Source organism: Haemorhous mexicanus, chromosome 11 (genome assembly GCF_027477595.1).
Source record: "Haemorhous mexicanus isolate bHaeMex1 chromosome 11, bHaeMex1.pri, whole genome shotgun sequence".
Classification (NCBI taxonomy): Eukaryota; Metazoa; Chordata; class Aves; order Passeriformes; family Fringillidae; genus Haemorhous; species Haemorhous mexicanus.
In genome coordinates this window covers 9046253-9327184 of record NC_082351.1, presented here as the reverse complement: position 1 = coordinate 9327184, position 280932 = coordinate 9046253, and the positions used below count along the sequence as shown (strand labels likewise).

General features: G+C 43.9%; 13 protein-coding genes and 4 non-coding genes across 35 annotated transcripts; 11 read left to right on the top strand and 6 right to left on the bottom strand.

Annotated features, from left to right (window-relative positions):
• The first annotated feature begins 6156 nt into the window (after window positions 1-6156).
• Window positions 6157-8987, top strand: RPL29 (ribosomal protein L29). The gene is made up of 4 exons (XM_059856318.1): window positions 6157-6296; window positions 6503-6547; window positions 7787-7851; window positions 8782-8987. Exons 2-4 carry the CDS (start codon window positions 6511-6513, stop codon window positions 8905-8907), a joined length of 228 nt encoding a protein of 75 aa, XP_059712301.1. The 5' UTR covers window positions 6157-6296; window positions 6503-6510; the 3' UTR covers window positions 8908-8987.
• Window positions 8988-14098: 5111 nt separating this feature from the next.
• TNNC1 (troponin C1, slow skeletal and cardiac type) lies at window positions 14099-20869 on the bottom strand. Its single transcript, XM_059856317.1, has 6 exons — window positions 20742-20869; window positions 17302-17332; window positions 16843-16989; window positions 15569-15683; window positions 15325-15461; window positions 14099-14767 (listed from the first exon to the last, which is right to left on the bottom strand). The coding sequence occupies exons 1-6, from the start codon at window positions 20763-20765 to the stop codon at window positions 14736-14738; spliced, it is 486 nt and encodes a 161-aa protein (XP_059712300.1). The 5' UTR covers window positions 20766-20869; the 3' UTR covers window positions 14099-14735.
• A 4576-nt stretch (window positions 20870-25445) lies between these two features.
• Window positions 25446-54931, top strand: NISCH (nischarin). 4 transcript variants are annotated; one of them, XM_059856313.1, is made up of 21 exons: window positions 25447-25607; window positions 31074-31157; window positions 31886-32068; window positions 35360-35408; window positions 37071-37234; window positions 38589-38684; window positions 40279-40374; window positions 40688-40843; window positions 42119-42187; window positions 42636-42821; window positions 43024-43152; window positions 43572-43685; window positions 44519-44627; window positions 47156-47277; window positions 48140-48195; window positions 48678-49985; window positions 50377-50551; window positions 51726-51879; window positions 52406-52534; window positions 52891-53052; window positions 53535-54931. In XM_059856313.1, the coding sequence occupies exons 1-21, from the start codon at window positions 25521-25523 to the stop codon at window positions 54161-54163; spliced, it is 4257 nt and encodes a 1418-aa protein (XP_059712296.1). In that variant the 5' UTR covers window positions 25447-25520; the 3' UTR covers window positions 54164-54931. The 4 variants fall into 4 exon arrangements, with proteins under 4 accessions (XP_059712297.1, XP_059712296.1, XP_059712298.1 ...); XM_059856314.1 differs by lacking the exons at window positions 50377-50551; window positions 51726-51879; window positions 52406-52534; window positions 52891-53052; window positions 53535-54931 and having other exon boundaries at window positions 25446-25607; window positions 49253-49392; XM_059856315.1 differs by lacking the exons at window positions 48140-48195; window positions 48678-49985; window positions 50377-50551; ... (2 more) ...; window positions 52891-53052; window positions 53535-54931 and having other exon boundaries at window positions 44519-44635; window positions 47156-47232.
• Window positions 54932-61765: 6834 nt separating this feature from the next.
• Window positions 61766-121272, top strand: STAB1 (stabilin 1). 3 transcript variants are annotated; one of them, XM_059856309.1, is made up of 71 exons: window positions 61766-61857; window positions 62941-63076; window positions 68507-68643; window positions 70096-70211; window positions 71295-71380; window positions 72411-72480; window positions 73276-73371; window positions 73849-73965; window positions 74708-74904; window positions 75087-75220; window positions 76874-77001; window positions 77213-77304; window positions 77952-78074; window positions 79562-79708; window positions 80284-80346; window positions 80914-81027; window positions 81427-81480; window positions 82304-82384; window positions 82667-82825; window positions 83712-83774; window positions 85097-85198; window positions 86142-86228; window positions 86560-86671; window positions 87173-87356; window positions 87542-87635; window positions 88445-88603; window positions 89469-89564; window positions 89930-90025; window positions 90658-90705; window positions 91577-91707; window positions 92087-92195; window positions 92421-92498; window positions 92860-92961; window positions 93440-93547; window positions 94031-94162; window positions 94358-94486; window positions 95191-95247; window positions 96037-96132; window positions 97209-97404; window positions 97865-97960; window positions 98932-98977; window positions 99616-99695; window positions 100581-100706; window positions 101184-101257; window positions 101601-101675; window positions 102258-102377; window positions 103320-103367; window positions 103490-103573; window positions 104187-104333; window positions 104473-104607; window positions 105234-105293; window positions 105394-105570; window positions 106068-106154; window positions 106619-106765; window positions 106936-107001; window positions 107506-107734; window positions 108192-108341; window positions 108900-109004; window positions 109458-109565; window positions 109712-109905; window positions 110508-110652; window positions 111055-111188; window positions 111502-111667; window positions 111872-111978; window positions 112188-112307; window positions 112686-112838; window positions 112959-113078; window positions 113287-113433; window positions 113652-113816; window positions 113889-114072; window positions 116017-116270. In XM_059856309.1, the coding sequence occupies exons 2-70, from the start codon at window positions 62996-62998 to the stop codon at window positions 113937-113939; spliced, it is 7836 nt and encodes a 2611-aa protein (XP_059712292.1). In that variant the 5' UTR covers window positions 61766-61857; window positions 62941-62995; the 3' UTR covers window positions 113940-114072; window positions 116017-116270. The 3 variants fall into 3 exon arrangements, with proteins under 3 accessions (XP_059712292.1, XP_059712294.1, XP_059712293.1); XM_059856310.1 differs by lacking the exon at window positions 61766-61857 and having other exon boundaries at window positions 62762-63076; window positions 105237-105293; window positions 116017-121272; XM_059856311.1 differs by lacking the exons at window positions 61766-61857; window positions 113652-113816; window positions 113889-114072; window positions 116017-116270 and having other exon boundaries at window positions 62761-63076; window positions 112931-113078; window positions 113287-113425.
• NT5DC2 (5'-nucleotidase domain containing 2) lies at window positions 116273-142166 on the bottom strand. The gene is made up of 14 exons (XM_059856312.1): window positions 141805-142166; window positions 134571-134755; window positions 133774-133848; window positions 131948-132003; window positions 130149-130242; window positions 126400-126528; window positions 123300-123360; window positions 122942-123044; window positions 122356-122457; window positions 121052-121133; window positions 117925-118011; window positions 117362-117502; window positions 117066-117130; window positions 116273-116610 (listed from the first exon to the last, which is right to left on the bottom strand). The coding sequence occupies exons 1-14, from the start codon at window positions 142046-142048 to the stop codon at window positions 116349-116351; spliced, it is 1686 nt and encodes a 561-aa protein (XP_059712295.1). The 5' UTR covers window positions 142049-142166; the 3' UTR covers window positions 116273-116348.
• Window positions 142167-142263: 97 nt separating this feature from the next.
• On the top strand, window positions 142264-144191 carry LOC132332232 (ubiquinol-cytochrome-c reductase complex assembly factor 5). The gene is made up of 3 exons (XM_059856307.1): window positions 142264-142344; window positions 142550-142734; window positions 143864-144191. The coding sequence occupies exons 2-3, from the start codon at window positions 142584-142586 to the stop codon at window positions 143929-143931; spliced, it is 219 nt and encodes a 72-aa protein (XP_059712290.1). The 5' UTR covers window positions 142264-142344; window positions 142550-142583; the 3' UTR covers window positions 143932-144191.
• Window positions 144192-147763: 3572 nt separating this feature from the next.
• On the bottom strand, window positions 147764-204504 carry PBRM1 (polybromo 1). Of its 8 annotated transcripts, XM_059856295.1 has the most exons (30): window positions 204377-204504; window positions 200756-200911; window positions 199919-200016; window positions 199221-199368; window positions 196813-196953; window positions 196055-196171; window positions 195597-195665; window positions 194747-194845; window positions 194238-194323; window positions 189976-190067; window positions 186392-186608; window positions 180770-180911; window positions 180200-180297; window positions 177253-177529; window positions 176343-176448; window positions 174519-175161; window positions 173421-173632; window positions 172442-172627; window positions 171018-171175; window positions 170182-170448; window positions 168659-168804; window positions 168211-168368; window positions 167345-167528; window positions 165962-166172; window positions 163354-163555; window positions 159371-159529; window positions 155567-155722; window positions 153258-153328; window positions 151642-151858; window positions 147764-150900 (listed from the first exon to the last, which is right to left on the bottom strand). In XM_059856295.1, exons 2-30 carry the CDS (start codon window positions 200894-200896, stop codon window positions 150728-150730), a joined length of 4974 nt encoding a protein of 1657 aa, XP_059712278.1. In that variant the 5' UTR covers window positions 200897-200911; window positions 204377-204504; the 3' UTR covers window positions 147764-150727. The 8 variants fall into 8 exon arrangements, with proteins under 8 accessions (XP_059712278.1, XP_059712270.1, XP_059712272.1 ...); XM_059856287.1 differs by lacking the exon at window positions 159371-159529; XM_059856289.1 differs by lacking the exon at window positions 159371-159529 and having other exon boundaries at window positions 170212-170448.
• A 1-nt stretch (window position 204505) lies between these two features.
• On the top strand, window positions 204506-211852 carry GNL3 (G protein nucleolar 3). Of its 2 annotated transcripts, none has more exons than XM_059856304.1 (15): window positions 204506-204625; window positions 204859-204917; window positions 205024-205161; window positions 205712-205825; window positions 205990-206073; window positions 206331-206466; window positions 206923-207026; window positions 207291-207423; window positions 207897-207984; window positions 208343-208526; window positions 209464-209606; window positions 210267-210403; window positions 210898-211133; window positions 211329-211410; window positions 211500-211852. In XM_059856304.1, the coding sequence occupies exons 1-15, from the start codon at window positions 204613-204615 to the stop codon at window positions 211586-211588; spliced, it is 1740 nt and encodes a 579-aa protein (XP_059712287.1). In that variant the 5' UTR covers window positions 204506-204612; the 3' UTR covers window positions 211589-211852. The 2 variants fall into 2 exon arrangements, with proteins under 2 accessions (XP_059712287.1, XP_059712286.1); XM_059856303.1 differs by having other exon boundaries at window positions 207288-207423.
• LOC132332544 (small nucleolar RNA SNORD19) lies at window positions 206522-206594 on the top strand. Its single transcript, XR_009487926.1, has one exon. It is a non-coding gene; the product is annotated as a small nucleolar RNA SNORD19 (small nucleolar RNA).
• LOC132332546 (small nucleolar RNA SNORD19) lies at window positions 207725-207798 on the top strand. The gene has a single exon (XR_009487928.1). It is a non-coding gene; the product is annotated as a small nucleolar RNA SNORD19 (small nucleolar RNA).
• Window positions 208201-208276, top strand: LOC132332548 (small nucleolar RNA SNORD69). Its single transcript, XR_009487929.1, has one exon. It is a non-coding gene; the product is annotated as a small nucleolar RNA SNORD69 (small nucleolar RNA).
• Window positions 208782-208858, top strand: LOC132332545 (small nucleolar RNA SNORD19). Its single transcript, XR_009487927.1, has one exon. It is a non-coding gene; the product is annotated as a small nucleolar RNA SNORD19 (small nucleolar RNA).
• Window positions 211853-213412: 1560 nt separating the features above from the next.
• On the bottom strand, window positions 213413-220208 carry GLT8D1 (glycosyltransferase 8 domain containing 1). Its single transcript, XM_059856305.1, has 10 exons — window positions 220069-220208; window positions 218427-218482; window positions 218228-218326; window positions 217532-217748; window positions 216781-216898; window positions 216148-216232; window positions 215821-215933; window positions 215139-215305; window positions 214888-215000; window positions 213413-214269 (listed from the first exon to the last, which is right to left on the bottom strand). Exons 2-10 carry the CDS (start codon window positions 218440-218442, stop codon window positions 214079-214081), a joined length of 1119 nt encoding a protein of 372 aa, XP_059712288.1. The 5' UTR covers window positions 218443-218482; window positions 220069-220208; the 3' UTR covers window positions 213413-214078.
• Window positions 220209-220264: 56 nt separating this feature from the next.
• On the top strand, window positions 220265-223720 carry SPCS1 (signal peptidase complex subunit 1). The gene is made up of 4 exons (XM_059856308.1): window positions 220265-220452; window positions 221412-221471; window positions 221785-221871; window positions 222784-223720. The coding sequence occupies exons 1-4, from the start codon at window positions 220417-220419 to the stop codon at window positions 222904-222906; spliced, it is 306 nt and encodes a 101-aa protein (XP_059712291.1). The 5' UTR covers window positions 220265-220416; the 3' UTR covers window positions 222907-223720.
• NEK4 (NIMA related kinase 4) lies at window positions 223556-236504 on the bottom strand. Of its 6 annotated transcripts, none has more exons than XR_009487841.1 (16): window positions 236325-236503; window positions 233481-233747; window positions 232867-233064; window positions 231909-232016; window positions 231095-231249; window positions 230326-230467; window positions 229055-229480; window positions 228599-228652; window positions 228240-228383; window positions 227292-227417; window positions 226906-226969; window positions 226400-226506; window positions 226202-226290; window positions 225352-225580; window positions 225111-225244; window positions 223556-224533 (listed from the first exon to the last, which is right to left on the bottom strand). XR_009487841.1 is itself a non-coding variant. In XM_059856296.1 (16 exons), the coding sequence occupies exons 1-16, from the start codon at window positions 236415-236417 to the stop codon at window positions 224441-224443; spliced, it is 2406 nt and encodes an 801-aa protein (XP_059712279.1). In that variant the 5' UTR covers window positions 236418-236503; the 3' UTR covers window positions 223556-224440. The 6 variants fall into 6 exon arrangements, 5 of the variants coding, with proteins under 5 accessions (XP_059712279.1, XP_059712283.1, XP_059712280.1 ...); XM_059856296.1 differs by having other exon boundaries at window positions 225375-225580; XM_059856300.1 differs by lacking the exon at window positions 236325-236503 and adding an exon at window positions 235549-235822 and having other exon boundaries at window positions 225375-225580.
• Window positions 236505-237599: 1095 nt separating this feature from the next.
• Window positions 237600-257720, top strand: LOC132332225 (inter-alpha-trypsin inhibitor heavy chain H3-like). The gene is made up of 22 exons (XM_059856286.1): window positions 237600-237704; window positions 241675-241698; window positions 242827-242993; window positions 243987-244091; window positions 244505-244667; window positions 245352-245462; window positions 245929-246054; window positions 246488-246604; window positions 247366-247534; window positions 247854-247979; window positions 248227-248408; window positions 249398-249583; window positions 249897-250036; window positions 250433-250587; window positions 252372-252377; window positions 253108-253134; window positions 254019-254069; window positions 254442-254555; window positions 255126-255330; window positions 256416-256588; window positions 257071-257182; window positions 257282-257720. The coding sequence occupies exons 1-22, from the start codon at window positions 237615-237617 to the stop codon at window positions 257409-257411; spliced, it is 2679 nt and encodes an 892-aa protein (XP_059712269.1). The 5' UTR covers window positions 237600-237614; the 3' UTR covers window positions 257412-257720.
• Window positions 257721-261010: 3290 nt separating this feature from the next.
• Window positions 261011-278392, bottom strand: ITIH4 (inter-alpha-trypsin inhibitor heavy chain 4). Its single transcript, XM_059856285.1, has 23 exons — window positions 278314-278392; window positions 276138-276298; window positions 275616-275720; window positions 274484-274646; window positions 274271-274381; window positions 274059-274187; window positions 273076-273192; window positions 272326-272494; window positions 271227-271343; window positions 269565-269746; window positions 268987-269169; window positions 268269-268408; window positions 267509-267657; window positions 267057-267089; window positions 266677-266724; window positions 266410-266442; window positions 265921-265974; window positions 265597-265635; window positions 264981-265094; window positions 264181-264355; window positions 262659-262813; window positions 261817-261919; window positions 261011-261329 (listed from the first exon to the last, which is right to left on the bottom strand). Exons 1-23 carry the CDS (start codon window positions 278386-278388, stop codon window positions 261275-261277), a joined length of 2610 nt encoding a protein of 869 aa, XP_059712268.1. The 5' UTR covers window positions 278389-278392; the 3' UTR covers window positions 261011-261274.
• Window positions 278393-280932: the final 2540 nt, after the last annotated feature.

Sequence of the window (280932 nt, the reverse complement as noted above, 5' to 3'; positions counted from 1 at the left end):
GGCGGGTGAGCTGAGATGCCCCTGCTGCAGAGCTAAACAGCATCAGGGCTCATTTTACTGCTTAGAAATCTGCAAGGAATCAAGCAGGTCGATGAATAATCCAGTTTAGAAAATCACAACAGAGGGGCTGGGTTACTGTATACAACACTGGCCTAAATTCATACATCAAGTGACAAAGTATAATGAAAAATTAAAGGGCCCTGCTTGGCACAAGTTGGGTGCTGCATGATTTGAATTCTGGGAAGCTTCATATGGAACAGCTCTGCCCGTGTCCCTCGTGCCTGCGCAGAAATGGTGCAGGGGTTCAGACAACCTGCACAGGCATCAATTTTTTTTTCCTCAGCTTGTGGCTGTTCAAGCTCAGCAGTGCTAAAACGTGACGTGGGCTCGCAGAGGACACGTGCAGCCCGTGGGGTGAACTGCAACCTGAACAGCTCTCCCAGCAGCTGGGGCTCTGTGTCCTTCTAGTAATAAATTCCTCCTGGACGGTGTTTCAGGGGATTGCTAGGATTTGAGGAGAGAGGAGGCTGGCTGGAAGTGAGACAGGCTCCAGGTTTATTCTTGAAAGACCCTGTGCTGCAGGGCCTGGGGCTGCCTTTGGCACCCGGCCTGGAGGAAGATGTCAGTGGAGGCTGAAGGCTGCCTCGTGCTGTATGAACACCAATTCCCTCCTCGGCCAGCTAAGTTGGAGATAAATCTCCCTATTAGCAATGCGTAAAGCAGGCCAAAATTTGAACAGCTTCTCAAACGGGAGGTGAATCAAAAGCTCAAAATAACTTAAAATAAGTCCTTTCTGTGCTCCGGGCTAGAAAGTGGTTGTTTTGGAGCTTTCCCATGGTGTGTCTGGCCTGCCTGCCGGTAGAGAGGGATGCTGAGCAAGACAGCAAAATCAGGTAAAAAATAACCCCATCCCCAACGTCAGCAGCAGAGCTGAGAGGAACCAGAAGTCCTGAGCTGTTTCGAAGTTGTGTTAAATAATAAAGCAGAGAAATGAATAAATTAGCTGAGCATCTATTTAGGTCAGCCCTCTCCGTTTCTCCCAGCCGCCTCCGTGTGCCTCCTCCCCGCAGCGATCAGCTGCTCGGTGCGCGCCGTGCCTGCGGCTCCGCTCCCTCCCTGGGAGCAGCCGGGCCCTCGAGAAGTGCACCTTGAGCAGGTGTCACGTCGCCTGCACACGTTCACCCCAGCCTTCGGAAGCGGCAGGCGAGTTCCCTTTCCGTTACTGGGGCAAAAAGTCTTCAGGAAAATCTCGTTAAAGCACCAAGCGTGGGCTGCGCGCACAGGGCTGCTCCCTTCCTGGCGCTGCCCCCCGCACGGAGCTGCAGGTCCTGCTCCTCCCGATGCAGCTGCCCAGGAGCTGCATCTCCCTGCTCTGCCTGCTCCGCTGCTGCCAGCCTGGTCATCACCCAGCTATTTCCCATTCCCAGCTTCCAACCACGGCAGCACCTCCACCTTTGCAGGCCATCGTTCCCCACCTCGCAGGTGCCCCAGGCTCGGTTATGTGATTGCAGTTGTCATCTTTTGATTTGGGGACGACCAGGCTAAATGACACAGATGGCAAATCAGCTTTTAAACCCCTAAGCTCCCCTCAAATAATTCAAATGCTTCAAAAAAAAAAAATGGAACGACCGTGCACTCCTGTATATATGTCCTTATTTACACGTTTTCCAAGCCTGAAAAGCCAGAACATCGTTGGTTTCAGGTAGAAGCAAGCTTGATAAACACTGACCAAGATGGAATTATGTACATCAAGGGCTGCTCCATCTCAGCCCAGCTCCTGCTGGTCCTCCCAAACCCCACTGGTACCTGGAGAAGGTCTCTGGCAATGAACCCAGCCAGAAGCAGCATCCAGGGTGTAGGCAATGGAAAATGAGATGTTTCTAACTTTGGCCAGGCTTAGCTGGCTCCTCGCAGGTCCCAGCCTGTGAGTCACCGGTTCGTGGGCCACCAGCACGGCCTCCTCTCTGGAGGAAGGAGTGGAGGTGGAAAAATAACAAGAGGAAACCAGTTGTTAGTAGTGCCAGCTCCAGGGAGAGTGGGTGGAGGTGGCAGTCCTGGAGAGAAAGGTCAGGGCTGCATTGCAGGCTGCTGCCTGATTTTAAATCCTGCCCTCGTGCTAGGAAACTACTTACAGGAACACATTTTGCAATGTGTATAGAGGGTCTGGGCTGATCTGAAAGGAGAATGAAAGCCTCCATCAGCAGCCAGAGGTGATGGAGGATTTGTTTCTAGTCCCTGCTCACTCATCTCCTCTGATTTCTACTGAGCTGAACCTGAGTGCCCTGTAAAAACCAAATTTTGGCCCCATGCAAACATTGTAAAAGAAGATGTACTTTTCAGATGTACTGGGAACAGATAATCCAAAATTAAAATAAAATAATGCAGATGTCCAGCCTCTTCTGGTGCCTCAGCTCTCCTAACTGGTGCTAACTGGAATGCGCCAGTGTGGGACACAAACCTCACCTACTGTTCCCACGTCTCTGCCATCAGTCCAGGAACACTTGGCAAGGCTGTGCTGTGACATCTCCCCTTCCCACAGGGATATCTGCAGCTGTGGTTCAGCAGTTCTGCTCTCCGTTGCCTTGCAAGAATTCCTTTTCTCCTGCACCCTCCCATCTGACAATTGCAACCAGTTGCCAGGGATTTTTCTCACCTCCTGTCCCAAGTGCTCAGAGCCAGCTGTCTCTCTGCTGGTAGACTGGCACTTTCCATCAATGAAACCATGTCTTTATGCCTTCAAGAAAATTATAACAACTCTCGGGGTGGGGGGGGGGTGGGGAGGGAAGGCACAGCCAGGTAGGATGCCAGGTCAAGGGGGAAACTGCTGTGCAAGGTTTGCTGTTACTGGCTGGTGATGCCCCTTCTCCTGAGCGGGACTAATTCTCCCACTTGGAGCCGGAGCGGGATCTGTTATGCTCAGGCTCCCTCTAGTGCCTCCGTGTCCTGCTGTCCTGCCTCCTCTGGAGGTGTACCGGCCATTTGTCCCCGGGGACTGCCCACGGCCCTCGCTGCCCTCCGGCATCGCTCGGCTTCACAGCACAGCCGAGCCCTGTTTGCTCACAGGCTGGGAACAGCCCTAAAATCACCGGCACCTGCCAGGGCAGGGACTCTTGGGGAGCTGCCGGACAGCCCAGTCCTGGCTCTGCTAGCTGGGGGGAAGGAGGGTGGGAAGGAGGGTGTGAAGGTGGCCATATCCCACAGGGTGCTCTCCCTGACAGGGCACCGCCCTGCACGCTGCAGCTGCACCTCGGTGGTGTCTGCAGAGCAAATGGGGATGGGTGGGGATGGATGAAGTGCCCGAGCAGCCCAGGGTGGGAATCCTCCGTGTGAGCCATCAGGGATAGCAAAAAAGCATCCCTGCACTCTCACCACTGCTCAATACCTCCCCACGAGGGAGCAGTTTGTAGGGTCTGTGCCGCAAAGTCAGCTGGGCACCTGATCTACACCTGAAAGTGCTCACCACTGGTTTTGTGTTCACTGGGGAGCTGTGCTGTCACACTGTGTCCAGCATCCTACACAAACATGGCCTTTCCTTGTCTTCTTCCTGTGGAAATGGGGAGGAAATTTCTTCATGTTTTGGGAAATGACCAGAGCCAGCCTCTTTTCAAGCCCTTGTAAAACTCAGCCTGGCTCAGCTCTGGCACTGGCACCATGCTTGACAATGGACAGTCCCTGGCATTACTGAATGGGGGCAGCCCCAGTAATTCCTTACCCCAGGGCAAAGTCACCTCACAGGGAGGGAGGAGGCAGGTGGGGAGGCTGCTGAAATGGGGTGTCAGCATGAAAACCATGACAGACCTGAGATCAAAGAGCAGGAGTGTGCATGGTGCAAGGACAATGACCGAGATACAGCTGTCAAAGGCACTGTGGGATTTTTGTGTTATGATTTTTTCATAATTGTTTTGCAGCTGGAGTAATTACCATCCTATTTAATGAGCACAGCTCCTTTAATAGAGGACACTTGGGCTAACGTGCACTAATGAAGTCTGTAATCACTAGAAGCATGACTAAAGGTTTTGAACTGGCCAATCATTCTCAGTAACACCATAATTAGAGGCACAGCAGCTCATCAGGGCATAGGAGAAATTCAAGGGGGCTCGATCACACAGCAGGGTACACAGGCCCTGGTCCTGCCTTGTTTCCTCCTTTTCACCTTGTTCTCTGCATTGGTTTGCAGTGATTTATAAACTGCCCTGGATATGTTACACTCAGCCCCATAAACAGAATGTTCTTCCACAGTTTTATTTTATTAATTTGGCTTATGGATCTTGTCATCACCTGGGCATTAAGCACAGCTTCTCTAATCCCCACCTGTCTGACTGCTCGTCTGAGTGGCCCCAGCAGCAGCTGGGAAAGACTCCCAGGGAGATCCAACAGCAATAATTGCAGCAAGATGCTGAAGGAACTTGGAAAAGGTGGATAGAACCCTAAAGTAAATCGTTCTGTTTCTTCCTATGGAGGAAGGTTCAGAAATTAGTTTAAAAGATCAAGAATTTTCATAATCTAATGGCCAAGCTCAGGGGCCTGGCAGCCTTTCTGCCTTTTGAAATGCAGTGGAGGCAAACACACCTCTGGGATTCAGTTCTGTCTTCCACCGAGCTTGGCTCTTTGTGTTATCAGGAAAGTCAGGGTTTCTCTCTGCTGTTGGCTGCAATTAGCTGGCCACAGGGATGTACAAATATTTTAAGACTGGAGCTCTCTACAGTGGAAGGAATTTGAAAAAAACAACAGTTTAAAAAGTCAGATGTCTGCATATCAAGGAGGATTTTGAGCAGACCTTCATATTCCAGCTGAAAAATGCCAGTAAAAGAATATTGCTATTTTCATCTATTTTTACAAAACAACTGCCCAGAATGGGGGTGGGGCTGCGAAATGAAGCCAAATACACTTTGCATCTTAGGTCTTGCTCAAAATAAGAGAAATACTGAAATTGAATTGCATTATCTTTCTTTTTCCTGCCTGTTTTCATTTCACTCTCATCAGCGTTACCCAGCTACCAATGACAATCTATGTTTCCCTGTTTTTATAACAGGAAGAGCTTGTTTATAGCTATCTGAACTTGGGGCAGAGTACCAATTGCTCTGCAAGCAATCAGCCACTGAAACAATGTCCAGTTCCCTCTCTGTACTGGCCATGGGGTGTTTGGTCTCTGGGCTATTTTTTTCAGTCTGGGTTACTTTAAACAATTCACTTGTGCCTCTTATTGTAAAATAAAGGCAACGCCATCAAAAGGTGCCAGTCTGTTCCCACAATGCAGAAGAGCCTGAGCCTTTTCTGCTCATTTTTCAGAGGTTCCCACTTGAAATCACAGCAGCCTTGGCCAGAAATGCTGCAATTGGTCAAGAGATACAACCCGAGGGGCTTGGCCAAGCTTGGCCTTTGGTTCCCCTTATTCCTGTGCCCTTTCGCCGTGGGAGACGCCCCAATCCATGACCACAAATCCAGTCTTTCCTCGGACACCTCCAGGGACGGTGGCTCCACCACCATGCTGGGCAAAGCATTGCAATGTCTACCCTTTAATAAGGAAATTTTCCCATCACAGTCATCATTTCAGTGTCTTTCACAGACTGAAATATCAAACTTCAGTCCTTGTCTTTTGCAGGAGTGAAACTTTAGCCTCGCAGCCTGGTCAGAACACAGCACGCCTGCACTGTGCCACGCCTGCTGGGCATGGGGAGTTGTGGGGTCACCGAGGTGGCACAGCTTTCTGTATGAAAGCAACAGAGTTGTTCGAGCCTCTGGTGCTTCATACCAATTAAGATGAACAGCTTTGAGTGAATCCGCCCTGAGGAGCATCGCCTGTGCGTGACTACATTGCCCGAGCGCGGTGAACGTGCAGATGAACCGAGCCCGGACTCCGTTGGGACCGAGGGCCTCAGGCTCCCGCGGGGATCGGGCAGCCCCAAGCAGGGCGGCCTCGGTTCCCGGCTCCCTCGGCCCCCGGCCGGCAAAGTCCGTGACCGGGGGGCACCATAGTGGGGGGACCGTGTTGCTAGGAACAGCGTTGCGGGGGGAACCGCGTCGCTGAGGGACCGGGTCCGCCACGTCGCTGGGTGTTGCTGTCCTGCCGCGGCGGCGCCTTCCCGGGGCGGGAGCGGCCTCAGGTCCCTCACGGAGCGGGAGCGGCGGCTGCGGGAGCCGGGGCGGTAGGGGCAAAGAGCAGCGGTTCGGGAAGGCAACGGGGAAACTGCCGGGCGGAACTACAGGACACGGGGTTCCGGCCCGGCCCTGATTCCCGGCAACCCCCGCGGTGCTTTCTCTCTTCCGGTCCGGCGGCGGCGGCGAGCGCGGCTCCGGTGAGGGCGGCCCCGGCACCATCCGCGCCCATCCGGCATCATCCGCGGGCCGGGCCGGGCGGAGGGGCCGGGTCGGGGCTGTTGGAGCGGGGCGGTAACCGGGGCTCGGGGCCGTAACCGGGGCTCGGGGCCGGGCGGGCTCTGTGCGGGAGCCGGTCGCCCCTCGGCAGCCCGGCCCGGCTGAGCCGTGTGTGTTTCTCCCGCAGGTGCGACCATGGCCAAGTCCAAGAACCACACCACGCACAACCAGTGTGAGCGGGGCGGGGATCCTGGAGGGTTTAACCGGGCTGGGGCCCCCACGGTGATGGCAGCACGGCCTGCCCGGGGGTTTGTGATGAGATAAGGTGGTGCTGCACAGTGATCGAATGGGGGATTAGAAGGAGTGTGATAAGAGTCGGAGCCTGTTTGGGCCCAATGTAGAATTAATATGTAGGTAGAAAAATAGGAGCTTTTACGTTGGAAGATTTGGTGTCGGCCTCTTCTCCCAGGTAACCAGCAGTAAGATGAGAGGATGCAGACTCAAGCTATGCGAGGGGAGGTTTGGGTTGGACATTAGGAAGAATTTCTTCACAAGGAGGGTGCCTGCGCATTGGAATGGGCTGCCTGAAGAGGTGGTGGTGTCACTGTATCTGGAGGTGTTCAGGGAAAGGCTGAACGTGGCACTTGGTGCCCTGGTCTGGTTGGCTGGGTGGTGGTGGTGGACTCTGAGATCTCAGGCCTTTTCCAACCTGAGTGATTCCATGCTGGTTACCACCAGCTAAGCAGGCAGAGCGACCTTTTGCAAGAGCAGGCAGTGGCAGGACACAGGGGAATGGCTTCACACTGACAGAGTAGGCCTAGGTTGGATTTTAGGAAGAAATCCTTCCCTGTGAGGATGACACAGGGTGCCCAGAGAAGCTGTGGCTGCTCCATCCCTGGAAGTGTCCGAGGACGGGGCTTGAAGCAACCTGGTCTGGTGAGAGATGCCTTTGGCAGGGGGTGGAACAGGATGGTCTTTAAAGTTATTTCCAACCCAAGCCATCCTGTCATTGTGTGATGTTCCTGAAAAGCTTTGTCCCTGGGATCCTGTGCAATCCAGAGATGGCCACAGTGATGAAGTAGTTCATGGTTGGGGTCTTTCATCAGTGCTGTGCTTAGCAGAGGTCACAGATAGGTTCTGCTTGGTCCTGCACAGTGAGTGACAGTGCCCTCTGCACTGACCACAAGAGCTGCAGTTTACTAATGAGTGAGGCTTTTACTCTGCTGGTGGTGCTGTCGGGGTGTCATCAGTTAATGAGATGAGCTGCCTGAAATCTTTGGATTGGAGGCCCATGCAAAGGGATGGGCATAGAGGTGTGTTTTTAATTGAGATGTAGTTTGGATACGAAGGGTCTGTAAGTTGTCTATTCCACATCATTTTGATAGTCAGGTACACTTAAAAAAGAAACTAATGCAGCTGCTAAATAGTAGCAGAAACTGGAATTTAAGTGATTGTCTTGTTTTCCACATAGCCCGTAAGTGGCACAGAAACGGCATCAAGAAGCCCAAAACCCATAGATACGAGTCTCTCAAAGGGGTGAGTATTTCTGCTGATGTTGCCAGGCTGTTGAGTCGCTGAAGCTTAACTGTGAAAAAACCCAGAGTTTGTACTATTTTGACTGACACTTTCTTTGCAGACAGAGGCCTGTGTTGTAGGGGGTCAGAACCACTGTGGGGTTCAGTTCTTTCGCTTACCTGACATGCAGCTGGGGTATTTCTGACCCACATGAAATCTGCCCTTGTATGTCTGTGAAACTGCATTTTAGTCAGTGGCCAGTTTTGTCCCTGTCCTGTTCTGGTGGCTGTCACCAAGTATGGTTTCCAGTAAAACAAACACTTGCCAGTTAAATAGTTCCTTTCCCTTTTGAGTCCTGCTGGGTCTCCTCCTCTCCTCTTGTCTTCTGCTCTCTCCTTCAGTATTGTTTTACTGTCTATACTAATCCAGGTAATTTCACTTACAGGAAATTTAAAAAAAATAAGAGGAATTAGCATTTCTGGGCAAAACACATGAAAGTGACAGTATATTGCTTTTTCTGAGATTATCCAAATGGTACAACAGGATCTTTTTCCACACTTGTGGAAAGTGAAAACAGTAAATTTTGTGTTAGGTGAAGGTTGTGATTTTATTTGCTTTGTAGATGTCAAGATTTTTGGAAGTGGTGTAAAAATTTGTCTTCTGCAAAGCTCAGTGAGGGTTCAGTCCTGTCTCTCCTGCACCTTTGCCTGTCCTATTCTTTCTTTATGTTTATTGCTGGGGTTTAGGATTTTTTGTTTGTTTATGGTGGTTAAAGAAAACAGCTGTTAAAGCCTGGTTGCAGATGACTAGAACAATCTTTTTGAAAAATCAGAAAAGAAGTCTGAACTAGTCATAGCCTGCATTTGGGAATAATTGGAACAATATGGAGCTACAAATGTTTTTATAGATGTCTCTTCTGCAACATGGCTTATTTTTCCTTTATTTTTATAGGTTGATCCCAAGTTTCTGAGGAACATGAGATTTGCAAAGAAACACAACAAGAAGGGGCTGAAGAAGATGCAGGCCAACAATGCCAAGCAGGCAGCTCAGCAGGCTGCTCAGCAGAAAAAGGACTGATGTGCTTTAACAAGAAGACCCAGTTTTCTTACTGGCATGTGTGTTACAGCATTTTTTAAAATAAAATTGTATGTAACAAAGCCTTCACCTCCTGAATTTGAGGAGAGGCCTTTATGAGTTGTATTTTAGCTGCCAGCTGTGCATCAAGCCTGTGAGTGGCGATCCAGGGGAGCCTGACTGGCTTGCAGTTCCCTGGATCCTCCCTGTGCTTTTGAAAACTGGGGTGACATTTTTGTTCTCAGGTACTCTCACTTTAGTGATAATTCCTGGTGCTGCTGAACCAGAGCAAGTTGAAATTTCCAAGGGTTGTTACATGTCTGCTGCTTTGGTGTGTGGTTCCCTACAGCTGTGGGAATCCAGGGAAATTGGAGGGGAAGGAGTGTGCTGGCTGTGGTGCTGGATACCACAGGAGTTTGTGCTGGAGTTGGTGTGTGTTGTATCCTGAACTATTTGTAGATATTGAAGCATTAATGGAGCTACCCATGGGAACCTGTAAGGGTTTAAGAACATACAAAATGCACCTTTTTTAACAGTGACTGATTTTAGGGAATGTCTTCACTCTAGTACTGTCTGATGAAATGTGTTGGCTTGGGGAGATGAGGTGGATAACATGTAAAATCCCGGGAGGAGCTGAGCCCGGGTTTTGCTCCTGCTGTTTTGTACATCAGGAGAGGGCGCCCCCAAAGCTGGCTCAGGCTGTGCTTTCCACTTCTGGCACGAGGCACCTGTTGGAATGCAGCCAGCTGTTCTGAGATTGCAGTTCCTGTGCGTGTCCACCTGGTGGGGTAAATCGGCAGAGCACGCCCGGGCTGGAAGTTCACATGGACCTGACTGCAGTAGAGCAGCAAAACACTTGCAGGATGAAAATCTATTTTAACTAGAACATCTAATCCATGTAGTTTTTTAATAGTTTAGCCAATTACCAAAATTATGTGTGTTAACTTGAATTCTTTCGGGCTTAAATTCAAAAATCTTTTCCCAGTTCTCGCTTTTTAATTGTTTCTGACTGATTAGGAAAACCCATCCTGCCCTAAACAAAGCAATATAAAGAGATTTACTAACTTGAAACTCACAAGTCAAAGGAGTTGTAAAGTCAGGGATGTCTGTAGCCCTTAGCTGTCTGATTCCTGCTGTGTGCATCTCTTGGGCTTTTGTGGAGGTTGATGTTTGTCAGCCTGTTACAAACAAGTATTTGAGGAGCTTAAAGGATCACCAGGAAAGGTATCAGTAAAAACCAGATTTAATATTAAGCAACAGCATGACAGAGTTCATTGGCAAGGTTCACTCCACTGCTTGCTAGATGATTAAGGCACACAGAGTGGAGTTGTTGCTGGTACTGAAGGAGATGGGAGTGGCTGGTCCAGCGAGGGTCAGTGTGGAGTAGCTGTGTGTTTAAAGAGCGAAAGGAAAAAAACTCTGAACAGGGCGCTGGGTGTTTGTCAGTCTATACCTTTACCTGTGTGTCTGCAGATTTTCTGCCCGGTGTAAGTTCTGCATTTTAAATCTCTAGCTCTAAAACTTCCATAAGAAAAAGGCAAGAAGGGAGATTTCATCTCAACCCCCTTGATGTCTTCCCCAGAGTGTCTGTTGTGTGAGTAGCTCACCCACAAGATACAGTCTGAGGGAAGAGAGAGGCAAAGGTCAGGCTGAGAAGAGGATGTTGGGATGCTAAGGAGAAGCAGAGGGCAAGATTTGGGCTTCCTGTGGCTCCAGGCAGCTCCCCCAGGGCTGCCTTCAGAAGCAGCCTTTTCATCTCGCTGCCCTTCATGCTGCCCTTCAGTGGGACAGCTTCCCAAATAAGGGCTTGCTGACTTTCTGACCAAAATAGCGGCTGCGTGACAAAATGCAGCCCAGAGGAACGTAACCTTAATCCAGGCATCATTGTGTAGCAAGAGACAGGAATTTTGTGAGCTTCCACAGGTGTCAGGTTTGTTGTGTGCTCCCTGCTCATGGGGTGGTTCTGCAGGACACTGCCTGGACATCAGTGACCACCTACTACATTTGCTAACCCTGTGACACCTGTGTTCATGGCTTTCCTCTTTGTACAGTTGTCCCAGCCCCAAAGGGGAAGCTGTGGAGGGGAGTTAGCGCTGACTGCCTCCGGGTGGGTCTCCATCCTCTTTCTCCTGCCTTGTGAAATCTTGTGAGTTCTGTTGGTGAGGTGAAGTTGGAGATCCTTTTTGGGGATATTACGTATCCAGAGCCCAGGAGGGGGGACCAGCAGCTGTGGCCCACTTGAAACTATTCCTATTACGCAGAGCTCTCTCATCTTTGATATTTGAAAACTGCAAAACTCTCGTGGTGAAGTGTTTGGTATCCTGCAGGAAGACAAAGAGCTCAAAAGCATCTCAATGCTTAACAACTGCTGTACATCAGCTTATACATCTCGTGCTCGCTGCTGCTGTACGTCATACTTGCTGCAGATTATTTCTCCCTTTTGCAATTAAGAGGATTCAGTATCAAGTTCCAGTTTGGCTCCTTTCTCTGCTTTGACTTAAAAAAGAAAAAAGGCAAAGGGCGTGTAACCAAATACCAAATCATCTCATTTGGCAAAGGTGAGCCATTGCTCTTAAAGCCAAGAGCACAGAACTGAGGTGGGGGTGGAAATCAAAGCCCTGCAAAATGCTCTGATGGGGCAAGATGTTCACTGGGGACATTGATGTTCACAGTGATGATAAAAGGGCTAGACACGTGTTGCTGTATCCCCCTTTACTGCCTTTCAATAGTGTAGTCAAAAAGAAGGAGCAACAGAACATGAGTTCTGCTTTGCCCAGGTTTCAAGGCTGTTGCAGGTGTTTTTACACCACAGGGGCTTTGGCTTGGTGAAGTGTTTGTCTGATGTACCTTAGCTCATGTTACACTGACACTGCCCTGCTGGCAGATTTAGGCAGAGGTTTTATTAGGGCAGTGAGTACCAAATTTCATCTGAACTTCCTGCAGTCACTTGGTTCACACAGGAAAGTTTTATTGAGGGCTGAGGAGAGGCCCCAAATATGCTGATAAAGCTGCAAACCAGGACAGGAGTTTAAATCTACAGCAAAGGCAAGCATATAAATGGCCTGAGAGTTGTGGCAGTGTCTGGTGGCATGGGCTGCTGTCACCTGCCTGCACAGCTCCTGTCTCTGCTGGGGAGGTAAGTGCACACAGATCTAGGGACTGGTAAATTACTTTTTGCCTCATTTAAAAAAAAAAAAAAAAGTCAATTGCTTTTTCTTCCCCAGACAATGTAGACTTGTGTCACATTCCTCAAATGCTTTTGGGCACCAGAGGTTCACTGCACGTGTGCTGAAAACTGTGAACTGGTTTGGAGTTGCACAGATCCATGGATTGCTCAGGGTGGTTTTCATTCACTGTTAGCACATCCCCTGTGTGGGGGCTCAGCCAGGCTGATCCTCCAGGGGGACTGTTTTTTCAGCCTGCTCACCCACTCACTGGCCTGTCATGTCGTGTTACATTCCTTGTGCAGTTGCTCCTGTGTTTTAGCCAACAGTGAATCCACCCACAGCTCCTCACCCTGCAGCATTTGCTGTCTGACTAGGAGGACAGGCAGTGTGTTAAGGCAGGCCACCCTGGCAGCAGTTTTCCTGGCTTCCCAACCTCCTGTTCTAAGAATGAGAAAAGCTTAAATAGTTCCAGTGTATCTGCTTTTCTAGTGACAAGTTTTGGCTGCTACAAGACCTTTGTCTTCTCTCTCCTGCCACCACTTTCCCTGCTTTACTCTTGGAAAAGGGTGGGCAGCAGGTGAGGCTGTGGCTTTCTGCTGCCAGTGCCATTGAGCCAAGAGGGTAGAGCCAAGACACAGGGCCAGGTGGCTCTTCCCAGCCATCCTTTTCCCTGGGTCACAGCACAGTCCAAGCCACCAAGCTGACTGAAGGGGTTAAGCTTATTTTCTCTCCTGTTCATTCTCCAGGGAGCCAAAGCCTATCAGTAAGCAGTGAGGAATATCTTGGAGAAGTCCTTTTTGCGTGCTGGGATTTGGCCAGGACAGAGGAGGATAAGGGGGCTGTCAGTGGTGGCTGATGTGATGTGAGTGCAGGTACGGGTTGCCCATGGGCTGGGTGGCCATGGGTGTGGGGACAGCTGGCATTACCTCAGCTCCTGGCTGAACCTCAGCTATTGGCAATTCTGGTGGTTCCCAGGCCTGGGGTAAAGCATGAGGACATGCTGTGTCCTCACAGGTTTCAGTGGCAATCAACTGCTGCTGCTACACTGCAGAGGTGGAAAATGTTTCTTTTTCATCTCTAGGCTACAGATTAGTTGGAGACAGAATCTGTTAACACCTGGGAGCATTTCCTGTCACAGGGGTCTTAGACCCATATGTCCATTGCCTTCTGGTACACCTGTAGTCCTGCTGAATCTGCAGTAGCTATGGCATCAAGGGCTTGGAACTCTTGGGGATTCCCGTTTCAGTGGGTCAAACAGATGTTTGCATTAGGGCTGTTTCCAAAATACCCTAGGTTTCTAGCTGACAGGTTCATTTTCTTAGTTTTTCTGTTGTTATAAACTTTGGTTTAGCAAAGTATTTAGTGCTGCTCCAGAGGAAAGGCACAGCCATGTCCTTGCAAATAATCGGCCACCTCTCTCATCCCTGTTTTCCCTGAACTGCAATATTTCATCATTGCTATAAATGAGATTGTGTCACAGCTGCTTTAGGGTGTTATTTCCACAGAAGTGGGGAAAAAAAAAATGTGGTTTGTGGAGGAAAGGTAGAAGGAGAAGCAGCAGACCTGGGGCACTGGCCCAGCAGTGTGACCACGCAGGGCTGAGGGCAGCACGGCCGGGGCTTGCACCTGCACAGTGCCGTGCCTGCCCTGCCAATGTTTGTTTTGCTTGGGTAAACGATTGACTTTAGCAACACGACTGCAATGTGGGAGTTGTGCTGGGGCTGTAATTCGATGGGAGGAGGCAGCTATGTGCAGGGAGAGCTGCTAATGCCACAGGAATGCTGCACTTCCTTGGGATGAGAGGAGACGGTGCTGTGGCTCCTTGGCCCTGCTGTCACCCTGTGCCTGGGAGCTGAGACCCAGAGTGGGTTGTGCATTTCTCAGTGGCACAGATTGATGTGATTTGCCAGGGAAAATTGGGTGTGTCATTTTTTTGTAGTGAGGCTCCCACCCAGGGCTGCAGGAGGACTATGAGGGGCCAGTACCTGCCTCCCACCAGGCTGGGAGAGACAGGAAGGAGCATCCAGTCCAGGGCAGGAATGGCTTTTATTCATGTTTCCAAAGCAAATTGAGGTCTTGTTTGGGCATTACAGGGTGCCAATCAGGCTGGCAGGGAGGAGAAGCAGGTGTATCCTTGGGATAGCCAGGGTGAGAGTAGGGAGGAGAGGGACTGTCCTGGCACGTAGAGTTCAGTGATGGCTGAAGTGGGTTTTAATTCATATTTCATTGCTAAAATGCTGCCAATGCTCCAGTTAAACCAGCAGGCACCAGTGCCAGCTCCCAAGCCTGCTCACCATTGGAGGGTTAGGAGATGGAGCATGGCAGCTCCCCACAAGCACTCATGGCTCTGTTGGATGGACTTTGCTGTTGGGCTGGCAGCAGAATACCTCCCTGGAGGCTTGAAGCTCCAGCTGTGATGTCACCTTGCCAGAAGCAGCCCCCAGCAGTGGTTTCATTAATCATGAGTTCACAACAGGGGTGAAGCTGTCACTGAACCTCCAAGGAATGACCAGCTGAGGCACTGGGTATTAACAGGTTTTATTTCCCCCTGGCCACCCTTCTCAGCACTCAGTCTTCATGCTGGTAGCCAGGGGACTGAGTCAAGGAGATGAGATGCAGAGTGGGAGGGTTTAGGAGATTCAAGCTGTCCATCTGGCCTCAGATTTATTCAACCCCCTTCATAAACTCCAGGAACTCTGCCAAGGGGAAGACATTGGAGACAAGAGGTGTGAGGTGAGACTGAAGTGCCCTCACAGCTGTCAAGTTGCTCTTGGCAGCTTTTCCCAGCCCCGTCTCCTTTTCCACCCTCACGATATGCGAGAGGCCAAGGGGGGGATGGCTACTGCTTCTCTGACTGTGGCAAGAGCTCCTTGTGACTCCTGCTGGAAATGTCACTGGAGCCCAGCATCACCCTCAGCTGCCACCACATGGTCTGGGCATCATTTTGTCAGCACCACATTCAAAGATACAGCCCCTCAGAAATGGTGCTGGTGTTAATGGGGGCAGGAGGGGACTGGTGAAAAGTGGCAGTGCTTCAGTGCAGAAAGGGGACAGGTAAGGCAGCCCCAGGTCCTTGCACCCATTTCACAAGTGTAAGAACCCCCCCATCCCTGTGCACGTGCTCCTGTCAGATGTATTGCCCAGCACTGCCTGCATGATCTTGTGCTCATCCAAGAAAGCAGCCAAGACCAAGGGAGCTGCCCAGGGGCATGACCAAGGGCTTGTGACCAAACCACATGCAAGGAAGTCCTACCATCATAGTCAATCCTGCCGTCATTGTTTTTATCCCCATCTTTCATCAGTTCCTCTATGTCATCCTCAGTGATGGTCTCTCCTGTTGCCTGCAGCATGATCTTCAGCTCCTCAAGGTCGATGTAGCCATCAGCGTTTCTGTGCCAGGACAGAAGAGCTCAGGACCAGAGAGAGCTGCTGAGGAGGGGGGCCAGGCTGGCTGCACCCCTCCCACCACCCCACCTCACTGTGCTCATGGCTCTTACTTATCAAACATCCTGAAGAGGTCTGAGAGTTCCTCTTCAGTTTTTCCTTTGCTGTCATCTTTCATACACCTCACCATCATAACCAGGAACTCATCAAAGTCCACAGTGCCGCTGCCTGAGGGAAGAATTGACATTCTGGGGCCAGCTGGCCAGCCCTGGGACCCTGACTGAGCTCTGCTCTTCTCCATGAGCAGCTCCACCAGACTGTTCCACCCAGCTTCTCTGCACAGCCACATGAATTCAGAACCCCAAAACCTTAAGTGGTGGTGTTAAACCCATTACTGTTTAAGTTAAAAACCAAGACTGCCATCAGTGTCTCTACAAGTCAAACTGGAAGAATATAAAAGGTCTGGGCTCATACTGGGCTTGAGGAATGCAGGAAAGGGGAGCCCAGCTGGAGCCATCAGGTGGAGCTACAGGGGGTGGACCAGCAATGCCAATGAGGGATCACCCTTCCCTTCAGTGACCAAGGGCCAAAACTCAGGAGGGCAGCCCTGCAGCAAGAGTCAGCTCTCAGGATGCTGGAAAAAGTGACTGAGGCTCTTCTCTGACCTTGTAAGTGAATTTTTACCTTTCACAGTCATTTTGCCTTGGCAAAAGTCCTTCTGGAGGCACCAAAGGATGGAAATTCTTGCTATGGAGATACCTGTCCATCTCATTTAGGTATTAATATTGAAAGCTCCAGAAGGAAGGCATCATGCAGTGTGGTTTTGCACCTGCACTATAGTAGTGTTGTTTTCAATGTCTCACATGCTTTCCTTTTTTGCCTGATTTTTAACTGCTATTTTATTTTCCAGTTGATTAGTGTGCTATTTCTGCCCAAATGCCCACAGTGGATTTTGTTATGTGTGATCATCAGTACACTGATTTAATCAGTATTGACAGTTATGTGGGGGTGTGTACACTTGAGCAGTGAGAGTCTTTCCTGATCGAATCCTCTAAGTGGCATTTCTGAAATGGCAGTTCCTACATTCAGCCTATATTTTGTTTTTTAAAAGGATCTGTACAATTTCATAATACCTCCCCAAAATCAGTTCAAGCAGTCTGATTGCTGTGAGAATAAAAATTTCTATAGTTCCTTTTTGCCTGGAAATTCCATAAAGGAACCGTGCTGAGGTCTGGTGGGTGTTTAGTGTCCTTTGAATTCACAGCAGGTTGCACCCCACAGCTGTGACTGTCCCCAGCACAGATCCTGCCAGCACTGCACAGATGGCCCCACACCCCCAGATGTGGGGATGGTGCTTGGGAGAGCGGAAGAAACCCAAACTTCTCACCATCTTCATCCACCTCATCTATCATCTCCTGCAGCTCTTCAGGGGTGGGGTTCTGCCCCAGCATCCTCATCACCTTCCCCAGCTCCTTGGTGCTGATGCAGCCATCCTCTGCCCCCAGCACGAAGATGTCAAAGGCAGCCTTGAACTCTGGAGAGAGAGGGGAGAGGAGAGGTGAGGGGGTCCTGCCCTGCAGCTGGAGCCTGCAGGCAGGGGGCTCATCCCAGGCACAGCCTCCCCTGACTGTGCACCCAGCAGTGCCCAGGCATAGCCTTGTGGGACACCAGACACACCACAGAAACTGCCTTGCTGGCAATGCTGGTGGATCAAAATCCCTGGGCCATGTCCTGCCTTGGCCAGTGTGACCAAAGCATTTTCCAGAACATTCTTGCTGAGGCAGGCAGGGCTGCTGCCTGGGGAACTCCACTTCAGGCTGGGGTGTCAGGTTGAAGGTGCACCTACCATTTTTTTGCTCTTCTGTCAGCTGCTCAACCTGTAAGGAAAACACAGACACCAAGTAATTTTAATTTTGTCAGCATCACTAGTTGCTAAAAGGACATGTTGTTTGTCCAACAGCCTTTGCCAGGATCAACCAAACCTCACAAGAGGCAACCTTGTGGACCAGGGAATGTACAGCCAGAACGGTTTTGACACAGCAAGTTTTTGTAGTCTAAGAGGTTCTTCCCTTTAAAAAAATTATTCATATCTCCTTTGAAGCAAACATAACTTCTCTAGAGTAGTAGATGCTAATACATGGCAGAAATAGCCTTTGTACAAGCAGGGAAAGCCCACTGGGAAAAGAATATGACTCTGTCAACCATTTGGGGATAACTTCTTATTTCACTGCAGGATGGCTGCACTGCTGAGGGCTGCTCACATGTGGGCCAATGCCAGATCAGAGCTGAGACGTGCTTGAGAGTTCCCTGGGGAGGGAGAGGTAGACAAGACTATCCCTGGTAGTTGTTTTTCAGGCCTAGTTTCAGGGAACTGCTGCCCTATCCAGAGCTTAACTGCTCTGCTTCCATCTCAGCCAGTGTTCTTACAAAGGTGTCTGGCTCTGAAGGGAGCTGCTATTCCCTTTAGTCTGTTTTGGGAACCTCTGAAGGAATGACCTGCAGAGCCAACAGGCATTAGCTGACATGGGCTGGCAGACTGTTCCCAAACTCTGCCCTAATTCAATCCCCACAGACCATCAGTGGGAGCTTATAAAATAGCATGAATTAATGAAAATAATCAATAAGGAGAGCAAAGGGATATCAATCAGTTCTGTGCCATATCTGTTTAAGTGCCTTTCTCTCTATGGCTTCATTCCAGGTACTGCCCGGCTGAACTTGCTGCCCTCACCACCATGTCTAACTGCCCCTTTGGAAGCATCCATGAGAACATCAACTTTTCCTTCCTCTGCTGGTCAACAGCCTCCTAGATCAGCCAGGTAGGACCCCATGCCTGCCCTGGCTGACCCCACTAAAGTCTCCTTGCTGCCACCCCCATGCAAGTGGCCCCCAACACCCATCCCTGACAGGTTTTGTTTGGGGCAGGACCCCACAACCCAGGGTTGTGTCTTTGGGTGAAAGCTGATTCTTTTGCCCCAAAGGGCAATGGTTTTGCAAAAGCCAGCTGGTTCTTCCTGCTTGCAGCAAGAAGCAGAGAAAGCACTTTTCCTTAGCAGGACAGAGCCTGTGGGAGCAGGCAGAGCATTTTATCCCACTCCCCATGCTCCAGGAGGTGAGAACTTTGCAGAAGGCACTAAGGATGGTGGCAGGATTTTTCTCCACTGTTGGAGGAAACCCAAGCCCAGTATGTTTCTGGTGCTGCTGAAGGCAGGCAGGCAGCTGCTGGCCCTCTGTAGACATTTTTTGGGCAGAGCAAGAGCAGCCACCACCACGATGGCCACAGCCAGTCCTGCTCTGTAACATGACACTCCTGGTGCTATTTATAAGCCTGGGGGAGAGGTGCTGGAGATAAAGATGAGCTCCCTGATTGTTCCCATGCTTTGGTATTTATCCTTGCAGCCCTTTATCTGGACACTTGTCCCTGGCACTGTTCTAGGCACCACTTAACAGAGCCTAAAAATTTTCCCAAAATAGCTTTGTGTTTGCACACCCTTATCTAGGCATGAGTGGGTAAGATGAAAATCCATTGGGTTCTCTGGCTGCATGTAGGGGATTTGGCATAAATGTAATATTAATATATGCTCTCAGCATGCAGAAAATATACAACTATTCTGTTTTGAAGCCTCCTTGAGTACTGTAGTGATAGATGTGGTGTATATAAATTAAATGCATTGTTGCTATAGAGTGACATTTTTGTCACAGAAAGCTCTCTTGAGCTGTTCATAGTTTGCTCTGGACATGGGTGCTGTTCGCTGCCTTATTCCTCTTTTCCCTCTCCATCATTGCAGGAACAGGTTTTTCTGCCTGCAGTGTGGGGAGGCAAGCTCTAAGCTCACAGCACTGCAGCAGCTGTGGCAATGCCAAGTCTGCTGTATTTTGCTTTTATCAGCTCCTCTCTCCATTCCCATGGTTCCGTTTGAAGTCAGACAGAGGAAACTGAAGTTCTTAATTTTTTTTCCACGGGTAAATGTTTTCTTTACAGTCTGAATTGTGAGAATTAGATACACAAAAGAGCTGTCTGTCTCAGCTGTGTCTGTCTTGGACTTGTTTTTCCTCTCTGAAGGTGTTGAGAGTTAATGTCCAGGACTCAAACCCTACATTTACTTAATTAATGGCCATGTGGTCTCTATACAATGAAGAAAGAGCCTGTGCCTTGAGTCACAGAGAGCTTATTTAATTAAAAACCTTAACTAGAAAGGCCTGGATTTCCTTCGATTTTACAGGTTACATTTTTCTCCATTTTGAAGGTGGTGGCTCAGCCTTTCCTGAACCTTTTCACACTATCAGGATCACTACAGGGGTTCAATTTCCGAGGTTCAAGGCTGACCAAAGGACAGGGGATGTGTGAGCATTGGGGCTTTTTTTCTTCAGTTACCTACCAAGGACTATATTCCTTCCCTCTAAAAACCTTGGCATAACAATAAGACTGGTATGATGCATTTTTTGTGCTCTTGCTTAAAATCAGACTTGATCAGCTGTATATTTAAGGGGGGGAAAGCACCAAAAAGCTCTTACTGTAAATCCAGTTATGGATGCAATAGCAATCCACACAATCCAGAATCTATTTTCATCCTTATTCCACTTGCACATCTCTGTCTGTCTGCATTACAGAATAATGCAGAGTTCTTATTACAGACCAAATAGTTTGGGTTTACACAGTGAGCGCAGTGTGCAGCTGTGGAAGTTAAAATAGCCAAAGGATGCTCCACGTTCCCCAGGGCATAGCTCACATTCTGGATTCTGCACAGAGCAGAAGCAGCAAAGCAGAGCAGGAGGTTTGGAAATAACTGAGAAAAAACCAAGGGTTTTTTAAAATCCCCATGAAAAATATTCAGCTAAGGAGTGGGGGAACATAGCAATGGCAGAGTTGTAAAGCACCAGAAAGAAGAACATACAAATAATGTTTCTTTCCTGGGAAATCCTCCTCTGCTTTGTCTGGGCTAAAACCAAGAGTCATTTCTTATGGTGTGCAGGTTTTATTGAGATTTATAGCTTCACCTAGGAGCCATCTCCCTGCTTTACAATGGGGAACCAGGGGGTCATTGTAAATAATTTAACAGCAGGTTGAGAGTTTCACACTTGTAAGACAAGTGTGAAACTTCATGAGCCATGAGAGAGGAGGGTCAGTGTCCTGGATGAGGATGTTGACTAAAAGTTGCTGCCCTATAATTATTTCTCATTTCCATTTCTCCAATTATTGCTATCGCAGCTTTGGGGAGCCTACAACAAAAATCCTCAGATCCATTTCAGACCCCCTCCCCAGCCCGCAGCCCCGGGGGAGGCACTCACCGCCGCCTTGTAAATGTCATCCATGGCTGGGCGCGGGCCGGGGGCTGTGCGGTCACTGAGCGGCGCTGCCCGCGGGCAGGGCTGATATAGGGGGCTGGGACCGGCCCCGGGCAGCCCCGCACGCCCGGCCCCCCAGGAATGCCCGGCCTGCGTGCCTTGGGACGGGGACACCGCCGAGCCCGGCGCTGGCACGTCCGGGGCCAGCCCCAGCCCCAGCCCCGGCGGCAGCTGGAGCTCTCCTCGTGACTTTGTTGTGGGATCAAGGCACCACTTTTCAGCAAGACCCGCCGAAATTGCTGATCTATTGCGGCTCTTGGCTGTCCTGGCTGGAGCCGTGCCATCATGTCACCTCCACCTCCAGTGTTCCCCCTGGGAGCTGCGTTAGAAAGATTATACCGTGCCAAATAGGATTGGGTATTACAGGAAAGGTACAAGTCCCAAAATATCCCTGTCCAGTAGCAAATGTCCCCCGGGGCAGTGGGAGCAGGGGGTGTCAGGCCCCTCATCCCCTCTGCTGTGTGTCCCCAAATCCATGGGGACCTGCAGCCGTGGCCCTCGGGGGAGCCTGGGGTGGATCTGTGCGGGCAGACCGGGAGAATGAGGGGAATGTGCAGCCCCACAGGAGGGAAGTGTGGAGACACACGGAGCTTTGCCCCAGTCTTCTGTTTTCAGCTAGGGCTGCAAAATGTGGGGATCATCTATCAAAATGGGGGTATCAGCTCTGTTTGATACCAGGGACAATTGCTCTTCGGGAAATCATGACTCACTCCACCCAGCCAGCTAGCTGACCTGTCCCTGCTGCAAACAGCTAAAATCCACACTCCTGGATTGGCTGTGGATTTACCACGGATTTACCCTGCTGCGGTGGAGAGCAAAACACACCAAAGGCCTCCAAGGGATGAGCAGTTTTCTCAGTGCTGTGAGAAGCGTTTTAATCCACAGCAACGAAGACAAACCTGTCTTTTTAACGATTCAGGACTCCCTCTTGTGTCCAGAGGGGCTACAGATGGCTTTGGCACCACAGGGTGGCAAAGTCTCACCTCCAGCTGGCTCATGTCAGAATTAGTTTGCAAAACTAAAAATGCAATTAATAGAACGGTTCTTTTTCATCTTTTCTACAAATCTGCCTTTAAGAGGAATCATGCTGCATGGAAAAACCTGCAGTCCCTATGGAATGCCCAAGCCAAAGCAGCATCAACCAGGGAGCCAGGTGATGTCAGCACAAAGTGGGGATGCAGGTGAGCACAAAGCCATCCCCACATCACATCCTCCCAGGTTTTGAGTCCTGAGGGATTAACTAACTGCAGAGGCTGATAGGAACTGTGGTCCTGTGGGCACCTGCTGGCCTTGATTTGCTCAGGCTTCAGCCCAGCCCTGCCTTTCTCAGCATAGGGGTAGCAGATAGAATAAAAAGGAAATTTGTTACATTTAAGGAATTGATTTTTGAAGCAGTTAGTCTTCCTAATTTGAATGTATTTAATATTTTTGTTGCCTTTAACATACAAAAGTCAGAAAAGGCAGCAGAGGGAAGCAGTTATTTTGTTAAAGGGCATTGCGGCCTGTTCTTAGGTGAGGGCACAGGCTGGGATGGGAGACCTGCTGTTCCCCAGAACCAAACCACCACCCAGAGCCTCCTGGGCAACCCCAGAGAGACCTTCCCAAGGAAGTGCTGCCCCGAGGCAAACCCCAGCCCTGGCTGCTTCTCTGCCCTTGGGATTCACTGCAGAGACAGTGGGGTGGCCCGTGCCAGCTCTGGGCACTACCAGGCACCAGGACAGGGGCTGGGGAATCCTGCCTGGCCCTGTCCCTCCATTCTGGGAAGTGATGGCTCTGAGTCACCCTGAAAACAGCCCCTGGGATGTGTCAGAATGTATTTAGGGTCAATGCAGCACAGGAGGGGTGGCTCAACATTGCCTTTAAAAGGTCTGCTGGAGAGAGCTGGGGTGGAATTCAGGCTGGGATGTGGAGGAAGGGTCTCTGTGTGCTTAGAGAGGGGAGATCTGGGCCACTGCCACCCTACACACTGGCATGGGAAAGCTGCACATCTGATGCAGGCAGAGACTGACAAACCAGAGCTGAGCCCAGAGGAGAGGATGCAATCCCATCTGGCAGCAGGAGGGAGGTGATGTTCCTCCCGGGGAAGGAGGCACAGGCGAGTGGCACTATGCCCACCCTGCCTCCCGCTGGCTGAGTGGAGACAAAGCTTCCAGCATCCCCTGGCTCTCCCAAGCTGTTTGCTTACAAAAGAACTGGGAAATGGGGTTTTGTAGGGAAACCAGCATGCACAGCATGTGCTGCCATGCACAGCACAGGGAGGGGCCACTGCAGGTTCTGAGGGAAAACCACCCTCTCCTGCTGCTTCCTGTGCCTCCCCACGTGAGCCCCAGGGCAGGGAGGGACTGTGGCTATCTATAGCCTGAGGAGGGCTGCCAGCACAGTGCCTTTAATCTGGGCACGGCTGTCACTGGGGTCAGGTACAGCCTATTAGCTCCAGCTCCAGCTGCATCCTGACATGTTGTCGCGCTTGTCAGTCCCTCCAAGATACCAAGACAACTGGGAAGCTTTACTGAGCTTTTCTCCTCCAAAACTTCGTTTCAGGTTCTCACTTCCAAGCAGCTGTAACCCACTGCAAAACTAGCAGAGGCATTCTTGAGGTTGAATATAAGAAAATAAAAGGCAGAAGCCCAACTAAGTTGCAATTTTATTTGAGATTAGGGATGTTTGCAGGGCTCCTTTGGTTGTGTCATGGCTCCAAACTGCAGCAAAATGCTCCAGCATCCCCCTTCCCTTGGGCACCTGGCCCTGAGAGGGAGTCCAGACCCAGCAACAGCAAAATTCTTTAATTTACCACTTCCTAAAGCCTACTTGGAATATTTCAGCTGAAGGAGCCCCCATTTTCCCCCTTCCCCAGGCACTCTGCTCCTCTTTGTGGGCCAGGACAGGGCTGTCACACCCTGAGCCACCGCTGTGCCCGCAGGCAGGAGCTGCTTTGGGAGGCGGAGACGGGCACTGATCAATCCCGACAGCCGCGCCAGGGCTGCAAATTTTTATTTAATTAAGGAGACGGGACATTCAGAGGAAGCTTAATTAAAGTTGCTCTCCAAACCCACTTATTATCTCATGAAGAGGCTGAGCTCAGCAGCAGTTCCTGATGCTGGGGCAGCATTAGAAAATCCCTGTTGAGCTGCCTGTACTCTCTGGGCTTTATCCTTGTACACATCATCCTTCGACTACATCCTGACCAAGGAAAAACAGTTTTCAGTGAAAAAAAACCCAAAATGGGTTTTTCCAGTTCTGTTTGCAGAGGTGTGTTTGCTTATCTGCCACTGCAGTCCTGGTGGCATCGGAGAGACACCAGCATTGCCCCTGCAGCTCCTCACATCCAGCCAGGGCATTTGCACTTCTGTTGTAATTCATACTGAGCTAATTGCATCCTCTCTTAGGTAGCATAAGGTAGGACAGACAGATGTTGCTTTCATTTTGCTGGAAGGTACTTTTTAACAAACTCTCCTTGATTTGACAGTCCAAAACATAATCCTTCTGTGTGTAATGTAGCACAGAGTTTATTTCAAAGCCCTGATGAATGCTTGATGAATCCTTCTGCCAAAACATAATCTTTCTAGATAACCTCTCAATTTTAATACACTCAGATACTCCTAAAGAAACTCATTATATCCTCTCTCCTGCAATTTTGTGTTCCTGGGGTGCACACTGAGCCTGTCAGAAAGGTTGCCATAGTATGACTTCCCCTCAGGGCAACTCAGGTTCAGCTTAGGAGAAAAGGCTGAGGAGAGTTTGCTTGCCATCTTTTAGATTCTCCACTTCTGTTACAAATTCCTGGCAAGATCCTTTAGTGTGTACAGGCTTGAAACACTTCCCCATGCTCAGTGGGACAGTGAAAGTAAGGTCCATGCTGTCAGTAAATCACCCCAAACAACACCCCGAGTTCATTCTGGGCTCATTCCTGAGGGAATCAGCCCAGCTCCTCAGCTCTGTTTTTGGGGTGGCACCAGGCAGCTCAGTCACAGAACCATTGAGGTGGCACCTCAGCCTGGTGTGACAGTGTCCAAGCCTCCAGCAGCCCTTGGTGGCCACAGATGTGCATTATGGGCTGCCAGCAGCTGGGACAGTGTCACAGCCACAGCGCTGGGAGGGGGCTCAGCCCTTGGCAGCTCCACTGCAGAGATTACGTCCCTCTGCCTTGCACTGGATTGGGCTGGGTCGGATTCATCAGATTTCACTGGACTGGATTCTATTCCATTGGATTGCACTGGATTGGATTCGATTCCATTGGATTGCACTGGATTGGATTTGATTGCATTGGATTGGGTTCGATTCCATTGGATTGCGTTGGACTGGACTGGATTGGATTCCACTGGATTCCATTGGGTTCCGTTGGACTCCATTGGACTGGATTGGATTCCACTGGATCCCGCTGGATTCCACTGGATCGCACTGCACCGCACGGCGCGACGACCCCCCCACCAAGCACAGCTAGCGCGCATGCGCATCAGCTAGACTAGACCCCTCCCCGACAGCACCAGGCCCCGCCCCTGCATCGAGCACCTCCCTCCCCGCTAAAGCCCCGCCCCCTAGCGCCGGGCCCCGCCCCCTGTGCCCATAAAGGGGCGCGGGCGGAGCGCGCCGCGCCCTGAGGGGGTCGAGCCAAGATGGCGGCGGCGGCAGTGCGGGCCGGGCGGGCGGCGGGTGCGGGCGGCGGCGGCCGCGGGGGAGCCGTGACGGCCTGAGCGACTGCGCCCCGGCGCTTCTCCCGGCGACATGGAGGCGGCGGCGGGAGGCGAGGACGGCGAGGAGCCCCCGCGGGAGGCCCGAGTCCTGGGCTCTGAGCTGGTGGAAACATACACGGTGCGGAGCGGGGAGGCCGTGCGGGACGTGCGGGCGGCGGGGATGGGGGCAGCGGGCCCGCCGCCTCAGCGGTGCCGGGGGAGCGGGTGAGGCCGGGCTCGGTGCCGGGCTGCCCCCGGCAGCTATGCTCGGCCGGAGCCGTGCCCACGCTGGGGACGGAGCGAGACATTTGGCGCAAGTTTCCGAGGGGTTTTGGGGAGAGGAGCCGCGTGGGAGCGGGGCTCCGCCGGGAGCAGCGGCGCCGAGCCCCGCGTAGCCTCGGTCCTTTGGGAGAGGCGGAGGCTCTGTGGGCAAGTGTCGTGTTCTTGCCCGTATATATCTATGTGTATGTGCGTATGTGTATGAGAGATTGCTATCGAGTAAACATAGCTTTCAAAGCTGGACTAAACAAAGCAGAAAATCTTTCCTTCGCGTGGAAGTATCATAAAAAACCCCTCTGATCTTTTTTCCAGAGGAAATCAGATGATTTAGTATAGACAGCTTTTCCTTTACCCCACCAAAAAAAAAAAAAATTGCGAGCAGTGTTTTAATTTGGGGAAGGAATGAAGCTTTTGATATATAACTTGTTTTTCATCTGGTCGCATTCTACCAAGAGTTAATTGGTCTGTTTTTCAGGAAGAAGCTCATCCTAAAGCAACCTCAGAATAATTGCAGATAGAAAATGCCTCGAGCACACCACCCTTTAGTTATATAACTAAAAAATGTTTTCTCCTTCTGCCTTTTTTTATGTGATTTGAAAGACCTTTTTTCGGTAGAATGCTCTGGGATGACAGGCTTCCTGCTGTGGGAAAGAAAAGGGAAAGGGGAGCAATGGTTCAGAAAGACAGTATTTGGAAAGTTGTGTGATGGATACAAGTAATACTTCATGCTCCTGCCTCTGTAAAGGTATCCAGGGAAAACAGCAACAGGAGTGTAGTTTCTGAGTTGTTAATAGGATAGAGCTTTACACAGCTGTGGCACTTGAAGAGCCTAACTCCTTCCCAGGTGATGACTATTGGAACACGATTGTGGGAATGACTTTCAGGTGGTGAGTTGCCATATTTACAGGCAAAAACGTGTGGAGCATTTGGACAAGGAGATGTCTGCAATCTTGAAGTGAATCTCTGAGAAGTGCCTGAGCTCATTCTCTAAGTTGCCTGATGTGTATTCTCAGAAATGGCACCACTGCTGTTGAGGTGTTACTGGGGGTGTGTTAGGATGTGGTTCAACCCTCAGTCAGCCGAGAGGCACAGTGAGACCCGTGGCTGGGGGACTGGAAACTTCATGTCAGGTGTGAACCAAGACACAGCAGTGCTGGTGCTGGTGTTGAGAATTTCAATCAGTATTATGCAATACCAGTGAATGAGAAAATCACGTGCATTCAGTTGACAAAGTGTCAACCCCAGTGTCATCTGCCCCCTTATCCCTCTGGAAGTTATGGTGCAGGAGGTGAAAGGAGCTTCTTTGCTTTGGGTGACATCATTAATGTTCTAGATTGAGCTGGAGTTCAGGTGTGTAACTCTGCAGGTGGTGTTCATTTGATCAGCTGATAGTTGAGGATAACATTTTAAGCTGCTGCAGCTAAGCCCAAGGAAGTTTATTTTTTCAAGACCAGATTTCTTTCTTTAGTGGTTATGGAAATACCATGCTACTTTAATGCCATTTTTCTTGGGAGCTTTAAAAGTGCAGTGTATGAAAGACAGGATTTACCAGTATTTGGTCCTACTTTGATTCTCTTGCTGCATTTTTGAAGGCACGTTGGCACTAAGCTTGCCTGTGTGTAAACCTCCTGGAGCTGTTAGCAGGACTCCAAGGCTGCTTGTTAGCTTTTATGAGACAGGCCCAAGCCATTAGAAATTTGGGACTAGATCTTTAAATGAAAGCAGAAGTTTTGCAAAATTTGTCACAGGCTGAAAAGTTTTTGAAAAAAATAGCACGTATTTAGTGTTCATAATTAGTTGAATGGAGCTTAAGGACATGACAAAGACCTGCACCAGGACAGAGACTGTTAAATGGTGTAAAAGTCAGCCAAATTTGGTAAAGGTAAGAAAGGAAAGACAGCTGTAGCAACCTGCATCTTCATCCATTACCATGTGGTCAGGTGGCAGTGATCCTATTTACATCCTTGGTTTTAAAAGAGCTGTTTTTCTTGTGGCATATGAGCTTCCTGTTGCACTCTGTATTTCAGAGCTCACTCTCAATAGAAGGGGGCTGTCATGACATCCATTTGATAGTTGTGATATCAGATCCTGTAGAATATATCAGGGAGCCAGCCCCACAGTTCTGTGTAATGTTGAAGGTACTTTCAAAAATGTGATTCTCCTTGGAGTGTTTAGCATGAAAGGTAAGGTATGAGTAAATCCAGCAGGAAAAAATGCTGCACTGGTTGATGTGTTTTCTGTTGGGTTAGTAAGCTGTGAGCATTTCTACAGGGTGTTTCTCCTGGGTGTGCTGGTCCAGCTGATGCTGACTGAAGTCTGGTTTTAAGTAGAAGGCCTCAAGGCTGTCAGTGCTTCATTTGTTTCCTGCTATGCATTTGTTTGGCCTAAAATTGTCTTCCTGCTTTTCCTGGTTTTTGCAGCTGTTTTTAACATAAATACTAACTTTGATATTTAAGGAAATACTGTTGCTTCCTTGAATGGGTGTAAACTGACTACATGATGAGGCAGAAGGAGGAGATGTGGCTGCATCACTGCTCTGGAATTTGGGACCTACTGGCTGTAGTCACACCTGTGTCCCAGGCGTCCTGTGGAGAGCTCTGTCATTTAAGTGTTGGGTTGTTATTTGGTTTTTTTGCAGTACTGAAGCATGTGCAGTGGGATGAGACACAATGTAGAAATGCCAGTTCTCCATGTAAAGCAAGGTAGGCAGGGTTTCGTACTGTGTATAGGAAGTGAACAAAGAGCAGTCTGGAGTCACTGTTGTTCATTTAATATCTACTTTAAAAATGTTTAGTAGGTCTTTCCGCCCTCAGTGTTTAAGAAGGTGAAGGGATGTTGTTTGGTGATGTGGGGTCTTAACTGCAAAGAACTTGTAGTAGCTTGCTAGAAAGCAAAAAAAATATATATAGCATTGCAAATATGTCAAACACTTTGCAAAGTAGAACATAACCAAAAGAGCTGATTTATAGAAAGACGGACAAAACTTTTTATGCAGAAGGGTTTGGTAGAGACAGGTGGAGGAGAAAATTCTGTGAACATAAAGGGTTTTGTGTTTAATTCAATAGAAGTACAGTTTGTGGCATAAGGATGGGTGGGCATTTCACATGGTGTATTTATTTATGTCTGCAAGAAAGTGCAGAGTGAGGATGTCATCATCTATCCATGTATTCCTTTAGCCTTGGTGTGACAGGCAGCCCTTGGAGGACCTTAACTTCAGCTGTCAGCCTTGTTGTATTAGTGCCCTCAAAAATTGTTAGGCATGAACTTAAGCTCCTAAAACAGTGAAATATCTAAGGGGATTTTTTGCTTTAAAATGCTTTATTTCTATATTAAGACAAGTCTTAATACGCACATCAGCATATTGCATTTATATATTTATTCTTCAGGATAATGGCAGCTTGTGGATTGATGTGAAATCAGTTGCTGTCGCTGCATACTGATGCTGTTTGGGGGGGTGAATATGTATTGCCTGCTCTGGCTGCCTTCTAGATGGGAAATGCTACAGCTTTTTAAAGACTTAACTTAAGGAATTGTATCAGTGCATGCAAACAGTCACTTTAACAGGTACTTTTCCCAACCAGACTGTCCATTTCACTAAGTGCTGTGTTTCTAGAAGTGGTCAGTGCTTGCCATTTCAGCAAAAGGATATTAAACCTTTATTACAAATTTACTCTGTGTTTTATGCAGGGAGGAGGGGTTTGCTTGCTCACCTGGTGAGTTGTCAATTGGGACATGTGAAGTTACTGAGTTTCCAGTGTCTAATCTTAGGTTTCATGCCTTGTGTACTCAATGTGCATTGCATTTAGATGTGCTGCTTGCTCTGCAGTCAGCTTTTCAAAACAATTGGTATTTTTATTATGGCTTATAAATGTAGTACTTCTTTACTTCCACGTTTCATTTCTTGGAGTTTCTCCTTGCTTTCCTCAGGGTTGTGAGGTGCTTTTGAATGCTGGTGTTATTTCTGTTCTGGTTTGTCACCAGCACAGTGATTAATCCTGATCTGCTGTTTCCCAACACAACATGACAGGAAAATAGGCACAGGCCTTAATTGAGTCCGTAATTGTGTGGGCATTCTTCTGTGTTTTCAGTGCTCATCCCAGCACTGATGTGTCACTCACCGCGTGCACGAGTCAGACATCTTGGTTTGGTTCTCTGTAGGGCTTGGGTTTTGTTCAGTGAGCCTGTGTCAGATGCTTACAAAAATAAAACTGGCATGAACTATACTTCATCTTCTAAAATGCAGGTGGTATTCTATTTAATGCTTGACATTGTGCTGCTCTGTACTTGCAGTAAGTGAAAACTGGTCTTTTATGTAACAGATTGAAACTGTTACTGATTTTTGTTTTCTCATGTGGGTTTAGCAACTAGATGTGTATCATCATCATAGCAGCTATGAGTCAGCTCTGGGTGATCTGTGGTAGTAAGCAAGTTCTTAACTGTATTAAATGCTTTCAAGATTTGATTATAAGCTGGTGTTTTCCCCAAAGACTATAGTTGGACTGGATAATATAGTTTATTTAATTTGTTGTATTCAAGTAGCTGTGGAACTGGTTTTGCAGAGCCTTCTTTGTTTTTGGCTTGTGTTTTAGCTTGTACCTTTAAAATGTCTTTGGAATGGCTTGTTTCTGGCATATCGAAAGGTAGGCTGAGTTTCCTGCAAAACCAGTACTGTTCAATCCAGAAAAAAGTCACTTAGAATGAAAATCTTTGTTTGCTACATGCATGGCTGAAAATACTTGTTTTTGTATTAGGAGATGTTGGGTTGCTTTAGATAATTGTAGTGAATCTTTGGGCTTGGTAACTCTTCAGGAAGATATCTTGTGTGCTTTACCCCAAAAGGAATAAAACAGCATCCACTCAGCCAAAGGATTTGTTCTGTTTTCTCAAGGGTTAAGCTCCAGATTTCTACTTAACTGAAGTGACAGCAGGATGCTTGCCAAGTTCCTCTGCCCATTGTGGAACTTGGTAGATGGAAGAAGGGATGCTGCTGTCTCAGGCTTGTGGGTAGCTATGAGGACCAGCTTCAGTTAGCAGAAACTTTTGGGAAAAGAAGTAGCTTAGAGCCCTTGGTCATTAACCTTTGGGTTGCAAAAAGCCATTGCTTTATACTGAGGCATCTGCATGTTCTTGCTGTGGAGCACCCTCGTGAGTGACATCAGACATCCCCCATCAGCAAAGCCCCCTCAGACCTGGGGTTAGCATTTCCTTAGCTCTGATTCTTGCAGAATATATACCCACCTTACTGTGCTCCATCAATCAGCAGGTCTCACAGCCAGCTTCTCTTTAAATGTTTTGCAGTGTCCTTACTTGATTTTCATCCTTTCAGGTGTACATTATTCAGGTCAGTGTTGGCAATCATCAGTGGACAGTCAAACATCGTTACAGTGATTTCCATGACCTGCATGAAAAGGTAAGAATGTTAAAACTGTGACCTTGGTATCTTACAAAACTTTGTACAGTTCTTGTAGTTCTGTTTTACAGAGTGATTTACATAATTTCTTTCTTCAGCAAAGAAAGAGAATATCTGCCAGATGCCATTTGAACTGCAGACTAAGTTCTTTTTGTGAGAACATTGTTACTTGCCCCTCTTGCACTCCCCTCTTGTACTGGGGGAGGTTGCCCAGGACAGCTTTAGCCTTGGGTGGAAGCTGTGTCAGAGAGGAGAGTTCAGGCTGGAGTCAGTGAACTTTTTGGTAAGAAGGATGTTTATGATCAGCTGATTTGGGGCCAAAGTCTCATCACAGTGGATGATAAAAACATCCTTAAAGTAGCATGGGATATTTCCCAATCAGTGCTGATAAAAAACAAAAATGGGGAAAAGTCTACTTTATTCAAGAGTGTTCTGTTTTCTCAGAAATGCACTGGTTATTTTGTTGTTTTATCACATTTGTTGCATTCTGCCCTGGTACTGAGAGTGATTCTTTGAGCAGACACTGTTATTAACACTCTGATCATTCCATGACAAAATGTTCTTTCTGAAAATACGTAGTACTTTGAAGGCAGTAGCTAAATTTACTGAAGTAATTTTTTTTTTGGATCTTCCCAGCATCAGGCAATATGCACTTAATGTGTTCCATTGCATCTTTTGTGCAAGTTCAGATGGTGTGTCAGGTATTAGCTCTGGTCTTTGTCTTTCAGCTTGTTTCAGAGAAGAAAATAGATAAAAATCTGTTACCTCCAAAGAAGATCATTGGAAAAAATTCCAAAAGCCTTGTGGAGAAAAGACAAAAGGAACTGGAGATCTACCTGCAAACTCTGCTGCTCAAGTTCCCTGTTACTGCACCAAAAGTTTTGTCACACTTCCTACACTTTCATTTATATGTAAGTTCATGTTTTTAGTGTCTGAATAGAGGCCTGAGTCTCTTTCCCTAATTCTTTGACTTGGAGAGAATTCTGTGGAATCTTCATGAGTTTGCTGAAATGATTCTTTTTCAACATTTTGCACAATATAACAAAGCATATTTTTAAGATTTTTGACACCACTATTTATTGCAGTAGACACTGTGCTGGGAAATAGTGTGGGCAGGGACTCTAAGAAGAAAAAATAAGTGCTGGCAGGAGAGTTAGAAGCTGTGAATAAATGTGAGGCTGAATTGGTTAGGCTGAAGTCAAAAGTGCTGGCTCTCAAATGAACATTGCATAATGGATCCACACCCCCCCTACTTAGCTAATGGCTGGAGCTGTGGTTCACACTGAAACAGTTTCCAGTAGCCCAGATTAAGAAAAATGATGCTTCTCTGTGGAAGCACAATGATGGAGTGGCCTTTGGAGAAATAGCTCCAGCAGACAGAATGTTACGGTAAAGGATGCTTGAAGCAAGAAGCAATTACTTGATTTCATGTTCAGATTGCAATTTGTTCATCTCTTGTGTATAGTTAGGCTTTTTTTGCAATATGGCATCATGTTGTAAGGGGGAGAAGGAATTTCATCAAGAGGAAAAAGCACTGGAGAACTGAGTGGAAAGGAGGAGCAGTAACTGCTTTGGGGTGGGATGTTTTGAGAAGGCTCTTCAGGATTTCATAGAAAAGCTTCGGAAATTAGTCACAAGTGATCAGTTAGGTGTTAATTAAGTTTTAGCAACAAAAGAAAGCCTGGTTTAGTTATGTTACGTGAACATCATTATCCTTGTGAGACTTCAGAGTTACTTAGATAAAAATAGTAAAAGGTTTATTCCACAGTGTTGCTATAGCCTTGCAGGCATGAGAGAGAAGCACAGATTTGTAACTATCAAGCCCTCTGAGATGAATTTTAAATTTATTCAAAATATCTGACAATGTAGGGAGAATTCTGTTCAAATAAACCAGAATTCCAGTGATCACCAGCAAATTGCATAATTTTTCTGTTCTGTGCTCTATCTTGTAAATGATGTCTGTTTCATTAAAGTTTCAGTATTGTAACTTACACATGGTTTTTATGCAAGCAGAAGTTCTTCCTTGCCCCCGACTTATTTCTCAGGACTATTTTTTTCCTCTTGTAATGTAATCTTGTTTTGCTTTTCCAAAGAGCTAGCAATATTTGGATATGAATGCTTCCCTGTTTCTAAACTGCTCTTGGATATTAAGAGGAAAGATGTTGCTTAATCTGCATTTCTTTGCTTTAGGGGGATCTGACTTAGTTGTAAACTATTGTTTTTTTGCTTGGAACTTAAGAATACTTTTAAATATTTACTAAAAATGTGTTAATTATTCAGGAGAAAAGCTAAATATTTACTGAAGTAATTCTACTGGAAAAAATGACCTTTCTGCAGAACTTTGATCTTTTAAAATATCTTCATTACCAGACAACCCATGTACGTACTCGAGCTGTTATAATCCCTGATATTGCCTCATTAATTTATGTAGGAAGGCTACAATATTTTTGTCTATTCTCTTTTGCAGTATTTCCAGTAAGGATTATTTAATTTCATTTCCCACGTTAATAGAACTAAATGGAGTCAAAATACCAGCCATTGATACATTAAAGTCACTTTGAAGCCTTTAGTTGTTGTTGGGTACTGCCTAGCAAAGAGAAACAGTTGCATGTGACAGCAATGTAGAACTTTATTGTTACTTTGACATTGGAAAGGATTTCTGCAGCGATATGGGGATGCTTATTTTGTTGCGTGGTCTTTGTCATCTTACAAGATTGGGTTTGTTAACTTAACATGTAGAAAGTTTTGCAGGAGAAGCATTGAGTACCCACAAACTGCTGTTCAGACACACCTGCAAACAATGGACCTCTGTGGGTGTGATGCATTTAAGTAGTTAGAGCTAAGACAAGAAGTCTCTTGTAGATCTGATAGAGGAATAGAGTTCCTTTTTTTTGTCTGCTAGTCACTGAACAGTCTAAGTCATAATCTTGTTCCAATTATAAATGTAGAAAAAAAATTTTGGCTCTGTGTCCCAGATGACAAAAGAGATACAGAGTAGAGTTTTCAATTAAGTCTGTGCTTGCCAGATGAATGTAACTGGCTTATTCAAATGTGAATCAGAATTGTTTAATTTATTTTGGAATACAGCTTTGAGCTTGTTGTTCTCAAAACTATGGTGTGGAGGCTTTGTTTGTCCTCAGTGAATGGGGTTTCAGTTGCACTAAGAATGTGATGTTCTAAAATCCTTGCCTCATCAAATGAACTGAGCTGTCTGCTGCAGATGTCCTGTGGATGTATTCCCTTCTTCTGAATCATGAGGTATTTGTCAGCAAAGTAAACTCATGAAATATTCATGTGGCAATGATCCATAATATCTGTTCATACTTTGCAGCTACCTTAAAATGAGATGTTTGTCTAGGGGAAGCTTCACCCTCACAAATAGTTTTATTTTGTTCTGTTTGTGGGCCTTTGAAAGGGAGCTGTTGGAAATGCTCAGAACTATTTCTGGACTTGCACAGGGACTTTGCTTTTTGTGGAGAGAGGTGTGCCCAGGTGGGAAATACTTGTACTGATCTTTGTGCACCTGCAGATTCAGAAAGTACAAATCCCTGCACTGGGAGTTTTCAGCCTTTCATGCTGAAGCTGTCAGTGCCAGGAGTGGAGGTTGAGCACCTGGGTGGGTCCAGGAGGGGAAGAGGGATGATGAGAAGAGGAGGGGTTTGCGTTACTTTGCAGCAAGCACAGTAGAATTGAAGTCAAGAAGACTTAATTTTTATATCTCTTTTTCTGTAGGCCTGTTAATCTAAAGCATTCTCTGTGTCAGTGATATTCTGAGGAAATGTTGAGTGCCTGAGGCATTAGAATGGTCTTAATGTTAAAATTTGAGGAACACTACACTAGTAATATTTTCTTCAAAACAGAGCTGCCTTCCAAGTTGGGCTAATGATGGCTAGTAATAACTTGCTCTAGTTGCTGCTGCCCTTTTATTAATGTGTGAAGAATGAGATTTTTAAAATTCACTGTCTTTCATCTTGGAAGTGAAAATCACATGAAATAAAACAATGTCAAGTAATTTCTAGGAATCATTTTCAAGTTACAAAGAAATCTATAAAAAAGTCACCCCTGATTTCAGTTAAAAAAAAACCACAACAAACCAGTCCTCTCCCACAGCAAAAAAAGGATACTTCACTAAAGGTCCAAATTAAAAGATTGGAACCATAAGTATGCAAATAACACTAATTGCCATGGTTTATTGTTTGCAGGAGATCAATGGGATCACTGCTGCATTGGCTGAAGAGCTCTTTCACAAAGGTAAGTAACTTGCAGTGTTTATTCAGGAATGTTTTCTTTGTTCATGCATTCACATCTTTCATATTTTACCTCCACACAATGAGAGATCTGCTCTTCCATATCCGACTAATACTTTTTCTCTCACTTCTTTCTTTTTGTCTTTTTCTTGCGGCTTGCACTTTAATCTAAGCTGCATTTTGTGAGGAGCTGCAACAGTCTTGCAGCCACTGTTGGAAACAAGAAATTGGTGAACATATGTTTTGAAAAGGGCCTCCTAGTCTGTGTCCTTAAGAGACAGGATGTGGCAGTGGTGATCAGGAGCTTTTGCTAAGCTCTCTGTCTCAGTGTGTTTTAGTGTAACCTGTAAGGATGCTTGGTCTGTGTTAGTGAGTCCTGACAGTCAGTGTACTATATGTAAGACATTACTTTATATATCTAAATATTATTCTTGCAGAATTTGGGAAAGAGGAGACCTGGTCAGTTAATTTAAGGGTGTGCTTTTCTGAGGCTGGCAGATGAAAATGAAAAGCTCTTACTGTAACTACAACAGCTCCAGCTGCTCCATTAACAGCAGGAGGCATGTGAAAGGATTAATCCCTGCTGTTTTTGTTTTGAAGGACATGCAAGATGCTACTTTATAATTCCAGTTGGCTGAGGCGTGGTAGGCATGATAGGTGAAACATGCTTCTGCAATGCCATTTCAGATTTTCTGGCAGAAAGTTACCTTTAGGTGAAGCCACCTCAGAGAGTCCATTCACCAACTTTTGGAATATCTTAAGCTGGTGAAGAAATCTTTGCTGACTTTCTAGTGCCTGCAGTCTCACTGATATGAGAATTGTTGATGTGTCACTGACTGCTCTGTATTAGTGTAACCTTCCAGTAATGTATGTGCAGCTGGACTCTTGGACTTGATCCCACTGAAGCTGAAGGGAATTTTACTCCTCAGAGCATTTCTGAGAACTCTGCTTATCACAAAAGCTGATGCTTTCTTGTCCGTGAAGTCAAACTGGTGTCCCTAAAAGGAAGAAAGATATTCATTCCATGTGTGTGTTCCAGCTGCTGTATCCTACGTTGAGCTTATGGTGCCTTCAGAGAGGCTTTTATGTGCTGCTTCCTGCTGTTCCTACTGTTAAATTGGATTGTGAAATTATAATTAGATAAGGCGTTTTCTGTTCTGGGCATTTGCTTTGGTACTAGCATGCAGAAAATCCCCATACTTTCCAAATGTGTTTTCAAAAAAACACATTCACTACAATTCTGCATTTAGGCAGCATAGCAAAAGATCTGAGGTCTGTATTTTAGATAGCAGGTGCTGTGTTTTCTTAATAGAAAAAAACCTTACTGCTATAAACTTGAAGATATATCAGGAAAAGTTTCATAACTCTTACATTATGTAAAGGAACTTGGATTCCAGTCCTGTTAAGACTGAGGGAAATTTGCCATTAGTTGCATTAGGAACTTCAGGCCTGTATAATGAGTGCTCACTTGAATACCTGAGTTATCTTGGTGTTAAAACAATTATTTTGCTACCTCAATTTTCATCTTAGAGTGCAAATGACAAATGTGTATCGCTGCACATTTTGTAGTGAAGGTACTGTTACAAGGTACTATTTTCCTTGTACCATTTATTCCTGTGTAACCCTTGCAGCATTGTGTTTGATCCTAAGCTACTCTGTTTTTCAGGAGAGCAGCTCTTAATGGCTGGAGAAGTCTTCACCATCAGGCCCTTGCAGTTGTATGCTGTCACTCAGCAGCTGCTGCAGGGCAAACCTACCTGTGCTAATGGAGATGCCAAAACAGATCTTGGGCATATTCTGGATTTCACTTGTAGACTCAAGTATCTAAAGGTGAGGTCAATGTTAAATAGGTGTTTATGCTGCCAATGCTTCAATCCACGTTGCCAAGGTGTTTGCTGTATGATGTGATCTTTTCAGCAGTGCCCTCTGTATAGATGTAGCCACAGAATTTTGCTGGGTACCAGTAGGGATGGGTAAAGAAATAAATATTGACCTCTTCAACCTTGCTTTCTTTGCAGGCACTATGGGTAGGCCACTGTATATGAATACATGTGCATATGTGCATCTGTATAAATCTTGCCCCCTTTCTCACTGTCTGACTGCATCTGAAAGTTAAAAATAAAACCCTATAAAATGCCTCAGTTTCATAGATGGCCCTGAATTTCTAGCTAAAATGCCATTTCAGAATAAATGTAAAATGACCTCAGAACAGATAGTTTTTGTCAGGAGACAGTATAACTTTTTTTCCTACCAAATAAATGAATTAGACTTTCCCTAAAGTAATTTTTTTAACACTGCTTGCTATGAGTCAAAAACTCATTTTAGCCCCTTTATTGCATGAGGAGCTGCCTTTTAACTGTGTCGTGTGTTCAAATCTGAAATCAAATGGTGGATCAGGGAAGCAAAGCCACAACTGTGCTGGTGTTCCTGGGGCTCCTCAGTTGCCTTTGTCATCCTCTGTCTGTATAGAATCCTCTAAAGGGAGGATTTGCTGGCTGGAGAAGAGCTTATTGTTTAGAAAAATCGGCATCTGCAGAATTTCTAGCCCTTCTGAATGCTTGTGAGTGGGCACATTCAGAACTTGTAAGATACATAAAACCAGAGAAAACCCTTTGAGTTTTCTCTCAAAATTCTATTCTCAGCAAACATAATGAAGCCACCTGCTTTTTATGCTGCTGACATGCTCTGTGGCCAGAATCCTATGACCATATGGAAATACCAGATGCATTTTTATTGATGTATCAGTGTAATGCTTGTTTTCTTTAAACCCATCTTGTCAATGCCTTGAACTTCATCCCTTGTAGTGGAATTAAAGACAGTGCTGACTTGGAGGGTTCAGAGGTTTCATGGAAGTTGTTTTCAGTGACTTTTCTCTGATTTTCAGCTAAGAATGGAGCCTTGGTCAGCCTTGCTTATGATACTGCTTTTTGCATGCCCCATGTGCTACAGAATGCAAGCACAAGGTGGCACTTCAAGTTCAGTGCACTTAGCTGGAGCAACTAGTATTTGTTTTCCTGAAGAGTTAACCTGCAAGTGTCATGAATCATTTCATATTTGAAAAATTGCTTGGAACTTTGGCTGTCTTTCCAAGCCACTGCCCTTGGGCCATTGCCTGTGTAAGACTGGAATGTGAACAAGTTGGATTGTGTACACTAACTCAGTTCTTTAATGTCTTAAATGCCAGGTCACTGGAACAGGGGGACCTTTTGGAACCAGTAACATTCAGGAGCATCTCTTGCCTTTTGATCTGTCTATTTTCAAATCACTTCATCAAATAGAGGTAGGGCTGAGATACTGCTCTTACGTGCTCTGCAAATGCCAGGGCTGCTGCCTATATCTCGGAACTGGTGATTCTCTGCTTTGATTTGCTGCTGGAGCTGGGGAATGCGGAGTTTAGGAGGACTGTTTCATTTGTGAAACAATGTTTTTTCAGAAGTTTTGGAAATAAGGACACAATGTTTAAATTAGAAGACCTTGCACTGTGTGTATTTTCAAAATAAAAAAGCAGTTTCCAGTATTCACACAAAACTTATACCTGAGTGCCTTTCCAGTACCTGAAAGAACTAACAAGTGGTTATAGTAGGATCCCCTATTACAAAGTGCTTTTAGTTAGGAAAAAAAAGTATGTCAAGTATTTGTGAAAATGCCCTGACGTTAAATTTTTTGTGAAAGTGCCCTTTTGGGTGTAGTGCTGCTTGCTTGATAATTTACAGATGTTTTTCATTGCTGTGCTTGCAATATAAATACCAGGGTCTCTAGCAGTTTTCAATGGGTATTTTTTGAAATACCTTCTTGACTACTTCAGGTCTTTCCAGAGAGAGACTATCCAATTCTGTCACACAGTCTATGCACTTTTGGTGGATGCTGTATTTTTTCTAGTACGTGGATGCTCTTGTCTCATTGACAGTTGTTGGTTGAGAACCAAAGTGTATTTCTGAACTCAGTGATTTATTGTCATTCTCATAGAGGAAAGAAACTACAATAGAGTGAGAGAGTCTAACACAGCAGAGAGGATAGTGCGGAATTGTATCAATTTTCTGCTTTTCTGTGAGCATGAATGTGAGGAAAAAAGATTTTAGATCTTGAAGACTTTTGAAATTGTATGTTCATGAAAGGTTTTGGATTGGCTGACACTAGATGAACACTTTCATCCCAAAGTAAGCGCTGTCCAAAAAGTAGCAGTGGTAATCTGGGAAGAATTTTTTCAAGAATGACAGAGATTTTTCAGTCTCTATCAGTTCATTGTGGTTTTCCTGATACACCTGCAAATGTGTCAGCTCTCATGGTTGCACAATGTGTGTGACTGTCTACGGAGAAGGACCTGGACAGATGCTGTAGCAGATTTTCAGTAATGTTGGTTCAAATTGAGCTACAGAAAAGGAGACATTGTAATCTTAAATTTAGTCTGTGTAATTAGCTGACTACAGGTCATTTAGATTAGTGTCCTCACTTTCTAGGCATTTCTTTTTTCTTATGATAAAAAGGACATCTGATACCCAAATGAATGTGTCTGCAGGTAGAGTCATAGCTTGAAATAGATCTCTTTTAGGTAACAGTAAAAATGCTGTGACCTCTTAAATCACCTGGGTAGTTTCACCTTGAACATGTGGGACAGGCGGAAAGTCAGTGGAGAAGCTTTGTTTAAATATATGTTTGAATTTCACTTTTCTCTAGTTATGTCTCTAATTTCTTGCTTTATCTTTGCCAAGTGTCAGTCTTTCTGACCTGATTATCTCAGGAGATTTTAAGGAAGTGCTGTAACTACTTTGCAGATTGCTGTAGAATCTGCTGTTGGAGCTTTCAGCTACCTCTTTTGTGTCTCATTTGTCTGTCCTAGTACTTCTGACTTTGTAATGTGATTTTTTTTTAAATAGATCAGTCATTGTGGGGGAAAGCTTATCAAAGGGCTGACTTCATCAAAACATGCTCTGGCCACACTGAGTGTTCGGTTTTCAGCAACATCAATGAAGGTAAGAGCAAGTTCCTCCTTCTGGTGAGTGTTCAAAGCATGTGCAAAACCAGCATGCACAACAGGGAAATGTCCTTTTGAAGTTCATGGAGTTTTCTGTACTGCCTATTGCAGGTTCTGTTTTTAAAACCATGGAATTCTAAGGGTTTTCTAACCTTAGAGAATCTCAAGTTTCAGTGAGGGAAGTGTTTGGATGTGTCCCTTCACAGGGACACTTTTGATGCTTGCTCACATGGGATTGTTGGGATAGTTTCCAAATCCATTAGCTCTCCCTGAAGATGTAAGCCAAATGTTGGTGTCCCTCTGTTAAATAGGAAATCCTGGTGCCTGAAGCCTCTGAGTTTGATCAGTGGGAGCCAGAGGATGCACTGGATTCCAGTTGTCCAGTGACAGCAATTATCCCAACCTGGAGAACTTTAACAACTTTGGATATGAGTCACAATAGCATCTCTGAAATTGATGACTCAGTGGTAAGAAGCATTTTTAATTTGTGGAAAAAATTGATTATCTGTGGCACATTATAGACAGCAAGGATTTTGGATTTGCTCTACTGCTTTTTCTGGAGAATTTTCAGTTGCACTTTATGTTGGTTATCTACCCAAGTTAGTGCTTAGGAGGTTTTGTTCTATAAGAACTTCATTTCCTTTGCTAAAGGAGAGTAGTTTTGTCATTTTGTGTTCTGTAGGCATTTCCATGAATTCTCACTTTTTGAAACATGCTTTTAGTGTTTGCCTTGGCTGTAGGAGCCAATTAGATTTTTTTTAAATTTTTTTTTTAAAGAAAAAACACCTCATGGCTCAACTTTGGAGTGGTTATCAAGGCTGGAGTTTCCTGCATATTTAAAAATCTATGACTTGCTGGCAGCTTTCTTGACATCAAAACAATATGAAAAGCATGAAAACAAACTTTGGAGTATTTTACCAGTATTTTAGAATTTTGTTTTGGAAATCAGCTATTAAGAAAAAAATTAACATTCATCACAAGAGACTGGTAAAATATGAACATAGCTTTTTACTTGAGCTGCTCTTGTGAAGCTGGAAATAGTTACATGTGTAGCTCAACCAGACATCATAGAATTGGAGCATAATTATCTTGTTCATAACTTTTTGGTGATGTAGATTTAAGATGCTTCAGGTCTGTGTGCAGGTCTTAACTGGCCTGTCAAGGCAAATCAATTCTGAGATTACAACCAAAATAAAGCAGATGCAAAACACTGATGTGAGAATTTAGCATCAAGTTCAAGGTTTGAGACCCCCAAGTAAAAAGTAAAAGAATTTCTAAGTTAAATGCATTTTCTACAAGTTTGTGTGACCTTGTAGTAGTTGGCTGGTGTAATCAGTAATGCACTTACTCTGGATTTTGGTACTATTGTCTTTATCCAGGTTTGTGTGTAGCATAAATCCCCTGGTTTCTCTGTTTGATAAGACCAAAGCAGCATTAGTGAGTTTGACCTATATTTAGTGGGGATTAACTAGGAGAAATTATTTGTCTTCAGTGAGAAACCAGGCTTCAGATTAAAATTGAATGGTGCACCTCAGAGTAACCTGGTTTTCTTATGAGCAGGAGTCAGCTCTTTTTTGCCCCAAGTCACACAGAATGCTTTCTTAATGCCAGAAGCTGGGAAGAGAGACTGTGTTGGATAACACCTTTCCATTGCTTCTGCTGGTCAGCAGATACTGAGGGAAGTGTGGCCTGACTTAAAACTAAAGTGCATTTAACACATGTGGGTTTTTTTTCCCTTCTAGAAATTAATTCCAAAGATTGAGTTCCTGGATTTGAGTCACAATGGGGTGTCTCTGGTGGAAAATTTACAGGTAAGTGATGCATTTGAAGGTGAATTTTTTACCCAGCTGGTGAGACTTTGGAACACAGATTTTCATGCTTCAGAATTTTGTTGCTCATCTTCATGGAGAGTAGTTTCCGCCCAAATAGCTGCATCTTTGTAACATGAAGTACTCTTTTAGTGATGCATTTCTTAACTGGTTCTGGATAGTTTAATTTCTTTGCCAATATTGACATACAACATTTAGTTCTTAACTAAATTCATTCACTGCCAGCTGTATGTGTGGGTTGGTAAAAACGCAGTGGAGGAAATTCCATTTCTACAGGCTTTAACCTTTGTAATGAACAGTTTCAGGTCTTGTCTTTCATGCTATGTAGTGTCCAGAAAACACTGTTGCACAATAAAATGAGCCAGCCATAAGATAGCATTTTTGTTCAGTTTTAATTGGTGTATGACATGAATTTTCTGTGCTGTTGTAGCATCTGTACAACCTTGTTCACCTGGACTTATCCTACAACAAACTTACATCACTAGAAGGTGTTCACACAAAACTGGGAAACATCAAAACTCTGAATTTAGCAGGAAATCAGCTGGAAAGGCTGTGTGGTCTTAACAAACTGTACTCATTAGTCAACTTGGACCTGAGCAACAACAAAATAGAACAGGTAACTGTTGACTTGTGGTGTCAAAATGTGTGTTAGATCAGACGCCATTTCTTTTAGTGGATCAAACTGCGAATAAATAAAAGTGGCTGTAGTGATTTTTCCTGGTTGTTGTATGTATGTAATCTATGCAAGGAATGCTCAGTCTGTGTGCTCATTTTCATTTTGCCAGTCTATATTCATGCTTTTGTTCAAATACTTCCAGATTGATGAGGTAAAAAACATCGGCAGCCTGCCATGCTTGGAGAAAGTGATGTTATCCAGCAACCCACTGAGCATCATCCCTGATTACCGCACCAAAGTCCTCGCTCAGTTTGGAGACAGGGCCTCAGAGGTGAGCCCAGTGCTGCTCCTCACCCTCTCTTCAGCCAGCTAAGGGAAGTGGTGCAAGTGCTCTGAAAACCTGATGAGTTTTTGGAGTGCATTGGAGAAGGTGTTTAGAGAGTGAAACCTTATTGATGTTACTCAGCTGTGCTCCCGGATCTAAATGAGATTTTTCCCTGCCTCATTGGGTAACAGGCTGTTAATATTGAAACACTGTTGTGCTGAAATGGTGTTAAACTTACTAAATGTTGCTGAGTTTGCATTAAAGTGATGTTAGCTCAAGGTCTAATGTGGTAATTGCTTCTGTGTAATGGTTACAAAGATGCACATGGTTTGCATTGAGCTATGGTAATATTTGATTATTCCATTAATAAAAATTGGAAAATGCCTCATTTGCAGTACTTTTAGATATTTTAACTTTTTTTTTAGGTTTGTTTGGATAACATTGTTACCACAGAAAAGGAACTAGACACAGTGGAAGTGCTGAAAGCTATTCAAAAAGCAAAGGAGGTGAAATACAAACTCAGCAACTCTGATAAAAAGGTGAGTCTGGTGAGAGTAGTAGAATGTGCAGACTACAAAAGCTTACAGAATTACTTCTACAAGTTAGATTTTCACAGAATGCACTAAATTTTCCTTAGCATTAAAATTTTTATGCTTTGTGTTTTAATGTGATACGAACTTTTACTTTTGCCTCTTTTTCCTATTTAGTTTTCAATGCATTTTTGGTAGTTATCTGACTTTCTGTTTGTGGGCTGGCTTGGGAGAGAGGAAGTGGGAGGAAAAGATAAAATGGCTTAATGGTGTACACAGTGAATTCACAGTTGACCTTAACAGCCATATTTTGTATCTTACACAAGTGTTTCAGAGCTGTGATTTTACTGCTTGCATTGCAGAGTACTGAAATTACTTCCCCAAACTTTCTTCCTGTGGGTATTCAGCGGTGGGACAGAATCAGAAATCTGAATTCTCCTTGCCTTCCCTCATACCTGGCTGTGTGCTGTGTAGTTGGTTAGTCTTACTTTGGAAATCAATGTAGAGACAGAAGAGGGTCTGTCCCTACAATGTAGAAATCCTGGTGTCATTGTTTTGACTTGTGACACTGCCAATTCTGTCAATACAGTGATTAGTCAGTGATCAGAATGGCTTCTCTAAAAGGATTCTTAGTGGAATTCCACCTAGTGTGAAAACTGAGACTTAGAGGAGGTGACCACCCCCACCACCCCCCATCCAAAAAAAAAAGAAAAATAAAAAAGCTGGCACTAACTTTCTTTTCTAAAATTGAGAAAGCTTATGTGGACTTATTCTAGTTCAGGATCTCATGTGTCCTGTGTATTTAGTTTTTTTCTTTAATTGCTGCGTACTTTCTTTATTAGATCAGTGAGGACTCCAGGCTCACTGCTGCCAGCTCCAAATCAAACTGTTCTTCTCTTACTGTTCGTCCTTCCTCTCCCTCTCTGCCTCGTCCTGTCAGCTCCAGCCAAGGTAATCATGTATGTATCGTGCTGCTGGGCTGAGCCTCTTGGTTCTGCTTTTCTAAGCTGCATTGATATACATGAATATTATGTGCATGGATTTAGGGCTTTCAAGGCAAGCACAAAGACATGGTAGAATTGGCTTTGAAAGTGAAAGTGGTATGGAACGTGACTCAGCAAAACTGGCCTGTAGTTCCCAGTAGTGGTTAAATACCTGAAGTCAGAGTTTGGGTGCAGGACTTTTCACTGCATCATCATGCAGAGGACTAGATGCCATTTCCAGGTTTAGAGTCATGCCTTAATGGAAAACTGTGGCATAGAGAGAAATATTTTTAAATTGCTTCACTACCCATTCTTGGTCTGCAAAATGCGAGCTCCAACAGCATATGTTCCATTAGTGCTTTTTGCTAGAGGTGCATTTCTGTCACACCAGGAGAAAGATAGAGAAAGGAGATGAGTAAAAGACACCTGTGGGATTAGTGTTCTGGCTGAGCTGGTGATTTCAGCACATCTGTTGTGCTCTATAGTACCTGCTGACCTCACCTCAAATTTTTTTACTCTGTGTTTCAAATGAATGTGCCTGCTGCATTAGGAACTTAGAAGAATGATTTAACTTTCCTCTTTAGCCCATAGGACTGACTTATGTGAATGTTCACTTGTGACTGAGAAAAAGAGATAAAAATACTTGCTGGTTTTGGCTTTTGTCTGATTGTACCCATCTAAAAGAGCAGGGATTATCTTCTCAGTTTCTTGGGGTGGCACAGCTTCCTCTTACCATTAATCAGTGGATTGGTGGATAAGGGAGAGAAGCATCCCTAAGGGGTTTGATCTTCGGAAAAAGTCCATTGCTGTGACTTCTGCAGAATCAGCAGAGGTTTCTTTGTTCACTCTAGAAAAATGAAACTGTTCTGACAGCGTTTGATTAAGGGGCAGACACCTAGATACACATTTAGTTGCTATTTATGTACTTTGCCTTTGTAGCCCTTCTAGATCATTTTTCATCTGCAGAAAAAATGCCAGTTTTTCCAAAATCAAGTAAATGCTTGTTTTAAAATATTAAGCACTTGACAAACTGTCTCAGTTCTGTAACTATGTAACAACCTGCAGTTTTATACAGGACTTGCTTTAAAAATATATGTCAGCAACCCCTGGGACTGTTTAAATTATTTATCAATAGATTTTTTTTCTACTACAGTAAATGTTTAGAAGCAAACAAATCTCAGGAGAAAAGAAAATATAGATCTTTCTAAAGGACTTAGGAGTACTATAGAGTGGTGTAAGAGTCAAGGTTTATTTACTGTAGTCCTTTTCCATAAAATTCCTTCAGTAGAATTTTGGGGAAGGCTTTTATAAATAACGGGAAAATGAGGGCTGTGCAGGCTGTTTTTCAGTTTCAACAATAAAAATTTATTATTTGCTACATATCTAACTATGAAGGGTTGCTTTCAAAATACCAGTTTTGAGAAATCTATTTTAAAGAAAATGGAAATATGCTAAGCAATTAGTTTCACTGTTAGACCTTAAGTCATGAATAATGGAATTAATTTCCTGATATGCTGTTTCTATGAATTGTTTTCTCTGCATTTTCTAGACACCATCTGTTTCCGTAACATATTATTCATACTTAATGTCATTGGGAAATGGCTTATGGAAAAAAATTAAATATTTATATAGGAAACAGAAAATCAAAAATAATGCTGTCATCTTCTGGTTTTCCTGTCAATTTGAGTTTCCTTCTTGCTAACGCAGTATTTTGTTCAAGTAATAAATACCTCTTGTGTTTCCTCTGACCATGAGATGTCTTGGTGTAATCTGCTGAACTTTACCATCAATCCAGAAAGATGCATACAGGTTTTTTTATGCTCAAGCCAGAAACATGTCCACACTGTAATTTTGTTGGTTATTTCCATATTTAAATACTTGAGCTGGCTGGCTCAGTGGCAATACTGAAAATTGATTTGCTCTGTTGTGTCAGCTCCATGCTGTGAATATCAAACTGGCAAAAAGTCAAACATCCCTGAGAATGTTGCCTTGTGTTCACTCCTTATAAGCTTTTACTGATGATTCAGCATTGAACTCTTGAAAAAGGTTCCAAATAAGGTGAGATAATATCTTAAGAGGCATTTGAGTGATCAGAGCTTCTCAGTCTGGTTGAAGACTGTACACAGATATTACAGATGTTGTTCAGTTGAAGCTTGCAATTTGGGAGTGTGCTACAAAGTTCACGAAGAGTGCCCTGCCAGCCTAGCAGCTGACTAGTTCTGTTAAAACGGAACTCTGTCAAGATTTCTTACACCAGAATTTGAGATTCAAATTGATTGTTAGTTTGAGAAAGAAGCTGTAGCAGTCTTTTTCAATTAAACTAAAATTCTGCTTGCTTTTTTGTCCTGGCTATTGTGTGAAGATATCCTTTAGCTTTAATGATTTATGATTAGATCTTGATTATACAGTTTTAATTCCACTTGCTTGGCAGATACTATGAGACATTTATTTTTGTTTTACTTCAGTGATTTAAAGAGTTGTTTATACTTGTTCTAGAAATAATTTGTGAAGAAACAGTCCTAGCCAGCAGTTTTTTGCAATCCAGTGATTCGACTCCTACAGACCATACAGTTCCCCAGAGATGCTTTGAAATACCAGACTCCAGATGTAAAATTCAGGTAATTGCCACACTTCTGTTTATATTATAGTATTTTAAAAAGCTTTTGCAAACTTATTTCTGATGTTAAACTTAGATTATCGTAGTAATCCATAGCAAAGGGTTTTTTGCTTCTCAGAGCTATTTTAGTGGAAATGGAGGCAGCCCAAAATTTGATTCAAGGGTGTTCGGTCCAGCTTATAAATTAAATGCAGAATCCAAGTTTACCAGAGTTGCAGAGAACTGTTGCCACTATGGCTTTGAGATGTTTACCCAGTACTAGTATAACATCATTTAATAGCCATTTAGATGCTGAGTGTAAGAATTGTGTCTTATCATATTACAGTATTAGTTTTTGAAAGTTGATTCTCTTGCTAGTAGAGCAGAAGAACCTTCTCCCTGTCAATAGGCAATGGCCTTAATTTGTCTTCTTCAATCTCCTCCTGTCTGATAACTTCTGGTTTGTGATTTCTTTTGTGCTATTGGAAGCACTCTTCATATGCATGCCTTCAAGGAATAAGACAGGAAGACTTGGTGTCTCTTCCTTTGCTACCAGTGTAGTTGGTCTTTGTCAGGTTCCCTTAGTGTTTGGCTTCATGTTACACTAATTCAGTAAAACTTTGTAGAGTGCTGAAATGCCTGGGTCACAGGTTGGATCTGTTCTCAGGTCAGCAGCAGAGTTCATTCTTCTTCTGCCTTAGTTGAATGCCCATCCTAAAGCAAACAGTATTTTTGGGTCCTCAAAGGATGGCTGTTAGGCTCCCTGTGAAAACAGCAGGACTTGGCCAGCTTTAAAAAGCATGAGCCAGCATTAACTTTGCTTCTCATGTGTGCTGAACTCTTAAGTAGTTTACAGCTTCCTGATGTTACTTTTTTCTCCTTAGGCACCTGCCTCTTTATTGGCTTCCTGCAAAGAGTATGGTGGTGGTCATCATGTGTGGTAAGCTACATAAATAAATTCTGGTTTAAATCCTTGTTAGCTTTTGGGTAATAACAGTGTATACTGTTTTCCTAAACACAGCCTTTAAGGCAAAACAGTCTCTTTCATTGTATTCTGCCTCTGGTTGTTTGAACCAAAAATATTTTTTTAACCTTTGAACCCTGGAATGCAGCTGGTGGTTTCAATACCAGCAATAGCTGTATTGTCTAGTCCTTTAGCTTGTGAGGTTGTGCTTACTGGGGATGGGAAAGGAAAGAGGAATTGAACGTTTTAGTTTTTTACTTTCTGTAGAATTACACACCACCAGCCTTTAAAATCAATGGCTGTGCAGTACAAAGGTGCTCTACAAAATTACACTGATCTAACTGTATTAGCAAGAGCAAATATCAAAGTTCTGAGAAGCAGCACCATGAATTGTAGGTAGCCATAACTGTTTTTAAACTCAAGTTTGTACTTACTGTTACTTCTTCTGTCTTTTGAAGTTTGGAGAGAGAACACTGTGCAGTGCCTGACCCCTGTAACACCATCATCTTGCCTTTTAATTGTATGTCCTACACTGCCACCAACCAAGACTTTATCCAGCACCTTTCTGCCTCAATAGTGCAGGCTGTGCAGAAATCTGCCCCCTCTCCCACAGAGAGTAAAGGAAGCCCTGTGGGTAATTCCACAACCGCAGACAAAGCAGATGGATATTTTGAAATGGGACTTCATGAAGGAGATCAGACTTTTGAGTTCAGCGCTACTTTGGATGCTCAATCATCTGACAACATGGCAGTGGAGAGTGTTGACATAGTCAAAATTCTCTGGAGCTTTTCAATTCACATTCATAAAGGACTCAGACAGTTTGCTTCCTGTTTGGTTTTGACTGATGAGATGCTAGCTGTGTTTGAGATTCCTCATCAGGAATTGAGAGGAAATTGCCAGCACATCCCTTCTGCCTTGAAATTAACACTGTGTTTTCCCTACACTGATCTAATAGAATTTGGCTTTCTCCTGCCAGAAATCTGTTTAACTCTGAAGCTGAAAAACAGTGACCACTGCTTGTTTATTGTTTCAGACTCCCAGAATCTTCAAGACTTTTATTCCTGTTTACAAACGTGTTGCTCTCTACACTACACATCAGTGTTACCAAGCTCCACATGGTACTGTAGAAAAGCAAATCTCCAAGAATTTCTCTGTCAGCTCATGGAAATGAATTGCATTTCAGCTGAAGATGTTGAAATAAAAGGTTGTTTCCCAACATATCTTGTTTATGGGAATAAAACCAATGTTCAGAAAGTCTTGCATCAACCAGAGTCAGCTGGCAATAACAAGGAATGGTCAAAGAGTGTTTTGTGTCCTGCACTTTATTCTTCGGTATATAAATCTTCTGACCAGAGTCCCTGTGTGGTCCATCCGTGTTGGATATTTCTAACACCCCAGCATTTGTACATAGTAAAGGTGGATTTCAGTTTACTGCCAGGTAAATGGGCAGGCACAGAGGAGTTGGGAAGTGTTTTTAAGCTGAATAGAATTCCATTGGCATCACTTGTTCTACATCCAACTCACGGTGCCACGCAGCAGAAGGGTTCCTTTTTGGATGGACATGTGCTGGAGTTGCTTGTTGGATACAGATTTGTTACAGCAGTGTTTGTTCTACCTCATGAGAAATTCCACTTTCTAAGAATCTACAGCCTTCTAAGGACACTGCTCCAGGATGTAAAGACTATTATTATTTTCAAAGCTTCAAGCAAATTGGATGCTGTAAGAAATCATGCTGTGGAGGCAAATAGACATGGTCAGGCAGCCAGGTAATGATTCCTGTGAAAGGTCTCTAGCACAGTGCTTGATGTGGCCTGACCCCTGTGTTTGCTGCTGTTGTTGTGATTGGGTTTGGACTGTAGTATTGATGAAATACTTCTGCATTGTGCTTGTCTGGTGTAAGTGTGAATGGTTATACTGGACGGGTTTTTCTTCTGCAATGTAAAAAGTAATTTCTAATGGAAGGAAACCTCCTATTTCATGTGCCTGCAGGCTGAGGTCATAGCAGGTTGACAGCTATGGTCAAGATAAAAATAATTTAAACTATTAAAAATGGAAGTTACCTGGTTTTAATTTGTGAATGAAATACAAATACGTTTGAAGGGAAAAAGCTGTGTAGATCTTCACATTTTGATTATTTGTGTTCTGGATCTTTTCTAGTTTTTGCAAGCCTCATCTGACATTGTCATCCTTATACCCATCTGAGCTTCTTATGCAGAAGATAACAGAAGACAACCAGATTCCTGTTCACCTTCATGTTTCTGTGTCTCTGCAGTATGTGGCTGGGCTGAAGGGAAGAGCCCTGGTTGAATTTTTCCATAGCAACATTGCAGAGGTATCATATCCATATCAAGTGTATAAAAACATCTTTGTGACCTTTCTGTACTACACAGTATCTGTAAAAACTCTCCTGATCAAATTTAGCCACAAGAAGTAGGCTCTGGGAAACCTGAAAACATTTTGATCGAGAATCTGTGTGTTATTCCATTTTGGGTTCCCTGCTACAGCAATTGGGATCCTGCAAGGCAGATTCTGCCATCAGGATCTGTGGTGCTGATCAGGAGAGTACTCTAATTATGTCTTGAATATGTGATTGCTCCAAGAATATTCCTCTATTTTCTTTAAAGTGGCAAAATAACAGGAATGAAATTATTTTGGGATGGTTCTTAGCTGCATCAATAAATAAGTGTTCTGACATGTTTTTGTAGTATTGTGCATGATTGCAAAATATGTGCATGGCTGCAGGTACTTCAGGAACATGAACAGATAAACCTGATTTCTGAAAAACATCAGATTGAAAAGTAAAAACATTACCCACAATTTATGCTGTGGCTTTTTGAGTGATAAATCACTGTGATTTGAGTACAAATTTAAAAGCTTGAGAAATAGATACATTTTTCTTACTCCCTTACCTCTCTTCCAAATGTTTTAAGTAAGCACAGTTACAAGCTATGCTTCCCTTTTTATATCAGGAGAGGCTGATAAAAAAAGCAGGTGACTCATTTAAAGGTTCACAGTAAGCCCATCAAGCTAGAAGCTGGGAAGATGCTGAGTTGGAGCAGCAGCTGCAGTGGCAAGCTGTGCTCCTGTCCTCTCTCCAGGGTCTTTGAATCCAACCCTCAGAAACACCTAAAGGCTCAGCAGACTTGAGGTTTGGGAGGCCACTGCTCAGCTGGTGATTAAAGATTTGCCTGCAGTGTTTGCCCTAAAAAGTCTTTCTTATAAATGAGATGTTTTTCTGTATTTTTTTCTAATTTTGGTTAGAAAGCAAGAAATAATTTGCTTATAACAGAAAAATAATTTTCTTCTATAAACACAAGATATTTTCAGTGGGTGCCATTGTGGCCTCATTTAGCAGCTTTGAGGTGAACTACCTCTCTTTGACCAGAGCATGTTCAGATGTTTAAGATTTTGAAATTGTTTCTCTGGTGATCTAAAGCTGCCTCTAAGGTGATGAAACTGTCTGAAATATCAAAGTTTCTGTTTATGAAATAAAATTTACATCTTAGGTGGAAAATGAAGAGTTGAGACACCTCATGTGGTCTTCAGTTCTGTTTTACAAGACTCCCAGTGTGGAAGTGATGGCTTGTGTGCTTCTCTCAACAAAAGCTATTTACTTCCTGTTGGATGATTCTTTCATTCATGCAGATGAGCACCAGTCGGGTAAAATAGTTACTTTGATTCTTTTAATCATGTTACCAACTTAATCCCTCTCTCTATGTTTGTCCTCAGTCTAAGAACCAGTTTTGGTCAATATTCTTAATTAGACCTCCTCATTGAAGGGGTCAGTATTTGCATAAGGCTTTTATGTTCAAAAAAACAGGGTCTTGAGTCATGTCTGCTTCTCAGACAGACCCTTTTAGCTGCCATGGGATACATGCTTTTCTCTGGTGTCATTTCATAATCTCTCTCATAATGAAAGTGGAAAGCAAAGGGTAATGATCCTCATGGTGGGCATTCAGTTAAAGTGTGTTATTAGTGCATGTGCTGATTTAAATCTGGTGTGGGACAAATATTTTAAAAATGTTCCTAATAAAAATTGCTTGTATTTTGCTTGAGAAATTTTTAGCCACTGTACCCAGTTTTTTCTTAATTTCTTCTATTGTCAGATAGGTATTAGATTGTAATAATTGTGCTTATGGACAATCTTTTTCTTTCTACCTTTTTATCATGTATACTTCTTTAACAGATTTTTGGAACAAAGAAAACTCAGACTGTGAAAACAGTTCTTTCCACCTCTCTTGCTGCTTTGTGCTAAAACTTAATGACCTGCAGTCAGTAAATGTTGGCCTGTTTGACCAATACTTCCGAATTACTGGTGAGTACATCTTGTGCTTTAAGCTTTTTCAGTTTTACTTTGTTCTAGTCTTTTTTAGATGAATCTGTGTCTTTATTAGTGAGATGGAAGAGAGGTTTTCTGTTGCTCCTTTTTCTTGAATCCCTGGAGCAAGATTTGAATCACAAGAATACATTGTATTTTAAATGAAGAAAAATTATGTATTTTTTGAAGGATTTGTAAGGATTCTGTTGTTGTTTTCAAGAATTTGAAAGATTTCTGAATAGTGATGCATGTTTTCAGGAGAAATAATCCTTAAAATCTTTTCTGATGACAGTTGCATGTTGGTTCAAGAAATGATAATGCTACAGTGAGTGAATTATGTTCTGTGTTCTCAGGGCATTCTGCAGATCACATTGTCACCTGCCTGACAAGAGACAGTTACAACACTCACACCTTCATACAGCAGCTTATGGCAGTCCTGTCACTGCTTGCACGCACTCCTTCACCTGAACCAGTAGATAAGGACTTCTATTCTGAATTTGGGAGTAAGAACACAGGTGAGTCTTCTCTACATGGCATGACTTATTAAGGCATCATACTTCAGGCTTCACCTAAACTGTTCTGATTAAAAACTCTTTTCAGGGACATTTATGCAGCAGTCATTTCCTATTTGATACTTCAGCTAAGCTCCCTGACTTTAATTATCTTAGATGTGCCTTGTATGGGCAGGATTGCTAAATGTATGTAATAGTCTTGCACAAGTGAAATTAGTGATGGCTTCTTGCTTTCACCCTGGACTTACCTGGTTAGAAATTTGCAAAAAGTGTGTTGGTAATGCAAGAAGGACTCTGGCAGAGACCTGCAATCCAAATACAATTTTTACAGTATTGTTTATAGGCAAAAGCCGTGTATCAATAGATACAAAACTTAAATTCTTCCAGCTACAGCCAGCCATCAAGCTGGCTGTTGTTTATCCTAGTTCATTAAGAAAATATTGTATAGCACTAAATAGAGATATAATAATGTATGTTTCTTGCAGGAAAAATGGAGAATTATGAACTGATTCACTCTAGCAGAGTAAAATTTATTTATCCAAATGAAGAGGAAATTGGGGACCTTGCTTTTCTAGTGGCAGAGAAGATGGATGGTTTGACCAATCTTCCATCCCTCAACATCCTTCTGTATGTGTTGGCATTTCAAGTAAATCACTTTGAAGGATCTGCTCAGAACACTAGTTCACTTCAACCTAAAACACTGATATTGACCAGCTCTGATTTGTTCCTCTTTGATGAAGATTATATCAGTTATCCACTACCTGAATTTGCTAAGGAGCCACCAAAGAGAGACAAGTACCAGCTTGCAGATGGAAGACGAATCCGGGATTTAGACAGAGTGCTCATGGGGTATCAGACATATCCACAGGCCCTTACATTTGTGTTTGATGATGTTCAGAATCAGGACCTGATGCAGAATTTAACACTGGATCACTTTGGAGAAACAGATAGTGTCCCAAAAGGAAATTCCAAACAAGAGGGCAGCAGGAGCAGAGAGATCCAGTGGTACATTTTTATCCCAAGTGCAGAAAGCAGGGAGAAATTAATTTCATTGCTTGCAAGACAGTGGGAGATCCTGTGTGGTAGGGAATTGCCTTTGGAACTCACAGGGTAGTTACTGCACAGCCAAGTGATTTCAGTATGTATTACAAGGTAAAGCACAGTGAGTAAGTAGATAGCACCTGTCAAGTTCTCTTTGTTTTCATGAGGAGCTGACCTGGACTCCTTTGCTCCCTGGTGCAGTGAACATGTAATAGTACATAGAAATACTCTGAAGTGTTAACTGGGGACTGACCTTCTTGTACAGTCTATTTTTATGCAATAGTATATAGTGAAAAAAACCACATGAGACATCCTGGGAAACTGTATGGAAAATTTAAGGAGTCAACACTAGATATTCTGTCGTCTGGGGCTGTTAAGGTTTCCACTATTTTTCTGTATATATCAGTCTTGCTGTTCTATACAAATTCTAATGTGTAAATAAGGGTAAATGCTTGTGTATGTTCAAGTGCAATGTTCTTTGTACAAGAAGTATTTTGGGTATGCTGCTAATGCTTATTATTTAATGATCTTACAGTTTTACATATGTTTTTCTTTGAGGCCAAGTGTAATTATTTGCTGCCAATCATTAACTTAATAGTAAAATTTGAGCCACAAGCAGGTAACAGATTTTCATATGAAACTATTTTCACAGGCATTCATTTTCCTTATCCAAGGATAAAAGAGTTGCTTGGTAAAGATCCCCTCAGTATTGTCTTGAAAGTGGAAATACCCAATGTGGGTATATCGGCATTTTGTCAGCAAATAATGGATTTGTATCTCTGAACACAAAGTCTTTCTTTTGCCTATCTTGTCAATACAAATAAAGTGTAATTTGACAGTTTTCTTTTGGCCTTGTCTTTATTCAAGTTTATATCTTGTGTTTCCAGGATACCATATGGCAGTTCAGCAGCACACATTCTGTTCGTAGAGGGCATTGTAAAGTATGAAATGTGCAGAAAGATGAAAGAAGAAAATAGTTTATTCTGCTACAACAAGACTGTTAGTCCAGAAATACAGCTGAGTCATGGAAACTGAGGATCTGCAGCCTCTAAACACAATTTGAGGATTTATTTCAAGTACTTTTGCTTATCTATTAGATATTAGGGATTTTCTTTCTAAGCTGTTGTGTTTAACTTGACAGTTACTGTGCCCAACAAGTTTTAGCATCCCCCATGACTGTAAAATCCCTACTCACTATTATGAAGACAGATATTGACACTGAAAAAGAATGTTCTATATCCAGTGGGATTAAGAAGGGAAGAACAGTTTTGATATTTATATGGCAGCTGATGCTGCTTAAAACTTGTGCCCCTTAAGCACATAGAGAATCTGGGTTGGAAGAGACCTGGGGACATCCAACAGTCAAGCTTTAAACAGGGCAATCTTCCAGCAGGTTGCTCTCAGGGCCTGGTTCAAACAAGTTATGAGTTTTCTCCAATAATGTTGTGTCCACAGTGGTGTTAGGAATTTGGTGGTTTCACAGAGTATTTTTCCATACTGTTGCAGAGCTTGGCTGTGCTTTTTGGATTTCAGAAGCCAGGAATCTTGCAGTCAGTGCAAGGATGACAAAGTCAGAGGCAGCCAAAGTCAAATTGTATTGCAGGATGCAGTGGAGTTCCCAAAGCAAGCAGAGATGAGCATAACTGGAATGCAGCTGTGCTCCCAGTTTGACAGAGGAAGCCTAACTCCCTAAGCTTAGACTGAGCTGAACAGTTAAGGTAGGTACTGCAGGCTCTTGGAGAAAACTAAATTTTCCTGTACTTTAGAGCTCTTCTCTGAAATCTCAAGGTTGCTTATGTTCATTTAGGTTTAATTATCATTGGGTAGAAAATGTTAATTTCTAAGTTAAACATTCTAGGAATAAAGTAATTAAAACAAATCTTAGGTCTTCACTAGTTCTTTCTGAAGTAGCTCTGTTAATCACTTATTAATAATTGTCCAAGGTAACACTTGAGGAGCCTGTGGCAACTTAAACAGTCTGATTTTCAAAAGCATTTGAGGACTTAGCAGGTGAACAGATAATTTACAAATGAATCTATAAGTGAATACAAAGGGAGTTTGTAAGGAATCCTCTGGAACTGCCTGTGATTGGGGCCAACATGGACAGATCTGTCTCTCATATGAGAATTATACTTGTCATATAAGTCAGCCCGCTTCCATCTTATAAATAAAGACTGTTCTGGGGGCGCCCTGTGCTTGAGACAGACACAAGTTCTGTTTTAAGCACCTTTTGTAAAACCCAACAGTTTAAAGGTATTTTAATACAGTAGTGGGTATCAGAGAATCTTATATTAAGAGTAAGCAGGGATAACCCCCTGCTTGTCACATACTTAGAGCAGATAAGGCCTCTTTTTCATATTTTATTGTAGAAAAAACACATCTCTGATTAAACTTGAAATTCTTTTTAGGTTCACAGCTGTTTAAAACATAGAATCTGTGCCTTTGGAACAGATTATTATTCCAAGAAATAGCTGCAATTCCTCCTTTATATCTTGGTAAGCATTGATCACATTTCAAGATTAATTAAATGTTCAGTACATACTGCAGTATGTTTTGATTCTTTCATTAACTATCTTACCTGTGATGCTATCAGAATTGTTTATTTTCAGGGAATTTTTCCAATAAATTAAATTACCTTTTATTCTCTGCTAAGTAGAGCATGGGCTATATAAAGCTTTTTCCTCGATACTTCACCTCTTTTTCCATTTTTACCTGGAAAAAAAATTAAAAACGACAGCCCAACCAACCCCCAAATAAGAAATCCCCTCTCTCTCCTGCTACCAGATATCTGATCCCGTGCTGCTTTCATAGAATCACAGAATGGTTTCTGTTGCAATGGACTTTCAAGAACATCTCATTCCAACCCCCCTTCCATGGGCAGGGTTGCAACCCATGTGGTCGATTTTCGAAGGGCCCTATCCTGCCTGGCCTTGGACACTCCAGGGGTGGGACATGCACAGCATCCCTGGGCCACCTGTGCCAGGACCTCTGAGTAAAGGATGTCTTCCTTACATCTAATCTAAATCTCTTCAGTTAAAAAACATTCCCCGTGGTTGTATCACTGTCTGCTGTGGTAAAAAGTCCTTCATTAAAAAAAACGTTTAAATACTGATATGGCTGCAGTCAGGTCTCCCTAGGCCTGCTTTTTTCCAGCCTGAACAGCTCAAACTCTCCGAGCCAGTCTCCAGAGGAGAGATGCTCTGTGTTAGAGCCTGCTGGAGTCACTGCTTTGTGGGTGTGCATTTCTGTTTATTTAAGTGCAATATTAAGCTGAAAATTTTCATAAACTGTCATTCTTCAGTGCTAACCTGTTGTCTTTATTGTCTAATTTTAATATGGTCTTTTCTTCTTAAATACAGGAACTTAAGTGAGGTTTTCTTGAAAATGTACAATCATTTATCTTGAAACTAAACTGATTGCTTCAGTTCATAAAGATTTTCCAGAACTTTCCACATTTAGTTTCTACAGAAAGCTCTGCAGAATGAAGTCACTGCCAACAGCTGAGGTTATATAGAATAGTCTTAATTTCTGCCTCTCTTTCTGCAAGAGCACTACAAAGCCCTTCAGGCATATTTGTTTAGTAACCCTTTGTCCTCAAATTCTTTCTACCTTCCAACACTTGTTCAACATTAAGACAATATCTGAGTAGCTGAAGTTATGACCAGAAACACACAGAGGCAGGTGGGGGGACCTTTGTCAGGAAAGTATCTCCTGAACTCTCAAACTTCTGTGTTCTGGCTTTGCAGCTGATGCAGAATTTTGCCACCCTAGGAAGACCCAGACAATTATTTTTGTTCAGTGTCATCTGCCAAGAATCAAAGTTTTAAAATTTCCCTTACATTTTACAATTAAAAAATTGAAAATGAACCTCATTAGGAAGGAAAGTAAATGAGGTGCTGACCTGGGCTACACTGTTTTCTCTGCAAGAAGAAATGACAGTGTGACCTGCATCATGTCTGTCCTGTGTCCACTCCTGTGCTGCTTTACAGAGCTCTGCTCTGCCTAGCTGTGGATGTACTGCACAGTCATGTATTTCCATCAGCCCCTCTGGCTCACCTTCTTGTTCTTATCAGGCCTGATAACGAGGTGGGGGTTTTTAATTGGTGTAACACAAAGGGCTGCTGCATCTTACTTGCATTCTGATCAGAAAATTTAGTTCTGCAGTACTAATCTTCAAACTTACCAAATCTTAGGCAGAAAGCAGCAACATGAGGAAAAGCAAGGAAGTTGTGGCTCAGAGCAGACTACAAGCTTCAGGTAGCTTGATGGCCACCTGATTTTAAAGGACATTTCGTAACTTGGAAAGCTAAAATTTGGTGATAAAAAGGGAGGATGGGAAATTCATTAGATCCAGAAAGACTGGCCAACCCTGGAAAAATCTACCTGAATAAGTGGATGAAAAGCAGTAGCCAGAGTAGATGAGGCGGGCACCAAGCCCTTGCACTTCTGAGGGGGGATGACAAGAACCCCCTAGCATCTCTGAAGCTGCTGAAAATGCAGAGGTAGCAGGATTCTGACTCCCATCTCCATCTGTTCTCAGGCAGACATTCAGTGCTGTCCTTGGCAAACTGTTGGGTACAGCTTGAGTCAAGCACATTGTGGGCCCTTTGTATCCCTTACAGACAGGGATCAGCGGGACTTCATGGGAGAGCTCACTTCCTGTGCCATCATGCTCCTGTCAGCAGATACTGAGTTTCAATAGCTCAGCTATTGGAGCAAACAGTTTTACCCAGAATTCTAATTAATATTGGGTACCTGTGGGGAATTTAGAGTCTGACTTTCCAGTACAATTCCAGATTAATAAATGGGAAAGGTACAAAACTAAAACCACGAGACAGGAAAATGTTGCTGGTTTTCACTGCAGCAGAACGTGTAAAGGAACTCAGAGTCAAGAGAAAGTGATAGGCCAGACTTAAAGCACTTACCTACTGATGTTGGGACTGCTGCCCATAGAGGTTTTGGAGTAACAGGATGTGAGCAACCACAACAATTTCTTTCTAAATTGTGCCACAGCATTGTGCTCAGGCAGCCGTACCTGTCTGCTTGGAAGTGGACTACTGTGTCTGTGTGAGAAAGAGAAGGATAAACAGACTCTATTCTCTGTGCAATCCTTGCAGGTTTTTTTGCTTTTATGAGCAAACCTTAAAATTCCAGTTCCTTCCAACTTGCCAAGAAGAATGGCATATAAGGGTTGTGTCCTTGCATCGTCACCAGGACCCTGAGGGTATGTTGGGCAAGGATTGTTCAGCTGGCCCCATTGCTACACACAAGCACTGTTGGCTTGGCCTGTTTAATCCTTTTCAGACTCACAGCCTTACAATTCAGAGCAAAGGGACTTAATGTCCTTTCCCAGCTTTGCCAAAAGTGCAGAACAAGAGTCCTTTTCTCTCTGTGGATGTAACCAAATGGTCAGTTCCCAGAGAAGCTGTGTGGCAAGGTGGACTGGATAGCAAATCACTTGCCTTGGCTCTGTAGTTTCTAAACAAAAGATTTCAATAGCAGGAAATTGCCCAATCTGGTCAGAGCTGCACACACTTCACAGAGCGGAGCTGGTGACCCAGCATTTTAAAACACAGTGTGTGGCACAGGCAGGCAGGGAGTCTGGGAGGGTTTGTAGCCTTATCCTTTGCCTTTATCCAGGTGGGCTTTGGTTTCTTTTCCTGTGAAACAGGTTGAGTAATTTTTGCCAGCAGATTCTCAACTTTAAATGTTAATGTATACACAATAAAAATTCCAGGTCTCACAAAAGTTGGTTTAGAGGACTCAGCTTGTCATTGATGCATAAATAAAAAGAGAGGGAATTTTTCCCTGGGAGAGAAAAACCCTGAGCATTCCTGCTGCCAACAATCTGCTGATGATGGGGGAGACTGAGCCCACAAGGTAAATTTTAAGTGTTTTGTAGCAGTCATCTTGAAGAAGTCAGGGCCAGAATTTGAAGATGTTTTTGAGACCTGCATCTGTGACTTCTAAACTGGCCACCTTCTGTTATGTGGGCAAGAGACTCTTGACAGATAAGTCAATCTCCATGCTTTCTAAAACAAATAAAATCCATGTGTGAAACCTCACAGATAAACACTCTGGCAGACAGTTAGCAACTCTACTGTATGTTTTAAAATTGGATTTGCACAATCCTATTCCAATCAAACATTAACTAGGACGTGAATAAAATCCTCCTACCCTGCCTGCACTGGGCTGTTTGTGTATTCTGTCATCAGATCTTTACAAGGCTTGCCTATATTTTCTCTTTTGATGAAGTTTCTCTGGCAAATCTCAGGATCTTGCTTTATGAGATTTTGGGGGTTTGAAATACATTGTAGAGATGCCTCTGTGCATAAGTAGGTCTAATATTTAGATGAGTGAGGGAACTGGGGTTTCGATTTGTTGACAGTTTTGAAGAGTATTTATTGGACTAAACAGTGGAATCAAAAAATTGATCCAATGCATTTTGCCTCTAAGTGATAAAGTTTTTATAGATGTCATCCATTAGAAAATACATTTATCTGCCTAGGAGGAATCCATCTATGAGAAGAGAACAGAAACTGTGAGTGGAGCAGTAATTTGGGTTTGTTTAGCTCATTTTTGCTTCCTGTGCTGTTTCTCTGCTGGTGTTGCCATCTTTCATGACACTCCCAGCTGGCACTGCTGCTGAGAGCACCTTGGCTTCTGTGCACTGAGCATTACTAATGGCTCTTGGCCATCTTTTAATTTAGAGATGGTCAGTGATTCACCTTCTTACTAATTTCCAGAATCACGAAGATCCAAAGTTGTTGCAGATTTTGGGGTTCCAGCTCTAGCAGCGGTGGTCAGCAAAGTTTCCATTCTCTCAGAGCAGCTCGTAGGCAGTGGCTGAAACCCACACTGCTTATGCTGCTTGGTCAGGAAAGCAGGGTCTAATGACAGATGACCTTTTGATTTTTCAGTTTATGCTCTGCTGTTGTACAATGGCACTACTCACTGTTTGCATTTTTAGCCTGTGTATTGCTTTTGTATTGCTGGTCTTTAATTGAGGTGAGGTCAGATAAGGAAGCTGGCTGTGAACCTTTTGATGTTGTTGTGAATCTGATTTATTTAATTCAGACAGGAATTTCACCAAGCATTTCTCTCCCTTCCTGGTTTCCCTGCAGTAGGTCAGATACAGTGATGATAAGCAGCAGTGAAAAGCCCTGGAATCAGTCTTGGTGTGTCTTTTCTTGCCCTGTACCATCTTCAGTGCTGAGCCATTTAGAAAACTGGCTGAAGACCCATTAAAGAATCCAATGGACCTTCAAGTGCCCCAGGCTGAGCTATTTTCACCTTAAAAACTTATCAGATATGTGTGGATGCTGACAACTTAATTCCTGTGTCATACAGCCAGCTCTTGGCCGTGACTGCAGGCCAAGAAAACACTGTACAGCTTCCATTCTCTACACGAGTGTCCCCACTGCTCATTTGTGACTTTCCCATCCCACCAGAACTGGCTGAGCCATGATGCCTCTGCCTCATTTTGAAGACCTTCAGGGTACCAAATGGTTTCCAGAGCAGTGTGAGCCCTCTGACCCTGACAGGGGGGCAGTGACAGTCCCAGGGCTGCCGTTGTCCTGCGGCAGGACAAGTGGGCTGAGCTGTTGGGTTGAGCTGTGGGCTGGTGCTGCCCACATGGGTTGCAGTGGATGGTTGAGTGCCTTATCTGCTTCCTGTTAGTGCAGGATATATAGCAGGGCTGGCTGTTCATCATGCTGCCTTTCCCTGTAGGATGAAGGCAGAAGTAAAGCACAGCTAACGGCACCAGTAAGTACCGCGCTTCCTATACGCCTCGTATGCTACAGCATGTGTGTCTTTGTGGGGATGCAGGGGCAAAGAGATATTAATGCTCTCATTATCTATGGAAACACAAGAATGGCTCCCTGTCCTGGTTTCATTTAGGCACCTTCATGTGCTACTAGTGGTTTGAAAATATGAAAGTACCTCATTGCTTAGAGAGATTTGTTGCTAACAGAAGCAGTCCTTAGACTGCTCAGGATAGTGGGCTCTCTTGGCAGTGCAGGGAGACAAAGACCATGGAAAATCTGAAAATAATAATCAATTATTTGTAAAGTTTAAAAGGAGAATATAAATTGCAGACTGTACCTCGGGTTAGTGTGTATTTTTTCTAATCCTGTTTTGGGACTTTCCTGTTCTGAGTGCTGTGGAAGTGCTCCTTGGATTCATCAAGTTGTCAGCAGAGTGTTTGGAAATTATAAATTTTGCCATTGCTGCCATAGCATCAGCTTTTCTTGCTGAGAAAGTCAACTATTTAAAATAAAAATATCAAAGCCTGCCCAAAGAGCCTGATTGATTGATTGATTGATGCAATGTGCTCCATTCCCGCTCTGAAGCACAGCCTGTCACTCTCATTGCTTTGTTCTTGCAATACTTTGGCATAGGCAGTGCTCAGCTCTACCTTCACTTGGAGGTGTTATGGACATATTCACATCAGTGACAAAAGGAAATTAACTTAGCCTTCATGAATTTACGGTATTTAAGTTTGCCCACTGCATTTGCCTTCTGTTAAGCATACAGTTAACCTTTTTTCATTCCAATTAGCTGAAAACTAAGGATTTCCTTCCTTCTGTTTTGAACTGATATGTAAGAGGAAATCCGTAGATGTTCCTGTTTTGAGTAAACCTTTTACTAAGGAGTTCTGCTTGTGCATTTAAAAAAAGAATGGAAAGAAAAAGGTTATGTTGATTCAGAAATCACACTAGAAGTAGCAGATCCATTTCTGAAGGCTTAGCAGCCAAAAAGCACAGTGCAAAAATGCTCTCTCCCTGTTTACTTTTAACCTCTGGTTTGTCTTGGATCTGATTCTTAGTAGGCGGTGTTATCTTACAGAAATTGCAGCCTCTCTCGCCACCCCTTTTGTGTAAAGGGTCCTGCCTGTAAAAGCATGAAAATGCATCCTCCTGGATTGCTGTTTTTCTTCTTAGCAGCATGCTTCACTCCCACAGCTGACTGCCAGAGTCAGAAGGTAAGTCTGCGGGTCTTTGTTTGAATGTTCATTGAAAAGTTCTTCATATTTGGATGGTAGCATGTTAGGAAAGAGTCCTCTCCACAACTCATTTTTTTCATTTACATTTAGTTAGGTGCAGAAAAAAATCAGTAAAAACTGTAGGGCTGTAAGGTATCTTCTCTGTAGTCCAAACTCAGGAACTAAATATAAGGTTGAAGGGAGCTGCTTGAGTATTAAATCAGATTAAATTTGTTTCTGTGTTCTGTATTGAGCTTGAAAGAAGAAACATCAGAGGGAAATACTCAGCATCTTTGTCTTCTGCTAGTTTCAGTATGTGGGACAGAAACTTTGTATCCATCAGGACAGATCCATAAGTTTCCCAGGAGAATTTTACTTAAAAAAATTTTTCACAGTCTCATCAATTTGTCCCTTTGCAACAGTTTGTTTCAATTATATTTCCCAAAACTCCTCGGTAAGGATTGTTGAATACTTTCAATTTTTTTTTTCAATTTTGTTGATTTTGCTTTGATTCCTTCCTCTCTGTTCTTGTGTTTAGCAGCAGCACCTAGGAGAATGTGTGATACCTTTGTAGATCTGTTCTCTAGACTCATGGTGAGGCAGCCCAGTTCCTGTGGGCTGGAATTCACTCTGATTCACTTTATATTGTCTCCTGCCATCCCCTTCCTTGTGTCCTGCTGTTGGAGGAGTGAACTGGCCTGCTAAGCCCGGGGTTGTGGGGGGCATTTGGAAATTCCCTGGGGAGGGGAAACACCATGTGTAGGGTTGTCTTGTCTTGAATGACACAGCAGGGCCTTGTGGGGAGTGGACAGACCTGTGAGTCTTAAGGACTTGATTTAGAAAAAGCCAGAGGACTGGAAAGATGCTTCAGTGTCAGATCTTTGGGTGGAAGCTTCTGTATAGACTCTTTCATGAAAGGGCCATAAATGAATACTAGGAAGGCTTGTAGGATCATTGTGGTGACTTGAGCACAAACATGAAGTGTTTCTAGGGGTGGATTTCATCTGTCTGGAGATGTGGGTTCCAGGCAGATGGGTTTCAGACTGTGTTCAGAGGCATGGGCTTGTGTCTTCAGCTGCTGTAAGGGGAAATGTAGGTTTCTCTACCTGTAGACACTCTGTTGATCTCTGTAATCACTGAGGAGTCTGGCTTGGCATGAAACCATTTCATTCTTAGGCAGTGAGTACCCACTTACAGAGAAGTTAATGTTTTGAATCACCTCTGGAGCAGTTTACTTAATCCAGGAATAACTCCCTTTTAGAGTTTTTTTCCTCAAAAATTCCCTTTTTATGGAGAAAGAGAAGAAACATTTGTAAGGGTATAATGGGAGATAAGGAAAAATAAGGATCTAATGAAGCTTTCTCTGGCAGTTTAGAAAACTCATTGGATCTGACTGGAATAAAAGTGCTGTGATTCCACAGGAGGCTTTTCTTGGCTCACAGGGGCCATTGAGAGAGAAGAGAGATTGTGTGCTGCCTGTTTTTAAGTGATGTGACCTCAGGGCTCAGCTTTAATGGTTCAAACATGACAGTGACTGTTAGTCTGATTTGGTTTTTTATACCTCTTGCTATGGGCTGGGGAAGACGCAGCAGATGTGAGAACCAAGGAAGTTTTTCTGCTGGGAGGAGCCCAATACCAGGCTGTGCTGGAGGAGGAATGGAGAAAGGTGGGAAATGAGGAGAGTGGGCTGAGCATCCCCATGTTTCCAGTGCTCTGCAGCTGAGATGCTGGGAAACCCAGGGCAACAGTAAATCTCATGTTTTGTGATCTCTGAGCTTGATTGTTCATCTTCACACTACAAAGTGTCTTCCTTGAACAAGTGTGAAGAGTTTGTGTGTCCAAGAGCTGCTGCTCTGTTCAGCTCAAGTGTTATTGAGAACTACTTGGGGAGGTTCGTGACTATAATGACTCGAGCATGTGTCTACAGCTCTGTTTCGTAAAGGACAAATGCCCTGGAAACTGTGTGATTCATTAGATAATGGCTATTTCCAGAACTGGCTCCCAGGATTGTTGGAGCCGAGCACTGACGTCCAAATATGTTTTTCTTTCTTCCTTGAGATTTTTACCATGCAGAAGGATTTGTGTTATGGTTTGGGAGGAAAAGATAAAGAGTGAAAATGAGGGGAATGAATCTAGCCCTTACGAAATACTTCCCAGCTTATTCTCTTGAGGTGGAATACGAGAAATGAGCACTTGAGAAGTGAGGGACATCTGTTCAGAGAGGAGGGAAGGAAACACTGCAGCATCCAGAAGCTCCTATGTGTTTCAGCTGAGTGCAGAGAACAGTGGTAGCTCTTGCACAAGCATTTGAGTGCAGGGAGAGAGCACAGCACAGCCTGGAAGACAGAGGCACCCTGGCTCTTAAATTATTTTGGCTACAGCTGGATGTCTTCTGCTTTAAAGACTTCATTTTGGAGATGTTCGAGAGCATCAGTCCTCCTTTCCTGTTCCTTTGTACCAAACTGTGACCCAGTCCAGGCTCACAACCTCACCTGATTAGAACAGTGACTGTCACCAGGCAGCACTGCTGCATCACAGGGACAGATATATTCCCTCTTGCTGCTTCCTTTCCCGTGGCTTTGCGCTTAGAAACAGGAGTCAAATATGAGCCCAAGGGAGCAGCGCATCATTGTTTTCCATGAGGCTGTGCCCTAGGAGCCACTTCTGACTCAAACTTCTGTCTGTCTTTCATCCTTTCCAGAATTTGAGTATCCAGACTGTTGCATTTATGTCCCTTGATTCCCTCTTCTGCTTTCCTAAGAAGCAAAACTCTCCAGAAAATGACTGCTTCATCAGTTCTGTCACTCAAATTAGAAGGGATTTTTTTTTTTTTAATACTTTTCCACTCAGCTGTTTTCTTCCTCTTTCCCCCTGCCTGTTGCTGCTGACACAAGCATATTCCTCATAAAAAGGGGAAGGTCTTACTGGAAAGCTGCCTAAAGCTTATCTAGTGTCCCAGTAGGGTAGGGGGGATTCCACAATAACTGTCTTGTCTTAGAGGTCTGCAAGTACTTAAACATGCCAACAGGGAGGAAATGGCAGATATCCATCCCTCCCACTCTTCATTTCCATTGAAAAATGGAGCCACATTGATGGAGGAAAGAGAAGGGAAATAGAATAATGTATGAATAATGGTGTCTTCCTGCACCACCATGACAGAGAACACATTTAATAGCCCAACTGTGTCTGATGCCTGAAAGTACAGATGAAGTAGAAGGTTGGAGAATTTTAATTTAGTGTTTTGTGCTCTACTGTTTATTGGTCTTTTTGATACGGATAGGGTGGCTCAGATACCTGGTAGAGGTTTGTGGCATAATTATAACTCACAGGAAGGAGTCCACATTTGTATTTCTTGCTCAGGCATCTTCCCATTCCTTTTTCTGAGCCATTGTCTCAGGAAAGGCTAATGCTGGGATTTGGTGGAACCAAAAAGGCAGGAGCTGTCTGTTGTGTGAGACCCACATGCCTGGATTCAACTGGCTCCTTTCAAAAGCCCAGCTTTAATCTGGGACCCTCATTTAAGATCCAATCAGATGGCTGACCCCATCTATGGTCCTGCTGGTCTTTGGAGACAGAGTACTCTGGAGGCAGTACCTTGTTTGTTCATCCATATTGTTTGTCTTCTTCTCTGTTTTGCTCCATGAAAAATGGGAAATCCCCTCTGCCTGCTCTGTGCATAAGGAACAGCAAAGCTGATCTCTGTTCTGCTGGATAATATCAGTAAAGCTGGTGCTCACAGGAGAGATGGAGTTGGTGGATCTCAGATTGGTTTTGTGCTCTTTATACTGCAAGGGAGTCCTTGTCATAAGAGGTTCCTAGAGATTCTGCTGCCAGGGGAACTGGAGGTTGCTGTATGGTAGGAGAGCCTCAGAAGCACAACTAGAAGTTAATATCTGTGGGAAGGGCAACCACAGCCACAGAAATAATTTCCTTCACTGGGCAGCATTCTTGCATGTATGGCTGCAGGAGGTGGATCCATAAACATGAGCAAAAGCTCAACGACACCAGTCAGAGGGAAGGAGTCAGGAAATATTCCAGGGACATGTCCCTGTGGACTTGAGACTTGAGGGTTATCTCTCAGGAGGTTTTCCTGACAGGGTCTGCTACCTATCATCTGGGAGGGCCTTCCTGAGCTCTTGATAACTGATGGGAAGCCACGGGCTTCCTCCCTTGCCTTGAGGCAAATGTATGTATTTGGGCTTAAGTTCAGAGGAAGCAAAGCTGAGATTGCTGATGGGAATCCAAAACACGGAGTTCTGGGGACAGGAGGGCTGCTGCATTAGCAGCATTGTTCAGGATTGGCTTAAAAATTCCAGATCAAGGCCTCTCCCAAAATTTGATATAATGTTTTTATTTTTAGAAAATACAATGCCTGTAGAGGCACAGTTGAGATGAGCTCTGGGTTTTTTCCAGTCAATGACCTTCTGGAGCATACACAGCTCATGCCTCAGCTTTTCTCTTTCATCAGCAGTGGCAAATACTGTCTTTTTTCAAAATTACTAATGAGCTTTCCATGCAGTTGCTTGTTTCCAGAAGTTTAGAAATTCAAGGAAATGCTTTTGGAGCAAAATCACAAGTTTTAATGACGGGTTGGCATGTGATGAGGATCATTCACTCTTGAGGCTGTACTTTGTCATCTATGTTTCTCTTGGAAAAGCAAGGTTGTGCAGGGGTGCAGGAAAGCCCTGTGAGGAAAACCAAACCCCTAAGGTCATTCTGGTTGGGTGGAAGGACTTACTGATTTATTCACCAGCCATGTGATATATCCAAGTGTCCTACTTGATCTTCATGCCAATGTTTATGGGGTCATTCTCACCTGGGGTCAAAGCATTGAGGTGTTCAGAGAGGTGAAGAGCACCTTTCCTTTTCATCCACCTCCCTGTGCCTCCTCACAGACAGTTGCCACGAGAAATATTTCTGTGAGCAGCTCCTGGCTCTGGGAAATAGACTGAACTAACATAGTCAGCTCTACAGATCCATGGAACAGTAATGAACTGGATTTTATCAGTGGCATGGAAAAGACAAATGCTGTGTTGCTTTTTAATTCAGTGTCTTCTGGCAAGGGTTATTAATTTAGGGCTTGTCCTCACACACCACTACCACATGTTTGTAAAAGATCAGCTGAATTTAGCAGTGCAGAGTTGTGGTTATTTTAAAAATGGTTAGGATTTTTGCTGTGGGTCATAGGGGAAGGATAAGATAGCTGTGATCTGCCCTGTTGCTTCTATCTGAGATCCAGTGGATCCAAGCATGCAGCACCTTGGCAGGAGTGTTTAGTCCATGGGAGAGCATGCTGCACTGACCACTGCCCTCCCCAGTGATATCTGACTAATGGTGCAACTTGATAAAGATATTACAAGATTGGCAAGATAAGTGCCTGGGATAACAATTTAATCTGGGGCTATTTCCGTGCTGTTTTCTCTTTTTAAGTTAAAATCCATGCGATGCAATGTCAAGACGATGTTCACCTTGAATACAGCATGTACTTCTTGTGCTGCAGTGCCTAAAATGTTGTGTCCAAGAGGCTGGTTAAAGACCACCCAAAGATCAGGGGTGAGGGACTGCAGGTAAGGCCTGTTTCCTAACTGTGGTATGCTTTTGGTGCAGCCCTTCTATGCAGGGAATAGTGCGCTCTTCAGGAGAACACACACGTGGTTTTGAGCTGTAAAGGTCCATGGAGTTCTGTTTCAGATGGGTTTATGGCCCCTATTATTGTTGTTTTCTTCTCTTTGCAAATGCCACAGACTTTTGGCTGGGCAGGTTCTATATACACAGAACAAATTAAATGACAATAACCTCTTAACTTGCCCCAAATAACCTGAGTTTGTTAATCCTGCTGTATAGCAATTTAACTGAGGTCTGTCTAGCATAAAAACCTGTTTCAGACCCAGAATTCCTTAGTGGCTTATTAAGAAAAAGAATTAATGACAGTTCTCCTTGTATATCCTCCCAGCTTCCAGCAATAATCCTCTGAACTTTTAACCTTCCTAGTTCACTTTATAACAATTGCTTGTTCATGTGTTCCTTGCTCATACTCTGTTGAGTTTGGCAGGTAGGAAAAGGATGAAGGAAAACTGAATTTACTAGGAGGCTTTTGTAAAATGAAACACTATAGGTTATTGTTTGTGTATGTATTCAGCAGTGAATGTTAACTGTTAGTATATAGCCCCATTGTCTGCTCTTTCTCTGATTCCCTCAAAATACTTTAAAAATAGTGGTGGCAGTTTTGCAGTTTGTAGCAGTTTTTGCACACAAACAGGAGTCAGATGAAGCCAAAGCAGCAATGCTATTGAGACAATTTCCAAGTTCCTTTTGGGAAGGATGTGGTGCCAAAAATAAAATGAAGTGTAAGAATAATGTGAGTCTATGCAGCTTTTCTGAGTGTTATCTACTCTTGTGGTGGTTGTTGGACAGACCCAAGAATAGTTTTGTACTGTGTACGTGCAGAACAAGAGGCACTGCCACCAAGGACTCACACTGTGTGTAGAGAGGAGGGATGAGGGGTTGAAAAGAAGATGCTTCCTTGAGGGATTTAAGGCATTTGTCCAAGATTTAATAGAGAATCTGTGAATAATATGGCTATTAAATCCAAATTTACTGTATTTTGATCTGGAATCTTCAGTAAAAGACACAAAAGGATGAGTCCTGACAGGAGATTTTGTTCTTTCAAACTTATTTTAGATGTGAAGTTGAATGCTGAGTCACCCTGGAAATCCTACCTTTGTTTCTGTGCTGTTTAACCCTTCAGCACCCAAGGTTTCCATCCTGATGCAAGAGCCTGTCTCATGCCCAGTCCTTGACAGATTTCTTCTAAGCAATCTCTGAGGCTTGAACCAATGGGCCTCTTTAGAGAAGACATAACTGGAGTGAAACCTCTTGTGTGTGTGCATGGAAGAGGGGATGAGGGCCCTTCCTTCCCTTCAGAGCTCAGGGCACTGCATTGTGATTGCCTAGAAACCCTCCAGCCGGCCTGTGCTGCGTTTGTGGTATAATCATAATCTTGGATTATTCTTTTTAAGATACTCTGTCAAGTTAGGAGAAAATACCCTTTCCCTGCCAGGGTGCCATCACATGTGTAAGAAGGAAATTGAGGAGAAAAAGTGCTGTCCAGGATTCTGGGGTACAGAGTGCTACGGTAAGTTTTGGGTTTTTTTACAACAACCTCCAGCTGTTGAACAGGTCAAACCAGTTTTAATAGAAGGTGTTAAATATATATTGAAGTGATTAATTTTCATTATTCCTTGAATACTCACAAGGTCTCCATTATTTGTCTGGGAGCACATCTGTCTGTTCAGCACATAGTCTCCTTGCTCCAGATGAGTTGAATCCCCTTACATTTAACACATAACATAACCTCCTGTGGTGGAACTTCCTTTTGTCTCTTCTATAAAAATAAACTTTTGGAAAGGGATGTTTTTGTTCCTCTTTGCAAAAGTTTCCAAAGGAAGAGGAAGATCTTTCTGATATCCCTCTTGTCTGCAGCGCGTGTGCCACGTGTGCTGCTCTATAGTCTGGAGTCAGTCAGCTGTTCAGCCACAGAAAATACTTAGCAATTCCAACCCAAGTGAAAAGCACAATCCCAAAAGTCCCACTCAGATTATGCCAAGTAATAAGAATTTGTTTTGTCTTGTCTCAAAAATCCAAAATCAAGACCTACTAAGTGAAACACTTCTCATATGTTTGACTGACAGAATATGGAAAGGCCCCCTCCAGTTCTGCAGAAAATGGGAGACTGTTTAAGTGCTTGATCCTGTTCTCATACTAGCTTTGAATAAGCAACTAGTTTCATCAGAGAAATCACAGATTTCAGAATTATCAGAAATAGTCCTCAAAATTTGGAGGTACCCCACTCTAAAGATGTGGAGACCCTGCTTTTCTGGCACACTTCCAGCTCTCCATGAAGCGAAGGAGAGATGAAAATGCTCAGTATCTTTGCAAAGCAGGCTCCTGTCTGTTCCTAGTTCCAGAACTGCCCTCACCTCTCAGTGCTGCAGTGGCCCAACCTCAAAAAATGTTTCAATGCCTTTGTTGAAATTTAGTTAGGGCTTGTTAGGACTTTTCCTTTGACCTTTCACCGCTGGGCTAGTGTTAGGCACGCTGGATAATTTGCTGGTGAATTGGCTTTTGTTTTGTACAGCTGGAATACCTGGGGCAGGAGGAGATGGAAAGGTGCTGGTTGTTCAATTTAATCTCACCTGTCCTGTCTCTTACCTGCTAGAGTGTCCAGGTGGCTCTGAAAATCCCTGCAATGGCCATGGGACATGTTTGGATGGTATACAGCAGAATGGGACCTGCATCTGCAAGGTGAGGGCGTGATGTGCTCTGAGGGTGATGTGCTTTGTCAGAGGGAGTTGTTTGTGTGGTGTCTGTGCAGGAGCTCTGGGTGGAGGCTGCCCTTCTGCCTGGAAGGCCATTTGCAGCTCCTCTCATCCCAACATCAGTGTCTGTGGTTTTCCTGCAGCATTGCTGTTGTCAGCAATAGCACTAAAACACTGTTGGTGATGGTGTGGAGCTGGGAAGAGTCTCAAGGGTGAAATATGGAAAGAATTGCATTAATTTAACCCCTGATCAGTTGAAATAATTGTATCTGTCTATGGCTGCAAGAAGCCCTGAGACACTTGGCTGTTAATGAGCTGTACCCAGGTAGGCAGAGGCTCCCTCTCTCAGGAAAAACAGGAGAGATGAGAAAGAATTTAGGGCAGATACTTTTTTCTTTTTTCTTTACTACTCCAGACTTAGTACAACCAAAGTATAAACAATTCCTGCACACTTGAATAGAGTGATGTTTCTAAAATGTATAGGGTAATGAATCGGTGTTAGACTTGAAACTTTCCCTGATGAACTGTATATTTTTACAACACTCTTAATTAACAGCTCAAATCCTACCTCTTGGACTCGTGTTTCAGAAAAGTTGATTTTGGATTTAACTCGAAGACACCTTATATCAACTAAAATGTATGCTGAAGGTCCCTGAGCCCCGTGAAATCAATGTAAAAAATCCCACTGGTATTAATGAACTCCAGATTCCTTTTTCAGAGAGATATCAGGAGCCAGATGGAACTTTCCTGTCTGTCTCTAATTAGGACATTATTTGCTCAGTGCCCAGCAGAGTTTCCTGGCATTTGCATGCCCTCTGTGTGTCAGCTCACCCTGGGATCTCCTTTGCCATGGGGGCTGGTTAGTACTGTGGCACTGAGCAGATCAGTTTTCTTCACTGTGTTGCTTCAGATATCACAGAAAATCAAAAATGGGGAGAGACTTTAAACTATTATGATGTGTGAAATAATAGAATGATATAGAAAATAATACCAGACAAATTTTGGGGTCCTTCTAGGAGCAATACAGTGGGTACGGCTGCCAGAACTGCCAGGATGAAAATCGTTTTGGCCCAGACTGTCAGTCAGGTAAGAACAAGTCATTCAAGTGAAACCTCCACAAAGATAACTGAAAACAAGGAAGGAGGAGGAAGAGATGGAGTGAGGAAGGTGCTGGAGAAGGGGAAAGTGGCAGAGAGCTGGCAGTGTTCAATAGCAGGTGTCTAGGCATTTTGTCTTTGTGCCCTTCTGCACTGTCCCACTAAATAAATGATCCTCACTCTCACTCAAACAGTCCATTTTTCCTATTGTAAATCTCTCTCTCTCTCCCCCCTTACTCAGGCTGTCCCCAGTTTCCTCCCTCTTTCTAGCCAGGCCATTACCTACATCCCTGAAACAACCCACACTCACTTCCCTACTGTTTTTCAGACTCCTATTACAGCTCCACGTGTCTTCCAGCTTCCTCTTTGCTGCCCTCTATAAAAACATGATTACACACCATGCTGCCTCTCATGTATGGCACTTTGGGAAGTGAATTATGGCAATGCAGCCTGCCTGTTACAGGAGCCCTTTTTGTCTAGCTCCTGCTTCCTTGTGTCCACACAGGTGAGATAGGCGTGATCTTGGAGGTTGTGACACACCTGAAAAGCTGGTCTAGGTCTTGCATTCAGGGCTGCTCTTACCTCATCTTCTTGAGTCCAGGACAAGGAATTTACTCTCTCAAAGCTCTGACTGGCATGTTCAAATTTTAAAAGGAGCTAGAGGGTTACTGGTGGGAAATCAGGATGCCATGTGCCAGGGCAGCTGGCCAGTGTGTTCCTGGAGCCCTGTGCATTGTCTGGCAGCTAAGCTGAAGCTGAGACTTTGTCTGGACTTCCCTTGCAGAGTGTGACTGTGTGCATGGGGAATGCAACAGCGGCGTTGCTGGGAATGGGAGCTGCACGTGCTATGGAGGCTACACAGGCCCCAGGTGTGACCAAGGTAAACACACTGGTAGCTGCAGAGGGGCTGGGAGAGCAGCCCTATGATGTGGGCTTGGGTGTCTCTAAAGGGGCAGAGAGGCACTGAATAGGTTGGGAATGTAGAGGAAAGATTATTTGAGCACTGGAGATCAAGACAGAGGGAAGAGCTGGGGTCTACTCCCGACTTTGTGACAGGGGTTAAGATGTGCCATCTCTGTATGCCTCTGTTCTTTCTCTGGAACACCAGCTAGATCTCTTCTGTCAGCCTTGGGGGACCTGACTACCTAGGCTGCCAGGAACTTAGAGCTGCCTGCACTGCTCATATCCTCTGGCTTTTGTGCCAGTTTGGGGTCCTCAAATGTGGAAATGTTTGGGAACCTCAAAAGTTTGGGAAACTACATTTGCCTTTATTTCCAGATACTCTGTAAGGTGAATTATATCTTCTACCAGTGCCCTGCATGCTCAAAGGGAAACTCTCTTTGCTGTGTGACTGCAGAGCTCCCCCTTTGCAAAGGTGTGACGTGCGAGGCCAACAGCGAGTGTGTGGTGAGGGATGGGACAGCCCTGTGTGACTGCAAGGTGGGCTACAGAAAACAGGGCAGCACTTGCCAAGGTGAGAAACTTCTCTATGACCCTAAATGGTCCTGTTTGGAAAAAATCCTATCACACTGCTATCTGCAGAGGAGTTTGGTTACGGTGAACACAATGCCTATTCCACTGCAGAGGTTTAAAACTCATTTTTTTCAGGAATACCCATAAGATTAAGGGCTAAGCTTTTGGCTCTCCTTTCGCTTGGTCATAAAAGCAAGAAGTGAATTAAAGTTGCAAGTTCCATCCAGCACTCACTTATAATTATGCACTAAGTAGTGACAGCAGGATGTTGGTGAGTCTGAACCAGTTAAAATAATAAGGTGTGGAGTCTGAGGAGCTCTTCAGTGATTTCAAATTTAAGGTTTTGAATTGGTTTCCTTAAAAGACCATTGATAAGATGCATGTGATCAGCTAGCTATAGATAGATGTTTTCACTGGCTCTTTACAGGTTTTGCTGACCAAACTGCAGTTTCATTTATCCTCAGATATGATGCAAATTCAGAATCAATCCAAGCATCCTCTGTCACTCACACTTCTGTTCCTGAAGTAACATGGAAAATGTGCCATCCAAATTCCTTGGAATAAAAACTCCCAAATGTCTGCTGTCTGAAATGATTTCATTTCCCCGTGAAATTTTAGAAGTTTAACAGAACTAATTCCTTATGCTCCATTCTTTCCATGCCTTGCAGTGTGCTGTGCTGAAATAAGTGCTGTTTTAAAAACAGAAGTTTGGTTCTGCTCACCTCTAATCTCTTTAATTGCAGCTCAGGATCCTTGTGCTCCTTCTCCATGTTCCCCCTTTGCTGTATGTAAAGTTCTTGGATCACGTACATATGAATGCACCTGCAAAGAAGGATATCAAGGAGATGGAAAGATTTGCCAGCCCATCAACCCTTGTGTTGACAGCAATGGAGGCTGCCCAGAAAACTCTACCATTTGTGTTTACAGACGTCCAGGAGAGGTAAGGCAATAACAGCCAAAACTGGGAGAAGGTCTTCACATGAACTGATGAATGTTTTGGTCAAATCTGCTCTCCTCACCTGAGATTTTGCAAAGGGAAACCAGGCAGCTCTTTCATAGGATAACTCACAGGGTAAAAGCTGGTGAATGCAGCTCTATGATCACTGTGTTGCCTTTCCTTAGGCAACGTGTGTTTGCAAGTCTGGGATGAGTAGGAGAACTCCTTCGTCCGAGTGTTCGGCATTTCCCAGCGACTGCCGGCAGTACCTTTGCGACGTGACTGCCATGTGTGAAATTAACTCTCAGGGGACTCCTAGGTAAGCCAGTTTGAAAACTGCAAATGAAGAAGCTTATTCTGCAGCTAGAATGGAAATTTGATTTGTATGAGCTGAATTTTGAAGAAACTGAGGGTGATCTCAGGAGTGTGGGCCAGAGTTGTTCTTTGTTTGTAACAAACCTACTGAAAGTAGAGTTTGACATCAGTCATTGTAAATTATTGCATGTGGGTCACAAAATGCTTTAAATCTGGGGTGGCAGAGTCTTCTTTGATGTGAGCTGGGTGTGTAGCTCCCCAGGCTAGTGGTGGTAGAAGTTAGTAATCCATCGTTAAAAGAGAGATGTGTAGCTTGCTTGCTCATATTTGCATATATTTGCTTATGAGGAATAAGACTTTGTCTCTTCTCCCAGTCAGGTAAGCAATAAATAATTTAGAGTTGCAGAGTGACAGAGAAGGGATAAGTTGAGTGAGGAAACACCAGACCTCACATAGTCCTTTGGAGCAAAACACCTACAAGTTTATACCCCTTAGATGAGAAAAATAGCTGGATAGAGGATAATTTTTGCATAATGGCTTCTCAAACACCAGAGAAATCTTCCCTGAGAATTTTATGTGTTTTCAAGAAAAGGTAGAGCTTCTCTGAGACTCCAAAAAGGGAAAGAGCAATCCCGTCTCCTTGATTCTTCCTTCTCCAATGCTGTTAAAACTATTAGCAACTATTGCTCATTGTGTGCTCCAGGCCAAGACTGAAACACAGTGGCTTCCCTTTCTGAATATGTGCTAGCACAGTGCAGGACACAGTGTTCAGTGCAGTCCCTGCCTTACAGATCTGTTCCCCAGCAGCTGGCACTGAGCCCTCTGAGGCTGGAGTGGAGTCAAATTCCTCCCCTGTGTCGCATGTCTTTGCATGGCTGACACAGAAAGAGCAGAGCTGATACTTGGACAAAGCCCAAACGGGAAAAAACATCTTTGGTAGTCTCTGAGTGATGACTGCAAACCCGTGTGAACCAGGACAGAGATTTTCACATGTAGATAAGCTTTTCTGGAAAAGTCATTAACCTGTCTGGGCCCCTCAGTGAGTTCCAGATGAACTGTAGGTACCTGGTGTGCTTGGGCTGGCTTCTCACTGGAGCCAAGGGGTCACACAGAAGTTGTTTGATAGATCGTCACTTAGCCTGTGGGTTTTATGCATTATCTCAGATTTTCAGATGCTGAAATTACTACAACTGACTAAATATCTAATTAAAAAGGTGTCAATAATTATATTGTGGCAATCTGTACTCTGAACTTTAAAGCAGACAATCCTTATGTGGCTTGTATCTGAGAAAGATACATCTCCATTCTCTTTGAGTAGATACAAATTTGCTTTCCTGGAAGAAGTGCGCATCTTTTTTCCTGTCATTCAGTTTAGGCAGAAGTTACTCAGCCCTTACCTGCATCCCTGGAAGAATTCAAGGCCAGGTTGGGTGGGGCCCTGAGCAACCTGGTCTAGTAGAAGGTGTCCCTGCCCATGGCAGGGGAGGTTTGAACTAAGTGATCTTTAAGGTTCCTTGCAACCCAAACCATTCTATGATGTGAGAACTGGGATTGGTCTTTCAAGTGTAGCTACTGACATGTTCTTCTACTTGGCAATTGTTGAATGTGTTGCAAACTGGTTTACAATGGTTTGTTATGTTTCATCCTTGCCTCATAGCTGTGTGTGTAAAGAAGGGGAGATTGGAGATGGGAGAAGTTGCTATAAAGATCTCTTGGGTGAGATAAATCAGCACAATTTGCGAGGAAGGTTTATAAGGAAGCTAAACGTCGCCAAGAAAATGTTTGGTAAATGCTTTTATATTTTGCTTGGGGGATGGAGCAAGCTGGGGACAGGGTAGCAGTGCCAAACTCCATCTGCTTCCTTGTAAATGAATGCTTGTTGCTTGTACCAGGCTGACACTGTGTAGATTGAATTGTGCTGTTAAAAAGAGGAATATTTATTGCTGTGGTTAAACCATCACTGCTTAACTACTTCACGCTGCCCTTCTTTTTACAGCTTCTGGGTGCTCAACATTGCTGACTAAATATGGGCCCTTCACAGTCTTTGTACCATCCCTTCTTCCCATTCTTGATAGAATGGAATTCAACGTAAGTTTTCTTGGGTTTAGCAAATTTTTGTCTTAAGGTTCTTTCCTGTTTCAGTTCTGCAGCCTGTAAAAACTGATTGACACAAGAGAGGAACATTGGAATGCACTATTTAGAGAAATCATCTCTTGGGAAAACTTTTCATTGTCTGCAGCCTTATAGAGGATGTTATATCCCTCACATTATTTTAAAAAAACTCCATTTTTTTCCTCAGTACTGACAGAGTTTTTTTGTTTGTTTTTAATGTCAGGAAAGTCACTCTTATGTATGACTATTCTTAAAATATCAGCAGATTAGACCACCTGCATGGTCCAGCATAGGCAAAATTGCTCTTGGGGAACTTCAGCAAATTTTATAATCTGCAGCATGCAAGGATAATTTTTAATTTGTCTAAGTCCAATAGTTTTCTGTCCAGGGGATTCCTTTAAAGTCACTTGCGGGTTAATCAGTCTCCCTCTTGGATGTGCAGACAAAATGAAGAGTTTTGCCAGAGTGCTACTCCAGTGAATCAAAATGAAGAGGAAAGCTCAGCCTTGTATGCCAAGAATTTCTCTGTATGTGTTAGCTGGGAGAAAGGTGGTCTTGTGGTAAATGAAGTTTTTGAAAGAACGTGTCATTTTTCTTTTTTATGTGGGCTTTCCTCCCCAAAGGACACAGCTGCTGAGCAGTTGTGCAAAATGCACATTGTTCCTGGTCTGCACTTGATAGAAGATATGATAAAAGCCAAGACTATGTGGACCTTGTCAGGACATCAGCTGACATTCACTAGCCAGGTGAGGAATCTCCTGAAGGCCTGGGGCACTGCTTTCACATAAGACAGGCCGGAGCTTGAGCATGATTTCCTTGATGAGCTTTCTTCACCAGAAAACCTTCTTCTGTGATCAAAACAAGAATCTCCTTTGTGTAGTCTAAAGCAAGGTGATTTAAGACCAGACACCCAAGCAACCACATCTCCTGTCTCACAGACAAGCAAGAATCTGACATGTGAATGGTCTTTCCATGCTCTCTATATGCACTGTGTTCTGGAGAAGAGACCTCTTCTCTACACCATGTGGCTGACATGGAAGAGGCAACAAAGTCTCCCTTCAGACTGAATGCTCCCTTGGAGTTTGTGTGCTTGGACACAGCCACATGTGAATATTTCCTCTTGTAGTTTCTCTTTTCCTCTCTGTTATATTTTCCTTAGTCCTCCTAGCAAAGAAATTTTCATTGTTGTGTTCTGACATGGAAGGCTCTTTTTTTCCTTTTCCAACTGACTCACATTTTCCGGTATCCACTGCTCTCTGTCTCCATCCTGGACCTTTCCTGCAAACCCACAGGTGGCCAAGGGAGAGAGCCCTGTGTTTCCTCTCTGAGGATCCAGCCTTGGCCTTGAGGTCCAGGTCATAATACATCAAAAGGACAAAGACTATTGGGAGCAGGGGAGTCTGAACTGAGTGTGTCAATGCTCCTTTTAAAATTGTTTCCTGTTTGTTTACTTAGGATCTTTTTGATCTGGGAAGTCTGCATTCCCCTTCCTTTGTTTCAAACTGAGTCCTCAGTGACATGAACTGAAATTTAGGGCAGGGAGGAGCAATTGAAAATGCACATGGTAAAATGAAGAGCACAGGAAATCTGTGCTTCCCTGAACTTGAATCACGGCTGCAGCACCAAGGCTTGGATGCTTACATTGTAGGTGAACCTTGGGACACCCTCCCACACCAGGCTGCAGGACAGGGATCCATACAAAGTGGAGGGACCAGACACCTGCCTTGTAACAAGTTCAGTGAGCATGACTGCTCTGGCTTTGTTATAAACATTCCTTGGTAGGCACAATGAGTCAATAAAAGCTGCAGTCAATGCTGTACTTCCAGGATTGCCTCCAAATCAGCTATGTGGTGGTCAGGACATCCTTTTGTGATCCAGAACTGTGATCAAGCATTGCTCACACTCTAACTTCATTCTGGAGCAGGGTGTCCCAGATGAGGTCTTTTTTTTCTGTATTAAGACTTGAAAGTACCACTCAGGATCAAAATATCACCCAAACTCAAGTTGGGTGGGGGGCTTGTCACCCAGGCCATCCCTTACATTTATTTTTTCAAGGGTAACTCTGGGTGTGCCTTCCCCTTGCTGAGCCATAAGGACTGATTTATAGCTGTGTCATGGTAACACAGATGTACCACAAGGAAATAAATCATCATCATCATCAATATTATTGTTATTGTCATGGTGATTATGATTATGATTATTATTTTTTATTTTTATTTTTATTATCACCCAGACATACATCAAATCTTTCCGGTATCAAGATCTGCCAGGGGAACTGTACAACATCTTGCAGTCAAATCTCCCAGCAGCCAATGGCATCATACATATTGTCAACAGCCTCAGGAAAAAACCCAGCACTGACAACCTCAGAAACCCACAGGTACAGAAGCATTCATATTTCTTTTCTTTTGTGGGGTAGCAGAATAAACACTTTTTAAAAAGCAATTTTCATCATTATTCCTCAAAATCAGTGAGGCTTTTTTTTAAAGGGAAAAGGTTATTTATTTTGTCTTCATCTCTGATTAGGCCTGTTAGGTATTATTAAAATACCTTTAAAAGTAGCTGATAGTACTGCATAAGCCAGATAAAAATCTTGCAATGATACTTTTACAGTGCTTGGATGAGAAGAGAATTCTACTTTCATGAATAAAATCAGCAAATGAGCTCTTCTGCTGCTGTATTTTACAGAATAGGTATCTTACAAGACTAGTATTGAAAAGTGTTTTTCACATAAAAATCAAACAAAGATTTTTTTTTTAATTGGTCTGTAGTACATTTTGAAATTATAATCAAAAAGTTGTCTGTGTGTTAAATGAGAACAAATAATCACTTGATTGTGCCCATCTCTTCGAGGATGACAGTCTCCTGTAGATCTTTACATGCATGGCATTCCAGTATGTGCTCAGACCTGGCTTCAGCCCCAGACATGTTTTTCCTCTTTGTATCTTCTTGCAGAAAACCATTGGTGAGATCCTTGCCTCAATGGAGATTTTCAGTAGATTTGAAACTATACTGGAGGTAAGCAAGTCTGCCCAGGAAGCTGTGGTAGTGCTGCTGTACAAAGCCTGCTGCTGATTTGGGGGGAATTTTGAATAGCATTTAAATACATCTCAGTGGTTTGGCTATCTTAATGGATGTTTTATTCTGTGCCATTTTTGGTTTTTATTTTCTTATTTTACCTTAGCAAGTGTAATGGAAAATATTGGAGTTTTCACAGCTATAGGGGATCTGGCACAAGCAGCAAGGGTACATGCCTCTTTCCCATCTTCCCCTTGTCCCTGCAGTTGTTCTCCACAGCATGTTTAGTTCTTGACCACAGTTGAGTGCCTCTGTGTGTTTAAAGGATACAGGGAACATCAGCCAGGACTCCCTTTTTCATATTTTCTGCATTCCCACCAGTGGCTTCCTTGTCCCAGCTGTGCTTTTGTGGCACACCTGTCCCTGGTGTCCAGTTGCCTCTTGCACATTTTGCTTTACAACAGCTCTGCCTTTAGTGAGCTGTTTAATATTTCCTCTCACTTCCTGCTTGACCCCCCTCAGTAACCCAAGTTAGATCCATGATGAAATCTCCTGTTGTTTTTGCAGAACTGTGGCCTGCCTGCAATACTGGATGGACCAGGCCCCTTCACTGTGTTTGTACCCAGCAATGATGCTGTGGATAGGCTGAGAGATGGAAGGCTCATTTATCTTTTCACAGAGGTGGGAGCTCACAGTACTGTAAGACATCCTGAGCTGGCTGAGTTGCACTGGGCTGTGCTGGAATGACTTTGTGCAATGGATCTGGTCATTGCTGAAAGTTGTTCTTCCTGGGGGTGGCTAAACCATGTCTTTGTTTCTGTAAGGCTCTAGGAGAGAAGTGGGTGCTGATGGAGCTTGCAGTGAGAAATAAGGTCAGCCAGATTGCTTAAATCTGGTGATTGACTTTCATTCCTCACCCCAGCTTTGGGCAGGGGAAAATGAAGGAACTTATTCACCAAGTGAATTCACTGCTATAGGCACTGGCATTGTCAATCTCTGATTAGAAGAAAATGTAGTTGCCTCCTCTTACTCCTGAGCATTGAAGAGGTATCTGATTCTCATGTTCTCTTCTTTCCTTAGGGCATCAATAAGCTCCAGGAGCTGGTGAAACATCACATCTACACTTCAGCAGCGGTAAGGCAGGCAGCTCTGACCCCAGACCTCCTTCAGACCAACCCCTTATCAACTCTTTTTTCTGGCACAGAGGTCACAGTGTTGATGACTTCAGTTGCTGCTTCTTGGACCTCCCCTGGAGGAGCAGAGATGTGACTCTGCAGGATCTGATGAGGCAAAGTGTTTGCCATGAAAGGAGTTGCCAAAAGGGACAGCTGTGCTCTCTCTCCATGAAGGAACTCTGAGTTTTCTGGAGTGTTGGTGCTCCCTAGTCGAATGGCCTTTTCAATGAAAATATTGTCCAGCAGAGTTTCCTGCAGGACACAAAAATAAGAGTTGTCCTGGTTCTCAGAACTCTCTACTCAAATAGTTACATTTTTAAGTACAGAAGCTGCAATTTACAATTTTTTCTGCCCTAGAGCTTCTTTTTTTCAGTCAAAATATGTTCTCTATTATGCTTCTGGCTGAACTTTCATTGTTTATTGAATATGTCCTAGAAAAAACCATTATTAGTCTAACCCTACTTGCAGCTGTATTAGCAAGAGACACTGCTAGTGAGACTTGATTTCAGCTGCACTGGACAGTTACCTAAACAAGGAATGAAAATCAAGGCAGCTGCCACCAGCACTGCTGTGTTTGTGATTCTGCAAACAGTTCACACAAAGTCCTGGATTACCCTCTGACCCATTGCTTGTTTTTATGGTATTTCATGAAATGTAAATGTTAAGTGGCCTTGAGAAGTTTCTCAAGTGGCCGGAATCATGGGAGGATTCTGTAAGCTGCACTGAAATGACCCTTTTCATGGTCATTTTTAATGGTACCACCCCCTTGTGTTTTATTTCAGGTGACTGTAGAGCAACTGATAATAATGCCACACATTGTTACAATGGCTAACCAGATACTTACCATCAACATTAGTGCAGATGTAAGTGTGAATCAAAACCTTTTGGGGCAAACCCTTCTGTGCTAGGAGAAAGTCTGCATGTGGTTCTGAACAATGTGGTTTCAGTCAATCTCTGCTTCCCCCTCTGCTTAAAAACCTAGACTTAAATAAGATCATTGAATTTGTTTGCTTCTTATCCAATCTGGGACTCCACTAAGAGGCTTGACCATTTGTGCTACCCTTGATGCTGTGAACCAACTGTTTCCCACATTGGCTTTGTGAGTTGATTCTGTCTAATGGGATAAAATTGTGTTTCTGCATCAGGGAAGAATTCTGATGGATGAATCAGGGATCCCATTAAAAATGCGAGACATTGTGGCTTCAAATGGTATTATTCATACTTTGGATGGCATCTTCATCCCTCCTTCAATCGTTCCCATTTTGCCTCACAGATGCAATGAAGAGCAACATAAGATTGTGATGGTAAGTCAGCTCCTCCCATTCTCATGCCCAAGCCCAGCTGCTGCTTGCTGTGCACCCCACACTCACCTGGAGGGCCAAAAGCAGGCTGTGTAAGCTGAATTTGGGAAAGGTGGTCTGTCTGAGAGTCCCCCTGGTGTGAGCTTTGGCAGCACTGTCAGTTTCTTCTGCTTGCACTTGGCACTGCTTTCCTGCTAATCAGCAAATGTTCCTTGTAGGTTGTTGTTCTTTCCGTGCCCCCATCCTACCTTGGATTCCAAAGTACATTTGCCTTTTCCTTTGTATGATCTTCTTCCCACTAGAGTTGCTAACTTGGCTGACAGTGCTTTGTTCCCACCTCTGTCCCACTGGTGTCCTGTAGCCTGGACAGGAGGCAGACATTCAGTAGCAGGACCTACAAATGCTGTGCAGTATTCTCACACAAACTGTTTCTTACACCTTAGTTGAGGTGCTTGCTCCCCACTTTGATCATTGGTAGGTTACTGAGGAAAGAAGATGAGGCTCTGAATAGCAAGAGGTTTGGAGAGACACAGTGAATCCCAAGGGGCCACAGTGTCCACACAACTTGCTGATTCAGTGAGGCTTACTGCTTGGATTCCCAAAGATTTCCAGCCTAGCAGGATGTCTAGTGGCAGAGAAACTCAGAGAGTGCAGACAGACCCCAGCTTCAGGCAGGTGCAAGCATCTGCTTGAGACACATGAGAGATTTCATTTAAGTGATAAACTTGGCTCATTTCAGAGCATGGAAACTAATAGTAGTTAAATATTTCAGATACATGTTGTGAGGTTTTGGATATATGTACTGGGAACAGTAGCTCTGTAGCACTCTTGGCATGGGGAAGGGGTTCCTTTGAGAAGATTACATTTTTGCCTCTTCTTTTCTAAACAGGGCACTTGTGTGGATTGTGAGGCCCTCAACAACAGCATTTGCCCACCTGGCAGCAAGGAAATGGTAAATATTTGTAGTTATTTCTGTAATTTCTTTGCATAATGACAAACAGGCACACTGACAGTTTCTGACTCAAGATACTTTCAGATAAATAGGGAGCAGGAAAGGCAGCCAGCAGAGAGGCTTGTTAGGGGGTATGTATCCAAGCTTTGTGGTCCCAGACTGTTGCCCACTCATTGCTCTGTGCTATCTCTTATTCTGGAGTCTGCTTGCTGAATCAATGTGGAGCACAGTGAGAAATTCTTGTCTAAGTGAAACTGTAGACTTGCAGCTTTTAGCACTTCTGCTCTGCCTCAGGCAGAGCTTTTCTGCCCACAGGCAAGGTTTGCCAGCTGCTCCAGAGTCTCAGAAGCAAACCTGATTCCACAAGTACCATCCAATGCTGCCTCTGCCTATATCACAGCCAGAGAATCACAACAACCTTTCTGCTCTGCAGAGGGTGAGAAACAGTTTGTTCCTGGCCTGTGCTCCCTGTTGATTCAGATATGACCAGAGCTAGCTGAAGGTGGAGGAAGGAGGAGTGCTGCCGTTTGAGTTATCCCATGCTGAGGTTAGCAGAACAGCAAGTTCCAGGAAATGGCAATGTGAAGGCCAGACCCAAGATGTTGTTTGTGAAAGCCAGAGAGGTGCTCACCACCCTTAAATTCTTGAGTGTCATCTGAGAGGTCTGACTTTCAGGGGAACTTGTTAATGCTGTCTCAGCATGGATGTCTGAAGAGAGATCTGCAAAATCACCAGTTGCTCATTTTCCTCTCTGACTAAGGCTGGCAAAGGCAAAATCACCTGGGGCCCAGTTCTACCTGTGTTCAGCTCCAAGACAGGTCACTGAGCATCATTCCAATGTTATTTGCAACCCTTCATCTTATGTCTTCTTTTCTCCATCTCACCTTTGTCTTTTTCCTTCCCTCCCTCACTGTCTAATTCTCTCCTTACTCCTTCTATTCCCCACTGTCCCTCCCTCCTCCCCTGTCCCCTCTCCTATCTCTTTCCTCCCCTCTTTCTTACCCTCTATTTCTCCTCCCTGCCACCCTTATCTCTCCCTTGTCTCCTCTCCCTCCCTTCCTTCCCCTGTGATTGCTCTCTCCCTTATCACAGATGCTATTATTAGAACTAAAGGGCAGCACCTTGGCTCAGGCTTGGGGACACTTGGGAGCAGGAGGAGGCCACTGTGTGCCTTGGTCCTTCCTAGGCCTGCCACAGCTGTGTGCTGCTCACCTCAGCTCCTCAGTGAACTTCCCCAGCTCAGAGATAGGCACAGTTGCTCTCTGCAGCAGAAAGAGCCAAGGGGAAGGTGACAGTGCTAGTGGCTTCTTTTGTTTGTGCAGGAACCAACGCTGTCCCCAAAGGAATGTGTTTACATCCATGACCCACAGGGCCTGATGGTCCCGAAGAAGGGATGTGCCAGGTACTGCAATCAAACCATCACGGTGAGTGGGATGGAGGAACACTTTCCCTCTGGGAGAGCTCAGCTCTGCCCTTCCTCATTCACCAGGAGCAGGTCTGACTCTGAGTCAAGGGGCTGGATGGGAGCAGAAGGAAAGCTGTCCCCAGGACCATCACATAAACAAGCTACCTGCTTTTTGTCCAGGAGAATGAGCTACCTGCTTTTGTCCTACTGCAGATGTTAGAAGGCAGCCCAGTTAAGTCTGAGTGCAAGAAATAAATAAAATAAGGCATCTCTGTTGTGACCTGCCAAGCTGTAGGAAGCCATGATGGTGCAGTGTTAACTGGAGTGTGCCAGCTTTAGCATTTCTCCCAAAGGAAGCTGAGCACAGAGAAAGTGCTGTAAGCTGTGAAGTGATTGCATCCTGTTTATGAACCACTGTCAGATGGTTCAGGAAAGTCTCTCTTAGTGAATTTATGGACCTCACGTTTGTCTGCAGCTCCTGAGCTCTCACAGTGCCAACTGTATGTAATGATTTGTGGGTGTTTCATTAAATACTTCTGATTGTTTGTATTATGATTGTTCTTCCTTTGGTCAGTCATGACAAGGCCTGCAATCCAGGACTGCTACATCCCTCCACAGGAATGCAGTTCTGGGCAAGGTTAAAGTAACAGTGAGTGGACCAGAGTTATTAAAGAATTAAAAGTTCATTAAAAACATGCATCCCATGTGTTGAAGCCACAGAGTAAGCAGAAAATAATGGTTTGTTCTGAGAAGAATTGGCTGTGAGCAGGAAGAGGGTCATTGCTGAAAAATAATTTAGGTGCAGGAACTCCTAAGAAACACAGATACTAAATACAACGTTCTGTTTCCCTCCATGGCAGAGACAAGGACCAGAATTTGAGAATTATGAGCACAGGAATACTGCAAGAAATTCTTGTTCAGTCATGTCATACCTTATCCATTTTATTGGGGTTTTTTTTCAGAAACCTGGATGCTGCAAAGGGTTCTTTGGTCCAGACTGCATGCCATGCCCTGGGGGATTTTCCAGCCCGTGCTACGGCCGGGGAAATGTAAGTGTGGAGGAACCTTCTGCATTGCAACGAGCAGGTGCATCAGTGTGGTTGGAGAGTATAGTTTGAGACAAGTACAATTCAGAGTTTGTGCTCCAGGGATAAACCCACAGAGGTGGTAGCAGAAGATCCAGGGAAATGGCACATGTTTAGTGAGAATTAGGTCATGGCTGTTGGACACAGCTCTAACTGTGTGGGATCTTGTATTACTACCACCACTCTTCAAAGTCCTGTTTGTTACTGTGTGTATCAAAGTACCTTTGATGGACATTAATGCCTTGGCATTTCTCTGAATTTCAATCACTTTGGTTTTTTCTTGTTTTCCATCCAGTGCAGTGATGGCATTCAAGGGAATGGCAACTGTCACTGCTTTGAAGGTTTCAAAGGCACAGCCTGCCACATCTGTGCAAATCCAAACAAGCACGGCGAGAACTGTGATGAAGGTTAGTATCTCTGGTGGAGAGACTAAAGGAAAATTTAGAACAAAGATAAGGGTGCAAATTCATGTATATTGGATTCCATTCTGGCAAGACCAGCATCATGAAAGAAGTGACAAAAAAGTCATCATGTGTGTCCCGTCGAACAACAGTGGAGAATACATATTTGATATGACAGTGGTGATGTTTTGGAAACATCAACCTAATTTAGATCTCTCGTGTTAAGAAACAAAAGACAGTTGACAATGACCTTGAGCTTGATAGCCTAAATTTGAGTCTGTTCTTACAGCCTGTTGAAAACATGGATCCAGGCAGTTGCAGGATCTGTTGCCTGGCCAGGCTTGATTTGTGATGGATGTCTCTCAGCAGACATCCCCTCTGTCAAAAAAAAAATTATGGAATGATTATTTGGTGTCACAAGAGATTGTGAAGGAAAGTTGGAAATTTACAACTGTGGTGGATTCTGGACTTTCTGTACTTACTGATCCTACTGCATGTCCTTGACAGATTGTGGCTGTGTCCATGGTGTCTGTGACAACAGGCCTGGCAGTGGGGGGGTGTGTCAGTCCTGGTCCTGCAAGGAAGGCTACACCGGGAAATTCTGTGACAAGACATCCAGGAACTGTGGTCCCAGTGGGCTGTCCCAGTACTGCCACCAGCACGCTGTCTGCAGCCTCAATGACACAGCAAGGTCAGTCTCTGTGGCATGTTCAGGGGCACATGGCCATTGTACATGGCTGCCACCCCTGTGGCTCTGTGTGTCTGCATACTTGGTGCACAGCATGGTTTGAGTGACTCAGCCAGCCTGCTAGTAATAAATCTTGCTTGCTTGAGGGACTGCTCTACCTGTGTCCCTTTTTTGTTTATACTTTTAAGGTGCATCTGCATGGATGGATACGAAGGGGATGGGTTTTCCTGCCAGCCCATTGACCTGTGCAGTCAGCCAGAACGGGGAGGTTGTTCACAGAATGTAAGTGGGCTCAGACTGTGAAGAGTGGAGAGGCAGCTCCTCGCAATCAGAACAGGGAGCCAGGACTCCTGGGACTGTTACACATTTTGTGTGCTAATTTTTCCTGTCTGTCAGATGAGGTGGAATAACAAGTGCCTTGGCATAGTCATTGTAAATATGTCAATCATTTGGGCTGGTACCAAAATGTGACACTCCAAGGATAGTTTGGCTGGTTCACACCAGATATTTTATCAGCCACACAGATCAGCTGTACAGATAATTTTTGGTTTGCAATGATATTCCCCTCAAGCTCTTCTAACATGTTACTTTCTCTGTAGCTTAACTGTGAGATCCAACACATATCCCCAGTAACCATCAACACTATACTTGTATCCATGCTTCATGTTGGAAATTACTGCCAAATGGTCAGACTTCATCATAAATTAGACCCTTCAGTCAGAGAAAGACTTTGGGCCATATACAAGAGAATAGGATGGCACTGGGTACAAAGCAGGTCTTTTCCTGAAAGAGATCTGCCATCTATCACTGATTCCATCCCAGGCAGGAGATTGTGGTCCCCCTCTTCAGGGAATACTTATTGTGTAATGGAAGAGCTTTACATGGTGATAATGAATGCCCTGCGAGTTCTAAGCCACCTTAGACACGAGTGTTTACCTCTCTGAAAACACAAAATGTCTCCAGAATCACTTTATTACGAAGTTTTCTATGACTTTTCTGGAGAAGATGCTTCCACCCCCCACTTCCCAGTATTTTCATTGCACTGTCTCCCTTCTGCTGGGTGTAATTCCTTCTCTGTCCCTCTCCTGAAGGCCCTGTGCACCAGCACAGGCCCTGGCACTGCCACATGCCAGTGCAATGTGGGCTGGACTGGGGATGGCAAGGCCTGTGTGCCCATAGACAACTGCATGCTGGAGAGCAGAGGGAGCTGCCACCTCAACGCCGACTGCGTGTACACCGGGCCTGGACAGGTATGAGCAAAGCTGAGCAGCCGGCAGGTAGGACTAACACTCCCTCAGCTGCTCTCAGGTGGCCTTGGGCTGCCAGAGGTAAAAACTGGGCTGGTCAGCAGCCAAACTTGCTTGTCCACTGCCAGAAACATCAGCTGCAGCTGCAGCATCACAGTGCACTTGCATGTGAGGTGCACTGGTGTGTTCAGGACTGCTGCTCCACTCCGGGACTTGTGCAGTAAAGGGACAGGAATGCACTCTGTAATACAGCTTGACCTAAGACAGCAGTTGCTGCGTGCCCCTGTCCCCAGACCACAGCACTGGAGAGCACGTGCAGCTGTTCAGACAGTCTGTGCAGGGAGCTGGGCCAAGAGCAATATGTGTTGAGGTAGGAGGAAGGTGCACACGAGAGGAGACTTCTCAGGGTGCTGCTGCCCACCGGAGCATGGAGCATGGGGAGCATTGCACAAAGTGCTGAAAAAAGGTACAAAAGCTGTAGCAGATTTTAGTGAGGTGAGATGTGCAAGTCCTCTCCCAGATATCTTCAAAGCAAGAAGCTTTGAAATTAACTCCTCTTTCTGCCATTCACAAAGTCTGTGTCATTCCCTAAAAACCTGGAAATAAAGGAGGAAGCCACCATCTTCAAGTGACCCCCACAGCCAAGAGATGCAGGGGATCAATGTGCTTGAGTAACCAGGCAGCTTGTGTGCTGTGATAGAGGATGATGCTCTGCTAAGGAAACAACTCCACATTTCCAGGTCTTGAGGGACCAGGAAGAAAACTTGGGAAGATAAATTAAGGATAAGTTTTGCTGCCTTAGACATTTTTTGGATAGTAAATGAGGATGCTCTGGTAAGTTTATAAAACTGAAATATCTTTCTTGCAGAGCAAGTGTGTCTGCAAGAGGGGTTATGCTGGTGATGGCCACAGCTGTGATGCCATCAACCCGTGCCTCATGGACAATGGTGGCTGCCATGACCTGGTGAGTAGTTAAGGAGCTGTCCTTAAGGCTGGCACGGCAGGGCAGGCTCACTGACAGGTTTTGCAGCAGCCATGGCATTGAGAGAATTGCAAAGGTTTATGATACGTCATCTTACTGGCCTGCACTGATGTGCTCCAAAGATGGATCCTCTGATTTTTGTGGGTTCACACAACCAAAGCAATCACCCAGGCTTAGCTGCATGAGGGCAACACTCAGTGCCACCATAAAGGCAGCAAGGAGAAGGAGTTTGTGTGTGCTACTCTAGGCCAGCCCTTGGAAGGCGAGAATTCAATTCTGAGATGGGTGTAACACTACATAACCTGTGTTTGCTCTCTAATTTCTTCTTCTTTTCCTTGTATTTGCAGGCTACGTGTGTACCCCTTGGTGGAGGAGAGAGATCCTGTGTTTGCTCTGAAGGCTACTTTGGGGATGGCATGACATGCTATGGAGACATTCTAAAAGTTAGTGAAGACCAAATGTCTGAGCCTTTTTGAGACTGGAGAGAACTGGCTCTGCTCTCTCTTTACTTTTCCCTGTTACCTGAGTTGACTCCTTCTACAAGCATGAGGGAGTCAACTCAGCGTGAAGCCCAAGTGTATTCCAAGGCCACAGGCACAGAAGTGATGCCAGCACTAATTACTGCCAGTGAAAGCATAATTTCTAAGCTGCCTCACCCCTGTGCAGGGAGCACCTGTCCTGTGCAGTAAGTCATCTCTCCTTCATTGTTAGGAAAGCTTTCCAGGTCAGAGCTGTCAGGCCTATTTTTTGTCTTTAGAACTATCAAAGGCCATTGTGGATTCAATCTTTTGTCCCTGATACATGTGAACTCACTGCAGATGAGTTGAAAATAGTTTGTTTATTTGGAAATAAATATTTTTAATGGCTGAAGTTTGGTTTTAGAAGTGCCTATCTCTCCTCACAATACATGGTGCCTGTAATGGCTGTGAAGTGAGAAGAATGTTGAAGTCATTGTTGCCAGATTTGACATTGCCAGATTTGATATTTGATATTGCTCCTTTCCCTCATCCTGAGTCCCCCAGCCCTGTACCCTGTGCTCAGCAGAGGTAACTCTTTTGTTGTTTCTATTTGAAAGGAGCTGGCCAGGAATTCCCACTTCGTGGGCTTCTACAACTGGGTTAAGGTAAGAGAAACCATGGGATACCCACATGGGTAAGTTCTGTAGAAGTGAAGTCTGTGAATGAGTCTGTTAGAGGACAAGCAACTCCAAATATCTTTTTCTTCAGAGAAAACAAAGCAAAGCAAATGAGAAATGGTTACAGAGCAGGCATGTGGAAAAGCTGTGGAGTTGTGGTAGAAGAGGGTCATGAGTATGTTTTGGGGACTTTGTACGTCTCATAAGAGGAAGCTGGGGCTGTGTTACACCTAATTTTCGTGGTTGTACCATCTGTAACTCCTGTCCATCAAAAAACAGCACAGAAGGGAAAGAAGAGTTAGCATTATAATACTGCCTTTCAGAAGAACATCCGTTTGGACATTAGACTGCATGTTTGTTCCTTTTCTCATTGCTGCTTCCCTGCCTCTAGTGTGGGAATAAGAGAGACCCTCCACAGACTGCACTAAGTCTGTGGAAACTCACTATGATGGACAGCCTCTAACTTGAGCCTTTGCTCACCTGACCTGCTGCACACAAAATTGCTTTTGCCAACAAGTATCTTGGTTCCTCCCCCAGGACTGATGTTGGGTATTCAAAAAGGGTTTATGGATATGATTGAACGTGTTTGAAGGAAAACTGAATTGGGAAGGTAGAGCTTAAAGCAGCAGTTTTTCCCTTGGCAATCAGGCGTCAGCTGTTTTGGCTAAACTACCTGTGGCATTCCTTGCTTGCCATGCCCAGGAGCGGCAGGAGATCTGCTGTGCTGCTGAGCACCTGCCCTGTTCCTCCACATCCCTTTCGCATGGCTGCAAGGGTGGGATGGCTGGTGGGTGGAATTTGCACTATAGATGTGGCAGTGGCGTGTCTTATTTGTTCATTTTTCTGCTTTGGACAACAGAAATCTCTCTTCAGCATCCCAGCAGGAGCCAATGTCACTGTCCTGGTGCCATCAGAGGCAGCTATCAAGAACCTAAGCAATGCTGACAAAGATTTCTGGTTGACCCCTTACATGCTGCCATTTTTAGTCAGGTACAAGGAGCCTCCTGCCTTTGCTTTACTGGGCCAAACAACAGTAACAGAGCCATGAAATGGGTTTTTTCTTGTACATGACCAATGAGGACATACCTTGAGATAAATATAGAAGCAAATTTAAATATCTAGCTGGCAAAAAATTAAGTAGGCATTGAAAACATAACAGACCACAGATCATGGGAAGTGGGTTTATTTTTCATGTATTTGCAGAGAGATTTTCCCAGTCAGATGGCATCAGAACAATTCTCTCCATTGTTCTCTCCATGTGCTAAAGTACTTCCTGTGAGAGATGTGAATGTTAGGTGGTATGGTCTTATCTCCCTGTCATTTCCAGCACTTCCCCAATCTTTTCTTTATCTGGTTTTGTTCCCCACAGAGCCCACTTCCTTGAAGGTGTCTTCACTGCTGAAAAGCTCAAAAAGTACGGACCAGAATTACCCACTCTCAACCCACAGACCAGATGGCAGATAAACACTGCGAGTGGCGTAAGACTTTCTTACATAAGAAATGTTCCAATCTCAAATTTAACTGCTGAGGGGCTGCTGTATCCAGTGGGGAGCCTGGTTGGGACACTGGTGCCCTCAAATGCAGGCATCTTTCACAAACTCTACCCAGATTAACCATGTGCAGCCTTGAATGAACAACGTATTTGTGATGAACTTGCCTGGCACTTCCTGATCCTTTTGCTTCTCCCTCTGGTTCTTGTGCAGGTATTGACCATCCAGAATGCAAGTGTAGTTGTCAGTGACATCCCTGCCAGCAATGGCATCATCCACATCGTCAGTAAGGTATGTCAGTACATGTGGCACTGGGAAATGCTGCAGCTGTAGCAGCAGGCCTGTGTAGCAGCCTCTGCTACAGGGCCAAGAAGGAACACATGTCTGGATGGTTAGGAAGGGATATAAAGGCGAAATATATGAGGTTATCACAAGGTCCTGACAGATGTTTCCTGTGCAGCAGTGTTCAATGTTTAAAACATTTGTCTCCAGGACCAGTGGGAGGAGAGTTGCCCTTCTCCTGGCTGATAGAAGAGTTCAGGCTATTGCAGGACTGTGTAAAATTAGGCCTTTTTATTGCCTTTCTTGCAAGCAGGGCAGAAGTACGGTGAGATTTGCCTCAGCCCCTTGCTCAGCCTCGCTCTTTTGGCAGGTTTTGTTGCCATCCCCAGGAGATATCCCACCAAGCCCTCCTGGTCTGCAGGAGCAGCTCAGCACTGTGGCCTCCTTCAGCACATTCCAGGAGTTGCTAGAGGTAAGCAGTCGAGGTGAGCACAGCTGTCACTGTCTCAACAGTCTTTGGAGCAAATGCCCACCTCAACCTATGCTGGGGGACCTAAACTTGGGCTGCCTGGTAAGAAAGGGAGATTGTGTGTGTCCTGCATGAGGGGTCTTCTAGAAAAGCTTTTGAGCAACCAGAGTTACGCAATTACAGTTAGACCTCTAGATCACTGCCATGTGTGACTGTGGAAGATGACCTGTCTACTGCAGGTGCTCTGATGCCTGTACAAGGCAGAGAAAACCAGAATAAAGAGAAGGCTTTGTCATAGCTGGGAAGCTGCTCTTATGTCAGCCAGGACAAGGAGCAAGCAATCAGATGTGTATGGCTGAGTAGAAGTTGTCTATCCCATTTTCAAGCTTTCCCTCTTGCCATTGTAATTGATCTCACGTGTGGTTTGGATTTTTAGTGATTACAAGGGTAATTGCTAATGTTACTGTTTGGACATTTTTAGGAGTACCAGCTCATTGGGAAAGTTGAGTCCTCTGAAAAATACACAATTTTTGTTCCTGGAAATAACTCCATTGAGGAGTACTGCCGTGCTGCCAATGTGACCCAGCTGGTAAGCTCACTGCTTGCTTGCAGTTTGAATATGTGTTGTGGTGGGTGCAGGGGCAGGTACACTGCTAAATAGTAAACAAGCTCAGGGGATTTCAGCATACACAGGAGATGAATATCTGATGCCAAAAGCTGGGAGAAATGTGGCAGAGAAATGAGAAGATTTCTAGGGGTGTTGCAGTGGGACCTGAAAAGAATATTTGGACCCCAAGTGCAGAGTATGTGGATAGATGGCACAACATCTTCCACTTCCTGGCTGGCTGTGGCAATTTTCAGACTTCTGAAAGGTTCCAAAAAAACATTAATGGGCTCATCAAGTATCAGAATCATTAAGTGTGATCAGTCATCTGTGACAGAGAGTTACTAGGCTCTGTGGCCTTAATTAGCTATTACAGGTGCTTAGGAACATTTCTTATGCCATACCTCTGACTGAATTGTAGTCTATGAAGTCAGAAGACTCCAAACACTGGTATTTTTGTGGATTTAGGACAACGAAACAGTGCAGTACCACATTGTACTGGGAGAGAAGCTCTTGCCTGCAGACTTGAGAAGTGGAGTTCATAAGAACAGCATGTTAGGGCTCTCCTACTGGCTGATGTTTTACCAAAACAGCACCCAGGTAAGGGAGGCAGGCTGTTCTGCCGATTGAGGGTCTGGATTGACCTATCACTTCCTAAGACTGGTGACCCAATACTCCCATTTCTCTTTTGCACACCCTCACAAGTTTACTGCTGGGACTGTCTTGGAGCTGCCAAGCAATCCATGCAAAAGGAGTTGAAGGTTATTGTCTCAGCTGTTATCTCCTGCTTTGCAGAAGTTTGTCAATAACATTCCTTTGGATGGAAAGTCCTTTGAGACGAGGAATGGCATCCTGATTGGGGTGTCCCAGGTGCTCCAGGTCCAGAAGAATCGCTGCACTGCCAATACCACCACCATACTGAAGGTAATGGTGATGTCCAAGGAGCTGACACCATTTCACAGGGTTCCTCCACCTGCTGAGCCAAACTGATGGGTAACAGGCAACCTTCCTTGGCTGCCCTCATGGATGAGACAGTAGGTTGTGGTGTAACCCCAGATGAGCCTCATGAAATGGGACATTGTGGAGAATTGGCACCTCCTACCTGGAGATTCTGTACATCTAATGCAGCTCTTGTGCAGGTTCAGCTCCTTTGCTGAACCTCCCTTACAGTGCCAGCCATGGAGCTGGCTAGTGCAGGGACTCCCAGATACTCAGCTGTGGAAGGAAAATCCAGCCCAGTTTTTGCATGCCATGACCAACAAGCTCCCTTAGAAAATGTTCCCTGGTTTGCCTGGGAGTCATGGTCAAAAGTCCAGCTTGCATGTACCTTGTGGCTCATTGCAATTAAGCCACTAAACCTGAAGATTGCAGTGTCAGACTACCTGCTACAGATCAGGAAAAAAACTATTTGCAGCTTTGTGTGAAGGAACCCCTGGGCTACAAAAATCCCTGAGATTCAGGAAAGGTGTGCATATGATCTCTTCTTTTGGTGTTTTGAGCCACAGAGGTAAAAACATCTTTGTCCCAGCCAGCAGCCTGTAGAGCAGCATTAGTAATTCAAGATTAGTGTCTTGGTGTGATGTGGGTAGAGGCACCACTGGTGACTTGTCCTGTTCTCTGTGCCCTAGTCAAGGTGCGGCAAGTGTGACAAGGGGATCAAGTGTCCTTCTGGATCAGTTCTTTTGGTGAGTCTTGGATTCATGTGACAGCTCACAGTCTGGTTGCAGATAGTGCTTTGGGATCCTCTTATTGCTCTATAGGTGTCATCTCGATACCTGAAAAAATGTGCCCTTGAGTCCTCTGCAGCTCATCCATTGCCAAGGTTTGCAAGAAAAAGCAGAAACCAAGGGAGAGTTACACAGGAAAAACATGGACATGAATCATGAAGCTCCACCCAGAGCTGGCACCGGGTTTTGCCTGAATTTCAGGAGCCCTTTCATTTTCCCACTTAACAGGGAAGAGGAGATTTTTTTTTTTTTAATTTATTTTATCTTTTTTAATTTGGCATTATCATCAAGGAAAGCCAATTTAAGAGTGCCTGTAGCAATTTCCCTGTCTGGACCATTGATTTGTTCATGCAGATGGGCTGGTTGTGCCTGCAGCTTTTTGGTGAGTGAGTGACAAACATATCCAGAGAGGAAAATAACAAAGCATTTCATTTTCATGCTGGCTGTGAAATGCCTAGCAGCTACATCTGGCTTCTTAGGCCTTTTTGCTTTACCCTATTCCCAAAAATTCCCAATTCTTTTCTTCTCAGTATGCAGACTAACGTGTGCCATGGGTTTGGCAGGTAAAAAATTGACTCTATGTGGTGACCTCACATCCAGAGATGCTTCATTGGTCTCAGCTCTGGATAGTTCAGATTTTTAGGGCTATTCCTGTCAGATACAAAGCAAGAGCACTGCCAAAATGTACATTATTTGTCTAAATACTGTAGTATCTCCTATGTGTGTCTATGTTGATTATATCCTCAGGAGCCCCTTGGAAGAGGGAATCTCGCTAAATGTAGATTGCGGTCTGCGGGTGCGGGGACAACAGGTTGCCATTTCACCTGTGCAAAAGTTTCTCTGGTGAGCAAAATATTTGCCTCTGATTCATTGTGGCAAAAGCAAGAGAGATGGGTGTGAGAAGCACAGCCATGGAAGTGCAGGCTGTGCTGAAATCCTGGCTGTGTTTGTGCCATTGCGTAGCTGAGGCTGGGGCTGCCTGGGAATCGCTCTCTATCCGGGAGGTGGAGGGCACTGGAACAACAAAAGATCTGCAGAAATGTCTGCACCATGATGGATTGGGATCTGCTGCTTTGGTATTGTTGCTCTGGATTTTGTCCTGCAGAGGAAGAGAAGGAGTTGAATGTTTGCAGTCTGGTTTCCTAAGGAAATGAGGCATGAGTGATGGCATTCTGCTAGTGCCTGTGCCTGTGCCTTCCCAAATAACTGATGACTCACTGGAGCTGAACCAAAGGGAGGAGCAGAAGGTCTCACACCTCATGTTGTGTGTGTTATGGCCCCTACCAGTTTTGTGAAAATGGGTTGTTGGAAGAAAACACTTAAAGAGAAAATGATAAAAGAAAGCCTTGTGTGAATTGACGTCTTATAGGCGTTGCAGCATCACTTGGAAAGTTTAGAGGGAATGGGAAATTGAAAAGGGAGAGGGGGAGTTAGACTTCCTGTACTCACATAGAGAGTTTCAATCGGCACTTGTACCTCATTTGGCACTTTTGCATTGCTTCATTAATTGTTGTTTGTCATCATCTGTAATATCTAACTTTGTCCTGTCATGATTTTCTTCCCTCCATGGGTAGATGCAGAAAGAAGTGAGAGCAGTTAAATCAGGTTTTGGAACCAAATCACCTCCTGCCAGACCCTCTCTCTGCTCTGAGGACACAGGCAGGAGATAGGCTGGAGGGGCACTGGATATTTCAGTTACCCACCAAGGAGCCCGTGTTTCTCAAGGGCAGTGCAGACTTTTACATGAATCTCTGGGCAACAGAGCACCTCATTTCAGGATGTTCACTCCATCCTACCCTTTCCTTCCATGTGCTGTCAGAAATTATGGCTGTCACACAAAGAGGGGAATCAAGCTGTAGCTGTACCCTGTCTGTGTGCACAGGATGGCTCACCCCAGCTTGTTCTTGTTGGTTTTCCAGACGTCCGTCTGCTGCCCCGGCTACTACGGCCACATGTGTGAGATGTGCCCTGGGAAGCCAGGCCGGTGGTGCTCTGGGAACGGGGAGTGCCAGGATGGCATCCAGGGCAGCGGGGAGTGCCGCTGCCTGGAGGGTTTTCACGGCACTGCCTGTGAGATGTGTGAAGTGGGACGATACGGAGCCGACTGCAAATCAGGTGACACCGACGGCTGTGGCAGCTTGGCTCTACCAAACTGCTTGCAAGGGCAGAAAGGTGGCCACATCTCAGCTCTCGGGAGGGGTTGTGGGAGAGCAGAAAGGTGCCAAGACTCTGAGACAGGCAAATGGCTGCCAGGTCTCTGAGAGAGAGACAGCAGGAGTGAGCACTTGTGGCCAGCCAGATGAGCAGCCTCATTTGCATCCTCAAATCAAGCACGTGCTGTGCTGTGCTGCTCTTCCTGCTGCCACCCAAACTACAGCAAGCACAGGCAGGTGATCTCTTCCTGGGCTTTTTGGCCTGGCAGTGAGGGATCAAGAGCTGATACTCCAATGACATTTTCTTGATGGCAATTTGATGTGTTGGATTAGTAACAGAGCAGACAAGGGAATGGCAGCAAGGCACTTCTGGTGAGCCCTGGCTGGTTTGGTTTGACAGGGTGTTTGTATTTCCCCTGCAGAATGTGCCTGTGACAATGGCATTTGTAACGATGGACTGCAAGGGGACGGGAGCTGCGAGTGCTTCCCGGGGTGGACGGGCCCCACCTGCCAAGAAAGTACGTGAGTGTGAGGGGCCTCTGGTGCACCAGTGACAGAGAAATCTGAGGCATCCTATCAAGTTTTCGGAGCAGCTCTGGTTGCTCTGACCACAGAGTCACATGTGCTCTGCATTCCCCCAAAACCTTTTCAGACTCTGCTTTCTCATTCCTGCACATGAGCTGCATTTGCTGTGACTTCCCCAGCCATGCACAAGCCCTTGAGTTATTTTGGTAAACCAAGAAAAGCCTATCTCTGCTTCTATCTCCACTGAGGTTAGAGGCACCTCAAAAACAGCCCCTTATTCTGGGAGAGAAATGGGAGCTTCCAGCCACAGTGGGTTGGTCATGACTCTTGTTGCTTTCCTAAGAAGGTGGCAGGGCTTGATTTGAATTTTCAAAAGGCCCCAGTGTGTTTGCTGAGCTGCTTTTTCTGCTCACAGATTGAGTCACTCAGGTGAGCTCAGGCCGTGGTGTGCGGTCTTCAATAAATCTGTCATTGTGTGTCAAAATAACATGTTGAAGATGGATTTGGGATTTTGATTAGCATTTGGGTGAGGAGAAACCTGAGCTTCTAAATACCTTGGGATTTTAAAGGTTTACACATAAAGGTTGATTTTATTGTGAATTTAGAAATTGAAATCAAGCAGAGCTGTCCTACCTAGTGTAAATGTCAAGCATGAAAGCAGTTCATCTTTTGCTTCAAAAGGGCCAAAACCAAATGGCTCTGGGTTAAACAAGGTTTCAGTCCTTGTTTGATTCCAAGCAGTGCAGAGGCCACACAGATAAAGTCAATTTGAACCATTAGCTTAGACAGAGAACATCAAATTTACTCCCTTGCAAAGTGCCAAAACATAAATCCCATGAGATTTTCCTGCTGCCACATAGAACAAGAGAGTTAGCATCACTCCTGGTTTGCAGACTCCTTTTCTCTAGATGGCAGAAATGGCCCAGCTGAAAATTCCAAGATATATTTGTGTTTTCTCTTTCAGGGATCAAGATTGACTTATGCAATAACACTTGCCATCAAATGGCCAAGTAAGTGCAGAAGAGGGGCTGAGTCATCCATGTGTGTTTGTGTGAGTTTTACACAGAGGTGATTCTGGCTTAGGGCTTGGCAGAGGGCTGGCAGAGGGTGCCTACTCATCAAAGATGCATAATTGTCAGTTCCTTTCTGGGAACGCTCTTTGGACCTGAGCCACATGTATTCTCCCCAAGGATTTTGTCTGTCCAGGCATAAATCCATTCTAAGTTCCTTCAGCATGCGTGGATGTCAGAAAGCAGAGATTCCAAGGTACTCCAAGGCTGGCCTTATTCATGGAGCAAATCAACCAGCCATTTACAAACTCTTTCTGCCCCTGCCAAGGAATGAAACAGGGCTGGAATGCTCCCTTCTCCATCCATTATCCTGTTTTAGGCAGGGACCCTGCCATCCCTCTTACACCTTGCAGAAGCTCATGGGTGTGGTGAGAGTGCACTGTGGGAGGTCTGGGCTGGACACCAGGTCCTGGCCAGCGTGACTGGAGTGTTTGGAGCTGTAAAGGAATACCTGGAATGCGCCTCCTGTGGTCATTGTGGTCTCTTGCATATGTCAGATTTGAGCAGTGCTTCCCACCAGCTGAGCAAATCAGGAGGTGTTTATCAGTCAGTGATAGTTTATCCCTGTCTTGTTTCAGCTGCCTCAACAGTTCCACAGATTCCCAACCGACCTGCTTCTGCTCTGCTGGATACACAGGGAATGGAACCCACTGCACAGGTGTGTCCAGCAAAGACAAGGTGAAATGAATAGCAGGAAGCTGACAGAGGAAAGATCACTCAAATCATTTTCCTCTCAGCCATCCACCATAAATTCTGCCATGCTTTGGTAGAAATGTTTTCCAGTCCAAAGCTTTACACAGGATGCTCCTGATGTTGCTAAAGCCTGCAAGAGAGGGATAAAAAGGCAGGCAAGTGTAGGAGGGCAACTCTTACTGCCTGATGTACATGAATGGATTGTACTCCTTCTAATATGACAGTATTGATGTCAAAGTTATAACAATTTTGGCCATGAATCCTTGGAATGTGGATGTTTCAATTCCCCAGAACTTTGTGATTCTTCTATTTTCTGGCCATACCAAAATCAGGTAATAGTGCAGTAGTAGAACCAGAGTGAGGTGGGATTTCAGGATACTTCACCAGAGCTACATTACATACCTTGTTTATGTCAAAAGCAAACAGATCAGGAAAAAATAAAGGGTAAAATTGTAACAGTCAAAACACTGGTAGACCCTCCAATTTCTTTCAGTATTGTCCTTGTTGGATAGTGAGTAAGGGGGAGAGGAAAGAAAAAGAAAAAAACCCTCAAACATGTACATTGTTCAGGTAAATATATTTTTTTTCATCTAACCATTAGTGGTCAGTGAGCAAATGCTGTGAGGGAAAGATTTCCAGTTTGGATCTTACTTAAGCTCAGTTTATTTACTTGGACTGACCTGTCTCTGGTCTGGATGAGGCCCCAAGTCCTTAAAGAACCAACAGTTTCATTGGGAAACAAAGAGATTTTAACAAGCTGTGATTTTGTTAAGATAGATGATCATTCTGGCACAGTTGCTCATTCATAGGTGTTCTGAGCTGATTCTGCTCCTCTTGTTCTTGGTCACAGAAATAGATCCCTGCACTACTGACCATGGTGGCTGCTCCATGCACGCTGTGTGCACCAAAGTGTCCCCAGGAGAGAGAACCTGTGCTTGCAAGGAAGGCTATGCTGGGGACGGGACACTCTGCATGGGTGAGTGCTCAGGGTGTGTTTTGGAGGTAGCAGAGGAGCAGCATCAATAGTAAGGGGAATTTCAGATTAAAACACCAGTGTTTTGGTCTCAGACAAAAAGACTCCTGCAAGGTTTCTTACTCTTGTGCACGTCATGGAGAGGCCCAGAGACAGAGGGTGAGGGCAGTCTCCCACAGCGGTGCTCTGGGTGAAGATGGAGCTAGGGGGAGTCCTGTCCTGTCATATTCTTTCAAGTACACCCAGACAGGCTTGGAATTTTCTGTGGGCAGATTTGTCACAGCTCAGAGACCCACACGTGTCAGGAGTAAACTTGTAGTTGCACCCTATTCCTTTGCTATCACAAGACACTTTCCCAGGAAAGTGTTCCCCAAGTTGGAAAGTTCTCCCTGTTGCTTTCCCAAAACCTCTTTGGATCACCAGTTCCCAGCTGCCTTGAGAAGCCATCAGCAGTAACCTGGCCTTATTGTTTTGCTGCAGAAATTGATCTCTGTCTGGAAAGCAATGGGGGCTGCCATACTCACGCAGAGTGCATCAAAACAGGCCCAAAGAAGGTGAGTGTGTGGGGTGGATGTCAGGGAAATGCTGTCATGGAAGTTGTCACACTGTCACTAGAGAGAGTTCTGTCCACTGCAGTGCCCTGCTTTGTGCTTACTCCCTTCCATGTAGAGAAGGTTCCTTGGAAGAGCATGAAAACATTGCTGTTTCCATGAGAGCAGATGGCTTTGCTGGCCAGAGGCTGAAGGCAATCTCAGGTTATATTTGTTGTGGACACAAGCTTGGTTATTCATGGAGGCAGCAACGGTTGTTACACCACATGCCTTCTGTCCAGGGCAGCCTTTGTTTATCTCCTCTGTTGGCCCCAAGTCTGAGCCCAAGGCTCTGCTCTCCCTCCAGGTTGCCTGCAACTGCCTGCCTGGTTACAGTGGGGATGGTGTGAGCCAGTGCAACCCCATCAACTTGTGTGAACAGGTATGTCAGTATTTGGCTGCTTCCAGAGGTGAAGGCCACAGCCTGGGAGTGTTCCCTTCTCCCAGGATTTAACAGCAGGAACAGCATTGGCCTGGTTGGTTGGAGCTGAACTCTTGCTTTTCCACATATTGAGGGATTTCCTTGTGTGTTTGGTCTCCATTGCCTCCTGCAGTCACTTGCAGTTGTGTCTATCACCCAGCATTCCCTCAAGATGGAAGAGGGACATAGGATTGAAGGCATGTGGGCTTTTTCCTTTGTGTCCATTTTGTGCAGGATGTGCTCAAAAGCCTCAGAGTGTTCAGTGCTCACAGGCATCACTGCCATGTCAAACTGTCTCTCTGAATCAGGGGCTTTGTCATGGACCCTGTGTTCCAAAGTGAGGTGTGAAAGTCTTATTTCATGGGAGGATTTGGTGCTGGGAAGCCCTTGAGAATTTGGGTGATGTTTATTCTAAGGCACTAAACAAGGGGGAGGGATGGTTTCCTTTCACTGGGCTGGATGGAGTGTGCAGCTCCCACACACAAGCAGCAGTTCAGGTGGTGGGAGAAGCCCCTCCAAGCAGCCTTTTGCTTTCCCTGCCAGAACAATGGAGGCTGCAGCCCCTTTGGGCTCTGCAAGTACACAGGCCCTGGCACCCGGAACTGCTCCTGCTCCTGGCACAGCATTGGAGATGGCTTCACCTGCCGTGGCAAAGTGCATCAGGTGAGAGTCCTGTGCTGCACCTTCTGTGTCCCCTGCCCTGCAGCACACTGCTCCCTCTTCTCCAGAGGGAGAGCAGGTCTTGGTGTCACATTGACACAGGTGTGGTGTGGGAGAGGAGACAGGTGCTTTGAGCAAACTCTCCATAGATCATAGAGGTGCTTGGTGTGCCAGCTATGGGACATGGCAAAGTGACTTTGTTCCAAAGGGAAGGAACACTCTACTGCTGTCAGCAACATTGGCCATACCTCCAGGGGACTGCTTGCTTCATGTCAGAAACAGATGGGAGTGATCTTGTTTTTTCCCAAGGCAACTCACTTCTGCCCAGTGGGATGAGGGCAGGGGTCCCCTGAGGCCATGCCAGGACTTGGGACCCAGCCTGGAGGGCAGCAGTCTCTGTCCAGCTCTCTTGCCAGTATAATGGCTGTCCTTGGGCAAGCTGGTGGCCTTTTCAGGCAGTGGCAAATAAAGTAGTGCCCACAGCAGAGCCATGAGACAAGAGGTGGACTGTGTGTGCCTCTGTCTTACTGAAAATCAGCGTGGTGAGGAGAGGGCATTGCCTTCCGGGGTGTGCCTGCCCTCTGGACAGCATCCCAGAACTGGCAGTGGCAGCACAGTGAGATAAAAGCAGAGTTTTTGTGAAGCACTCGAGGTGTCCCGCAGCTGCCCATGAGAGGTGCTGCAGGACCAGCCAGCTTTCATCTTCTGGCCACTCCATCCTCCAGCACTCGTGAATGGTGCAGGCAGGGCTCACTGCAGCACCCATGTCACCTGTGCCTACAGAGCTGGGAGGGAGGGAGGGATGATCACTGTGCTGTGCCAGGAGAACGGGTGTCTCTTGGGGTGGGAGAGTGGCCTGGAGTGGAAGGAGCAGGTCGCTGTGCTGGTTGGTGAGGAACGGGTGGAAGGGACCCTGCTAACACCAGCTGATTCCCTTTGTTTAAGGAGCTTGGAAGGATTCCAGATGCATCCGTGTTCTTTAGGATGATACAGGTTAGTGACAGCTTTGTCCTTGTCTCTGTGTAGTAAATCCCACCTAGGGCTTTCTGCAAAGGGTCTTGCTAACTGGAACAATGTTTTCTGCTTCCCTTCCCACAAATGCTCTTCTAACACAGGCAGAAAGCATCAAAGAGCTCAGTGGGGCAGGGCCTTTCACTGTCTTCGTCCCACAGACAGATTTCATAGGAAACACCACAGTGGTAAGTGCCCTCCCATGTCAATTCTGCCGGGTGTTTGACAGCTCCAGTTGTGGCAATGTCCCCCCTGGGACCGTTCTGCCCAGTAAATCAAGGCAAAGGGGCTGCACCATGGAGAGTTAAAGGCTTCCCCTGCACTCCATCAGTGTAAAAGCAGAAGTTTGGAGGCATCTCACTGAGGAGACAACCTGGACAGGGGTGGACATATCTCCTCTTGTAAGGAGACCCTTGTTGGAGATGATGTCTTGTGGGCCTCAGAGGCACTGTGCCAGATCAGTGGGGTGTGGTGGCTTTGGTGCCCATGGGGCTGGTAACAACAAGTCTCCCATGCACCTGTGACAGACCCCTTACTCCTTCTCAGGAATAAGAGAATGGCAGCTTTTTGGTGTCAGTGTAATGGAATATCCTAACCCCATCACTGACTCCTCAAGCTGGTTGAAATTTCCCAAAGCCCTCAAATGGTTTTGTGCCTTCAGTGTGTTTTGGGGGGACCATCTTCCCTTCAGGATGAGTCAGAGGGAACTCAGGCAGTCCAAATCTCCCTCATTGGGGCGGGGGGCCCTGTGTGCTAGGCAAAGTGCCCTGGTGTGGCCTCACTCCTGTTTTCTGTCTGTAGTTTGAGGAGTGGAAGAGCAGAGGCCTCCTCCGGGACCTGCTTCGCTACCACATGGTGGGCTGCCAGAAGCTGCTCTCCAGTGACCTGGAGGGCCAGGAGTCCCTTACATCTTTATCTGGCCACAAAATAAAGATCACAGTGAGCGAGGTACTTCCCTTTGCTGTCCCATTTGTCAGGATGTCACTTCTCCTGTGGTGTGAAGGCGCTGTGGCCGTGGCAGGTGACCTGCCTGGGCCCACAGGACGGTGCTGGCTGTGCAGGCCTCAGCAGGTCCCCTCTCTCTCAGAATAGCATCACTCTCAACGAGGAAGCCACAGTGCTCACCAGTGACATCGTGGGTGTGAACGGGGTCATTCACTTCATCAACAAGGTCCTCATTCCCAGTGACCTGGTGGGCCAGAACATCTCAAAGCTCTCACAGGTGAGGCTGGAGCCGTGCCCTGCTGTCAGGGCTGTGCTGAGCTCAGGGACAGGCTCTCTCTCCCAGCTGCCTCAGCCCAAAGCTGCCTGGGCTGCTCTGCCTCCCTGTCCCTGCCAGCCTAGGGGTTGTCTGAGGCCACAGATTTGGCTTATGAAGGTGACAGCATTTGTGGGATATTTGGAACATAAGGAGCCTTTTCCATCATGAGGGAACAACAGTTCTGGATGTAGGCAGGAGGATCTTGTCCTGTGCCAATCATTTCACTCCTTTTCCAGCACAGAGCAGGTTGCAGCATGAGTTTGCCAATGTCTCTCTGTGACTCCTTAAGCAAGCATTAGGGGCTTATAGAGCCTGCATTTTGCAAGATATAACATATTTTCTGTGCAGCACAACAGAGTGCTGGAATTCATCCCAGCTCCTGCTGTAGCAGTGTCTATCCAGGATAAATCAGAAAAGTGGTGGCTGCTGAATGCCAGCCCTTCCCAGGCCAAACCATCAGCATGATGCTGACAGAGATAAACTTGTGTTTAGCTACTGTAGTTGTTGCCTGTCTGATTTGTCCCCTGCATTGCTGGTCCCGGATGGGGCACCCTTGGTGTCAGCTGTTTGCCTTCCTCCCTGTGCAGCAGAACATCACGGACGTGGCCGAGGCCTTTGGGTACACCATTTACAGCAAGCTGCTGCAGGTGAGCCGCTGCCCCCGCTGCCCTGGGGAGGTGCTGCGTGCCTGGGCACGGTCACGGCGGGCTCGGGGCTCCCCCCTGGTGTCGCTGTGCTCTCGGGCAGGACGCGGAGCTGCTGCCGCTGCTCGCTAACCCCGTGCACAGACCCTTCACGCTGCTCTGGCCCACGGACGCCGCCTTCAGCGCCCTCCCGGAGAGCCGGCAGAAGTTCCTGTACCGCAGGGAGCACCGCGACGTGCTGGCCTCCTACCTCAAAGCACACATCATCAGGGACACCAAGGTAAACGTGACAGCCTCGTAGCTGCCAGGGCCGCACGAGGTGCCACTGTCTGCAGTGGCTGTGCCAGAGTGACCTTGCCAAATATTCTGCTGCCATAGAGTACACAATGTATCCATTGTCTTGAGAAGACCCAAGGCTGTTTGAGCACTTGAGGCACCCACAGCATCATGGTGAACCTCTGGTGGCTGAGCTGAAACCTTCTGTCATCAGCTTCTGGGGAGCTGCAAGGGTCACAAACAGGCTCTTGTGTACAGGGGTATGAGTGAGGGGAGAGTCCAGCTGAGCAAAGCCAGGCTCTGCTTTTTCACACTGGCCTCTCACTGTGCAGGAATCTGGGACTAACCCAGCGCAGCTGTGCTGTACCACCCACACCAGCTTCAGGGACTGCCACATCACACCCCTCTGAGGCTGGCCACTGACCCCTGCCCTCACCATGCCTTAACATGAACTGCCAGTTTTGCCAGTCTCTCCTTCACATTCCTCTTTTCCCCTCTTAGATTGTTGCAGGTAATGTGCCCCAAGTTGAAAGCATACGGACCATGCATGGCTCCACCATCTCATTCAGCTGCAGCAAAGCCCATGTGGTGAGTGTTGGTGATTCCAGGCTTGGCTTCCCATGGAGCAAGTGTCCCTGGGCATGGCCATGGGGCAACAGGTGCTTCTGGCAGGGAGTGGACACAGAGCTGGGGTGCTTACAGGCTGGGACACCCCCTTCCCTGGCTACAGCTGGGCTGTAGAGAGGCACAAGGCATGCCCAGCTGGCAGGGTAATGCACAGGTGTCTGGTACCTGCACATGAATGTCACAATGACCTGGCTGCCCGGTGCCACAACCTTCAGAGAGCATGTGCTGCTTGGACAGAGGCCATCCTTAGGAGAGGTGGCTGTGAAGAGTGTTAAATAGGAAGGGTGGTCAAGGACATGTGCACAGAGATTTTGGAGTTCTTGGAGTGATTAAGAAGCCATGGCAGCCCAAACCGAGCCACTTTTGGGTGGTGCAGCCAGGATGTAGGATGTACCAGAATCACAAGTTGCTTTCTTCTGTATTAGGGGGAGATTCTGGTGGGGAACAGTGACGCCACCATCATCCAGAGGCACATGGAGTTCAATGGGGGCATTGCTTATGGCATTGATAGATTGTTGGAGCCACCAGATCTGGGATCTCGGTGTGACGAGTTCACCCTGACTGAGCTGCAGGTGAGCACCTCTGACGGGCTGAATGAGGATCTGGGCCACCCATGCAGCCCCCTGCCTGGGAACAGGGATCTCTGGAGGGCTTGCTGCCCTTCCTTGGCAAAGCTCTGAGCAGCCAAGAGAGGAAGCAGCAGGTGTTGAGTTGTTGTGAGGTTTCTTTCTCCCCTCCACAGGGATCTACAGAGAGCTGTGGACTCTGTGGCTTCGAGCCACCCTGCCCTGCTGGCTCCGTTCAACGGGTAAAGCTCACAGCTTTGTCACCAGGGAGGCCCATAGGGGACTGATGACAGCCCCCATGTGCCCCTCATGTTTTAGCAGCACAATGAAGGCTCACCTGCATGTGGCAAGCCCTTGGCTCAGTCACAGGGTCCATGCCTTGCCCCAAGTCATGCAGGAGCTGGGCTGAAAAATATGGGCTCCAGTGGTCTTTGCTGGGTCAGTCCTGTGTGGGTGACAGTGTGGGCGGCTCTGGGTGCTTTATAGCAAAAAAGCTCAGTCTGGGAGTGGCTCAGGGATCCCATGGTTTGGGAGCAGCTTTGGGAGGCAGTGGCTGTACCCCTTTCTCACTACTACCTTCTGGCATGTCCCTGAAGTTTCTCTGGGGCTCCAGTGTCACTAGCTCCAGCACATGTTAGGAAGCCTCCGCGGCTTGTCATAAAACTGAATGAGTGGCACAAGAAAAGTCAAGGTGAGTTAACAGTGACCAGTGTGGCAATCTCTGTGTTCTGCCTGTTTCCTCACAGGGGGAAACCAGGCGCTGCTACTATTATGGAAACCAGCTGCTGAGGAACACCTTCCTGTTCCACCACAACTCCCTGCTGCGGCCGGCGTGGCCACCGCACTCCCCGTGGGACCCCTTCAGGAGACACTTCTCTTCCAGGGGGCCTCTCAGACGAGGCTGCAGGAGGAGCTGCGTGTCCAGCCACTGGGTCCCGCAGTGCTGTGCCAACCACTATGGCCGGGACTGTCGGGGTAAGAGCCACGCCCTCTGCCCCGGCCCTGTCCCCTGCGGGAAGGTGGCGTTGCTGGTTCAGCACATCCGACATCCATGAGTGTGCTTCCCCGGAGAAGGGTGGGCAAAACCCCAGGCGAGGAACTCCAGCCTGTAGAGGGTGCAGAGAGCAATATCCTGAGATTATGACAAGTTCCCTTTCCTTGGAGAATATCTTGCCTCTGTGAAGAGCCCTGGGCACAGGGCGCTGGGGGTAGCTGTCAGACATGTCACTCACCTCTAGACCTTCTCAATGCTCAACCATTCTCTGGCATCTGCCCTCTGTGCCATGGGCAGCTTTCACGTCCTTGGGTGAGTCTGCTGTTAGTGTGGGGCAGGACAGCACAGACCCAGCACACCAGGCAGCGGGTGGCAAAGGGACCCTCCAGCACAGCGTCCCTTTGTCACCAGAGCCTCACTAAGGTGCCCCACTTGCAGCGTGCCCAGGAGGGCTGGAGGCGCCGTGCAACAACCGTGGCACCTGCGATGACAAAATCGGCGGCTCGGGGATCTGCAACTGCAGCCAGGAGTTCATCGGGACGGGCTGCGAGCTGTGCGCGCCCGGCAGATACGGCCCGGAGTGCCGAGGTACCGCGGCTGGGCGGGGCTGGGGCACCGCGCCTGCAGGACAGGGGCAGTGCTGGCCTCACCCCCTCGCAGCCCACGGCTGATAAGGCCACAGTGTCAGAGCCCTCCTCGTCTGCTGAGCACAGCTGAGAGCCCCAGTTTGGAGAAAGTATTTCACCGTACTGTGAGCTGGGGAATGCAGAAGTTGTGATGAGCCCCGTACAGAAAGAGAATCACCTGGGACCTGTGCCCATGTGAGACAAAAGCAAAGAGAGGGAAAAGAGAGTCCTCCATCCTCCCATCCCAAACCAGGCCTCACAGGGTCTCAAGAAATGTCTCAGAGTGAGAAACACATTCCAGAAATGCCCAGGGGAGAGGACTGATGGGGTACTGTAGGTTCAGGGGCTTCTCTTCCTCTGTGAAGGGCCTGTATGACAGGGGGCCAGGACTGGCAGGAAGGGATGTGTCAGGCTCCTGTCCCCACCTTCACACCTGCCCACAATGCCACATTGCTGCCACGTGGCTGTCCCAGGGCCCATCCACCAAAGCATAAATGCTGTGTTTGTCCATTCCCCACAGAGTGCAACTGTACTGAGAATGGTGTGTGCAATGGAGGCCTGCACGGTGACGGCTTCTGCTTCTGTGCTGAGGGCTGGACTGGGGAGCGCTGTGAAATCAGACTGGGTGAGGGTGCTCAGCCATTCCCTGGGACCCACCTGCTGTTCCCCGGGACCTGCTGTCACATGGCTGCTTTCCCAGGAGCTGGGTAGTTCAAGCAGCTGTTCAGAAAGATCTCCAAAAAGGAGCTCTCAGTTGTGAGGCTCATCCCAAGATCTGCCACATGCTGTTGAATTTCACAAGGGTTGGGGTGGCAAGGAAGGGGATGGAGGAGAAAAGCTCTACTGGATCATGAGCAAGTCCCTGAGCTCAGAGATGCTCCAAGCAGGGCTCGAGGTTGAGGTGAAGATCTGAGATGTGTTCGATGGAGTAACAAACCTCTGTGTTCGGGCAAGTCACCTGCAGAAGAGAACAGGGAGGGAGAGAGGTGGGACTGTGGGGCAGGTGGGCTGGGGCAGAGACTGGTGGTGGCAGCCGTGCCCGTGTCACAGCCCTGCGGTCACTGTGTTCTGGTTTCAGTGGTGACACCCACCTGCTCTCCCCCGTGCCACGCCCAGGCCGCCTGCCGCGCCGGCAACCTCTGCGAGTGCGACCTGCACTACGAGGGGGACGGGAGAACGTGCTCAGGTACGGGCAGCCGCGGGGCTGGGGGCAGGACAGCTGGTGACCGTCTGCCGACGGCCACGTTGGGGTGACAGCTGGCAGGACAGCCAGGATGACTCCCAGGACACCTCATGAGATGGTTTAGTTAACCTAGGCCTTCCCTCCCGCAGTGATCGACATGTGCAGCCAGGACAACGGGGGCTGCGCCAGGCACGCACAGTGCTCACAAACGGGCGTGAACGTGTCCTGCGCCTGCAGCCCCGGCTACCGAGGGGACGGCTACATCTGCGAGCCCATCGACCGCTGTGCCGACGGCAGGAATGGGGACTGCAGCGAGCACGCCCTCTGCATCAGCACCGGCCCGGTGAGCACGGCCCCGAGGGCCGGGGACATCCATCTGCCTGGGAGAGCCGCCCAGCTGGGTGCCCTGGGGCAGCCATGTGACAGTGTCCCCCCTCCTGCAGTCCCCTGCCCCTCGTCTCCGGTGCCCTCATGTGCTGTGCTCATCCTGCGGGTGCTTACCACCAGGCAGGTGTGCTGCTGTGACAGCTCTGGGGTTAAGGCCGTTTCCCCCCACTCCTCTGTGGAGCAAAAGCTGTGTCAGCTGTGTCATTACTGGGCTGGTTTGGGGGCTCCTGGATGGTCCTTCAAGGACAATGCTGGCCATTTTTGCAGAAGAACCACAGCTGGTCACCACAGGCCAGAAGATGGGACTGGAAGCATGGTGTAGTGCAAGAGTCAGGAGCCACATACCTCAAAGCTCAAACAAACAAACAGCGAGTGCCAAGGACTTGATGTGACATTGCCTGGGTGTGGGCGCAGGACAAGGCCATGTGGCCTTCCACAGCTCTGTCACAGCCTCAGCAGGCTGTAGAGGCATTCTGAAGGCTCATCCCCATCCCCACAGGGATGCAAGGATCTGTGTGTTTGCACTCACACAATTGCCACCCTTCCCTTGTGCTGCAGAACGAGCGGCGCTGCGAGTGCAAGCAGGGCTACGTCGGTGATGGGATCCAGTGCCTGGAAGAGGTCGTGCCCCCCACGGACCGGTGCCTGGAGGCCAACGGGCAGTGCCACCGGGAGGCCATCTGCACTGACCTGCACTTCCATGGTGAGTGTGCTCAGCCCTGCTGGGCCAGGGATGGTGTTCTGTGGAGAAGCCACATTCCCTCATCCTTCACCTTTGGCCTGGAGCTCTCCTCAGGAGGGTGGGATGGCCAAGGGGACAGGGATTCATCTCTGTAGCTTGGCATGGTTTTCACATTTCACTTTTCCCTACATGTCATATGGGGAGGGGGAGCCATCCTTGTCTGCTCCATGTGACATAGCCTCTGGTGGCAGTGCCTCCCTTGTGAAAGGCGAGAAGCTCAGAAGAAGCCTCTCCCTCACTTGTGCCTTGTCCACATCCCACCCTCCTTGGCAGTGCTGCCCACGGTCAGACAGGGACCTATGTGGCTGCCCAGGTGGCTCAATGTGTCCTGTACTGATGCTCCTGGGCTCTGGTATTTTACAGATAAGACCATGGGTGTGTTTCACCTGCAGTCACCCCGAAAAAAGTACGACTTCACCTACGAGCAGGCTCAGGCAGCCTGTGCTGCAGAAGGTGCTTCCCTGGCCACATTCCAGCAGCTGGCAGCAGCACAGCAGGTCAGGGCAGGGGTGGCTCTGTCCCCTGTGGGGCTGGGACAGGCCATGCATCACCCAGGGCCTGGGCCAGCCCAGGGGTGACATGTGGGTGGGTGACCTCTCAACCCCTCAGCTAGGCCCTGTTGCTCCATCTACATCCATGAAACAGGAGGGCTGGTGGGTCTTGCCAGGCACACTGGGATGGGACTTGTGACCGTGCCCAACACTTTGCATGTTGGGGGTATGGTGGATGAGGCACAATGGGAATGTTCATTGGGGAGGAAAATCTGGGACAGAGCTATTTTCAATCTAATAATTTATTTTCCCCTTCTAGATGGGATTCCATCTGTGCTTGGTGGGTTGGCTGGACAATGGCACAGCTGGATACCCCACAGCCTACCCCAACCCCAGCTGTGGGTCCAGCCGTGTGGGCATTGTGGACTACGGCTCCCGGAGCAACCTGAGCGAGACCTGGGATGCGTTCTGCTATCGGGAGAAGGGTGAGGGTGCCAGCACTTTCCCTGGGGACAGTCCTGTGTCAGGGCAGCAGGCAGGGAACTGCCCTGGAGCATGAGGGCAGGTGGGCACACCCCCTCTCCCCACGCCCATGTCCAGAGGGAACATGATGAGGGTACCAGAAATCAAAAGGTGCTTGGTGCAGCCAGCACTGGTGAGTCCCATCACAGCCTGGTGTTCCTTTGCAGACGTGACCTGCACCTGCCGTGATGGCTTTGTGGGAGATGGGTACTGGTGCAGTGGGAAACTGCCCGATGTGCTCGCAGACCAGGACCGCTTCTCCACCTTCTATTCCGTAAGGAACGCTCTCCTGGTGCTGCAGGAGCAGCAAGGCAGAGGGAGGGATCAGCTGGGACAGGGAGGAGTTGGGGTTTGATCTGCAAGGTAGAGACTACAGACACAGAGGGGGTTTCTTTCCAGGACTGGGGGTTCCTGGGCTGGGGAAGGGGATGGCATTGTGCTGCCAGCAACGTGCTGATGGGGAAGATCTCCCATCTCTTCCAGATGTTGCTCAATTTTGCCAATGACACAGAAGAAGGACTGGATTTTTTCATGTATTTGTCTGATGTCTCTGCTCCCAAAACTCTCTTTGCCCCTCTGAATTCTGGCTTTGCAGACAATGAGGTAAGCAAGCAGGGTTGAACTATCAGAGCCCCAGAGGAGAGCAGGTGTCACTAAAGCTGGCATGACAGTGTGAAATAGCCTGGGGAAGGAGGAGGAATGTGGGTCAGAGAGGACCAGTGGATTGGAGGTCTCCAGTCCAGCCATTCCCTCAGAAAAGCCATTTAGGTCAGGATGCTCAGAGCCTTCTCAAGCCGAGCTTTGACAATCCTAAGGGTGCAAATCCCCTCTGCTCTGACAGTTCTGTTCTGTGCTATCTGTGAATGGAGCTGTCTGTGGCCATGAGAGAGCCTGGGCTTGGCTGGAGGGGCTGCACAGTAACAGGGAAAATGAGGGACCAGCTCATCCTTTTCTCACCCCTGTGCACTGGTGCTTATTCAGACACTGACAGGAGAAGAACTGAAGCTCCACGTGTCATCCAGCAACGTCATCCTCTTCAGCTTCAACCTCACAACGGGCACCATCATCCCATCCCAGTCGGGATACGACCTCCATGTATCAGAGCTCCCAGCAAGCAACAGTACAAAGCACTCAGTAGGTTTAGCCTTGGCAGAGGGCAAAAAACACCACAAGTTTTCACCACATCTCTTTTGAGACAGGGAATGATGGGGAGCCTCTCTGGGCAGGTGACATCATCTGTGTCCTGTGCTGTAGGACGCCAAGGGGATCAATGACACGATGATTGTGGAGTGGGACATCGTAGCTTTCAATGGCATCATTCACGTGATAGCAGAGCCACTGAGGATTCCACCGCCCCTTGTTCACCTTGGCCAGGTGAGTCTGGGCACGAACAGGGCTGGCATCAGGTCTGGGGCTGGGGATGATGTGACAGAGTCATCCCGAGAACTGGCCTTGTCCTCTGCTCCTGGCACGGCTCATTTTGGGAGGGCTGCCCACGGCCCCACTGCGGAGCAGCAGCAGGGGCGGTGCCACCGCTGTGCCGGGACAGCGCCGTCAGGGAGGGGCCGCTGTTTTGGCACAGGTGAACGGTGCGGCGCACGGGCCGGGCTCCGTGGCCACGGGGACGTTGTCAGCGCTGGGCTTTGCGCTGGCGCTGCTTGCCGGTGCCGGCGTCGCCTACTACTGTGTGAAGAGGCGGCGGCAGCAGGGGCAGTTCGGGTACTATCAGGTACGGCCGAGCTGGGGAGCGGGACGGGGGCCGAGGGCGGTGGATGGAGCCGGGGGGTCGGGCGGATCGGCCGGGGCCGGTGCCGGTGCGGGGTGCGGGTGGCTGCGCGTGAGAGGGCGGGCCGCCAGGGGGAGCCCGTGGGCGACAACGGGCAGGGGGTGGGCGGGGCTTTCCCGGCCCGGTGCCGCAGCGCCGCCCACCCGCCGCTCCCGCTGCAGGCCGATCTCCGCGAGGACGAGGAGCAGGAGGAAGAGGAGGAGGAGGCGCGGCCCCGGCCGGAGCGCGCGGGCCCGCGCACCGCCAGGCCCCGCCCGCAGCGGCCGCTCGTGGCCATCCCCAACCCGCTGTACGGCGGCCACGCCCTCGACTACGAACCGCTGCACGTGAGCCATGCCCCGCCCCGCCCCCTTCGCCCCGCCCCGCCCCGCGCTCACGCCGCGCTCTCTGCCCCGCAGGACCCGCCCCTGGCGGACGCCGGCACCGACCCCCGCGGGTTCCCGCAGTGACCCCGCGCAGCCCCGACCGGACCGCACGCAGCGCGGGGAAATAAACAGCTCAGCGCCACCGGCTGTGCCCGCGCCTGCCTCGCCGCCCCGGCCTCCCACCGCCCGCCCCGCCGCTACCGGCCGCCCCCAGCAGGTGGGAGCTCCAGCCCCTCGTGCCCCCGCCCATGCCTGTTATAGCCCCGTACGAGGTGGTGCCTGCCCAAGCCTCCAGCAGCCAGAGCCCCGTTCAGCCGTTCCCAGGGACGTACGGCCCTCGGTGTTCACGTGCAGCATCCCCCGGGGCCCGCCGGGCCTCGGTCCCGTGCCCTCACACTGCCCCGTAGTCAGGTACGAGTCTCGTCAGTCACCACCCCGAACACTCTTTGGGGCACACCTTTCCGGTGCCCCCGGCCTGCACTGCCGCTCTAAGGGCGCCACTGCTCCGTGCTGATGGCCCCAGCCTCGCTCTTCGGCCCAGGCTGCCCTTGGTCGCACGCCCAGGGCAGGCAGAGGAGCCCCGCGGGCGCAGTGAGTGGGTTAGTCAGTTAGTGACACATGCTGCAGACGTTTATTGAGCTACACGCTACACACCGCACAAAGACAAGTTCCACATGCACTTAGTACAGGTGTTTGATTAGAGCAGCCACGTTAACAGATTGTCCAAGCCACTGAGTTGAGCACAAGGCATCTTGAAAGTGTGCGACAGGCTGGCACATGGCACAAAGACAAGGCAGTGACACACAAGTGACAGACTGACAGGCCAGCCTGGCACAGCACTGGGGAGGAACAGGTAGGGGAAGAGTGAGTGAGTGAGTGAGTGTGTGTATGTGTGTATGTGTGTGTGTGTGTGTGTGTATGTGTGTGACTCACTGAGGGTTGCTGACACACGCAGCACCTTTCTCTGAGTCACAGGTCCTGGCACAGGGTCCTCCACACCGCCCTGGTTCCTCTTCCTCAGCTGCCCCCGCACTGGCACACCCAGCCCCTACAGCCATCACCACAGCCCAGTGCTCACACGCCCCTGGTGCCCAGCTCCCTCCAAACCCACAGCCCTTACCCACTCTACAGTCACTCACTCACCTCCTCTGTGCCTGCTCACTGCCAGGCCCTCCTTCCTCTGTCCCTTCTCTCCTCTGTCACCTCAACACCGACTGCCCCTGAGCAAGCTGGCACTGTCACCCTTGTTGCCATCTGCAAATGGTGCAGCAGTGAGAGGAGGAGAAGGAGGACCAAGGCAATCACCATTGTCACCCCTTCATCCTATAGCCATCACTTCCCCCACACCAACCAGCTTTCTGAGGGCATGAGCTCCTGGCTCTTAGGGCCAACGAGTATCACAGTGGCACAAACTCCCAACACCTCCTTTCCACCCCACCTGCCCTCTGCCCCTCTCCAACACCCTGCATGGCCCTGGGACAATCTGAAGCCTGGGCAGGACCAGCAAGACCCTGAGCCAGTGCAGAGCCCACTTTTCTGCACCTCACATCCTAAACCAGCTCTCACCTTCCTGGGCCTCCTGACTGTCACCCTTGTCCCATCCTATAGACTCTGGCATCACTATTAGCATCTCTTTGCTCTTCCTCCTGCTGAGGAGGCACCACAGGGCTTTGTCTGCCCATGCTCCCCACGGCACTTCACACTCGCCCCCTCCCCAAACATCCTCACGTGCCCCTCCAGCCACCTTAGGGCACATCTCAGTGAACACAGATGGAATGTCACCACCTCTGCTGCCAGCCCTGCACCTTCCCTGAAGGGCTGAACAGATCCCTCTGCAGCTCACAGCAGACCACACCACATCAATTGCCAAAGTATTGATGTCACATGGCACCAAACCCCAAAATACCAACAGTGCATAGCCTTAAGCTTTCTCAAAAAGCAGCCATGTCCGCAGACAGTAACTCTGAGACCCTGGGATCTACTCCCACACCCAAGGCTTGCACATCCTGCCCAGTGACCCAGCAGAGTCCCCAGCTGCACAGACCAGTCTGGTGGGGAGCTGGACAGGTAATGCTGCTGCTGCTTTGTCATGTGATGCACTCACTGATGGGCTTGAGTGGTTGCCCAGCTGGCAGCCCTGACCCTCCCTGTCCATCTGCAGAGTCACTCATGCTGCAGTCCCAGGCTATGAGGGCAGCTATAGAAGCACTGGAGATGTGGAGCTCCACACCTGAGCCACATGTCTGGGCACAGAGCAGGGAGAGTGTCCCCCACCAGCACTGGTCCCTCCATCTCACCTACTCCTAGAGAGGACTCCCTGCAGAAGCACCCATCCTCTGTCCAGCCTGCAATGCACTTCAGGGAAAGGGATGGAGCCAGTGAAGGGAGGAAATAAACACACCATCTACACACATACGCAAGTGTCAAACGCCCTTTAGTGGTAGACAGAGGTGCTGCCCCGGCCGTGCTGCTGCTGCCTGCAGTACCTGCCCTTCACCGGATGTGCACCATCTCCTCCAGGAAGGGGGTTTTCATGCAGCCCGTGCAGAGCTGATCCATCCAGAGCGGAGCCTCGTGCTGCAGAGGGGTGCGCCGGGGGTAGAAGGTGAAATTCACGTCGTAGTTGAGCAGGCAGCTGATGGAAGCCATGTAGATATCAGAGAAGCGCACCAGCCGGCGGGAGAAGTACGTGGGGTTGTGGAAGGTGCGGAAGATGCTTCCAAACTGGGGGTTGAACAGGTTCTTTGTCAGAGACCTGAGAAGAAAGAGATGGTGCTCTGTAGCTAAAACTGTGGTCACAGGTTCTTCCCACTCCCTTAGCCCTGGGCTACTCCACTCCCTGGGCATCGGGGGCTCACCCAAGGTACGCCCTCCCGAGGCTGTGGTGCAGGCCAGTCCTTGTGCAGTGAGACTGATGAATATTCAGTGCACTCTTACTCCACCCGTTATGGGCAGTGTCAGGAGCTGTGGGAGCTGTAGTAGCAGACAGCCCATCAGCCCCTCCCAGCACTCCCCTTTCCCACCCTGCCTTCAAACCAGTCCAACCTCCTAGGCTGCAGGACTGCGCTGCTGCATGGCCCCCACCTAGAGGCAAGCGACACCAGGCAGGACCAGTCCAGCAGCTGCAGCAGCATTGTCCCCAAAGCAGGTTAGAAAACAGGGCCTTGGAGCCCCGAAGAGACCTCACAAGTGAGGGGGCAAAACGCTCACCTGATCTCCTGCCGTTCCTTCATCCACTCCAGCAATACTTGCTTAGACTCTGCATCCTGATACATCTGCAAAGACAGCAGTAGAAAGCATCACAGCCATCAGTCCTGCAGGCCATACCTCAGCTCCCTGCAATTTCCACTGTAACTCACAAACCCACAGCCCACTGCACCAGGAGGAGGATGGGATATTTTTGAGAACCAGGCAAGATGGTACATCCCCCCATCCCCATGCTGAACCCAAAATTCAGGCTCAGAAGACAGCATATAAGGTGTCCTGCTCAGCCAGGAGCTGTTTACCTGCATTCTCTCCAGCAGCCCTGTCAGAGCCTGCTGCCAGGTCAGGGAGTGCATGTACTGCTCCGTGTTTATGATCCGGATCTCCGTCTCCAGTTCAGGAACGATGGCTCCAGTCCTCCAGCCATGACGCAGCATGAGGTCCTGGAGGTCAGGATGAAAAAACAGCCAAGAATTCAACATAAAGACTGAAAACCAAACACAACCCTGGTTCCTAGAGGAGTGGGTTTGTTCCCATTTCTCATTCTCAGGGGACAGCCATCTATGGCCCATGCCAATAACAACTATCTCCTGGTCACTAGGATCAGTTGCATGAAGCACCTAGAAAGGTGGGATCAATACAAACTGCTCTCAAATTCACACTTTATCCACAGAAAGTACTTCAGGAGCCTTTTCTCCAGTGCTTGCCTCTGTCTGACAGCAGTGGGGAAGCCTGTGTGTCCTGTTGGGCGGGGGGACACCCAGCACAGCCCTGAGCACTCAGAGCAGGCTGTGCCTTATCTCCAGCCCCAGCAGCCATGTGGGATTGCTCCCAGCCCACTGGAGGGCAGAGACATTTCACTCACCGCAAGGTCACTGTACAGATGGTCACCAAAGTAGAGCACTTTGGATCCACGCCAGCCCGTCAGCCTCAGGAAATCAAAGAGGTTGCCCTGCAAGTGACAGGAGCACAGAGTGAAATGTGGGTACAGGCCACCTTAGCCCAGGCAGGTGTGAGCACTCTCATGGGATGTCAACCTGCTCTCTTACCCCACCATCTACACTCAGAGCTTTCTGTCCTACCCCACCTCACTTCACTTTCTTCCCATGTGACAATTCCCTGTACATCCCTCAGCTTTTTCTCTAGCCTTAAAAACGCAAAAATTCTTCCAAAGGGCAAGTTCTGTGGTCTAGGGCACAGCAAGTCAAGAAGACAACATGGTCTAAAAAGGCAACAAAAGGAGGCAGTTTAGAGGCCAAGAAATGCCTACATTAGAAAAGCCTGAGGATGAGCAGAAAGAACCCCTGGTTTAGACGTTGTGGTTCTCAGGTGATAATGACTTCACCTCACAGGGTGCACCAGAGGGAAGGTGAGCACTGCCAGGCAAGGCTTCTGGAGTCAGGAGCTGTTCTACATCCCTGACCACCATCCCAACCCCAAAGTTTAACACCACCCCCATGTCCACAGGAATTGTTTAACCAAGCCAAAGAGCCAGGCAACTTGCACAGATTCACAGCTGGGTAAAACAAACCATACCCCAAAGCACCAGCTAAAGCACAGCACCAAGCAGCTTTCAAGGCTTTCCAAACATCCATGCATGCACAGAAGGCACTTCAGGGACTACTCTTCCATCTCCACACAAGTTTTCCACATGAGTCACGAAAACAAAACCCACTAGGAAAGGAAATGGGCCCATCAGTGCCAGCATACCAGCACAAGCAGTCAGTGTGAAGCTACTAGGCAGCAATCCCTCTGGCCAGTCTCTAGTGGCAGGAGGGAGCCAGCAGCCCCAGGCACCAGCACCAGCCTGGCCAGAAAGCCTCCAAACACAGAGCAGCCCCCCAGCAGCCACTGGCAGCTTGCAGAATGCACAGCTAAGGCTGCCCAGGACCAGGCTGCTGAGCCCTCTGTTCCTGCAGCATCCCTGGAGCTGAGCAGACTTCCCTTAACAGCACAGAAACAGGACCAGGCAGCCTCTGCATTTCTTGGACACAACCTTGCTGCTGCTCACATGAGGCCTGCTCAGAAAGCCACTGGCAGAGAAGGAAATGGAGCACAGCCTTGGAAGGAGCAGAGTCTTCTTGCTGTGCTCCAGTCACCTCAAACAGCAATGGACCTGACAGCCAGGAAACTTGTGCTTGGAGCTCCATGGAGCCACAGACCTGTTCTGAGATCTCCAGGTCCTGCCCTCCTTTCCCCCAAGATCACAGATCTGGAGAGGGAAGGGAGTACAAACTTGGCACATACAGAAAATACCACATCTGTTGGAACAGAGGGACTAGAGGGCATCACTCCAACTTCCCAGTCCCTAGGGAAAAACACCAATCCCTGAGGTCCCATTCATGGGATACCCACAGGAAAAAACTGCCATCCAGCCCTGCTTCAGGAGACAGGAACAGCTCAGAGGTCTCTGGCAACATCCCCAGCATTGGTCCATGGCCAGTAACACTTGCCAGAAAGAAGCATATTGTGATGTTCCAAGTAACCAAAAATCCTGCAGACAGGGTGGGCTGCAACCAGGATACACACGCTGTCACACCCTAAGAATCACAGCTAGGCAACAACATTAATGCAGTCAGATAAACATGACAGTGGGGAAGAACTGGACAGGAGCCCAAAATCCTACCCAGCCCACCTTCATCCCTCATATCTGCCCTTTCTCAGTGCACCATTCTCTTGGGTGAGCAACCTGTGGCCACAAGACATAGGTGGGTCAAGAGCAGGATTTAATGCAGCAATGAATCCCATGGGTGAGGTGTGCCCTTTCTCCTGAGGGAGCTGCTAACCCACTGGGAATGAGCTCTGCTTGCAGGTTCCCAGCTCTGAGCTCTTGGCAGAGGATAGAACGCCAGCCCAGTACTTTGGCAGACCCACCAGACAGAGGTTTCCCAACAGCACTACTCAAGGACATGACCTACTCTGCTACAACGGGTCAGGTCCCAGCTAATTGACTGAAATCTCACTAACAGTTTCTTCCCGTGGGATTGGACAGCTCAACCAAGAACAAACTGTCCTAAAGCCAGAGGCAACTTGTCTCAGGGGACAGATCAGCTGCAAGGACAACATCCAGGGCAGCAAGATCACCAGAGCTGCAGCTCATCTTTGGACATGCTGGTCCTTCCAGAAGAGGAGAATCAGGAGCCAAGCTTTGTAGTCTCTTTGATGCTTTGTACCCTGTTGGATCACCCTTGTTTCTTTATTCTACACAAGTCCACCTTTTCCAACCTTATGGAGAACAATTTGGAGTGAGGTGTGGAAGATCTCTGCATGCACAACAGGTTTCAGAGAGTTGTGCCTTTTTAGCCTCAACTACCACACTCTTGAGAGCCCCTCCAGGACAAGAGTTTCAGGACCAGGACAATCAGAAGAGCTGAGGGAAGAGTACACAGCTGGCCATGCTGGGCAATGTTAGAGCAGAGCTCCCAGGGTGAAGGTTTCATTGTACATGGAGAAAGGGGACATTCACTGGCCCCTCCCACACATCCAGGGGATGTTTCCCTACCACCCCATCTCACACAAATAGGGCAGCAGCAGGGACAACCCACCCTGGCAGAGGTAACTCAGCACAGGTTCCCCTGGGCAGAAAAGCAAGTACCCCACACCTTAAGTTACCTGGCCCTGCTCTGCCTTTTCCCGCTTGCCTCTGTCCTTCCATCCCTAGTGCCAAGCCCATGCTGAAAGCATTCTGGGGGACAGTGTCCTACCAGGCCAGTGAGAGCTCCTGGGAACAGGGCACCTCCCACTGCCCACAGCCAGCACAGCCCAGAGAGTGTCTTCTTACAAACACCTCTACCTACACAGACGCTCTTTTCAAGGACTTCTGTGCTTTACCTTTCAAACACCACCCATGAACAAGTGTCCTACAGCAGAACCCATCATTACCCCTCACCCTAATGAAGCAGATTGTCCTGTTTTTCCAGTGATTTCCAAAACTGCAGGTGTGTTATAAGTCCCCACCATTTCAGACTCCTGCTTGCCCCCATTCACTTTACCTCTTTGTAGATCTTTCCCTTCTCCAGCTGGTTTATTTTGTCCCACTGCAGTGAGCCCTTATCATCCAGTTTTCGAAAAGGTCTGGGAAAAAACAGGGGGAGATGTCAACTTCTTTTGATTTTTTTGGTGATTGTTACCCAGCAACCAGAACATTTGAATCACAAAACTTGTTTACCTATGTAACAACTTAAAATAAAAGCTCTATATGAGTTCTAAGTGACCTTCTGGGCCTTCTGCACTATTTTCTCAGGGGAAGAGAAAGTATGAAAGAGAAATACCTTTCCAAAATGCTTCTATTGACTGTAACCATTTCATGTCAAAATCCCTAACAATTCTTGCTTTCACATACATAGAGGAAGAAAATAACCATAACTGCTTCTGAAATGCCAAGGCCGAGAAGGCTTTGCCAGGAAACACTTTGTGTCCTCTTCCAACCAGGCTATGCCCCAGCCCAACAGAGACCATGGAATGTCCTAATAGGATAAAGCAAGTCTGCAGAGAGAATGGAAAGCAGCCCCCATGCTGAGTTCACCAGGTGAACTGAGCTGTCTCCTGTTTTCCTGAGGGCTTGCCATGATATTCTCCACTCCATGAGTGGATCTAAGGCACCAGGCAGCCGTAGGTTTTATTTCCAAGAGGGCCAGATCCTCATAGCTCCAAGCTGTGCTTGTAAAGCACTTCACCTGCAGCCCATGAAAAAAACCTTTAGCAGGCCAGCACAGCTTATAAAGCCATTCCATAGGTTTACTCCAGCATATGCCAACGGTGTGGGTAGTGAGGGAGGAAAATACATACAAAGGAAAGAACAGACCAATCCCCTAACTAAGCAGACACAAGTACCCAAAGCAAAGAAGCCAAAGAGCAAAGTAAGGACAGCAGCCTGTCTATTGGCAGCTCCTAACTGACCACAAAACTCAGCTGCCACATACAAAGGCTTCCAGAACTGCCAGTTCCCAAACATGTATCCAATACAAACAAGATCCCAAAAAAACTCAAAAAACAAACCACCCAGATATTTGCTGTGGGGAAGAGGAAAAGGAAAGATTTTGTCACACTCTTAGGACAAGAAATGGCCATCTCTCATGCCAATTTTAGAAACACGTTTTCTGCTTGGCTCTACACATTCTATCCACTTACTCCCAAACGGGTCAGTTCTTGCCTCCTCAGAGAGTATCTCAGAGAAGGCTGAATACCTCCTGGAGCTAGGCTATGCTTAGCAAACCACAGCTTTCTGGCATGGCAGAGGAGCAGCTCCCTGCAGGGAGGGGGCCCAAGCCCAGGCAGGGCTGCCCTGCACACGTACTTCCGCCGGTCAGTGAAGAAGTTGGGCTTGTCCGCCTGCACAATGACCATGTCGAATAAATCCCGCCAGTTCTTGCCAACCATGTGCTTCATTCCTTTGTCCCTAAGGGCAAAGGAACAGAAAAATTAACAGATCCAGTACTCTTTTTTCACCCAACACTGCATCTTTACAACAGTGTGCCCTAAATTCACTCTTATTTCAGTAACAGAGAAGAAAACAGATTTGTGAACGCCCCCAGGCTGTCTCATTGTATGAAGTATTGATGCTGTGCTTTGTTTCAAGCTGTCACACACTTTCTTCTGCATCACTGGAAGCCCAGAGAAGTCTGTGATACAGCAAACACTGCTCGAGGCAACAGAAAGTGTCAGCTCTCTAATGTTGTGGCCAGCCACAGCCTTGTAACTTCTCCAAAAAGTGAAATCAATGCTGTGGCTGCAACATTCACCACAAACGGTTCCCAGAGAGCTCCATGACTACTGCCACAAAACCCTGCCCCATACAAATTCCAGGTGCTCAGAGGAGGGAGTGCTCTGCACAGCTCTTGCTGTGCCATGGTGACCCACTGATGAGCAGAAATGGTACTCACACAAAGCTAAAGGGACTGTTTGTGATGAGGAACAGCTTCTTCTTGTGGTTCACCAGGCGGTTTAGCACGGCATAGATTTCATCCCCGTGCAGGATATACTGCTCTGTACCAGAATGAAACACACAGCATCCATCAGAATACTTTGGCATAAGTCATGACCACATTTCTATAAACCAAACCAAACCTAGCCCATATTCCACTAAAGATACCAAAGGTCAGAGTTAGATCCACCTCAGGCAGGCAGGCAATGAACCACCATGGTAACAAAATGTCCTTCCTCATCCCCATCAGTTCTACCTAAAGAGGAGGACCGAGGAAGTGACAAGTGAATTTGGCACCAGAGCTCTATTTAACTCACCCATATCTTTTTCAATCCATTTGTACATCACTCCTTTCACATGAACATCTCTAATTGCATCCTAAAGAAAAGAGCAGGGGGGAAAATGTTTCAGTTTTACAACATGGTATTCCTGTTTCCCAGCATGCAAACCTACTGCCACCACTAGGACCAAGGCAGTAATGATACATCCCCTCCTTGCTGAACGAACAAAAGCTCCATCACTGCAAAGCAGCAGAGCCTGCCCAGCAAGGCTCACCAAGATGCCTGAAGAAGAACAGGGTGGCTGGCTCAGCTGATGCAGTGTAAGAGGGAAAACCTCAAGACTTCTCTATGGAAACACAAGTTCCTTCCTGCTCTTGGAAACAAGCATATGTTACCCCACTGGTTCCAAGGCAATAAAGACTGTGCCACTCCAAAACCATTTACTGTCCCAACACTGTACTGTCTCAGACACCAGGTGGCTTTTCTTCCCCCTGTGCCTGTGGAAGCTCTGCCAGCTGTGACCCAAAGGACAGGAGTGTGGCCAGGGTGAACAGCACCTGTGATCCCAAGTGCTCCCCATAAGCCAAGGAGGCCCACAGCTCCTAGCCCAGGGTGACCAGTGTGCACAGACAGGGCAGAAGCTCCCACTAGGAGGGTGGCACAAAGCACAGCTGGGAGGGAAGCAAGTTAAAACAGATGTTGCCAAGGGCATCCAAATATCCTTTATTTTCCAGGCCAGAAGCCAAGATATAGCACAGTTTTAGACACACCCAACTGAGATTCTGCACAAGTCTCCATCCAGAAGGATATGCCAGACCCACAAAACCATTTCCAGAGCAGCAACACAGTTTGCAGTGTCTGCACATGCAAATGGCTTCTTTGAACAACACCGTTTTCATCCCTGACAATTCACACAGGTAATCAATTGCTGCCTTTCCCCAGGACCCTTAAATTCCTATTACACTGTGTGTGCCCCTTCAGGGGCTGCTCTCACTCTGTGGTGAGTCCCACACTCACCACTGACATCACTACAGTAACACTTGCCACACAGTCAACTGCTCTCATGGCAGCGCTGGGGAAACCTCCTCATGACCCCAAAAAAATTCCTTCAGAGCTGTAGAGAACCACAATTTACAACTTAAAAGTAGATGATGAAGGTGGTGGCATAACCACTTCAAAATGGAGTTTTAAGAGCTTCTTTCCACCGTGTGAATTTGAAGGGCAAAAAGGCAGAGGTCATGTTTCGTTGCCTTATTGGAAGGAATCTGAAAGGAGGGCAGGAGCTCTGACAAGAAAACAGCTTTCTCTTAACTAGCACTGTCACTAAAAGCAAGCAGAACTTTGGACTTGTGTCAAAACTACCTTTGCAGAGAAGAAAAATTTCAGTGTGCTCTTTCCCTAAACTCTTGCCCTCCAAAAATCAAAAGAAGAAGAAAAGAAAAAGGAAAATTATAATGTTTCTGCAGGTAAAATCTTGGAGCCTTGGTAGGCATCAAACAGGGCTCAAAAAAATGCCTCCAAGGGGAAGCAGGGTAAACTGTACCTTCTTACTCTCAAATATGTGACCAAACTGGTGTGACAGGACTGCTTTAATTACATGTCAGCTTCAGCCTTTACCATACCCCAGGGTCTGCCCTTTTGACTCAGTGCAGTGCCTGTAGCACTTAGCCTGCTCCCAAACACACAGGCTGCATCAGCAGTACCACCAAGAGTTACAGCAGGGTGTCAGGCTAAGCCAGTGCTGTCCTAACAGCTGGGCTATGCAAGTCCTCTGCAGGCACAGAAGGATCTCTGTGCTCATGTTCACAAAGCATTTATTTGCACTTGAACTTGGGTACTGCAAAGGGATAAGTTTTGCAAAAATGTTTGTTCATCCTCTTTGTACAGGAAAAAAGCAAGAACTCTTCTGGTGAGAGCACGTGATGGTCCCTAGCTTCAATACAGATTTCAGGCATTGTCACAGATTTTCTGCCATAGCTCTCGTTTGCCTATTTCAGTTGTTCCTCAGAGATGACCACATTCTCCACCAAAAGGACAAAGCCAGGATTAGCACTCAGGATTCTGAGGGCTGGACCACACCAATTGTCCTGCATTGGATATGTATCAGCTGTGGCAACCATCCCCCTGCTCTCAAGATTTCAATTAGGAACACATCCATTTGATCTCAAAAGAAGATATTTTGATCTCTCAGAAAATACTCTTCACAAAAGGCCTCAGGAGTCAGCTGTATCCCCTCTTCACATTTTCCCCACCCCAAGAGAAAAAACAACACCCAACACCCTTGAAACATGTTAAGGTCTTGTGGGAAATGGGCTGGCAGGTTCCTATCAAGCACCTACAGAAGGCCAGGACACACAGCTGGCAGGTGGATCCTTATCACAAGGCAGCAGCACAGATGTGGAGCCCCATTTCCCTCCCAGAACTGAACAGCCAGTGGGTGAACCTAAGCTTCCCACAAGGTGCCAATCAAAAACCTTTCTCCATGGAAAAAGGATTGCAATAAGGAAATGTGTTGTCTGTCAGCATAAGTCACCCAGAGCAGCAATCTCAAGCACTTACATCTTGTATTGAGAAGTCAAACAGCCCCAACAATGCTGATAATCCCACACAGCCCTTTCAAGTGCCACTTAACACCTTGGAGTAAATGACACATGAAAGCTACAGTCACCACTGGATCAGACTACAATCACCCAAAGGATCAGACTACTCTGCAGCTGCAAGGGGTACAGGATTCTCAGAACAAGTCAGGACAGGTGTTTTACAACAATCACTGTATAAAGCAAACTGTTTTGTACACAGCTTTTCTCTTTGACAAATTAGACATTAAGGAAAACAATTTAAAAGTCTGCAAAACCAGAAAACATTTACACAAGCTTTGTGATGTATTTCCCAGGGAAGGACCTTCAGCCTAGGCACTCCTACACGAGATACACCAGAAACACCAGCTCTGTAGTACAGACAGAGCCCAAACATGTTCTGAAAACACAGCTTTGAATATTCCTGGTAATGCTTTGATCTAAAGGGACAACAGAGCTGTCATAGCAGGCTGGTCACTGCAAACCCCTTGGGTGTGGGTGCTGCAGAGCTCACAGCTCTGATGTGGTGTGAGCTGTGGGGCAGTTGACATTTCACTTACAGATATGTCTTTGTAGAGATGCACCTGGTCAAACTCAATGCCATGAGTGATGAAGTAATCAATGACTGAAGAGAGCAGTGTCATTTCAGGAAGAGAAAAAATGTCCATAAACTGCTTAAGTGATGGACCCTGGAAAGCAAAAAATGAAAGGGAGGCATTAGACTGAAAATACTGGAAAAAAAAGGTAAAGCAAACAAACAAACTCATATCACCCAGCATCATCTGAAATATATTCCAGGCTAATAAAAAGAAAAACACTAGTGTGGGAAATCCCAGTCACTCAGCAAGCAGCCCCCTCTTCTTCTCAACCAAAACACCAACCTTGAAGAGAGAGAGGTGTCTTCTTCACATAAATCTTTACACAATCTTTACCTAGCATCATTGATACCACACAGTGAAGACGGAGGGAGCAGGGAGTTGGTCCCAGATATTTTTATTTCAACCTCTGCTTCCCCCCTGGACTCTTGGCATTAATACAGGTGCCAACAGACAATGCTCTGCTACAGCAGCAGCAAAGGGCCTTGCTGAAGATGCTACATTGCTTTTCTTAACCAGGCTACACAGGGTACCAAGCTGCTCAAACCACATTCCAGTGAGATTTCACAAGGCAGTATAAGAATGACTCCAACAAGCCATTTGTCAATGCCTGTCTGTCACTAGAGAAAGCCCAGAGGAAAAAGAACTCCAGCCCACCAGCAGTCAAGTGGAAATGGACAATTACATCCTGACCAAGGAACAACTCCCCTTGCATTAGGCAGAGCTGCAGCTCTCACCCACATTTGCTATTGTTATTGCCTATCAATCACAAACCTATCAGCAGGCCAAGAGCCAACTTTGGCCCCAGAGAGGCTTTCCAGTAAAATAAACTTTGTTTATTCTATAGGTACCACCTGTGCAGCGAGTCTCCCTTTCAAGATGAAGCTGGGATCAATTTTTTTCATTTTCCATTGATAAAGTTCCAGACCAGAATGGAGACAATTACTAAGGTTCCATATACAGAAAGTAGCTTGGGAAGCACACAGACCTCCCCATGAACCTGGTCACCAGCAGTGCCCTGGCAATCCAGGTCCATCATGTCTGTGCATGAGCTTTAAGCTATCCAGGACTGACAGCTGTAAAGTTGCAACACTGTAGGACAGTACTGGCCCAGGTCAGAAAGTGTTTATCAGAGCTGTGTGAAAGGCAGACATAAAAGCAGCACCCCGAAAACCACTGAAGGTGCAGATGATAAAAGCTGATGGGACCTCTGCTGCCCAATGCTGCCTGCTGCCTAGTGTGGCCCTGTCATGCCAGGATGTGTAACAAGAGAACATCTCCCATTTAGTCTGGCTGGGTAAGGGTGGCAGGAGACCAGCCCTGTCTAAAGGCAGCACCTGGGGCAATACAAACTGGGGTCAAAAGGGCAAAGGAATTACAAACAGCATTTCACTTGAGGTGTATTACCAAAAAATGCTGCAATCAAAAGCTGTGTTGGTGTGCTGAGGGTTATATAACTTCCATCCACCAAGCACAGGACAATTTCACCTACAGCAGAAGACAACACAAAGGGCCACATACCACACACGGTGGTGCTGCTTAGGATACTCACTGACTCCTTCCAACACTTCTGTCCATTTTGATGGCTGGTAGCTAAGGGAATATTTCTCCCATAGCAAACCCAAAAGTTTCTGTAAACAGCCTTCATCTTTTTTTCCTGTTCAGAGATTCTGGGAAGGAAGCAAGAGGGACAAAGACAGGCAGTTCCTACTGAAATAACTAGGTATGGGATCTAGCAGAGAGCAGAAGAGCAATGACCTGTCCTACCTCTCAATACTTGAAGTACAGAGGAGACAGGTAAATGTTCAGTGCTAACAGCAAAGATTTACCTTGTCAACTCTGATTTCATAGAGTTGAAATTTTTGTGCCTTGTGTCATTTTTTACAGGGCAAGTTCAACCTCTCCCAATTCTCTTTAATGGCCTTGACTTCCTTAGGCAGACATAGTGACAGGAGTCGTGACAAAAATTGGACTGTGATTTCAGAATGTTACATGTGCTTTTTCTACAACTCCCTTGAGATCTCCACCTTCATTACAGGCCATCACATATAAAGCCACACCAGCTGCAGGGTTGAACCTTGGGAAAGACCTGTGCCCACCTGCTGCAGGTGTTGGGATGCTGGCAGGTGTCCACACACTCCTGCTAACAGAGAACCAGGAAAACACTTAAGGGATTTATTTAAGTATTTAAGTAAATACTTCGGTATTTACACACTTCAGCCATATCAGTACCACTTCTCTTGTTGCCTGTTGGCAACCTTCCTGTTGCTCATACAGCAATATCAGTATGGCAGACTGAGAACAAATCAAAGACCCCTGCTAAAGGCTCACTCCCCACCAGTTCACTACACCTGTTCACACCAGCAGTCATCAGAACCCTTCTTTCATCTTTCTCACTAATGTGGAAAATATGTCTCACTCAGTGGCACAGGCTGAGCAGACACTGCTGAATGCAAATGCTATTAATTGTAAATACTTTTGTTCTCTTTGGGATCCACCTATTAGTTCATGGACTCTATCACGTTACTAGGAGAGGAGATTCACCTCTGCACAAAGACTAAGCTGATATCTCTACTTCTGTAGCCAAAATTTTCAATACCATCTACAGGAAAGAAGAAAGCACCTGGTACATACAAAGCACAGAAAGGCACCTCAGCATAAGCACCTGGTCCTACAGAAGGCCACAACTTGAAGCAGGTTTAATGTTTACAATTATTTAAAAAGAAAGACGAAATCAGCTTGAGTTTGGCAGGAGTGAGGAGAGTTGCACAGGAGAAGGCCAGTCGAGGGCAGTTTATAGACAGATCAAATTCTAAACAAAAATGTCCTATTTCAAAGCTGGAAACATCATTGAGCTATAAACAGAGTATATACTTATCCAGAAAGCAACCACTCAGATTAATTGTTCCCAAGAGAGAAAGAGAAAAATCAAGCAGTGACCTTGCTGCAGACTTCACAGAGCAGACTCACAGGGGTATTACAGAGGAAGAGTGCCCTTCTCCTTCCAGCTTCCCTTAAGGCACAGGAACTGAGGCAAGAAACAAAGCAGTTCTGGGAGAAGGGATGTGAAAGGTCCTGCTTGGCCACTGCACCACACGAGACACTCAAGGAAGAAAAACCTCTCCTAACTTCCTCCAGGTTCAGGCAACCAGAGGATTTTTACAGCTCCTACAGACGGAATGTCAGTATTTTATTATCCCTACATTCATGGACTACAACCCTATGAATAATATCTCCTGAGCAGTTCTGAAGGAGTGTGAAGGGAGATCCTTAACATGAAGGGGAAAACATCCTACCCAAAACCAAAGAGAGAAAGGCATTGCAAGCACCCTACTGCTGCTACCCACAGAGACCTCCTCCCCAACAGCTCACTGCAAACACAAGCACTGCAGGCTGCCTGCTGGGGTAGCTTAGGAGCTAGATTTGGCCAAGGAACAAGCAGGGAACATCTCCCTATCAGTCTTCAAAGCCATTCAGCTCTAGGCCAATAGCCCTGGTATTTAAAAATGGTTTGCAGATGTCTTTCAGATGCTAAACTGCTAAATAACCTCTGGGGCATATTCCCACTAGAACAAAAACACACACTGCAGCTCGCTGGGGACCAGCCTTTCCAAGGGAGGCTGCAGCCATTTACATGTGCATACAATTCCCTCTGTTTTCCAAGCCCTTCAAAGAGCTGCTGCTGCATCCCAGCAGCCAAGGGCTTACCATACCTTGCCATAGAAGTCACTCATCTGGTACAGGGGGATGTGCTGTGTACCACCGTAGAGTTCAATCACCTCTTCATCAGGCACCGGTTTGAGCCCTCTAGACACAAAACAATGCAGTTTGTCAATAATCACCAGTCTGTGCAGTGCTACAAACAGTGGAGAAAAACAGGACAGGCAAACAGACTCTTTCCTAAAACTCAAAAAATTCCTCCTGCTCAAAAGAGACAGGCAGAGAGACCAGCAGCTCTAAAGATTCACATAAAATCTTTCCCAAGACATTCCTCAGATACCTCTTTTGCTCCTACAAGTTAATTGAGGGGCTTTATCCACATTCCAGCGGAGTCCAGCCAGAGGCTTCTCTCTGTCTGCTGTCAATGTGCTGACAGGACTGCCCCACCAAATCAGCCCCACGACCTGACTTGGGCAGCACTGGGTAACTAACTTGGAGATGGTGCTTCCATGAGACACATCACCTTTAATGAAAGGGTATAGGAAAAGGCTTCCTTAAAACAGGGTTTTCTTCTTATTCAATTTTCCTAAACAGAACAAGACCTTGACACTAAGACAGAGAAGGCTGTTTTTCTCAAAAACGCCAAAACCAGGAGTATGGCTGATCTGTGTAGTTCATAACATCAGGTTATCTGACTGCTGCAGGTTTTGCCTCTTGCACAATTTTGATGACTCTTTGCTCAAGCAGTCAGCAACTTTCCCTTTCTTCATTTCTACTCAGTTATGACACAGCATCTAAGAAGTTAAATGTTGCCTCAGTTGTGCACAACAGCAAAGGAAGGTTTAGAAGGACACTCCAAAAAAGACAGTTACAAAAGCATACTAGGGAAAAGAAAAATTAAAATGTGTTTTCACTAAAAATTTCTTTATGAAGCTGAAGTAAAATATGGAGCAGTACAAACTGCTGGTCCCCTCACCCCCAAGCTGGCACTCAAAGAAGCCAATTCTCTCTGGTTATGAAACTCCCTTCTTAATATTCTTAGAGTGTTTACTGTAACTAAAGCTTAACAGCAAAAAGGCAGAGATCAAGGAAAAAAAAACACACTGGCTTCCATGCTCAGGAAATACAAAATAGGATTTACAGGAGATTTACTATTGATATTTATAAATTACTACTTCTTACACATCAACCCCACTCCTCTTTGGAGCAAGGTGTTTTCTCAGTCTCCAGTCTCACAACTCATAGGAGAAGAATTTGCCCTGCACTGTTTCAGCCACTTATTCCAAAGCATACCCTGCTCTTTTTGGAGAACTAAAGGAAAAATAGGACCATCTGGGACTTAAAGTGAGCCCAGATTCTGATGCATTATTACTTTATTGGCATGTGTGTGTTGCTTTAAGATGCAATTTGCACACCCAGATCACTCTCCAAGGCACAGCAGAGCACTGTTGGGACAAACTCCTGCCTGGAAAAGACAGGCCCATGTTGAATCACATACAGAAGAGCCCTTCCCTATTGGCTCTGTTTGCTCTCAGGTGTTAACCCAGCCATGCTGTAGCTGCAGCTGAAACACCAGGCAGTGTACGTGACCAGATGTGCTTTTAACCATTACAAAAAGCTCCAGGTCTTCCCACCCACACCTGACTTGAAATGCTTGAGAAAAAATAACTCCTTGCAATTATATGCCAGGTAAGCATTTGAAGCAAGAGCAAACAGGATGAGCCAGACAAGACTGTGCTCTGCTCAGGAAAGAAGCAGAACAACATATGCCATGAACATACACTGAGATGTAGAAATCCAATTTTTTTTGCATATATAAGTATTTAGAAAGTGAGTTTTAGAACTGACAGACCTATATGCAGTCCCCAGCTGGACATAGTGGAAAGCATCGATCTTCATGAGGAGACTCTGTGACAAGGGATAGATATTTACTGTTAGAACTCAGTTATTGTTAAAATTTACACTAAAACCTTTTTCAAGTTTAAAGTTCCATACAAATGACATTCAGAAAATAAAGTTCAGTATGAGCATCCCACTTCTATGCACTTTAGACAGCACTTATTCTCCAGCTACTTTTAGACACACTTATTCATACTGGGACTTTTTATTGGCCTCTCTGGCAAAAGACCATCCTTCCATGAGCCAAAGTCTGTAACACCACAGTTTGTAGACAGGGATGCAGTTGAAAAACAGGGACAACAATATTTCTGTGACTCAAGACAGTCTATTCTTATCTCCCTTCAAGAAAACACACATTCCAAAGGAGTTTTGTGTGCACAGATCTATTTCCCCCCACCTTTATCTTAAGCAGAACTAGGTGGGCAAGTTTTAGTTCAGAGCACAGCAGCACTCAGTCATTTTCCTCACACAAGAGCTCTCCCCTCGCCGGTGGACATTGAAGGAAAGATGTTCAGGAGCACACCAGGCTGGTAACAGACACTCCCCTAATCATGAGCCATCCTTCTCCATCCATCATTCTGAAGCTGTAACACAAGTCCTTGGGATGGAAAGCAGCCTCACACTAAACCCACATCACTCCACAGCTTGCACCAGGAACGCGGCATTGAACTTCTTCCATCAGGATCCCATATCAGTGCATCTTGTTACACTGTGGGCAGAGCTCCCAGTAATCTGTGAGGAGTGCAGGCAAATGTGCTGAAAGTTTTACTTAGACAGGCATAACCCAGATTTCTGTGTTTTTTGCAAACTCTGATCCTGAGAAAAGAGAGTTCTCTGCTTTCCAGTCACTCAAAGAACGCTTTGCTTGGCCAGGCCACTCACCCGTGTTTCTCAGATACGGCAGCCAAAGATTTAAACAGAGAAAGAACCTTCAGTTTCCCACAGATCCACTTCTTGCTTTGTAAAGCCAGAGGCAGGAGTGGTCTGCTGCCATGCTGTCTCCACAGTTAGGACAAAAGACAGAAAATCTCTATAGTTTTTTCCTTCATTCTTTTTCCTTCCTGTTGGAAGACAGCACACACACTCCAGCCTGCACTGCCTGCTTCTCTGAGTTCACTCAAACTCAACATACAAGAAAGCTACTTCGGTGAAGCAACTTTCTCTGCTGAGCTCCCACCTGACTGCCTGGCTGCAGCAGCCAGCATGACATCACTCGGCATCAGGGAATCGGGCCAAAGCACTGAAAAGGGTTAAAGCTAATGCCTGCACTCTGCCCGCCTGAGTTCTTAAGAAGTATGCATCTCAAGTAGCTTGGATCTTATTCCAGGCAGTCCTATTATTCGGGGTGGGGGGTGGGGAAGGCTTCCTAAAGCATTCTCCTGACAAGTCATTTCTATTATTAGAGTAAGACATTATGACTCTGCTCCTGGCAAGTACTTGTAGATGCAGGACTGAGTTTTGTTGTTTAAATTTCCTGAAAGACAGAAATGATCACATAAACAAGCTCAGTTTTCTATTAATTAGCCTGTGGAGTGAATTGACTTTTAAATTGGCAAGGCTGTTTACCAGAGGCCTTTGCTAGAATGTCCCATTCTGCTAGAGGCCAGGCTGGCACAATAGACATCTTTGGGGAAGAACCCAAGCAGTGAAAAGCCCAGCCAGACAGACTCACTGGTCATTTGGTGACAGATGTTATTGCAAGCAATGACATAAAGTATTTCCACTAAAAACATAACAGAGGAAAACAAAGCCCAGGAGAGTGAACTTTGTACAGCTTACCTTTTGTACATCATAGTGAAGTCCACGTATGGCAAACCCTGGAATGTAGTCATACTTCCCAAGCCCTTCTGGATACTGGGAAGACAAACAGCGACATCATTAGAGCATAAGCATCGGATAATCAACAAAATCATTTCACCTGTTGGGATCGCTTAGTCCTGCCTAATTTTGCCCCTTTAGCAAAGAAAGTGGATGAATGGAGTAATACAAAGGGATCAGGATACCCAAAACTAGTTTTTCTCATGCAAAGGACAGTAGTGAAAAAGCATCAGGTTCACTGAGGCAGTGAGGACACTTCTTGCAATCTTTGCATGTATTTGGCAAAGACTGGCACTGCAGAGCCCCTCTAAACAGAAAGGCACGATGAGAAAAAATGCATAAGCAGTCACCCATTGCAAACAGAGTGTCTGTTCTGGGACAAGCTCTAGGGCATCATCCCATCGACTAGCACATTCCAAGTCCAGCACAGCTTCAGTGCTGGCCCATGATTTATGTTCAGCCACCATGTGCACCTCCAACCAGCAATCCTGTAGGCATTATTTCCATAGTTGAGTACAGCTGACCAGGGCTGTTTTACACTAAGGCTCCCACTTCACATTTATAAAACCTCAGGAGTGTACATCATGTTAAATAATCTCAAAGGAAATTAATTCTGCAATCAAAGATTGCAAAATATTAAGTTTATCTCAATAAATCAAGTAATTGACATGTGTGCACAATGCCTGCACAAGCATGTCTGGGGCATTGCAGAGACAGCAGCAAGCTTAATTGAGTGGAAACTCTTAGCACCTCATTACCTTGAATTGTTCTATTAGGATGTCTCTGGCAGTGTTGAAAATCATGGAGTGTAGTAAATTAGAATACTGTGCTAATGTGTAATCATAGTCAAAGCCATAGATCTCCACATCTCCCAGGCTGATCTCATTGTTAGCATAGATGGCGGCAGGGTTGAGGAGATTGCAGACTCCTGGTGGAAGGAGATCTAAAAGAAGGGAAAGAGGAGAAGTTAGAGAAACTGAGAGCATCACTGAAGTTTAGACTTTTTGTTCTGGACCTGACACCAGTTGCAAATGCCACACAGCAGCAGCAAAGAGCAGAGCCTTGTGAAAAAACACACTGTGAAACCTCTGGCTGCACCTGGAGATAATGCTGTCTAACCATCTGCACAGCCAGACCGACCTTTTGTGTCAGGAAGCTGCAAAACAATGCCCCCTGGTCTCTGGCCTACATGAAGAAAAGCAGACCCGAGGTTTTGAAGTGTCAAATTTCTATCTCAGAGCAGCTGCAGTTTCTGCAGGCTTCAATGTGAAAGGCAGCTGTGATAAATCACCAGAAAAATACACACCCCTCACTTAGAACTCGCACAAGCAAACAGACTCTTGGAAAAGTCTAGATTACTCCAAATCAGAAATTCTGAGGTTTGTCTTTTGGCATTTTTTGTTTCTCACAGAGGCAACCAGACTTCACAGAGAAATCCTGTGAGTACCATTAGGACTTTTTAAATTTTTGTATTAATTGCAGGAAAAATCAAAGTACAAACACCAATATATAAAAAATACCAGACACTAAGTTATGCTCCTGGAGCATGCAATGCTGATAGCAGCAGTGATCTGCTTTCCTCTGATAAACAGCTGTGGACACAGCTCAGTCCTCCCATGTGGTTTGTCACTGCAAAGCAGAGTTACTGTTCAAGGTGCTTGGGAATAACACTTTGCTCCCCAGACCACTGAGAAAATGGGGTTAAGTGACCAAGCAGCTAAACTACCTGGATATAGACCCCTTCCCAGAGCCAGTCCAGAGAGGAGAGCTTTCACTCCCCTGCAATGGGAGAGGCAGGAACAGATCTTCCCACAGACTTCCCACTCCATGAGAACTGTCCCTTGCAAGAAAGGGCAATAAAAATAGCTCTTTGTAGTAGGTTGCCTGGTCACAGCCACACTGGGGGACAGAGGGGAAGGAGATATTTCCTCCCTCCTCAAAGATGGGTAATTTTCTCTTTGAATGATAAAAGAGCAGGCATTTTCCAGATCCTACTCAACATCAGTGGGTAGGATTTTTTCTTTTCCTACCTTAACTTTTGGCATTTAGCAAGGACCCCTGTCCTGGTTCTTTACTGCTTCCTTGCTATAAAACCAAGTTCCATCTGTGTCTAGGACAAAAAATACATTATTAGAAAGAGATATCAGCCCTTCCCAATACAGACTTTGTCTGGAATTATAACAGAATTTAGGCAAAAGGCTGAAGTTCTTTTGTGAGCTCTAATTCAGAGAATCAAAGAAATAGATTCAAATATTTCAAAATGTTTCTTTCGCAGGGGAAAAAAAACCACACTGTTACAAAACATACCCTTCCTTCTCTCCTAACTGATTTCCATTTGGCCTTCAAATACAATTCACTAGATCATGTGGCAAGGAATCACTAGAAAATAAAGCAGTGTATTAAGGCAGGAGGGCTGACTTACTGGCTACATACCAGAAACAAAAGCTCTCTGTCAGGGCTCAGCTGGTGGTAAAGTTCCTGGAAGAGGCTTAGGAGAGAGGATGCAATCCAAGTACTTTCCATTGAGATTTTAAAAGATGGGAAATGTAAATAGGATTCAGATTATCACAACTTTCATACTTTCAGCATAAATGATCTTTGCGCCATAAATAAACAGAGTTCCACTTCCTGACCTCACCCCCCAGTCAACTTGTGGAAAGACCTTTTTCTAAGCTTACACTGGGATTTGCTGGGTGTTATTTTTCTCACTCACAAGAAAAATGATGACACAACCTTAATAATATCTCAGGGGAAATGTGCAGGACTTTCCTCTTCTATTAAAGCACTTTTTTCTTTTTATGACCAATGCACCCAACTTGCTGCTCCAGTGTCCCTTTCAGTGAGGTCAAGCTCTTCCAACATTCCCCTTTTGCTAATGTATGCAGGACCATACACTTTTATGGCCTGAGAGCATCACAGAATACCATTGCCTGAACTCCACCTCTCTTTTCACAGAAGAAAAAAGAATCTTCTAGATTCAACCACACATGTCAGCCACAACTTTTGCAAAAACATCAGGAAAAACTAAGGGAGCAGTAGGATTTTGTAACAAGGAGAGAGCAGTCTTCACCAAGCAATTCCTATCTGTGATCAGAAGCATAAGCAGTTACTGTGCCACAGCACAACTTATGAAGTACATTTAGACCCAGTGAGTGAAGCAATGCTCCTCCCTGCCAGTCTCAAAGGTACAGAGCCTCTCTGCTGTCCTCTGACAGCCCAGGTCATTTTTCCCTACTCACATTTTGTCATTCACTTACACAGCATATTGTCTCTTACCTCCTAAGGGCTGAAAAAGGATGCACACACCAGCCAAAATGATTTACACTGCTCACACACAACATTCTCTACATTCACTTCCCCAAGCACCACACATCTCCTTGCTGTGTTTCCTATTCCACATCAATCACAACTTGTAGCTTGCTCTGTCCACCCCATCATCCTACATCTTGAATTTACAGTAATTTCAAAGTCACTGCTCTTCTGAGAAGGAGGAAATCTCTGTGGTTCAGTCTAGAGATTCATGATGCACAATTGTCTCAGTGTAAATGTCCTTTTGCAGCACCCTCCTCAACAGAGCTGCAGGTCTCCATCTCCTCAAACTCATGCAGTCTCCATGCATGTTCCAACTGCAGCAGGGAAAAGACACAACCTGGGAGCACACACAATCAGTTTCAATACCGGAGTCCCAACATGCCTCAGGGTTACTGAGCCAGGTTTCAAGAAGCTTGGTTTAATTGTGTTTGTTTGGGGGTTTGGTTTGCTTTTTTGTGGTGCTTTGTTTGTATGTTTTCAAAGATATCCTCCTGGGTGGTTACCTTAGTGCTTAATCAAGTCCTGGGCTGGAGGCTGGGGCGCTGCTGCTTGGCTGACGCTCTGCACGTAATCTGCCAGGGATCTTTGTCTCAGATTTCCTGGCAATTGTCAAATCAAAACAAACAGACACCCACCAGAAGCTCATGAAGATGCCATTTTTCAAGAGTGATAGCTTTTGCTTTTCTTTTTTGCCAAGACACCATAAAAAATTGCCGGACAGATATGATAAATTAAAGAAAACAACCACACGAAACAAAATGAGCACCAGTTTTGGTTATTAAAAAAGAATAATAATCCAAACTACTCTTTCTGTCTGGGTCCTAACTAGAAAGGCAGACAATACAGTTAGTCACTGCTTACTCAGCACTTCACCCAGGAAGTCTGATCTGAGGGAGAAGCAGCATGAGCACATGGGAGGACGGTGTGGAAAAAGTTGCTCTTGCACTGGATGCAGCCCCAGGAATCTGCCTGCTTGCACAATTGGCTCCTGTTTGCAACTCCGACAGATTTTAGGGAAGTGCCTGCATGTCCATGGCACATGATGAAATTCAGCAGCAAAGGCAGACCACAAGAAAGCATGTTTGATCTCGTGCATCTCTTACACCTGGTTGTAAATGCAAAGTAAACACACAACATCTCCTCCATTTTCCCACTCTGAGAACCTGGGCAGCTGCATAAATCGGTGTCTCCACGAGGCTCCAGGTGTCTCTTCCCAGGCAATAACCCACATTGTTAGAAAGCAATAACCCTCAATCCCCAACAGGAGAGCAGAGATGGAAACAAAGCAGGTAATTAACTGTGAGCAGACACTAGAGACACCATCTGGCCCCTTCTGATGTGAAAAACGCTCTGGGCAGGAGGTGCCAAGCACGTCTCTTGCTTTTCCAAGCTCCCGGGGTGCCAACAGCATCCTGCAGGAAACTCTCCTGTTCTCTCAGCCTCAGATCCAGCATGTTAGTGACGAATAATACACAAACAATGCAACTCACCCGCGTGTCTCACACCCTTTGTACTCCCAGAAGTTCAACCCAGCAGACGTCTGCACTAATTTCTTCATAAGACAAGCAGGGAAAAGAAGGGTACAGAGAAGCAGATGGCCATCATCCTCCACATTCTTCATGAATCAAAAAGTTTCCCTTGTTCACACTAAGTTGCTTTCTAAAGACAAACTGCCAGTTTTCCGCCCTTCCAAGTACCCCTTTATCCTTTTGAAGTGTTGTTTTGTGCCATTTCCTGCAAAGCACTCCCACCAGCCAAAGCAGATCCTTCTACCAATCAGGTAGGAAGGGAAAAATATTATCTAAACACCATTTAGTTTCAGAGGAACCATGTTAAAAGACCTTGGATTTATGCTATTATGCCTAAATATGTTGTGATTTCCAGCCAATGAAATCTACATTAACTAAAAGCAATATTAAAAATATAATTTCATTCCAAAATTACATTTTTTAAATTTACAAAGGCACTAGAGAAATGTTACAAGAGTTTTTCACAAGAAAAAAATGGGTTATATCCAAGAAAGCAAAATTGAGAAGTTTACATAACTGGTCACTCTTCCAGTTCTGGCTGTTCTCACACTTAACCCTCCTCAAACTTGTCATGCAGAGGCAAGAAGTTTGCAGATATTGTAAAGTTCCCTAGGAAAGGTGAGTTAGTGTAGCCACTGTTTACAGATTTGGAACACCTAGGAAAAAACAAACACTTGCTTATAGCCAAAGCATCACTGGCTTGGCTGTCCCAATGTTTCCTAGAGTGCAAGACTTCAAAGTTTCCTGAGGGAGCTTATCAGCCATCCTTGACATTTATCAGATCAGAAAACAGCAAGTCTTGCTCAACTCTATCCCTCTACTAATGTGAATGTACCCTTCCTTCTGGCAGAAGAAAAAAAAAAAAAACACAGTAAGTGCCTCAAATTTTTAGCCTCAAGTTTTTACAGGTAATGAAATTTGGTCATAAGAGTCAGTGTTGCAACATCCAGGGGGGATAATGAAGAGAATGATTTCTCTTGAGTCAATGCAGAGAGGAAGTTTTACCTCAGAGGCACTCTCTGTGTAACTATGTTGTGCTGTCATTTATATCACCCCACTCCAGCCTGGCAGAGCACAGATGCCTTTATACAGAGCTGAGAACTCCTTGTGCCTCTCCTCTGGCCCCAAACCTGCACCACCACTGAGCTCCACTGCACAGAACCTCATCCTGCACATCCTGCCCTGTCCAACTCAGTCAGCATTTATGGTGCAGAAATGCAACAGTGCTCCATGGAGCTGGTGCTAAGCAAGGGCTGGGCTGAAAACACGCAGTGAATTCTCCTGGCAGAGACTCGCTCCAAACCAGTGACAGGCACTGACAACACAGGACAGGGGACTGCACAAAGGTGGCATTTCTGAGGGGGAAGGAGAAGGAGGCACCACAGGAGTCTGCCCAAACTCAGTGCTGGGCAATACTGAGAAGCCAAGCACAGACATTCACCTTCACACCAGAGTTAGAAACCAAGCCCAAAGGAACAGACTGATGCCACATTCTGCACACCTGCTCAGTCAGCAAAGCAACAATTAAAACTTGCACCAACTCTGTCTCTTCCTGACAAAGTCTGAATAACAGCACAGTCTTGAAATTTTAGTTTGGGAAGATACTCTTTGAACAAAGGCCTTATTCAACATATCTGATGGCTTCCTGATGGTTTGTGAAGAGTCTGCTCTGTAACACTTGGGCTAGTTCACCTGACTTTATTTGGCATTTTCTCCTGGTGATTACTGCTCCACCTCAATTAAAAACTGCATCTCTTGCATTACAACAGAGTTATGTGAACACAAACTTCACAATCTCACGTAGCAAACCAAGCATTCTGCCAAGAGACTGTGACACAGCCTATTAGCACACATCTACATGTATGGTTTCAATCCCATTACGGAAAAGAAAATAATGCCTTTGAGGATAGCAGGGTCCAAACAGCAATACAAGCATTGCAAACTAGAATTTCTTTCAAGCAGTGGGGCTAAAACCACAACTCAGTCTTGGAGGGTATTACCAAAGCCCTAGTCCTCTGTCAGCATCCTGAACTGCCTTCAACAGCACTGGGAAAGGAGATCCCATCCTGGAATGCAGCAGCCTGAGCACCTAATGGATCAGCAGCCAATTCCTTTTTGTGCATCATGAAGGACTCGAGATTTGATGTCACATCCAGTGGACTGGAAGATGGGGGAGGAAGGAATGACAGACCTTGTCGATCTCAGAACAGGGAGAAAGTTCTTCCAGATGCCTGAGGCTGACTGCTGTCCTTATCCAAGCCCTTAAGTAAACAAAAGCTAACAGAGTTCTGTAAGAGCAGGCACAAACTCACTTCCTAGCTCTCTGCAGTGCTTACCTTCAGCATTCCAAGAATGAAGAAACCAACCGGAAAAAGTTTCCTGCCCTCATGTCATTAAAGCTATTTTTAGGAGAGTTTAATACAGTGGAGGTCTGCTGCTGCCAAAAAGACCACAATCCTGTTTTACACACAGACAGACTTGGCGAGCAGTCTGAGTTTTCGCCTCACTTGGCAAGACTTCAAAGGACCCGACAGAGCCAGGTAACTTCTTGGTCAGAGAAGCAAAAACGCACTCCTGACCAAGAGGTGTGACACATGTGGAACACAAACTGAGCTCAGGACCGGGACCCATCCCAGGAGCTGCAGCATCAGCACTCTCCAGGCTCACCCCCGTGCCAGTGGCGACTCGGACTCGTCACCCCTTCACTCAGCATCGCCATCTATTTGTCCTAGTCTAACGCGATTCAGTGTGCCAGCCAAGGCAAACTGGAGAAAAAGGCAACAAGCCCCTCATTTAGACCATTTGCCACGACAATGCCGACAATGGCTTCTTATGAAAAGTCCCATGTACCCTGCATGTCCTGCAACGCTGAGTCCAGACGGGGAGTCTGCACAGAAGGAAGCCCAGGATGGGCAGAGGAAGATCAAGACCAGATTTCAATGAAATAAAACCATCCCAGAGAGCCGCGGGCGACGGAAGATGTGGATGGCATTGCCGGGGAGAAAGGCTCCTAACGCGGCATCCGCACAGCAGGGGCACATCCCCAGGGCTGCGGGGCGGGGAAAGGCGCCGAGATGCGAAGAGGAGAAAGGAGAGGGGGAAAAAAAAAGAACGGAAAGGCCGGCCCCGGCAGGACGTGGCAGCCCCTTACCGTAGACCAGCTTCTTCATCTCGTGGTACCTGGCCCACAGGTAGGTCTTGGTGTCGGCGCCCTCGGCCGGGACGGGCTGGCCGCCGACTCTGCCAGGGGCCGCCGGGTGCTGCTCCCGGGGCTGCCCGTGTCCTCCGTCCCCGGTGGCTTTGTGCCGGCAGCTCTGGCAGGACACAGCCACGGCCAGGAGCCGGGGGGCCGCGCCGCCGCCCCTCCGCAGCGCCGCCGAGCCCAACGCCGCCATGGTCCCGCCGGACACCGCAGCCTCGGGGCTCCGCACACCGCCGGGGCTGTTCCGCTGCGCTCCCGGCCCGCGGCAGCACCGGCGGGCAGACAATCCCCGGGGCTCGGGGCTCAGGGCCGCGCCCCGCCCACAGGGGCCGGGCCGGGATCGGGGGGCGGGGCTGGGGCTTCGGCTCCCTCACGCCAGGCCCCACCCCCGCCCCGCCCCGCCCAATCAGGCGAGGCGCTGAGGTGTGGGGTCACGTGGCGCTCGGCGCGTCCTTCCGTCCGGCCGCGCGCGGGGCCCTCGCGCGGGAGGTGGGCGCCGCGGGGTCGCGCGCGGCGGGCGCGGCCCTGATTGGCTGCGCGTTCCCGCCTCAGGGGAGGGGGCGCGGGGCCGCCATGGCCGCGGGGGCTCGGCCGGGCTGGGGCCGCTCCTCGCCCGCCACCGGCTGCGGCCGCGGCGTGACTGCGGCACGTCCCGTTCCGCCTCTCACACGCCCCCCTCTGTTCTCTCCTGCAGCCGGGAAGGGCGAAGGCGCCGTTGCCGCCCGGCCATGCTGGTCAGCGAGAGATTGAAGCGCCTTTTGAAGCTGGTGCCCGGGGAGCGGCGCTTTGGCTTTTACAGGTTCCTGCCCTTCTTCTTTGTGCTCGGCGGAGCCATGGAGTGGTTCATGATCAACGTCCGCATCGGCAAAGAGACCTTCTGTGAGTGCGGGGGCCCCACGGGCCGAACAGCAGCGCGGGCTCGGCGGGGCCCGGCCCCGGCCCGGCCGGGAGCGCTCCGGCTGCTCCTGCTCGGGCAGGATGGGGCGCTTCAGGCCCTGCCTCCCCAGCAGAAACACTGGGCAGAAACAAACAAAAATCCTGCGTTTAGAGTACTGAATAAAATTGAAAGAGAGTAGATTTAGATTGGTTATTAGGGAAAAAATTCTTTCCTCTCGGGATTGCGAGGCCCTGCCACAGATTGCCCAGAGAAGCTGTGGCTTTCCCACCCCTGGAAGTGTCCAAGGCCAGGTTGGATGGGGCTTGGAGAAAACTGGTCTAGCAGAAAGTGTCCCTGTCCATGGCAGAGGGATGGAACGATCTTTAAGGTCTCAACTCAAACTGCTCTGCAATGATTGAAAAAGACTCCGGAGGTTTGCCAGCATGTAAGCAGAGGTGTGGCATTATCTGAAACGTGACTTCTACAATTTAAAAAATAAGTATGAAAACAGCTCTAAAACAGCTCAAGAGAACTTGGCTAATGGCATTTAGTTTCTGTAAGTCAAAGCATTTATTTCTAATGTGACATTCCTCCCCTTAATAAACCCTGCTAGAAATTTTTTGTGTATTTCACTGAAGGGATCAGTTCAGCTGTATGTGGTATTAGGGAGCAGGGAGGCAGGAAGAATGAGTGGGAAGACCATGGAGGTGGGAATATTCCTGCATTTTGCTGATATAAAAAAAGACTAAAATACTGAAGTCAGGCTGGAAGCCCTCAGGCATTGACTTCATGCCTATAATATTATTTCCCTTCAGCTAGTTAGGGCATTTGTAATTTTAATTACCCTCGTGGGAAAGTAGACAAGAAACAACTGTTTCACATTGGAAACTTAGTTTTCCTAGAAAAATATTTCATTGGGACTGATGGGAAGAACTTTAGCCTATATGGGAGAGAACCCAAGCTATTTTAAGTGGTAATAAGGATTTCTGTTGGCTTGAATTTTCATTTGCCTGTCAGTCAGCATCTGCAAGAGAAGTTTGGATTGAAAAGTTTTAAAGAGATGACAGGATTCATGTATTTAACACCAGCTTGCACTGAGGAAACTCTAACATAAAACATCTTTTTCTGCAGATGATGTTTACCGTAGGAAACAATCTGAAAGACTGTATGAGGCAAGGATGGAGAAAGGGGAATTTTAGCTGAAACTCTTCAAGGGGGAGCTCCTGAGTGCTTCAACTGTTCAAGTGCCAAAGCCACAGCACTGCCACGTTGAAGGTGGGGGAAGATGTTGGCTCTGCAATATGAACTGTGATCCACACATGTGTGTAATACACTCAGATGGTTCTTCCATATCTGTAATATTTATATTTAAATGAAGTGAAAATTTCATTGTATTTGGGCCTCTGCCACTAATTTAATGTTTGCTTAGTGCTTTTAAATAAAGTAAACTGAGTAAAGAGTCTGGCTGTTGCTTTTGTTTGCTCGGTGAAACACCCCCCCTTGTGACAAGACCAGTGGGAAAGAAACATTACAGGGTGCATCCATCTCAGCATAATGGAAATAGTAATTTTGAGTTAGTTTCTTTTGTACTTACATGAACTGCTCTGGCAGCTGACTTGTTTTCTTTGCAGTGTGGCACAATTTTAACTGGATAAAGAGAGCACAGATTTGCTGCTCGGTGTTTGCTCAGCCCACAGTGTCTCGAGAGTGACCCGTGTGTTTGGGCCGTGCTGCCCAGGTCTGACAGGGAGCAGAGCAATGTGCAGTGTCAGTCCTGGCACCCCTGAGTCCTGGGGTGGGAATCCTGTCCCCAAGGCAGGAGAACAGGGCTGGCTGCTGTGTCCCAGCAGGGTTTGCTCCCTGCACAGGGACGCCGGGAGGGTGGTGGGGTCGATGACTGGTGCAGTGTAATCTTCGAGGATCCTGCTTTGATACAATTGTTTAATTTCTGAGGGCAGGGCTGCAGGCTGAAGGTGCAACAAAGAAGCCAATTCTTAAGATCAGCCCAAAATCAACCCGAGGGAGTTCATGTACTTACAGGGGGTCCTCCTGTCAGCCTTTCTAAGTCTTCGTCAACTCAGAGAGAGGGGCAGCTCTGTAGAGGTCAAGGTTCAGGTTCTCTACTTGCAAAACAAAGGGGAACCTTCCTGTTGTGCCTTCCAAGGACTTGATCTGGAGTGCTACGTGTGTTTTCAAGGGATAAAAACAGACAGAATTAAAGATGTGACTACGTCACTGCATATTTTGACTGAGCAGCAAGTGAATAACTTGAGGAAAGCCTCTATTTATTCCTCTAGAATAAGAACCTTTGAGTTTAGTTCCAAGGTAGAGCCCAAAACTCATAGCAAGCTGATTTTGCAGTCACAGACCATCACGCTGAAGTCAATCCTGACTGTAGCAGTAAAGAATAAAGCAATAATGAAAAAGCCAGATTTTGAAAACTGCTGAGCCTTAGCTCCATCTGATTTTATTTCCTGAGCCTTTTGAAAATCTCTTGTGCTCTGTTATCATAAAACAAGCAAGTTTTTCAATATATGGGGGTTTTTTAAGCAAGAGCCCTGTGCCCTAGTTATTTCCCTGGACTGAGGGGCTTTTGTGAAAACTTCCTGAGGCTTCCCTGAAGCACTCCTGTAATAGCAGCAGAGTGTTCCACAGACAGTCAGCCAAGCTCAGTTCTCACTTCAGACCTCTTGCTTTGCAGTGACTGTTTCCTATTGGCAGCTGAGAGTGCCAGGCACATCTGGAAGATCTCTGGGATGTCCCCAGCCAGGTCAACAGAGAGGGAGGGAGGCTGCAGTCACTCACAAGCTGTCTGGTGTCAGGGAGTTCTGTGTCACTGACCGCTGCAGGAATAAAATCCTCTGAATTGGCATCGCACCACTTCAGGCACACAGAGCTGTTATGACAGAATATGAAGCTTGACATTTAGAAATCTGAGCTGCAGTCTCCAATCCTCAGCGTGTTTGCTAGCACTGACCCTTTGGCATTTTTAGATTTTGCCAGTCTCTCACTAATGCTGGAAATCAGAATAGCTGCAATTCCCCATTCCAAAATTCCAGCCCATTCCACAGCTGAGCACACTCAGGGATTTAGTATCAGTTTTAAACTACATCCCATCTTCAGCAACCAAAGCCTTCATTTGGTTTTGCAGTTTTATTCCTGCTGACTCCTAACTCTGTGCTCTTTACCTTCCCCAGTACTTTCTGGCTCCCATATCTCTGTCTCACTCCCATCCTCCAGCTTCCCCCATCCATCTGCTGTGGCAAAGGGAACAGGGAGGAAGCAAGAGCTCTCCATTGGCTCGGCACTCAGGCAACAGTGTGGCTGTTCCAGGCTGCTGCAGTGAGCCAGGGTCACAGCTTTCACTTCCAGCCCTGCCAGCTCCAGGGCTGAGCACATCCCTTCCTTCTGCAGGGAATTCAGCAGTGTCCGCCTGGAGCACAGCTCGCACCCACCAACAGCATTCTCATGTGTTCTGCAATGGCCACAGCAACAGCTTCGGGGTGAAATTCAGCAAAGCATTCCTGCTGCAAGCTTTCCAACTGTGGAAGTCAGGGCAAGATTGATACCAAGCATGGAAAAATTCATCTCAGTAAGGCAGCAGCAGTAAAAAGTCACCTGTGAACAAACAGTGATACCTACGCACAAGCAGTGCTGCTCACCACTCCAGCATTAGAGAGGGGACAACTCCACCACCAGTCCAGAATGATTCTGTGGAAAAAATGGACCTGTTGATCATTCCCCTGCAGCTGTGCATACAAGGATCTGCTGAAAAACCTGTGGTGAGCCAGGAAAGAGCTGAAAGAAGTTATGGTCAAGGAAGGGTATTTGTGCCCAGCCTGCACTCCTCCCTGGCACAGGGCTGCAGCAGTTTTGTCCAAGCTTTTCAAAAGCAGCAAAAGGAAGTAACAGCCATCTGATGTACTGGGGAATTTTTCCTCAGTGCAAAACTCTTCCTGTCATCAGTGGAGGCATGCTTTCACTTTGGACTTAATACACAGATCCAAACTGCAGCTGCACTCTGCTCCTGGCCATCCCCAGCTCCTTCAGAGAAAGGGGAAATAATCTTCCCAACACTGGTGGGATGAATGCTGCTCCTGAGGAACTTCCTGAAATCAGTACTGGATGCTGCTGCTTTATACCAAAGATGAGGGTCAAATTAGACTCACTGGCAAATGCAGTTGGCAAAATTAATATAAGGTTTCCTTTTAAGAAGCAAAATTTCATTGAATCAGAGCTCACACAATGTTCAGTGCCCAGACATTCTGAAACTTCAATTTTGTGCACTTGTAGCTAAGAGGGAGCTACATACATTTATGGTTAATCTTTAGTATCTCAGACTGAGCAAATAAGATGTGGAAGATGATTAAAATTAGTTTCCTCTGGGCAACTGCAACAGAAGGGTAGAAGTGTTGTGAAGCTGGCAGCCTGTATGAAAAGCAGAATTTATCCCCCAGGCTGAAAACACAGCTGTATTAATTAAATAATGCTGTGTTCTGACTGTTTAAATAGCTCTCTGTAAATTTTATGCCAGGCACCTGGAGAGGTTCCTATCACTTAATTTTTCTTGCATTTGTACAGAAAATTTCTATCCTTGGTTCTAACTGAATTGTGTAAAAGATGCTTTTTCCATGTTACTCATCTAATTTCCTCTATTAAACAGCTACATGAAAGACAGTCCTGAACCATGTTAGCTTCCATATGAAATTACGGCTTGCTGTTTATTTTCAAACCAATTAATAAGGGGGCATCTGGGACTGACTGAATCTTACCACCTCCACTCAGCTGGTTCCCAATGCTTCAGATATTTTTCAAGGTTCACTGCTCATGCTCGTGGTGCCTCCATTTCCAACACCACTGTTCTTAGCAGCTACAGGAACACCTCAAAATACACAGGTCAATAGAAAAAGGATATTTTATCCACACACAAGCACACATGTACCAAGGACTTGAGAACATCTGGATCAGCTACAGCCAGAATTACTTGAAATAAAATCCTAACAGAAGTCTTAATGGAACATTCAAACCTGGTTAATCCAAAACACTTTGCAAACTATTTTTATTCAAATTAAAAAGACTCAGGTAAACAAAGTGATGGTACATACATGTTATAAACCTGGTTAGCAGCTCAGCCTTCAGCAGTACAAGATCTAATGAAAAGCCAAGCATGGATAAACCAGGTACAAAAACATATGCTGAAAAAAAGTCACCAACATCAACGTTTTGAATTTTTACACAAACAGTAAATTTTCTCATGGAAGGGAAGGACTGAGGAAGAGAACAAATATTTATTAGTTGTCTCCAACTGGTTTATGAAAATACCTGTCCTGGTTTTATCTATTTTCCACTCTCACAGAAGCCAACCATTGCCACACATCCTTTTATTTTAATATGAAAGTTTTGTTTACGCCAGTACAATGAACGGCAGTGAAAAACAGATGAGGGGCTCAAACACCCACAAAGAGAGAAAAAGAGACAGACAGACATGTCTTTTTTTTTTTTTTTTAAACCAGAGTGAGAAAAGTTTCTTTTGCTGGTTTTGAATTCTAGACTGTAGCCATTATATCCTAAATTTCACTGCAATCGACTGAAATGCCTCCAGTATAGAGAGAAACGATTTTGAAATAAATAAGGCTTAAAATAATTGATCAGGGCCAGCCCAGTGGCTTAGTGGTAGTGCTCTGCACTGCCTTGAGGGAGGAGCCAGGTTTTGTTTGCACTTCCAATCTCTTGCTCCTGGGCCAGAAAGAGCAGTGAAAGGAGGGATTCAGCTGCTCGGCAGGAGAGAGCCAGTGCTGCACATCTGCTCATCACTGACCTTCAGATAAATTAAACATCTGAGTTATACAGGCTCCAAAGGGAGCCCCATCCAGTCCTCAAAAGAAAATAAATAAAACAATAATTTAATTAAAATTCATCCCAGGTTCTTTGGTGTAATTTTTGTTAATGCTGAGAAGTAGGAGAATCTGGTGGTGTATTAGTACAATCCATGATAGTTCCAAATGCTCAAAAACTAGGATTTTGCTGCCTGATTCACTTCCACATCCCATCTTTGTGGCTAAAACCTGCAAAACCTATGGTAACTTAAACACATTTTATAGGGGTGGTCTAAGACTATTCAACTTCTACTTTATTAAATAAAATTAGAAATTTACAAAGGCCAGTAAAGAACTTCTGTACCATGGGTGTGCTACTTGTAGAGTTCAAAACTGTCACTTTCCTCTATGTTGTTTTGCTCATTTCCTTCACATCCATTGCACATGTGACCTAAACTAACTTTAAGTGCCTATTTGTAATTACCTGGGGTATTTTGTGCAATGACTGGAAGATTGCAATAGGAGAGGGAGAAGAATTGGTCAGTAAAATTAAATCACAGTTTTTACTTGCAAGGTCACTTCCCTCAGGAGTATTAATTACATCAGCAAAACAAACCCCAAGATATACAGTATTTGAAGGAAAATATTTAATTTAACCTTCTGCCAAATATACTTAAATGAAAATATTCTGTACCAACAGACTTTAAACTCATTTCCACATGATGAGCATCTCTAGCATAAATCAAGTGTAACAGTAAATCAGTTCATTTGAGCTGAGTTGGAGTGCCCACATTCCTGCTGACTTTTCCCAAATTCATAGAGCTTTCCCAGTTACTTAAAGCAATCCAAAAGTATTAATTCTTTTTCCAAAATTAAATAGAGGAAAGGATTTACCTTTAAACAAATAACTTTGTAGTCCAAAAGGTTGGTTAGTTGAGGACAGGTAAGTTTTTAGCAGAAGGCAGCCACAACCTTGAAATTTGGCAAGAAGAGTCGATACCTACTTTACTTAGATTAAAAAAAAAAAAAAAAAAGAAAAAAAGAAAAAAACCCCAAAACAACCCCAAACCCTTTGAAGTCTGCAATGCAAGTATTCTATTTCTCCAATGTACTGAGTATGCTGACCTTACACATACCATACAATGCATACAGTAGTATTTTACTTTCAAGTTAATTTGAGCATCAAATTTCACTCCAATTTGCATTGCAAAACTTTCACTAAGGTTAATGAATACACTTAAAGAAAGCATACAAAAATGTCTTACAATGCCCAATTGTGTGAATTTCAAAAAACATCACATTACTTCACTAACAGAACAACTCCACTTTTCTCCTCTAACTTACCTTCCAAGACCTGGGCTGGTTCTGAGTTCTGCGAGCCTCTCCCAGCACAGATAGAAGCTCCCAGGGAAGGAGCTTCCCTGTCCCACTGCTGGGTGTTGGGGACATCACAGAACCCCCAGCACAGGCCATGGCAGATGAAACACTTCTCCTCTGAGGGCCTGCCAGCACAGGGGCTGTGTTACTGATTTAGGATCACAATGGCCTTGGCTACACAGTTAAATAACTGGACAGGACTGGACAACATGAGCAGTCGAGACACTCTTGTCCCGTCCACACCAGCACTTCCAGGGCTGCTGTGGCCCACTCAGCTGCCTCAGTGTTGACTTGGAATGCCAATTCTCCTTAGTGCCAAAGCACATCTTACCTTCAGCTTCTTTTAAGAGATCCTCCCTGTTCACATCCGGGCAGCTCTGCCCGAAGTGGCCAGCACACACAAGCACAGGTACACACATTCTTATAGGATGTAAACTATGACTACTTCACATTCCACTGTATCAACCTGTAAATACTTTGTTTTCCTTTTTTTTTTTTTATATAAAAACAATGGCATCAGATTCTCAGCAATAAAGTATAAGAAAGATGAATCCTTGACTACACTCAACCAATTATGAAATCGCCTTTCAAACAAAGGAAACATATGCAAAAAATCTGTGTATTTGATAAAGTCAACTTAATATAACAAAAAGTGAAATATGCTTATTAAAAGTGTCCTTATATAAAAATGGTCTTGCAATGTACAGTAAAATGCAATACAAATTATTGTTGGTTATCTCTTGCCACCCAGTAACTAGACCAGCCATTGTCCTGGCGCTGCCGGAGCGGGGCTGGGCTGTGCCTACACGTTCTCCAGGTTGTAGGCCTGGCGGATGTTGAGGGTGTCGCGCAGCATCAGGTCCCGCAGGCGCCACAGCGCGTCGGCCATGGTGGTGTGAGCGCCCTTGCTCTTCAGCCAGTGCGAGGGCAGGCGGCTCTCCTGCTCCTTGGACAGGTGCACATCCCGTCTGCGAGCTGCAAAAGCCAACGAGGGCTCCATCACCTCACTGTGAGGCCGTGCCTGCACGGGCTGTCGGGGGCCGCTCCGGCAGCCACTGACCCCAGCCCACACAGCCTTACACAGACAGCGCAGAGACAGGAAACGCTCTTTTCCACGTGGGACCAATGTCCTCTGATTATTGACTTGCCAGGAGACACCTCAGGCTCTGGTGACTCCCCAGGGGAGAAAGAGGACGTGGCCTGATTGGGGGTGGGGGGGGAACACGACTTTTATACCCCGGAGGAGGACCACAACCAATGGGATATAGGTGGCGAGGGGCAGGGGGAAGGACTGACCAGGGAAGAGACCACCAGGGCTAACTAACACTTAGGGGCAAAAAAGGGGAAGACCATGAGGTCATAGGATACAAATCATGTGAACAGTGCAAATTACCAAAACACCCAGTGCAAACAACTACATAACTTTTCAGTGCAATACAACCCCTCACGGCTTATTCTAGAGAAAGGCAAATGTAACTCTACAACAGAGGATATTCTACTTTTGCTCCGAGTAATTAAGCCCATACCATTGGGCTTAAATCTTAGGTTTATGCCACACTGGTGGAATTTGCCTGTGGATAACACATATATTCTCAATCTGTACATCTATCCTTAGGAATTAATTACATGTGTACGTTTTAATAAGCAAACAGCAGATGTATTTCACATTTTCTATGAAAGCAAAAATAACAGGTTACAAGGAAGCCAAAGCCTTACCTGCAAGGGTCTGGTCCCACTTGCTGATGCTGTTGGACTCGGCGCTGAGCCCCTCAATGTATTTCAGGTAGGCTTCAGAATGGAGGAGCCTCTGTGTCTTTGGTGGAGGGGACACGAACATGGGGGTGCTGGGCTGCTGCATGACGGGCTGGCTGGCAGGGCTCTGCCCGGGGTACGGCGGCGGCGCCTGCTGGCCCGGCGGGCCCAGGATCCCGATCTGAAAGGCAAACCGGCCAGGGGTCACACCCCAGAGGGCACGGCAGGGACTGCAGGGAACACCCCAGCCTCGGGGCATCCTCCTGCAATGCAGTCTCAACTGAGGTTATGTGCAAAAGCCTGAGGAAATTTCCCTGGAGAGGCACAGTGAATGGTTGGTTGGCACTTCCTTTCACACTCAACAGATATTGTTCATATTTCTGATTTATGTAAACATACTCTGGTTATCATCACCATATCTCTTCTAACCTTAATTACACCTCTTATCTCCTTTCTATTTCATGTTTTCTCCAATTTGATCTGAAATAATGTGGTCTGTGAAGTGCAAAATTTAAAACATCTAACCCAAACTGACATGGATCCTTGGACAACTGGGTTACTTCCACAGAATCTCTGTCAAAAATCTCAGGCAGGAAAATTCCCAGTCCCACAGAAGTATTCCCAGAACTGTGATTAACCAGCAGCACTAGAACTCTTAGGACAGACATCTGGAATAACTCAATGTCATGACATCAACACTTGACCACTTAATTTCTGGTACTCATAGAATCACAGAATAGTTTGGGTTGAAAGAGGCCTTAAAGCTCATCCTATTCCATCCCCCTGCCATGGGCAGAGACACCTTCCACTAGACCAGGTCACTCCAAGCCCATCCAACCTCCAGGGGTGGGGCAGCCACAGCTTGTCTGAGCACCCCGTGTCAGTGCCTCTGAATAAACAACTTCTTCCCAGCATCTAACCTAAACCCCTCCTCTTTTAGTTTAAAACCATTCCCCCACCACTCCCATCTGCCCCTCTCCCTCCTTTTCTTTACACCCTCAAGCCAAAAACACATTTCTCTTTATGATGCAAAAATTTGGTCAATAAAATTGGGAATGTCCTGAAGAGTTAATCTGCATTAATCACCGAGAAGGTCACAGTTATCCAGTTATCAAATCACAATTTGGATAATCACAGTTATCCAAAGTCATAAATTCTGAACTGCCAATGAACATCTGCTTCATCAGTTTGTGAAATATGAATATTTTTTACCTACTCATCGAGAGCTGATAAAATGGGCAGTGTCCTCTCGGAGTCACAAAGCATGCAAAACCTAAATTATCAGCACTTTCCCACTATGCTGAAATGACTCAGTTTAGCAGAAAAATAAGACAAAACACTGCCTTGTTTATACTGAAGTTACCTCACTGGACCAACCTTCTGAGTGTAACAGCAATTCCACCATCAAATACAGACATACTCTCTGAGTGAGATATTAAGTGGTTCTAAAGACATCAGAACATTCCATTTCTGTTCTCCCTAGGAAAGCCTCTGTGCATCCCTACATGTCTGAACTGGGATGTTGCTCAAATGCCAATTCTGAGCCTTAGAGCCCCATAAATAATGCAAAGATGACTCACCTGCTGTCCAAAAGGACTTGCTCCTGGTGCTGGAGTGCCTACCATAGGGGACACATTTTGGCCTATAACACCTATATTCCAAAATATAAAATAATTAGTCTTACTTCAGAGCAGTGACAAATACCTCTTTGGTCTTCAATAGCAAGAATTTATACTTTGATATCACTGCTCACAGTCATTTTAAGTAGATGTACAACATTCAAATATCCCCCTCACCCCCAATAAAAAACTTTACAAGTTTCTGAATGAAAAAAAAAAAAAAAAAGCCAACATGACAACTACCAAACACTGATATGTGGCCTGTTGAGTTATTTTAGTTAGAGAAATGCACACTGAATAGGTTTTGCTTTTCAGATGTTTTTCATGTTATTTAGTGATTGCTTGACTGATCGTTTCGTTTTTAATATACACCTTTGGCTTGACAGGATCTTCCTGAAGTCCTCTCCTTTAAGAAAGGAAATGCTGATCTGCTTTAGCAACACTTAACATTTCCTTGTGTTCAGTTTTGTAAAATATGTTCACAGCAGGATGAAATTCAAGCCTTTGCACAAATTCTGTTACTTCTCACTAATACAAAATGCAACTTGCAAGTTAAGCTTCAATAGCCTTAAATACAGAACAATGAATATTTGAAATCAATGCCAAAAAACAAAAGCTCTTTTTCTCAAGCATATTGGGACTTCTCCCTACTGCACAGAGTGCAGCACAACTGTGTCAGTCTTACATACAAAAATGTAAAGATCTAAGTGAGAGTCATGCAGTTCCTGACATTTGACATACAGATGTTTGAAAGTTATGTGTGCTGCTGCTTTCCTTTCTGTTTGTGCCACTTCTCATGCTCATCCACTGGAAAAGCTGCAGACTAACTGTGCTCTTCCTGAGGATTTAATTTCCATGAATTAAATGCATGATTTCTGTATCAGTGATCAAAGGATGTGCCACTGGGTTTCACTCACTAAAGCATTTTTCAAATGCACTTTCCATTTGATCACAGCTCCCATTTTAAATGCATCTGTACCAACAGTATGTCAGAAATTGGGAAAACATTGGCAACACAAGCTTTGGAATTGGTCCAAAGGGAAGGAAGGGCTCTGGAGGAGGGCACCCTCCCCTTCCCAGCATCAGAGCACAGCTTCACCCTCAGCCTGCTGCGCCCAGCTCAGCACCACTTCACTCCCAGACATTGTTTCTTTGCTAATCCACATCCTGTCAGCTTGACACACAAACATCCAGCCCTTCAGAGGGATGCAGTGTCCTGGATTCACCTCCCACACGTTTGGCTGATGTGTGCTAAGTGTCACTGCACAGCTGCTGTGCTGCTCCCTCCAGGTGCCATGGCAGGGAATCCACAGTCCAGCCAAGCTGCAGGGTAGTGCTGAAAACCAGGCAAGCAAACAAAAACTCCCCAACTCACATCATTTATGTACAGATAAAATTCTTAACAGAGCTTCTGATAAACACACTTGCAAGGGGGTAGGGAGAGGAAAATGAGACCATTTTGTCCACAGCTTGTTTACTGCTGAACAGAGGGATGGCACATCTTTTTCACAGGCACATGAGTTATCAGAGGTAAAAAATGAATCAGCAGGAAACAGGAACAGAGGGCAGATGAATGTTCTTCCCCTTAATTGGGACACATTAATGGCATTAACACTGGCAAAATATTTGTTTCATTTAAGCCTCACTTTTCATAAAGTGTGGCAAAAATACAGCAAATGCAGTCGAAATGCTCTCAAAAATCAATTCAAAATTTTGCCACAGAGAATACTGAATTCACCTTGTCCCCACATGTTCCCAGTCACTGTTCTATCAGCTGAACACTGTTTTACAGTAACACAGCACTGCCCCAGTGGCCAAGGAGTCTTACATGACCAGGCTCATTTCAGTGCAGTCTGACATTAACACACTGAAAAAGACTTTGGTAAGGAATGAGAACAATAAATTTCATTTATAAGCTCACTTCAAATAAGAAAAGGATGAGTGCAGAGACACTGTTCAAATGACATAAGGATATGAACAGGCTGATTTCACCTTTTCACACTTCTGATAAACTCAAGTACAATCACCAAGGCTTTTTTGGCTGGAACAAACCTCCTGCTGGAGCAGCACCAGTTTCTCCAGTACCCTCTCCCTGAGGGCTTACTGGCCCTGCTGTAGTGTCAGTGTTTTGCACACCCCTCACATTCAGCAGTGCTGCTGCTCACAAACCAAAGGCACAACCAGAACAAGCTGCAGAGAACTCCTGTAAGAATGGGTCAAACCAAGTACATGACAATGAAATAAAGAGGGAATGAGGATGAGGCTCTTACCGGGTGCTGGGATGCCTGGGATGCCTGGCATACCTGGCGGGAGTTGGTGGGGTGGGGGCACCCCTGGGTGAAGTGGCTGCATGCTGCCCATGCTAACAATGCCATCAACTGGGCCCTGCAAAGGTGGCAGCACCGGTGGATAGCCACTTATCATGCCTTGAAGGACACAACAAATTTCAAACATGCATCAATAACATGCAATATGGTCTACACAGTATGCACAGACATGCACTATCCACACACACACATTAAAAAAAGCACCTTTAGTACAGCAAGACAATATTAAATTAGTATCTTGCAAAAAAAAAAAACCACAACAAAAACTAAAAATAAATATGAAACATTATACTTTTGATGAATTAGTATTTAGTGTATTTGTATGTTTCTCAAGGGGCAATAAATGTTGAATACTCAGATATGTTAACACAAGGAATAAATTCAGCCACAATTAAATGTTACTAATGCAAGCAGTTTTAATACAGCTTAAAGCTCTGCCATCTGCATACAGATTACAAACACAACACTGACTGGCCAGCCCCATGGACAGCCCTGCTCTGTGGGCTACTTCAGAGGCCACAAAAATCAAACCCCAGACATTTTCCTGCAGTACACATGCAAAACTGATGCACAAAAGCCCTACAACATTCACATACTTGAAACTAATGGCAGTGATGGGTGATTTTTATTAAACCATCTCCAGAATGAACTAAGGCAGTAACACAAATTTTAAACTTGGGTTTAAAGTGCTGGACTGCAGTAATTTACACTCACGGCATTAGACTGAAGTTAAAGGACTTAAAGGAGCACCTGCAGTCCCTCACAGAATTCCACTGTCCATGTCTGCAAGGTGTCTTTAGAGGAAAATCAGTGACACTGCAAACACTGTATTGTCCTGCTGCTCCAAAATTTTGTTTACTGCATGTACGGGAAGAATATTGAGAGCTTTCTCTGGCTTTGGCTCAGTTTTCTGCTATCCATGTAACTGCACTATTCTTGTTGGGCCCTGGAATGTTTAATTTAAATGGATGCATTGCCAGGTAAGCAAGGAAAGGGGTTGGAAAGACAATGAAAAGATGACAGAGGACAGAAGCAGGTCTAGAGAGATGAGGTAAGTTAGAAATGCAGATTTGCTGGGGCTTCTACAGTCTGCCCTAAGAAACCATCAAGTCTTTGCCACATTCCCTGTGATTCATAGAAGGAACTTTCAAAACAGAGATTTCTGGAATGAGACTGGCCAAAAACTCTCTTCAGTTCTGACTGAGAACAAAGCTGTAACAAGCTTAGGGTCTAAATAGGAGGAGTAGCTACAAAACAAAAGCTAAACCTTCCTCATGATGTTACAGAAGTGAGAAACCTCCAATCCCAAAAGCTTCACATGGAGAAAACAACAAGAAAATAAAGAACTAATCTCCCTCGAGCCTTCATTTTCCACAGGGCACCTAGAATGACATGTGAAACATGCTGTAGGTACATATTTCAAATATCTGGAACCTTATCTGTACCTCTTTATTACAGGGAAATCCGTATTTCTAATGGAGAAAGGAAAATAAGAAATACAACAAAACCCTTCTTGGCATGAAGAGCTCTCACACTGCAGCTACTGCCTGGTACCTCCAGTGCACCCCGAGCTGCTGACACATCTTCAGAGCAGTTAATGCACTTCTGAAGCTTTCAAACAAACAGAAAACTCTCCAAGGAATCAAACCCATATTAATCAATCATGGAAGCTTAGTTCTACATTTCGAATTAAAATACTCAACAACTGGCTAATAAAGGTGCCATCAAACCTCCATGAGAAGTCATTTCTTGTAGCTCATTCCAAGTAAGAGCAGCCATTTTTCACCCCATGTATGAATTGCAAACTTTTATTTTAAACTACCAAACATGGCCAAACTATTTCCAGCTCCCACAACTGTGATTTAGAATGTCTTTGAAATTACTTGCTCTCTCGTTTTTTATTATGGCAATGTAAGATTAATAAATGTTTGCAATACCTAAATGTAGAAGACACCAAAGTGCTGCACACTAAGAGAAACACACTTCAGAAGGCTTCCAGATTTCCTGGCCCCATGGGCCATCAAGAAGTTCTGTGATGGACAAGCTCTCTGAACTAGCAATCCAAGGATGGAAGAGGATGTGAAAGAAGTCCAAACAGAACAAGATACTTCCAAGTAGTGTGAAAACCAAAAGACGAAAGACTGTGTTTTTCAAATGGGCCACAGAAGGAGAAGGAGTTTAAAAGGATCTGCTCCATCATCTATTTTAAGGAAGTATTTCCCAAAGCCAAAGTGAACAGTCTTGAGTGTTGATCTGCTCAAATAAGACAATGGCCTGAAGTAGAGGTTTGCTGCCACAGGAAATAAGGTCGCATGTGTAGCTGGCAGAATGCACATTTTTGGGGAAGTTTTAAGGAAATGTTAACAGCAAGAATTACCATCCATCAACACCTGCCTCCAAAAACTGGAAAAGTGACTCAGTGCCAAAAAACCCAAGAAGCAAACTAAGAAAACACAACCACAAGAGGATGGTATTTCTACATATTCTAGATTGAAGTAAATTATTCACAGAAGAGATCAGCACTGGGAAACTCTTTTTTCCCCCTCCCTTTTCTTAATATATGCACAGATAAGTGTACACACACACACACAAACATACACCAACTGCAAACAGTTCAGAGGGAAATTACCATGACAAAGTGAAAAAAAGCCAAAAGAAAAATGCAACTCAGTGTAAATAAATGCTTTATAACCTGGAGATCATGAACCAACTAAGGAATGTGCCTTCAGTTAAACATCCATGCAGCCTATTTACTGAACAGGGATTTAGAGATTGTGATGAAAAACACTTCAGGCTGTCAGCTTGAAATAAGGCCACAGCCTGTGAGATGAGAAAGAAAAAGAAAAATGACGAAAGAATAAATGGAATAATTGGAATGTCTTAAGGGAAAGTTAAAAAGACCCCAAACCTCAAACCCAGAACCCTCCAAATATTCATTTTTATCTACTCGGCACTATTTTGACCTTGACTGGAGTGATTTAATTCTTATTTTAATTAGAAACTGGGGAAGGAAAACAACCTATCAGGTCACACCTAATTAATTTTCTCACCCATGTATGGCTGATTTCCATACAAGAATCTTCAGTGGACTACATTGTCTTCAGATCTGATCCTGAAAATACTTACTCCGAGCATACTCCCTATGAAATCAAGCCGGATTACAACTGGTAAGGAGCTCAACACCCAGCAACAGGGACCTCGTGGAAGAGTTCTCCAAGCTCAGTTCTATTCTGAAAAATAACCTGATAAAACCAGCAATGTTGTCATTTTGTCTTTGTTTCTGCAACGGCTCTAGATCCTGGTCTGTTCTGCTTACCAGTGCCTACAAGGCATTCTACAAAGCTTTTGCTTGGATTTAAAATCTGGGTTAGACTCTGTTGGCCTCTCACCTCCCTGATATTTAAGCCCCCAACATTTTCCCTCCTGCTTTACCACTGCCACAGATGCTGCATGCACTAGAAGACTATTTAGCTGCTGGCCTCCTGCCACAGCAGGGCTGAAGGTGAACTCTGCAAGGCAGAGTGAATAAACACGACTGCACACTACCAGAACAGGAGCACTGCACGAGGAGGGACCCTGCTTCCCTGGACACCAGGCCACTGCTGCACTAGGCACGTTCATCATGAAGAAGGACTGAAGAGTTTGAGCTTTTGCTTCCAACGTGACCCAAGAGAGTGTTTGTTCAGAGTTATGAAGGGGGTTGATAAAGTGGATGAGGAAAAAATGGTCATAGCTCCTACGTTTTACCTGCAACGGGTGTCAACTGCTGATTGAGCATTCCCATTGGTGTTGGTGGCGGCACCACCCCCATAAGAGCCCCGACAGGAGTGCCTGCCCGGGGGGAGGAATTCTGCTGCTGTGCTGCTCGCTCTCTCTCCTGCTGCTCAGCAACTTTAGCTGCCCGCTCTGTAAAAGTATTTTAGATTTTCAGTTCTGTTTTGTAACCCAGACTTTCAAAATATTATCTGTTCATTAAAAAGGACTAGTCAGACACTGGCATAGTTTAGTCAAATATAAAGAACAGATGAATCTTTTTTATACAGCATATGATTTGATTTCATGTGGCTGCGGCTAAGACTTTTAGAGAACCTTTCATGAAAAATATTCCACAAAGTTTTATCTCTTTCTAAAAAAAAAAAAAAATTAAAATAAATAATAAAATAAAATTTTAAAAAAATTAAAAAAACAAATTTGATGATAATAACACCAGTGTTACCAACATGAAGCAGCAGTCCAGCACCAGGCTCGGTCCGCACTAGGGCATGGCAAAACATTCCCTGTTTTGACACCACTGGCTCAGCCAAACCAGCCGCAGCCAAGGCCAGCAGCTCTTGGGTGGATCCTATACCAGCTGCTGTGGGAACTGAAGCCCCATGTCTGCCAGGTGTGCCCTAAAGAATGCTGCAAAGAGCAGACAGCAGTGCCAGCTGGTGGCACGGTCATTTCTGGGCTCCCCGTGTATTTTACTACTGATGCAGCTGAGGAGTGGTGGCAAAATAGGGGAGCACTTGTAAAGTTTCCCTAGTGCAGATTGGTCCTTAGCTTTTGGAACATAACAAGCAGCAGTTTGATAAACCAAAAATATTTTTCTCTGCCTCTTTCTGTCATTTCCCCGTTTGGTCCCCTATGAGTTATTTTTTTTTCTGAAGATGTCTAACTCACATTGTGCTGCTCACTGGAGGTCATGTGTGTCCTTTGTACGATGAATCTGGTCATTATCTCAATCAAGTCTCTCACTGTGACTGCAAGAACAAAAGATCTACTGCAGGGTAATCTGACCAGAGGACAATTTTATATTAAGGAAGGGAAAAGGGTCATGGGACGAAGAAAGAAAAAAAAAACCAAAACCCAAGCAAACAAAAAAGGAGAAATATTGAATGCCCACTCCAGGTGCTTTGGGGGCATGCAAGTTCCTGCTTCGTTTACTCTGAATGTTGTGTCTGACTGGCACAATGAGGAACAAGGAAGAATAAATGGATGCAGAATATATCTCCAGCAATTTTTAATAACAGTGAATGCAGGGCTATGAGTTCTCTCTTGCAGTTGGTGAAAGATGGAAACTGCCACTAAACCAGCAACCAAGGTCCTCTGTCAAATGAAGACTAAGAAGTTGTTCATCAAGGAGATTAAGTTATGCATCCTGCCAGTGTTACTTGCTTCCTCTAGGACATGACTTTGAACATCTATCACACTTTTGACTCCTCTAGAACCTGTTTGTGCAGCTTCTAGCACTACTTCCATACACCCAAAGAACAGTTTCATTTCCAAAGGCATTTCCTTCCTTCTTCCCACTTCTGCAATTTCAGGCAGTGATGGTGACGCAGAGAAACTTCTACATTTATACAGGCAATTCAGATGCAGTTGAGCACAAAATACACAAGATATTTAAAGGTAGATCCTGAAGTAAAAAAAAAAAAGAGAAAATCCTCTCCAGAGCACAGCAAGCACTTTGGGAAAAGATGAAGCAGTTGTTCTGACTCTCACCTACTTTTGGCCAACTAAAAAACAAAAAATGGTCAGACAAAAGCAAAAGAGACACTCTGATGAATGAGTAATTACTGCCAAGTGTTCAGCTTTATCAGACTTGAGAGTGCTGAGGTTTGAAGAAGGACCTGACGTAGGACAGTACTCAAGTTTTACCTAGCCCCCTTCCATGCCCTGATTGCCACAGAAGTAACAAATGGAATAACACTGCCAAAGGGAACTGGAGGAGATATCTGAAAGCTCAGCCTAAAGCATTCACCCTAATACTCAGTAATAAACCCAAACCACATAGGGCAGGACTTGAGATCATTCAAACATTGCCATCACATGTCAAGAGACAGGGAAGAGACCTCCTGCTTCAAACAGAGCTTTTCCTTACAACAGGCCTTTCCTTCAATCCTTTTTATTTTTTATTCAGCCACGCAGGCACTTCCAACACAGCCTCTCCTCCACTCAACTACTGCTAAGAAACCAACTGATAACCTGAACATAAACTAAATGAAATTTTCAGTGGGTCAAAATGGAAAAAAAGGGCGCTGCCATTTTCTGGTGAGAAATGTAAACGACTTCTCACCAGAAAATGGCAGCGCCCTTTTTTTCCACTGAGATGTCAAACCATGCCCACTCCCTGCTCCTTGGTTCACATCCACACCAGGGAACACATGGATTCTGACTCATCACAGTGGAAGGAGTGGAGTTTCTCTCCTTTCATACATGGTAAGCAAACACAGTTTGGACACTTTGTTACCCCATCCCAACCCCTCAAAACCAAGTAAAAGTAAGTCTAGCTCAGGGCAGACACCAAGCCAGGGAAACTGCAGCTCAAACCCCAAAAGCTTTGGAAAATTTGAATTGAGAAGGAAGATTCAAATGGAAGCACACAGACAATCATTAACACGGTGGACAAACAGAGCCTTCCCGCAGAAGGGCAGGACTTCAAGCTGCTCTAAGCAAGGAAGCAGTGACATGCCAGCCATCCTCCTGCTGAAGGATGAGGCTGTAAGGAGGCATCTGCCAATAAAAAGATCACACATGCACCTAGAAGGGTGAAAAGGAAATAACTACAGAACAAAGTAAGGCCCCAGCAGTCTCACAAAGAAAGAGCATTACCGTTTCCCTTCTCAGCATCTGCAAAGCAAACTTGCACAGAGCAAAGGGTGCTGTGCTTCCCTCCAGAGCTGCAAAGAGGTGCTACTGAAAATCAGAAAGGACTGAGGTGGCTGAGAGTGGACAGGGACAGCATGCAAGCCTCCAGCCTCAAGATCAAAGCTGCCTTTAAGTTATGAGTGTGCAGAAAACCTATCAAATCTCATTTTCAAAGTTAGAACTGAACTGGGCCATAACTTTCCCAGGTGTTGAAATGTTCCTATCCAAAGGAGCATTTTTTTAAAATAAAGTTGCATCAATACAGTAGTTAATAGTGTTGACATTCTATTAACTAGAGAAGTAACTATGGATGTTAAACCCATGTATTTGGCTTGGCTAAGGGCTGGCTGTTAAAGATCAGCTGTATTTTATTTCAATCAAATAAAAGTTAAAACACAGTGACTATTTATCAGAAGGGAGGGTAGGAATGGAAGGAAAGGAGGGAGGGAAGAAAAGGAGGAAGACAAAGAAAGGAAAGGAGGGAAGGAACTGAGGAAAAGAAGGGAGGAAAGGGGGAAAAGATAGGTCTAAAGTAACTCATGATTATAAAATATTCCTAGGCTTCCTTCGGGATACAAAATCTCTCAACAAAATGAGTTACAACAGTTGATTAATACCGTACTGAACAATAGGTCATATCTGCACTACAGTACACAGCCTCTTAGGACTCCAGTACTGTTAATAATGAACTTTTCCCCACTCCCCTGTAAGCCTTTCTTACCTGCTGCTACAGCTCTCAAGAGCTTCTTGTCCAAAATACTCCTCAGTCCTTCTTTAAGGAAACATTGATAAAATATTTTCCCAACTGACTTCTAGCCCAGGAGCTCCAGACCCCTTTACTTCAAATTTGTCCCCATTTTCTTGGACTTTGTTAATTTGGTTATTTGTGGCAAAGACATTTAAATTATCAGTTGTGCTCTACATAACTGAAACACGCTCTTTGCTCCTCTTCAGCCATCTCTCAGTATGAACTTCTCTTTAAGGTATGTCCAGAACACAAACATAAATATTTTCTTTTATTAAACCTGTCATCTGAACAACAGAAAGTGCTGAGAAAGAAAAAAGGCAGAAAAGAGTTCAGCATCTCAGTTTTTACTTACCTTCATATTCCGCTTTCTTGTTTGCTTCCAAGTTTCTCCACTCAGTTCCTACAAGTCTGCTGAGCTCTCCAAAGGAGTAGTCTGGGTGCTGAGCTTTAATCACAGCTCTCATCTCGCTGCTAAACAAGATGTACCCACTCATGTTGATCTTCCTTTTTGATCCCTCCTTCTTGGTGCTGCCCTTAACAGACTTGGGAGTGGACTGTGAGAAAAAGCAGTTATGACCACAAGTGTACAAAAGAGAAGGCCAGAAGAGAACAAAAGGAATTGTGTCATGTCACAGATTTTGTCCATTGAGCTGTTCAGAGATGTTGCCAACACGAGTTGTGTAAAATATTTTATTTGCCATCACACATTTTAGGAAAATGCTTCTCCACTTCCTCCTTTGCCTTTATAATCCCTACTCTCCCTCATTCCACCTTCTAAATGTTATTTTGCCTGCCAGACCTTCCTTTCTCTCCAGTGTTCACTTCTCATTACATAAGTAGTCAGTTCTCCCTGAAAAACCAAGGCCCAGTTTTGTTGATCACTGTTTTCCTGCACCACATATTCCCATCATGTTCTTATGCTGATGAGCAACCAAAATTCTGCACCTTTGCTTTTCCTGCTATGGATGCCCGCACTGAGAGCTCCTCAATGTTTTCAACCACCAAAAAATGAACCTATTCTGACATGTCTACACTGAGATACCACAGCTGGAGCCCCTCTTTGAAGGCCTTTCCACCCATCTTTGTCACAGGAGACCATAATTCATCCATACTCTGACCAATAGGACCCATAAATGTATCACCACATCAAAACCCTCAAAGGCCTTTCTCACAGCCCAAACATTACAAATCTGTCACATCTTGAAAAGTGCCATTGTTTCCAAGTACCTGGTGGAGGCAAAAAAGGAAACAAAACTACATTCAACTGCTTCCTTCCTCTCCTGAAATTCTGACCATGTTACTGACTCCTCCTACTTGCTGCTTTGACCCCACAATTCAACACTCTCCTCTCAGCTAAAAACAAAGTTTTAGTAATACCAAGATGCTTAAAAAGTCTTGCTTATCAATTTAAACAAGATTAAGTGAGGCCCATTTCAATGTAATTCCAAATTTCACTGTACTAGCTTGCAATCCACCCTTGAAGTTTTCTTTATAAACATAAAGACTGGGGCAAGTGAAGAGAAAACTCCACACAGGGTTTGGGATGATACACAGGGCAGATACAATTCCATCCTGGCTTCTTGGGCAAGCCACAGAGGCAGATGGAGAAGTCTCAAACCAAAAAGAGGGAAATATAATTAAATTTTTGGCCTCTGATACATCTGCAAATAGAGAGTTACAAGTTTACCAGCTGTTTTAGCCTATATAGTTCTTGCAACAGTTTTGATAACAGTAACCTAATCAAAAAGCCTTACAATCAGTTTGAAAGGGCAAACAGGACTTGGAGAAATCATAAGAATTCCAAATTTGGTTCTTGCATTCTCTGTTCCTTTCCATCTCCCATCCACACATTTTTAAAAGAACAGTCTTTTCCACTGGAGCCAGGTAACTGTGTGCTTACTTTCAGACTTGTTAAAAGAAGAAACCAACCAGGACCCCCTTTCATGCCTTTTCTCAGCCATTGCTGAAGCAAACAATGAAGCTGCACATCTTTTTTTGTAAGTACTTTGACTTGATTCACAGCAAACTGCAGCAGGAAAGCATCACCCACCTATCTGCCAAGCCCCACAATACCACACAGTCACTTGTCTTGTCTCCTCTTATAAACACCTAAGAGCTTCTTTGTTGGCAGAAGAAAAAAAAAGTTTAAAACTTCTGGGGTTTAATAGTTGTTAGATGAAATTCCACTTCTACTGGAATACTCTTTAAGAATTTTCAAGCTGCTTATAAAATTCAGCATGTTTAACAAGAGCAGTGAGCAACCTTGCAAGGGAAAATGCACTTGGTGGTCACCCACAAGGCAAAACATCACACTCAAACCAGGCAAAAGCTCTCAACTTCAGCAAGTCTTTCACAACTTCCAAAGACATTTCTACCCCGGGGTCACACCCTTTCAATGTAATGCAGCAGAAATCCACACTGCTGGTCACAAAAGAGTCTGGAACTCCCTCCTGTTCCCAGCAGATCATTCCCATTGCCTCTTCAAGACTGGCATTAGCTTGGATGTGGGAGTATGTGACACAGATACAGGGTTTAATCCAGTAGCAAACAAACTTTTTTGGTTAGTTGAATTTCCAGCTAAAGCAGCTCCTCACTCTGCTTCCACACTCAGTAACATAAATTCCAGGCCTTGTGTAAGAAAATTTGTATTTGAATTTTATATAAAGACCTGATACTTCTGAAAAAGTGTCACAGAAAACCTCATGATTAACCTCATAAAAATGTACCCTGGGTTTTCCTCAGCTGAATGATCTTCTTTAAAAATATTTTAATGGAATGAAACTATCACCTGGATATCATAGTGCACCTGCCAACATTGTTTTGTGCAATTTACTCCATACACTTGTAAACTTCAGCATAAATTCTTTTTTTGTATATGATAAAATTTTACTTTCTTTATTTGGATTGGGAAAAGAAAGTGGAATATCAAGGTTTAAGGGCTCCTGAAGCAAAGTCCTTACCTGGGGTGGAGTATAAGGCATTATATCCAAATCACTGGCTAAGGGGGCCTGAAGCTGAGGCATAGAAGGTGTTTCAGTCATGTCACCTTCCTCTTCTCCCATCTCTTCCATGTCCTCATCACCTCCTTCCAACTCAGCAAACTTCGCCTCCAGCTGCTGAATCTTCTTTTCCAGGAGAGGAGATGGCTCTTTCTGAGGAACTATGGGTTTTCTGGAAGGTGGAGGAGGAAGACAAAGAGCAGCTGAGAACAGACTCATACCTTACAGGAGAAAGAACTTGTTTTTGAAGAGAAAAATCAACTTTTCTTAATTTCTGACTGAACAGTATAGAAACAAAGGTGACTTGAGATGTGCCTATGCTTCCTTTGAGAACCCTGAGCAGAACTAATTTTGTGTCTATGGCCAGTGCTCATTTCAGTCACTTGTCAGAAGGATTTTTTGAGTTAGGAGGGGATTTCAGTACAAGTACTTAATTGCCTTCTATTGTAGAAATGAACACCACAGCTTCCTTACATTTCACATTTTACTTAAGTTAGAACTTAATATTCTTATTTTATTAATATGAATGTTCACCAGAAGATTTTCCTTACTCATAAAGATGACTTAAGTATTTTCACAATATCCAAGAGAATGTACCAATCTGATAAAGTAATGGCTTTTCTTGAAGTCAGAGGAAGAAAAAGAAAACATCCATTGGTATTAAGACTATAAAAAGACTGATGCCATCTGCATTTCTTCTCAAGCGTGTGGTTATCTGAAATTACACCTCTGACTTCTGTGGATGTCCTGGGTCAGGCTGGAATGGGGTTAATTCCCTGCACAGGAGCTGAGAGGAGCCTTGTTTTGTATCTGTGAGACAATAGGGTGGATAACACAACCTGCTGTAATTAGTGCTGAACAGATCAGCCTCAAGAGCTTTCCTTTTCCCACTCTGTGCCCCAGCAGGCTGGGGCTGGGCAGTGATTTGGGAGAGGAGACAATCAGGACAGCTAAGCCAAAGCAGCTAAGGGGATATTCCATACTCTGACACTGTGCTCAGCAATAAAATATGGGGAGAAGGAGAGGACAGGGTACAGTCAGGGTTATGGCATTTGTCTTTCCCAGTAACCATTACAGGTACAAGGACCTGCTTTCCCAGGAAACAGCTAAACATCTGCCTGCTGATGAAAAGTAGGAATTCATTCCTTATCTTGCTCTGTTTGTGCATGTAGCTTTGCTCCACTATTCCAACTGTTTTTAACTTGAGCCAGGAGTTTTTCTTCCTTCTGCCCTTCAGACTGTCTCCCCTATTCCAGACCAAGAGGCTGGTTGGGGCTTAGCTGCCAGTCCATTACAATCCAGAAGAGTGCTCAGGTGACCCTCTCTTTCCCCCCACATTTTTACCTAAAATAGTATATTTCATCATCTACAACTTTCGCAGACAGTGAAAACCTCTTCAAGCCCTTGAATTTCTTCATTTGTTTGTCGCTTTCGTTGTAGCGGCTCTCGCAAAGAAAAACATCGTTTTCAGAGATTTCTGTTGGTCTGCACGAGAGGAAGTCTTTGAATGACAGAACGACACACTTTCCTGCAGAAATGAAAGAGCTGGGTAAGAAGGCAGCCACACTTGCAGATCTTCTTTTAGAAGTGTGGAAAGTCCTGGTGTTTTTTGTTTTTTTTTTTTTTGCCTGTCTTGTAAGTCTGGAAGACTCCTGGCATTTGGCGCACTACGGAAATACTTCAATTGATATTCCAATCAAATAATGCCACTCAAAAGAAACCTACAGCAACTTAATGCAGCCTTTGGATTTCTTTCAAGACCTAGAGAACCCACAAAATCAAAAGCCCCCATGATCACCGTCAGTTACCATATTTATCACAGCATCATAACTCCAAAACAAAGTACACAGCCATCATCTTCTGCAACAAATCAAATTTCAACCTCCTACTCCTCCTTTCAACTCTGCAGGTAATATGTACTGGAGTAATTACATTAATATGCAAGAATAATGGAATTTTCTGTTCTCTGGCTGCACTGTTCACTTTCATATCATACATGTAATTCCCTTATTGTAAAAAAGCTTCTTAGTAGTGAATTCTCATCACAGGTCCCAGAGGCAGGAATTCACATTACAAACTCACTGAATAGTATCTCCTCCCTCCCTCAATGAAAAAGATGTACTTGGAATCAAGTCTACACATAGCCTTTAATCACTTCAGATTGGGTAGGAAAAGAAGACATCCATCAGATTAAAGCTGTTAATAATTACCCAAAATGCAAGTCATGGGACAGGTCTCCTCCAAGTTACTCAAAAACACCTCCTTCTTGTAGAACATTTTAGTTGGCTCATGCTCAGTTTCTTCAGGATGTATAAAGATTGGACCAAAGAAATAAGCGGCTCCGTCTCGCACCCACATCTTCTCAATTCTGCAAAGAAACCAACCCAGCAACATAAATGAAAGGCCATTTCTCCCAAACAAGGCAGCAGGATGTTCAGGAAAACTGTCAGTGGAAGATGAATACAGAACAGCCAATTCCAACTGTACAACTGGACCAGGTTTTTATTAGGCAGCTAAAATTCCACCTCAATCTATCAACACCTTATAACACTTCACCCACATTTTTTCCCACCTTCTTTTATAACTTATTACAACCGGCCCCTCTTTTATCCAAGTGATATTTACAGCTGTAAACTGCAAACAAGAAGCTGCCCCTACCTCCCTACTCGAGGCCGCACCAGCCCGTGGGATTTGATGAAGACACAGTCCCCGACCTTCAGCCACATGTCATTGTAGCAGAGCTGCTCAAAGTAATGGCAACCAGGCTCCCCATTGGACATTTCTACTGGAACATCTTCTTTGTCCTGCAGGAGAAGAAGCATTTAGAAACTTGAGCAAGGAGGAAAACCAAGCACAGGAATGAAAAGATGTCAGGTACCAGTAAAAGGCTTTGCTCTATCTTTATGTTAACTGTAATAGGTAAGCACTAAGCAGAGATGTGTGTGCAAAAGTTTCCTGAATTAAAACTGCAAAGCCAAAGATACCCTCCATGTCTGTCACAAGCCTTCCTATTTCACAAAGCTCTAATTTGGTCTTTTTTTTTGTTGTTCTAGTTCTTCATAGTAAACTGACCAAGCCAAGCCTTGTCAGCTTTGATGGTTTAAAGCCCAGTAAAGTGCTTGGGAAGCAAGAACTGAATAAATGGCCAAGCTAACAGACACAAAAATGTAATGATTCAAGTCTCTCATACAATAATGTGAACACTCCATGTACCACTTACAAATTCGTACCATCTGCCCTATTTAATTTCTTACTTTTTAGTAAAAACTCAAATTGTGCCTTAGTCCATCTTTCAGCCTGGGATTCCAGAAAGCCAAGGAAACACAGGCTGCCTCTCCAAGGCATAGAAGGAAAAGATCCTCTGAGTTTTCATTCTCTCAGTAGAATTAATTCCATCTTTTGCCATGATGTGAATAAACATACTAATATATACTGGTTGTCTGACAAAAGCTGACGATGGATGTGCTGGGTACTGTGTTCTCAGGTTCTGTTAGAAAATGCAAAGAGGATTTTTCATGGGTTTTTTTAGTGATATATGATATTTTATGAATCTCTTTTTTTTTTAATGGCTCTAAATTTATTTCAGACAAAACTAATTAAATTTAACTGATTCTAATACACTTCCCTAAATTTATTTGTTTTCTTACTCTAGGTACAATAAATGAACCATTTCATCCACTATGTTGGACAGAAATAGTCTTAAGCATTTTGACAATAAACTACTTAGTTATCAACCACAAACAGGCCACAAACAATAGAATATTATGTGTTACTTTCTGCTGCCTAGCTACTGACTGTTCTTCTGAAATGCTGCACAACAAAGCATTTCAGCACTGCCATGAACTAAAATTAGACTTTTAGGTCTACTGGTTCTTTAAGGCTTAGGGCAAGCATTACAGTAAAACTGTAATTTTCTGAAGTGGTAAAAAACCCAAACCAACCCCATCACGTGATCACAAGAAAGAGGTTTGTAAGAAATATTTACACAGTTCATTATTTTCTGTTATGTCTTTTTATATTTTGATTGTATTAACTTACAAATGTCTGAAATATAATTTATAACAAAAATATTATATTCATTTGTATTTTATTGTGTCTGGATGTGGTGAAACCCAAGCCATGAGGGCTAATATTTTGTCATTCTCTATCTGTCAAATACAATCAACATTCCCCTTGCATACCTTTTCGAGATGAAGGATACTTTCTCCCACCTTACTGTCCTCCAGTGTTTCACTGTGCTTCTCCTCATCTACTTTGTCTGTATTGGCAAACACAGAAGCAACTCTGACCACAGGCAGGGGCACATCTCGTGGGACAAATCTGACAGAGCTCACAGGCATAGTCCACAGCTTAATCTTCTTAAAAGACTTTGTCTTTGCAGAATAGCGCGACTCACACACGTAGACATCCTCATCTCTGAAGTTTTCAGGGCACAATTTAAAATATTCCTGCAGATGGAAGGAAAAATATGAAATATTTCAGCAACACCCACACTCCACAGACACACAGTGAACTCCCTCTCATGGCTTCAGTTTTTTCTATGCTTCTGTCAGAAGCCTTTTTGGCTGAGTTCTCTTCTTCCAGTTTGATGTCCAAGTCTTACCAAGAATAACAACAAACAAGAGATCCCACCTTTGGAGAAGGAGCTAATTCAGTATAGGTTGGCATGGGAGAAAAGTTAGTTAGGTTTTATTCATTTCCTAATCCATTGCATTAACAAGTACAAGATCTGCAGCCTGAAATCACCTTCACGAGATTTCTGAGCTTTGACTTGGGAAAAGGACACATTCAGCAAGCCAGGGGTGACCATAACCACAAATCAACCAGCACAGGGAAACTCCATCACCTGGGTGAACCACGTATCTCAGAAAGCAAAGAAGATCCAAACAGCCCACAGAAGCAAGTCCTATTTTATTTAGATATAACTGGAATGCCTCTATGTTAGAGTGCCTACAGCTGTACAGGAAATAGCAGAAAGCATGACTTGTTTTATAAATTAGTCTGAACAGTCTCTCACCTTGACAAACATGACCACACATTTGCCTAAAATTTTGCTAACAGGAACTTTACTGTAATAATCACTTTTAAAAACTTCTTTCTCCAGGAATTTTCGTGTTGCAAGATGAAAAGTTTCATTTGGTCGATAAAACCAGCAGCCATAGAGCCATTTCTCTCCTTTAAAATAGAAAACAACGAAAAAAAAAAAAAAAGAGAAGGGAGATGGAAAGAAAAAAATGTAAAATGACATTTTCTAGTGCATGAGCCAAGTAAGAGCAATTAGCAATTGACTGATTAATCAAATAGCCATGTAGTCATTTATACAAGGAGCAATCTGCTTTTAAACAGGAAAATATTCAACTTTTCAGAAAAGGAAAACAAGTTATTTTAAAAAGCCAGACAATTGTTAATTCTCCAGTAAATCCTGACCCAGCAAAATAAAGGAGAAATTTGTTCTTATTTATAGATCTAGACTTTCAGGCCTTGAAATGGCTTTGAAGTCCACATAACAATCACCTGATTATTTAAAGAATCTCAGCTACTTGTTTTTAAGTTTTTTAATAACTATTTCTTTCATTTTATGCTGAGACAAATTACGTGATGACAAACTCAAATGGATAACAACGATTTATAAAGAAGTTACAAATATGTACTGTTTTTCTAAATCAAAGGAAACCTGTGCCCATCTTTGGTTCAGATTTCTCAGCACAGAGAAACAGTGCTCTTCTGCACCTAAATTACAAGGAGTCCATCCCACTCAGAATCCCATCCCTGCAAGGCTTACAACTTGAGGGCAGGCAGAAATGAACACCAAAAAAAGCCCATGCTGCCCCAAGAATTTTCTGTTTGTAATATCCTTTAGAAAAAAGGAACTCAGAAACAGCGACAGAAAAATACTCACTGGTTCAAACAGTTCTGCAAAGAAAATAAATAACATCTACACAGGGAAAAAAAAATCTAATTGGAAGCTTGTAAAATTCACATTCTCTGAAAAAACCCCTTCTCCCAGGATTTTTTCTCCTGGGAAGCTGAGAAGCCTCAGAGAAAAGGAAAACAATTGTTATGTCATTTGCTTCTCCTCTGTTTTTCTCATGTGGAATGTGTTTGGAGATTGTTTACCCACAGGTGATTGTTTCATTGAATTCTGGTGTGAGTTGTTTTGACTTTTTGGCCAATTGGTGCCAAGCTGTGTCGAGACTCTGGAAAGAGTCAGGAGTTTTCATTATTAGCTTTTTAGCACTGAGTAAGTATCCTTTTCTCTATTCTTTAGGATAGTATAGTATTCTTTAATATAATATAGTATTATAAAGTAATAAATTAGCCTTCTGAGAACATGGAGTCAGAGTCATCACTCCTCCCTGCCACGGGGGTCCCTGCAAATCCAACAGAAGCTTAAAACAAGAAGTTTCACCCCAGTGTTGTCCTGCAGTAAGACATCCTTACCAGCTGAATCTTCCCACAGCCTCTCGATGCAGACAATGTGAGGCTGCAAGCTGGCCTCTGCAGGCTCCACATACACATAATCCCCCACATGGTACATGCTGTTCTTGAAGCTGCAGTCCTGGCTGTACGTCCGATGCAAACTCGACAGCCCAGCTGATCCAGAGGAATCTTCACTCTTTTCAGCTTCTTATTTCAAAAAGGGAAAACCAGATGTTAGTAATGTCATATTTCCATATTTGCTGAGAGTCTTGATGTCAGTGCCTCACTTTGAGCCTGGACTAATCAGGCTTCACTGCTGCTGACATCTCTGAGGGAAGATCAAGAATGTTAGAAAGATGATTCGTGGACAAAACTGCCAACACCTGTGCTCCCGACTGTGCCAAGGTGCAATTGGAGAGCTTATTTATTCTTTTAAGCATGGTGCACAATGGAGCACAGACAGAAACAGCCAGGAATTGTGAAATAAAGGACCTTCAGGGTACCCTTCAGGCCCTACAATAGTGCAAGCCCACTCCTCTACACATCCACAGTAGCCAAAACAAAAAAGGCTTATCAAACCTCAGTTCCTCAGCAGTGTTAAAAGCATGATCATAGACAACACCATCAGTATTTGTCAAAAAGAAAATGACTAAAAGGTCAATGGGAATATTCATTGTTAAGTTTATCATCAGCAGAAGGCTAAAGTAAAAAACTAGTGTTTTCTTTTATAATGTTCTTGAAATAATACTGGTACCCCAATGTATTCTGATTAAAGAGTTCACATAGGGATACTATCTACCCACATCTCTTTCCTAGAAGCTCTCTGGCCTAGCTGGTAAGGATTAAAATAAAATAAATCTCTCAAAACTTAAAAATAAAAGACTGGGGGACAAGCAGACTATTGAGGTCCTTTCAGCAGGCAAAGCTGCAGCAACATACTAAAATTGTGGGCACATTTCTCATTTGGTACATTCAAAATTAATGAAACAAAAGTAGCTACCTCTCTTTTCCTCCTCCCTTTTGAGCTTATCCTCCTCTATTTCTTTGGGCAGCTTTTCCTTCTTCTCCTTTTCTACATCGTTGTGAAGATGCTTAGTGGTGTAGCTGAGAGCAGGTGACAGCAGAATCTCTCCATTTTTACACAGCTCATCTCGAATTTTAATGAAGAACTGCTGAAGTTCCACTGCATCCTCATAGATCTCCGAATCAGTCCTGTACAAAAACATGAGCAACAGGATAAAACCACAGTTTGTGCAGGGTCACACAGGAGCCTAAACACACCCACCAATCACCAATCTATGTGATCAACTGAAAGTTTCACTCTGCCAATGGATTTCTCTGTTTACTCACAAGCAGCAGGAGAGACTGGCTTGAAGCCATGAAGCATTGAGTGATGCTTCACCTGTCAGTCCACTGTCAATTTGCATTACAGTTCAGCCACAACAGTATTTTGGTATACACCAGTCCCAAAATGCCAGGAAAATCAAAGGTAACTAGTTGTGACCAAGGCTACTTGCCACTGGACCTCTACAATCTGTTAACTTCTGAAAACTTGAGTAATAACAGTACTTTTTACAAAACTGACTTATTTTAACTATCCATACTCCTCTCAGTAGATGTTTTAAGATCATTTTTTACCTACTCTTGATCTTGACAAGCTCTTCACAGTCAAACTCTCACCTGCCCATTCCCAAAAAGGCCACTGAATTCAAGCAAAACACTACGAGAAGTTGCAAGTGTTCATAGTTTTTGCACCATAACTCACCCAAGTATGACTTCTCCAAAAGAGTAATTCACTATTTGAACACAGAGAACAGCTCTCCTCACTTTTTTAATTTGAAAGTCAGCAGGAACCTTTTTGTCATAAGGTGCTCCTTTGGAAGATTATTGTCAAAATGATCTCTTAGCATAAAACTAACTTCTTCCTTGTTTTCAAATCAAAGCAAATGTTCCACTGAAGACCCGACAGAGCTTCTGAGATTTAGCTTTCCAAACATCCATATCAAGGAAAGCAAACACCTTAAAAAACTTCAGCCTTTTTCAAACATTAAATGCAAACCTCATGATAAAGATATCTGAAAAATAAGGGTTTGCTCACCTGTTCATCCTCCGGGCCCTCTCCAGCACCTCAAACATGTTCTCCTGGAACAAGTCCAATCTTCTATAGCGATTATTTTCAACGTTTTTTCGGATAATATCAAAAGTCAGAGGAGGTTTATTGGGGAAGTTGGGATCAACAGCAGGAATCTCAGCTAAGGAGTCGCTGTAGCATCTGCCCTCATCATCCTGGTGGCTCATAACGGATACAAAGAGGTTATGGATAAGTTCCTGAATCAGCAAAGTGACATTGGGCACATGAGAATCCTCATCTCCCTCTATTTCTCTCCGAGTTTCAAGCAAAACCTTGTGGAGGACCAGGGCATCTTTATAAATCAAAGACTCGGGCTCGTTGTACGTGCAAGCGTTATTGAACATCATGACAAAGTCCTCCACCATGGAGTCGATGTCCTGGTATTTATTTGCCATCATGTGGCTCCTGATCTTCTCCATGTCCACGGGCTTTTTGATGGTGACGTAGTAGTCGGGCAGCTCGGCGCGGGAGGGCAGCCGCAGGAAGATGGCGCTCAGCCGCCGCCCGCGCTTGTCCGTGTAGTTCTTCACGGCCTCGTACACCTCGTTCAGCTTCTGCTGCATCGGAGTCATGTACTTGGACTTCTTGGGAGAAATGCCACTTTTCCTACCTAACGCCACAAAACCAACAAAGGAGTTAAAATGACAAAGCTGAGAACTTGCAGGTTTCTTTGTCCATCTCCAGTTTCCACCAGATTTACCATGCCATGGTGTGAGCAGAAGCCTCAACACAGAGCCTGTCCCAGGCTGCAGCTTCCTTTATTTTTCATACCTCTATGAATTTTTTTTTTAATGTTCTTTTTGGCAAACACAGAATATGTTGCTCCATGCTCCACCTGACAAAGGCCTCCTCAGGCTTCAGCATGGAAAACATCTTTTTCTACCTAACAGCATTAACAAACTCCTCTAAACTCATTTTAGTTTTACAGCTCTCCATGAATTTGTCTCTGCAGCTGCTAAAAATAAAAATCCTGTCATCACAGTTTGGCTATCACTAAAATTAAGTATTCAAAATATGATCAGACTCCTTTATGACATGTTTATGCCAAATTAGAAAGGATTATTATAATTAAAATGTAAAATAAGGCCTCCCATGGGATTATCAGGTTGGCTTTTTGACTAACTCAGGATCTCTGTTACTGCACTGCAGACTCTAAGTCTACACCTGTACTCCACACCTACACTTTACCCAGGACCTGCACATTTAATTCACAAGAGGACTGCGTGCAGTTATTTTCTTTACGGTTTTTGTGCAATTTTATCCATCTCAGTTTGCTCAGCACTGAACACACATAAAGAGAACATAAGATTTGAGTAGTAGCAAGGCTGCAAGGGCAACAGCTCAAGGAATTTCACTTCCATGTTCTTCATGGCTTTCAGTAATCTGCCAAACAGGGCTCACTTTTTCTTTATCATCCTGTGGAAATCCCAGACATTTAACCAGTGAAATTAAGAGATTTGCTCAATCTGAGAAGCCCCTTACTTGACTGAGCTCATAATGCACAATCTAACATTTGGGTAACACTGAATGACTAAATCTTAATTCTTCCACCCATTCCCAAGTCTTTTTTCTTCACTCTAGGTTATTTAGAAAACTCTACAGGCAAAAACTTAATTCTATTGTATAATACAGCCTTGCCATTGCTATCAAGATTTTGAAAATATAATTCTACTCTCCTTGTCAGTGTTAACAACTGTGCAGAACATGTCCATGTCTAAAAGGAAGATCTGTTCACCTGTATTGTCTTTTAAGTATTGAAATGAGACAAGGCAATGCACAAGGTTGTCTTACTTAGCTTTAGTTTAGGGGATGCAACATCATCATCTTCAGCCAAGGGTCCCAGCTCTTTCCTTTTTTCTTTAAGGATCTTTTCCAGCATATGGGCATCATTGTACACCTATTAATCAGTAAAGTAATCAAAATCCAACCAAAACAAGGTTTACTGTGTTTACTAATTAAGAACAAGCTCCTAAGAAACACTTCAATATTAGTTTGGAAAAGCTGAAAGCAAAATGCAGTATTTTATTTAAAGTGTACCTTTGATAACTAAGCCTTTCTTTTTAACTGACACACGTAAGCAGAACGGCTGACACCCTCTAAATCAGGGAGCTACAAATGTTGAAAAAAATTATTCAATTAATATGCATCTCTATTTCAAAGACTAAAAAATAGCAAGGGGCAGCTGTGTTATCAACTTCCTCCCCGAACCCTTCTGCTGAGCAATGAAAGATCCCTTGAACCACTGAGATTCCATCAAGGTACAAAGGACTAGAACCATCCTGGCTCTTCAAACCCAATCCTAGTGATGAAGTGCAGCTGCTGACCAAGTTCCTAATTAGAAACAGCTGGAGGTTTCTTACCACCTCCCTGTTTCACATCATTCCTGCTGCCTGAGACACATCACAATATAGACACACCCAGCAATATATTTGTAAATGAAAACCATGTCCTTTTCAGACTCCTTTTGCTAAGCTAAACAAGTCATGTCTTCTAGTCTGATCTCCTACACTCTCCACTTCCATGAAAACAAAGCTGTTTTCCTTCTAAGACACCCTTTTGCAGAAGTTCTGAGAACTCCTACTTTAGTTCAATAAACAATTACAATAATTAATACGTGTCATAGTGGAAGTGAAGCCATCCTAAGAGCAGTGGATGTCTGCAAAGCAGCAGAGAGCAGCGTGGCTGCTGACCCCAGCAGTACCTGGGAGCCCTCCTCGTTGTAGTGCCTGGCGTTGCGGAACATGAGCTTCATGTCCTCGATCATGGCCTCCTCCGCCGCGTACTTGTCATTGCGGATGTTGTGCTCTATCATCTTCAGGTCCATTGGCTCCAGGATGATTTTGTAGTAGTCTGGATAGTCCTTTTTGGATGGCTTGACCATGAACAGATCACAGAGCCTCCTGCCTGTGCCGGGCTCTCGAGCTTCCAGGACCGCGTTGTACAAGATCTTCATCCGCTGCTTCCGGATGTTTTTTTTACTGTCGGGTTAAGAAGAACACAAAGGGAAAGAATAAATGTCAGGGGTTCTTATCCCCACTTCCAACACTAATATCAAAATGATATTATCCTCTACCATGAAGAGACAACCAGAACCACCTAAACACACCCAAGAAGTTCAACATTAAGACCAGAATTTGCAAATGACAACAGCATCACAATCAGGAGCCTGACAAAGAAACAGGAAATTACTCTTGGAGATGACTGTTCCCTCATTGATCCTGAGTTCAAGTTTTCTACAAAATAAACCAACTAAGTCATTCTTCAAAGTGCAAAGGCCAAAAGGAGCTCTGAGCACTTTCCAGCTGCAAAGAAAACAGACCAGTCAAGATCAGACATGTGAATACAAGACCTCAAGATCCAGAGTGAACAGGGTAAAAACCACCAGTCAGTACCTTCATGATTACTTCTGGTGAGCACAGAGTATCAACGACATGAGCTGTTTATCTCAGAGAAATTTTGTACATTCTTCAGTAACAAGTAAGGACATCAAGGATGTAGTAGAAAGAATTGCTTAAATATCTGTCAATCCAAATGAAGTGTGAAGTCAATAAAGCTCACCAAGACTGCAGGCCCAGGTAGAAAGTGTGCTAGCCCCACAAATGTTACAGTCACCCTGTGTGTAGCTGTGATGGTTGTCTCAAGAAATCTGACAGCACAACCTAGACACAGCTTATCACAAAAAAGTACATGGCTCCCTACATACATAGTACATGGCCTATAAGCAAATCAAATAAGGGAGAAGAAAACTTATGTCAATAATGCACAGTCTCAGCTCAGATACTGTGGCCCTCAGCAATACACTCACTACAGAGCACTTGTAAACAGGCTTCCAATCTGCAATCTCCTCAAGACTTATTCAGGTAGTTATAACTTTGACTTTTACATTATCTGCAAAGACAATAACCACCACAAAAAATTACCTTCAATTCAGAATGTGCAAAATATCCCAGTACAATTCATTAGAAACCAAACTGCAACACAGATTTCCCATGATGTGCATCCTTTCATTATACATTTAAAACATAACTTATTCATGCCTCAGATCTTTTACTCCTTGGTGAGATCAGCAAAATAACTAAAGAAAACTAACAAAGAAAACTCAAAATATATGTTCTATAGGCTAAACATTACTGCTGTTGGCAAATGTTGGTTAGTTGTTCCCACTAGCAGATGAGCAATGCCAGAACACAGACATGCTGTCAAATCACCCATTTTAATGTGTTTCCAGCTTTTTCTCACTTATTTCAACAGATATAGGCAAAGCAAAACCAAAGCAGAAACAACAAAAGGCCTGCCAATACTCAAGATTCATGTCATGCATCTGATACATAAAAGGGGACATTCAAACAACTTTCTTCTGGGTAACTGCTATTTTCCCAACAGGATAAATTTTGCATGGGTAATTGGTTTCTTTTTCCTGCAACATTTTGGAATTCTCATCATTGCTTCACTTCTGTGATCAGCAGCATTTATGATCTTTTCTTTGCTATCATTCAGCAAGTGAATGGGTAACAAGCATCAAACTGACAACATCAAAAGCATTTTCAGGAGCTCTTCAGGCATCATTGTGACCTCCCTTGCCTACCAACAGGGGAAATCCCTTGTTCCCTTTCCTCTTTTATTCTTAGATGACAGGACCTGACAGATTTTTTCCTTTTAAGCATTTCAGTAGTGTCTGGCCCAAGGTGATCAAAAGCAACACGGGGTTAAAAGGACTCTGATGACAATTTGACTTGCTTGATTAGGTAAGTACATCTTTTTGAATCTGAAGATCACAAAGCAAGTGATTTTTGCAATTTGTTCCTTCTTGATTATTTGGTTCTGTGGTCTGCCTTTCCTTTCCATTACATTTCTTCTTGCCAGCATCCCTAGACTGCACCATCTCCTAAATCCATGTTCATATTTCCTCTCTGAAGCTTTTTAATGACTGTACATTTCTGCACTTATTTGATCACTGCTCAGTGACTTTCTGTTGATGCTCTACTCCATTCCCTTCCTCCCCCCACAATTGCTGCTCCTTTGACAAAACAAGAAATAAATACCCAGGAAGCCAATGTTCATAAGCAACACCAAAGAAAGATGCTGAATTGCAATTGCAACTGGCTGTTGCCATATTATCTGAGCTGGACTTTACTTCAAATGACACCATAAGGCAGACTAGAGAAACTACCTCGTGCTGAAGTGAAATGCATCACCAGTATTAATTACAAAACAGCTATCACCATAAAGAATATCTTCCATAAGCCATTATTATGCTCAGTAGGAGAGTCTAATGCAAATCACTGAGAATTTTGTTTATGTTACAGGACTCTAAGAAATCAACCTCTTATAATCAGTTTATCTATTTGTCAGGCTGAAATAAAACAACTCTCCCCAAAAAATCCTGAAATCCACTGACAAAATCATCTAGTTCATGCAATTACAGTGCCCATTTTACTTATTGAACTGATGTTGAAAACTGCCAACTAATAGACCAAAATAGGGAATTAACAGTCAGCAAACAGTTTTGAATTAGTTAGAATCAAGACTTAACGATGTTTCAGAATTACAAATCCTTACACAAATGCTAAAAACCATGTTTTAATACTCTCTGTAACAAAAAGAGATGCAGCAATGGTATGGCCTGCAGGAACTACAGAAGCAGATACCTTTTCCTTTTTGAGCTTCCAGTATCAGATGTAGCAGAAGAAATCATGCTGTCCCCATCCTCAATGTCATCTCTCCTAGCAAGCTCTTTCTTCTTTGCCTGAAAAAAGAACAAATTCCTGAAGCCAAATTCATTGCTGGACACTTACAGAACAGAATTCAAGAGCAGTATAGTTCTTTCTAACTGACAGAACAACTTTTGAGGAACCAACGTGAAAACAATGCCATTTCAGACTACAGCACTTAGCTGGAACACTCAATGAAATCTGAAAGGCTTTAGCCTTATTCAATTAAAGGCAAACTCCAAAAAACCCTACATCATCAATCTTCTCACAATTTAATTAGGTTAGCAGTCACAGTAAGGAATAAAGTGACTGAAAGAAATCACAGAAGGCAGCAGGTGTGCTGAGGAAAAACCACTTCATGATGCTCTCCATTCCTATACTTCCCTCTAAGCAAGAAAATACTTCTGCAAATACAGGTCTAGTTAAAAACTATTCTGGAAAAATATCCTTTAGGGAAATAAATTTACATGTGAAGTTATATCCTTTTGCTTGTTCTCCTCCACATACCTGCATAACCTGCTGCATTTTTAGCACCCTTTTATAGATGGCAGAATTGGGGACATTGTAGCGCTTGGCATTCTCAAACATCAAATTCAGATCAGCCTCCAACTGATCTAAAGTTTCATACTCATGGTTCTTCAGCTTGGTTCTGCAAAAGAGAATTACTAGTCAGCTATTTCACTAGTTACACAGTGCAAAACAGTTCTTTAATATCCTCATTTTCATGATAAAGCAATAGTCAAAGAGCTCTAACTACAGGAATGGGATTTACTTTTTGATTCTCTAGTAACATCTTCCACTTGTAACTATATCAGGGAAATGTATCCCCTCAAAGAATGGTTTCAGTGATTTTGGAAGTTATGGAGACTGAAGTCCTGTTTTCATACTGGGATGAGATGTTACAGGTGAGGCAGCAGCACAGGCTGCTGACACTCCTGCAGTGCCCCTGAGCCCTGACCTCAGGCCAAGCCAGTTCTGCACAGCCCCAAACGCTGCCTCCCCTCCACCAATTCCACTCATCTTCAGTAAGAGCCAGAAGTGCCCAGCACCTCTCATGTTAAACCCTCCAGTCTGTGCCTTCTCTTAAAGAAACACCAGAGTGTTGACTGGTGATACAGCAAAGTGCACTTCACCTGCAAACAGTTACAAGAGGAGTAACAACAACAACAAAGTCATTTTTCACATGCTAAACACATGAATCAACATGAGTTAATGCTTAACTTAATGTGTTTTCTTGCACAATGCTGGAAGTTCTAGCCACCTTTTTTAAACCTTCCAATACTTCATTACACACAGAAAATACTAATTTGCAGCATCACAGCTGCAGCACAGCTTCCTCCTCCTCCTGCCTGCACATTCAGCAGTCACACACCACTTTACACCCAGCCTGGCTTCTGCAGCACCTGGCTGAATGTGTCCCTGCTCGATGGAGCATCATCACTACCATGAAATAAATTTAATATAAAACTTTTCAGTCCCAAGCTTGCTCCCACCACCATTTGCTTATCCACTATCCAACAACCAAGGTGCAGGCCATCTGATTTTAAGCAAACAATTTACATTCACAGCTGTGCTCATCAAAGGCCTGAAGCAAAGTAAAAACCCAGAGTTAGCCTGAATGGCTTGGAAAGTGACAGCTTCCAACCAGGGACATAAGGAATGAAAAATATACAGGCACAGAAGTGATCCTGTTCTAGCCTGCAAAGAAACTCCTCTCCTACCATTCTCTGTGCTGCTGTCAGCAAACAATAGGATGATTAATTAGGTAGGTTATTTACATAAGTACTTTGAACATATTTAATTACACTCAAACTCAGCAGAACTCAAGCATCATGACTTCTCTGGATTTGGAGGATGAAGTGCAGCTTTACAATACATTTTTAACAAGCCATCTCACCAATCTTAGGAAGAAAGAATTTTATAAACATCAGTTTATTTCACAAAGTGAGGCTGAAACCAACAAACTCACGGCCCTACAGAAAGCCACTGCCAACATAACACAATCCATATACGAGAAACTGAGAGAAATTTCTGTGAAAATTATTGACAGTACCTGAAAGCATGAGTAAAACTAGACAGAATTTCCTTTTACACAAAATGACCTTTGCAAAATGAAGAAAAAAAAGTTTAAAAATAAGGCTACAGTTTCATAAGACCACTAAGCCCAAAACAACACTGACATGACATTTAAGTTGGTTGAAATCAGAATATTAATTAAAAGAATACTGTAAGTTGGCATTCAACTCCCTAAAATGTCTACTGCAAACTCATCAGTCCATCCAGGTGGAATATCTGCAAGGACTGAAGGTGAGACATACTCTTTCCAAATAACCAAAAGATCCATTTATTAGACAAACAGCCTAAAAATTCCCTACTGAAAAATACTCAAATACCAGGATAAGATCAGTTATGCAACTTATTTTCTTTTATTCTAAATTGTGAAGTGCTAGTCCTGCCTCTTCAGGGAAAAACAACTCACTAACAAAGAATGAGTGGGATCAAAAAATGCATTTGACAAATGTCCTATTGAAGATGACAGTCTTCTTCCAAAATATATTGAGAAACTTCTTTACCTGAACCTGTGATTTTTATAAACATAACATGCACTGAAAGTACTTCCTAAGGCAGGAAATCTGGTTACACAAACCAAAGATTTCAAAAATATAATATAATTTATTATTTGGTGAATATTGTAAGTGACAAAAAGGAATGAAAGAAATCCTAAATCTCAGATAAAGCGAAAATTCACAGTGTATTCAAAATATTAGAGGCATCATTTTCTCTTCCCAATTGACTCATTTATAAATCAAGCAAACAATAGCACAGAAGTTCTCCATAAACCCTTCAAACTTTAGCCCAGGCACCAATCTAATACTTCAAAATTAGTTCCACTTTTTGATTTGCCATATTGCTAAAACTGCTTAAGTTATATGGCAAAAATATCCACGACCAGGTGATGACATTTACTATAAACTCCACTCAAATAATTTATAACTAATCCAAAACTACCAAGAGTCACCACAAAATTCAAGAGAACCCCAACACATCACATAAATGCAAACAGTTAAATTCTTGTGTCACAGAGCATTGTCCAAAACGGATCATTAAGAAAAATTGATCTGAATTCCCTAAAAAGTAGCTATCACACAAACCCAAGTGTTTGACACCAGATCTCCACACATTTTTAAACCTCAGCAGCAGCCCCAGGAGCACAAGACACCAGGGTGTGTGGTGGAGGTACCAATTTCAGTGCCTGTACTCCCACATGTGCTAAAGAGAGAGCTGCTGCCAGGGAATTCCTTGGCACACCTTCCTCCTCCGGGATAAAAAAGCTTGACCCACTTGCCTAGGGGATGATACTTCCCAACACTGTAAAATTTAATAAGGAACAGTGTTCTTGTAAGCCTGCCAGGATCTAGCACTTGTGCACCTGGTAACTGAACTCATTCTCCTGCATCCTTTCCTGACTGTTCCTGTGGTTATTTGTAATTACCAGAATAACTCTTCCCCAGCAATGTCAACTTTGCATTAGGCAATTTCACCACATGTCAAAGCCACAGCCTTGACAGCACCATGCCTTTCTTTTTAAATAGGATTTTCTTCTTCTCCAGCTCTGAGCTTTGCTCCCTTTTGAGGCAGGGAATTCTCATCCATGTGCTCAACATCTGCTGGGAGGGAATGAAGGGACAGCCAGGGTCACCTCAGCTGTGTTCACTGACTGGGCAAGAGGTGAGTGAACAAAGGGGAACACAGGAAATTTCAGCTGAACACAAATGGTTTGCACTGTGAGGGTGCTCAAACACTGGCACTGGCTGCCCTGGGAGGGTGTGGAGTCTCCATCTGGGGAGACCATCAAAACCTGACTGGACACAGTCTGGACATGAGGCTCTGGGTGACCCTGCCATGGGGCTTGGGCAGGAGGGTTTCCCTCCCAGCCTCAGCTGGTCTGTGATCTGTGAGCAGCAAGCCAGGAGGAAATCAGGAGACAACTAAAAGCCATCAGCATGATTACCTCCCACACCCAGGAAGAGCTCAGGATCAGCACTCAGCTCAAATGACTGAGGTTCATAACACTCCAAGTGACTGAGGGGCTGGGATAGGTAAACCCTCATTAAACCAAAACACACTCACACACTCCCTCTGGAAATCGTGAATTATTTTAAAGACTTTTCCTGCATTTAGCACACACAAACCCCTCTGAAATACATGACTAGCTGTAAAATTTGCAACAGCCACACATTTCACAGCTCACTCTGGCAGGACAGCTGAGACAGCTGCTCTGGCAGCCAGATGCCAGAGCCCAACAGACACGAAACAGGAATGGCAGGCTTCACTCCACCTCCTCCAGCTTTTCACTGGGACAATGAACTTTTCTGTCCCCATCTGGGAACAGAAGATATGCTCTATTTATGTACATCTCAAAAGAATCCCCAAACAAACACCACAAGAAAAGAAGGGGAAAAAACCCCACAGAAAACCAAACACGCACCCAAAACCCCATAAACAATCTCCACCCCAGAGAGTGGCAGTTCTCAATACCAAAGACATATTAGCAGTATCAGCAGAGCCATGATGCTCCAGTTTTCCCTAAAGCCCATCAATTAAGAGTACATATGCATGGCTTCAAGGCTTTTGAGGTATAGTAAGAGGTGAAGATTACAAGGTAATTTAAAAGACAGCTGAATTTCAGAATTTGCAGGAAATTAGATTCTACAAACATTTTTCTTTAATTTGTGAGCCTCAAACACTATTTCTAAAAAGCTTGTCTGGTCCTTTTTTTACTTTCTAAGCCCCCAGACAGTAAGTCAAATTACTTTTATCTACAGTTCTTCATACACTGGTATGGAATTTCAGTGCTGCTCACACAGCCAGATGCAACCTGCCTACACTGTAAGGAAAGCAGAAATGCAGCTGCCTCTCTATGGCCAGTTATTTGTTCTATAACTGATATCAAGGGTATTTTCAATGGAAAATCTCTCCCAAACACATCTGTTTATATATAATTTGAGCCAGTACTTTTAGGTAGATTCAGGCACAAACTGTCAATGATTCTTCTTAATTTGACTGTTTGGTTATTTTCATGAAGTACATTTTGTGCTTTGTTCAAGGCAAGACATTTTCTTTGCCACTATTACAGCTCTACTAAGACATAAGAAAAAATGCTTTAAAGTCACTAATGGAGAGATAATCAGTGTGGCAGCTTTAATTCCCTAGCACATGCAAAACACCCTCTGACAAGATAAAAAACCAAAAAGCAGCTTTGTTAGCTTCTGATTTAACAAAGACCCTACTCGTTCAACAATTCCATCAAGTCTGACAGATTGTACTATGGTATAACTAAAATATACAGGCCTGTGCATCAGAGGGGATTACAAAGGGATGAGCAGTGGGAGGGCCCAGTGTTCCCTCACTGGAGCTGAAGGACTGGTACTCCCAGGGTGTGGCCAGTGGGCAGGAGGCCTGGGCTCCCTGAGGCTGGGCAGCACCATTAAAGCCTATTAATGCTCCCAGGACCCTGCTCACACTCATCACACGGGCTTATCTTGAGCCACCAAAGAAAGACACTGCTCACTTCACCCAGGTCTTTAATCTGACAACTGCACTCTGGCAGCTCACAGACCTTTCATGGCTCACACATTTATAAATGCTGGCTTCAGTTCAGACCAGCTACATCATCATGAAAATAATTATTCTCCACAGTTACAGTGACCTAGACAGGGGGACTGTAATTGCAACCATCTTCCTACAATTCACACAGAAGACTTTTAACTTAAAGAATACGGCAGTAAGAGGCAATCAAGCCATCAGGTCAGGAAAAAAGAAAAATGGAGTTATGCAAAAACTTTAATCTCTGCTGCACACCTAGCCTTCAGAATTACTCACATGGCAATTTTCAGGCACATTACAAATGAAATTTAAGGAAAAATAAAGCAAACAGCAGCCATGTATCACAGATGGTCTAAAGACTGATGCAGACTGAGCTGAAACAAGCAGCAATCAGATGTAGAGTAGAGATGGTGCAAACACTGCATTAGGTACCAACAACTTGACCATAAGAGAAGGTTCTGGGAATAAAAGAAACCCTTGAATAGTTTCACCCCAGATGCAGTTTGCATTCTGCTCTCTTACCTGATTTGCTGCAATGAAATGGGTGTTTTAATTTGCTGATAATAATCAGGATACTTTTTCTTGGAGGGCAAGTGGAAAAAGGGTTCAGAGATGAGCTGGCCCTGGTTATTACGGCAACTTCTGACTGTGTCATAAAGCTGGTACAGAGGATTGGAGGTGTCCATGAAGGAGGTAATGCTCTCAGCTTCAGACTCTCCCTCTTCATAACGAGCAGCAGCTGCACAGAGAGAAAAGGAAAACAGCAAACTCAGCAGGACAACTCAGAGTGGGTGTTTTAGTGGATAGAGGTCTGAAGCAGAAGAAAAGGAAAGCCCTCTCTGGCAGTCAGATTCACACCTCAGAAAATGACACAACACACAACTAATGAGCCTCAAGCTAACAAAAAAAAAAAAAACCATTTTATTGCAATCCTTTTGACAATATTCATCACAGCTCAATACAAAATTGTGAAGCTTGGCCGAAAAAAAAAAAGACACTAAAGCCTGATGATGCTCCTCTAATATATACAGCAAATGAAGAAGAAATAAATGTTTTACAGTGATTACATAATAAGCCTAAAAAATCACAGTAAGTATTTAAAAATTTCATAGTAAACTTTTCTGGTTATCTTGTTTCAGGATTTGGATGAATGAAAGAAAAGCTATGAAGAGCTAACACTTACTGCAGAAAAAATTAGGAGAAACATTACATGAAACACAGAAAGACAATAGGAAGGAGAAAACTGGTACTGGAAACACAGGATGGGAAGCAATAAATGGCCAATCCTTCTACACTTGCAAGTCACATAAACAGTGCACTTTGTACCTTGCAGACAAACATAACATAAAATCTACACGGCTTTGCACTGCTAGAGTTAAATTATTCACCCCTTTTCCCCTCTGAGTCTGCAGGACAGCCTGGCAGATGACACACTGAGTCATTCAGCTACACAGGTCTCTAACACCAGGTTTCCAGCTGGCATTTCCATTACTGCTCAGAGGAGTCTGCCACAGCTTCAAGCTCTCTATCCACCATCAGTAAGGTCATACAGAAATGGTGACAAAGCCAGGGGACACTCAGGGTGTAACAACACAGTGCTGTCATTGCTGCTCTGCAGCCTGACACCAGATCTACATCAGGTGTGGGACCTACCAGGGTCAGAAGCAAAGCTAAAACACAACCAGGCATCAGCAGATGTGCAGACATGCAATGAAGATGTGCATTACTGATTTGGGGAGACACTAAAATTATCCTAATGATGCCAATCAGCACCACTTAATGACCCAGCATCTACTACACCACAGGCAGCATGCAGGAGCTGGACAAAGTAACTCAGGTAGAAACAAACCACTGGAACTAGCACTGAATTCAGGTGAAGTTTCAAAACTAGATTATGATTTAGTTTACTCAAACAGTTTGGTCTGTTTACTCAAATTGCTCAGTTCTGAGTACTCCACCAAAAGTAAGAAACAAACTGAAAAAGCAGAATAACTTGTTTCTATGAAAGAGAAAACACAAAGGGACTAGTCAAGTATTTGCTGCTCTCTGCTGCGTGTGAGCCAGCAACAAAACAGTTCAATACCCTAAATAGGAAATGTACTTTCACTGTGTTGAAAGGAGGCATTCCCTAAAAAGAAATCTAAGTAAATTAGATATTAATTAGTGATTTAAAAGTGTAGTAAAATGAAAGCATTTATGTATTATATTTTTACTGTATTTTTATATTGACATAATAAACAGCTACAAATAAATATATATATTATATTTATAAATATATATTATACTTACATAATATACAACTATAAATAAATATACAGCTACATTTTCATTATGATGTGCATGTTCTTTAAAAATTATATGTAAACATATTTTTACATATCTAGAAAATTATTCTGATCTCCTAATATGAAACCTGCTCTATTAAGAGCCAAAGAAGAAATTATTATTCAGACCAGAAGACAGAAAAAAAATTATTTTTGCAATAATAATATTTTTGCTCTTACAGAGCAAACAATCTGATGCAAGACTGTACTTTCCTTAATGTGCAGTAGCACCAGGTCCCATATCCCCAGCAAGCACTGGCAGAGGAGAGGAACAGGCAGTTATTGCCCTTTTGTGCTCTTACCACAACTACAGTTTGCAGATACCACAAAAAACCCCACTGCCTCCTCTGTGGTCCCAGAGCACCCAAACAACAATGAATGCTCCAGGTCCAACTGAAGATGGTTGCCAGTAAAACCAAAAGCAGCATCCAATCTTAAACCATCTCTAAATGAGACAGTTAAAACAAAACACCCTTGTTTACAAAATTAAATACATGCAAGTAATACATAATGACCACCTATGCCTGCCTCTACAGACTTATAATGAGGAGCAAGGGAGCTGCTGAAGCTGCTCACAACCTTGTACACTGGGGCTGGAAATGTTCTACAAGCTCCAACACAGCAAACACCATCTGCAGCTGTCAGGATAAACTCTCAGTTGGAAACTGATATTGTTCATTGCTCAGGCAACAGCTACAACCAAAGAAGCTCATAAAGATTCAGCTCTCTGTTTCAAGGAGAGAGTTCTATTAATGTTCAGTCATGCAGCCCTGTTCTCATTTATTTGAACAAGCATTAGAGGAATGAAAAAAAAAAAAATGAGACAGCAGAGCAATCAATAAAAATACCACTTGGTTTAAAGAAAAGCCCTTGTCACCCAGAGACTGGCAGCACAGGGCTGTCCAAGTAGTACACTGGAAGCACAGAAAATCTTAGGGGGTGACAGGTCTGCCAAAAAAAATAACATTGCCTCTTAGGTGAATGCAATAAAGACAGGAGAGCTTCAACAGCAGCAAGGCAAAAGCCTCATACACAGAGAGAGCTCTTAAAAAAAATTACAATAATGTCCATAGCAAAGGTGGCACCTGAAAGTGGTTTAATCAGTGCAAGGATTTAAATCACAAAAACATAAAAAGCTACATGTTTTTACAGCACTGCAACTTGAAAAAATAACAGCTAACAAACAAGCAAAACCCAGCTAATAATATTACCCACACCTACCAGAAACTGCTCTGAAGCAGCAACTGAATTCTGAGCTAACCAGGAATCAAAATGCTTTTGCTTACAGCAAGAACTAAAATCCAAAAAATTCTACATATCATCCACTAGAAAACTGTGGAGAGTACAGCTCAATTATCAGGGAAGAAATAAATGCCTCAATAATACATATTGAACAGATGCATCTTTCAACATCAAAGAAGAAATAATGTAAACAAAAAATTAAACAAAGAAACAATTCAAGCACTACCCATCTCTTTTGCTGTATGGAGCACCCAATCTCTTCTCCAGTAGCTCCTCTTCTGTTCCATTTTAGAAGGAATAAAACCAGGCAGCAGCTTGCTAAAACTTGGGTAAATATACTTGAAAATACACAGAAAATTCAAAGTATTCCAGCAAGCTTGGCCAACCCTATCTCACTAGCTGTAAGAGTCAAAGGAATTACACACTGAGTACAAAATATTTTTGAAATAAATGTAGCTGAGTTTATCAGGAGCTCTACAGATTTGGTCATTGAAAACATTTCAATGAAAGGAATTAGAGAAACTGCATTTCAGCTCCTACCAGCCAAAGCTGCATCCTCATCGCTCTCTGATCCATATTGCAGTGCCATGGTTATTGCTGATAAACGATCCCCTTGGGCTGACCTTTTGTTACTATGAAAGAGAAAAAGTAAAGGAATTTTAAAAATGAAAAGTAAAAAAAAAAAGAGAAAATTATAATGAAAAAAAATGAAAGAGTTATCACATTAACAGTCACCCAGAGTGTGTGAGAGCAAACAAGTCATGGCTCCATAAGCAGGAACACAGCTGTGACTAAAGAAGGCCAAAGCCTGTAACAGGAGAAATTCTTACCAAGCCATGAGTCTGCCTCTATTTTATGAGCTGGTCCATCCAACACAGTCAGAAAACTGAGCTCCAGCCTACTGCCTTCTATCCTGTTTTGTATACCTGAGTATTTGATTATTTGCAAGAGAAAGGGAATGATAAGAAGTCTCTCCCAATTAATAACTTTGTTATTTGATCCTGTTTTATTGGGATTTGTCTACAGGAAAGAATTCAACACACTAAAAGCTGTATATTCTATCTCCTCCCATTGCCTCATCCCCACCTTTGGCATTTTCAGCACACACAGTGCCTGCACATGGAGCAGCCTCCTATGCTTAGGTGGAGTAAACTGGCATCCACCCTGGCTACAGTCCCTTCTAGACTTCTTCAGCATCCCTCTCTTTTGTCCCAAACCTGGGGCACAGCATTTCATACCACACTACATAAGCTGTGTCTGACATTCTCTGCCTTTTTACAAGATCAGCTCTTTAGGCACCTCCAGAAATGGGCTCAGCCTTGTCCTGCAGGGGCCAGGTGAAGACTGGGAAAAAGCAGATGGGCTGAGGGCATGCCTGGGCCCTGCACTCTCCTACAAATCCTTTCCTGTCTTTTGATACAAACACACAGATATCATTTCCTCAGTGTGTGGGCCATCCCTCTAAAACATCCACTGAGCTCCTTCAGTCCATGACTCTGGAACCCATCTGCCCCTGCAGTCCTGCAGGGCAGCAGTGCTGGTGCTGGGCTGTTGCCTGATGAAGCCACTTCTGGTTCTGTCCTTGCTGTGCTTTGCCTCTTTTCACCAAAAAAGCCTCATTCACCTGGGCTATTTTTATTGCAGTACCACTGACAGGGTGTGCAAGTCCACACCTGGATCATGAGCACATCCACTTGTAGCACCTCTTCCCTGATGGCCTGAGGTGCCAAAGGCCCCTGGAGCTGCAATTCACCTTCCCACTGCCTGTGCAGATCCACAGGGGCCACTCCAGCCTCCGCACCCTGACCCAGCCCTGGCTGCTGGGCTGCTGTTCAGTGGCCCAGCCCTCGGGTCCATGGGCACCTACATGAGGCACTTCCACAGCCAGGTTCTGGGCTGAGCAGCAGCATCCAGGCCCAGCTGAGCAGCCCAGGTGGCTTTATCCCTGTGCTGCAGTGTCAGCTGCTGGAGCCACCCCCACGGAGCCCTGCCAGTATGGAGGACTGCACACACTTCCCAGTCAGCAATAACTACACTATCAGTGTCTTATCAGTACTAATCTCATCCTAATCCAAAGCCCAGCACCACAGCAGGTAGGAGGAAGAAAATCAAACAAAATTCAGCATTTCCATAGGATGAGGACCCAGCTTTTCCTCCAAGGGCACAATTTACTTACCGATAATATTTGTTAGAAGAATTTCTCTCATCCCCAACACTGCCTTTACCCTGTGAGGAAGGACCTGTCAGCTTGGAAGCAGCCAAATTTGATGCAGTCCTTAAGGCAGGAGAGGCAAGCCAAGGAAAGGGGGGAGGAAAAAAAACAGGCCCACCTTAAACCCATGAAAAGACGCAGCAAGAAAAAAGCTTTTTACAGAATCACATTGATAGATCAGCCAAAAAGTTCAGAGACAGATGTTTGGAAGCTAAAAGATAAGTGAGATCCTTTCAGTGCTCCAGCATTTATGTGGATGTTGTTTCTAAAGTCAGAGGAGAGTAACGTTTAGCTCAAGCATTGATAGCTGTACACACAGCTCAGCCTAAATAGCAGTGAAAGCAGACAACAAAATGTTCCTTAGCATCCAGATAAAGCCAATCATACAGGTCCAGTCATGTTTTATCAACACTTAAAAAGTCACTGTCAGGTCGGCTGACAGAGCATGTTATCAAACAATTCAATTTTGTCATTTTAAGGGAGGACAGTTAAATGCACCCACAAAGAGCAGTTTAGGATGGCAAAGGAGACAACGAGCTTTGCAATAAAAACCATGACTTTTGACACAGGGGCAACATATAAAGCTTAGGTTAGTAGCATTATGATGATTTGAGATTGAGCCATCAATGACAAAGAACAACAGATGCAAATTCAGAAGAAAAATACAGAAAATGCACTTGAAGTGAACTTACGAGGGAGTTTTACCCAAATCAGCAATAGGTAAAGAACTCCCCCCTTTAACACAATAAAACATTTAGGAATTTAAATAAAAATAATGATTTTGTGAAGCAGATTCTTGAGAAAGAAAGAAACAAACAAAACAGAGTGGTTCAACAGAAAAAGCAACCAGTGAAATACACAATAGCAGGTGAAAGGTTTGGTTTTCATGACACTTCTTATCCACATTTTTTCTGCATTCAGCCCAGTATTATTGTAGCCTGCTTCAGGCATTATTTTTCCCCCAAGTTAGAGAAACAAAGAAGGGAGCTGTCAATGATTCTGATAGATTACTTTGGGACTTGAAGGTCTATTGAGAACACAATACACAAGAGGAACATCTAGAATAAGGCAGCTCAGAAGTGGAAATGGGTTGGCAGTGCAAGAGAGGAATTCAGCTAACAAATATCAGTGTGATTTATCTGTCATCCCTTCTTACACAATCAGATTTTAAAGAAAAACCATTGAGCCTCAGAAATAAATATGAGACACACCCTGACATGCTGAGCTTCATCAATGGCCGACACAGTGAGAAAAATAAAATACAATCACAATTTAAATAGAAAACCTCTATGCTTCTGTGTAATTCTAGTTACTGCAAAGCAAACACATATGTATGTGTCTGTAGAATCCAAATCTTCTGGCACTACACATACTTTTATGAAGGAGAATTATTCACCTATGTGTCAGGAATTACTCCTTAAAGAGTATTTCTGCTTTTTATTTTTATATGTTCCAGCAATGATTCATCCAACCATGGGAAGGATGCTGATGCTGAACAAACCAACCAAAAAAAACACTTCTCAAAACACCAAGCAGTAAAAATCAACCAGGCAACTTCCACTTTTTTCACACAATAATCCTAGGCAACACTTCCAACACTGACACCATATACACAGAAAAAATTAAACTACCTTTCAGTTAAGTAAGGCAGTGACAGTGTTTCCAGCTGTACCATACCAACCTTGGCAGGAAATGACAACAGTGGTTTCCCAGCACCAAGTATCAGTAAACAGCTCCAACAGATAGAGATTCCACCTTGTAAGTTTTCAAACTCCTTGAATGGCTTGCAGGACATTGCTTCATTTTTTTGGGATAACTGACACGGCTCACATTGACAAATAATATCTAAACCTACACTTGAGTGTTGCTCATAAATAAAATGTTTATATGGGAAGAAATTTAATTGCATTTCAGTTAAGAAACATTTATAATGACTGCATCACTTCTCTGTATACTATGGATTTTCACAGGAAGAAAAAGCTGTTTCCTAAGTAAAATCACCCCATGAAACAAATAGAGCTATTAAATCTTATCAAGTGTTTTATACCTGCATATTCAGGACCAAATCTCTGATTCACTGATTAATAAATCTGGATCTTCAGGCTCCTGTGCCTATCTTCATAGCTAAAATTGCTTTTCAAACATGAGTGGATTTCCCTCTAAGTATCTTTTGCCCAACGTTCTGTTCCTATGTTTCTGCCCCTACCTAACTGTGAGCCCTTTGCTTTCAGTTCCTAACAAGGTTCAAGAATATCCAGCACTTCTCAATAAAACAAAGCATCTTGTTCCTCACTATTCATTTTCTGTTATTAACTTATAAACATGTGGAGGAAGTTGGCCATAACTTATTAAACATCCACTGACAGTATTTTTCATTATCAGGTACATCACAAAAATATTTCACCATAGAAGTATTTCAACAAAAAAAAGCTTTCTTTCAAAAACTATTTCAACTAATGTACAACTTATAAAACAACACTAATCTAAGTTTTCAAACCATTATTTAGCACAATACTCTCCACAGCACAATTAAGGGAATGTCAATAGAAGTTTTTATCTGAGATTATAGAAAGAAGTCTATTTGCAGTACCTGATTCGGAGACTTGACTTGGCCAACTCACTGTGCTCAATCTCAGCCTTTTTCATATTAAAAATCTTTTTAATTGCATTTGCATCCTGTCAATGAAAAGATATTTTTTTGTTTAATGTTGAAAGTGAGTAATATTGTAATCAAATATATCAAGCTACCTAAAGCTAAAATTAAGGTGTTTTTACATTTAGATATAAAACAATTTTGCATGAGAAATGAAGCATGGAACAAAGTCTGCCTGAAATACTCCCACACAGTATTTTTACAGTGGCCTGAAAAAAACTGAATAGAAGACCTGAGCAGCTGTAGGCTCATTTTTTGTCATTGTTGCACCCCAATTCTACAAAAAGCAATATAAAAAAGAAAAACCTTCTAAAAGCTATTTAAAAAATAAATTGCAATCAAGGTCTTGAGAGCTTTATGCCCAAGACTTATTTAAGGATCAACCAGCATAGAAAGTAGTTAAGAAAATCTGAACTCAAATGACACTATGAACAAGTGAAACTAACCTTGAATACTTGGGATCCAGGCTCATTGTAGGTTTTGGCATTCTTTGCCAGAAGATCTATGTCCTTGGCCATGGCATGAATGCTTTTATAAGTTCCATTCTATACAACAAGAAGCAGAACTGGTTAAAGTGGTAACCTTCAGACAGCATGAGAACTAAGCCAATAGTGAAAAAGCAAAAGAATTCATATTCAATAAAGGGAATATTCACAGAAAAACAACTTATTTGTAAAGACAACAGATAAGTATCTGGAAAAAGTAATCAAAGACAGTAACATACATATATGCTAAGTCTTTATAAAGCTCATGAATGCTAAGACTGAAAAAACACTTAAAAGAGAACAGTACCCTTATTTTGAAGAGTTCTGACAAAATGCTGTTTTAACCTGATTCTCTAGTTTAATCAGTCTGTGTCCCATCCCTACTATACGAAATGCTAGAATTACAGAACAGCATTTCAAATTACTGGAGAAGTAAGACGAAAAATGCATCAGTACAAAACATCTATTTATAGCACTAGAACAGTAGTAGGTGATAATGCACAAGCAAGCCTCAGTACTCCAATGTTTTACATGAGCAGCACTTGTCAAGGAACTGCTTTAAGCCATTAAACATCAAGGAACCCGAGATATTCTGGCTCAAAGCCAGAACTCCACAGCTCACAATCTTCCACACAGCTTCTTCTGCAGCACTAACCCAGCACAGAACATTGAATCACCACAGTGTGCAGGTTTTCTAAGAGCAGAGGGAAAACACACTGCCTTTCCTGCCACCATAAATCCTGACTTCTAACAATCCTGGAATGCTTACTGTTAAAAAAGGCTGTACCCTGACACATTAACATGTTCATACCTGTATCCTCTGGGCAATGGTTTTAAGATCTATGGGTTCCTTTATTATTGCATAATAATCTGGATATTGCTGGAAAACAGAAATAATTTATGTATTACTATAAACAGTCACAAAGTTTTTGTTCTAACAGCTCACAGAATTGAAGGCAAGAACAGCGTAAGCCCCAAATAAGGCAGAGACAAGGAATAATTCATCAATAAACTGACATAAGGGACCAGTTCTGACTGAAAATCAAATCCATGGTGATGGTTTTCAGAATATTTATTGTGCTGATTTCACCACAAAAACAGAACACCACTGTTTTGAAACAGAGCAGTACAAACAGGTGGAGTTTGCCACTGATGAGGCAGAAGCAGAGAACTGCACCCTGAGCGTGGCCATCAGAGACTGTAACATCAGTGACAGAAATGTCCAGGCTTCCAGCTCAGCAAACAACCTACATTTTAGTAAATACTCACCACTTTAGAAGGAAGTTTCTGAAACAGTTCACTTATAAGTCGTCCTGAGGGGTTTGTGGCAACAGCTATAGCATCAAGGAGCTGTTCCAGAATTTCCTTCAGGTAACCTGGAGATGACTAGTGTAAGAAACAAAAATTACAGAAAGTTTTAATAGCAGGCAGAGTGGAGGGCTTCAAGTTGTGCTGAAATACAGGAACTTGCACTTCAGAGGCAGAAAAAATCAGCTATGAAATACAGATGCAACTTTTGAAGACAATATTGTTTATGCAGGTAAAGGTACACGAAAAAACTCTGATTTCAGCTTTACACTGCAGACTGTCAGACACACATCAAAGTTACTGAAAATGTGCATCCCAACATCACAAAAACCAGGCTAGTCCAAATTTCCTCTCATAACACTCCAGGAACAGCTGCACTGACTGAATGGGGCACTTGCTGATAACTGATGTCATTAGACATGAATCTTGCTTGCAATAAACCTCAATGTTGGCATGAACTCAAGCACACTTCATATTATTCCAACTAAACCAGAACCTTGCTTTGCCCATATCAGAAACCCTCACAGCTTTTTTTGTAGGCAAAAGAGAAACACACATATAATGCTGTGAAGTGATTAACTAATAAACCTGCATAAGAAATACCCTTTGGGGCACAATTTAACAATGAAAATGTTACTCAATGAATTTCACCCTCTCCGAGTCAGCTGACATCCACAGTTACAGCCTCTCCCTTCTGCAGCTGTCATGCCCACACTTACTAATTCAGAATTTGCTTGATTGTCATGTCCTTCTTCATCATCATCGTCCTCCTCAGCATCACCTTTCTGAACAAATTCATTTTTTGTGCGCAAATACAGCTCCCATAGTTTGCAGGCAGCTTTATATTCAGGAGAATCTGGCTGCAAAAACAAATCAAACATTCCAGTCAAAATTCAGGGCATTCTCATCTGAGGGAAATTTGTAAGTTACCAGCTGAAAGTTATTAAATATGAGTAATAGAAAACTTGGGAAATTCCTGCTTCATTTGTTCTTTGACAGAGGAGTTGAGAATCACAATAAGCATTAGAAAATATAACCCATATCACTCAAAAGCATCCAAGTCTTCAGAAAACTCTGCAATAAAACTAGCTGGGTTGAGGCAAGCCAACTAGATGATTCTGGAGAAATCACTGGCTTTTGTTGAAGAACACCACCAGCATTTAAAACACATTAAATTTCAGTATGCCAGAAATTTGATTTAAGCCAATACTGCTCTCATTGCATGGCACTTGAAAATTAACTTCTATAGAAGAATGCCAATAAATATCTTTGAAAGCACTACAATGGTTTACTTGTAAATGGTTTATAAATTATTTCTGTTTTCCAGCATTAACTGGGAAATTCCAAAGAACCTGACAACATCCTACCACCTGGGTACACCTCTGGATACATCTTTTAGAAGAGGTAGAAGCATTAGTTAGAAAATTAACTTTTAAAAATACAGAGCTGGCAGTGGCAGACAAGCACGTGCCTATTACCACTACCCAGAACAAAGAGAGCTTTTCCACCCATGTATTTTTCCTTCCTTTTCCTCTGTCATTTAGGCTCTATTTCAGCTATTCCTGCTGATAATATCACCTTATTACTGCTGATTGCACTCTTCTTACTTCACTCTCTCAACCTCTGACAGCTTGTAATACAAATGAGAAACCAACATGAGAACTGTTCTTAATCTTGCCTTATTAGGCTTAAATATTCTCAGCACCTTAGACCAGATGTTGCTTATGAAGAGCAGATTTTTTAAGGGTATCCTGCTCCACAAATCTGCTTCCTTCTCTATTAATGCAAGATGCTCAGGAGTGAGAGATTTGACCAGAAATACAAAAAAACCCCCAAAGGCTGCTGTCCTGCTGGAGCACTGCCAATAAAACATCTGCTAGAATAAAGACCTTGAGAATCAATCACTGTCCCTGGTTTGTCCATGCCATGGAGCTGCCTGGGAAAGGTAAAAGGTGAAAAGAAGAAGTTAAGTTTGTGTGCCACAGCTCCATAATTCTCTGGAAATGCCAACATTCCTTCATCCTGCAATAGTGGATACCTATTTTTAGTCTAATGCAAGATCTCTATGACACAGTTAAATTTTGAGCCCACAATTCTTTAGGCAAGGGCAGCACACATTCTGTAAAACCCCAATCATTCTTTCCTGCCACCAATCCATTAATGTTGGGGTTTTCACACTGAGTGCCTTGCAAAGCTCCAGGAGTAAAAAATGGTTTGTGCTTTTCCTCCTGGAAGCAGAAGGTGCAAATGCATTAAGCCATAAATCTGACTGTCCTCAAGAAGCTGCTACACACACACACACACAAGTGAAACAAACACTGCCTTTCTGGATGTCACCTGGCTACCCCAGCTGGGTTATTCAGAAGGAACTCATTTGGATCATCTCCAAAGTCAAAGACAAGTGAAAGGCAGTATTAGCAGGTTTAGATTTGATGTATCATCTCATTCACCACATACAATTTGACTGCTTTATGGATTTAATATAGCCTTTCATTAAACAAGATCAATCCAATTTTTTCCCCAATTCCTTATGAAAACTGCAATAAAACCCATTAGTATCCATAATAAAACACACACCCAGTTTGGGGGAATTGCCATGGAGGTTGTCTTGATGACATTACATTCACATCTATCATCACTGACCATGACAGTCAATGTGCCTTTTTTTCATTTTTTTAAGTGGCAAATGGAAGAGAAAGATTCAACGACTCCTATCATAAGCTTGCTGTTAGCATAAACTTTTCCTTCTGGGAGGGGAAAAAAAAAAAAAAGAAGTCTTTCTCCATTTCAAAGGGTTACACAGAGGAGGTTGTACAATGAGAAGGCTTTGAAAGAGGAATATTTTTCTCAGTTTGTATCTCCATTTTTGCTTTTGATCTCTTTTGGAAAACTACATGAAGATCATCCCCACATTATTTTATGATTTTCCACAAAAAAAATTGCTATAGTAGGACATCTTAGAAAGATACAGTCAACATTATGGAAATACATGCAAATAACTGCCATATGTGCTGGTTTTCTGAGCAATAATACTTCAGGCTAAACTGAAGAGGTTTTGGCCAAACCAAGACAGAATTTGAACATCTCTACTCCTTTTACAATGGATTTGAGCCTTTAGTTTGCTCACCTTATAGTAAGCCTTTGCATTGTTAAAGAGAAGCTGGAAATCAGCAGTCAGCACATTCACATCATCATATTCCTCCATCTTCAGCTTTTGTTGGATTTTCATTAAATCAATTGGCTGAGAAACCACTTCATAATAATCTGGCTGATTTCTGTTGCAATGACAAAAACAGGCATCATATTCCAAGCAGTAAAACCCAAACCACAGCACTAAAGCTTGTGCATGTTTATGACTAAATAAACCAAAGAAAGTTCCAATACATTTCTGTTACAGCTAAAAGATGTGGACAGTGCTCTATCAGTCAGCTCACTTCATGTATGTTCTGCAACTGTCCTCAATTTTCTGAGTTTAAGAGAAAATTCAGCCTCTTACTTAGCTACTGCATTTTCAAGGATCACTTCTATTAACCTTCCCAAGCTGTGTCCTTAGTATTAAATCCCACCACTTATACAGAATATCTTATAATCAAAGGCATGGATGTTTTAGCAGGTGTCACAAATTAATTCAGTGTATCCTTTTTTTTTCCTGAAAAAGAGCACCAATGTAAGCTCTTCCCACTGAATAATTACATCAAACACTGATGTGAAATGATGACAAATGTAGCTTAGATTTTTCACAAATTATTGCTCAAGTATTTATCAATTTCCACTTTTCCTTGATTAAATCTCAGGTTCAAGGTTTAACCAGACCTGTGGCCTCACCTTCTCTTGGGTGCCCTGATGAAGAGCTCACAGAGGAGCCTGCCCTGCTCATCTTTGTAGTCTCTGATGGTGTTGTAGAGCTCATGGCAGACAGCAATCTGAAAGGCAAGAACAATGAAATAAGGAAAAGGGAGAGAATTTTAAGGAGGTAACAAACCAAAGCCTGCTTACAAAGGGAAGGACATGCTGCCAATCCACAGCATGCTTTAAAGCAGTAGTGAGAAGCAACTGGAGCACCTCACACTTTAGCAGGATACCTGACAAGTGTGCCAGGTACTGCAGGATCTCCATTTATTTTTTGAACCCGGGGAGCTTTATTTCAATACTAATTCTAAGTAAAATACCCAACATGTAAATTAATTCAGTGCAATTCTCTCCAAGTTACAGGCATCCACAATAACAACAGGGGTTCTTCTGCCCTGCAGTTAATTATCATTAGACTGCTCATGCAAAGGCATAGCAGAGGCATTGTACACTTCAGCAATCACTGCCTGTGCCATTCCCCACTCATCCCTCTGCATTTGCTATGCAGACACAGCTCTCTTCTTCTGCACATTATGATTTCAGCTCATTCTCCAACATCCTTCCATCTGCTAAATTCATCAGCAAAAAGAGAAAAGCAGCAAAAACAAAACAGCAAAGAAAAACATGAAAGTGGTGAGCCATGACCAAGCCAAAGCTGAATGAGGGCCTAAACACAGCTCAGCCAAGGCAGGAATGGATTCAGGACCAGTGTACATGTGCTACAAATGGTCACTCATTTTACAGTCCAGCATATTCCACACAGGGATACAGTACCCCCAAGAAAAAAGGTGCCATCAGTAAGAAGGTACTAACAGGATCTACAGTTGGGAGGTTGGAAAGTCTCCTCCTCTTCCTGCTTGGGCCTGGTACATTGGTGGAGTGATGGGCGTCGTCGAAGTCTCCGCCGCTGACGCTGCTGGAAGGAGAGGTAGCTCTTCGCCTCTTGGAACCCATGGAATCCAACTTCTTCTATAATGAACAGAAACCTCCTTAAAGCCCTGGCATTGCATCCAAACCCTCTGCTCAGAGCTACCCACAGAGCCAGCAAAGCTTCTGACGATACATTTGCCAAATGCTACAGGTCAGTTAAGCCATTTCTGTAAACTCTAACTTGGTGGAAATTCCCAAGAGTACAGGGAAATCAAAATGCTCCTACAGTTTTACAGTCACCAATGACAGCAAGGCCAGAAACCCCCAAGCTCACACTGAATTAGCAGCTCCTCACAGAACACATTCTTAAACGCCACATTTTCATATCCCATCCCATGCACAACACCTAAGCAAGAACCACTGTTTTCAACAAAAAAGCTGCACAGAGACACATGCCTAGATCTGATGTAAAAACTCTTCATTCCATGTCAAACTAAAAAACCACAAAAAACAGACCAAAAAAAAAAAAAAACCCAACCAAAACAAATTAAAAATGGAGAGGGCCACAGAATACCTTGTGTTACATTCAAGTGAATAAATGGTCTGGATCACCGTGGGACCTCCCACTTTATGTGTGGGATGAATGGCTCAACCATGGAGAAGCAGGGAAAGCCCCCTCCTCTTTTGGCCATAGTTTTGCATTTACCAACTCAAGCAGTGACAAATGAATAACCACCATCCAACAACTATGGTAATTTATGGAACAAGTTGTTGGTTCTTTCCCAACTTCCAGTGAGAGCATCAGAAAAGTATCTTTATTTGGGGCTATCTCAAAGGCTGAGGACAGAACAGACGCATCCCAGCCTATCCCCATTTTCCAACCAAACCCAGGGATTTGTTTTAGGAGGCACTCAGATGATTGACAAGGTATGGCAGCACAATGTAACTGCATGAAAGCATTTTTGTTAAAAGACAGAGATAACTTCAGGCACACACATGAGATGAATAAGGTAGGAATAATTAACAGTTAGGAAAAAGAAAAGCAAAAGGCCAAGGCAGAGGGATGGAGACACAATCAATAATTTACCAGATTTACCAGAGTAGAACCAGCACCTCGAAAAGCCAATCTCCTCATAGTGTCTGATGGGCAAGCACAGATACTGCGAGAAGGGGACACTCTAAGAGTGGCAAACCAGTAATGGTGTTAGTACAGCCACAACTGGAAGACAAGAAAAAGGAAAGAGAGAGGGAAGAAAATTCAGAGTAGGTAGATAAAGAATAAAATCAAAGAATAAAGTGGATAATTACAGTGACAGAGGAAAAAAGCAAGAAACAGAAGGCAACTTTTTTTAGCCCAGCAGAAACTCTACAAAGTAATTTTGTACACAGAATGCTAGACACTTCTGTCATTGTCACAGTAAAAATACATTTCGCTAATGTTCCTGAATATGCATTACAGATTTCACAGCCACTTGCTAGAGAATGATTCATCAAGCAGAGCAGAAAGTAAACAAAAGTGATACCTGACCTGAGAGTACAAACCAGAAAGCTGTAAGTTACAGAATGCAAAGCAGTAAAGTGCTTATAACAACATAATCTTAAGGTCAACAAACACTTAATAAACTCTAAGATGATGCACCTCCAACACTCTTCAGAGTAGATTTTTATACTGAGAAGCAAGCAGTAAATATGCAGCCATACACTAAAAAACCAGTTTCAATTTCTATGCAGTCTCCAAGCCTGATTCTTTTCACAGAAATTCCATGTGAAATATACAGAACCATTTTATGGCAAAATGTTTGCTTCTATGCAGCTCTTCCAACTCCTGCCTTCAGTCAAACCCCAGAGAGGTTCTTTTCCTGTTCAGCACTCTGGACATTTTCATAACACATGGACATGCAGAGAAGCTCTGTGGTTTATCAGCAGGCAATTCATTTTGGGAACTGACAACAGCCTCAAGCCTTGGCACTGCCTCCAAGTCCCATCTGAGGGCTAAAGTCTGGAGTGGCTCCACCAGGCATGTCCTGGGAAACACAAGCCCTTGGTTGTGGAAGAAAGGCAGGAGGGACTACCAGAATCAATAATTCTGCTTCAACCAGGAACCCAGGAGTACACTCAGTCCAGTCCCATTCTGAAATAAAGATCTGGGAACCTCCCAACCAGCACCTGCCTGCAGACTGCACATCAGCTGCTGCATGTCCACTGTCCAAGGCACAATGCTGTGGCTCTCAGCCACACTCTGACACTGCTGAGATCAAGGTACACCACTCATACACAGCCTCCAAAACACGTTTTTCTCCTCTAACAACCATGCAAAACACGGATCAGTCTGGACAACATCACAAGCACTCAATGAGAAACCTGCTGACGTAACACTCACTGAAGGTGAGGCTCCAAAACACAAACTTCTCCCTAAACTGCCACACTCCTAAGCACAGAGAACTCAGCTGTGCACAGAAACACAGTTTTACTGCAGAACCTCTCTCCTGAGTTTCTTCTGCAATTGCACTGCTGGCTCACAAGTCTCTCAACAGTCACACCAAGAACCTCCACTGCTATCAATGAGCACCTCCAGTGCAACGGCAGCTTGAGCATCTCCTTGGTAATTGCCCCCACCAGCCATAAAAATGTCACAAAAACCACAGCAAGAAATGCTTTGGCCATCACTAATTCACATGTACACTGATACACACAGCGGGGGAAGGAAGGCTGTCTCTCCCAAAAGCTGTACAGAAGGACCACAAGTGTCACCCACACCAACCTCCCCACACCCACAGGTTTTGCACAGGTCGGACATCATACACTTAAAATAAAACATTCTAGCACACCAGAGGTTCATTTTCTGCCTCCAGGCAGAGGAGAGCTAAAAGCCAATAGATACCACGGGTAGTACATATTGCTATCAGGACCTCCCACGTTTCACCAGAAACATGAAACACGGTAAATTTAGCCAAGGGAACAAGGGAGGGAAACACAGCAGGAATTTCCCCCGGTTACCGATCCCATTGAAAGCTGCCGCGCGATGGGAAGAGGGGGCTGGCAGCGGCCAGGCACGGTAAAAGGGCAAAGCCGGCGAAAAAGTGAGAGGGACAACACAACCACCGTTTTATCCACACCGGGACAAGGAACAAAGACACCGAATCTGTAATTGCCCCGAGGCGGCGGAGCCCCTGCCCGGGAGGTGAGGGGTTATCCCCGGCAGGAAACAAAGGAAAGCCCTTTCCCGGCTCCGGGAGGACAGGACTGTGTCCCGGGCCCGCCCCGAGCTGCCGCCACCGCGGGCAGGACCCGCCGCTGTCCCCGGGCCCGCCCCGGGAGCGGCCGTTGTCACCCCGCGGGCCCGGCCCGGCGCCGGGACGGGGAACACGGCGGGAACGGGGCGGGAGGGAAGGGCTGAGGCGCACCCGGGCCGGCGACATGGCCCGGGCCCGGGGCAGGTGACAGGGGCAGGTGGCGCTCGGCGCTCCGGGCCCGGCGCGGCCGCTGCGCGCTCGGGCGGCGCCGCCACACAAAGGGAGGCAGCGGCCTCCAAGCTCCGGCCCGCGCCCCGCCCGCGCCGCTCACCCCGCCGGCTCCGCTCCGCCTCCCGCAGCCGCGGCCGACCCGGGGTGGGTGCGCGGGGTCCGCCCGGCCCGTCCCGTCCCGCCGGTACCGCCCGTCCCGACACCGCCGGTGCCGCCGCCGCCGCTGCCGCAAAGCGCGCCCGGCCGCCCAACGCGCCGAGCCCGCGCGACACCCCGGCGGGGCAGCGCCGGCGCGCTTTACGGCAGCGCCCGCCGGCGGGAGCACGTGGCGGCGCCATGAAGCGACCGAGTGAGCGCCGGGAGCGGCTCCGGGACGGGACGGGCACCGGGACGGCGGGGACAGAGGGGGCGGGCGCGGGCGCGGGAGGCGGCCCGGCGGGTGGCGGCCGCCCGTGGCCAAGCGAGCGGCAGCGATCGAGGGGGAGGGAATCGGGGACTGGGGCTCGGGGGAACGGCGGCGGGAGCTCGGTGGCGGGGATGTGCGTGTCGGTGCACGGCGCTGACGGGCGCGATGCGTTGCAGAGCTGCGGAAGGCGAGCAAGAGGCTGAGCTGCCACAAGCGCTACAAGATCCAGAAGAAGGTGAGGCCCGGCCCGGCGCGGCCCCGGTGCCGCCTTTGGCCGTTCTGGGGCCGCTGCGCTGCAGTTTCGGGCCTTAGGCTGAGAAGGTTTCTTGTGCCTGCTTCAGATCAGAGAACACCACCGAAAAGTCCGGAAGGAGGCCAAGAAACGCGGACACAAAAAGCCCAAGAAGGATCCCGGAATTCCCAGTGCTGCGCCGTTTAAGGAGGAGCTTCTGCGGGAAGCGGAGCAAAGAAAGCAGAGGGTAAAACGCAGTTTGTGGTGAAGAGGGCAAAAACCGAGACCATCCCTCTCTTTAAGGAAGCTTTGTGTGCATAAGTGAGCACTCAGGAGCAGTCACGGTAGCTGGTCCCAGCAGACTCATGCTTTGGAAAAATGATGTATTTATTTCCAGCGTTGTACAGTGTGCAGTGATTTTCTCTTTTATTTTAACCTTTGTTTCTTCACTGTGCACGGGAACACGCTGGAAGGGTCATTTCTAATGCAGTCAGAATTCCCTGTGGTGCTGGGAGTTCAATCATGGCATTATGTGATTACACAGAAAATAGGGATCTGCTGTCTGCAGTGTGGACAAATGTGACGTTTGTCAGATGCTGTGGTGGCTGCAGAGCTGCTGCTTTGGGATCATGCTAATACATGGCTGCCTCTGGGTAGGATGCAAAAAAAAGAGTTACCAGAGTCACTTGGAGAGCCAGGACTTCTAACTGAGCTGGCTCAGGAATGGGGAGAAAGAACATTCTTCCTTACCACTTCCAAAGGTGTTTTATCTGGCCTGGGTTTTTGTTTGCAATCAGCTTGAAGAACTGAAACAAAAGCAGAAGCTCAACAGACAGAAAGAACATGAAAAGAAGAGGAAGCTGGAAGCTAAAAATAATGCAGCCACAATCAAGGAGAAAGCAGAGGGAAAGGTAGGGGTCCTGTCCTGTATGATTTTGATTCCATGGAGCTGTAGAAGTCATCCTGAAACTGCACATTCTTAAGCAGCATGTTTCATTTTCATGCTGAATATGCACACAAATATTAGACACAAATCCTCATTTAAATAATTTCCCTTTGTTTTTATTTGCTTTAGGAATCCTCTGGCAAAGCTAAGGGAAAGACTAAGAAACCACTGAATAAAAATTCTAAGAAATCATTCTGCAGAGAGCTTATGAAGGTGAAATGTTTTAACTGTTTTTATATCATTAGATGAGAGTCAGCAATAAGACCACTTGTTATTTTCCTTTTTTTGTGTTTCTGTTTAGAACACAAAGTTTGTCTGTGAGAAACTGGAAATAAGGGATTTTACAAACACTGAAATAAGGGATTTTACAACAGAAAACATTAACAACTATTTTTGTAAGCCACAGCTATACCAGAATTGTCATCTGGTCTGTGATGTCTTGTTTGAGTCTTGTCTTTTTTCTGACCCAGGTGCTTGAAGCCTCAGATGTGGTTCTGGAGGTTTTGGATGCCAGAGATCCAATGGGCTGCAGGTGTCCTCAGCTGGAGCAAGCTGTCATTTCTTCTGGGGGGAACAAAAAGCTACTGTTGGTTCTGAACAAAATTGGTAAGAAACACAGGTTTTCTCACAGTGTCACCGGCACTGTGGTTCTGTGGTAGGTGAGCTATGAAGATTTTAAAGGAATCTGAGATTCTATTGAAGACATGAGATCCAACTCTGAGCTCACTAAAAAGGCTGTAAATTACCAAGTACCAGCAGCTAAGTAAAGAAAATAAAATAACAAGAGCAAAGGGAACTTTGTGGTAAAGTAGCCTTGCAAGGATTGTGGGATAACCCTTCACAGAACATCATTCTGTACCATACAAAGCCTTCTAGTAAGACCCCAGCACTAAAAACCTAATTCAGAGGGCCAGAAGTGTAATTGTGATGTGTTCTGTTAAGGCAGAGACTCTGTGTGCCTTTGGGGAATGTACCTAGTACTTTATACTGGAGTTCTCAGCCAAAGGGCATCTGTCATTATAAGATTAATTTAAGGAGTGAAAGAACTGCTCTTCTTTCCAGATTTAGTGCCAAAGGACAACATAGAGAAATGGTTGAATTATTTGAAGAAGGAGTTTCCAACTGTTGCTTTTAAGTCAGCAACAATGATGAAGGACAAGACTATGGTAAGAGCACTGCAGGCTGTCCCATGAAAAGGACATGTGTGTTTGCAGATACACATGTTGAAACATCTTTAAAATTCCTTGTCCCCTGATTTGATTGCACTTCTGGGACTAATGGATGTGCCTTTACACTTTGAGCTTTGCAGTACAGTGGGGGAATTCTTACCTCTGCAATTACAGTAGATGAATAAATCTAAATGTCCATATTTTATCTTCCTTAATAGCTCCTGACCATGGGGTTTTTTTTGCCTTTGAATCCTCTAGCAGGAACAGGTCAGAAAAAGACATGCACGTGTTGATTTCTCAGAAACCTCTCAGTATTTTGGAAGCAAATGCCTTTTGAAGCTTCTTCAAGGGTATGGCAAGACCCAAGACAGAGCCATTCAGGTTGGGGTGGTAGGTAAGTGTTTGGAGAAACAGGAGGAGTTTCCTTCTCCGGGAAAGCTTTGGGATCCTGTATTAGTGGACTGGGTAAAACTGCTAACACCTGGTTTGTTAATGAGCTTTCCAGTCATTGTTCTTTGATCTAAGGCTCTCAGTGTTGTAGTGCTTCAGCTGCCAGAGATCCATGGTGCACTTCCATGTGTAGCACAGGGATCTGTGGGAGCCCAGGGAAGGCAGGATATGTGCTCCACTGGCCCTGCTTTCCTCATGCCTGACAAAAATCCCACAGAACATAGCACTACAAATCCTACAAGTGTGAGAAATGAGGATACATTCTTTGTCTTACTTCTGTAGTGAAGACTTCAGATCCAACTCTGATCTCACACTGATGCTTACTTTAGCAAAGATACCTGGAAGAAGCTGTTCTGATGGTTGTTAAAAAGCAGTTTTCTTAATTAACTTACAAAGATTTATGTGATTTTTCCTCAGGTTTCCCTAATGTGGGAAAGAGCAGCATAATCAACAGTCTCAAAGGAAAGCGTGCTTGTAATGTTGGCCTGGCAAGAGGTGTTACCAAGTAAGCTCAGTCTGATCAAAGCTGTTCTTTTCCTTGTTTGTTGTGTTTCAGTTACCATGAGTTTGTGTTTCAGTCCATTAGGGGCAAAGCACACCAGTGTGCAGTTTTAAATGCACATGAAAATTTGCAAGATGAAAAGTATTGATATGTGATGGAAAATCTTTCCAGAGGATACAGTGTATAAGCTTAATGTTTTGTTTGTTTAAGTTTCTGTCTTACACAAAGCACATGATGACAAAACATTGAAACTGACTGTATGAAGTACATTCAATCCAACACTGAGCTTTGTGTCTTGCATCCCTCACCATTAGCAGTCCTTCACTGATTATCTGCTCACAGTGCATTTTCCTCTGAACAGGTCGGTGCAAACTGTGCACCTTGATAAGCAGACAAAGATGCTGGACAGTCCAAGTATAATTGCAGATCCTTCGAACAGTGCCCTTGCTCTGGCCTTGAGAAGTATCATAGACCCTGAAGGATCAGACTCAGCAGATGTGCTTGAAGGAGTAAATGCCATAATAAATCACTGCAGTAAGCAGCAGGTGAGCTCCATCTTTTTTCTACATCTCTCACTGCATCAGACATCTCTGTAGGTTTCTTAGGCCCAGTAACGAAAGTTCATTTTGCTGTTGTTAATTCTGATAATTTTTTAACTGCTTTCCCTAAGCATGCAAAGTGGCAATGCCAAGTGTGATCCTTCATCCTTTCAGTCAGAAGGCAGAACAGCATGCTATGATCCTAACAGCCAGAGTAAAGAACATTGCTTTTAAGACCTCATCACCACACAATCAGAGAGTGAAAAATGATGATACTGCCTGTATACTGCCTAGATTACAGTGAAGACCTCAGATCCAACTCTGATTTCACTCTAGTTTCAAGCAAATTAACCTAAGCCTAATTGCCTTTCAGTTCAAGAAGTGTTTTCACAGACCAGTGTGCTGTCCTGTTGCAGCACATGTCACATTTGAGACGGCCACAATACACAGAGTATCCCCACACAACTTCAAAAAGCTTCAGCCCACACAGAGTAACACCTTACCAAATCAGAAGGCTGCAAGCATCTGCCCTTCTTGTTCTTCAGCCCAACCTTTTGTCCCCTCCTGTTGATGCATTGCACCTGTGTGCTCTCTGCTCCCTTTGGTGGCTGCTCAGTGCTCCTGGGCACTCCATGGCTCATTGCTGTCAGTGCTGCTCACAGCTGTGCCCACTGGGGATGAGGCTGGGCCAGCCCCACTCCCAGTTATCACAAACTGTGCACCTACACTGTCTCTGTACACCCACGAGTCTGCTTGAATGGCAGATGAGTTTGTTGATGAAGTAGGCATTTTGCTTTCTGATGTTTACTCCCACATGCGTGAAAAAAACAGCTTTTCTCTTACTCTGTCCTCACTCTTATCCAACTTTATTTGCTCTTTTACTCCTAAAACTATGAGAAGGATAGGCATGTCTTTCTAAATGTGCCATTTTCTTTTGCCCTAGGTAATGATGCACTATAATATCCCAGATTTCAGGGACCCTGAAGATTTTTTATCTTTACTGGCTCAGAAGAGGGGCATGCTGAAAAAGGGAGGTGTTCCTGACATAGAAAATATGGCTAAATTAGTGCTTTGTGACTGGACAGGGTATGTATGCTGTGAACTTTGCTCTGTGCTGCTCACCTTTTCCTCACTGTTAATCCAGCACAGCAGAAGCACCGAGTGCAGCAAACTACTTAAAAAGGAGAGGCTGCTTTTTTCCCTTCCTTTCTCACATTTCACTTGGGTGAAGAGCTGGATTGTCCATCAGATTTAGAGAATGCCACCCACAGATAATTTTCTGAAGTTGTGAAGGATACATGAAGAGTCAAAGCCAGTTGCACATTATTCCATAGACAATTTCTGTAATAGAAATCTGCTTTCCTCTCAAATACCAAGTCCATGTTGTCCTCTTCTAGATGGGAAAGGATATGGCAAACTTTCTTTTGGGTGGTTCCTATATACTGAGGGTAGGAATAAATGTAACTCACATTCAGTAACTGACTGACTGTCTCCCTTGCTCAAGTGACACAGCTGCTTTTACAGGCAGGTGATCTGTGGTGACAAAGTGCCATTGCATTTTCCTCTCAGGAGTGGGCTATCCCCTTAATACTGTTGACAACTTCAGAGTCAAATTTTAATATCTCTTGAACTGCTGTTAAACACTTACTAGTTTGAGAGCTTTGTGCTCTGGGTTTCATTTTTAAATACAGTGATTTAACTGTGTTATCTTTAGATGCTTTTTAATGCTGCTTTTTATTTTCTCAGAGCCAGAATAAAGTACTACTCACAACCTCCTGGATCTCAGAAACCACCACCCTATCTTACAGAACAAAAAATAGCTGAAATGCAGGAAGGCTTTAATTTAAATAACCTAGAACAAGAAAACAGCAACACTGTTCAAGGTAGGACTGTTCCTGTAATAGAGTACCATTAGCCTGAGTCACAGATTGGCCTGGGCTGGAAGAGGCCCTAAAGTCCATCTTGTTCCAAACCCCCAGCTGTGGGCAGGGCCACCTTTCACTCACACCAGATTAGTCAGAGCCCCCTCCAGCTTGGCCTTGAACGCTTCCAGGGATGGGGCAGCCACAGCTTCTCTGGGAAACCTGTGCCAGGGCCTCACCAACCTCACAGTAAAGAATTGTTTCCTGCTATCTAAATTAAACCCACTTAACTTACCTATAATCAAATCCAGGTTTTCCAGCTCCTAGCAGTTTTCTGTAGATGCTCAGGCAAAGCTTTTCTCAGAGAATTTCCTTGCCTTGATGGCAGAATCCTGTGTGGGAGCCCTGTCTGTGGCAGGGAGGGGGCAGAAGTTCAGTGTCCCTACTTGGGGCCAGGGCATTACATCTGTGCTGAATGACAGGGACTGAACAGACACTTCCTGTGCTTTCTGCAGCTTTAAAGCACCCCAGTCCAGCAAGCAGCATTGCTTTTCAGTCAGCTGGAATGACAAATGGGACAATAGAGGAAAATAAAGTGATAGAGGAAGAATCGAAGTGGGGAAACATGGAAGCAAGCAAGGAGGAGGAAGATGAAGAAGAGGAAGAAGAAGAAGAAGAGGAATTCACAGAAAGTGATGATGATGAAGATGATGTGGAAGAAGATGATGATGATGATGATGATGCCAAAGAGGTAAGTGAGGTTTTCACTAGGATAGGCCTTTTTTCCTGAATTAAGGAAACATCATTGTTCCAAGTCACTTGGCCTCAGCAGTGAGGCTCAGCTCTACAAGGGGCCATCCACACTCTCCCCAGGCTGTGTTAGGTTTCATTTGCATAGGAGATTTCATTAATGAGGTTAAAATAATGTCTCACCTCTGACTTGTAGGAAAGCCAAGTTCAGGTCACCAGAAAAGCAAAGCCTGGAAAACGCCAAACGAATCCTATGAATTCCGAGGAGCAGAGGGCAGGTGTGTATTCAGAACCCTGACTTAGGGATGGGCTCTGGTACCTCCAGGATTTGCAATGGTTTTACTAACACATGATTTTCTCTTCTCAGGAAATGAACATTCCAGATCACTGTCCTTCAGCTTAGATAAACCAGCAGAAGAAGATGATGCCTATGATTTTAATACAGACTATGTGTAACGAACCAGATGGGAAGGCATTGTCTGGAGAGCTGCTTCTGGCTTTCAGAACAGTCAGGAACACTGGGGTTGCAGCAGAAGCTGGAAGACTGCTGCAGAACCAGAGCTGCTGCAAAGACTCAGCTGTTGCTGTGTCAAATAATGTACGTAATAATGCATCTCCCTGGATAGTTCCAGATTTTATACAGGTCTAGGAAACTGATTGTTATTCAGCTTTCTCATAAAGTTTATTTCCTATATTAAAGCCTATTTTAAAAATTCCTAATAGACTCAGTCTGTTCATTTTGCCTTATAAAATACCTTTCAAGAGGATAAACCCTTTGTCTTTGAAAGATAAATGATAAATGTTTCATTCTAGTCATGTTCAAACAATATATCTGTTTTCCTAGGGGATTATAAAGATTTTATCCTTAGAGCATGACTTTAGACAGTGACTTTTCAGTACATTTTTGCAAAACTTGTAGAATTTTCACATGTAAAGGTTGGCTAGAAAATGCTTCTTATTTCAGCTAGATATAAGGTATTTTACCCCAACACTGTTTTATGTTCTGAACCTTCACTGGGAATGGTAAATGAGATTTTATTAGTAATCCGTCTCCACTGGGAAACGAGTTGATTGATTTTGAACAGTGCTCTTGAACAAAAGTGTTGTTTCCTGGTGGCACCTGTTACACCTGGCAATAACTGGCCAATATTAAGCAGAACACTGCCCTGTGCAATAAGGATGTGCTGCTGTGCTCAGCCTGTAGCAGAAGTGGGATAGCAAGAGAATTTCCAAGAGGCCCTGCAGCTGCTCAAAGAATTAAGTGTTTATAATAAATGCCTGACACTAAATATTTCCTGTGCATCCGTTTTCTTCCTATTAACTGAAAAGTATGATTTCTGTGTTCTTTGATAAATAAGTGTGTTTTCCTTCAGTGTGTGCTGAGGCATAGATTCTCATGGGCAGCTTAAAAAGATGTCAAGTGCATACACAAACAGGCAGTTCCTTTAAGCCTGCTAAAACCCAGCTTGCTCAGCTGAATTGCAGTGTCAGCTAATCAAAGTAAAATCTTTCAAAGTTGGTAAGTGAATTTACTTAATTACTCCTAACTGTTTCAAGGACAAGAATGGTGCTTGCTCTGATGGTTCATCAAAAGCCAGGAAAAGAAACAATAGGTAACAAACCTGATCGGGCTATCCATGGCATATACAGAACTACAGGCAGTGACTGCAATGAGAGTAGCAGTTTGAAATCCTTTTAAAGCAGAACTAAAACCATATTCACAGTCAAGAAGGAGTCCTTTACCTCTGCTGCCCTGTGTTTCAGACCAGGCAGACTCAGCTGTCATTGCATGAACACAAAGCCTTTTGTCTGAACATCCTCCACCGAGGGCTCTTCACAAGCCTGAGTGCAAACCTCTGTTAAAGGGAGTAGTTGGCACAGTGGCTGCTGGGATATATCAGCTAATAACAACTATCACTCAACAATACAACTATACAAACCAAACCAACTTAACAGTAGCACAGGTGATGGGCAACTGACTGCAGAGGGCACAGGCTTCTCATCTGATGAGTTCCCAGATGGGGAAAGGCACAGCAGGAAAAGCTATAGCAGAGTAGCTCACTCAAGAGAACTATGAGGAACTCAACAATAACAAAATTAATCTGTAATTAATACAGCCTGGTCCCCAAAATAAGTAGTTTGTACTATTTTAGAATTAGATTGCTTTCACAAAGACCAGATCAATTCACTATGGCTTGAATCACTTGCTACTGTGTACAAAGGAAACACTTCCTATATCGAGACTGGAATTAGATTGCCATTTACCTGAGGCTGGAGTCGTCATGTTACAATTAGCTTTATTTTTGAACAAAGTTTCATCCACCACCTTACAAAAAATGGTTTAGTGTTCACTTGCAGGTAAAACCATTTTGCATAGTGAAATAATACTTGAAGGATTAATCTTTCAAAAAGGATTCAATTTTGCAGAATTCTGTAAGAAAGACTTAAACAGAAATGTTTGGGAGGAGATTTCATGCAAGAAAGGGTTGTTGAGGGAATTATTTCACAGGATAACAAAACAAAACAACAAAATAAAACCCAGGCAGCTCTTAATTACAGTACACTGCTGTGCAAGATTTGCTGGTTCAAGCACCAGCTGAATTTGTATCTTGTTCTTAGAAACTTTGTTTCTGTAACTGACAAAAATGATCCCCTGCTAGAAGACCTCTAGTAAGGAGCAGGAGAACACAACTGAAATGACAAAACAAAAAAGTGCTCATTTGTGGAGATCTTCCCTTGTTTCCTGTAGTGCCGCTGGAGTAGCATCTTGTGTCACACAGGTGACATGAGCCTCCTTTGGACCTGTGCATTTCAGAACTGCACCTGAGTAAGTGCATCACCTTGTGCTCCAGAAGGCAGGGTCGGCTCTGTAATACAAGCTGGCTTAAAAATATTCTGCTTGGCTCCAGAAGTTTCCTGAGAAAACATCATTTATTCAGATGGACTCTACTTTGCTTCATAGGCCTCCGAGTGTCTGCGGATCAGGTTGAACTTGCCTGCAGGGTCAGGGACATACCACTTCTCCCAGACTTCAGCATAGGAAGCTGTTCGTCCCCAGGGTTTGAAATGTCCATTCCAGTGGAGCAGCTTGGCAGCTTCCACAAACTGAGGAGAGTACCTTTTGCCAGCACTAGACCCTTCAATTGAAAAAGAAGCAGTGTTTGAAATAAAGGCAGCTGAAACACCAACGTGCAAAACGTTAACTTCAAAACAAAGGATTTAACAAAGGAAATCTTATCATTTATAGAGAAAGGAGGTAATAAGAGAAGCAGAAATGAGGGCAAAGTGAAAAACAAGCAAGTGCAACTAAATGTCACTTTGATCTCTCTGTGTCTATTTTCATACACTGCCTTAACTTCCAAGTTCTTTAAGACCCACTTAACACCCAGATGAATTCAGCAGCCTATGTATTGTTCATCAGAAACATAACCTGAAAAAGCTCTCCCAGCACTGGGGTCTCACCAGTAGAACAAACATGAATGTCTGCCCTTCTCAAAAGTTTTGGAAGAAACACCTTGGATCAAATCAGATACAATATATTTGTGAAAAACGAGAAGGATTTTGAGTAAGTCAGCAGCTTGAGAAAGACTCAGGCCCACAAGCCCCAAGATGGAACTGCAAAGCTGTTTTTCCTAAAGAACAAAGGACAGAATAGGAGAATAAAAGCTCACTTTGCTACATCATCAACAAGATGTCCAGCTACAGACCCAGAAAAACACCCTGGGGGAGCAGCATCACAAATGCTTCATACATACCAAGATGTCGGACGTTCCACATGGGATCAATACTGGAATGCTGCTTGTAAAACACAATTAGCAGTGGAGGTGTTGTGATGCTGCCAGCCAGAGTCTTACTGTAGAGCTCCTCTCTGGAAGTTGAAAGGATGTTGATCAGCTGATTTTTCACTTGCAGCAGAGATACACACACAGCCCTCCGTTCAAAAGGGAAATGCCACCAGCAGAACCCAAGCCGTGAGCTGCTGGCACCCCTAGCCTGGGGTACTTACACCACATTAAGTGCCATCCACTTCTCCAGTTGTTTTGTGATGTTCTGTAATTTCCATTCAGTCAGATTAGCAACAAAAACTCCGGGATTGAAAGAGCAGGTGTTGGCTTTCATGGCAAGCTTTCGGATTGTTTCTTTTTTGTAATCTAAAAACCCAATGTAATTATACTGGAGGCGGGGGGAAAGAGAGTAGAAATTAGCTTAAAATGTATGGGGAAGTTCCTAAAGAAAAATGCTGCACAACTCACAGCAGACAGGTGTAAGTTGAAGTTGTTATAGTAAATATCCCTTCCTTTAAAATGATAGAAAGGCAACCTTAAGAGGTGTAATGTTTTAAAAATATGATTATATAGACTACATATTTTAAGGAATGCTGCATCATCTTAATAATACCATATTATTAATATGGTACCAGTCTCAGATAAAGTACCTTTTATACATTCAGAAATGAAAAATTGTCCCTCCAATGTCCTCAGACCTCCTGCTGTTCCACAAGAATTGCTCTCATTGTAAAGCACAGCAAAAATTCCAGGTAATTTACTGTGCCTGAACAGAAACTGCAGGTCCCATTTGTAAAATTGGTTTGGGCAGGGACAGTCACATGTTTAGGTTTCAGCATTTGGAGCATTCCCAAATGCCTGAGATCTACAGTACTGTTATCACTGAACAAGACTAAAACTAACCTGATTGCCTGCTCCACGGACAGCAACTTTACTACTGGTTGAGTCACAGTCATCTGAAAATGCAGCTGCATGTCCAGGTTTCAATGGGTTGTTGTAAAGTTCAACAATATCATCTGGAAAATGGAAGCAAGTACAAGAAAATCAAAAGCAATCCTGACTAAGTGCCAAGTTAGGCTTTGTTCAGTCCATTGTTACAGCAGATAAAGCTATTGAGTTTATCCAAATCCACTCATATTTACAAAGTTTGTACAGAAATGTTTGGGTTCTGTGAGAGATAAGATACTGACCTCAGCATAAGGCCAGTGGCAGCTAACAAAGGTCCCATACCTTGCACTATTACATCATCATCCACATAGATGACCTTCTCTGCATGAGGTACAAAGCTGGGCAAGTAGAATCTTGCAAATGTTAACTGTGAGAACAGCAAAGTAAGAGAAGTGGAGAATTAAATTTAAAATATGTCCAAATAAATGTGAAATTGACTGATTTTTCTGGCACTTATCTATGGCATTAATGTCCAAGACAACTTCTATAGAGAAAGTAAAATAGGCAGCAATATCCTACAAAAATAAATTTTAAAATAAATAGGTTCCATCAATTCCTGGTTTACCATGAATGTATGGATTGATAAACTAACTTTGAAACTGGTCTATGTAAGAATTTATTATTTCTCCACATAGATCTGCAGTATTTCTGAGGTGTTGGCATGATTGACATGCCAGCTATGGTGCTTCACTGTGACTAGCAGCAAAAAATTATCCTAGGCGTGCATAGGTAGATATTCAAATCCATCTCTCACTATCTAGATATTTAGTTTTACTGAAATTTAGGGATTTTATTATGAAAGATTCCTTCTATGCTAACAGAATTGGTTTGGATCTCCAGCTGGGTTCAAAAGCCAACATCAAAATATAATGTTATTAACTACTAATTGCAAAAAGTAATCAGCATCATCCTCACTGGTTTGAAGGCATCTGCCTTTTGGGGATCCACTTGTACTTTGCCTTCTAAGACACGAGGGTCGAAATCCAGAATTCGGTATCTGATGTTTTTCAGAGGAGGGCTCCTCAGCCACATCCTGCCAGCAGGAGAAAGGCACAGATCTTGTTAGATGAGACAAAATCAAGGGAAAAGCAGGAGACCCAGCTAACAGCGACACAGATCTGGATGTGGCCACTCACTTCCCTGCCCAACAAACACATCTGGGATGTAATTGATGCTGACATCAGCGCTGTCCTGGGTGGCCACAGGGGCAAGTCCAGGGTCAGCAACTGCACACCTGGGCCATGTGAAAGGTACGAGGTCACTTCTTGCTTTATCAGAAATACACACTCCTGTTATCACAGGTCCTTCCCAAAACCGTCAGTGTGGACAGAAGGGGATTAGAATAACAGGATCAAAGAACAATCTACAAAAATGGAGAAACATGATTGCCAGCATTTGAATTGCTCAGATGAAGTGTAAAAGTACCTTTTACAACCCTTCCACCAACAAAATCCTCACTGGTTAGATATAAGCCCATTGGAAAAGATATTTCTTTTCCGTCCCTGAAACCTGACCAGGAGGAATGGTGGGACTCCCACAGCAGCTCTGTCAAAAAGCTGCTGGGACGGGGAGTTAGGGGAGTACAGCTCCAGGGAAAGGCAGCTTGCTCTCCTCTCAGAAATACAGAGTTCACCGTGCTGTGGGAACCCAAAGAAAAGGTCATTACCTCAAGTGATCCACAGTATCATTCAAAGTAACAATGTGGAAAACCACGTTGGCTCTGGTGTTCTGGTAAATGCTGTTCATGGCTGCAATTGCACCTCCGAGCCTCTCATCTGAGGCTGCAATGACCACAGGAATCTCCTGGTCATTCCTCTCATCTGCCAGCCTCTGGGGAGCTGCAGGAATGAAATCTATAGGCTGAAGTCCTAAGGGACTTGGATCTGTGGAGTAAAAATTGCATACGTTTTTATTATTATATATTATTATTACCACACTAAAATTCCCAACACTTCAATTATTTCTGCTACACACTTGGATGTCTGAGCTGAGGTGTGGATTACAGTGAGCCAGTATCAAACACTCAGAGCATCAGCTTTTGAGAATCTGAGAAGCTAATGAATAGAATAACACATTTACAGAAAACTGCACACATTTAACCACACATATTCACACACAGCACAAGGTCTTAAAAGGCTGAGTGACAGTAGTCTGCACTTGCCTTTGGTCCCCTCTGGCACACCTATAACCTCATTAACTTTCCCCTCCCATTCACTCAAACCACATGGTAGGTTCTGTCTGGCCAGAGCAGGTGTTTCCCCACCAAATCTTAAATATATATATGTGTATATGTATATATATATATATATATATATATATATATATATATATATATTTAAAATTAAAATAAAACCCAACAAACCTGACAATTCCCGTCTCAAGAAGTCACTGAGGCTTAGGAAGTTATGGTGAATAACCAGCAAAAATATGACAACAGCCACTATAAGGATAGAAATGTTCACTGAAAATTAAGAAGAAAAATCTTTATCAATATAACCAGAAAACAACTGAGAAACTCAGATACAAAAGATATAAAATCAGACAAGCACATATACACATACCTTTCCTTAACGTCATTTTTCTCTTCTTATTTTATTAGCATAAGGTTCCTGCAAATCTGCAAGACAAAAATACAGCAGTCACTGTCAGTGCATTCTTCCATGAGGCACAGCACACCATCACCAGGAGTGTCACAACAATTTCAGTCCTAGGCAGTGACTGTTTCCCTCTGTCAGTTTTATGACATACATAAAACTCTATGTCACATTTTTAAAAGTGAGTATGGTTTCAGGAAGTTCCTAACTACAACCACAGAATCACAGGATGGGTTGGGTTGGAAGGAACCTTCAAGATCACCTTGTTCCAGCCCTTGCCATGGGCACAGACATCATCCCAACTTCTGTGGGCAGCCTGTGCCAGGGCCACACCACCCTCACAGGGAAGAATTTCTCCTCAATACCTAATTTAAACCTGCCCTCTGTCAGCTGGAAGCCATTCCCCCTTGTCCTGTCATCCATGCCCTTGTCCAAAGTCCCTGGCCAGCCCCTGTAGGCACTGGAAGGCACTCTAATAGGTCCATGTCCTTCTCATGTTAGGGACTCCCTCACTACAATCACACATCTAAGGAAGATCTCTGAGATAAAAAGGAAACATGCAGATCTTGCCACTTCACTGACAGAAAAAAAAGGGCCAAACTCCTTCTGCCAGTCAAAAGTAATCTGAAAGATCTGGAAAATTATGCATGTTTTCTTTAGTGTGGCAAGTATTTATTTAACTATCTGAACTGGAAAAAAAAAAAAAAAAAGCAGATAAGAAGGCAGTACCATCATGTTATAGAAGGGGTAGAAACACAACACCAGGGCAATTTCGGTAAGAAATTCAAACATGCTTGTTCATTATTTAAGGGTCGAGGTGAAATCAGAACAAGAGCTGTGTATCCTGGCGTGTGAAGGAGCTGTCAAATGACACACAGAAAGCTCCTTAACAACACGCATAATTGCAGAAACGGTGAGAGACTTGCGAAATCCCTAAATTAAAACACCTCAGACTGTGCTGTGACTGTTACATGCATCACAACCACTTTCTTCCCGCTGCTGCAGACATATCAGCGGAGCCCAACAAATCCCTGCCCTGAGCTCTCCGCGCACCACCGCACTGCTGGCAGGGGCGGGACACGGAGCTTTGCCTGGGAGCACAACGCCACGTCCCGTCGTGCGACTCCCAGCGCCAGGGCTGAGGCGGGCACGGACACGGCCGGCGCCTCAGCGACACGCGGCAGCCGGGCTGGGGACAGTGACAGAACGTCGCCTGCACAGGGATGCTCACGGACCACAATTCAACCCACACTGCGCCGCTCCGCCGGCTGCCTGCAGCGCACACCGCGCTCCCCGGGCCGCTCTGCGGGCACAGCTCCGCTCCGGCGGGCCCGAATTCGGCTCTCCCGCACCGCCCGCGGCGCCCCGGCCCCTCACGGACCGTGCGCCCGCGCCGCCACCGCGGCAGCGCGCGGCCCGCGGGTGCCCGCCCAGGTGCCTGACCGCCGCCAGGGGCCGAACCCCCGCCGTGCCCACCCCTCCGCGATACCGGGGCCGCGGCGGCGCCCGGCGGCTCCGTGGGACGAGCCCGAGGCTGGGGAGAGAGGACGGCCCGCGAGCTGCCGAGTCAGTGCGGGTTTCCGACAGGCGGCTCCGCGGGGCCTCGCACCTGCCGGGGAGGGCGCCTCCACCGGGGTCCTGCGGGGAGAAGCCGCCGTTGCCGAGGAGATGCGTCCCGGCGGGCTGGGGGTAGCGGGAGCGGAGCAGCTCCGGAGCTGCGGCGGCGACGCTAAGGCGATGGCCTGGGCTGGAGGCGGCACCCCCGGCCGACGGAGCTCTGGGCGGGGCGGACGGGGCGTGTTTCCGGCCAGCTCAGCAGGCTTCTTCCGCTCCGCCGCGACGAGCGCCCGTAGCAGCGGAGAGGCCGCGCCGCGCCCCGCGAATAGCAGGGCCCCACCCGGGAGCGCGGAGACGGCTGCGAAGAGGAACGGGAAGAAGCCGGAGAAGCGCCGCCGCCATGCTGAGCGTGTTCCGCTCCATCCCCACGCAGATGGTAGGGCCCGCCCGGGCCTCGGCACCGGGGCACTGCGGGCGACAGGGCCGGCGCGGGTTTCAGTGAGCCCTGCACGCACGGTCACACGGCCGGCGCGGGCTCAGCCGCCCCTGCGCGATCTTGGCACCCGTGTACGAGGCACGGCTAGGGGGATGCAGAATGAGTCCCTGTAGTTCGGGTTTTGACCTGCGAGTTGGGACTGTCATGCTGTAAAAGGAAGCTGTCTGTGTAAGGGAAATTCCTCTGTGCTTTCCTGCCTCTGCTGTGGAAGGACAGAAGGCAGCGTATGCTCCCAGAGAGCCGCGTTTTCTAACGTCATGCCAACATAGATTAGTTGGGTTTGGAAGGAACCACTGGAGATCATCTAGTCCAACCCTCCAAGGCAGGATCACCTGGCCAGGAATGAATCCAGGTGGATTTGGAATGTCTCCACGACTTCTCTAGGTAGCCTGTCCCAGTCCTCTGCCATCCACAACATAAAATTCTTCCTTCTGTTGAGGTAGAACTTGGTGTGTTTTAGTTTATGGCCATTGCTCCTCATCCTGGCACTGGGCACCACTGAAGAGTGTGGCACCATCCTGTTGGCACCCACCCCAGAGATATTTATCTGTCAGCCTTCTCCAGAACACAGGTGCCACACACACCGTGCCCTCTCGGGCGCAGCCTCTTCTGTGGTGATACAGCTTTACTTAGTGATGTTAAGGTGACTACAATGATATTTTGAACTTGCATTACTTACCCTGATCAGACAGTGCTTGCTTCTGTTTCTAGGTGATGTGGTCAAGCCTGCAGAGGAGGTGTTTTCAGCCACTGTAAGAAAAATAATTCCAATCTGGTTTGAAAGTTGAACAAAAACGCTGAGAACCCATGGTCAGGTAGACTGTAGGATCTAACCTGAAAGAGTTAAGTGGGAAGGTCTGTGTTTTGAATACCTGACTAAAAAGTGTTTCTTTTCACAGGACTACAAGGGCCAAAAATTAGCAGAACAGATTTTTCAAGGAATCATTCTTGTCTCTGCAGTAAGTATAGTAGACCTGTGGGTGAGAACATAAAGGACTATTTTACTTTCTGATCTTATAAATATTTTTCTTATTGTTTGGGGTCACTTAAAGCTTTAAACAAAGTCAGAGGGGCTCTCATGGATTAAAACTTTTCTACTTCCCATCTTTTACTTTCATTGTTGGCCTGCACTTTTGAAAAGGTTTGAAAGATATACATGTTTTGAAAAACCTGTATTTTCCTAACTAAATCCACCCCCTGCATCTTAACCATGTAATGGGAGAAGTTTTCCTTCATTTAAAGTTTGAATTTTTTAAATGTTTGTTTTTCCAGGTAATTGGTTTCATCTATGGATACATCACTGAACAGTTTGGATGGACTGTCTACATAGTTATGGCTGGATTTGCTTTATCATGTTTGGTAAGAATGTTTTTTCCCCAAACCAAAAAATACATGCATTGTTTAATCTGGAATAATTGCTAAATTGAGGGGCTGTCCGCACAGACTAATGCTTGCTATGCAGTTCAGATTTATTAATACATATTTGTGCTTCCTTTGATCTGCATAAAATGCTTTGCAGCCCATTAAGTGCTTTTTTTGAAATGCTAGCAGAATTTTTGCAATTTAATATCACTTTTGAGTTCATTTTTAATTTCAATTAAAAGTTAGAGTAAGTCCAGCTGACAGCATTAGTAGCAGAAAGGACAGGGAGGCTTTCTGTGCAGAAGCAGCTTGTCATGACAATTTTGCAGCTGTCCCCTGCTGCCTGAGGAGACAATGAGGCAGAACATGGAATTTCAGGAGCAATTCCTTATCTACACATGAGAGGTGTCCCACTCCTATTCGGGCACTCCCAGTCCTGTTTTACACGTGGTTCTTACACCTCTCAAGAGTTCAGATACAGCACAATTTGACCAATCACTACTCAAGACACACACACATTCCACTTTTTGAAAAGCTCCTGTAATTCTCTGGCATCATCATCATCCATCTGCTCCTTACTTATTTAGACATTCCTGAGTTACTTACCTGTGATGCCACGTTAGGGGAAGGTCTCAGTGCAGTGTGGGAGGTGCTGGGAATGCTGGTGTCACCTCAGGAGTCCTTTTTTCTTCAGGGTGGGTGCTGTCCTCCTTCTTGCAACACCCTGGGGTGCTTTAGTCACATACTTAGGTGTGACTTTGCAATGTAAACTGTAAATGTATATGGAATTGTAAGAGTTTTTAAGGACTAATAGAGAATGAGTTAGGGCTGAAGATTTTCCTGAGGAGCTGTACAGAACAGCCCCTTAGCACTCAGTGTCCCTGTTCTGACTGCCTCCTTTGCCCTCAGCTGACGCTCCCTCCGTGGCCCATGTACCGCCGCAATCCCCTCAAGTGGCTGCCTGTCCAGGAGTCGGGCACTGAAGAGAAGAAGGCAGCAGACAGGAAGCCAAAGAGACATTCTAAAAGCTAAAAATTATGGTTTCCAGGCTGTTACTTTGTTAAGTTTTGTTAAATTAATTTCCACTGAGAAATACTTCTTGGCTTAGTGTTTGGGTTTTTTCTTAGTACTTTGTATCCATCCATGAGTACAACCCAGCTCTGCAGAGAGCATGAAGGCTGAAAATTGGGTCTGGAGGTTCAGGGGAGTCACTGGGAACACAGGGATGGGGGGATTAACTTCAGAAGGCTACTGGAGGTCACAACTTGAGTCTTTCACTAAAAAGGAACACAGTGAATCAAATGAACTTTAGTTAAGCTGTTGCCATAGCCTAAAAGATTAATAAACAGCTGAACTTCTATTGGAATGTTTTCTAACTGTGTGTAAAGCAAGTTGTCAGTAGTGCCAGGTTGTAACAAATACTGTGAAATGGTACATACCCCACAGTTCTGAAAATAACTCTTCTTGGATAGGGGAGTGCAGAGGGCCAGTTTTTGTTTAAAATAAATTTCCTTGGAAGAACAAGTAAGAATAGCTTTTGAAACACTGTAACTTGAGCATGTAGTGTGTGAGAGGCCGCAGGATCCATAGGTACTGTGTTTTATTTTACTACTGTCATGTCAGTAAGCTCCCTCACAGCTGCTGGAGGTTACAGTATTTCAGCTACAGGCAGGAAAAGAGACAGGTTTATAATTTTATTTTACAAATTCAATTCCATTTGAGTTCTTTATTATTTAAAAAACATGTGCTTTTCCTGTAGGTATGGTATGCAATAATGCCTGGGGGCTGTAGCGAGACACTCTGTATTCAAATAAAGAGAAATAAGTGTTTTATCTTTTCCCTAAGAGATTCTGGTCCTGGGCACTTTCATTCCTAAAAGGAATTAGTATTTGTAAGGCAAAGGGATTTCTCCAACTGGAACCATGGTAACCATGGCTGCATTCCTTTCAAACATTTTCAGACTTACTTCATCCAGATACCAAATGCTTTCCCCCACCTTGGTGACTGCCTCAGCAACAACACTCAAGAGCAAAGTATCTCCTTACAAGCAGTAGAGCTGCCCCTTCAGCACTTGGACTTGGCAATTTACACAACCTGAGGAGCTTGAGTTCCTCAAAAATTAGTAATTGTCTCTTCATGCTAAATTTTCACAACTATCTGATGTAATAGATTATATTTATCACATCAGAGCCTTGGCAGAGATTTTTGTTATTTAGTATGAGACCATACCAAAAACCTTTTGCTATGACAAATTCAAACCAGAACATAATCTTTTTTGACACTCCTTAGTATACAAAATTTGGTATCGACTCCTATGGAAAGCAACTTTTTAAGAGAATAAAAACTAAACTAAAATAAAGAGAAACTCAGAAGTTTCTCTTCTGAGAAAGTGATAGCCTGGTTCACATTTTAACATGAAAAATATTACTATGAACTCTTAACATTTCCTGCAAGTTCACCTCCTTATTCCAGCAAAGGAGATCAGTGGATGAACATGCTTTGTAAGCTGGTCCAGTCTATCAAAGGAGCTAGAAAACAGTTTTTTTCTCCAAGGAAAAGATTCCAGTCAGAGCTTCACATTTTCTTCAAGGAATTTCAGGTGCCGAGCCTTTGCACTGTAACTCACGTACTTGTCTCCCATGTGCTCCCGCAACTGCAGCTGCTCAGAACACACACAGAACAAAACCCACAACATTTACTGGCATTGAAAAAAAAGCAGATGCTACCAAAATATTAATAGAAAAATACCAAAGCACTCAGCTAAAAGAAGCATGTGAAGCTTGGGAATGTGGATGAGAGAGAAGAAAACTGAACACTGCTGTTGTCTAAAAGCAAGAGACTTTCAAATCCCACCCAAAAATTTAAAATACAAGATCTTCACAGCTTACAAATCAAATACTGCCTGGGTAAGTGTAACCAAGTTTTGAATCAAAGGACTTGGAGGTATTCCTTATTCACCTCTACTGAGGATTGATGTTAAATTATTTCTTATTTTGGACATAAGGGGCATAAGGCAAGTAATGTGAAGGTAAACAAAAGAAGTTGCATTTGAACATAGTCTACATCTAGAATCAAACTTAAGCATGAAAATTACAATATACTTAGGTCCTTGCCTGCTCATGACTACATAAAGACCTTCTGGAGTCATGGTTTACCCTAGCTCAATAGGATAAAGAGCCTGCTCGTTTATCTAGGTTTATAAAAAGTTAGACTATTTTATTATGGAAGACATTCACCTCTCTTTTTGCTTCATCATCTTCTTCCATGATTCTGTATACCTTTTCAAGAAGTTTCACTCCCAATCCTTGTACCACATCAGATCTCAGGATTTCAACCATTCTTCTAATCTTGTAAGGGACCAATGACATATCTATTAAAAATAAAATGCAATTAAAGAATCAGTGCAGTACTAATTACTTTCAGTACAGACTATTTTCATATTCTGCAGAAGAATATGGGACAACTCTTAAGTATTACCACAGAATCCCAGAGCACCAGACCTGAAGGAATCTCTTCCATTTTTAATTCCTCTGATTCATCAGGTGATTTTCCATGCAAAATCAAAGTATCTCGATACTTTCTATGAAGTTTAAACTCTGGGGCTGGGGTCGAGGTTACACAGCACTCAGAGTTCTCCTTGGAGTCCATTTTCAGTGTCCATGTCATCAGCTGCACCAAGTCATTCATTTCATTGACACTGCTTTTCCTAGGAGAGAAGAAATAATTCAGTCACCATCATAATGCAACTTCCACCCTGCATCCCAAGGACTTTCAATGAGTTAATTGAGGTCCTAGTAAGTATTCCATGTTAAATTATTTGTTGTGGTGCAGTTTTATCAATAACAACAACAGTACTATTTCATTTAACAAAGGCTCAGAGCCCAGTAAAAACCCCACAATCCTACTGGCTACTGCTGACTCTGGTAATGCAACAAATTGCATCTTTTGAAAGTTGCTTACACTGACAAAAATCAGAAATAAATTCAGCCTCATTTATAGTGGAAAGGATGCACATTGGCACCTTTTAACTTGTGCTTTTAATGCATCCTGACAGCAGATGTCTTTTGATGCTCGAAGATTGTTTTCCTGGGAAGCTGCAGTTCACAAAACCATCGTGCACAATCCCACGGCCCAGAAAGTTCAGCATGGGAAGTGTATAATCACAGAGAGACAATAATCCAATGGGGCTGTTTTCCTCTATGCATCCACATACTTCTTCAATCACTCACTATGCACAGACAAAGTGTGAAAGCCTTTTTTTCCCACTCCAAGTCAAGGTCCAGTATAGCAGTGAAAATTCTTGCAGAGTATTAAACAAAATCCTTACTTCTCCTTGGAATCACCATCAGACTTGTCTGTAGAGCTTGTGGAAGAGCTTAGCTCATCATCAGACAGGCAATGGGCTTCTCTCTTTCTCTAAGAGAAGAGGGAATAAATAACAAGAATTCTAATAGTTGAAAGTAATTCAGCAATATGGCATATATTACTGTTCCTACATGGAAGAAATACTTTTGACAAAGTTTACCTGAGAAATGCTGGGATCTGATGAGGACTGAGGAACTTTAACACAATTTTCCACTCGTGACTTTGTTTCAACTGCTGCACCATTTAATGACTGTCTCACTGGAACCACTGTAAGGATGACATTTTGACAATATTTACAACTAAGCTGTGTGTATTCTGAATTTGTTTCATGCTCATGCAAGGAAAAAATTTATCCCCTAGCAGAAGACAGGCAGCGAGGTAGGTATTTTGCTAATAGAAAACATTGAAGTTTCTGTTTGAAAGTGAATATTCTACATTTTATGTACATTTCAAAGACAAGTTGTCAACACAGAACACAACTGAACATAGCTAAAAAGCCGAAAAATACAGACATGTTAACAGAACTTTTTATTAAACAGAGAACTACCCCCTTAGTGCACTGTTCTGAAGATGGCAGTGAAGAACCAACAAGAAGTTATAATTTCTTCAGAAGAAATTCATTAGTCACTTATACATAAACTGTTCACATATAAACATAAAAATTACCAGAGGGAAGCATCTCCCGAGACTGTTTCAGCCTCCTCCGTTCTCTTGCTGACAAGGGCCGCTCCTTCAAAGGAAGTTAATTTGATCTTAATTTGCAATCACCATTATGGCTTTTGTTTTCTAATCACCTAGCAAAAAATCCTTTTGGACTGATATGGGAGACATGCTTAATTATTTATTACGGAACTGTCTTCAGTGAAACCAATCTGAACTTTAGAAAAGGGGCTTCTGACCTCCAAGGCTCAGCAAGGCTCATCCCACACTGAGCAGGGCTTCCATGAGGCAGGAAGCTACCAAAGACTTCTTTACTCACTGTGCACACACAGGGAACAAACTGCTCAGAAGGAATGAGACAAAAACCAGCAGACACAGTTTTCATCACTAACCTTTGGAATGGCTGCTTGGCTGGGTTTGGCACTATCTGCAGGCTCAGGGTGCTCTGCACCCCTCTGGGCTGTCTTTGGGGTGACATCAGAAGGAACAGGTAGAGGCCGAGGAGAAACTGCTCTGAACTTGACAGAAAAGCGAGCAAGAATTTATATATTTTTTATTAAAAGTTTAAGTACTCTGCAATCTAGAAGACATTCTTGCATGGTAAAGCTGGATGCCAGAGATTTTGAATCCTTTTGTAACCTCTTCACATCTCGCAGCTTGATCCTTCCCTCTCCTCATCTCTGCTTGCATCTGTTTCCCTTCTTTCCATCCCTACATCTTATCCCCCTCCTCCCAGGCTATTTTTCAGCCAATGCCTTTGCAACAACTGTCCCCACCCCCAAATAGCAAAACCCAAAGAGAAAACCAGGTTATCAATGACCAATCACCCTCTTCTGTAGCCTTATGGCTTTCCCCAAAGAAACCTCCCTGCTCAGTGTGGAGGAACTGACAGGAGCTCCATCCTGTCTGCATGCCAAGATTTTCTTCCTACAGTTTGCACTCAGAAGCTCAGGGCAGCCATTACACATCTGTTCTAAAGCACTACTAAGCCACTACCCACCACAAGTAGCCTTATCCACAAAGGTACTGACTTATAGTCACAAACAGTGAGAAGTCCTGATGGAATTTCCTAGGAAACACTGCAACCCAGTAAAGGCACAGCCCATCTGGCACACCCACCTCATCCCTGAAAGGTACTGGGGATTTTCCAAGATTTACTCAGGCTGCTTCTAAGTCACCTTCAGTGATCTGCGTTTGTTACCACTGAAGTTATACAGACACACATGAAACAAGAACAGCATAAACACCCACCCTTTTTTAGAAAATAGGTCCCACGTTTAAAGAGGAAAAACACAGGAGTCTTAAAGGAGAGAGGAGAAGTATTTTTCAAGTATCTGCACCTTCTCTGAGCAGCCTTCAGCAGGCTCTCTCTTCTGCTGCTGCTGCTGCTGTGGGAGAGAGGGTTCACTGACACAGCTGTGAGGCTGCTTGTGGAAGGTCATTTTTCCCTGAGCATCTCCTGAAACTCCATGACTGACATCATCCTAATAAGTAAAAGCATTTTTTAAAAAATGCAGACCTGTCACTTCCAGATTTACACAAACACACTTAAAAAAAATCAAAACAGGCCTCTTTACTATTTGGACTGCAACCACCTTAACATAGCACAGGTACAAGCACAATAAATTCTTATTTGAGAGATAAAATACCTGCTGTACCAGCATCTTTAGCAACTAAACCTTCAAAGAAGGTCACTTACTTGAATCACAACAGGAACAAAGGGTGCTAGCAGCTTTTCAGTAGAATCCAAGCTCTATAACAAATAATGATTTCTCATTAAAAATCTTATGGTAGACCAAAATTAGGTGAAAAGACAATCACCACCAATTAGCCCTCTGATCCAAATCAAGATTATTCAGGCCTATTTACAGCACAGAACAAAAGTTACAAACCATTCTTACACTCTGTTCACAGCTGGGAATGCAAATTTTTTCCCTGTAAAAACAGAATTCCAATCATCTAGAGAGATGCAATCCCAAAACTACTTTACCATATTGCCTTTGCAAATCTGAACCCAAGGCTCCTAACTACTTAAGAATCTCAATAATTACATCAGCAACATCCTACTTTGCCAGAAAAACATGTGCAGCAGCTCTCTAAATTTTAAGAGCTGGCCACTGGGTAAATCTACTTCAAATAAGCATAAATGCATTACCAGGTCAGTTTGCTTTTGGTCTTTTGATACAGGCTGCAGGAGTTTCAAAGTGTCATCCTCATCTTCTACAGAATCAACAGAAGATGGCTTTGATTCAACACTTTCAGCTTTAAAAGCCTGTCTTGCTCTTTGCTGTTGTCCATCTTCCTTAATTGGAAGGTTATTAGATGTTATTTTAGAATGGCCTGGCACATGTACATGCTTTGCTTTATTATTCTCTGGAATGCTCTCACCGCCACACTTTTCACTTCCCTGCTTCATCCTTTCAGACAGGGGGACATCAATGTTCACTCCACTGACTGTAGCTATGGAGTCTCCCAAGCTGTTCAGATCATTTTTGCTTGGGTTTCTTTCCAACTCAACATCTAGTTTCTCTGAGGGATAAAATTTGCTGGCTTTACATTTGCTGATGCAATCTTCTTCATCCTAGGATTAAAAGAAAAACAAAAAGTAATCTTTTGCATTTTACACACATATGAAAGGATTCTCTAAGCACTAAGGAAAATCAAGAACATACCAGAGCATATAAACTGAAAGGAAATTATGATTAATAACAGATTAGGAGCCTCAAAAAAGTCAAAATCCACATTTTTAAAGAGATACAGATTTGCAAATGACCTATTTCAGGTACTGGTTCATACACATGGAATACACCTGCTTTTCACCAGGACCATGAAAGCAAAGTTGTACTCACTTGGCTCTTCCCTAAGGGAGGAACAAGCACCAAGAGTTTTTAGGATGTGCTCCACCACATATATTCAGTATTTCAACATTGAAAGCTCAAACCCAGAACAGAAGACTTTTTACAGAAAACAAAAAATAGGCACAAGATTAACCATTACAAAAGGTTTGTTGTAAGCGCTGGAAAGAATTTCAACAATAAAGAATTTTGGTTGTGACTATAATTAATTTTTAAATACGTTTTTGATTGGAAAAAACTATTACCACTTGTCATGAAATACTTGAAAAATTATTTGACCCCAAATACTCCAAGAGCAACTCACATAAAACCAGGTGTTGTTTAGTTAACATCTTACAGATCTGGCAATTAGCTGCACTGATCCACAGGTGTTTAATTACTTCCACTCTTATCTAGAAACATTTCCTAATATGAATTTTACACATTGCTGGGATTCAGATCTAATGTTCTCAGGGATGCTCAAGGCACTTGTTATAAAACTGAGATTTTTATCTAGAAAAAGCAAGAGGGATCTGGGTTTTGGTTTTTTGGGTTTTTTTTTTTGTTTAAGGTAAAACCCCCCATATCTTACAACTTTGTATTTTCTGGCTTGCTCAGAGGAGCAGTTTTGGTGCGCAACATTCCTGCTGTGAGATTCATTCTTTGCTGAGATGACAGAACAAGGGTCTTTAGGTTTAGAATCCACTGTTTTCTTATGATTTCTAGCAGCTTTCCTGTAAAGAAAATGAAAGTTGCTCATTCAATCACCATCAACAGGGTCTTAAAATATTTCTTTTGATTATATTTATTAAAAAAAACCCTGCTCCACTAAAGAGCTTTCATACAAAGAGTATCAGATACTGGGATTTTTCAATAGACTGTGCACAACAACCTCATTTTCAATTCTAGAAAAGGAGCTTAAAAACTCAGCTCAGACTCTGCCAGCAATATACACTTGTTCTGCAGGGCACCGAGGTCAGTTCTACCTGGAAGCAGTAAAATAACTGACTAAACCTGACAAAGAGAAATAATTATATCAGTGTATATCAAAAGGAACTTGGTTTTTCAACTCACAGATGATAAACAGCCTCAAGAACCATAAGGAAAGGTGTGTGTTTTCTACCAACTCTATTTTTTTAAGCCCTACAGAGTTTTATTCTGCATTTGCAGAAAAAAATTATTTTCCACTCTAATTCCCTCATATTTCTCAAATAATTTAAAGAAACTGATGTTCATATGTTTTGTAGCGGCACATAACAAAACTTACTTTATCCTGCTACAAAACCCAGGAAAAGCTGTAAAAAAAGGACAACAATAGCATGAATATTTTGCACAGAATCACCCAAATGAAAATGTCTTACGCCTTCGTGGCTTCCAAAAACAAAGCAATCTGTTGTTTGATGTACGGCTGTCTCAGGATGCTTTTCACACTCGGTCTCTCCTCAGGTTTTTTACTGAGCATAGTTTGTATTATTTCTACCAGCTGTGGGCTGTAATCCTTTGGCATGGGAGGCAGCTGTGAAAGGAAAGAGAAGTCTGATATTATTTAATATATTCATCAACAGGGGCTACTTCTAGAACATTTATGTGAGATCATTATGGTCAGATACATAAAAAAAATATGTGTAAAAAATAGACTTATTGTTCAAATGCTGAAAGTTACCTAACTGCCTAATGTTAAACAAAACATTGAAATTCCAAGCGTGTGGTTAAAAACTGCTCCTAATTTTATTAATATGAAAGCAAAAGTTCTGTAAATGGGCTTAAACATTTCTATAGAATAAATCCACATTCACTTCATTGCATGCCAAAGCAAGAAGACACTTAAATAAGCTAATCTTACATAACAGGAAAATGCCATCACACAGTAATTTAATTTTTATGCAATGTTTATGCAAAATCAGAAGCAAACTGAGAAGGTTGTCTCAGAACTTTGAAAATTACTCAGTATATTCATTAAATGAAGAGGTAACAAGAAACTCTAGCCATACCTACAAAGGAATAACTCCCTTGATCTGGTATCACATCATCCACCACCATGAAACAAGTCTTACATATAATGGTGTATATTACATGCAAGTATTTTTAACTCCATGCAATATTTCTGATTAGAAAAGATCATCTCAATTTCTAGATAGGAAATCCAAGCACAGAGAAAATTCCAGGAGTTTTTACCTTCCCTTCAATAATTCGATAAGCCAAGGAGTTCATGTCCTTGGCATTGAAGGCGTGTTTCAGGGTGGCCATCTCATAAACACAGCAGCCCAGGGCCCAAACATCAGACTGAAAAAAGGGGAAGAGAAAATGTTTGGAAGCTTCTTATAAGTTGTACAAGTTTTATCTTCGGACTTAGTTACCTGCTTTCAAACAGGCTTTTAATGACACTCAGCTAATTAAGCCCAAATCCCATAGCAAACTTCTAGGTTCAGTCTCCCTCTTCTATTTTTAATTTTGAGCAAGTCAACTATTTCCTTAAAAATATCCCCAATTTTTTCCAAAAGGAAGGGTAGAAATTAGCCATCTTTGGGGGAAATGTTGCTTGTTTCCTTTTTTAGTACAATATCTGTCCTAACTGTGAATGAAAAATCTTGATTTTTCATTGGAAGAAGTCTCCCTTCAGTTCTTGCTAATTACAGACACTCATGGTGTGTTTACAGCAAGAGCTGAACATGTTGGCTTTGTTCCATTATATTTTAAATTCACAATAACACTGCTTATTCCTCTCATTAAAATTTCCTTTCCTTCCTTTGTTTTATTTTTTAATGCTGCTGTTATTTCTAATACAACTTTTGAGTGTAAAACTTCCTATCTGGTATATAATAAATTCAGAAAGTCTCTCTAACACAGGCTGATATTTCTGTTCCCATTCTCTATCTCTCCAGCTGTGACAGGTACAGGCAGCCAGCTGAACACCTTGGCTGTGATAACTTAGCACATGCTCTGAATTCCTAAACACAGTTTGAGAAATAAAAGTTCCTACAAATCTCTCTCCTATTTTTTTTGTTTGGCATTTGGGAAGATCAAAAAGACTTGGAAGCAATAAGAAACCAAAATCCACAGGTAAGACTGTAATGATCTCAGACAAATAAAGGAAGGTTCCTGAGAAAACAGAAGTGACATTGACATACTGTACCTTGTAGTTGTAGGGTTTGTTAGAAAAGAGTTCAGGGCTCATGTAGTACGGGGTGCCTATGAGAGTGCTGGCCATGTCATACTGGTTTTCCAACACCCTGGCTATTCCCAGGTCTCCCACTTTGATTATATTCGTTCGTGTCAGGAAAATATTCTGAGTTTTAAGATCTCTGTGCAGAATGTGCTTTTCATGTAAATACTAAGGGGAAAAAAAATCATATAAATAAGGTTAATCAACTTTTAACTGTAAAATCTCATTATACAAGTCAAAGAAAGAAAACATGAAAGTGGAACACAGAAATCTCTCTCAAGGTCAAATTTAATGTAAACTTTCAAACTAGAGAAGCATATCAGACAAGAGTTGCAAACACCCCAAAGGCAGCTACTGTCTACTGTGCCACAGAGGGGTGGACATAAACTATGTCAGCAATTTCTTACTTAAAATAGTTGATTTGACTGCAATGATCCATTGTTAATGTACTAATAACCATTGTAATTAGATGCTAACCCAGCCAAACAGGAATCCAAAGGCTGCAGCTTAGCTGGAATTTTTAAATACATAAAAAGTCAAATTAAGTTTATATCTGATGGTGACAAAATTACACTTCATTGTACCTGCAATGCCATGGCAATCTGCACAAACCACTCCACCACCCGATTCTCAGGCAAGAGTTTTCCCTTCTGCTCCTTGAGCTTGTGGTAGAGGTCTCCTCCCTCACAGAAGCCCATCACAATGTAGAGGTGGCCATCATCCCCCTGCCAGGACTCTCTGTAGGTGACAATGTTGGGGTGTCTCAGCTGGGATAGCAGCTGTGCCTCCTGCTCTGCTGCTCTCCTCTCACGGCTGGAAGCACTTCTAAGGTTTAACTTCTTGATGACATACTGTAAAAGACAAGGCAAGGTAAATGGAAAGAGATGAAAGTGACTCTGCAGAAGCCCTAGGGAATTCCCCAGACCTAAAGGAAATGCAGTATTTGAAATATCTACTGATTCATCTACATGGAGGCTGCAGTTTGGATGAAAGTTATGTAGAATTTCTTCTCTTCTACCTTTTCACCATAAAAATGGAACAGGTATGTTCCATTCATCCACCTGAATACAACTCTGCTCAGGAATTTTGTGATGTTTTGCTTTCTTCTGACTAATGTTCACATTTCTCTTTTTTCCCCCTTTCTTCTCCCCTTTCTCTCACTTTAAATGTGTGTCTGTCACTCATCTTTTAAGCCTGAAGTACCGGTTTGCACACCACAGTTGCTCTCAAAAAGGCCACATCAATAATAAAATTAAATATATATAAAGTATGCAGTCATGTGCAAACAAATGATAAAAGCCATCTGAAAGAGACAAAAGGTCTTTTGCTCATTCCTAAATTTCTTTATTCTTCATTAAGATGGGTCAAGAATTTCTCGAACCTACATACAAAAGTTGTTATCTACTTCCTTAATATGAACTACATTAAATGTAATTCTACGGAATTTCAGGTTTCAGCAAAAACATTCATGAAGCTAAAGATGAGACAATAAAATCCATAGAACACTTTCATCACCCACAACACCAATATTTAGGTCTAACCTGGCCCTAATCCTGGTGAAAATTTTGTAGGACATCACTTTAGAGCATCAGCTTTCCACAGAACAATCATGTCATGGTTACACTTGTACCTGCTCTTATTGGAGAGGTTGTAAATCAAAACTTTTAAAATATTTTTACTTGCTGAATTTTAGCATCCTCAGAGATGGTTCAGTGTCTGCTCTCCAGGCTGCACCTATTAATTAGCCCAGCACATTTAATTAGTGCTGAAGAAATGCCCCTATATACCAAGGGAACCAATTACCCAGAAAACCCACAGCACCTCGTGACTTTGTGTTTCAGGAGCTTTCTGGATAGAACCCGTGATGCTGCAAAGCTTCCAGAAGGAAAATCACAAAGCTAATTGTGTACAGCATCACCTGACTTCAAATTAAAATAGAAATACTGCAACTACTGTGGTCTGTGTGACAAGTCAACTACAACTCTTATCTTTGGGCATGAAAATTGTTTAGGCTTATATCAGCATCTTTTAGAAAATACACACCAAAATGCAAAAAGAACATATATTAGCCTTACTTTAAACTTGGCATCAATTATATTTAGTTTAATGAGCATGTTTTCCTGGCAACAAAAACACACTGACTTCTCTGCTGAAGTCTATTGCAATGCTCTTCCACCTTATTTGATACCAAATTGTGTATGAATTCTATTTAGTTTTGTTTTAAACACTTTAAGTTACTTGACCTTCTCCACAAAAATCCAGCATTCAGTTAATAGCAAATACCGTTAAATAAGACAAAACTTCCTTCACAGAAAATGTGGCACTGTGCCAAAGCCACAACAAAAAATCCTGATCATTGCTACAGAAGAAAGTTTGTAAAAGCTGGCAAAAGATAAAACACAGTAAAGCACTCCAACTATCATGCAACTACAATCAGGAAGCAAGGCTCTTGCTAGTGTTAATGACCAGCAGCACCACAATGAAATCCAAGGACCTGTATCCGAGTGAAAGTGACCTCCATGCACTGTTTACTTTTAGGATCAGGCGAGGTTAGAAACTCTTTGAGGACACTGGACTGTGCACGTGCTGGTGGCCTGGAGGGAACAAGTCCTGCCATCACTGCTACCCACGCCAAGGGTCACAGGGATTTACCTCGGGATTCCATGCAGCGAACAAGTGCCCCCATCCGGGAAGGACACACCTCTGCTCCCTGCTGGGAACAATCCTCCTCCCATCATCTCCAGTAAAATCCCGGCCATAAGCTCACACAGCAGGTTCCTCTGAATGTTCTCCGTCCCCATTTCTTTGCCCTCTCACATTCCTCATCAAACAGCTCTGCTTTAGCCAGACTAGACAGATTATTCCAGTTTTCCAACAAAAATGCTTGTGCTTCTACTCTGACACAACCAGAACCTTCCCGGGAAGAGTCTTCTCCACACCTTTAATAAAAGTTCTTTTAGACAAGGGAAGAGAACAGAAACAGCAGCTCGGGTGGCTGCAGCCACACCCCAACACCTGGTGATGGTCACAGCCCCACTCCGACACCTGGTGATGGTCACAAAAACACCCCGACACTTGGTGATAGTCCCAGCCCCACTCTGACACCTGGTGATGGTCACAAAAACACCCCGACACTTGGTGATAGTCCCAGCCCCACCCCGACACCTGGTGATGGTCACAGCCCCACCCTGACACCTGGTGATGGCCAGAGCCCCACTCTGACACCAGGCCGCAGTCACACCGGTACCCCGACACGATGCCACGTCCCTGGTCGTGCCCAGGGTGGGCCGGGACCACCAGCCAAAGCCAAGCCACAGCTGGGTGCGGGTCACAGCCGAACCAGACGCCGCGGCACCCCGCTCAGCCCAGCCCCAGGCATTGCCGTCAGGCCGAGCCGCGCCCCAGACCGTGCCCCAGCCCCTCGCTACCTGCTTGCGGTCCTGGCGGTGCCGCGCCAGGCTCACCTCCCCGTAGCTGCCCTTGCCCACGGCCCGCAGGAAGCAGTAGGCAGTCAGGGGCATCCTCCCGCCGCCGGGCCCGGGCAGCGCCCGCTGCCATAGAGATGCCCGGGGCGGCCGCGGCCATGCAGCGCCCGGCGCGCAGCTGTCCGGCGCGGGCGCGGCGCCGCGGCGGCCATTTTGGAAGCGGGCGCGGCGGCCATGTTGAGAGCGGGCAGCGGGGCTGAGGCCGCGGACCCGGCCCGGGACAGCGCTGTCCCCGCCCCGAGCCGCGCGAGGCGCTGCCCTGGCCCCGGTGTGCTGCTTGGGACATCCCTGCGCCGAGCCCGGGTTAAGGACGGCCACGGGGACGGGGCTGTGCCACAACACCCCACCTGTCATAAGCCCTGGCAGGGCGCAGCAGTCCACAGGGTCATCCCGTCCCTTTGGATGGGGTGGAGGATTGGTTAAAAAATCCTCAGGCTGGGTGAAAAGGAGCTCCCGTGGCTGAGCACCTGCAGTCGTAACACTGGCTGCAGAAAAAACAGAAAATAAAATGTTTTGTTACCACTGAGCATGTAACCCCCACTCCTCGAAGTCTGTCTTTCATTAAGGGTGAAATGAACTGGCTAAAAAGTTTAAGAGAGAATTGACACTGTCAAGGCAACAAACACAGGAAAATGCCCTGCAGGGCAGGCTGGCTGCACGTTCTGCGTGCAAGGTGCAAGACCGGGGAGCTCGGACCAGGTTTCAGCCACGAAGATGAATAGGAACCCATGGAATGGGAAGTTTCTGGTTTAGACAGGATACGTGTCAAATAACGGTACCTAAATCGGGTACCTGAGTGATACGGAGGCTTACAGGGGTGCTTTTGAAACGGAGCTTAAATGGCTTTCACAGACTGCAAGCTCTGTTAGGGCTGCAGTAAATTTGAGCCAGGGGAAGCCTTTAAGGAAGTATCAGAAAGATGACAGTTTTCATGTGGGAAAAAAGTGGGTCTGGGGTGGAGATTAATCTCAGTTGCTAATACGGAAATGGCTGTGAATTTCTGTTTGGAGCTATTACATAGAGGAGACATTGCTGAATTATTCTGTACATTCTTTAAGAGATTTTCTAACAGTATTCTAAAAATTATACTAATTCAAAATTCAGCGCCTGATTATTTCCAAATGCCTAATGTTTAATCCCACTTCTGTCATTGGGTTATTTATTAACATTGGGTAAACAAAGCTCTATATATTTATGCATATAATTCCAATTGGAACTTCACTTTTTTCCAAAATGGAAATTAATCTATTGCTTTGTATTTTAGTATTGATTCCTGCCTTTGCATCCTCAGACCTTTTGCTAACACATGTCAGAAACATCAAGGTAAGTAATTAACCATGTGTGGGTCTCCCAGTCCTCAGAGATTAATTTCTTGTCGTTTATCAGCAATTATCAGAGAGTTCATACAATGCTGGCAGCTGGAGCTCTGTTCTCTGGTACCCCTGGACACAGGATAAAAACTGGAACTCAGACTGCTTGATCTCTAATCAGCCCCAGTTTTTAATCAGCTCTGAAGTCCTTCTCTCTCTCTTTTTAAAACATCCATTTCCTCTGTTTTCCCTGTCATCACCACGTAATGGTGACATGTTTTAGTAAAATATTTAAATGTGTAAAGCAATCATTGCTGCCAGAGAACTGACTTTGGCACCTCTTAAGGAACACAATGAATAAGATGGCTCTAAGAAGCAGAAAACAGAGCTGTAACATGGCATCAAGATAAATGCCCACAGTCCAAATGACATGGTCGGATTTTTCTCAAAAGAATTCCATGTTAGCACAACATGAGATACATCTCTCAAAGGAGCCATTCTGGTTTTGATTGGATCTCTGACTAAGGCAGTGCTGCCAGATGTTTTTGCCTAATTTTCTTTTGTTATCTTGCTGGCCAGTACTCCTCGCCTCCATAAATTATTTCCCTCTCTCTTAGTGGCTGTGTGCTCTGAAAAGTTACAGAGGACAAATCTCTTTAGGGAGCATTCTGAGTTACTGGGTAGAACAGGACAAAACAATTTATGGTTGATTGCTGTTGATGAGGTTATGATCTTTGCCAAGATTTTTCTTTGAAAATCAGGATAGTAACATGCCTAACTTTTAAAAGTCAACATGAGATCTAATGCTGCAAATTGGAAATGCCAGGGATTCTTATTATTTAACCATCATGTAGCCCAGATATGATGTAGCTTTTTCCTTCTGCTTACTGTAGTGTCTGGAGTTCTCTATGTGTTTCACAATCCTAAAGCCTTTCTAAATGGACAGCTGCCAAAGCTCTGTGCAATGTTCCATCTAGACGTGCAGAGCACTATGGAAAAGCCAGCTGATTCTCCCAGTTTTGTTCTGTATTTTATGCAAGTGTGATTTGATTGAAATGGAGGAGACTGCTCTGTAGGGTGAAGGTCTCAGTGCCAATCTGTGTCTTGGCCCCTTTGAGCAAGCAGTATCCAGTGGTGGAGAGTGGCTGGAATTCTGGCTGTCTGGTTACCTTTAAGCTGTCAAAGCTGCTTTTAGAGCCACAGCCAGGTAGACACAGTTGGCAGACCCAATTCTGCTGAAAATGGAACAAAAATCCACATCAGAGTTCCCTGAGTGTGCTGGCACACTGTGTTCCTATGAGCTGCATTATGGGCTCCTCTCTGGGCATCCAATTGGCATCACTTGGGGTGATGAAATCCTCAGTGCTGCTGTAGATTCAGAGATAATTTTCATGCCTTGTTTTCCTATGTAGCATTTAGGGATATATGCAAATACCTCATTCAGCGCTGTGGATTCCCAGAGGTCACTTCAAGATAACTGCACAGTCTTTGCTGAGTCTTTTAGTTGTGCTGTGGTTTAGTTTCCCAAGCTGTACAATCAGGGCTTCTTTCAGCAAATACTGTAAAAGAATCCTCTCTTCCCTCTCTGTTTATTTGGGAGATCAAATTTCTCTTTTACTTTCCAATTTCCGTAGATTCTTTGCACCTCTATTCTTTTCTGCTGCCACAGCAAAACAGTGTTAAACAAAAGAAGTTTGTTGCTGTTGCACAACTGAAAAATAATGAAATTCTAATAATTGGTGCACCTGGCAAGTATGTGAAAACAATACAGAAACGTTTTATCGAGTAACAATTACCCAAGGTAGAGGATGTTAATTCTCATTTTAGTCTAGAATTGCACCATCATTTTTATTGGCACACTATTGCTGTTTGCCCACGTAGCTCGGAATGACCTTGATGATAGTGATGGCTCAGGTTACACCCAAGTGAATCATTAAAAATGAAAAGACCCAGAACAAAATCACAGACTTAGAGTCACGTAATCCCCTCCCCTGTACAAACCAGGGTCAGCTGGAGCAGGTAGCTGGGTGATGTCCAGCTGGATTGAGTATCTCCATTGGAGATCAGCCCAAGTGCAAAGTGAGTAGTAGTGCCTTTCACAGAGAGATTTTTCTGTAGTTTCAATGGAAACTGCAGAGTACCCCTCAAAATATTTACAGAATCAAAATAGAACTCCTTCAAAACTACCATTGAAGCCATGATTCTGATAAAGAATGTGCACAACAGCAATTCTGTAAAACTCAAATGCAGGTAAAGCAGGTAAAGTATTTTTCAGTTTGGAAGCAGTAGTCAGAATTGCAGAATTTGTAGCTATACACGTTTTTATAGGTCTATTTTTTTTTTTTTTTTTTTTTTTTGTATTTTGTATAAGCGGTGTGGTAATTCCACTGTAAGGAAAAGTTTGTACCAAACAAACTGACATTTCACAGAGTTCCAGCTTTTCATTTCCCAGGGTGTATACCTCAGTTTGTGTATTTTAAGTGGAAATGACAAGCTGTAATGACAGTATGGATACAGAAAAAATATTTCCAATATTAGAAAGGTCAGATTTGAGTTGGTGCACACTCTATACTGGCATTAAAGGAATCCATATATGCTTGTGAAAAGGAGAGATGGACACGCAGAAATCATCTGGATGGCATTAACAGTTTAAAAGATGAACCTAAAGGAATGCACACTTACATTTTTTGCCAGGCTCTTACAGCAGAAGAGAAGCCTCCTCCCTCAAACCTTGCATTACCACAGATTTGATATAGTGTCTTGAGAAGAACCCGAAAAATAAAGAAAAAATAACCCTCTGTATTTCAGTTTCCTACTGGGAAAGGTGCTGGAAGCCTTCAGTGTACTTGAGATGTGTGTCTGATTTGTTGTGTCCTTACCCCTGCCTTTGATGGAGCAGGTACACACGATTCCACAAAATGTGACCCCCAAGGCTCTTGGAGCCAGATGAGATAAGGTGTTTGCAGCTGAGCTGATGGGAATTGAGTTACACAAGCTGTTGTTTTAACAGCGCTCAGGAAGTTTGTTTAGTGCCTGTCCTCTCTTTCAGAACAGAGTACGAGATACTGTTATACTCCTTCTGATATTTGCACCTACTCTAGGAGCAAATATTGGAAAAAAACCCCCACGTTTTAACTGCTTGTTTTTTCCCCCTCCATGCAGCTTTTTGTAGTGACAGCCTCTCCTATCTAATCCTTCTGAATTACCTTCCTACCTGGTCATGTTAGGATGAGAGGCTGATGGGCTGAAACGGGAAAAATTTAGGAGTCTGAAAAAAATGTAAGGCTGCATCTGCATGATAGTTTGGATTTGTGTGACAGGAAAAAAACTGTGCAAAGTGGGTTTTTATGCTTTGATACAACTCTTCTTTTTCTTCCAAAGGAAAACAAGTTTGAAAAGAAAATATGTACAGCAGAACTCAGATCTAGGAATTGTCAAGAAAAAGATGTAACTATGAGGACAAGATAGTTTGGTTTTACTTGAGGTCACCATACAGCCAACCCTTACTCAAGGAAGACCTATTTAACAGATTTTACTGTGTTCTTTAGTTTCAATGACATTTAATTATAAATGGCCCTAAGCATTTGAACCTCTTTCCCTCTCATTCTCCCTCATATTTCAAAGGTCCATGTTTATTTTCAGCTGGAACAAGACACTTTTTGTGTCACATGAGCAACATAAAGTGAGCAACATTGGAACTTACCTTTCAAAAACAAAGTATTTAATGTACTAACATCAAATGAAAACCAAAAGATGCACCAAAGCTGGGAATGCCATAAGCAAAATAACTCCAACCTGCCTCACATCCCTTACTTGCTTTTCCCTCAAATTTACTTCAGTTTATTAATGAAGACCTTTCTCAAGCCTTCCTTCTCCTGGACTTCTTTTAACTTGTGACAACTACACAGATGATAAGAGATTTATTTCTAAATGCAGCTTTCCTACCTAATCATGATTTCCCCCCTTTTTTTTTCTCTTTACAGAAGCGAAATGCTGATAATGACTTGGTGAGTAAGATTTGGTTTTGTCTGGGCTACCAAGATTTTATAGTGACAAGAATATTCCTACTGTGTTCACAAAATGTTTCTGTGAGCAAATTGATATTCCTGAGTGTGTGACAAGGAAAACAGCCCAGAGCTGCCTGTTATAGGCAGTAGGACTAACTAGACAGTTTCTTTCCAAGCTCTGATGGAAGCTCCTGGACAAGGAAAGAGAATGAACAAATGATTTTTAATCTCATTGTATTTGAATAAATACCTAAGTTCTTTTGAAGTCACCTCTGTGTCTCTAACTAGACTCTAGACTTTCATTCTATGTTGGTTTTGTTTTTACTTTTATGTTGCAGTTATTGCTAAGGAAGGCAGGAGACCTCATCTCTGGGACTGATTGCACTTGGCACCTGGATTCCCCTTCAGCAATGCTTAAATGATGCTTTGATTGTTTGGGGACCTTCTTAATTAATCAGCAGAAATCAGACCCATCATAAAGACTCCAAGGTTCTTTCCAGGGCTGGTTTTGCTGCAAGAAGTAGACCTTGCTGTGGAGTTCCTAATGGGAACATCTGTTGTTCCCATGCTTTCACTTAGTGTCCAGAAACCTTATACCTGAACATTCAAAGAAATTAAATATTGCCTTGCCCATTTCCTTGTTTAAAAAAGACTGAGCTTCAGCTGGGAGGAAGATGAGAATAACATAAAATGGATTTTGGAGGCATTTGGGCTATTTTAAAGCAAGAGGATTACTTACATCCCTGCTCTAGGAGTCATCCACTCCTCTGATTGCTACAGTCACTAATACAGCAAGGCAGCAGTAAAGAGCTGTGCTCTTTGAATAACCATAAAAATTCACTCACTCAGTAGAGAAAAAACCTATTCCTATAATGGCAGTATTTTTGGTGGTAGTATTTTGTTAAAGTCTATAGTTATGACTTGTGGAATAGCACCATCAGTGAAATAGATATCCAAGGAAACACAGCTGTGCTCCCGTTCTCATATCAGGTCATTCTTTCTTTTTGCTTTGGAGTGATCAATGTGCTGCTGTGGTTTCTTTTTAAAAATATGATCACAACTGATTAATACACACATGAGTGTAACAGCTAGTGCTCTTTTTATCTTTTTTCATTTCTCAATCTACAGGTTGTCAATGGGATGGAAATCTATAGCATGAAAATTGATAGTAAAGTGACCTCCCGCTTTGCACACAATGTCATCACCAGCCGAGCTGTCAACCGTGGAAATGTGTCCAAAGAAGTCTTCTTTGATGTTGAACTCCCTAAGACAGCCTTCATTACCAACTTCAGCATGTGTGTAATCTTTACAGTATTGTTAAAGAAGACTAAAAATCTGTGCTAATTCAACTGGGAGAAATGGAATTCGAATGTTCATTTTTACTTTGCCATTTGAATAGATTTCTAAATACCTCCTGGGTAATTTTCTGGTACTATTAACTTAACATGCAAGATATGTGGAGAAAGGCAAACATTGGTACATCTCTAGAAAAGATTACTAATTTTCAATTATTTCTATTCATCATCATGAATAGAAGGGAACCTTAGGGAATGCAGGACCTTTCCTGAAGATTCATCCACCTTTTCAGAAACGCCTCTTACTTGCTTTGATATTATCAAACCAGGAAAGTTCCATTACTTAATTTCCCTGATGGCATTATAGCTTAATTTATCTCTTCATTTAAAAATCATATTTGAATGAAAGGCAGAAAGTAGAATTATTCTTTTACATTTGTACCTTTAGTTGCAATCACGTGCAGTTCTCCGCCACGATGAGGTTTGATTCAGTTAAGCACATCCATCTCTGCTAATCACACTGTGCCTGCTTTATCTCCAGTGAAGAGGAGCAGTAACTTTGGGACACAAACCCTCATAAATGCATTTTAGAACTTTTTTGGTAGAATGAAGTGATGAGAAATGGCTGCTTAGTCCTCTAAGGAGCTCAAGGATAAAATGCTCCTCTGGACAGGTGAGTCACATCCAGAGAGTTGGTTTGCCATTAGATGAGATGAGATGGTGAAGCTGCTGAAGTGCAGGAATATGGCAGGTGTAAGTTGTGTTTCTGTAGCCAAGTTTTGATCTAATTCAAAGTAAAAATTGGTTTAGATTCTTTTATGATACTGAGCACAGAGCTCTTTATTCCAGCTGAATTCTCTGAGGAGCCTGGCTTCAGTGAAAGGGCCCAAATCTTGGCAATAGCAGGTCTCTGAAAGGTTATTAGCAAACAAATCAATAAAGGGAAAATTCCTGTCATATCCTTCCACTGAACTAGGAATTTTTCATCTGCAGGACAATTGATGGTGTCACCTATCCTGGAACTATAAAGGAAAAAGAAGCTGCAAAAAAGCAGTATGAGAAGGCTGTTTCAAGAGGACAGACTGCTGGTCTTGTCAAGTAAGGATCATGTCTTTTGTGGCTTCCACACCATCACTCCATAGCAGACTGTGAGATTGGAAATGCTGTATTCTGGCACTTTGCTGACATTAAGAGACAAAAGAACAATCATTAAGTTATAGTTATTGTAGCACAAATTGTAGAAAGGAAATACAGCCTCTGACTGCACAGGCACTGTCTGCAACTATAGAAAGGCTGTTCCTGCAACATTCACTGGCTTTGTGGGACCTATTCCTGGAATTAAGCTCAGTGGGAAACTTGAATTAATTCTACAGGTTGAGTATGATTTTGAGTATTGATTGATGATTTTTAGCAGTATATGAAAATTCCCATTCTTTTTGAAAATCATATGCCACCAACAATAAATACTGTGAAAGAGAATAAAGATCTTTTTCCTACCCACTTAAATACAGAGCTTCAGGAAGAAAAACAGAAAAATTCACTGTCTCAGTCAACATTAAAGCAGCCAGTAAAGTCACTTTTGAGCTCACATACGAGGAACTGCTGAAGCGACAGTTTGGAAAATATGAAATGCTCATCAAAGTAAAACCAAAGCAGCTTGTCAAAGATTTTGAGGTAAATAGCAAACTGATCAAATTTTACTGTAATTTAAGAGATTATGGAATTCTGCATATCTGTTGAAAGTGGAGTACCATGGTCCTTTCTACTGGTTCACAGGTGAGCTAAAGGCCATGATAACATTTCTGATAACTCATTTCCATGAGTTCCATGGGGACCACTCATCAGGATGCTTTAATGCAGGCTTTTACTTGTAAACCTGACAAATTTGCTCATCTACTGAGCATTCCAAAAGAAATCCTCTATGAAAAACTGAAAAAGCTATTACGATGCATTGGAGTAATTGATTATACCTTTATAGCATAAACTCCAGCTTTCTCACACCACCATCTTTAAATGACAGAGGTACATATGTCACATTCTGCAATACTGCAGCTTTTTGTGTCTATCTGCCTTGATAAGATATACTAACTATCTTTCCAACAAGTCATATTTCTATTAAAGTTTATTTATTTCTAGCTTTGTTTTAAACTTCTGTTTTTGAAAAGGCCCCTTTGGCTGAAGATGTGTCCACCACACAAATGTAGATTTGGACTACTATTACGTATTACAAAAGTAAATTTCTTTTTTTTTTTAATGAATATCCCTCTTTCACATCTGTATTGCGGATCCTCCTGTAAATGGCTGAGTTGATATATTGTGGTTTAATCAATGACAGTAAATTTTAAATTAATATTTCAGATTGAAGTAGATATCTTTGAGCCCCAGGGTATCACTGAGCTGGAAGCAGAAGGAACATTCATCACCAATGAGCTGCAAAATACCATTAAAAAAACTTTTTCAGGAAAAAAGGTACATTGATTACTGCATTCCATGATTTACATATTATGGTTATAATTCTGAAATAATAATTTCAATGCTAGCAATGGCAGCAAGAGGAAACCTGGATACCAGTAAGATTATCTCTTACAGAAAAACTGAATTACTAACAAGTAGTTTTCCCTTATATGGGGGTAGTATAATTCCTAAAACATACAACAACTTTATCAAAGGTGTTGTTTAGCGTGAAGAGCTGACCCAAGGCAGATGGGGAAGTACTCATATGGAGAAAGCTGTGGGTAGCAGCCTTCATGTGTCAGTTACCACCAATAAATTTATAAGTACATATGGATTTGTACAATCTAGCAGCTAACCCAATAAAACAGGTTATTTTTATGTCTGTGAAAATAAATATACCAGCTTTTAAAAAATGTGGATGTGTTCTGTAGAAGATTTTCAGCTGTTAAGGGTCAGATCTAAGGAAGGCTTTTCTTTTCAGGGTCATATCTCTTTCAAGCCAACCCTCGCCCAGCAGCGAAGGTGTGCAAGTTGCTCAGAGTCTGTTTTGGATGGGGATTTTACTGTAAGATATGATGTGAAGAGAACAACTCCGGATAATTTGCAGGTAAGTCTAACAACTTGAAATTCTGAACTGTTGAAATGTTTAACTTGCACAGTAAAGGTCTGGGTGCAGCGAGGGCCAGCTCTTTCCTAAGGGACAGGCAGTGGGAGCACTCAGTGGGGTCTTCAGGGTGGGATCCAAAACAGTGGAGTCCACAGATAGGAACAGCTATAGCTGTGACACAGCTGGAGACAGGACACTGAAGCTGTCCTGACACTGTAGCTCAGTGTCTAAATACTAAAGGCTCAGTCTTGCACTTAAGTGACACCCCTGAGCCCATGGACAGAGGTGAGACTGATCAGGGCCGTTAAAACTTTTTAGGCCACTCAGAGGTTAGACATTTAATGAGAGTAATATCTCCTTTATCATTTTACCTTTATAATGTACCAAAAGTTTTGGTGGTGGTGTGGGGTTTTTTTAACATTTTCTTTTTCAGATTGTCAATGGCTATTTTGTACACTTCTTTGCACCAACAAATCTTCCGAAGTTGTCCAAGAATATTATTTTTGTATTGGATACTAGTGGCTCAATGTCTGGAAGAGAAATAGAACAAGTAAGTTACTACATTACTGTAGAGTTCCAGTGAAAGAGCTGGAACAAAGTGCTGGGAGAGAGATGGTGTTGGAAGAGACATGATGCCTTAGAGTGCACATGTGCTGCTCAAGCTGTTACAAAGTGGCTCGATGGTGTGACCTCTCTAATGTCCAGTGCCAGATGTACTAGTTTGCAGTGTTGCCGTAAAACAAAAATCTATACATTTAGCCTATATTTACTTATAAATGTTATAGTTCAAAACTCTAAATATCAGCATTTCCAGAGAGTGCTGTCATGTGCGTGACAGTTCCAAAATAAGCTGTTCATACAGATTATGTGCATTTTCTCTGTTCACTCTGTATCTGGGAAGCCGCAGCTCTTTTCAGAGTTATGACTAAGCTAATGTTCAGAATTTCTTTCTATTTTTTTTGATGTGCTGCATCAAAATATCCAGGCATGCTTGTTTATGAGCTTCTCGACTAACCTGTAACTACCCATTTGCCATGCCACCTTATCTCAGCGTAAGCAACCAACCGTGACAGGAAACCGGATTTTCATCTCAGCTACAAAGATTTACCAGATGTTATTGCAGCTGACTTCCCTAGAGTTACTCTGAAATTGACACAGGGACTGGCAAGAACAGAACAAGATCAGAGTTTTTGTAATATATACTGTGTAGGAGTAAAAAATAGCCAGTGCTGAAAGATTAATGATGTAAAATCTGTAAGCACATATTCTGTTAAATTTTGTATCATGTATTTAAATCTCTTTGCCTTACAGACAAAAGAAGCACTGCTAAAAATCCTAGATGACATTAAAGAAGATGACTTCTTCAATTTCATATTATTTGATAGTGAAATATCTACCTGGAAAGAAACATTAATCAAGGCCACTCCTGAGAATCTGGATGAAGCGAGGAATTTTGTTCGGCAAATTTCTGCTCAAGGCCGTAAGTACTTGATGGGCCTTGCCAGTAGGTCATTGTGTAAGTTAATTTATTGATTGATTCTGTGAACATAATGCTCCAGTTTGCTGGGGTTTCAGATTGCTGATGAGGCACTCCTGAAGTTCAGTTTTACTCAGAAAATAACATCTATTTCTCTTTATGTTTCCAAAGTCCAGGTACTATTCTATCTAGACATCCCCCTGCTTGTAAATCCAAATATTTCATTTTCTTATTGTGATGAAATCTTTTCAGGCCCCAATGAAAAATAGACCTTTATTTTGACAGCCTTTGCTGAACCCAAATTTCTTTGTTTACCTCATAGTGACAAATTTACATGGTGGTTTGATGAGAGGAATTGATATTCTGAATGCTGCTCATGAAGAAAACCTTGTGCCCAAGAGAAGTGCTTCTATAATTATCATGTTAACAGATGGTCAGCCAAATGTAGGTAAGTTTGTGCTGGATGGAATAATAAAGATATTTCATTAACTAACAAAAAATGCTAGTTTAAAATGGCCTTCATCTTTGACTTCTGTATATTTTCATGATTTGAACGCTACTATACCAGTGTCATAGTACTAAATCAAGCTTTTGGTAATGTCTCCTAAGAAATCTGAACATGCCAAATCACATTTAATCTTGTGATCATTTTATCTATTTTGAAAACAACTCAAACATTTCCTGTTTTGATGCAGGTGTATCAAATACTGAGGAGATTGAGAAAGCAGTGAAGAAGGCCATTGATGGCAGATACACCTTATACAACCTTGGCTTTGGCAGTGGTGTTGACTACGGCTTCTTGGAGAGGATGGCACTGGAGAATAAAGGATTGGCCCGTCGGATTTACCCTGACTCTGACACAGCTTTGCAGCTTCAGGTGAAGTAATCACCATGTACATGAGGTCAGAGGTGCTTTAGGTCAGATAACTATTCATGTTCTAATTTTCAAATAATCAAAATCTCAGGGTGCAATCTGACACTGAGATGCTCCAGAGTCTACTGTGATCAGAGTATTAAAATCACAGAATAGTTTGAGTTGCAAGGGACCTTTAGTTGCATTTCATTTTCCCCTTCCCTTATATGAGCAGGAAGTGCAGGGACAGTAAAAGGGACATGCTGTGGGCTATGGCAGGGAGTTTAAAACTTGGCATAGGGTGACACTCACAGTTCTGAAGGACACTCTGGTGGAATTGCTGCAGTCATTCTATCTCCTGCAACTCACAGATCATGTGGGTTAATGTCATGTCAAGGGACAAGAAGAGTAACAAATCATAAAGGTCTAGATATTCTTTCTCAAGAAGCTCTCTGAAAGCAGGTGTATCTTACAAGACTCCTGAAGCATTTTAGAGTTGTATAAGATATGAAAACTGGTATAGGCCATACAGGGTTGTCTTTTTTTACTTCTCACATTCCAGCAGCAGCCATTCAAAGAATTCACCAAAAAATTAGATATTAGATTTCATTGCAAGCTCTGATAAAATCAAATACCCAGTCTCCTTTGATTATGTTGCCATGTCAGTCTCTGCAGAGAAGAGGTGTAGAAAATTATCTCTATCAAATAATGGGAGGCTTGGTATCCTTCTTGATTTACGTTGATGGAACTCATCATCCACAGCACATTGTTCTCAAATATTCTTCCTTTCTCTTAGCAAGACTGAAGAGTTTGTATGTCCTTTCTCATTTCCATTATTTGTAGATTTCCAGGCCTTACGCTCTGAGATTTAACTAAACATCTAAGTATTTCTTATAAAATACACTTTTATTTTTCATTGCTGAAACAGCAGGATGTTTCTGGTTACAGATCTACCCATGAACTAAAGAAACAATCATAGTTAAATGTTTTCTTTTTTTCTTTCAATCCTACAGGGGTTTTATGATGAGGTGTCAAATCCCATGCTCATAGATGTGGAGTTAAACTACCCAGAAAATGAAATATCAGACCTAACTACTAACAGCTTCAAGCATTTCTATGATGGGTCTGAGATTGTGGTGGCTGGGCGCTTTGTAGACAGCAACCAAAACCATTTGTCTGTAGATGTAAGAGGTGAAGGTGTAAGTATGGATTTCTTTGACTTATGTAAGCTACAAAAAATCTCTGAATGCTTCTTTTGCCTCCATTGTGATGAAAAAAAATGCCATGTGAAAGTGGAATACTGGGTTACGTTCTGTAGTGTACACCTCTAAAATTTCCAGAAACAATGGGACAAAATTCCTCATACAACACTGTCAATTTTCTGGTGTAGAACCAGACTGGTTTTCAATTTCCTATGATTTTCAGGTGTGAAGGTCTTAGTTTTTGGGAACTAAGTCAGTTTAGTCAGTCCCTGGCTACTTGTGATGCAGAGAACATTCTTACTCCCAACAGGCTCAAGACGCCCTGTCGTACACTACCCAGCAAGGAGCTGAGCAGACAGCTCAGGCTTTCCAAGAACAACACTACATATTTGGAGAGTACATTGAAAGGCTCTGGGCTTATCTTACCATTGAACAACTCTTGGAAAAACGGTAATTATACCTGGAATTATACCTTAGCTCTGAACCCCTTACAGCCTCTGACTCCTGCAGTTTCTAGGATGTGAAGCTGACATTCACATCCCACTGAGGTGCCAGTGGAAAATCATAAAAATCAGTGAGGGAAATCCATCAACCTATTCTCCTCCCTAGCCTCAGTATTCATGTTTCAGGTTGCAAATGAAACAATTTTAAATTATTGCAAGTAAAAAGCACAGTTTTGCCTTTCTCTTGGACAGCCAGTAGAATCAGAAGCGCTCTTAGGCTGTAACAGTTATGTCTTATTGATAAATTACCTGCAGAGAAATAACTTTACTTTAAAATTTGTAATCTGAAGTGTGGTGAGTGATTCAGCAATCACTGATGCTGGGAGTCTCTTCTTGTATTTAGCATTACAGCCACAGGAGAAGAAAAGGAAAACCTTACAGCTCAAGCCCTGGCTCTCTCACTAAAGTACAAGTTTGTAACACCACTGACGTCCATGGTGGTAACAAAACCAGAAGAAAATGAAAATGAAGAGGGGATTGCTGATAAACCCACTGAAGGTATAGACATCTTCACAATTGTACTGTATTTGAGAAGCTAAGAGTTCCTTTGATGTTACCCTAAAGAAAGGCTTTCATGTGGGCAGAGTTTTAAATATGTACCTGCAAAATCTACTTTCCAAGCCTGGCATGTGTGTGATTTATGCAAAATTACTTCTCATTGTAAAGCTCATTTCCATCAAACTATCCTTCATTACTAAATCATATGGGCAAAGTACTATAAATTTAAAATAAATGTATTTTAAACTAAATAGAAAAACTATCACAGAAAAAGACCCTGAAAACCAAGAAGCATTTCTAATCTAATAATCCAGCTATATTCAGATGATTTACCATCACTTTCTCCTTTATTTTTCTACATACTTCAGCCTAGGGATAGATGTAGTAACCTTTTTCCACATGAAAAGGGAAAATTTGCATGAGCTCTTCCTCAGGCAGGATATATCAGGTTGTAAAAAGATTGAGATTACTTATGTAAAACACAATAGTCATATATATATTGCAGAAAGAGAAGCAATTATATTGAAAACACGCAATTTATTTTCAACTCCTCTGATACTTTAGCTAATTATGAACTCTTTGCTCAGTGAAATATTCTTCTTTCCTACAATTCAGCGTCCCTGTTTAACCCCTGTGTAACAAATACTCTGTTCCTCCTTGCTCTTTGGCCAAGCAAAGCAGTGCTCTGTGCTCAGTGTGCCCCCCAGCCATCCTAACCTCATCTCCTTGTGTTGTTTGAGCCACCCTCATCCCACAGGTCTGACAGAGGCTTCCCAGTCTCTTCTATCAGCATCCTTTATTTTTTTCTCCAACTTTTGTTTAGAGGCCCCAAAAGTTCCTTGGAGGCTCTGTGTGGGCTCTCTGCTGCCTTCTAGATGAAAAAGTTTCTAATCTCCTGATTTTGGCATAGGAACTTAGGGCATTTTAGCATAACAGATACTGGAGATTAGTGAGTAAGTCCTGAAACCAGTGAATTGCTAAGTGCCCTTCAACTCTGAATCATTCTTCAGGCATTATGCTGATAAATTTTTGCATTATTTTTCATGACTCCTATAATGGAATACTGCCATAAAACCCCTTCATGATTAATTTAACACTCAAGCCACTACACAACATAATGACTTTAAAGTTTACAGCTGGTCTCCGTAAGATGGAACCCCCAAACATTTGACAGAATTGACATCCACTCAGTTATCTTCAGTTCTTTGTTTTCCCTTTCCAGGTATTTGTAGTACAAAAGCTCTTTTCTGAACCTCTTCCAAAGGAAATCCTCTCTGTGTATTGATAGTATAGAGCAGTAATAGGAGAAAATACTCAAAGCTCTGCCCCTATGTAAGAAAAAAAACCCCAATTTTACTCACCCTAAAGTCTCAATTCACAAATCAATGTACTGAATCATCCAGTCAGTATTAACAGAATCATCCAAATGCCTGGAAAACCACAAAATAGTAAAACCAGTAAGGAACATTTTGCAATATAGGTATGGCACAACAATTAAACAGTTCCAAATAGAGCTCTTGTTCCATACATAATAAATTGCAGTTCTGCTGCCCCACATAACAGCTTTTTACTTTCAGTACATTTCTGTTTGATCTACAAATACTGAGTTGTATCACTGGGAAGAAAGGGCATTACAAAATACTAAAGATAGCTGATTGAGTTATCAATCAGTTAATTTTTTTACAGTGTTTTATTAGAGTCAGAATCCTTCTGTTTAATTGTATAACTGATGATGTAAATTTCTATTTTTCTTTCTTTTACTTCTTACCTGCCCATGGTAACAGCTGAAGGTATGTAAATTTTTATTAAATTTACTTAGCATGGATTTTCTACATTAATTATTTGATCTAGGATGCAATGTTTTCATAAAGTTCACGAGGAATGAATCAAGATCATGTTATGAATAGATATACAACCTTTTAGATGGGTAAGTTTGTAAATAGTGGTTTCAGTTCAGTTTCTGTCTCTGATGATTGCAGCATCCCACCATCCTAAAATTCAGGGCAGTACAAGTCAGCTGCTGTCCAGGGCTGCCACCAGGGCCTTCCAGGTACCTGTATGTAGCCATCTCATACAAAGATATCTTCATCCATGCTATGATTGCCACTTCTAAAGCACAGAGACATCCTGACAGAATTTCAGATGTAAAAAGAGCAGCAGAGTAGAAAAATGTGGAACCAGGCAGGGAATTCTTCCTTCCCATAAGTGCAGTTTAGAAGAAGGTAGCACAGAGGGACCAGAGAGCAGCAGATTGTCCCAGTCCCAGAGAGAGCAAACCCCATGCTCTTGGAGAAGTTACATTTGTGCTGGAAAGCAGGGTGTTCTTCCAGCCCCTTCAAGACTGTTGCTTTGTAGCACTGTTAAATAAATGTTTTGACTAAATTTTTATTTTGTAATATTTAGAAATTTATACATAATTACAAGATTTTTAGGTTTGTTTTGGAAGGTGGAAGGAATGAAGTGGGTGAGATTGGGTGTTGTTCTTTGTAGCCTCTAAAATAACGTTTTGTTTCATTCAAGCAGGGATGTTCACAGATCCTTTGGTGGGTAAGTAATTTAATTTACTTTTCTGAATGGAGCAGGAACTGTCAACTGAAATTACAGAGGCAGAGATGCCTTTTCTGGCAGTACAACTGGACTTTTACAAATACTACCAAATTCTGCTCACTGCTGAAAAGACACTTAAAGGTTGAACAATAGGAGGTGACAGAGCTTCAGCTAAATAGTTTATAAGGAGTGAATACCTGTTCATAAACCACCATCTTTTCCTGAAAGCTCTTTCCCAAGAACAGAGGATGGACTTCATTTTGCATTTCCTTTGGAATTCTATAAAGCAAGGGACTGTGATGTCAGCATCTCTGGCTAAATTAATGTGTTCAGTCATTTGTACAAAAAGCATCTGTTTTATTCAAGAGACAGCAACTGATCCACCACATTGCTGGCTGGGCAATCCTGGAAATGGGAGAGTTAGAGTTGTGCTTTTACTCTGGATATTAGTGCCAATCTCTGTCTAGATTTTTCAAGTCTTCACTGAAAAGACTTAAATTCATTCTGGGAAAAAAAAAGTAAAATAAACAAACAAACAAAACAACCCCAGCTGTCAAAGAGTCAGAAGTTTTCGATAGATGATGTTGCATGTCCTTGCTGATAGTTTAATCCTCAGGTCTGAAATATTTGTATCCTACAGATATGTTGCTTGGGCTATATGGAAACCCTCAGAGCAATTTAGACACAAGTGAAATCTGTGTCTATCCTGGAGGTTTTTTTGATTCAAATGTAGCACACAAACTGTCATTCCATAGATTACACGCTTGAAAAACTAGGATGCCATTACTGATTTACCTAGCATATTAACTCCCTGACTTCTTACATAGGCCATGCAATTTTCCATTTTGGTGTGAGTTTTCTAACAACTTTCTTTCCTTCTGCAGCTTCACCACTCTATTACACATATGCATCACCACCCACATGGTATACTAGTGGTGAGTAGTTGGAGTGGTGCCTGTCTAGGAGAACAGAAGAGGGTATTTAAGGCTCAATTACACAATGCTTATGAATATTTTCAATATTTCCCTTCCATAACAGCAACCATTTTTTCATTTTAAAGGGGCAAGTATTTTAATTTACTTTTTAAACATTTCTTAGTGTCATCTAAAGATCAAGTAATTGAAATTATATGTGGTCATTTTCTCAGCCCTCTTTCCCATCAGTAATTTTTGTGTTGTTAACTGCCTGTTTTCTATTAAAAAAATTATATTTAGTTATTAAATTTAAACATTAAGCAATATTAAATGCTCATGTGGAGCTTTGACTCTGTGTATCACTATACAGACACCAGTGATTTGCCTTTACAGTTGATGGAGATCCACACTTTATTATATCAGTGCCACAAAAAAAAGATGCCATTTGTTTCAATATCAACGAAAACCCTGGCATGATCTTAAATTTAATAAATGATCCAGTTACAGGTGAGTTTTTAACTTTTTTTTTTCTTTTAATACAGGATATTTCTAACAAAATATGTTTAGAGGCTATTTCTCTATAATGCATAAGCTTTTTTTCCCAGCACAGCTAGCAGGAGGTCCTGTAGCTATGATAGCTTACCATTACCATGACTGTTTTCACTTCTTGTAGCAAAATGAACTTTTAAACTTACTTTAAAAACCACTGTGAGAGTTGAGAGTAGTAATTTGTCTCAGTGAATTGTAGTAGAAGCAATAAAATAATCCTTAGGTCACCAGTTTGTGGAATATCTGGTAAAGAGAGACTGATGTCACTCAGACTCTGTACCCATCACAAACTCTCTGTGCTTTGGGAAAAACAGAACTTTTCCCAACAAAATGATTGTTGGCATTGTGGAAATTCACAGAACAACCCCCAGAACTTGATTTTGCTTTGGTACAAACATTCAAATGTAATTCTGATCTATTTTTCAACTCATATTTAATTTCTTATGATGTTAAATTTTCAAGACAGTCCTTGACATCAGTTGATCAGGTCCTGTCTATAAAACAATACTTGTTTTATTTCTGTATTAGGCATCACGGTCAATGGAGAACTTATTGGTGATAAGAGAGCAAATAGTGATGCAAAAATCCAAAACTCATATTTTGGAAAACTTGGTATTGCAAATAAGCACCTGGATGTAAAGCTGACAGTAACACCTGAGAGGATCACAATTGAGAATGGTGATGAAAAAACAGGTTTCACCTGGCTGGACTCAGTCACCTTGCAACAAGCAGGGTAAGACTTACTGAAAGAGTATTAGGCTCTTGTATTACTTTCTACTCCTCTTAAAATATTTTTAAATGTTAATCAATAATAAATTTCTAAGATTTGTGTGGGAATCTACCAAAGCAATTGATTCAAGCCTTGCTGGATTCTGCTCTCTACTTTGTTGGGTAATTGCTGAATTAGTCACAAATTTCTCTACTTGAAATAAGTAAATGAAGACTTTTCCCTGATCTTCTATTGCTCTAAGGTAAAACTAGATTTGGTATTGTGCTTTGTACAGCAGCGTCTTGCAAATGCTTAAGGAGTAACTGCAGACATAGTGTGCAATCTTTCAAAGGCATAATAGTGTTCCAAAAGCAAATCTCCATTTTAAAAATTGAACTTATGGCAGTCACAGGATTGGTATATTTTTTCTTGTCAGCAGGTATATTTCCCATGGAATCTATTACAGAATCATTTATACCTGTGCAAAATGTTTCTAGAAGGAACAGGCAACATTTTCTCTTCCTCCTCCTTTACATTTCACTGTGTAGAATAAAATCCCTGCCTTCTCAAGGCCCAGCAGCAGAAAGAGCAAACTCTCATTCCTACACATGATTTTTTTTATTGTGATAAACACACGGATGGTATCACTGACACAATCAGAAGCAAATCTTCTCTATCCTAGCACTAAAATAGGCAGTTTGGGAGTTGACTTCTCTGAAAGACTAAAGGAAAAAGTGTCATGTAGCATTCAGGCAAAGAACTGATGGTTTAATAATAGAATTTGTATCACTGAGCATCAGGTGCTGTATCTACATATCACCAACCTATCTGTAACCAATTACACTGTTAAGGGACAGGTTTTGCTTAAAACACCTTACTGAAAAGTTTAAAGTCCAGGTAGCCTTTTCCAGTGTCATTTAATATGATTCTGTGACTCTCTGTGAACACACAGAGAGACTCCATGGACCAAACTAGGCAGCAAACCCTCTCTCTTAAAAAGCCCTGAGCGTTTATAAAGCTACATTTGTTTTTTCTTCTCACATGCCTTTCTGTTCTGTTAACTCTGGTAAACACAATGTTCTAAGTCATGTTTTTCTTTTTTTCCTCAGTTTAACTTTGATAATTAATAGGAAAAAAAATCTGGTGCTCTCAATGGGCAGTGGTGCCTCATTTGTTGTTGTTTTGCACCAAGTGTGGAAGAAACATCCCCTCCACCAAGATTTCCTGGGACTGTATACATTGAAAAGTGATAAACTGTCTGAACAGACCCATGGATTATTAGGTATGACTTTGTTTAGTGTTTCCCTGCTTGCCTTTCCTTATGAGGCTACATAATTTATAGATAGAATATTGTACTTGTGCTGAGAATAATCACACCCAGAAATTATTTCAGAGATCAACACGTGGGTTATTTGATTATTTAAAAGTGGAAGACTTGGAAAATATGTAACAAATTCAACAGAATAGACAACACACCAAGTGATATCTTGAAGGATATCTAGAAAAGGCTGTAATTGTTCTGTGCAGTCAGAAGCTGTAGTTTTCATACAGATGATGTGGGTACAATTCTGGGTCATAAACAGAAAAAAATACCAATAACACCTCAGGCATATGTTCAGCTTACCTGAAACTTGGGGTTTGCTTATCCAATCCAAACTCTGAAGGGACAAGGAAACTGGCACAGGAATATAGAAATTCTGGGATTTCTGTTTGGTTTGCTTCTGTTTTAATGCCTGAAATGGTAATTTTAGCTTCTCTTTTTAGGACAGTTTTTCCGGCCCATTGACTTCACCATACTTGAAATTCATCCTGGGTCTGATCCCAAGAAACCAGATGCCACAATGATTGTTAAAAACAATGAACTGACAGTAACAAGGTACAAAATAATTAAGCCCTTAGCAAAGAATTAGGCAAGATTCCTTGTCCAGGTGCAGTTCCTACCTCAGTACTCCCATGGCTGTGTTTTCCCTTTCAGGGGCTGGCAGAAGGATTACAGAAGAGATCCTACACACGGGGTTGATATTCCTTGCTGGTTTGTCCATGACAATGGAGCCGGGCTGATAGATGGTGTTCACACAGATTATATCGTTTCCAGTCTCTTCTAAGAAACTTCCTCCAAATGCACAGAAAGACAATATTTGTCTGAAAAAACAGTATTTTCAATATATAAGATCTATTCAAAGCATATAAGCATACATGTTTAGCAAGGACAAGGTATGATGGATTCTCATAGAGAGTTTTACTGTGCATTTGATCCAATCTGAAGTGCAAGATCCCTCATCGTCTGAAGTGACCTCCTTATTAGGTTTAAAATTCTGACTTAAAATGTTACTTTGTTTCATAACAGAAACCCTCTACCCAATTTTTAATCAATAATTGTGTCAGGATTGATTAAATAAAATTATCAGTACTCAGTGCCTGGTTCTGTTATTCTGACAGCTCAATGTTCTCATGCCAGTTTCACGAAGCCCAGGGTGCCAGATGCATTTTGAAATTGAGCACAAGAGGATATCTGACAGCCCAGCCCAGATTTTGGGATAATCCCGTGGTGTTTGGAACCACCTGAGGTGGACTGTGCAGAGCTGAGGGCTGTTGCCAACACAGGAGGTGACTGTTGGCATCCAGGAATTCTGTATTTTAGCATTTTAATTTGAACCTCTCTTTTGAATGTCTGAATCTTTATAAATTAATGAAACACTAAGGTTGCAAGCAGCACTCACATTTGAGTAATGAAAGCTCTTTTGGACTGTAACTTTCTTGAGGAAGACCCTTCCTTCTGTTCCCATAAAAGAATTTATGAACACATTCAGGGCAAGTGCCCCATTTATTTATACATTCATTTTTTACAGCAAGAAATTGCAAGCTCTTACTTCTAAATCAAAAAACCCACCCAACCAAAAACATGTTCTCTCCCTCCCATATTTCTTATTTACTTCAAGATTTCTTTTGATCAAATCAGCCACAAAAAGGCAGTTGTGGTCTCACATGGTAAAGCAGAAAATTCTCCAACAGTAGTATGACAAAGAAAGTCATTGTGTGGAAAACTAGAATGTAGAACACAGAGAAAAGAGGAGTGTAGCGGGAGAAAGGAGTGATAAAAGATATGATAGGTCAAATTGAAAGAACAAGGGTAGAGGTGAACAAAAATACATCAGAAAAATCAAAGAAGAAAAAAATGGAGGAATTATATACTTACTGCTAAAATTATGGGAGATACAGGCCTTTTTGAGGAGAAAAATCCTTTACTGAAAGCAGCAGTTTTGTAGAAGAAAATAAATAGGAGAGAGTAGAGGGTGTGAGAGTGGCTGCAGATCTTTGCCTGCTAAATCCAGACAGCAATGGTGAAAGAAAACAGGTAATTTCTACAGTAGGCAATAAGTGACTGGAAAACAAGGGAGCCAAGGAGAGCAAAAGGAAGGAGTGAGAGAAGACCAGAACATTGAAACTAGTAAGTTTAAGTTTACATGGTTCTAAATCTTTATTGTAAGAGAATTAAGTAGATGGACTAGATTGAAATAAAGAAATTATCCATTTTGGATCCCGGGACAGGATCTGTGGCACTGTCCATGGGGCTGGTCCTGTGCTCCCTTGCTCCATTAACACCATAAAGCTGAGCAGTGGACAGCAGACCTTGACCTACCTGGCTGGCAGAGTTTGGGCATAAGACAAACCTGGCCAGCCTGAGCTTTCCTGTTTGATTTACTGGGATGACGCAAATCTCTGGAGCTGGCAGGAGTCCTGTCTGTGACTGATTGGGAACCACGAGTTGCTCTCAGGTCTGCTTTAGCATGGCTCCTGCTCAATAAGCGCTTGGAGATTGCTGCAAGGCAGGAGGCAACAGCAAATGTTGCTAAAGGTAACAGAGGGCAGAGAGAAGCAGCAGACAGACGCTCCCAGTTAGATAAAACATTTACTCCTCTTGCTAATGGCTGCTGGTTAAAAAGGGAAGTGTGGGGTCATATCCTGTGAGATATGCATATATCTGTTACATATACACTGACACTATTTTGTATTGCAATTAGAAATTACAAAATGCCAAATATTCATTACTGCATCTGCTTTCAGCTTCTGAGCAAGGGAAGGGAACATAGGAAATCAGAAACCCACCAGAACTCACTTTGCTTGGAAAGCGCAGGAGGAGAGGGACTAAACAACAAATTAAGAGAGAATTCAAGTGAAGAGTGGAATAGCACCTACTTACAGAATGGAAAGTGCAGTGCAGAGGGGAAGAAGCACTACATGCATTTGAGACTGCAGCAACCAGGCACACCAGCAACTTTGGGCTGCCGGAGAAAGCACAGAAATCTCTGTCAGCACAACTTGTCTATTCAAAGTCAGATAAAATCTTTGAAAAATGTGAGGAGTTTCTATTGTACCTTAATAGATTCCCTGGCCCAGAGCTTCTTTGCAGCAAGGGAGAACTGCATTAGCAAGGCAGCAGCTGCCTGGGAAAGCTCAGGCACTGCAGTTTGAGTACAGCTCTCAAGCATGGCCTGTGCCAGATTGAGCCTCACTTAAAGCAGAGGGTCCCAGGTGAAAGCTGCCCCCAACATGAGCCACTGCTTCCTGCTCAGCGCTGTTTCTATCCCTGCTGCTAGCAGGAGGTGACACACAGACACCCTGCAACTTAAAGCAGGGAATATTTCATTTTCAGCAACTCTGCTGATATAACCCTGGATCAACAGCTTGTGATTCAGATCCCAAGTTCATCTATTATGGAATCAGATTGGGAAGCCTGGTTTTGATGCAGTGAAGTGAGCAATCTGGTACTTCCAGTTTCCAAATTCCACAGTTTGTCATGTAGTTTGTGAAGTAAAATCAGCACCTTGGAAGTACAAGCAATTCACACAAACATATCTTGGCATCATGTCTTCACAGTTCTTTCAAAAAACAGGCTTCTAATTACACAGTTTGTTTTAGCTTATTGACTTTGGCAAGAAATTGTTTCACTTTTAGTACATTGCTTTAAAATTAAAAGGTTTTTCCAGTTATATATTATTGGCATGATAGAAAGAAACTTCTGTTAAACTGCCTATAATGCTGGCATATTTACGGGTTCAAAGATACAAAGGAACTGAAATTCTAAAACAAAATCATTTTGGAATTAAAACTTACAAAAAGTAGAAGACTGAAACTACAGCTTGGCTTTCATGGGCAGAGGCTTCTGTGTGTGTGTGTTTACTCAGCAGTGTTACCTCCGTGCACAGCAGGTTGGGTTTTAGATGTTCATTATTTGTAAAAAATCTTCCAATGTTTGCAAAATGTATGAAATGAAGCCAAAAAAAAGCTGCTAACTTTTGGGTTTGAAATGCAGTGTTTTGCAACCAGAGGTTTTGCAACCAGCCAATGGCTGTTCTGCAGATGTTTTCCAAAGGGAGCCTCAGAGACTTTTGCAACAATGAACCAGAGCACAGCTGGTGTGGGTTTGCATCGCCCCATGCACAGCTGATTTCATGAGCTTTGAATGGTCTCACAGTGCAACCTCCAAGAGAGCCCTGATACAGCAATAAAATAGAAAATGAGAGACATGGTAAACTAATACTGCCTCAAACTTCATGGTGTTTTCACAAAATGCATGGTTCAAGAACACCACCATCTATAACTGGATAAAGTCTTAGAGATCTATTACTGTTTGCATGACACATTTGTTGGCTCGGATGATGCCACTATTGATTTTTCTTAAGTCCGTGTGTCCATATCAAACTGTGAGCTGATAATGTTAATTTTATTTAGTTCATTCACATAAATCTTCAACAACAAAACCACATTGCAGATTAGAAACCATTTTCAAATAGCAAACAAGCAAGGACCGTCATATCTTTAAAGTATAATTATTTCAAGATAATATATTTGTGACACATATATAGAGCAACAGTAAGGGTTTAACTGTGTGGTTTTCTTGATGAAAGTACCAAAAATACTTGGAAGAGCTTCATTTGCATAATTTTCTTCAAAGATATTTTTTTTCCTAGGGAGTCAGATCTATGGACCAGCAGGAAACAGGTTCACTGGCTGACTCCAGCCTGAAATGAAATCAAAGCAAGAGAAAATGTGATAACACAATCAAGGGATAGGGTCAGAATTGCCCTGATGTGCAGATGGTACCAGGAGTCAGAGGCCTGGGTGGGCAGAGCTGTACCTCAGCACTGCCAGGACCTGCACACTCACAGCATTTTTTCCCCATCACAGATGTGTGCTAAGAGCAGTTGAAGGATAGAAAATTTTCCTTATGGTAAATCCTATTGAGGGAACACCCTCCAGGAAAACAATGCAAGCTGCACCCCCCAGGGGGTAATTATTTCCCCCCAATGAAATAGCAGCCTTGAGCCCCATAGCATCACTTAAACAACAAATGCAAGCTTTTGGGAAAAAAATAAAATGCAAGTTATTTACACTAAAGAGGTGTGTTCTTACAAACACTCCCCTCAGTTTCATTTCTTTAGATCTGTGTTATTTGCTGATAAAATACATCTCAAAGCACACCCCCTCCCCTCCTTCCATATCTGGTACCTGGAAACTTTGTGGTCAGATCCAGACACACCCAGGAGTCTTTCCACAGCTCTCTGATCATTGTTGGAGTTACTCCCAAATTGTGCTTTTGAATAAAATTGACCTAAGCAACAGACACAGAAATTATTAAAAAACACAAACCAGCTGAGTGTTGCTGTTTGTTTAAGCCAAATGGCAGCTGTAACACCAGGAGCCCAGCTCTTCATCTCAGAAAACAAACCAAAGATGAAGTTTGGATACTCCATTAGTAAGATTAGAAAATTTCTCTGTTTCATCTGTGATCTCCTGTTACCCCTAAAGCTCTCCATGGAAAGGTTCAGCCTTTCTCTGATGGTTTTTTCACAATTATTTCTTAATTGTGGTTTTTGGAATATGGAGCCTCCCTGTTTGTGAAGTTTCCAAAACAACTTCAACTTAGGTCCCACCAGGATTTTTGGAGCCAAGATGTTCAGGAGCAGCTGGCTTTCATTTCCTAACCATGATCGTTTACAATTTTATGTCCATTATTTATAGTCTGTTCTTTGACATCAAATGGATTTTCTGTATCAATCATGTCATTCCACAGCACTGTTGAGGTTAAGCCCAACTATTATTTCTGTCTTATTTTAACATCTTCTAAACCCAAAATGGGCTACTTAGGGTGAGTGGAAAAGCATTGTTATGTTTCCAGGGTGAGACATGTCCTTTTTGGAATTGCTGGTCAGTAAGTTAAAAGTCCAAAAGGAATAAATCTAATGTAAAGTTTCTCAAGAACTCCCTGAAACAAACCCCTGACTACAGTCTCATTTCAGGAGCTGAGTTACAAGAGCATTCTTTGCTCACACATCCATGCTGATACACACCCAGAACTCCAGTGACTTTGTTCGAAAAACGGTCGGTGTTCAAGAAATAGAGCCCAAGGAAATCTTCTGGAAACCTGACCAAGGAAATTTTTACTGTGACCACATCAGGCAGTGATGCTGTAACACTCCTTTCCTTTTCAACTGACACTTTCAGCCTAGGAAGTAAATTAGGAAATTATTTCCAAGAAGAATGTGAAGGAAGAATATGTATTTAACTAACTGTCATTAATTAATCAAAATAATTTCATTTTTGCCTTTTATCTCTTTGCAATTACATTTTTCCTCATCTGTTTGTAGTTATCTTTAAGCTAGAAAATATAGAGCAGAATATATTTTCTCTCCGTCCTGCACAACAGGTCTTGCAAATATACCAAGGGACAATTTTTTTGCTGATGAATACACCTTATTATCCATGATGACAAGAAATGCTTGGATGGGGAAAAAATTTCTCACTATTTTAATGAGAAAAAAGGTAGACTAATAAAATAATTCAATCTTTTTTTAATGAACAAGTCAAATTTTTTTTCTTGAATATTTCACAAGTTTTTCAGATCTTGCCTTTCTTCTGACCCATTAATATTATTGTGATCCCAGGTGGTCTTGGAGAACACAAATGTCACTGTCATTTTGCTCCCTGCAGACAGGATTAATGAAGCCACCCCCAAAGTGCTGATGCAAGGGCTCGTGTGCTGGATTGAAGCAGGAGGATCATTCTGCTTGGCAAATTATACTAGGACATAAATCCAGCCAGCTCTTGGCTCTGTTTGGATTGCAAGAATAATTGAAAGCAGTTGTTGTAGGACTTGTTATTGTCTAGAACTGTGTGAGTGGGAGCAGTGATGTGTGTCCTGTCTGCCCCAGACCAGCAGGGGATCTTTGTGCAGACTTGTTCCAGCAATATAAAAAGGCTGGGGGAACCAGCTCCACTCAAGCTCTTCCTTGTGGCACTGAAGGATCCTGCTCTAATTACTCCAACAAATGAAGTCTGCTTTTAAAGTATCCCTTCTCCTACAGTGGACATTTACTTACAGACAGCTATTCCAACACTTTATGCCTGCCCATAAAAAAATGTCAGCTTCCCAGATGGGAGTTATTGCTAAAACGGAGGAGAAAGAAAATCCCAGCCTGTGTGGAGCCAAGTGCTGTATAAAAGGGACAGTAAATGTCAAAGCCATCATTGACAGTGCTTGTTCTGCCCTGGAGGAACACAAAGTGGCTGCTGGTGGCACCAGGCTGCTCTGCATCCTTTCGTTTGGAACATAAATACATGAACAGCAGGCTGATGGTGCAGTTGTTCTGGTTCTCTTTACCCAGGCATGGAGAATTAAAATTAAACTTATTTTCTTCTCCAAATTTGAAATGGGGGATTATGAAGATACCCTGCTGCTACTCACACAGATATACTTTCTGGGGAAGGATATTTGGAAGCACTAACTTCAGGTAAATGGGAAAGTAGAGGCCTGAATGAACAAAGATCTGACACATTTTCAAGTTTAGGAAAAGACAGGGAGACATTTCTTACCCCTGGATGGTGGAGGAGGTTGACGTTGTCCATGACAGCCAATTGTTCTTGTTATTGTGACTTACAAGGATCGCATGAGTGTAGACATGGATTTGCACAGGGGGATTCACGTAGTTAATATCAAACTGCACAAAGTGATTTACTCCATCTCCAAGTTTCCCCGTCACAGTGAGTCCTTTAATACAAATTTGTCAGGTGATTCTTCTCTTAAGGTACAAGTGATCTTAATAAACCTGTTCCAGTTTTGTTACTGAAACAACTCAAGGGTCTCAAATCTAGTTTTGTGGGGCATTTCTGGCTTGCAGCTCCACATCCCCCAAGTCTGTGGTGGGGTCACTAGAGCCATGGTTTAACCCCGTGCTTCCACCTCCTGCACAGAGGTGTCTCTGTTCCATAATCAGAGCAGGGCCATGGCTCCTCAAGGACAGGACCACGGAAAATCTCTTGTGCATCCAGAGCATGAACCTTCCTGTTGGCACACAGGGACCATGAGGTTCAAGGTCTCTGCATCTTCCAAAGCCTCAAGGGCTCAGTAGGAGAAAACCCTAAGGACCAAGGAGGATGTGACACCAGGAGGAGAAGGGGATTCTCAGTCAGGTATGTGAGAAGTGCCCCCGGCTGTTGCACCATTAACATTGCCCAACAGGAAGGCAGAATTTACCAAAGTCTATCTGGTCAGTGCAAGACAGCAGGTGTGAGATGGCTCTTCATGAGAGGGGGTTATTCCCAAAAACACCAACTTCACTCACAGACCCAGTGACTCTCCTTATCTTGGTATTGGGGTAATGCAGCTCACTCACCTTGCTCTGGATCTGACAGCAGGTGAACAGAGGTTGGTGCTCTCTTATCAATGTTTAAGCAGATTCTTTCATTTTGTTTGGGTAATTGCAAGAGAAGTTGTGGATCTCCATTGGCTGAAAAGAAAGAAGAAAACTATCAGCAACAAAAAAAAAAATCTAGCCTCTGTGCTGGATAGGTACAGCAAAAATAATGTATAGATTTATACCTAAAACAATAGCTTTTAAAGGATAGAATGATTAAAAACAAGGTAATAACTGTTGAAAAGCACACCCAGACACGGCACCTTGATATGAATGAAACCAACAGAAGCACCTTGATATGAATGAAACCAACAGATTTTAAATATAGAGTTTACTAAGGACAAGGAGCCCTTAAAAAGGGGCTCCAAGCTGAAGATTTGCTCTACTGCATTTCATATATCCTCGAGCCAGAGAGGTCTTCTCATGGAATACAGGGTTACTTTCTACTTAAATGGGAAGAACTAGTCAAGGTTTGCAAGAAGTGGTAGAAGATTTTCAAAGGGTTGATGCGGTCAGAAAAAGCATTGTTGCATGAAGAAGTGTACATTACAGTTACATTAGAAATTGAAATGGGTATAGGAGGTGTGTCACTTACCAGTAGGTTGTGCTCTTATGGCATCTCTGAACCTGGAAACTGAAATAGTCAAAATTAATAAGAAGAGTTTAATGAAACATTTTTCTGTAAGTCAGCTGATGAACCAGGACAAATGCTGTACAGAAACCTTTTTAACAGAGCTCTTCACTGGCAACTGCAGAGAGCTTTGCCTAAGACGAGCTGTCCCAATGGGGGAAAAGAGCACAAGGATGGGCCTCTGCTCAGCTGGAGCTGTAGGAGGGTTTAGACCTGTGTTTTCAAGGGTCACTGGGCAGTGTTGAATGCCGCACACCCAGCCCCTCTGACCCCACTGTGAGCAGCTACCTGTTGAAAACATCCTCCTGTTGATGCCAGTTTGGAGCTCAGAGCGCAGTCGATCTGAAAGAAAAGGGTTTTCCCAATGTTTTGTTGCTTTGGGTTTATGCCTTGCACCTCCCTCCCCACACTTTGAAAGAGGGAATCTGTCCTGCTTGCTGTCCACTGACTTTTCTGGATAACCCAGGACTGGTGAATTATTTTGTTCTTACATCCATTTCTTTCAGCTTACTAATACATGCTTTTCCATATCTTTCACATTTATTTTCAGGAGGTATATTTTTTTTATTCCTGAAAAGGGACCAAGATTGTTTTCAAAAGTTTATAGCTCATTATAAAATATCTGTGGACTGAAATACATATAATAAAAACTAAATTGTATATCAAGTGGGCACCTCCAATCCAAATGCATTTATATAAAATAAGGTTGATATGACCCTACATATGAAACGAACTTTATAGAATTATTCTGAGGAGAAACAGAGGAGGAGTACTTACCAGCAGGTCGCCCACCCCTCACTCCAACAGCAACTGGAGAGAAAAAAAAGAGTATCTGTGTTTTACTCATGATTGCATTACATCCCTTAGAGGAGTGGTTCTGCTATTGAACTCCCCAGCAGCACTTTGAAAGAGGCAGCTTCCAGAAACAGGGTAGCACTGTGATTCTCTCAATACATTTCTGTGAAGAACTGGAGCAAAACCAAGGTTCTTCACCTACAAAATTATTATTCAACTAAATGCAGTTTCCAGAGAAGAAAAACATACCTGCATCATCCTCCCAAGGCATTCTTGAGTGGAATCTTTTGGAAGATGCTTCACACATGGTAGGAAGAACCAGAAAGCATCATTAACACTATTGACTTGCAGAACAACTTTTCTTCAAGAGCAGAGATAATTTTGACCTTTGAGACTTTCTGAATGGAAGATTTTCTCCCTTTGTCCCTGGTTTTCCACCTAAAACCTGCACAGACTGTGGCAGGCATTGCTTATAATTTACTTCACACATTTTTTCAAATCTCTGATACTTCCCTCTACAGAACAACCACCATTAACTCTTTTGTTTGCTTTGGTGGGTTTTTTGTTTGTTTGTTTGTTTTAATTAGAGACTATGAAAATATGCTACTGGAAAAGAAGGAAACATTTACCTCCTGCTGGAAGATTGCTGGGCTTCTCATTATCTGTGAAGAGGAAGAGGGACAGATGAATGTCATACAGTCAACACTGAATTACTTTACCCACGTGGACCAGCAAACTGGGACAAGGGCTTCAGGTGATGATGTCTTTTGGGCTAAAGGATGGGTATATGTAGCACTTGCAAAACTCTGACTGAGGCTGTACTTTCCCCCCTGCATTCATAGTAACAACTATTAGACTACCTTTAGTTACTATTTAAACAAAATATTTTCCATTTCAATTGTAGTTCCTGTTTCATCATTTCACCTTTCAAAAAAATCCTGCAGGTTTTATTTTGAAAAGAAGCCAATCCCTGAACCCCCGCCTCTGATTTGCCTTGTTATATCACTATCAAATGAACCTAAGTGGAAGTCAACAACAATGAATCAAGAAGAGCAGAGTGTTTCAGAGGGGCTGTTTTTACCAGCCTCAGTGGGTTTATTTGCCAGCTCCTCCTGCTGCTGGGGTTTGGTGACCACCATGGAAGTGAGCGGTGTGACAAAGCTGTACTGCAGGGACAGATCCAAGGCTTGGGCCTCCAGGGCCTTCTGGTCCTCTTCTTGGGCTGAAATACTAAAGTCTGTGTTAATGATGTAGCAAAAATGCATAGAGACTATGAACAAATCATCTTCAGATTCCTTTATTCATTAGCTGTCTCTCCGCAGATATTTATTATTGAAGGGTCAGTAGTCTTATGGGGATAATTCAGCTGTTCATGTGCCTGAAATTATGGAAATGCTCCATTCTTTGCAACACTGGAGCCTATGAATGGTTTAAATACATAAACGCAATAGATACATTGTCTATGAAGTATCTTATGGACATCCATATTGTTCTATTCCCTAACTATTGCCATTTCCTTATCTACAGGAATATTTCTGGGTGTGCAAGAACAGCTCAACACAATCCATACAACTGAAGTATATTTCATAGTAATTTCATGTAGAATGTGTTATATTACATGTTCATATAGATATGAAATTGAATGCTGTAGTGCTACCATAAACTGAAAGGCACTTCATGTTCATCATACAGTAATGTATTCTCCCAGTATCTTATGTTTTTGATACTGTCTAGAAAAATATTTCTGTTTCTTTGTATTTTCTGATCATATAATTTATGAATAAGGAATTTGTGTTTTGAGAAGTTAGAAGTTTGTTATGTGAAGCATTAAAACCTCTTACGCTTTTTCCAGAAGTTGCTGAATGGTCAAGTAAGCCCACAGTCTCTCTATGAAATTCCCAAAGATGTATCTTTGATTTTGGAATACTTGCTCCTTCTCTTTGACATTTGCTTCTTCCTTAAGAGTCAAGTTACTTGTGTGCTGAAGTGGGAGAAAACTGACCATCAAAAGAACAGCTCCATAAACTTCAGCTCTATAAACTTCATTTATAGTCACATTATGAGACTTCATATCTTTCAGTACCAGTTGTCCTTCAGTTTTGTTCTTTCCCATTGGAAAATGCATCCCCAAAATATCTAAAAAGCATGTATTTTAGATCTGTATTTCTGCACTTGAAACAATGATGAAAAAAGGAGTTAATTAAATTCTATTTCAGCATTTCTGAGATTAATAATTGAGATTTCCTACTTCATTGTAACAGTAGAAACCTAAATGTGCTTAAAAGGCTAAAATATTTGAATTTTGTTAAAGAATTAGCAAAGTTGAATTAAAATTTCTGTTTACTTCTTTGTGGATATTCTTCAAGGTTTTTCTTTTGTAGCAAATACAAGAGAGGGTAATTTTAACAAATTATCTGAGAGCTCAAACAATGGGAAAACAGCTGAGAGCCCAAATGTAACAAACATATACTAAACACAAAACACTTCTTGAATCTCCTATTGTGCCACAAAAGACAGAAGGGAGAGACGTTTGTAACAATTAGTAAACTAAACACTTACTGACTGAGCTTTAATTTCCACTGGCAAAAGATCCAGCTCATTGCTAATTTTTCCAGACACTATAATTTCAGATCCTTCAAAAAACAGCTTGAAATTGTTCTTGGTTAATCCTTCAATGGAATTTTCTGGATACTGAATTTCAATTTGCATTAATATTGGGGTAGCCACTTCTTGATAAAAGCCCTAAAGAAAAGCAGTAAGATAAGACAAAGAACACATACAAATGACAGCAAAATTGTGCAAAGTAATATGTTGAATGTCTAAAGCCCCCTTAAAAAGGTTTTTCTTTAGCAGTGCAAGACTACTGCAAACTCAGAAATTGTCCACTTCCCCTGGACAATTTCTCTTTTTACAGTAGAGAAATGTGTGAGCTTCCCAGTTTGTCTGAGTGTGGCTGATTTGAAAACTTTCAGTCATGGATAATGTGGAGAGTAAAAACCCTCAGGTACCTCAAAATTGCCTCCCTCCCTTGGCTAAAGTAACAGGTAAACTCAACCCCAACATTTCATCTCAGAAAATCTGTGATTTTGCTGCTAGAACTTGATGGATGGCTTTCCTGGCACTTCCTTATTCCTGACCTGGAGCTGCAGGGCTGCATCAGCATTTTCATAGATACGTCGTGCTATTCCCCCATTGCTCAGGGCCATTTTCTCCAGGAATTTATAACTGACATCAAACCCAAAGCCAAGGCAGAAAAGAGCATATTTCCCATTGATTGCTTTCTGAACGTTTTCTTGAATTACTTCCACATTTCTCTCACCTGTAAATGAAACAAAACCACTATTGTGGGTTTGGGTCTTTTCAAGTGCAAAAAGACTGCAGCAGGTTAATGGAAAATTCTGCCTGAAGTTTTTTAAAATAATTCAGAATAAACTAATAAAAAGATAGGGGATAGAATGCTAGCAATCAAATTGGAAATGAAAGCACAACTCTGCAAGCGGAATGCCAGAATGTGATTCGCCCCCCCCTTAATGACTTCTATTAGGTTCTACTGATGTTGTCATGGCTAAGTGCAAAATATTTTATAGGATTGCAGGGCCAGAGGAGGTTTTTAGTACAGAAGGGACACACATTACAAGTTAACAACATGAGGGATGGATACACTTCATCAAGCATTCAAAAGACAAGTACTATCTATAAAAATTATGTGTGTCAATTCAGAGAAGAATGGATTGGTTAATGGTGCAATTCCAACAAAGTGCCAATGAACTCAGCCATGCTTCTCTACCAGCCCCTTTGTGTGACAGAGGAAAAGATTTTCACACCATCACCTTACTCCATTTGAAGAGCTGCTGATGGCCGTGTAGTGAGAGCTTTTCCATCAGCATTTCCAGGCAGAAGCTGTCACTGCCGGTAGCAATACCATGGGAGCAGCTCACATTTTTCCTTTTTAGCTGCTTTCCTAAGGAAGGCAGTGTAGGCAATAATGCCTGACACTCCACCCTGGCCTGATTTCTAACTGATGGATGTGGGTAGCATTGGAGACTCACAGTGGCTGGGCTGGGGAGGCAGCACTGTGAGCTGAATTTTATTGAAAAATCTAAACAAAATCAAGAAACCCCAAAGAAGAATAGCTCACACTATTCAAAAGGCAGAATGATCTTATTATGGGCTTGCAGATGAAGTACTATTGCTGACCTTGGAGTGATACTGGTGCTACACAAAACTAAGACAAACCCCTACTAAAGACAAGGGAGTTTGTGCCACTGCTCTGGGAGTGGCTTATTTTACCTGATATTTCAATCTCAATCCTTTGGTTTGTGCTGTCACAGCTGATCACTAATTAAGACATAGCAAAGAATACAGAACAAGAAGCACCTCGAAAATATCTTAAGTTTGGGGCACAGAGGGTGAAGAAGCACAAGCTATATCTCTCAAATAGGACTGTACACAGTATCTGCATAATGTCCTATTTTGTCTCTAGGTATTTTACTTTTCTGTTTCAGCTGTGCCTGGAGTGTCTCCAATTCCCTTGAGTTTATAAACTGGGAAGCCAACAGTATGCAGCAAAACAATTCCCAGCTAAAGGCTGTGCAGTCACGGGCAGGCAGGCTGTGCCATCACTCCCTACAGCCCTCAGCAGAGCCCTCCCATAGTCTCCCTCTCCGGATCCAGCAGTAGCTTGGCCTGTGTATTCCAAAGCTCTTCTAAAACACAGGCTAGGTCTATCAATATTGGAATGCAAGTGTAATAGATAAAAAACCCCAGAGGAGGGAGGACCGTGCGTAGCAGTCACTCACCAGAAGTGGGCTGGCCATCTGTCAGCAAAATAATCATGGAGACGCTGCGCTCTGGCAGCCCCTTGGCTTTGTCCAGCATGCCCACAGCAGCCAGAAGGGCACCACTGATGTCTGTGCCTGCAAAGAGAGAGCAGGCATTGCTCACTTCAACAGGAGAATCATCTGCAGAGATTGCTGCCCTTCATCTGCAGAGGCCCTGCAGACTTGTTTATAGTTTTCTGCAGGAAGTAATCCTTCTGAGAGAGGAGGATTTAGGGACTTAGCCTACTGGACTTAATTACCAGGTGTTATATTGCAACAGCAGTGCTGGAGTATTCTCTTGGGAGGATTTTCCTCACGTATGTCATGGGAAATACAAACATGTCTAGAGCCATTAAAAAGTGCTTAAGTAAACATACTGTCATCTGTTAACCTATATTTAAGAAAAGTTTCCCTGCCTGCTATAAGAAGTCAGAGAAAAGAGCTGAGCATGGGAGGTTTTATTGGTGTTAGTGCTTAGGGTAAAGAAACTTCTGTTCATACTGACAGTGTAATATTAAAGGGAGACAGAGCCCTTGAGATGAGCTTAAAACTAAATAATAACACCAAGCACACTGAGTGGTGCAGCAACTGAAATGCCATGTCTGTTTTGCCTGTTTTATTTATGCGGCATGGCTTACAAGGGAGTACAGCTTTGGATGAGTTTCTTTTTTTTTTTTTTTTTTTTTAACAAGGGGACACTTGGTATAAATAGCAAAAAAATCAGCAAATTGCTGTCAAATGTTGACTGAATTGCCATTTTTCTGTAGAAAAAGTGTGCTACCAAGGAATCTTCTAATTGCCTCTGTGATAAAAATTGGAAACAAAACTTTGCAGCTTTGGTTCATAGATGTGCTGTAAGCATCTCTTATGTACTGTATAACTATATCTATCTCATAATGTATTCACCAGTCTGACCAGTCACAGGCTTTCTTTCCCATTCATCACTATAAGTCTTAAAAACTGACCTGCTTTGTAAGTACTGGTAGTAGCTCTGGGACACTATATAACTAATAAAAATAATTCTTTTCTAAGCAATTCATTCCACTGGGTGCATATTTGTGGCTACGAGCACATGTACCTCCTCTGGCAGTGAGAGTCTGCACCAGAGCTGCAGCACTGGCCATGTTCTCCTCAGTGGCTGGCAGCAAAGAGCCCTTCCACTCCAGCACTTTGTGGTTGAAGGTGATAAAGCTGAAATGATCTTCTTGGCGGAGGTCCTGCAAAATCTTCAACAGGGCATCCCTTGTCTGTTCCAAGAAGAAAACAATGATTTTGATTATTTCCACTTCTTTGCCAGAGCTGGGATTGAAATTACAGTGTAATAAAGGAGTTCTCTACAGCTCTGTTCCAGATGCAGCCCTATGCCTTTATTATACCTTAATGGTATGATTTAGGTTGAGACCATCAGAAATAGAAAATTCACTTAACCTACAGACACAAAATCCAACCTGTGAGGGCTGTAGGGGGCTTGTCTGCTCTTAAACAGAGCTACATACACAGTCATCAATAAACATAAAACAAATAACAGATAAAATAACTCTCTAAGCTTCATTAAAGAAAAATATAAGCACAAGAAGTTCTGCAAAAATACAGAAAGTTCTCTCTGCCTCAGTATTTAATACCCATGAAAATAGTTGTGTCAGACAGGAGCTACTCCTTAATAACTTCAATCTATGCATATGTATTTTCAAGCACTTCTATACATCTGAACCTTTTGCTGTGTACAAAACCAGTGTGTGCTTCCAATGAAAAATTCCCAGTTGCTTCTTCAGAAGGCTAGGGGGTGTGTTCCTGCTGCTAACAGAGGTCATGCTTTGAGGAAAATTACCTGCTCAATTTTTCTGCCTGTCATGGAGCCACTTCTGTCTATAACAAAGATGACATTTTTGGGAAGCACTGGCATTTCTTGGGGTGCAAAGTAATGGACAAAGTACCCATTGACAACCTGAAATACAGAATGTGAAATCATCCATAAAAGTACATCTAAAGAAATAGAAAATAAACCTTAACATTCTGGCACAGCAAGAAGTGGGGAGCATGCTCACCATTCTGCTCTCTCGATTAGCCCAAATAAAAGAACTTAAATTAAAGAAAGTAAAATGTACTTCCTAGCTGGAAGTAAGATTGTCTGTAGAGAGAAAATTACCAGAGAGCAGCATGCATACATACATATATATTAGATATCTCAGTGCCATAAGTATGATATATGCATATTATCACTGTGTATCACATTACCTCTTTATCATTACCTATGAGTACATATCTGAATGACTGTGGCTGCCACCTTTAAGCACACCCGTGTGTACTTCATTAATGAGATGATATGGAAAATACTCTATTTTATTCTCTAGAATATGCATCGGTTCATAAATATTTGTTAAGTTCCTGCTGTATTTAGTTATTACCTCAGTTATCTCAAAAAACACAGAGACCAAGCATTATTTTAAGTTACATAAATCCCATTACTCTAAACTTCATTTACAGGAAGCCACAAATACACTTTTAGAGGAGACAAAAAAATAATTAAAAAAGACTATAAAAAGACATCTATGAAATACCAATATAGATTGGGCATTTGAATAAAATTTGAAAGACTGATTTTTTTTTCCAGAGTGATCTTTTTTTTCAATATACCTGGTGTCTCTGGGGGTTACCAAGTATCACCCTCAGTTCTTGCTAACCCTGGATTAATGGGAAGAGCTCTTCCTGTCATTCTTGGTGTTTCAAAGCAAATGTTGCTCTTTTGCTGATTGCACTTCACATTCATACTTATCTGTGATCTAAAAGCATTTTCATTTATATGTTTTTTACCTGTATATCACCTGCAGTGGCTTCTCTCTTAACATCATAACGCACAACAAAATCACCATTGAGGAGCGTTTCACCAAGTTCAGAATTTTTCTTCTGTTGGTCTAGAGTTGGCTTAAATAAAATATGAGCCTGCAAAGCAATCAGAAGGAAATATGTAAAGCAATATAACTTAGAGCTGCCACTGGAGTAACCTCTGGCAGCTGCTGCTTTACCTTGGTTTCATTCTGCTCTTTGGTGAGTGCCTTAGTTAACTCGTTTGTCATGAATGTGCTGTCTGTCTCCAAAAAGTGAATGCCCTGGGGCTCGAAGATGTGCACATCGATCTGGCAGCAGAGAAGAAGTGAACATCAGAGTCTCAGAGGGAACATGGCTGTGCTAAAACCCAGGGCACTGCTCTCTGCCCAGCCCTCCCCAGGATAGCTCACCTGGAAATGCTTAACGAGCTGCTTGGGCCGGACCTTGATGAGCAGCTCGTACTTCCCCAGCTGCCGCTTCAGCAGCTCCTCGTAGGTCAGCTCAAAAGTGACTTTGCTGGCAGCTGCGATGCTGACAGACACGTGGAACTGCTCCAGCTTTCTGTCTGTAATTCTGGGGGGAAGAACTGTGATTTACCTCCTTGTGGCAGCTGGAAAGCCACCACAGTTTGTGAATTGTGCAAAATAATTTGCACACTTTTATTGTGGCCCCTCCAAGGGGCCACATGGGATAAATTTAAAAAAGAAGAGTAGCAGTAAACATTTTTCATCATAGAGAGGATTTTTTACATTTCAGGTGCTATTATGCACATCACATATTGTACATTAGATTAACGTGTCATGGGTCCAAGCTGAGAAAAGGAGCAGAAACCCCTGCATGCCTCAGAGTGAATACCTGTGAAGCACAGATTAAATATACTGTGAAACTGTGAAATCTGTTCAAGTGCCATGGTCCTCTGTGCTTGCAAGGAGGCAGACTCAGCACTGATCATCATCCCAGAGTGGCAAGCTGCTCTTGAATGACAGTGACCAAGCCTGGATGGAGCTCTGAGCAACCTGAAAGGTGTCCCTGCCCATGGCAAGGGGCTGGGAACTAGATGATCTTTTAGGACCTTTGACCCTGAGATTAGCTCAATTGGTCAGAGTGCTAGTAACACCATGCTAGTAACATGGTGCTGTTGGTTCCATCCCTCTATGGACCATTCACTTAAGTGGTGATCCTTGTAGATCCCTTTCAAGAACATTCCATGATCCGTGATTCAGTGTTTCCATGACAGAAAGTCCTAAGGCACTGCTAAACAGAGATGCTTCCTACTTGGAGCCCATTGCAGGACCACCTATACATCACATATATGTGAATTTATATATATGTTAAAAAAAAAAAACACAAAAAAAAAACCAAACAAAAAACATATATGCACCCACACAAAGATACACTGTCCTTCCCACCAAGAACCCAAGACTGATTTTCAGTGATTTGTCCCCACTAGGATGTGGCTATCTCCAGGATTTAATCTGCCCCCAGCCAAACAGGAAGCCAAGGAGGTGTGTTGGAGCTGCCTTACTCAGAATAGACACGTACTTGACGAGGCCAGCGCTCTGTCCTTGTGAGACTGCCGAGTCATACTTGTTTTGAGCAGCAGCTTTCTCCTTTATTATTCCTGGGTATACTTCACCATCGATGGACCTGTTTGGTTTCCATGACAATTAATTCATAATAGAAGGAATGCACTGGGGAAAGAAACTCAACAGAAGCTTTTTTGTGGCTGTCTGAGCATGAGCAAGGGACAATGGCTCCCAAATCCCTGCCCACCCAGGAGGATGCCAGGAGCCACCACCACAACATAGTCCTTGTCCTTGCAGAGGCTTGAGGAGGCTGGAGCAGGAGAAACACCATCACTGAGCACATCTATCACCCACCCTATGCAGCAGGCAGCCTGGCCCTGGGCACCTCTTCTCTATTTGGTTGCTTACTACTTAGCCCCACAGAGCACTTCTGCAGAGGACCCTCTTTGTGCTCCGTCTTTGAGCAGAAGGATGAATGCTTCCCCCCCCACCCCACCCGAGCTGCCTCCTTTATGCTGCAGGTGAGGACTGGTCCTACATGGAGAAGTTGGTGATGAAGGCTGTCTTGGGTAACTCCACTTCAAAGGTGGCCTCTCGGGACTCATTGGCTCGGTTGACAATTCTGCTGGTGATGACAGTGTGAGCAAATCGTGATGTGACCTTGCAGTCCACGTGGAGGCTGTATATTTCAACAGCAGGCTGGAAAAAAAAAAAATAAACAGACTGAGACAGAAACACGCAGGTTTTGGTCCCAGACCATCCCTACATGGATGGTGCTGTTGGAAAAGTCTGATGAAGAAATGACCTATTAGAAAGCCTGGCTGGAACTGGGGAGAGGATTGTTCTGAACCAGTCTGCTTATTCCCTTCTCTGCAGCCATAGCCACAGTCCCATGCAAAACCTGCAGCTACATCTGCATTTTGCTGTACCACAGGAGCTTCTGTTGAACCTTCTTCTCTCCTTGGGGTACAGTGAAGCTGCTGCTGCATCACCCCAGTGCATTGCCCAAGATTTTCCTCAGGAAAATAAGAAGCCTCTTTAAGCCTGACCCAGGGAAGGTCCCAGGTTTTTTTTGTGCAACTGTTTATTTGCTCTCCCAGCTGTTGACTTTGCTTCCTGTTTTCCTGCTTGGTATCTTGTGTCCCACAGGATGTTTAGCAGGCTTGAAACCTTGCATGGCCCTCCCAACCCCTCACTGGTTACACAAGCAGAGATGCCCTTTGAGCACTCATGTTTCTCCTGGTCTGGTTCTTCCAGGGCCCCTGATGGCCAAAGGAGGAGGGCACAATTCTAGAGCTGCCTGGAGCACCCCCGAGGGTGGCTGGACTGAGAACTGCCTGAAGCACCTGCCTACATGGACACCTCCTTTTGCATTTGGGATATCTCTTTAAAGGTCCTACCCATGTTCCAGCAGTGGCACTAAGAAAGGCTGATCTGGGCATCACCAGCCTCACAACAGTCCAATAGTTGATTAAAATAAAAAAGCTCAGCAACAGAGCTATCATTGCACTTCTATTTTTACTTTTCCAGCCTCCAAGTCTTTTGAATGGCTAATTGATCTTTAGCTATTTTGATAATTAATGTCCTGTACTTTGCTTGCCAATTGATAGTATCCAGTGGCTTCTTCTCCATTAGGACACTGGCTGAAATTCAAAACTTGGCTGCCATGCCATACTCAAGCCTGCCCATGGCACATTCAGAGTGAGGTTTTGCCATAAGGAACACCAAGCCCCAAGCTGTGGCTCGCTGGGGAAGTGCAGGCACATGGTGGCCATTGCTGCCCACTGAGGATCCTTCCAACACAGGAGGAGCTTGTCCTGTGCAAAATTTACCCAGTGCAGAATCTACTCCGCTGCCACATGCCCACGGGATGCTGCAGGGAGGAGGACCTGCATCTCCTGCACTCGCCCAGCCCCAGCAGCATTTTAGGCTGTGGCCAGCACAAACCAGGGGTCGGCAGGATGCAGCATGGGGAGGAGCTTTGCTGTGCAGAGAGGTAAAAGAAGCAGAGAGGACCAGCCCCAGGCATGTACCCACAGGCAAAGGCACTGTGGGCCCATACACCCCATCCACGGCTTCCTGCAGAGCTCTTGGCTGCCCCTGAAACAGCCACCAGACCTGGCCCTGCCCCCCCACACCTGCCTGCACTTCAGTTCCACTTCACTCTTTTCTGAATAGGCACAATGGACAGAGAAATCTTCTGACTTACAGCTTCCTCTTCCTCCCTAATATCGATGTTTTTACAATGCCACCAGTCACCACAGTGGTGGTACAAAAGAGAGTTTGCTCCTCCAGACAGTGCAAATGACTTTCTACTTCTCTCTTTTTCAATCCATATTTATTATTAAACACTTCTCAGAAACCTCCTGGCACTGCATAGTGCTTGTTTGGTCCTGTGTCAAGATCCAAACCTCATCCAGTAGCCAAAGCAGAGTTACTGATCTCTCAAATTTGATATCTTACATTCCAAAGGAAGAGAATCATCAAACACATCTGCAAGTGCCTCCTATTACATTTATACTATAACAGCCCAAACAAACAACCAAAATGACCTTAAAAGGACCCAAAGCTCTAAAATCTCAACACAATCCACCCAAGTCTCCCTGGGAGGTGGTTACCAGAGGAGTTACCTGTACTGTCTGGCCAGTTACCACGATATGACCACATCAGCAAATGAGCAAATGAGATATTGATAATAAAAATAGAGCAAATACCTTCTGATCATTAGTTTCTGCTAATATTATGAGTGAGGAAAAGACCATCAATGCAAGCAATGTTCTCTGCTCCATTTTGGAAAAAAACAAAATTTCAAATGAAATCTCTATTTATCTTAATCAGTTAATGAGTAACATGTACTTGCAGATATCGTGTAGGCTTTGAAGAGACACAGAAATGTAATATTTACCCATTAAACATAGGTAAAACTTGGACTTGGTTAATGCTTATTTTTCCAACAGATCTTTGCTCTTAAACATTAGAATTTTAATGTTTCATAACACGTAAAATTAAGAAATTTCTATATACTTTTTTAAAAATTAGATTTCACTGTGTCACATGAAATCCCTTGGGCAGATTACTTGGTTTGTGCACCAAACTGCAGGACTCTCTACCATATTCCACAGTAATAATTTGAAAGGGCACATCCTTAACATTATCACAGGCACTTCAGAGATTTGGAGATTGCCAGGACAGGCAGTTGCAAGCAGACACTAAAGCTCAATAATTTATTTCTTACCAGACATCTACAAGTTCACTACAAATAATGTGCTAAGCACAGCCTGGTCTTACAAGCCTTGTGCTTTAAGTAACTTTTTAAAAAAATAAACTTTACTCCTCTCAGGCAGACTGTTTATACTACTTGCAAATACCATATCCTTTACAGCAGGACATGTAAATATATATATTTTAAAAGACAAAAAATTAAACTGCAATACATTCAATTAACTTGTACAACTCATGTAATGCTCTAATCCCTTAAAATACACAGGATTAGACACTTAGCGGCCTAAGAGCTGCAAGAGCCAAAGCTTCAATTAAGTGGATCTGTCATCAGTTTTCTAATGCCCATGTGTAAGATCACACGGATGTTAAAGAGCTGCTTTTGCTGCACAGCTTTAGGCTGCAGGGTCAGCTCTGCCCCTCACATTTTTTAGATGAGGTTCACATTAAAAGACAGGAAGACCAAAATCAATGCCCAGTCCTTATTGTCACACTAGGAAACCACACAAGTAAATGAACATGACAAGATCCTGTAAATAGAGCTGTTTGCCAAATCCCACATCTCTGGCAGATACCTTACTTGGCTTCCCTGTAGAATCCATGTGAGACACAGAGGTTTCTGTTCTTCGTTAAATCAGCACCAACATATCCAAAGCAGGGTCTGAAATACAGCACCCCCTGTCCTGCTACCCCGCCTGCAAACTGGCAGGTCAGGCCCTTGTTGTACTGTAATAATGAAAGTGACAACATTTGCCCTACTTGCCCCTTGCCACCACTTCTATAACTATTGAACAACCTCCTTCCACCTTCTCAACACAGGTTAATTAAGGAGGGTTTGTTAAACCCGATGCAAAGGCAGCTCCAGTATTATCAGGGCAGGAATTTTTTCCACTGTGACTTTTTTCGTGCTCTGGAAGGATCTTGGGAAAAGGCTCCGCCACAGGCACATACCTGTGAGGAGCCTGTGCTCCACGGAGAAATTGTGCCCACTAAAGAGAGGAGGCGGGGCCTGGGCTGCAAATAATAATCTTTTAAAGTGAAAAAATCAGGGCAAGGCAATGCACCAGCAATATCTTTAAAGAAGCTTTTCCCTTAAAGCCAAAGGGTTTGCTGCTGCCGTAAGTGAGCTCCTCTCCACAGCCTCTCTGGGATCTGTGTGGGCATTGTCATATTTTATCCCAGTGTTTGGGACACAAAAGCCAAATATGATGCATTTCATGGTGCACAGAGAACTTTGGCCTCACTTTTACCTCTTAATCATGTCTAGTCTGAGTAAAATAAAAGCAGTTTCTTTAACAAAGGTGGCATCTGACTTACCATCCACAGATGTGCTGCAGAGACTCAGGGTGTGTGGGAAGCATGGCAGGCACCCACAGAGGTTCCTCTGTGTTTTAGAACAAATATCCAGCTGAGGAAACACTCTGGGGTTTGGGAGAAAACAGGTTTGGTGTTTAATGCAGCAAATTAAGAAGCAAACAGCATTGGAAAAAACCAGCTTCCCCTCAGAGTGTGCTGGTGTTGTACAGAGGCACTCATTGGGTTCTCATCTCCGTGGTAAGGCAGGACATGGCGGCTGGGTCTGGCACCCCACTTCTCATTTGATCCAGTGGGACAGGAGGCAAAAGCTACTGGGGAATGAGCTGAAATCCTTCCCTCGGTGCTGGGGCACTCTGAGAGCCGGGCCTCTGCCCTCACAGCTGAGCTGCATGAAGGGAAATCATGGCATTGCTGCCCGGAAGGGTGTGAGGGGGGGGATATGGGGGAGAACTGTGAGGGGAGAGCCATGAGCGGGAAACTGTGAGGGGAACTGTGAGGGGAGAGCCATGAGGGGAACTGTGAGGGGAGAGCCGTGAGGGGAGAGCCGTGAGTGGGAAACCATGAGGGGAGAGCCATGAGCGGGAAACCATGAGGGGAGAGCCGTGAGTGGGAAACCATGAGGGGAGAGCCATGAGCGGGAAACCATGAGGGGAACTGTGAGGGGAGAGCCGTGAGGGGAGAGCCATGAGCAGGAAACCGTGAGGGGAACTGTGAGGGGAGAACCACCACCCTGCGCCATGCTGCCACGCTGAGGGCCCTCGCCAAGGTACCGCTGTAGGCAGCACAGATGTGGGTGA

Excerpts from the sequence above, each read along its gene's own strand:
- STAB1 (XM_059856309.1), top strand. The coding sequence starts at position 62,996 with ATGAAAATGCATCCTCCTGGATTGCTGTTTTTCTTCTTAGCAGCATGC. Across the intron at positions 99,696-100,580 it reads GAATGGAACCCACTGCACAG|AAATAGATCCCTGCACTACT; the intron begins GTGTGTCCAGCA and ends TCTTGGTCACAG. Across the intron at positions 101,258-101,600 it reads TCAAAACAGGCCCAAAGAAG|GTTGCCTGCAACTGCCTGCC; the intron begins GTGAGTGTGTGG and ends CTCTCCCTCCAG.
- NEK4 (XM_059856296.1), bottom strand. The coding sequence starts at position 236,417 with ATGCCCCTGACTGCCTACTGCTTCCTGCGGGCCGTGGGCAAGGGCAGC. Across the intron at positions 231,250-231,908 it reads ATCGAATTATTGAAGGGAAG|CTGCCTCCCATGCCAAAGGA; the intron begins GTAAAAACTCCT and ends TTCCTTTCACAG. Across the intron at positions 230,468-231,094 it reads TTTTTGGAAGCCACGAAGGC|GAAAGCTGCTAGAAATCATA; the intron begins GTAAGACATTTT and ends TTTTCTTTACAG.
- SPCS1 (XM_059856308.1), top strand. The coding sequence starts at position 220,417 with ATGCTGAGCGTGTTCCGCTCCATCCCCACGCAGATG. Across the intron at positions 220,453-221,411 it reads GCTCCATCCCCACGCAGATG|GACTACAAGGGCCAAAAATT; the intron begins GTAGGGCCCGCC and ends TTCTTTTCACAG. Across the intron at positions 221,472-221,784 it reads GAATCATTCTTGTCTCTGCA|GTAATTGGTTTCATCTATGG; the intron begins GTAAGTATAGTA and ends TTGTTTTTCCAG.
- ITIH4 (XM_059856285.1), bottom strand. The coding sequence starts at position 278,388 with ATGGAGCAGAGAACATTGCTTGCATTGATGGTCTTTTCCTCACTCATA. Across the intron at positions 273,193-274,058 it reads CCACTGCAGGTGATATACAG|GTTGTCAATGGGTACTTTGT; the intron begins GTAAAAAACATA and ends TCTGTATTTCAG. Across the intron at positions 268,409-268,986 it reads TGGAAATTAAAGCTCAGTCA|CACACAAGTAACTTGACTCT; the intron begins GTAAGTGTTTAG and ends CTCCCACTTCAG.
- RPL29 (XM_059856318.1), top strand. The coding sequence starts at position 6,511 with ATGGCCAAGTCCAAGAACCACACCACGCACAACCAGT. Across the intron at positions 6,548-7,786 it reads CCACACCACGCACAACCAGT|CCCGTAAGTGGCACAGAAAC; the intron begins GTGAGCGGGGCG and ends TTTTCCACATAG. Across the intron at positions 7,852-8,781 it reads GATACGAGTCTCTCAAAGGG|GTTGATCCCAAGTTTCTGAG; the intron begins GTGAGTATTTCT and ends TTATTTTTATAG.
- NISCH (XM_059856313.1), top strand. The coding sequence starts at position 25,521 with ATGGAGGCGGCGGCGGGAGGCGAGGACGGCGAGGAGCCCCCGCGGGAG. Across the intron at positions 40,375-40,687 it reads TTTCAGCAACATCAATGAAG|GAAATCCTGGTGCCTGAAGC; the intron begins GTAAGAGCAAGT and ends TCTGTTAAATAG. Across the intron at positions 51,880-52,405 it reads TGCAGATGAGCACCAGTCGG|ATTTTTGGAACAAAGAAAAC; the intron begins GTAAAATAGTTA and ends CTTCTTTAACAG.
- PBRM1 (XM_059856295.1), bottom strand. The coding sequence starts at position 200,896 with ATGGGTTCCAAGAGGCGAAGAGCTACCTCTCCTTCCAGCAGCGTCAGC. Across the intron at positions 176,449-177,252 it reads ACAACGAGGAGGGCTCCCAG|GTGTACAATGATGCCCATAT; the intron begins GTACTGCTGGGG and ends ACTGATTAATAG. Across the intron at positions 172,628-173,420 it reads AAGGGAGGAGGAAAAGAGAG|AAGCTGAAAAGAGTGAAGAT; the intron begins GTAGCTACTTTT and ends TTTTGAAATAAG.
- GNL3 (XM_059856303.1), top strand. Across the intron at positions 204,918-205,023 it reads GCTACAAGATCCAGAAGAAG|ATCAGAGAACACCACCGAAA; the intron begins GTGAGGCCCGGC and ends TGCCTGCTTCAG. Across the intron at positions 207,424-207,896 it reads CATTCAGGTTGGGGTGGTAG|GTTTCCCTAATGTGGGAAAG; the intron begins GTAAGTGTTTGG and ends ATTTTTCCTCAG.
- LOC132332225 (XM_059856286.1), top strand. The coding sequence starts at position 237,615 with ATGGAAATTAATCTATTGCTTTGTATTTTAGTATTGATTCCTGCCTTT. Across the intron at positions 247,535-247,853 it reads GCAAATTTCTGCTCAAGGCC|TGACAAATTTACATGGTGGT; the intron begins GTAAGTACTTGA and ends TTTACCTCATAG. Across the intron at positions 248,409-249,397 it reads ACACAGCTTTGCAGCTTCAG|GGGTTTTATGATGAGGTGTC; the intron begins GTGAAGTAATCA and ends TCAATCCTACAG.
- NT5DC2 (XM_059856312.1), bottom strand. The coding sequence starts at position 142,048 with ATGGCGGCGTTGGGCTCGGCGGCGCTGCGGAGGGGCGGCGGCGCGGCC. Across the intron at positions 122,458-122,941 it reads AACAGTCCCTTTAGCTTTGT|GGACAAAGGAATGAAGCACA; the intron begins GTGAGTACCATT and ends CTTTGCCCTTAG. Across the intron at positions 117,503-117,924 it reads ATCTGTACAGTGACCTTGCG|GACCTCATGCTGCGTCATGG; the intron begins GTGAGTGAAATG and ends CCTGACCTCCAG.
- LOC132332232 (XM_059856307.1), top strand. The coding sequence starts at position 142,584 with ATGCTGGTCAGCGAGAGATTGAAGCGCCTTTTGAAGCTGGTGCCCGGG. Across the intron at positions 142,735-143,863 it reads CATCGGCAAAGAGACCTTCT|ATGATGTTTACCGTAGGAAA; the intron begins GTGAGTGCGGGG and ends CTTTTTCTGCAG.
- GLT8D1 (XM_059856305.1), bottom strand. Across the intron at positions 216,233-216,780 it reads AGGCAGATGCCTTCAAACCA|TTAACATTTGCAAGATTCTA; the intron begins GTGAGGATGATG and ends CTGTTCTCACAG. Across the intron at positions 214,270-214,887 it reads GTGGAACGTCCGACATCTTG|GGTCTAGTGCTGGCAAAAGG; the intron begins GTATGTATGAAG and ends TTTCAATTGAAG.
- TNNC1 (XM_059856317.1), bottom strand. The coding sequence starts at position 20,765 with ATGGATGACATTTACAAGGCGGCG. Across the intron at positions 16,990-17,301 it reads GACAGAAGAGCAAAAAAATG|AGTTCAAGGCTGCCTTTGAC; the intron begins GTAGGTGCACCT and ends CTCTCTCTCCAG. Across the intron at positions 15,462-15,568 it reads CTCTTCAGGATGTTTGATAA|AAACGCTGATGGCTACATCG; the intron begins GTAAGAGCCATG and ends GTCCTGGCACAG.